Source organism: Eumetopias jubatus, unplaced genomic scaffold, assembly GCF_037043125.1.
Source record: "Eumetopias jubatus isolate StellerSeaLion01/CBP00866 unplaced genomic scaffold, mEumJub1_p1.0 scaffold_6, whole genome shotgun sequence".
Lineage (NCBI taxonomy): Eukaryota > Metazoa > Chordata > Mammalia > Carnivora > Otariidae > Eumetopias > Eumetopias jubatus.
The window spans coordinates 144361108-144647492 of record NW_028274812.1 but is presented as its reverse complement, the minus strand read 5'-3'; the positions used below and the strand labels follow the sequence as shown (position 1 = coordinate 144647492).

Below are 286385 nucleotides of genomic sequence, written 5' to 3'. Positions count from 1 at the left end.
GTCACACCCATACAAGAAAATAGAGTCCATGGAGGGAAAGATTTAAAAAATCATAAAAAACAAAATCAAAAACCCAGAAAACATGATACAAAATGTGATGCAGAATTAAGACCAAATGTTTATGTGCATGGGTTAACTTCACTGTGACAGACACTGTTACCTACCCTACAGCTACCCCCCTGCTTTTGTTTGGGGGGTAAACCCCCCTCCTCGGGATAAGTCACTAGCAGCCAAGCCTTTTGTCAGCCTCCCTTACACCTAAGAGGAGCCAGGCCTGTGATCTGTTTGCATGGCAAGTGGATTTGAGGGGACACCACTGCAGGGCGACTGGGAAATAACATGTTTTCCCCTGATGAGAGGAGTCCCAGGAGGACAAAGGCTTTTATGCTGTTTTCTGCCTTTGAATGTAGCTGAGAGGCTGGGAGCCACGGGAACCATTTTGAGTTCATGAATCCACCAGCATAGGCCTGGCAGAGCAGAAGCAAGGAGCCTGCATGCTGAGGCCACTGTTGAGCCGTTCAGCGCATGCTGGCTACCAAGCCTCCGAGTGACTCGTATCTTTACTTCCGAAGTTCCTTTCTTTCTGTGGGCCTAGCATGCGCAGAGGTCTCGGTTAATCTTGCTTAGCAGAATATTCTTCTGCAAAGCTTTTAGCCAGTTGCCTTTTGCAGACCACTTAGATCCTTCACATGGAACAGAGAATAGTTGATTTTGTACTAAAAATCTTCCTAGCAGAGACTCCTCCTGGCGTCGGAGTATATAAATGGCCGTCAGCTTGTGGGATGGAATTCCAGAACACTGGAAACGGCAGTGCAATCACAGAAAATGACTCAGGAAGGAGCTTCTTGAGGTCACACAAAGGTGACGTAAACTGCTCCGGGCAGCCCTGAATTCTTTATTCTTATGAGTGCTTAGGCTTCCATAGTCATAGTCACGGGGTGTTAGGACTGCTTGGGGCCTCTCACCGATTCCTTACTGACTCCTATAAACTCATAATCTCTCTGACAGACTTTCTCTCCTTCCCCCAGGTCCCTCTGCCCTCCCTGACCCTCGCGGCCGTTGACTTCCTAATCCGTCTTGAAATTACCCTGACCCCTGGTTCCCAAATCTCTGCAGCCTCTTCCCTCCTGGCTCCCTGGCAGTCTTACCCTCCCTCCTTCCTAAAATAAACCCAGTCCCCCTGTCCCCACCCATCCTACACCACACTGGAGGACTTCCCTTCTTTCTCTGTGTTTCCCACCTCCTTGGGTCCTTCCCCGTTTAGCTGCGGTGGGTCCTTGGATAGTCCCTTATCACCCCCACCGTGCTGTTTCTCCCTGGGGCCTCCCCGACCTCCTGAATCCTCCTTGCCTCCCTCTGTCCATAGTCTCAACCCACTGCCTATTTGGCAATCCGGTTTCCTTCCCCACAGCTACACTGAAACTGTTCTCTTAAAGGTCAACAATGACCTCTTTTTAGCTAAATCCCCATTATTCTTTTCTGTTTTATCAATCTCTTGACCTCTCTGGTGCTTTGAAAAAAAAAAAAAAAGATTTCTCCTACCTCAAATGCTCCCTTCTTGGCTTCCATCCTACTAGCTTGCCGTTCTTTCTCTTTGTGCAGCTTCTCCCCGTCATGCCCGCCCCCTGCTGGATACTCCCATTCCTCAGCCCCTGGGGCCCCCAGGCTCTCTTTGCTCTTTCACTCCCAAATCCCCAAATCCCATCTTTCCTACAGCACCTCTGTGCCGGAAAGGCCTGGGCCCCTTGCTCACTTGGGCATTTGCCCCTCACTGCTTACCATGCAGAAACTCTTGGCTAGCTCACTCGAACCATAATTTGAAGGTATCTGTCTTCCCAAACTCACTTCTCCTTCCCACTGTCCTGCCTTTGGTCATGGCATGGCCATTTTCTTCGTCTCTGTATTAGTTTTATAGGGCTTCCGTAGCAAAAACCTACAGAAACAAGAGAGATTGAAGGTGGCTTAACAACAGAAATTTACTTCCTTACAGTTCTGGGCGCTGGAAGTCCAAGATCAAGGTGCTGGCAGGTTTGCTTTCTCCTGAGGCCTCTCCGTGGTGTGCAGACTGGCTACCTTCTTACTGTGTCCACACACAATGCTGGTGTCTCTGCCCCTTAGAAGGACACCAGTCGCACTGGATTAGAGCCCACCCCAGTGACCTCATTTGACCTTAATTATGCCTTTAAGGGCCTTACCTCCAAATTCGGGCATAATCTGGAGTACTGGATTTGGAGGGCTTTAACACAGACCTGGGGAAGGGGGTGGGTAATTCCATCCACTACAGTCCCCCAGGCCAAAAAACTCTACTGTCCTCTGTACTTACCTCCGTCATCTTCTATCCAGACGTCGGGTCTTCTGGACTTTTCCTAGTAAATGCTAAATCCATCTCTTTACCACCTGTCCCAGTGCCATTGTCAGGTCAAAATCTAGTATAAATTCCCTGCCTAGTCCTTGTAAGGCCATCTATAACCTGATCCACCTCATCTTTGCTTTTAGCATTTTTTAAGAAAGGTTTATTTATTCTAGAGAGAGAGAGAGAGAGAGAGAGAGCACATGAGCAGGGGGAGGGGCAGAGGGAGAGGGAGAGAGAGAGAGAATCTCAAGCAGACTCCCCGCTGAGTGCGGAGCCTCACCTTAGGCTCTATGGCTCGGTCTCACAACCCCGAGATCATGACCTGAGCCAAAATCAAGAGTCAGACACTTCACTGAGCACCCAGGTGCCCCTCTTTCAGCATTTTTATCAAAGCCATTCATGTACATAAAAAATAGAAATGATAATATTAAAAACAAAAACAGTCCTGCCTTAACCCCAGGCCCATTGCCCAGATGTAGGCTTCAATGTAGTTTCCTTGATCTAGAATATGCTGGAGGAAATTTCTTTCCACCAGATCTCTTTTTTCTTGCCTTGCTGGTTACTCCATAATTCTAAATAATAATACTATACAAGTATTTTTAAGTTGCATATGTTTATTAATTTATCAGTTTAGACATTCTGCTCTTTATGAAAGATAAGAATTAGGCTCAGAAACACTGCCCCCTTATCATCTCACCTCATTCTGCCTCCCAATTTTTGATAGGTATAAATTATTTTTAGTCCTGAGCTTTTTTCTTGCCATCCGACATTTGAGAGTATTTCTTAATTACTTACAAAGTAAAATGGGATGACTAGTGCTCTCGTTCTTCCATTTCTCTTTCTCCTTCCACTTTTCAACTTTTTTTTTTAAGAATTTTTTGGGGGGCACCTAGGTGGTTCAGTTGGTTGGGCGTCTGACTCTCGATCTCAGTTCGGGTCTTGATCTTGGAGTCATGAGTTCAGGCCCTACATTGGGCTCCCTGCTGGGCATGGAGCCTACCTAAAAAAAAAAAAAGAATGTTTTTTAAATGATGGTAATTTTATAATTTATTAATTATTATTATTATTTTTTTTTAAAGTAAACTCTATACCAACATAGGGCTCAAACTCATGGCCCTGAGATCAAGAGTCACACGCTCCACCAGCGATTTCTGTCAGGTAGATCTTTAGCTTCACGTTGTCAAGGATGATCACATTTACAGTCTGTGTGTGAGAGTAAGAGCTTTATGTTTATGGGTTTATTCTGAAAATATGATGTCAACACATAGGCCTTACGTTATTATGACTACATAAATATTGTTCACGGTAGAGCCAAGTATTGTGCCAGGAGTAGATTTTTCCCCCTAAGATCCGTTGTTAACCACCCCTGGACTGTTCAAAACTCTGTGCTCTTAACATCTGTACAAACACATCCTCTTTTCTTTCATTCTACTGGTTGCTCAAAAATCTTGCCACATTTTAGTTTGCTTCACATTTGGACATTTTCCTCTTAGTGTTTCTAATTTTTTTTTCCTTATTGAGAGGTATGTTTGTTTCCTAGTGCTGACAGGCTAGGTGGTTTAACGCAACAGAAGTTTATTCTCCTATAGTTCTGGAAACTGGAAGCCTGAAATCACAGCGTCAGCAGGGCCATGCTGTCTCTGGGCTCTGGGGAGAATCCTTCCTTCTTTCTAGCTTCTGGTGGCTCCGGCAGTCCTGGCTTTCCTTGTCTTGCAGCTTCAATACCCCAGTCTCTGCCTCCCTCTTCACATGGCCTCCTTCCCTGTGACTCTGTGTGTATTCTTTCCTCCTCAGAGAAAGACCACCCTAAATCCAAGATGCCGTCACCTCCAGATCCTTAACTAGTTATATCTGCAAAGACCCCATGCTCAAATAATGTCACATTTTGAGGTTCCATGTGGACATGAATTTAAGGGGGGGGTACTGTTCAACTCGCGGCAATGGGAAAATATGATTTTCTTACTATATTATTAATATTTGGGGGTTCCTGGGTGGCTCAGTCAGTTGGGCATCTGACCCTTGGTTTTGGTTCAGGTGATGATTTCATGGGTGGTGGGATCAGCCCAGCATTGGGCTGCATGCGCAGTGAGGCATCCGCTTGAGGTTGTCTCCCTCTGCCCCAACCCCCACTCATGCATGTTTGTTCTCTCTCTCTCTAAAGTACATATTTTTTAAAGATACACAGTAGCCAAAATATGGGAAGAGCCCAGGTGTCCATTTACTGATGAATGGATAAAGAAGATGTATTATACACACACACACACACACATATATTCATATGATGGAATATTACTCAGCCACCAAAAAGAATGAAATCTTGCCATTTGCAATGACCTGGATGGAGCTAGAGAGTATAATGCTGAGTGAAATAAGTCAGAGAAAGACAAATACCATATGATTTCACTATATGTGGAATTTAATAAACAAAACAGATGAACCTAGGGGAAGGGAAGGAAAAATAACAAAAACAGAGAGGGAGGCAAACCATAAGAGACTCAAGACAGGAAACAAACAGGGTTGCTGTAGGGGAAGGGGGAGAGGGATGGGGTAACTGGGTGATGGGCATTAAGGAGGGAATGTGATGGAATGAGCACTGGGTGTTATATGCAACTGATGAATCCCTGAAACTAATAATACACTCTATGTTAATTAACTTGAATTTATATAAAATCGATAGATAGATAGATGATAGATAGATAGATAGATAGATATTTTCTCCACTCTAATTTAAAGAATGAGAGAATTATGATCCACAGTGAATCCAGGAGCTCAAACAGTGTCATCACTGCCTTGTTTCTTCTTTTCCATGCTTGTGTTTGTTTCCTTCTAGGCCAGCTTCATGCTCAAGCAAGCTTACCTCATGTGCTGGCAAAGACAGGTTCCAGCATCTCTCCAGGCTCATGTCTTCTTCACAGACTGTGGTCCTAGCAAAACTAAAACTACTTTACTGACAGTTCCAGTAAAATCCCCAGGGAAGTCTCTTAACGGACCTTGCGTGGCTCATGTTTGAACAATCCCTGTGGCCCAGGGCATGAAGTGAGCTTATTGGCCAAACCTGGGTCACCTGCCTACCCCTAAGGTTGAGAGGTAGGATGACCCTACCCCATGGATGAGGAAGAGATGGTGTCCTAAGCGATTCTGGGTAGGCAAAAAAACTCATGATTTCTTGGAAAGCCTAAAATAGCTTTATCAATAGCTTGATTGATAGTTCAGCTGTACATAAAATTCTAGGTTTATAATTTTCTTCCAAATGTTGAAAGTAATATTTCATTGTTTTCTTTTATCCCTATGTTATGAAAAAAATTGAAAGTACAGAAAAATTGAAAGAATTTTATATTGAACACCCATCTATCTATCACTTAGATTCTATGATTAACATTATATTTGCTTTATTAAAATCTGTTTATCCATCCCTCTGTTCATCTATTGATCCATCTTATTTTCTCAGAATTTCGAAATAGGTTGCAGATGACCCTGCCCTTGACTCCCAGACCCATCAGCATGCATATCATTACCTAGAGTTTGATATTTGTTTACAATATTTTTCATTTGAGCTAAAATTTCTAGACTGCAAAATGCCAAAATTTGAAGTGTACCATTCAGTGAGTTTTGACCCTGCAAGCCAGACCCATATCAAGATACAGAACATTGCACCTTCCCTCCTATCCTTTCCCATTAAATCCCTGCACCAGAGGTACCCAGGGGTAACCATTGTTCTGATTTGTTTTCATCATGGATTCACTATCTCTGTTTAGGACAGTATGTAGATGGACTCATACAGTAGTCATGCTTTTGTGTAAGGATTCTTTCCTTCAGCATCCTGTTTTTGATACTCATCCGTGTTGTGGTCTCTATCCATTCCCTTGTATGAAATGTACCACCGTTTATCCATTTTTCTACTGATGGATGCATGGGACTGTTTCCAGTTTCCAGCTCTTGTGAATAAAGCTGCTACACGCATTCTTGCACACATCTTTTGGTAGGCATAGTTTCCATTTTTCTTGGACAGATCGCTAGGAGTGGAGTTGTGAAGTCTAGAGTAGTTTCATTTTATGAGGACCTTCAGATCTTCTGCCAAAATGGTCTTCCTGTTTTATAGCCCTGCCAACAAAGTATGAGAGTTCCAGTAGCTCCACAACCCTTGCCAACATTTGTCAGTCTTCCCAATTTCAGCCATATTGTTGAGTATGTAATGGTATTTCATTTTGGTCTTAGTTTTCCATTCCTAATTTCTAAAGATTTTGAGCAGTTTTTCATGTGTGATTTGTAAATCTTCCTTTAGGTAGTATCAATTAAGTTCTTTCACTCATTTAAAAACATGGATTATTTGGGGCACCGGGGTGGCCCCACAGTCTGCTAGGGATTCTTTCCTTCTTCCTCCTCTTCCTCTCCCTCTGCTCCTCCCCAATCACACACTCTCTAAATAAATAAATAAAATCTTTAAAAATAAATAAAAAATAAAAACGGATTATCTTTTTTGAATTATAGGGCTTTTTTTTTTCTTGCAGGGTTCTTTATATATTCTGGATTTTAGAACTTTGTCAAGTATGTTTTGGAAATATTTTTTTCTCAATCTGTGATTTGACTACTCATTTTCTTAACAATATCTTTTGATGAACAGAAGTTTCAAAATTGATGAATTTATCAATTCTTACATTTATGGCTTTTGCTTTTGGTGTCCTTCCTACCCCTAAGTCATGAAGATACATATTCTCCTGTGTTTTTTCCCATCTTTTTGTTGTAGTTAATTATGTTTAGTCAAGAACTCATCTCAGTTTACATGTATGGTTTGAGGTAGGGCTCAGGATTCTTCTTTTTCCTCTATATGGATATCCAGTTGTTTTAATACATTTTAAAAAAAATTTTAGTGTTTTCTGATGTCTAATAATTGCAGATAGCCTGTTGCCAGTCTGATTTTTATTCCTTTGAAGGTGACCAATTTCTTCCCTCTTACAGTGCTCTCTGGATCTTCTTTTTTTCCTTAGTGCCTCTAATATCCTGCTAATCTTTCAGTATCCTCTTTCCATCTGAAGATTCATGGTATCTTAGCTTTGGTAGATTTTCTTCAGTGATTTCTATAATAACTTCTATCCTTGCATTTTCTCTGGGCTCTCTTTCTGGAACACGTATTGTTTGTGTCATGGACCTGTTTCAGACCTCTGGTTCTTTTATATTTTCTCTTTACTTTTTGTCTTTCTCTTTTTCTCTCATGTCATATTTCTACCTTTGTAGAAAAAATTAAAGTTTGGCAAGCATATTTTTAATTTCCAAGTACTCTTTCTTGTTCTCTAATTGTTCCTTATTTATGGCATCTTGTTTTTACTTTAGGTATTTATTGTATCTAGAATACCTCCAAAAATATTAACTAGAGGTTTGGAAAATTATTTTTCTGTTACCCAAATTGGTCCTTGTGAGGTCAGCCTTTACTTTTACTTCTTCTGGGTTTTTTTGTTTGTTTGTTTGTTTTATGTAGCTGATTTCCCTCCCGTGCCCAGTGATTGGGGGGGGGTGTTTTTTATATTTAAAAAAAGAGAAAATAAGCTGATTTTTTTTTAGATGTGTTTCCTGTACTATTGCATATAGAGCTGTTTTCCTGCTAGCTAATTACCCAGAAAGCAGAAGAGAATGCAGGAAGTTCTGTGTTCATGAGCAGAGCTTGCTACAGAGGGAGGCTTCCTGTTACAGTGACAAAAAATGGAGAGCCAGAGAGGGGAGGGCTTTTCTGGGCTGCTACCACTCACCACCCCCAGCATCGGTCCATTGGTATTATATACAAGCTATTGTCTGCTGATTGCTCTTTTCTCATTTCTCATAGCTGTTATGGCTTTATTCATTTTAAAAAAATGATTTACTGTTCTTTTTAATTGTGTATTGGAAGTAGGGGGGAGACAAGTGGCTGCCATTTAGAACTAAAGCCTCATTCTATCTTTACTAAATTATTTCCTGCTCTTTCTAAATGGGCACCTTTCATTGGATTTGGGCTGATATCTTTACTCTCTCATGGATATGCCAGACTCACATCCACCTTCAGTGCCCTCAGTTATCATGTTCCTTCTTTCAGAAACTTCCTTCTTCTCTTCCCTTTTCTCCCACCTTAATCTAGTGAAATTCTTCCCAACTTTTGAAGCGAACTTGAGCATATTCCTCCATGAATCCCATCTATTTAATTCATCTTTCATTGGCCTCCCTTTTATCTTAACACTGTTATTCAACTCAATGCCTATTGTTCACAATTCAGCTCTTAATTATACAGTCCAGTATTGCTCATTCTTATTTCAAATGTTCATTATTATGTTGGTAACTATTAAAAAGTCTTTGGGGACAAGAATTTATTTTTCTCTGTCCTTCAAAACACATAGCATAGTATGCATATATAATAGATATTCAATAAGTATTTGTAATTGGTTAACTTCCCCGCTATTTGCAAGAAAGAAAGTAGATAATAGCTTATATTTTTTTCTGCTGGAAACAGTAAAACACTTATCTTTTAATTGAAAGCTGAATTAGGGATGCTCCATTTCAGGCAAAGGAAATGCTGATTTTTCTTCACTAAGGAAAAAAATGTAAGTTATAAAGTGTAAATGTCTGCTGAAAGCCAGGGCAATAGATCCACCAGAGTTGAAGCAATTGAGGTGAGAGTGGCTTGGGAAAAGCAAAATAGCAAAATGTGATTTAAAAATAGACTTTATAGGGACACCTCATTGGCTCAGTCAGCTAAGCATCTGACTTCGGCTCAGGTCATGATCCCAGGGTCCTGGGATCGAGCCCCGCGTCGGGCTCCTTGCTCAGTAGGAAGCCTGCTTCTCCCTCTGCCTGCTGCTCCCCCTACTTGTGCTCTCTCCCTCTCTCTGCCAAATAAATAAAATCTTCAGTTAAAAGGAAAGAGGTCTAGTGGTGGAACAAGAACAAGTAGTAAGAAATAATATGCTTCTGGGGACACCTGGGTGGTAGAGTCATTTGAGCCTCCCAACTCTTGGTTTCGGCTCAGGTCGTGATCTCAGGGTTGTGGGATCAAGCCCCATTCTGGGCTCGTGCTCAGCACTGCATCTGCTTGGGTTTCTCTCCTCCCCTCCCCCAAGCTGTGAACTCAATCTCTCTCTCAAAAAATAAATCTTTAAAAAAAAAAAAGACTGAGCCTGGGTGACTCAGTCATTAAGTGTCTGCCTTCGGCTCAGGTCATGGTCCCAGGGTCCTGGGATTGAGCCCCGCATCGGGCTCCCTGCTCCGCAGGAAGCCTGCTTCTCCCTCTCCCACTCCCCCTGCTTGTGTTCCCTCTCTTGCTGTGTCTCTCTCTGTCAAATAAATAAAATCTTTAAAAAAAGAAAGAAAGAAAGAATATGGTTCTGGTGGTAATCACTGCTGTTCACCAAATAGATCTGCTTCCCTCTCCTCCGGACACATGGACCGGTCATAGTGCTGGGATCCAGTGAAGTTAGGGATAGCCACGTGACTTGCTTTGACCAAAGAAATGAGAGTAGGAGTGATGTCATTCAGGTGGACGCTTTCAAAGCCCACGAGGGATTCGCCATATTCCTGTTTTCTGTTTCAGTGGTTGTGGAAGCATGTGGTATTCCATAATTCTGAATTCCTCAAAGTCCATAATGAACAGTTTCCCTGCAGACCTGTTTTGGAAATAGTGTGAGTGATAAACCTTTGTGTTTTAAGCCACGGAGCATAAATTATTGCTGCTCAGGGTCAGCACATTCCCGCCAATAGGCCAGCTGCCTGTTTTGATGAGATTTGATTGGAACCCAGACGTGCAAATTTGCTTATGTCTTGTTTATGCTGCCACTGAACTGACTAATTACAACAGAGGCCATATAGCCTGCCAGCTGAAAATAGTTACTATTGCTCTTTAAGAAAAAGTGAGTTGACTTCTGGCCTGGTCTATCCTATGATAGAACTGGAGGTCTTTGATAAGTTCCCTCGCATGTTTTGTACACAACACAAAAGATATTTATAGTAGTCAGCCTCCAAGATGGCACCAGTGATCCCCAACTCTGAACACAAGGGTATTCATGTGCACTTCCTTCCCACCCCGACAGAGCTGACTTGTGGAAGCAGTGTGGGAGTCATGGAGGGTGACTTCCAAGCCTGGGTCATAAAGGATAGTGTGGCTTTCATCTCTCTCTCTCTCTGAGGTCACTCACTCTGGGACAAGCCACTACCATGCTCTGAGGGCACTCAAGAAGTCCTATGGAGAAGCCCACGTGGTAAGAAGCCGAGCCTCCTGCCAAGAGTTCGTGAGTCAAGCCTTCAGATGATTGCAGCCTTGGCCAGCGTCTTGACAGCAACCTCATGAGTGACTCTGAGCCCAGATCACCCAGTTAAGCTACTCTTGAATTCCTGACTCACAGAAATTATAAGATCATAAATGTTTGCTGTTTTAAACCACTAAGTTTGGGGGTGATTTGTTATGCAGAAGTAGATAATGCACTGTTCAAATGAAAAAGGGTACTCGTCCTCTACACTTATACATAGTATATATTTGCACATGGACTTTTACACACACACATGCATTATTTTATTCTATTACTGGATGAAGAATTTGTGGACTTCCATAATTAAGAGTCTACTTGTGTGAATATAGATAAGGTTCCCTTACCTGTGGAAGAAACTATTACACATGTATATATCTTTCCCATTTCCTTCTCAACACCTAATCTTTGTGGAATAGAAAGTGAAATGTGTTCTGAGAAGGAAGGAAAAAGAACTCCTAATACTACAGTATTTCTTGATATGGTAACTGCTCAAATTTGCCTTAGTTCTTTGTATGTAGGAATAGAGTGGATTGAATGGAGCAAACTCCTTGTAGTATTTTACCATTTTATTTCTAAGGTGATGATGCAAAAGTGTCAGAAGCCAGATTTTTCCAATTAACTACTATAACCTTTATATATGCTTTAAATGGAATAGTTCATAATAACACCTGGAATTGTAGGAGTGACATATGGAATCCAGAAAGATCTTTGAAATGAAATTAAGCAATAGTCAAGGGGCAAAAGTCAGTAGGAATGAGGGTTAAAGGAAGACTAAATAAATTCCTTCTCAAATGGTATCAGCAGATTTGTTTGGTTATCAGCTTGCACATATTTAACCCAACATATAAACAAGGGGGGCTAAGTAATATCTTTGGATAATACTGGTAGGCATAAAGCACAAGAAGTAGAAAATAAAAAACAGAGAGAAAGGGAGTGGGGAAAGAAAAAAGGTTAAAAAATAAAATCCATGGTACAGTATGAGTATTCACATGCATATTCCTTGGATTCTCAACCACATTCCAAATTTGCGGACAATGCTGGTAACCTGGCCAAATCTCATTTTCCAAGCCTCTGTCTTGCTTTAGGCCTTCACTAAACAAATAGCCCACTGTCAGCCTGCAAATGAGTACTGACCTCCCCAGCTTGGGCCCACATGAAATTAGGCTCAGACTAGAGGATAAATTAAGACACTTCCTACTCCCCCACCCCCACCCCAGCAAAGGTCTCAAAACATAGTTTCTTTTTCCTTTTTATATCATTTTTGTTTAGTAAGCTTGTGATTCCGTTGTGGATGGGAAGGCTGTATGTGCTAGAGCATATGCCACGAATAAGCTCTGTTGGACTGTGCAATTTTTCTTAGCCCACATTATCATAGTTATCTTAGGTGATAAATCTGTATGGTTGAAATTTGGAGACCAGGTCCCTGGTGCTGCTGGTTCTAGGATCAAACTGTAGAGTATCAGAGATAGTTCTCTAGGCTTGCATAGTTTAAGCATAAACTTGTCCTGTATCGTGCTTATTAATCTTTGTATCATAAATATGACCGAAAGTCAAGACCATGTCATAACCTTAATAGCACTAATGAAGGAACAAAATATTTGAGAATTCCTGAAAAATCTAGCATGCTTTCCGGTCATATGTATGAGGGGAGATGTTGAGAAAACCAAATTTTTTCTAAGACAAGAGAAGGTGTGTGCAGACAACGTATATTTTAAAGGTGAATTATCTGGTTCCTTTTAGAAGAGTGAAGAACAATTGTTAAACACTTCATTGGCTTTCTTATTATCCTATATGTAGGCTACGTAAGCATATGCTTGAGTAATCATTTCCTGACTTGGAATGAACCCAGAAGAGATGGCTTGCCTAGAGGTCAGGAGGTTAGCCTTGGAGCCTTCTGGATCCAGGGAGGAAGCTACCACAGAATCTTCATAAAGTGTTCTCTTATTAAAAATGTAACCTGTGGTGGTACCTGCTTTCCAACTAAGAAGATGTTACACGATGTATCTAATGGTGCAATTTAAACCCTCCAAGGGCAGATTAAGCAGATATTTTTAATCAAGGTGCCATCCTCCTCACTCCACAAATCCCACTGTTTGAAGCAGCCTAACTCAAGCCATTTCTCACGTGATTGGGTGGTTTTTCCATTGTTAACGAAGCTAAATTTTAACTGAGTTCTATCTGACTTTTATCTGAATTTCATCAGAACATTACGGTCATGGCTTTTTAAAAATGTATTTCCTTTGATTATCCTTCCCATTTTATAGCCCTTCCAAATTGTAGAGAAAATTGAGCTAGAAGTGTTTTCTTCCTCCAGGGCACATTGCTGATATTTCTTGACTCATCTCACTGAGACATGACACAGACCCTCAGAAGACAGTGTTCTAGGAGTCGTTCAGCTGTGACCAAGAATCTCCAATTCTGTTTCTTAGTAGCTGAAACAGGAAACTTCGTTTTTTACCTCGACATCTGCTCCTGTTTTCATGATTCATGAATATAGTGGTGCAAAAACTTTTCAGTGGTTTCTTAGATAAGACACCACAAGCATAAGCAACAACAAAAGAAAAAATAGATAAACTGGACTTCATCAAACCTTAAAACTTTTGTGTTCCAAAGAACAGCACCAAGAAAGTGAAAACACAACCCACAGAATGGGAGAAGATAATTGAAATCATATATCTGATAAGGACTCATATGTAGAATAATGAACTCTTACACCTCAATAATAAAAAGACAACCCAACTAAAAAAATGGACAAAATCTCTGAATAAAGGAAACGACGGATGTTGGTGAGGATGTGGAGAAAGGGGAACCCTCTTACACTGTTGGTGGGAATGCAAGCTGGTGCAGCCACTCTGGAAAACAGTATGGAGGTTCCTCAAAAAGTTGAAAATTGAGCTACCATACGATCCAGCAATTGCACTACTGGGTATTTACCCCAAAGATACAAATGTAGGGATCCGAAGGGGTACGTGCACCCCAATGTTTATAGCAGCAATGTCCACAATAGCCAAACTGTGGAAAGAGCCCAGATGTCCATCAACAGATGAATGGATAAAGAAGATTTGGTATATATATATATACAATGGAATATTGTTCAGCCATCAAAAAATGAAATCTTGGGGCACCTGGGTGGCTCAATCGTTAAGCGTCTGCCTTCAGCTCAGGTCATGATCCCAGCGTCCTGGGATCGAGCCCCATGTCGGGCTCCCTGCTTGGCGGGAAGCCTGCTTCTCCCTCTCCCACTCCCCCTGCTTGTGTTCCTTCTCTCTCACTGTCCCTCTCTCTCTGTCAAATAAATAAATAAAATTTTTTAAAAAATGAAATCTTGCCATTTGCAACGACGTGGATGGAACTAGAGGGTATTATGCTAAGCGAAATAAGTCAGAGAAAGACAAGTATCATATGATCTCACTGATAGGTGGAATTTAAGAAACAAAACAGAGTATCATAGGGGAAAAGAGGAAAAAATAAAACAAGATGAAACCAGAGAGGGAGACAAACCATAAGAGCCTCTTAATCATAGGAAATAAACTGAGGGTTGCTGGAGGGGTGTGGGTGGGGGGATGGGGTAACTGGGTGATGGGCATTAAGGAGGGCACGTGATGTAATGAGCACTGGGTGTTATATAAGACTGATGAATCACTGACCTCTACCTCTGAAACCAATAATACCTTATATGTTAATTAATTGGATTTAAATTTAAAAAATAAATTTAAAAAAAAGAAGAAATTTCTCCAAGGAAAACAGAAAAATGGCCAAAAGCACAGGAACGGATGCTTCACAGGCTTATTCTTTAGGGAAAGGCAAATCAAAACCACCATGAAATACCGCTTCATATACACTAGGATAGCTAGAATCAAAAAGAGGCATAATAACAAGGATGTGGAGAAATTGGAGTCCCCACCCACTGCTGGTAGGAATGTAAAATGGTGCCATCACTTTGGAAAACAGTCTGGCAGTTTCTCAAATGGTTAAAGATAGAGTTAACATTTGCCCCAGTAATTTCACTGCTAGGTCAATTCATTTCTCGCTGAAGAGAATTGGAAACATATGTCTCCACAAAACCTTTAATCAAATGTTCATAGCAATATTCTTCATAGCCAAAAAGGAGGAAAAAAAACCCTTAAATATCCATCAGCTGGTGAGTGGGTAAACGAAAGATGATTTACCTGAAGAATATGAAAGCACTAATTGGGGAAGATACGTGCACCCCTATGTTCATGGCAGCATTGCTTACAATAGCCAAGTCAGGGAAGCAGCCCCAAGTGTCCATCCATAGATGAACGGATAAAGAAGAGGTGGTGTTTGGGGCGCCTGGCTGGCTCAGTCAGTTGAGCGTCTGCCTTTGGCTCAGGTCATGATCCTGGGGTCCTGGGATCGAGTCCCACATCGGGTTCCCTGCTCAGCTGGGGTCTGCTTCTCCCTCTGCCCCTCCCCCTGCTTGTGTTCTCCCTCTGTCTCTTTCTCTTTCTCAAATAAATGCATTTTTTAAAAAAGAAGATGTGGTATATAGATACAATAGAATACAATTCAGCCTTAATAAAAAGGGAGGTAATCTACCATTGCAGCGACACGGATGGACCTTGGGGTATTATGTTAAGTGAAGTAAGTCAGATGGAAAAAGACAAATTCTGTATGATTTCACTTATAAGTGGAGTCTAAACATCAAAAACAAACGAACCAACAAGAGGAAAACTCACAGATACAGAGAACAGAGGGGTGGTCGCCAGAAGGGAAGGGGGCTGGGGGCTGGGCGAAAGGGGTAAAGGGGCTCAGCTGTATGGTGATGGGCAGTGACTAGACTTACGGTGGTGATCACTTTGTAGAGTCCACAAATATTGAATTATAATGTTGTATACCTGAAAATTACATATAAATTTACCTCAATAAAAAATATGAAATATTCAGTGGACTATTATTCAGCATTAAAAAGGAATTAAGTACTGAAACGTACTACAACACAACATGAATGAACCATTATGCTGAGAAGCCAGTCACAAAAGAACACACATTGTGTGCTTCCATTTATATGAAATTTAAGAGCAGGCGAATCTACAGAGACAGAACGTAGGCTAATGGTTACCTAAGACTGAGAGAGAGGAAGAAGAGTACCTGCTAATGGGTACAGCATTCCTTGTCTGGGTGATGAAAATGTCCTAAAATTGCGGTGATGATTGGACAACTCGGAAAAATACTAAAAACCATCGAATTGTACACTTTAGGTAAATTTTATGGGACGTAGCTGTTATCAAAAGAACTCTCCTATGGAAATGACATGGGTACAAATCAGGGCCAGATCAACAAGCATGAACCAGGGGCCTATTGTCATGGGGGAGGTGGTGGTGCGTGGTGGCGACTGGGGGCCGAGTCGCAGCATTGGCTCTGGAGTTGGTCGGGGGCAGGGGCAGACTTGGGGCTTGAGCAACTTATTCCAGAGAGGAGGTCCCGCGCAGCTGCTGTTGCGACCCAAGATCTTGATTCACATCCATAGGTTGGAATATTGGTGTACCAGCCATCCTCAGACACCTCACTGAGGACTGATGGGGAACCTGAGGCTTGGGGGGGTTACAAAGCTTATCCAGAGTCACACAGGGTGTAAAGGGCACAGCCAAGACTCAGAGCCAGCTTGTAAAAAGTAAAATGAAGAAATATGGCAAAGTATTAGGAGAAAGAAAGACGTTTAGGTTCCAGAGGCCAGTCGTCCACATCAGTGGCAGACAACAGATGAAGGAGGGGTTCGTACTGGACAATGTCGCTTCCCAGTGAAGGACGTGGCCTCGCAGAAGTTGATGAGTCAAGAGGAATGCACATCGGTGAAGATGCTGTTGAAAGATTGAAAGCTGAAAGGCAGTTCTTCCAAGGCTTCTTTGGAAAAACTGGAAAGAAAACAGGGAAGGCAGTCCTGTGGGCATCAGCAGGTGGACTCAGAGCTGTGGATGAAAAAACCAAGGACCTCACAGTTGAGCAGACAATAGAAACAGTTTCTTCCTGCGCCCCACAGAGGACCTTTGATAGAGCCGTCTCTGACATAAGTCGTGACGGCACCGCTGGGCACTGGATCTGTCATTGCTTCCTGGCTGTCAAGGACACGGGTGAAGGACTGAGCCACGCAGTCGGCTCTGCTTTTGCGGCCTGTTTAGGACGGAAGCAGAAGCAGGAGAAGGAATATGGAATGACTGCTACTTTTGATGCCAGTGACGAGGGAAGGGTCATTCCGTGTCACAGCTGCCACCGAGCAAGCAGTAAGAGAGGAGAGTCTGAAGATGCCAAGATGCCAAGAAAGTGCTAGGAGTAGGAGGGGAAGCAGAGAGTATCAGCTCCCTGTGCTCACAGACCCCCGGTGCCTTCAGCATGCCCTCCCAGGGGCCCTTCTCATCTGCCCCGAGGACCAAGCCAGTGACAGGGGTAGCTTCGCAATCTCCTGACATTCAAGCTAATGACACTGGCTCAGCCTTCCATGGTCCTGCTGCTAAGCCAGACCTCACTGCTCTCGCACCCGCAGCAATGCCTATGTGGGAAACCAACTCTCGTGCCCAGGCCCCCAAGGCTGTGAACAAGACAACGGCAGCCCCACATTCAGGGACGGAGTGCGGTCGGTCTTCTGGCGCTGCATCTCCAGGTCTCTCCCGGGCTGGTCGCAGAAACACTCCCGCCGAGGCTGACCGCCGGTTAGAAGAGGGGTCCGAGAGCCCTCAGCTGTCCTTCTGCAGCCAGTTGTCCAGCCTCCTCCACTCACTGCTATTACCCTACCAGCGCGGCCTTTCCCAGGAAATGCATTGCTCACCTCTCAGCCCGAGCCAGTGGGCGTGGTCCCACCCCTGCAGCCAGCCTATGACCCTGCCCCGTACCATCCTGTGGCCACCAGGATGCCCTACCCAGCCCTGAATGTGCCTGTGGTGGGCATCACTCCCTCCCAGACCGTAGCCAATGTGTTTGGCACCGCAGGCCACCCTCAGGCCGCCCACCCCCCTCCGTCTCCCAGGCTGGTCAAGCGGCAGACATTCCCTCAGTCTGAGACGAGCAGGGCTGCTTCCATTCCCCCCTTGAAGCCGCCTGCTCAGCACCTCAACGGTTCTACTAGTGTTAGATGATGGCAGGTTGGCCTCAGGAGATAAGCACACAGAGGTGCCTGCAGGCACCTGCCCCATGGATCTTTTGGAAGCTCAGTGGGCAGCATTAGAAAGCCAAGTCCAGGAAGCATACTAACCCCTTTCCCACCAACCCCTTCTCCAGTGACTTACAGAATTCGTTTGAAATTGAGCTTTAAGCAGTCTCTGTGGCTTCTGTATTTTGTCTGTACTTAGGCAAGGGCAGGGGCAGAGGCCAAAGGAGCAAAGGGAACTTTGTGTTTCCAATCAGTATACTTTTCACTAGTCCCAAAGGTCCCAAGGAGCATGTCCAGGCAGAGATCTGTGGGAGGTGATTTTGAGAAAAATGGGGAAAAAAAGCATTCCTAGAGAAGAGCTGTTTTCCAGTTAGGCTAAAGAAGTCAAGGAAATGTTGCCCTCTGTTCCCCTCTGACCCCCATAGCCCCTTACAAATCTCTGACAATGGAGAGGCAGAAGTATCTGAACAAGAATCTGTATTCATAGCGTATTTACTGGAATATAAAAGTGTGGGAAGCAAAATGATTTCCCTTGTTTTTTAAGCCATTCACCTGCCATCCTCAGTACTGGCCTGTCTTAGAGATCAAGAACATGGTGGCCTGTGCTTGGGGTGGGGACAAGAGGTAGGCTATGCAGAATTCCCAGGAGGGCACATCAGCAGCTGCCTAGCAGAGCTACATTTCAGGGGTAAAGTTGAGCTTCCACTTTAAGTAAGAATAAATATTATAAATATTTATCAAAAAAGCCAAAATCTTTATTGTTTTTCCTGGTTTAAGTCCAAATCTTTATGTTTATGCATTAAGAATATTTTAAATATTTCTCAATATTAAAAAGTTGTAGGAGTTGTAAGTAATCTTGCCAAAGGTGAAAGGGTTAGCTGTAAGGAATTATACATAAGATTGATTTATCAGTGATGCCTACTGAAGTTGGGGGAAAGGCTGGGAATTGCAGATGGGATCCCTAGCTTATTTGGTATCATTCATTTTAAGTAGCACATTGCAGCAACTAATCATGCATATGACCAATAGAGCCACAAGGTTGGAGTTTTAAAGAAAATCTGGGGCGCCTGATGGGTGAAGTTGGTTGAGCAGCGCCTCTTGGTTTCTGCTCAGGTCGTGGTCTCCTGGTGGTGAGATCGAGCACTGTGAGGGGCTCCACGCTCAGCGTGTGGAGTCGGCTTGAGATTCTTTCTCCCTCTGCCCCTCCCTCTCATGCACTCTCTCTCTAAAATAAAGAAATCTTAAAAAAAAAAAAAAAATCAAAGAGCAGTATTGTCCTGGTTTTAAAACCTATGAAATTCTAATGTTATTTTAACAAAATCAATCTAAATACACTCTACAGAGAATATGTATTTTCTTTTATATACGCTACAGTTTCCTTCTGTTAATCCGCTACTTTGTTTTGACACTAAGGTGACAATGACAATCATAGCAATAGACTGGAGCGCAGATTACTGTTGGTTTGTCACGTGAGTCTTGGTAGGTTTTGTTTTGCCCTTTAGGTTTTGTCCCCACAAGTTTTGTGGGGATGGAGATTCTAGTTTTATTAGCTGTGCCTCCATCCCCCGACTTGTGGAGAACAGAACATCCTCTTGCCAGCTGCAGCCATTGGACCTCCGGTAACAACTAGAGACCCCATCTCATCTTTACTTTTGAATGTTGGTCTTACAAGCAAATGTAAGTTATATATATTTATACTGATGGGAATTTATAATCTGCTGTAACAAAAACAAATATTCGTGGTAGGAAAAAAAAGACATGAACCAGTGTTAACTTTTTAAATACCTTTTTTTGGTAACCAAATGTTATAAACTCCCCTAAATCTTCAGTTGTGATAATCTACAATTATCATTAGTACGTGATTGTGAAAATCGATCAGGGAAGCACTAGCAAAATGTTAGCTTCATCTTTTCAAGGTTAGCAATAATTTGGAAACCGCAGGAATCTCATCCTTCAGTTTTGGACAAGAATTTATATGGAAGGGTAGCTCCCAATTAATTCTTTTGGCTCACGGGTGGGAAAAAAAAAAGGGGGTTATTGCAGGTAATCTATTTTGATTTTCCCAAGTGAAGGGCAGTAATTTGAGGACCCAAAAGACTTTTCTAAATTTCACCACGGTGAGTAGTTAGTTCATAAAGGAGCACAGCTTTACTTCTGTCAAGTATTGACCTTTGCTGATCACCCACACGAAACTGCGTCGTCAGCACATCAGCGGTGTGGGGAGCCCAGGACGTGTGATTCAGCGAGCAGCAAACGTCCAACAGTACCCGCTTCACAGTCTCCCAAGGCGGTGAACCTCATAGGGGATCAGCTCTGAGGTCCTGGCAGGTCCCAGCAGCAACTGACTCCTGACACCGTGGGGACGAATTCGCGGGGCAGGTGCGGCCGCCGTCCTCCGAAGTCACAGCGGCCACGCTCGCTCCCGCGGCGTCTTTGACCTTCCCCAGAGCTTGCGGCCCGCCCCCCGTGCCGGCGCACGTGGCGAGGTGGGGACGGAGCCACGCGGGGCCCGCGGAAGAGCCTCCCCGCAGCAGCGCGCTGCTGACACCCCAGGCACGGGAAGCCCCCAGTCGGCCTGTCGCTGCAAGACCCTGCGGTGGGTTAGAAATCAAGCGCAGAGAGGTGACCCGGCGATCTCCCCCCGGCCTTCCAACACACACTTTCCTTTCGCTCCCTCGCCCCGCCCCCGCCTTCGCCGACTCTCCGCCCGCCGGCTCCGCTCGGTCCGGGCCAGACCTAGCGGAGGGGCCGGCCAAGACCCCGACGGAGCGACTCCATCCGGGTGCTTTGTCCGGGAGCCAGGAGGGCGTGGCCTCATGACGACCGCGGGGGGAGGGGCGCGGAGCCAACTCAGGAGCTGGGACTTCCTGACGGAGGGGGCGGCGGGAGTACGGGTTGTCCCTTGCCACGCCCCATGGAAGCGCCATCCTGCACGAGAGGGGCGTCTCTAGCCTCAAACTCCCCTCTGAGGCGGGAGTCTCAGCTAAGAAGTCTAACGTCAAAGCCTCCCCCTTTTCAGAGCCTTTTCATGCCCTCTCCCCCTGCCCGTCTTTCCTCTCTGCTTGACCGGCACGAAACACTTTCCGCCTCCAGCCTCCCCTCCCCCTCGTTCGGCGCAGGTGGTGGCGGCCCGCGCGGTGCGCAGCCGCAGAGAGTTCTGGGCGGTGCCGCTGAGGGGCGTGTGACGCAGCGGCCGTCGCTGCCATTTTAAGTTGTTTGTTCTCGCTTCCCTTCTCAAACGCGACTCTGCCCCGGACCCGGGAGGCGCCCGAGGCCGCCGCCGTTTCCGCAGCCAGCGGTTGGGGCAACGAGGCTGTGCCACCGCGGACGCTCACCCTCCGCTTCGGCTTTCCCCCTCCGGGTCTCCTCGACCTTCCTTGCTGAGAGCCGGAACCCGACCGTGGGGGGAAGAAAGACTCGAGAGCAGATGCTTGAACTGAAATAACTTTCTTTTGGGGGGTTTGCTTCGCTGACAGACCCCTTAGCGCAGGGCTCCCCTCCCCTTCCTCCCCTCCCCCTCCGCCGCCAGTACCAATCCTACCCCTCTTTCTACCTCGTCTCTCCTCTTTCTCGTCTTCGCCGCCGCCTCCGCGTCCTTCCCTCCGCCGCCGCCCGGGGCGCCGAGCCAGACTATGGGTCCCAGGTGGGGGCTGAGCGGCGGCAGCAGCGCGGGCGGCCCGGTCACAGTGCGCACTGCAGCGGGGATGGAGGGGCTCAGTTGGCTGGTGGTTTTCTCTTGACATGGCTCCTGCCCGTGCTGCGAGCAGCGCCCCCGCCGCCGCCGCCTCTTCTGCCGCCGCCACCGCTCCGCCCGCAGGCTGCGGCTAGAGGGCCCGAACCCCGCCCGAGAGTCGGTCAGTGAGTCCCGGTCTCCGCGGGGACAGGGAGGGGATTTCCCCGCCACCCGCCCCCGCCCCAGCTGCCTCAGTTCCACCCCCTGCCCCCTCGGGAAGCAAACTAATGACCCCACCCTAAACTATCCAAACTCGGGAAACATGGTCTGTTCAACGTGAGAGAGCGAGCTAATCCGGGAACTTCAGGGTTTTTTCTTTGGGGGGGGGTGGGCTGGGCATACTTTCAAAAAGTAATTAATATTAACACAACTATTTTCTTTTTTTCCCACTGATCCTTCCCATTTACCCTCTCCCGCCTACTCTACCCGGGCGGGAATTGTTTCCACGATGAAATGAGTGAAAACCTGAGTGATCCTGTGTCTCCCGTGGTGCGAGTGAGTCGCTGCCGCTGAAGGCAAAGGGTGGGGGTGGGACCTGGGGGTGGAAGGCAGGTGGTCCCTGGGCACTGCCTGGGGTCTGGGAGAAGAACCCGCCACCTTCGCCTCAGCAATGCTCGCAGGAAGATAAGTCGCACTCCCCACGATCTTGAACGGGGGCAAATTCCTAGGGAAGGCTCCCTTGGGGAATGTAGGACTCACTGCCGGGCTGGGGGTGTTGGGATCCCGGGCATTAATCAGGTCTAACCACAGAGCCGGAAGAATAATTACATCGTATTATATACCCCCTTTCTCTCTGCCATCATGATTTTCCATGGCAGCAGCATTAGCAGCCGCCTGAGGGTGAAAATGTGGGTGATGGGGAAGTTGGTAATGACTCCGCTGTTTTTTCTCATGGCTCCTTTGGGCAACAGCTGTCCGCCCCCGGTATACACTGTAGTTGATTGCAGGGAAACCCTGTACCTCTCCCCTTCCTTCTCTGCCGATTTTGCACTTTTCTCTTTGCTCACCACCAAGTGTAATCAATAACAAGCACTGACAATACATAGCAATAGTGAGATCTGAGATAACTTAAGAATTAATTAGGTACTACAGCCATGGATCTGGCTGGGTAAAATCCGATTGGATATTTCAGTTTCATTCACCTACCCTGTTTTGGTGTTTTGGGGGGGGGTTGGGGGGTTTTCTTTTTCCCTTTTTCTTCGTAATTTTTTTTTTTTAATTTTTGGTATTTGGAAAGCAGGGATCATCACACTTTCCCTTCCCCGTTCGTTCTCATAATCCCTTCTCTAAAGAGGGGGGAACATCCGGATGGATTTTAAGGATTGGACTGGTGTCAGCTGTGTTTTATTGCACACCTAAATCCCGATAATAGGCTTTTCATTCCCCCCAAAAGCCTTTTTTTTGGCATTTAAGCCAGATGTGTTTTCCAAAAAGTTAGTTCCAAGTATTTTCTCCTCTCTTTCTTTCTTTCCTTCCTCCCCTTCCTTTTTCCCATAACCCCTAACGTTATTGTCCAAACATGACTGGACAGCAGCTTTTGTTTCTTGACCCTGTAATATGACAGTCTGCTAATATTGCCAGAAGGTGCAGTTTTTGGGTTACAGTCGTGATTTTAGCTATTCAATCATATTAGCAGGGAAAAAATGACTTGTTTCTGTTGTACTTGAGTCTTAAGAAAAAGTGCCCATAGTTTAGTGACAATTTCCAAAGGCTTTAGTACCACCTGTATTTCAAAATGGGGGACCCAAACTCCCGGAAGAAACAAGCTCTGAACAGACTACGTGCTCAGCTTAGAAAGAAAAAAGAATCTCTAGCTGACCAGTTTGACTTCAAGATGTATATTGCCTTTGTATTCAAGGAGAAGGTAATTTAAAATTCTTAATGTGAACTAGCACAAGTGATTTTTGTAAGTGTATATTAAGTTATTTGTTACCCGTAAATAACTATATGTTAGGTTAAAGAGTGGTTGACAAAAATCTACGTGTATGCTTTAACCTGAACCCTCCCGGGTAGTTCTCTCCATGTGTAGTTGCGGTATAACTACAAATGGAAGGCTTGGCTACTCCTTGGGTTGGAAATGATCTAAAGCTTGGTAGGGTCCTTTTTTTAGGGGACCTGGGGTGAGCAGCATTGTGAAACTCTCACTACGTTTCACAAGAAATTTCATGTATGTGGAGTTACATAGAGAACATTATAGCTGAATTTGAAGATTGTCTAAAGTATAAAGTGGGATAGTTGAAAGTGGTGAATTAGAAGCAAAATGTGTATATGCTGAAAGTAAATAGTCTGTTCAACTTCATGCTAAAGGTACCTTTTCTCATGGTACATTTGATGAAATACAGTACACTTTAATTTTTAGGAACAATTACATACTGAAATGGTTAATTTGTGTTTAGAAGTGCAATTTATTAAAAATCAAAAGGACCTGAAGAGGAAATTTAAACTTTGAGGTGGGTGGCGAACATAATCAGGATTAGTTTCACAATTAAATAGCAAATAAGGAGTTGTGAGTAGTCAAGGAGAACATGATAAAAGCAGTATTTTTAAAGCTGTTTGACATGAGATTAGGTTATGAATATAAGGAAATACTATGATTTTTGTACTTGTGAGCTCATTTCAAATTAGGAATATATTCTTAGTGTGGTATGTACTTAATGCTTGGAAGTTTCCCGAGTATTTATCCCATTCTTAACTCTTTTATGAAAGAGTTTATTAGTACAGGCATTCCTCAGTTGTATTGCACTTCACTTTATTGCGCTTTGTGGATATTTTGGTTTTTACAAATGGAAGGTTTGTGGCAACCCTGGGTTGACTAAGTCCATCAGTGTCATTTTCCAACAGCATTTGCTCACTTTATGTCTCTCTGCCACATTTTGGTAATTCTTGAAATGTTCTAGGCTTTTTTATTAATGTATTTGTTACGGTGACCTATGATCAGTTATTACAAGTTACTGAAATCGTATGATGGTTAACATTTTTTAGCACTATTTTTCAGTTAAGATATGTACATTGTTTTTTTGGACATAAATGCTTATTGCACACTTAATAGATTACAGTGTAGTGTAAAGATACTTTTTATATGCCCTGGGAAACCAAAAAAGTTAATTCAACTCCCTTTGATACTTGCTTTATTGCTGTGGTCTGGAACTGAACCCGCGATATCTCCAAGGTATGCCTGTGTTTAAGAATGCTCTTAGCAGCTCTAGTGTAGCATTGTAAAGTGGTTTCACAGTGGTTTGTTTTGAAGTGATTATCCCAAGATTGGGTAGTACCAGGGATTTACTTCTCCATTCTGTCTTCTTGTTAATACGTTGACTGCAGAACTGATACGATCAGATTTTAACTGAGGATATTATAATTTAAGTTCACTAGAAATACAAGATGGAGGTGGTGAGATGAGTTTTTGGTATTTAATAATATGAGATGCACCAAGTTGTACCATCTAGGTCTTTAACACCATAAAACCCCATCGTTACTCTTAGGAATGGACAGTATGCAGACAATTGTCCTGAGTAGTACATGAGTTTTATATCCTAAATTGATGAGCACTTGGTCACAACTAAATTTGAAACTCAATTTGGTAGACTTTTTTTTTTCTTGTTTCATATATTGACAGTTGTTATATAATATCTAAAAGGAGTAACAACTTACCCATTTAAGGAGTTAAAAAAATGTTAATTTGCACAGCTTTGTTTTTAAACTGCTGAGATTTTAATTTAGCTGTATGTAGAGACAGCTAAATGAAAGTACATCAAGAGTAAATCACTTTTTTTTTTTTTAAAGATTAGGTAGGTCTAGTGTTTGTTTCTCAGTGTTTAAGAAACACTGTTTAAAATAAGTTACTTGTTATGGATACCATGATACTATAAAACCATGCAGTAAAACATTCTGATAATAGCCTATTTGTGTGTGGTTGGGGTAATGGGGCTTGGGGAAATAACAGAAGGATCCACCTATTTGAAAATCTGTACAAAAATTAACTGAGGTAATAATTTTGCTTAGTTAGAGTAAAGGTACATGATGTTGTAATATGAACTGGGTGTTAAAAGACAATGTGCTACTGGTGGGTTAATTCACCTCCTTTTTTTTTTTTTTTTTGCTTTTAGAAGAAAAAATCAGCACTTTTTGAGGTGTCTGAGGTTATACCAGTTATGACAAATAATTACGAAGAAAATATCCTGAAAGGTGTGCGAGAATCCAGCTATTCCTTGGAAAGTTCCATAGAGCTTTTACAGAAGGATGTGGTACAGCTCCATGCTCCTCGATACCAGTCTATGAGAAGGGTAAGTTCTGTTTCTCAGTCTTGATTTGGTAAGTTTTTGTGAATTAAACTTGCATTTTTTTCCCCCTAAGTATGGGTAGTTACTACGATCACCAATTAACTTTAGGGGCGCCTGGGTGGCTCAGTCTGTTAACGCAGCTGCCTTCAGCTCAGGCCTAAAATCTTTTTTTTTTTTAAGTTGACTTCAGATAAAATATGGATAACTTTTCTTCTGTGGTATTATGCTGATAATGGTGTGTATTATTGCTGGGAATAATTTATATTACTGTTCATTAGATTTTTCTTTTTGGGGCGAGAACTAACATCATGCTCCTTATAAATAAGAAACTTAAAGTAGAAGGAATTATTGTTCCCAACCTTCTTTAAACTTTAACTCAATTGGAATTTAAAATGAACATACTTGAAAAGACATCCTCATAATTACTGGGGTTGGGGAAGGCTAGAGAGAACCATGTACTGGTCTGAAAAAGGTTTATTGGCCTTTGAAAATTAATACACTGAATACACTGGACTATGATAAGGAACAAGAATGGAAAAAATAGTTTTCTGTAAGTATATAATAAAAATAGCATTTCAGCTGTAATAAGAGTGTAATGTTAGAAGTTTCAAGACACCTTTGCTTAAATATTAACTAGGTTCTGATTTTGAAGAATGGAAATAAAAATACAGGGACTTTACAAGGAAAAAAAACCAGCTTCAGTTGGAGTCTTCACCATGTGCTGATTAATTTAGGTCTTGGTGTGAGGAACATTGGACTGGGTGGCTATAGGTGGACTCTGCAAGATAAAAATTAGAATTAGGCCCTGAGGTATTCAGATTATATACTGTCCTGTTAACCTCTTGGTATATAAAATGATACATAGTGGACCTTTTGTACTTGTGAAATGTTTCTATAATCAGACCTATAATTTGTGACATACCTCGTTACAGCTTTGTTCTTTTGAAAGTAATTTTTTTTAATCCTTTTATAGGATGTAATTGGCTGTACTCAGGAGATGGATTTCATTCTTTGGCCTCGGAATGATATTGAGAAAATTGTCTGTCTCCTGTTTTCTAGGTGGAAGGAATCTGATGAGCCTTTTAGGCCTGTTCAGGTATTTTATTCTAAGTGTGGTGTGCGCCGAGTAAAAACTCCTGGAATAGGGCCTAACTTAAGAAAATTTTGGGGAATATGCATTTTATTCTAATCAGTTTTTTACTTCATAAGTTGCTCCCATCTGTTTGAATATTGTGATTACAAGAGGAGAAAGCATTTGGGTGACAGAATCTCTTGAGAATGAGGTAGTCCTAAGTACCCCAGTATGTCTTTAAAATAATGGCCAGAGAAAATCTTTCAGGGTAGATGTTTGTTGATTTGTCGAAGGGCCTATGAATGAACTTGAGAAGATCTCTCCCCTGCACCATCCAGCTCTCTAAGGAGTCTGATCTAAGAAATGCGTTCAGAAACCCTTTCCCAGGGGCGCCTGGGTGGCTCAGTCGGTTCAGCATCTGCTGCTCCCTCCCCTCTTGCCCCTCCCCTACTCATTCTCCCTCCCTCTCTCTCTCAGAGAAATAGTCTTTTAAAAAAATCATTTTCCAAAAATAGATTTGTGTATAAAACTATACAGGAGATAACGTATCGTTAATCTGGTAGTGGTTCTTCAGTAATCTTCCTTGACATTGTGCTAACATTTGGACTTGTCACCTGAGGTACTAGATAATTTCCGGTTTTTAAGAGCATTTGCCCAAGTGTCAGTGATCCTAATTTTATTTATGATACTTCCATATGCATAAGAGAAAGTACAATAATATTCACCAAAATGTTAGTCATGGTTAGTTCTAGGTCAGGTAGCTAACTTTGTGTGTGTTTGTGTGTGTGTGTGTATACACACATTTCATAACTCTACAATCATCATCCTTTTGTTTACAATCAGAAATCTAAATAAAGACATTTAAAGACTCATTTTAAGCATACTACATGTTAGAATGCCTATTTTAGTCTGATTGCTTAGAAATAATAAAAGTTATCATTGAAAAAATTTGCATTCATCCATTACTATGAACCATCTTTATGGTACTTTGTGTATGATAGACAAGTTGGTATACTCCCCCTGTCCCCATGGTAATGTTCCTACCCATCAGCTCAAATTATTATTCCTTTTTCTAAGATTCACTTGACAAATAAGTTCTAAAGATAACATATAGCCTAAATATAGGTAAAAGTATTCTGTATTTATGTCTGCATTGGACAATATCTGACTCACATGAACTTGTTGGAGAATAGAAGTTGGATATAAAAAGCAGGAAGACAGGAATGGTAAGGCATGTTTATCAGAGCAGGTCTTGCACCTCAACTGAGAGGCACTCTTAGGATTTTTACTATTTTTTTAATTCAGAAATTTCCATTGAAAAAGAATTTGGTGCCTTACTCATATTTTTCTTAATTTTTCTTTTTTTAAGATTTTTATTTATTTATTTGACAGACACAGCAAGAGCGGGAACACAAGCAGGGGGAGTGGGGGAGGGAGAAGCAGGCTTCCCGCTGAGCAGGGAGCCCGATGTGGGGCTCGATCCCAGGACCCTGGGACCATGACAGAAGAAGCCAAAGGCAGACGCTTAATGACTGAGCCACCCAGGGACCCCTTTTAAAATTTCTAATACTGTGTCTTTCCATCTGAGACATTATTTGGAATAGTTGTTAAAATAGTCTTGTCTCAAGTCCTACTTTTTGAAATCATGGGTGTTTATTGAGTGTTGACTGTGCTAGACTGTCTCCTGAATACTTTATATACATTTAATCTTCATCCTTATAAGAACTGTGCAGGTGGGAACCTCCTTTTCCACAGGAAGAAACTGAGGCACTTAGAGTTTAGGTAAACAGCACAAGATCATGTAGTTAAGTGGCAGTCAAGACATAAATCCTGTAAAGTTTATGCTCTTAAAATGCTACTCTGTACTGTGGGAAGTGCCCTGTATTATGAAAACCTTAAATTATGGACTGAATGTAAGCACTGTGTAGGATAGAGGTAATATCGTGTAATTTTAGAGTTCAACTACAGGAAACAAGTTCAGTGTAAAGATGAATTTACTTCCCTGGTAATTTAAGATAAATGAGTATCCTGATCCTGAACGAGAAGCCTTAAATATAAATAACTTAGTTCTTAAGGCAAATGAGAAAAGAAAAGGTCAACTTTAACTTGAAAAACTTTTTTTTTTGTCTTGAAGCACTTGAAAATACAGATAGTAATGAGATTTAGCTGGGAACCAGAGTAAAGGTTGTTTCAATAACGAGTTCCTGCTATATTCAGAGTACTATGGAGTACTGGGAGGTGCTGTTAAAATATCTCTTATTTCCTCTCTATCCCTAAATGCTCTTGCTGCAGGGTAGTTTTTAATCACACTGTTCAAATATTTTGTTACTTCTGGGCATTGCTTTCATGCGGCTTTAATTAGAGTTTTCTTTTTGGTGCAGACTATTCCTTCCCAAACCTTTGTATATTTACTAGGGAGACAGTGCATCAGCAGGAGCCAGGGGCAGAGAGTGAGGGACAAGTAGATTCACTGATGAGCACAGAGCAGAGCCGGACGTCAGGCCTCGATCCCAGGACCCTGAGATCATGATCTGCACCGAAGTCAGATGCTTAACCGACAGAGCCACCTGGGTGCCCCAGGCAGTAGTCTGATTTTTGACACGTGTTTATGTTGGTTCTGTTCCAGGAATGGCATTTCCCAAATTACCTTTTCTGAGTGCTTTCCCCAGGGAAAATTACTGTCCTCTTTCAAGGCCCAATCCAAAATCACCTGCTAATACTGCCCACAGGGTCTACTGTGTTATTTATTTCTCCCTTCTTCACATAGCACTTTGAAGATAACCCATTTTAGGGTTTTACAAATAACGACATCTTATTCTAGGAAAGATCTGAAGCAAGTTAGGTTTTACATTTGCATGTGCTTTGTCCTTTGGGGCAGTATAAGAGCCCCTTAAGGGTGGGACAACCTTATTCATATTTTTTGGTATTTTATGACATTCTTTTCATATACTAAGAATTCAACAAATATTTGAATTTGTGCAGAGGTACAATTGAATATCATATTTACATAGTCGTTTGTAGCGATAGTGTATCTTACGGCTTGAAAGAAAAGCTGGGTGCTAAAAATTCTAGATGGCAGGAACTGATGATTTTTCCATGTTAGTATTTCCTATAGTCTTCGACATAGAGAATAAAAACTGAATCAAATGGACTAACAGTCTTTTTTTTTAATCAACATTATCTAAGTATGAGGTTCTTTAAAATTTCTGTTTCTTGAGTTCTCCATTAGCCTAGTCATTTCACCCAGCATTTGGTCTCCGCAAACATTTTGTGGGAGGATAGAGTTGATCTTCCCCATGTTAAAAGAGTAAAAGACTGTTCTGATTTAGTAATAGTTCTTCGTAACTTAAAATTTTTTAAATCTGAAAAATGTGCATAACATTTTGAGGGATTCATATATCCTCAAGCCCATCTGTGTGAGGATGGAACTATATTTCAGGTGTGGGCTTTAAAGTCCCGCTGTTTCATTTCATTAACTGTTTTGATGGGTTAGAACCCATTTATTTTACAGGAGAGGAAGGTGAAGTTTAGAAAAGTTAGGGGATATGTACAAGGTCACATAAGTAGTGAGATGTGCAGCTAAGATTGGAATATATTTCTTTGCAAAAGCCATCCATAGTGGGTGTTCTTTGTAAATAGAGAGGAGGGAGATGTCATTGCACTTAAAGTACTAAGTTGGGAGTCTTGAGCAAAATAGGTTTGAAAAGTCTCGTTTTAGAGGCATCTGGGTGGCTCCGTCGGCTAATCGTCTCTTTATTTCAGCTCATGTCATCATCTAAGGGTCTTGAGCTTGGACTCAGCTCAGTGGGGAGTCTGCTTGAGATTATTCTGTCTCTTTCCTCCTTCCTCCCCCTGCCCCGCCATGTGCACACTCTTGTCTCCCTCTCTCAAAAAAAAGAAAGAAAATCTTGTTTTATAGAATTTGACCTAAAATCATTGAGAATTAGGATCTAGTTACTCTGATGCAGAGTTTTTCTTGAAGGTCAAATTCTATAATGGAGTGCTGTTCACTAGAACTTTCTATGATGAAGGAATATATCTCAGTAGACTATTCAGAATGGTGGCCACTGGCCACATGGGATTATTGAGCGTTTGAAATGTGGCTAGAGTTACTGAATTTAGAGAACTGAATTTTAAATTGCATTTAATGAATTAAATTTAAGTAGGCACGATTGGCTGCCATATTGGACAGCATATAGATGTAATAGATGTTTCAGGTAGGGTAACATCTTTGTAGTTACATGTAAATGTATTTCTTCCTTAGGCCAAATTTGAGTTTCATCACGGTGACTATGAAAAACAGTTTCTGCATGTACTGAGCCGCAAGGACAAGACTGGAATTGTTGTCAACAATCCTAACCAGTCCGTGTTTCTCTTCATCGACAGACAGCACTTGCAGGTAAGCTTTGTTTGTTTAACGACTTAACAGCTCATTTAAAAAGCTCATTTGTTTGCAAACTATTTTCTATCTATGTTAATTTGTTTTGTCACTTCAACACTGCATTATTTTTGAAGTTATTTAAAAATCAAACAGCTATCCTGGGCCTCACCCTAGAACAGTGGCTCCCAAATTTTGCTGCATAGTAAAACTACCTGGGAGCTTTTAAACGTCATGATTCCAGTGTGCAGTAGAGTTTAAGAAACGCTCCTATAGAACTTTTCTAATGTAAAGTATGGTCAACAAGATGGTAACAGATACTTAAATATATAGAATCTCATGCCCTACTCCGGTCCTACTCGGTCAGAGAATCAATGTTTTGAAAAAAAATCCTTAGATGAGTAGTAACACATTTTGAGAAGGTTTGGCCCTAGAGCTTTTTAAATAAAAATCTAAAGGGATGAAGTATATTTGTATTTAAAAGATCCACATGTGCTTTATTTTTTTATTTTTTTTTAAAACACTAAAATAGTCCTCCTAATTCATTAATTTACCTGATAGGAGTTCATAGTTTAAAAATTATTTTACATACAATTTCTAAAGATTAGACCAAAATTGAGAATGCTATATTTAAACACACTCTACTTATTTTTTAATTTATTTACTTTATGGCTTTATTGAGTTGTTTTTGGCATATAACCTGTGTATCTACTTTTTTTTAACAATTAACTTACTTATTTAGTGTTCCATGATTCATTGTTTGCGTATAAGACCCAGTGCTCCATGCATGCTCTCCTTAATACCCATTACCAGGCTAACCCATCCCTCCACCCTCCTCCCCTCTAGAACCCTCAGTTTGTTTCTCAGAGTCTCCACATGTGTTTTAAATACGCACTTCCAATTTAAGCAATCCAGGTATTCCAGATTATTTTTTATTCTCTAGAACATTGTTTTCATCAACCTAAATCTGAATATCCTCACTTGAAATTTATAACAGATATCTTGTTAAAAATAATTTTAAAAATAGTAATTTAATTACCATTCATTCAGCAAAGGAGTGCCTATTTACTGTGTGCCAGGCACTGTACACCGTGAACAAGACAGAAATTCTACTCCATTATGGGGGAGGCAGTAGGGCAGAACAGTATGCAGTCAGTGAGCACTCAGAGGAAGTGGGTGCGGATGTGTAAGCTATTGGGTATGAGCTCTGATGGTGACACCAGAGGAGGCCTTTCTGCGGAGGTAGTTTAAAGACTTTTAGAAGAGTATTTGTGATACTAATTTTGATTTTTCTTTTTTTAAGATTTTATTTGTTTGAGAGAGAGCAGGAACAGGGAGAGGGAGAAACGGACTCCCTGCTGAGCAGGGAGCCCGATGCAGGGCTCAATCCCAGGACCCTGAGATCATGACCTGAGCTGAAGGCAGACACTTCACTGACTGAGCCATCCAGGTGCCCCTAATTTTGCATTTTAGAGCATGGGTTTATTTTTACTTAGTTTGCAAGGTAGTAAAAAATAGAGGTGAATCATACTGTTGTGTCCAAGGAGCGGAAGACCCCTTGACGAGATTACACATGGACTTTGTATCTTATAAGAAAGTTCTAAGTAAATATGGTATTATAGGTACAAATATGAGCTGTGGGAATTACAGAAGAACGTTGATTTCAGTGAAGGCGTTTCATAAAACAGAAAAACCATGACTTGGTTGGGTTTTGGGCGTTTTCTTTTGCATTTCTTCTTTACCTTAGCTCTCCTCTGGTGGATATTTTTAAGTTGTCTTATTTTTCATTTTTAACTACTTATGTACTTTGGGTAATTTATTGAGATAATACTGTATAGCAGGCTGTTGACTTATATTAATGGATTCTACAACAGAGACCTTTAGTCTTAGAAGATTTAATAATGACTATATACTAATGTAGAGGCTTCATTTTCCTGCAAATCTATAGATTGGTAATATATAGAAATGACTGGTGACTTGGAGTTACTTTGTTAAATAAGTAGTAAGTTTCCTGTTTTATATCAAGGTTGATGTTTTCTGTGCTTTTGAAGCAAATAGCTTCAATCCTTTTAAAGAAAAGAAAATTGTAAGCTCATAAACTAATAAATTTGGAGTGTAGGTAGGGTGACCAGCAGTCAGTCTGTCTGGAATGCCCTGGTTTTTGCACTGAAGTCCCAAGTCCCAGAAACCTCAATCCCCAGGGCAAGGTGGGATGGCTGGTGTCACACCCTCATTGTAGATGCATTTGGTCTTCAGTGCTCTTAGGTCCCCCTTCTTTCAGGTTCTGTTCTTGATCTTCATAAACTGGAGATCTGTGGCCATATTTATTTGTGCTATATGGATGAATGAGGGAACTGATAGGAGATGGCCAACACAGAGCCTGTTATGTATCAGATGGGAAGAGCTTTACAAGTAGGAGCTCACTTAATCCTCACAACAGTTCTGTGAGTTGTAGATCTTACTACTCCTGTTTTATAGGTGAGGAAATCAGGAAACTAAAGAACTTGATCATCTAGCAGAGATCTTGTGTCCTTTATCAAAACATAAGATGTATGAAAAGAGGGGCGCCTGGGTGGCTCAGTCGTTAAGCGTCTGCCTTCAGCTCAGGTCATGGTCCCAGGGTCCTGGGATCGAGCCCCACATCGGGCTCCCTACTCTGCGGGAAGCCTGCTTCTCCCTCTTCCACTCACCCTGCTTGTGTTCCCTCTCTTGCTTTGTCCCCGTCTGTCAAATAAATGAATAAAATCTTAAAAAAAAAAAAAAAAAATACGGAAAGAGCTAGACCAAATGATAATTTTGGATGGGCAAGTGGTAGAGAGGCACGTTCCTGGAGTCTGGATTCTAACCCACATGCAGCCTTCTACTGGCTATGAAATCTTCTGTGAGCATGTTCTTTGTTGAGTAAATGATAAAAGGTGGTAACACTGAAAATGAAAAAAAAATGGGCGTAATGTGTAGGTTCATTACATATATAGACTGCTTTTGCCTTTTTTTAAGAGGTGCTATGGTGAAAAGTAGTTCTTTGAAGGCGGGTCAGGGAGTGGCTTCCATTTACTAGCAGTGGTGATTTGTGAAGGCACCTAGCACGTTTTGCCGTATATCAGATGTGAAATAGTAATAGTGATGGTAATACCTTTGCTTTCTTCCAGTCCTTTACCCTAAGGTTATGCTTCAGTCTTTTCTTTTTTACTTGTTTCTTATCTTTTCTCTTCTACTCTGACATCATTTCTTGTCTTTTCTGTATACAGACCACAACTTCATGCCTCTATTTAGATAATCTGTCTCTGTGAAATGTCTTTAACCTTACTTTCCATTAGCAAGTTGTCATGGTTGACTTTCTGGACCTTAAAATTTTTTGTTTTGAATAAATTCTCTAAACATTTAGTTTATAATCATGTTTATTCTTTCTGTATTTTATATGGCAAGGTTTTGTCTTCCTGACTAGATTGAGGTCCCTGTGGGGTACAGACCATAATTTATTCCCTTACTCTGTATGCTGTGTTAGTGTCCGTAAGTGCTTTATACAATTGTGGGAGAGTGACTTCATGTGACAATTGATCAGTTATGTTAAAGCCTTATTAAGATTATTAAAATTATTCCTCTTTCAGACTCCAAAAAACAAAGCTACGATCTTCAAGTTATGCAGCATCTGCCTCTACCTGCCACAGGAGCAGCTTACCCACTGGGCAGTTGGCACCATAGAGGACCACCTCCATCCTTACATGCCAGAGTAGAGTGCTGACCAGCAAAATGGGCAAGATCAGAGAGTGCAGCAGCATTGGTTTTCTTGTTTTCTTACACTTTATTCTTTCAGAGTTTAAAGAAAATGGACTCATGCACAGAACACTATGCATTTTGAAACTTGTTCATCCTGGATTTTTTTTTTTTTTTTTTAATTATTTGTGTCTCAGAACTTAAAAAATTAGGTGTCTTCTGCACGGACTGTGTGAAAGAAGATGCTTTGCATATTTGCTGCACTGCATTAGCATCTTACTAAAAATGTGAAATGAAAGGACTATTGTTCACTGAAATGCTTAAATGTATCTGAAAGCACAAGGTGATACTCATTTTTGATGGTCTTTCCATTTGTGCTGGTTTTTGCCTCTTTGACATCTGTCAGTATTTAGAGGGTGAGAAGTGAATGTAAAAGGTATAAATAACATTTAAAAAAAACTTTAATAGCTTTGCTGTAATCACCGTTGTTCCAGAGCACTCTCAGATTCACTCTGATGATCAGAAGTGGTTGTTTAAAAAAAAATACATAGATATACAACCACGGGAAAGAAATCTTAAATGGGGGAAAAAAAAGCATCTCATTGTAGGCATTCTTGCCTCATGTTTTACTGGGCCATATTTGTTTCCTGGTACTCATTAAATGTATGTGTTTTATTTCCAGATCTCTTTCCCCAAGTTGCTGTTACAAGAGTATTCTGCTGAATGTGGATACAGTTTATACACATTAAAGCAGATCTGGAGTCTGAAGTAGCTAAAGCAGCTATAAAACTGAGAAATACATTCATAGCTGCAGAAACCATGATAGGTAGAGGACTTTCCTTTTTGGTTTTTGTTTTTTGGTTTTAAAGAGAAGAGATTTTTATTACAAAGAAAGAAAATCCAGTGAATTGTGCAGAAATACTGGTTTCTACACCATCCTAAAGGAACACTTATGAGGGTTTTTTCGAGTAGAAAAAAGTTACTGAAGTTGGGATCTAAAATTGTTAAACCATTGAGTGTCAGAGCTCTAAAAGCAGAACTCATTTTGTGCAATGAACATAAGGAAAGACTACTGTATAGGTTTTTGGGTTTTGTTTTGTTTTTTTTTTCTTTTTAATGAAGAAAAGCTTTGCTTAAGGGTTGCATACTTTTATGGAGTAAATCTGAATGATCCTACTCCTTTGGAGTAAAACTTAGTGCTTACTGGTTTCCAATTGTATTTAGCTTCTGGTTGGAATTTGAAAAAATGAAAACCTAAATAAAATAGGTGAAAGTTCCCTGACTTTTCAGGTGAATACACAAAACTTGATGTGGTAACTTTTTTTTCCAAGTCAATGGGTAGGTGTTACTGAGGACCGTGGGGGTCCATAGTTAAACGGCCAATTCAGAAGGACAAAAAATGGCAGACGCGTTTGTAATTTTAGGAATAGGAATCAGACGTTTTGTCAGCTTTAACAGCAGGTTGGCTTGTTCCCTGCCTCATGGAAAAGAAAGATTTTGTAGGCTCCACACCCAAGGTGGGGGTAGAGCTCACAACCCCAAGATCAAGAATCACAGGCTTCACTGACTGAGCCAGACTGGTGCCTCAGAAAAAAATGTTCTTTATTTCAAAAGGCTTTCACATGTTTTCTCATCAATTGAAAATTAGAATCTGTTTGAACCAATGCCTGTGAATGTTTATCATGGGCAGTTCCTGTTCAAAACTCTGGTCTTACGAGTGGAGAGAGTTACAGAGGTTTAGTTAACTTGCCCAAGCTCACATCCAGAGCAGGGAGGGATTTAAGACCAGGCTGGCTGGCTCTGTAGAATCTAAGCTCTTAACTGTTCTACTGTATTGAATTATACTTGCTGGAGTTACTCAGGCAGGCACTTTAGCAGCCCTTGGTTTTTATTTTAGAATAAATTTAGAGAAGTTGTAATAGAAAGCTCCTGTATAACCTTTACCCATGTCTTAGCCACATTTTCCCCCTACTTTTTCTACATATATTTATACATTTATTCTGAACCATTGAGAGTTTGGTACATAGGTCATGCATACATCTTTACTCCTTACCCCCTAGCACTTAGCATATGTCCCAAGTACAAGGATATTCTTGCATAACCACAGTAAAGTTACCAGATTCAGGAAATTAACACTGATACACCTTCATCTGTTGTCCATACTCCAGTTCTGTTAATTGTCCTAATATTCTCAGGTTCTATCCTAATATCCTGTGTGTTTTAATCTCCCTACCATTCACTACAGGACCCTTGCATTTAGTTGTCAAATCTCTAGTCTCTAACTGGCCTTTGATGACTTTAAGATGACAGACTGAAAGCACAAGCAGGGGGAGCAGCAGGCTCTCTGCTGAGCAAGGAGCCGGATGTGGGACTTGATCCCGGGACTCGAGGATCACGACCTGAGCCGAAGGCAGATGCTTAACCAACTCAGCCACCCAGGCGCCCCTGACCTTGACATTTTTTAAAAGTAGGCTTAATGTTTTAAAATAGAAAGTGTTCCTCATTTTGCATTTGAATGATGTTTCTTCATGGTTAAATTTGGGATTATGCACTCTGGCCAGTACCCAATTCAAGTGACCTCACTCTTTCCAGTTAATATCCAGAAATGCACTGTCACTTTGCTGTTGGTTGATGTTAATTTTGATTGGTCAAAGTGGTGTCCTGTTTCTGCATTGTATAGTTACAATTTTTCTCCTTGCAATTAAGAAGCAATCTGGGAAACAACATGAACATGTCCTCTTTATCAGAAGCACCACTGATGATTTCTGATTTTTGCCATAACCAATCTTTTTTTTTTTTTAAGATTTTATTTTTGACAGAGTACAAGCAGGGAAAGCAGCAGGCAGAGGGAGAAGCAGGCTCCCTGCTGGGGAGGGGGGACTGGATCCAGGACCCTGGAATCATGACCTGAGCCAAAGGCAGACGCTTAACCGTCTGAGTCACCCAGACGCCCCTGCTGTAATCACATGACAGCTGCAAAATGGTAATATCTACCCCTCCCCTCCACACTGAGCAGCATTCTGTCATGAGGAGCCCTCCTGTCTCTGCCACGTGTTATCTACCTCACTGATAATGTGATAGAACAATTTCTTTTTCTCAGTGCTGCAGAGTTTGCATCCTCTTAAACCATTTTCTTGAACACTTGGCTTACTTTCAAGCACAAGATATGTTAACGTCAGTTTCCCTATCCCAGCCTCCCAGTCCTGAAATCAGCTGTTTTTCTCCAAGAAGCCCAGGTTCCTTTTAGAGGGAAATACTAGAAGTTAAAAACTGGGTGCCCGCCCTGTGTGCTCACTGCTACTGGGAGGTCTACTTCTGTCCTCTGAGCAGAGAGCAGCATAACAAGCAAAGGATAAATTAGCATTTAACTGTGGATAGTGTTTCCAAATTTAAAATTGCTTCCTATATCTCTCATAGCTTAATACTGGACTTTAAAGTAATCTCATCTCAAAATGGTCTTGCTGGCTTCGCTTTACCTAAGTTTTCAGAAACCCTTTCAGCTAAGAATTTTTTTGGTCCAAGTATCATCTGTATAACATTACAAACTGAAGAGGTTTAAAATCACAAATAGAGACAGTCCCATCCTATGTCCTACTTGGTTCCTATGTCATTTTCCCCAAAGAAAATAACTATTTCTGGTTGTGCTAATTTATTTTGAAAGTTACATTTGTTCAAGTCAAATTTACGCTTGGTCTTTATTGTTCGGTGTCTCGGCCAAACTGCTGGGCTTGGTTTCCCACGTGTTTTGTGTGTCTGCCTTGTGCTACTAATTTTCCCGTGGTCTTGTTCATCAGATCCACAGAGGCAAATGCAAGTGTTTTCCCTTGCTTCAGAACATGCGCTGTTATTACTATGTCTTCTCCTATTTTAGCAGGTGACATGTACCTTGAAGGGAAACAGATTTAAATATAGTTAGCAGCAAATTTTTTACTTTTTCAATTTTTAAAAATTTTTAACAGCAATTTTTTAAGAAGGGAAGTTGTGTGCATCTCTTAACAGCCTTCTTTTTGTGTTGCTTATTTTCCTCAAAGTAGTTTAGGAATAGTATCAGTAAGCTTTCTGTCCTATCAAATTTGAATGGCTGGTCCTTGACCAAGTTCATCTTCCCCATTCCATATCCACACACGTTTCTTTTCCCATAAATATGGGAAGGCGTCCCCCCTCATGCCTTTAAGTTTCCCACCTGTTTATTTGGGGCTGGTGAAAGAATTTCTCCAGCTTTTATTTAATCTACTTAGCTTCCCCGGTGAAGTATTGCCTGGCGTCTATACTGTAGGTTCCCCCTTACCTGCGGTCCAGAAGGAAGCAGATGATCCTCCTGATCTATTGTCAGAAGGTCAACAGTAGCCTAATGCTGCACCCCTGCCTGTCACTCCCCTCAATTCATCATGTAGGCATTGCATCTCATGTCCTCACTAGAAGGGTGCACACAGTACAAGGTAATTTGAGAGAGAGACCACATTTGTATAGCATCACAGTATGTTAACACTTGTTCTGTCATCGTTAATCTTACTGTGCCTGGTTTATAAACTTTATCACAGGTGTGTATGTATAGGGAAAAACATATATATATATGTTTTAATGGGTTGGGTACTATCTGTGGTTTCAGGCATTCACTGGGGGTCTTGGAATGTAGCCCTGGGGGTAAGAAGGGGACTACTGTATCTTATATCAATATTTTTTTTTAATTTTTTATTGTTATGTTAATCACCATATATTACATCATTAGTTTTTGGTGCAGTGTTCCAGATTCATTGTTTGTTCATAACACCCAGTGCTCCATGCAGAACGTGCCCTCCTCAATGCCCATCACCAGGCTAACCCATCCCCCTACCCCTCTCCACTCTAGAACCCTCAGTTTGTTTTTCAGAGTCCATCATCTCTCATGGTTCGTCTCCCCCTCTGACATACTCCCCTTTTCTTCCTCTCCTGTTATCTTCTTTTTCTTTTTTCTCAAAATATGTCTTATATCAATATTTAGGATTCACTCAACTGCACTGGATTAAATTCTGCACTTTACTGCACTCAAAACGATTTAATGTAAGAACTATTAAGAATTGATATGAGGCCCTTAGAATCCTGGTGATGAGTTGAATATATTTTTTTAAGAGACACTTCCCTACCTATCTTAGTCATAAGCTGTCACTCATTTATTTTTGAAATATCTACAGTAAATCTTTGAGACTGTTTCTGTTCATGTGAGTCAGTTTTTGAAGCCCAGGCAGTTTTTTATTGTGACCAATACTTTGACCACACATTTGTGGAAACTATGTTTGACTTACTAAAGATTCTTTAAGCTTGTGAGAGAGCAGTAGTATCTCAGAAGATCATGAGATGCAGTGCTCAGTTTGAAGACCTCAACTCTTAATAGAGGCTCCTGAGGCAAAGTGGAGTCATCTGCTGGCCTGACCCCTCACCATGGGGACTAAGGTAAGGACTGCAGAATGTGCTCACCAGCACAACAGGCAGAACCTCTGTAGATCTTAATTTCACGAGCATTTGCCTCTTGTCCTGTGATTTGCTTATTGCACCCTCAGTTTATTCCTATGGTAAAGAAGGGCTGAATTTTCTAAAGGTAGCCTAATAAAAGATTTAGACTGTTTAAAAATCTGATAACTGACATTCTTTCCATTGCCCTCATGTTGCATAACATTGGCTTTCCCCCCCAATTGCTGCCTGTCCCCCCAACAGTCATTGTTCTGTTGTGTAGGTGGAAAAAGCAGTTGTCTTGAAACTAAACCCCTGGGCGCTGCACTCTATTGGTGGGACCAGCAGTGGTACTGGTTAATGCTGGAAGCGAATTTCTCACACTGGAAAGCAGATGACCCCTGCAGGCATTGTCACAGTGGTGGGTGACAGCCTGACCTCTGGGGGGCTGCGTCCTGATCATGTAGTTTATGTCTGCAGAGCACGTTCGAGGTTGCAAGGAAACATACAGGATTGCAAAACTGGACATCTGTGTTCACCTTGTTCCAAGGCAGTGTATACTTTATGAAGGTTTATCCAACTTCTCTTTGAATTCTATTCAGGCTTTTTTCTAGGCACTCAGTACAGCCCTAAGACATCCGGACAAGTGGCAGTTGTAAGGACTAGAACAGTTCCAGGCCGTGAGTCTGTGATGGTTACGCACCCCCCACCGCCAGCCCCGTATACATAACAGGAACTGAATGTTTGCTGTTTGGAATGTTTAGGTCATTGGCCCTTTCTTCCTGATGTGGAAATTACTTCCTCTAGTTCTAGATTCTTAGGCTGTGGGATCTTTCAGGGCCCACTGATAGGTACACTTCAGGGTGACCAGCTCAGGGCACCCCCAGTTGTATTTGTTATAAAGGTATTTAGTCTCAGTTGTTTGGAGTTTTCACATTAAAAAAAGTTACTTGTAGTACAGTCTGGATACATACGTGATGTTCATATCTACACTGACTCCTGGTGCCCCCCATTCAGTGCACAGCAGAGCCATTGTTGATACATTATCCACTAAGGTGGCCGTCAGACCACCATGGAGAGTGCCATATTTATTGGTGTGGTCGTCTTCTACTTTCATTTCACAAACCACTTTCCCAGGGGCAGCAGACACCAGAGTCACCTAAGTGCAAAAAAAAAAAAAAATTTTTTTTTTTGACCATTCTTTGGTATTAAGAAAGCCCAAACAGCCCATCAAGACTTATCACTGTATTAAACGGAGTCGCTCCAGGGGCGCCTTGCTGACTCAGTCGGTGGAGCAAGCATCTCTTGATCTCTCGGTTATATAAGTTCAGGCCCCACGTTGGGTGTAGAGATTGCTTAAAAAATAAAATCTTAAACTAGGTCATCCCAAAAAAGTTGATTAGAAATTCAAATGTTACCAATATCTCTGATAGAAATTAACCCATATGTAAATTCTTCTTAAAGAAAAAGGAATATTTAGGGAAAGAGTTTTTGTTAATCTCCACTCTGCAGAAATATTCTGAGCTTTTCAGCCTTATGTGTGACAACCTGACATCTCTCAATGTCTCCACAGAAACTGTGGACCAACAAAGCTAGCTGGTTCCTGTGATTTGGATGTTCCCTACTTTTTGCAGAGAATAATTTTTATAATGACTTTGTAATGAATGGTTTAAACAATTTAAAAAACAGACTGGAAGAATTCAGTAAATCAGTGAGTTACCAGAGTCAACAAACTTATACCATAAACCCATTTTAATATAAAAAGCTTAACAATAGAATCCAGCAGAGTTGAACTGCGGCTTTTACGGTCCTGCCCATTTATAGTATTTTAATGAAAAAGAATTACATGAAAGTGTCTCAAGCATTAAATGGTTAGATTCTACCTAACTGCTACTTGAGCATTTTCCTATGCTAGGCGCTGAGCCAGACACTAACATATCCTACACAATAAGGAAGGGATAATTTCCATTTTGTAGGTAACTTAAATTCAGAGTGGTTTGTTGTTGGGGTCACCTGTGATGTGACAGACCTAGTTAGATCTAGGTCTGTCTTCAAGTCTCAACACCAACTAGGACGTCTCTGGATATACACTGGCCTTTAATGGCTCCCACCAGGAACAACACACTTTGGAGTTTCAAAAGCCCAACTTTAGGGTTTTGCTGTTGTTTATCCCCAAAAACTAGCCCCTGAAGTAAAACAGAAACAGAGCCATACAATAAAAATCATCCTAAATAATTTTATGTCCTGTTTTACCTAACAGGTACATCAGTGGCAAGTAAATATTAGAATAGGATCAAGTGTATTCATACAACAAATGATCTAGCCACAGGATGTCCTCATAAACTAACAGACACATCAAGCAGGACCACGGTGTAGACTCCCCTTATTTGGGCATTTACATGAGTATAGCAAGCACTGGCAATGTGAAGATGAATGAAATCCAATCCCTGCTCGTAAGGGGTTCACAACCTAAAGAGGTGAGTACGTGGGAGAGGGACTTCCTAGAGACAGACTAAATACAAGTTGCTAGAGGATATCTAACTCACAAAAGTATGTGTTTTCAGAGAACAGACATTAGGAAAGGCTTCCTGGGGAATGACAACTGAATCCTGACAGGCCAGGAAGAGTGAGGCAAGTGAAAATGGGGAAGGAAGCCAGGCAGCTCAGGGAAGAGAACTAAATAGGGAGCCTCACAGACGGTGCAATGTAAAGGTGTGGTGTCTTTAGTAGAGGTTAGTTGTTAAAGTCCCACTTGATTATCTAACTTTAGCTGGGATGACAGGAGGTAATACAAATGTTAACTTCCTACTGCAGAATACAGTTTTTAACTCTTTCTTCCAACTTGAAAGGCCAAAGGACACACTCCTAGAGTGGTTTAAAATATTTACTGGAAGAGAGATCATTCTGTAATGGTCACCCTGATAACTGCAAGAGAAGTGCTTTTATGTGTTTCCATTTCTCGTCTCCCCTATATAAAATAAAGGAATTCAGCCAATGGGAGCTAACAAAGGGAATGTCCTAGCCAACCTCCCAAAGCTAATCTTTTTGGGGAAGAGGCCAATGGAGAGCTAACCTCTCTTTGATGAAGAATGGGGGTATGAGGAGAATGCTGTTAAAAAAAAAAAAAAAAAATCTCATTCTCAGTTAAGATATAGGCTATAGGGGACACACCTGTTTAACTCTGTGTTAGGGGCCATACTCAGCAACCCTGCATGTATTACTTCCACCTTCATTCATCTCTGAAGTCGACACTTTTATCTTCCTTGAACTCCGATATGTCAGGTTTAACCACTATGCAAAATGCCCTCCCTTCCCATTTCACCTGGACTGCTGCAGACAACTAGGTCCCCATTCACTCGGTGTCTTGTGGGAGGGTGGCAAGAAAGCCTTTTATGATGCAGTGGGGCCAGGGATACATTTGCTGTGGCCCCAACAATACAGAGAATTAACTGCCCGGATACATTCCGTTCCCAGGATCCCACGGGTCAGGCAGCGGCAGGTGGTTGGCAAGAACCTTTATGGCTCAGCCCAGTGTTACCCATGGGCTCCTTAGTTTATCATAAAAATTATGTATGTGCACATACAATCATCTCTCCCTTTTCTATATGGCCTGCAATGAACTGTCTCTTCCCTGTTCCTCATGCATTCACCTGAGTCTGGGACTCGTGCGGCACGGCGCCCTCCTCCCCTCACCCAAACACCTAGGCTCCAATTCCATTACACATGACATACCTGAGGTGAAGGTCTCCCCCTTCCTCCTTTACCTTTTCAGTAAAGACAGAAGGGATGCCCAGTAATCAGCAGCAGTGAAGGAGATGGTCCCTAGTAGGAGCTCTGTCCAGACCCCAGAATTCTCCTCAGGCCTTGCTTGATGTGTTTGGTCGTTCTGTCCTTAAGAGACCGCCATCACTGTGCCTGCTGCTGATCCCTGTGGACTAGCTCACCAGACTGCCTGCTGGTGGACGAAGGTCTGTCTCTGGCTCCCTAAGGGTGTCTGTGCTGGGCCCAGAGCAGGGTGGCCCGTGGCATGAGAACATGTGGGTATATGAAAACAGAGGAGTCCCCCAAGACAGGAGACTGAGGACCACACAAAGACAGAAAAGCACAGAGAACGAGAGTTTCATGTTGTTTGTGCAAGAGGCTGTTTGCAAGCAGTTTGCTCTGATGACAGACACTGCTGACTTCCTAGGCGACCCAGTGCAGATACCAGAAGTGTCTGCGAACAATGTATAAACATGCCTTCCTAAAAGCAGTAAAGGAGGTGGCCACAGCAACAAACACCGCACAGTTATGCTCAGGGCCTGCAAGGGCGTGTGCCGCAGGCGTGCACGGGGCACGCTGCAGTGGCAGGCCCGCACCTCGGGTGTGCAGCGTGTGTCTTTAACACACAGGCAGCTTTAGAGGGATGGTGAGGAGCACTCAGATCCTTCACCGAGGTCTCCCCCCTGTAAAGTGGACATAACAGCACTGCCCTCATAGGGTTTTGTCAAGATTGAGATAAACTTCAAACTGAGCAACAAGAGCAAGGCCTGGCATGTCACAGGTGACCAAAACACTTGAGTTCTCATCCTTACTATTAAAGCTGTGACTTGAACACAGCCATCAAACCGCAAGTCGGTTTGTATAGTTTCACATGGATCTTTCTTAAAATTGCCCAACTGCAACTGTCTTAAGACTAAAGTCAGTCACGCAATGACCTAATTATTAGACTTAATGGATATGTTTCAGCCCGTCAGTGTTTCCTGGCCCTTCCCTAACTCCCATGCCCACCTTCTGGGTTTCCTCCTCCTCCACTGGCCACTCCACAGTCCGTTTGCTGGCTTCTTCTCCAGTGCCCACCAGAGTCTGAGGGTCAACTGATCATTCAGCTTCACAAGACTACCCAAGGCCACACCTGCTTTCAGCTTCACTCTGCAGGCTAGAGGACAGGTTCTCTAACATTGCGCACTATCACAGACTGTCAACAGCACAGTCTTTGGAGCGCACACAGGATTAGATCCCACTGCCTAGCTGTAAGGCCTTGGGAAAGTTAGCTTCAATGGTCTCCTGCATAGAAGGGGATAACAATAGTACCTACCTCCCAGCACGGTCAGGAGGACTACACGAACTATGTAGGTAAACTGTTAGTATGGCGTCTGGCTCGGCGTACTCAACATAAATGTCATTACTGGAAAGGACCACAGCCCACCTGCTCGTCTTGCAATCAGAATTAAACTCTGCTTCGTTTGTGAGGCCTGAACAAACTGAATGAGCAGGTGCCTTTCTGAAGGTGATCGGATCAGATCCCCCACCTAACCTTCTGCGGTGTGGTTCCTTTCTGAGCATACGAATACTAGTGCTCAAGCTGTAGGCAGTGTAACTCTGGGGGGCAGGGCGGGGGGAGAAAGCAAGAAGTCTAGTAAGCGATGCAAGCCATGCGCAACCTCAGATAGTTGTTGGCTAGACGGTCTTCAAGGGACAAACAGCCTGAGAGGGAAAGCTGCCCCCAGCCTGGAGTTCTCACTCCTCTGTCCTCACTCGCCCTCCATCGGCAAACTCTATCCACTTTATCTTCCAACATGGCCAGAACCCAGTCACATCCCTAGCGCCCATCCACGACTCCTCACCCTTCCACTGTGGCCCAAGCTGTCACTTCTCCAGCCATGGCAGCTGCCTTCCCCCTCACCTTCCTGCTCCCGCCCTGGCCGGCCTTGTGTCTGCTCACTCACTAGCAACGAGAGTGCCCCAGCCACACGTCAAGTACTGTCAGTCTTCTGTGCAAACCCCTTGAAGTAAAAAACCGAAGTCCTTACAGTAACAATGAAGCTGTATGTGAGATCTCACCTCCAGCTCGCCCACCTGGGATTCCTCTGGGAATTGCCGCAAGCACAGTGTTTAAAAGTCTCAGACCCTTTACGTTTGCTGTTCCCCTGCCTGGAACACTCTTCCACTGCTTCCAATGCTTCTTTTGTTGCATATTATCTCTCTCAAAAAGTTACTGTTAAAAAGTAGCATATTATTGGATTTTATAGTGTTCGCTATTCGAAAACATTAAATACATTTGTCTGTTATTTCCTATGTTTTTCACAAAAGCCCTTGGATATAATTAGGGGAAGTTAGTTACATGTTGAAAATATAGCCCAAATGTTGTTTCCAGGAGGAAAACTTTGGTCCAATGGCCTATATTCTTCCTACAAATGACAGCAGTTGGTCTGTGTTTAAACTCCACTTTTAAATTACATATTGGCAATTTCCCAATACTCTTTCCTAATCAGAAAGAAAACAAGCAGGGGTGCCTGGGTGGCTCTGTCAGGAAAGCGTCTGACTCTCGATTTCGGCTCAGGTCATGACCTCAGGGTTATGAGATCAAATCCCGCATCTGGCTCTGTGCTGGGCATGGAGCCTGCTTAATTAGGACTCTTTCCCTCTCTCTCAGCCTCTCCCTGACCCCCCTCCCTCTCTAAGAAGGAAAAAAAAAGGGAAAACAGGCATGCATACGTTAAAGTAGTTAGAAAAAACCTAAAAGTTCTTAAGTTGTTTAATGTCTTCCAAATCTGACATAACCAAGGACTTCTGTTATTCATATTTATTTATAAATGATTCCTACATAACACAATTTCTACAAAGACACTGAAAACTAGGAATCTGGACTAGTCTGTTCATGCACCCAAGTGGACAGATGCCAACCCTGCCTGACTCCGTAGCACCACTCTACCTGGAACTTGGCTTTCCTACCTTACTGCAATTACTTACTTTCTAATCCTCTAGGTTGCAAGTGCATCTTTTTTTTTTAAGATTTTATTTATTTTTTAAAGATTTTATTTATTTATTTGACAAAGAGAGAGCAAGAGAGGGAACACAAGCAGGGGGAGTGGGAGAGGGAGAAGCAGGCTTCCCTCTGAGCAGGGAGCTCGACGCGGGGCTCGATCCCAGGACCCCGGGATCATGACCTGAGCCGAAGGCAGACGCTTAACGACTGAGCCACCCAGGCGTCCAGGCAAGTGCATCTGAAGTGTAGACATTGTCTCTTACTCTCTTCCTCAGAGCACTACGGTTACCTGTTTGCTGAAGACTCGAACTCGAAAGTCCTTTCCCGCTCTGAAACCAAGCAATTGTCTTCACAACTGATAATCATTTAAACATTCCCTGACTTATGACGGTTTGACGTTAAGATTTTTCAACTTTATGATGGTGTGACAGCATTACACATTCAACAGAAACTTCGAATTCTGAATTTCGATCTTTTCCCAAGCTAGTCATATACAGTGCCACGCTCTCGACATGCTGGGCAGTCCCAGCCAGCTCCAGGCTATAGCAGGAGGGTAAGCAACTATACTTAAAATTATTCTTTAACTAGGGGTGCCTGGGTGGCTCAGTGGGTTAAGCCTCGTACTCTGCACTTCGGTTCAGGTCATGACCACAGAGCCTCGGACTCTCCACTTCGGTTCAGGTCGTGACCACAGAGCCCCAGGCAGGCTGCATCTCATGTGAGATCGAACCCTGCCTTGGGCTCTGCACTGGGCCTGTAGCCTGCTTCAGATTCTCTCTCTCCCTCTCCCCCTCCCTGCTCGCTGGCGTTCTCTCTCTCTAAAAACAAAAGACAAAAAAGAAAACAAACAAAATTCTGTACCTATACAACCATTTCCTTTTTCACTTGCAGTACAGTACTCAGTGAACTACAGGAGATATTCAACACTTTTTACAAAATAGGCGTTGTGTCAGATGATTCTGCCCAACTGTAGGCTAGGAAGTGATCCGAGCACATTCAACACAGGCGAGGCGAAGCTACGCAGGCTAGGTGTATTAAATGCACTTTCGACTGACCATATTTTCAACTGGCAGTGGGTATAATCCGGAAGGAACCCAAACGTAAATCAAGGCAGATCTGAACTCAGTTATATGTACATTCCCACGAAATACACTATGCGCTTGACCTGACACATGGTCATGACTACACAGGTGAATTTACCGGGGCAGTCCAACAGAATCGAGCGAGAGATACTAATTCAGCGCAACCCGCAGCCAGCATCGGGCTTTCTTTAGAAGCCAACGCTTCCACCGCAATACCTTTTCCAAAACTCTATCAAAACCGGGGACACGGGTCATCGCCTTCATCAGCTCCCTCACATTCTGTGTCAGGAGGCTCATCGTGGACCGCTGCGGCTTCCGGGCACCACGCAAGAAGGGAGCCCGGGCGAGCCGGGAGGCGGGGGCCCGACGTCCGCGAAGGAGCAAAGGACAAGCAGGGCGAGGAAGGCCGCGACCTCTCCGCCCGCGCTCGGGCCCCCGCCGCCAGCGCCCCAGCGCCTCGCGCTCTGACGTCGCGCCGCCTCCGCGTTGTGACCGCGCACGCGCCGTGTGCCCCGCCCCCGCCCCCGCCCCGGCCGCCTCTCCCGCGGCGCAGCCACGCCTATCGCCCTCCGGGGGCGGGGCGCGTTTCCAGCCGGGCGGTTGAGAAGGGTGCGCCGGGCGCCTGCGCAGATCCGAGCGTCGGCCCTCCCGCCCGGGTGAGGGGCGCGGTGGGCCCCGGGGCGAGGCGATGGAAAGGCCGGGCAGCTCGGAGGCGGAGCGGCCGGAGGGCGAGCCCGAGGTGAAGAAGCGGCGACTTCTGTGCGTGGAGTTCGCTTCGGTTGCGAGGTGCGACGCCTCCGTGGCTCAGTGCTACCTGGCCGAGAACGACTGGGAGATGGAAGTAGGCTTCGCCGCTCTCTTCCGCCTCTTTACCTCGGGCGGGGGGGCGCCCAGGTCTCACGGCTGTTGTGTGTTTTTCAGAGAGCGCTGAACTCCTTCTTCGAGCCGCCCGAGCAGGAGAGCGCGGCGGAGAGCCGTCCTCGCGCGGCGGCGGGGCCCGAGTCCTGGTGAGGAGGCGCGCGGGCCGGGCGGAGGCGCGGGGCTGGGGGCTTCTCCGCGCGCGCCGCCGTCCGGGAGGGAGACCGCTCTGCCGCGTCAGAGGAAGGACGTGGGCGCTTCGGGCTGAAGGAGGGAGGCCGCGTCGCTGTGGAAGAGCGGGACCCGGGGAGTCCCCGGCTTCCCGGGCTGTTCATTCATTCCCTCCCTGCGGCGGACAGCGTGGTGGTGTGCGCGCTGCTCGCGCGGCCCAGCGGCCTTACTCCCCCCGGCGGCCTGGCCACCTTCCCGGGTTGGTGCCCCTCACCCTCTCCCTCCTGCCTCGCAGGTTGTTACGGGGCATCCAACTTTCGCTTTCTCCAGTGGGCGTGTTCTCTTGCCTTGCATCCTTTGTAAAGATATACTTACTGATGTAGAAATGGTTGGGGCTTGGAGCCCGCGACCAAGCAAGAAGTCTTCTTTTTTTTTTTTTTAAGATTTTATTTATTCCAGAGCGCGAGCGAGCGCGCGCAAGCATGAGCGCTGGGAGGGGCAGAGGGGGAAGCAGGCTCCCTGCTGAGCGGAGAGCCAGGTGCGGGGGTGGATCCCAGGATGCTGAGCTCCTGACCTGAGCGCAAGGCAGCCCCGGAGCGGACTGAGCCCCCCAGGCGCCCAAGAAAGAATTCTTGAGCCGTCTTTGGTTCAAAAAAGGTGGTTTTATTACAGCACGGGCACAGGACCCCTGGGCAGGAAGAGCAGTGGCCCGGTATATGCTTTCAGGGTGGGAGGGGCCTAGGGACAGCGCGAGCCTCCAAGGTGTTTTGGAAGCAAGGTTTCCAGGACCTTGAGGGGGCTCGCTATTGTTAGGAAAAGGTCATTTGTTACCGTCTAGTAAGAACTCAGTCGTGAGACCCTTCAGATGAATATCGGTGGGTCCTGTGCTTGGGGGACGACGATTGCCAACACGTAGCTTTGGGGAGGATGGTAGAGATAGAGGAAGTTTCCAAGGGTATTTTTGTATGTTGAAGTTGACTTACAGGATCCTGGGGGGTTTGGCTGAAATTGACTTTTGACCTTAGCAAAGTATTAACATCAACGCAGCTGAGTTCCTAGAGGAAGGTCACGCTGCCTGTTTCAAGGACTTGTCAGTGGGCTGTAGGTAGTAAGGAAACTTAACTTTTCTTTTGCCTTTGTTTCCCACGTCATTTATTACCTTTGCCTAGAACCTTTTGTTCGACTCTTTCCGTGCGAAGTCATATAAGGCCCATCTTAGACAGGACTTACCTCCCGAGCAGCTTTCCTCGATCTCTCAAGTCTGGGTAGGTTTCCCCTTGTAGGTAATCTTAGAGCATCCTGCATGATCCCAGTCATAGTAACTTAGTTTAGGTTGTAATTGCTGTTTAATATTTTCTGTCTCCCATTAAACTACCCATTTGGTGAAGTCAGTATCTGTTTTATACATTGTTAATTTCCCGAAGTCTAGTACAATATTTGGCATATAAGAAGCTCTCAATAAATGTATATAAAGTTCTCCCAGATATATGGGCAACCTGTAGAGTTAACGGTTCGCAGTGAAGACACTTTTCTCTCTATGATCTTTCAGCTGCACCAGTTTACAGATGTAATCGGATCCTTCCATCAGGCTCCCTTCCCTGACTAGCCCTTATTGGGGGAATCGTCCCCCCATCTGCAGTGATAGAGCTCTGCCTCCCATGTTGTGGTATTGGCCTAGCTCAAGCTGGCCAGTCAGATCCTCTCTCCTGAGATTTCCAGACTGGGAGGAAGAGTTCAGTCCGAATCTTCCTGTGGAGCTGGAATGGTCACATGCTAACCTAGTATTTGTGGGGAAAGCTGAGAATGGTGGTCTGCAGAAGGAGAATGAAGCCGAGGGAAGTTGAGTCAGTGGAGTCAGATCAAGAGAAAGCCTTGATTGCATTTCCTCAGGGATAGCTGCATTCCCATACCTGGCTCTGTGACATGCTTCTGTTTCTTCTAAATTCCTCTATTTTGCTCATAGGAACCTGAGTTATTTTCTGTCAGCTGCAACCTAGATTGTAACCAGTAAAGAAATTGGAACAGAGGGTCTTGATGCAGGGTGGTGAGTTCAAGCCCTCACTATTTTGAGGGTGGAGCCTACTTAAAAAAAAAAAGTATGTGCAGGGGGTGCCTGGCTGGCTCAGTTGGGAGAGCATGCCACTTTTGATGTTGGGGCTGTAAGTTCAAGCCCCATGTTGGGTGTAGAGCCTAACTAAAATTAAAATCTTTAAAAAAGAAAGAAAGAAAGAAAGAAATGGAAACAGAGGAAGTGGATTCCCTGAAATAGTCCCACAGAAAAAATCTGAATCCAGCTGAGTAATGGTGGAAGGGAGGACCGTTAGGAGTCCCCCATCCCAGAATTGTAAACTGGAACGTTTGTGACACAGTTGGCAAAATTTGAATAGGTCTTAAAATTATATAATAATGTTGTATAAGTGATAACTTTCTGATGTTCAGTAATGCTGGGTATACAGGTAAGCCTGTCCTTGTTTCTAAGAAATACATACAAAGGTATTTATGCACACATTTCAGAATAAAAAGAGCAAAGCAAGTAAATGTTACATGAAATGTTAACATTTATGTGGGTGAATGGGGAAAAGAAATCTTTTTACTGTTTTACTGAAAGTCTGATTTTATTTCAAAATAAGTTAAAATAATAAGTTAACTAGATTTATTGTGGTGGTCACTTCACGGTGTTTACAAATACTAAATCGTTATATTGTGCCTGAAATGAATATAATGTTATATGTCAATTATATCTCAATAAAATTTTTTAATTAAAAAATTAAAATATTGACATTAAATTTATTAAAGTTATAAATATAAAAACCTATTTCTTAAATTTATGTATGGTATATAACTGCTTGGCAGTCACCTTTTAATAATGGTTTGTCCCTCCACTCAAATACCTGTGCCTCGGTGGGGATGGTGTGAGGTGGTGTCAGGACCGTGGACTGGAGCTTGTGCGTGTGGGCCCTCCAGCGTGGTAGTCTCAGGGTAGTCAGACCTCTTAGGTGATCTCTCAGGAGAGAATGTTCAAAAAGGCTTGAGTGAAAGCTGCGAAGTTTCATATGACCAAGCCACTTCACCTTTCAGTGAGGGGGCTGACAAATTGCAGCTGTTACTCACAATGAGATTTTATTTCGTATGTTTCATACATTTCACATATGATTTAAAGTGAATCCAAAATGGAAATCTTACACTACATAGTCTAATTTCAGGTCATAGTTTACAAAATCATTTTAGTGACTGACCCATGTCTTTGAGGGATATTGAGTTGGCTCTAACTATGTAAGTGAGCAAACATTTGGATAACACGGTAAGAATCTATCTTTCCTTAGTTGTATGACTTCTGCTCTTCTATAGGCAGATACTTTCAGAGTTCTTTTAAAATTTATTTATCTGTAAGATGAGTACAAATAGTTAGAAAATAATTTAAAATTAATCAGTTCAGAGATGATTTGCAGAGTTGTGCTTCATTGTAATCTTGCCAGTGTTGACCTAACGAATGAGGAGACAACTGATTCCATTAGTTCTAAAGCCAGTACATCTGAAGGGAATCAGCAAGAAGATGGCAGCGTGTTCTCTTTCATTACCTGGAATGTTGATGGATTGGACCTAAACAGTCTGCGAGAGAGGGCTCAAGGGGTGTGTTCCTATCTAACTTTGTAAGTATTATTACTTAGGTACAATGGTAGCATGATAACGTGGCTTACTTATCTACAAAGAGAGTAACGGTCAAGATCATGAGCTTTGGAATCCGATCTGAGTTCAAAATCTAGCTCTCAGAAGAAACATGTAAAAGAATGGAGAGTGATTGCCTCTGAGAGCAAGAGTGTGGAGGAGGTGGGGAGGGAACACTAATTTTTGTTAGATGCTTTCTGGTACTGTTTCACTTAAGAAACTTTGTATGTAATTATTGCTCTGAAAGTAAAATTATCAGAATGGTCTGTGTCTGCTACACACTGGCTCTATGACCTTCTGTAATCCCTTGTGAACCACCGGAGTTCTCTGCAGCTCAGTTTCCTCATCATGGTTAACTGTTCCACGAGGACTGACAATTTGTAAGGCAATCTAATGGAGGATGGGACCCTTGTAGGCTCTCCATATACTGATTTCCGTAGTCCGTGATTCCAGTTCTTTTTACTTTTAAAGTGTTATGATGTACGTTTTTCTTACTTAATTTGATCTTTACATTATTTGTAAAATAGCACAGATCTTATTTTATAGTTATCAGATATCAGTATAAACATTGAATATTAGGTGCTCTAGGGGGCAGTAATTTTGTGTTTCTTTTATGTTGTGGTATTTTGCTAATCTAGGTGTCAGCAAATGAAATAGTATACCTGGGATTTATTTTAAATTGGTATTTTGAATTAGGTACAGCCCAGATGTGATATTCCTACAGGAAGTTATTCCCCCGTATTGTAGCTACCTAAAGAAGAGAGCAAGTAGTTATGAGATTATTACAGGTAACAATTTTCCTGTTATTGTCTTTGTCTTTGAAAAACAGTCAATGAAAGAGATAAATCAAGGTTAGCCTACAGGAGCACACACCAGAAAAAGCAAAAATAAAAAAAGTTTGAGAAAAGTAAGCCAGACACAGGATACTAGAAAAACCATAGGAGAATATGTTTTACAGTTTAATATATGTGAAAAGTATTGGAAATGGATGGTTTTTCCAGGAAAAATGTAAATTTTTAGCCAAAATTTTGAGACCTGGAGTAATTTTTTAGTGAAATTAATTTATTAAAAATTTTAAGTGTGATAAGTGCATTTTGGTTATACTTTTTCTAAAAGTCTGTTTTTATTCCTTTTAATTGATTTTGGGTTTTTTCCTAGCTTTTTGCCCTGAATAGTTTTTTGACTTTCTATCTATTTTGTTTTTACTGAATGCATTTAATGTACCACACACTGGCTACATTCCATAATAGTTGGCTAAATCTCGTGTTTTCTTTGACTTTCACTTTTACATAGTATGTGATTTTAATTTTGATTTATAATAAATTCTCAGTTGCTAAGGAGAAGGTAATCTCTTGTTTCTGTTTTTCTTTCTGTCTTTGTGGGACAACTTTTCTGCATTCTTTGGGGATTCTTTTTGACTCTTTTCTGTTTTAGATTTCTGTTTTCTGAATACCATGCTATTCCTCCAACTTGGTTTCCTTCCTCGTTTTATTGGGTCTTTTTTTTCCCCCATTGTATTGTGTAGGAACTTTCAAACTGGAGGAGTGTGACCTTCAGTTCTGGAAAATTCTTTCCCTCTCTCCTTTCCTCCTCTGTCCCACTCACCCCCCCCCACCTGCTTGCACACTGCCATTTTTCTAGCCCACCTACTGTCCTCCTTAGCCCTCCCTTTCCTTCCCTTGTTTCTTCCTTCTCCCCCTTTCCTCCTTTCCTGGTTTCCCTCTGCTCCAGTAAATCACTTTCCACTTCTTCAGCTAGTTTGTTTTCTGAAAAACAGTTGGAAGCTTTTATTCACTGCCCCTCTACTTCTTTTCTCTTATGATTTTATACATTTCTAGATTTTTTATTCATTTACTGTAATTTTTCTGGTGCTTGCATGGTGAGAAGTAAATGCATGTTAGTTTGGCTCAGTGTAAGTCTCATCTTTCCTTTCAGAAATTTCTCACATTTTCTTGCTTGATATTGGCATTAACCATTTTTGGCACTTATGTGAATTCTTTTTTATTTTTATATTTCTTCGATATATCCAGCTACATTTGGGGGGGGCGTAAACATAGGGACTCAGTTGGCTGGCTGTCTTCACCTATTTTGAAATAATAGTTTACTTTAAAGATTCAGCTCCATTTAAGTATCTGTACTGTTACAAAACCTTCAGTAGGGGAACTTGTGATAAACTCAAAATACTCTTGACTTCTCAGCCTAAATTCTTTTCCACAAACATTTGAAGGTCGTGACGAAGGATATTTCACAGCTATAATGTTGAAGAAATCGAGAGTGAAATTTAAAAGCCAAGAGATTATCCCTTTTCCAAATACAAAAATGATGAGAAACCTTTTGTGTGTGTATGTAAGTAATTTTTTTAAATTGATTTTTTTTTTAAAGATTGAATTGTTTCTTATAGTTCCATTGTGGTATCTTTTTTTTTTTTAATTGCCATTAGAGAAAATTTTGTCTCCAACATTCTTTTAAATAGTCTTAAAGAACATTGTAAATTAAGTTTTTACACAAATTTCAATACAAATTTGTAAACATAAAATCCTGATCCATTAGGTATCTTCCTAAGAATACTCAAGAATTTACTAACAGTTCACATTTGCTTCCTAAAATGTTTTTTTTTTTTCCTAAATGCATTGCATATGGTACTCTGTTATACTCGTGAGGCTTACAAGAATGAATCAAAAGATCTTCCTCTCCTAGAGCTTATAGGTTGGCAAGGGAGAGATTGTAGTATATAGTAACTAAAATAAAGGAAAGGCATAAATGCCCCTGGAGGAGGTGTAATGATGTGCCATGGAAGTTTAGAGGTAACTTTTAGCTAGATTGTTGTTGTTGTTGTTTTAATTGAGGTATAATTGGCACAACAGTATATACTTTCAGATGTACAATGCAATGATTGGATATTTGTATATGTTGCAAAATGATCACCAGTTAACATACACGGTCACAAAATTGTTTTCTTGTGATGAGATTAGCTAGGTTGTTTAGTGAAAGTTTGATGAGGGAATTTGTATTTGAATTGAGCCCTGAAAAATACGTAAGATGTAGGCATTAAGAAGAGTCCAGGTGGCAGAACCACCATGAGCAAACTTTGGCAGATTGTATATTGCAGGATGTGTGTATATATGTAAAGGTATATGAGAAAGGACATATATACGTATAAACGAACATTATATTCAGTTGGGTATAGGGGGCATGAAAAGGAGTAGTGTGACAAGAAGTTGGTAAAGTAGGTTGGATCCAAATTACGGAAGGTCATGAATGCCCAGTGTGAAAGAATCTGGACTTGATTCTGCAGGCAGTTAGTTTAAATAATTAATAGATCCTGCATTTTTAGTATCTTAACTGCTAAATGGTAAATGATTCTCATTCATTTAACTGACTTCTTTTGAGTACCTATGTGCCAGGCTCTTGGTAATAGCAGAAAATAAAAGAACCATCTTTGCTTTCAAATGACTCATGACTTTGTAGGAGAGAAATAATTATGCTGTAATTCAGTGAAGGGAACTTTAAAATGCTATAGGAATATAGCGGAGGGAGCCACTGATTGCCTGGGGACATTGGGGAAGGACTCCAGTGGAGATGACATTTGAGGTAGGTCTTGAAGTAGTAGTGGGTGTTTGCTAAGTAGTCTTTGGGAGCAGGATTATCATGTTACACCTTGACCTAGAAATATGAGCACAGTGCTGATTATGTAGTTTTGCTTTGGTAAATATATACCAATCAATTGTAATCGGTTGATTCTGTTATCAAATTTCAGCAATAGTGGTTGGTGAATTTTAACAACTATAACTGTTTATCCTGTTGCAGGCAAGTGTGTCGGGAAATGAACTTTGCCTTATGACTTCTCATTTGGAGAGCACCAGAGGGCATGCTAAGGAACGAATGAATCAGTTAAAAATGGTTTTAAAGAAAATGCAAGAGGCTCCAGAGTCAGCTACAGTTATATTTGCAGGAGATACAAATTTAAGGGATCATGAAGTGAGTGACAAAGTCAGTTCTGTGCTTGTGGGCAGATTATTGCTGTGGAAACTAATTTAGGTTTCTTTTGACCAAAGCTGTTATGTGTAAGTGACCTTGCAGATGCAATTCAGTAAATACTTGGCCTGTGCTGTAGGCCTGGCACTGGGGAAGTGGAAGCAGGAGGAACGCTTACGTTATTGGGGGAAAACAGAAATACTGCATCTGAAACAGTCAACACAATATATGTTGATTAAAAAGAGGGGTATAAAGAAAGAGTTAAGAAAAGATTTAAGTTTATTTGCAGTATCTCAAGTGGCAAAGTGAAAAGAACAGAAAGATTTGGCCATCACAATTGTCCCTACCTCTCTTCTGAGTTTTCTTTTTTTAGCTTTTTTTTTTTTTTTTTTTTTTACCCCCTTTTCCTGGTACTGCCATCTCCGGGACTGAAACAAAGTCTCTCTCCCCTTAGTTCATTTGAGACGCACTGGGATTTTTCAGGATCTGTAGACTTAGATCATAATAAATGGTAAGCTGGCCTTGCCTTTTCCCCCAGCTCTGGCTGAACTCACATCAGATTAGAAGTGAATTGAAACGTTCATTTCACTGTCATAAGCTCCAGGAGTAGAGGAAGAAGTGAAATGAGAAATGAAAGCCTGTCAGGACCTCAGAAGTGAAGGCAGTATCCTAAATAAAGTGGTGCTCTGCTTCTCTTTGTGATTTTGTGCCCTTGTACACAGATCATTTTTTTAAAAGTCTAACTATTGGACTGTTTGCAAATCAGTAACTTCATGGTAGCTGTTTTGTGGTACCTGGTTGACTAACTGACCTGCTTAAAAGAGAAGTCCTGTTTTTCAACAAATGGTGTTGGGAAAACTCGATAATTCACATGCAAAAAAACAGAGTTGCATCCTGGCTTTATACTCTATATAAAAGTTTATTCAAAATAGATCAATGACCTATTATAAGTAAAAGCTAAAACGATAAAAAGAAAAAGGGGAAAAGCTTCATGACGTTGGATTTGGCAACAACTTCTTGGATGTGACACCAAAAGCATAGACAACAAGAGAAAAAAAAAAGATAAGATGAACTGTATCACAGTGAAAAACTTTTGTGCATCAAGGGGCAGCATGATCACAGAATGAAAAGGCAGCTCATGGAATGGAAAAAATATTTGCAAATCCTATAGATGACAAGTGAGTAATATAATTAATATGATATTGATGTTATCTGAAGAATTTCTACAATAAAGAAACCACCTGATTTAAAAATGAGCAAAAGGCTTAAATAGACATTTTTCCAAAGAAGAAATACAGATGGCCAATAAGTACAAGAGAAGATGTTCAGCGTCACTAGTCATTAGAGAAATGTAAATCAAAGCCATCATGAGATACTACTTTGCATCTGTTAGCATCAATATTAGCAAAATACCAGAAAATAACAAGCATTTGCGAGGATTTGGATTAGAGCCCTTGTGCAGTGCTGATGGGAATACCAAATGGTATAGCTGCTGTGGAAAATTGTGTGGTGATTCCTCCAGTTTCCATATGGTCCAGCAGTTCCACTTCTGGGGTGTATACCAAAACAAAGAAAAGCAGGGTCTTGAAGAGGTATCTGTGCACCTGTGTTCACAGCAGCATTATTCACAATAGCTAAAACATGGAAGCAACCAAAGTGACCATTGACAGATGAATGGATAAACAAAATGTATATGCGTGCAATGGAGTATCATTCAGCCTTAAAAAGGAAGGAAATACAACATGCTACAATATGGACAAACCCTGGACATTACGCTAAGTGAAATAAGCCAGTTACAGAAGGACAAATATTTTACGACTCCTCCTATGAGTTTCCTGAAGTAGTCAGATTCATATAGATGGAGAGTATAATGGTGGTTACCAGGAGCTAGGGGAGGATGGAAGGGGCAGTTAGTATTTATTGGGTACAGAGTTTCAGTTTGGGAAAATGAAAAGGTTCTAGAGACGGATGGTGGTGATGGCTGCACAGTTACATGGATGTACTTACTGCCATAGAACTGTGCTAACTTTTATGTTACATATACAGGCATACCTCAGAAGTATTGCAGGTTCAGTTCCAGACTACTGTAATAAGGTGCAATTATAATAAAACAAGTCAAATGAATTTTTTAGTTTCCCACTGCATATAAAATCATGTTTATACTACTGGAGTCTATTTAAAGTATGCACTGGCATTATGTCTAAAAAAGCAATGTACATACCTTAATTAAAAAATACTTTATTGCTAAAAATGCTAACCATCATCTGAGTTTTCAGCCAGTTACAAACTTTTTTGCTGGTAGAGGGTCTTGCCTTAATGTTGATCAGGGTGGTGGTTGCTGAAGGTTGGGATGGCTGTAGCCATTTCTTGAAATAAGACAGTGAAGTTTGTTGCATTGATTTGACTCTTGCTTTCCTAATTTCTCTGTACTGTGCAATGCCTTTTGATAGCATTTTACCCACAGTAGAACTTCTTTCAAAACTGGAGTCAATTCTTTGAAACCCTGCCACTGCTTTATCAACTAAGTTTACATAATATTCTAAATCCTTTGTTGTCATTTCAACAGTTTTCACCAGTTGATTTCATCTCAAGAAACCACTTTCTTTGCTCATCCATAAGAAGCAACTCCTCATCATTTCAAGTTTTATCATCAGATTGTAGCAAGTCAGTCTCATCTTTAGGCTCCACTAGTTCTAGTTCTCTTGCTGTTTCTACCACATCTGCAGTGACTCCCTCCACTGAACTCCTGAACCCCTCGAAGTCATCCACAAGGGTTGGGAGTCACCTTCTTCCAAACTCCTGTTCACGTTGATATTTTGATCTCTTGCCATGAATCATGAATGTTCTGAATGGCATCTAGAATGTTGAATCCTTTCCAGAAGGTTTTCAATTGATTTTACCCAGATCCATCAGAGGAATCACTATATACGGCAGCTATAGTTTTATGAAATGTACTTCTTAAATAATAAGACTTGAAAGTGGAAATGACTCCTTGCTTCATGGGCTACATAGTGAATGATCTGTCAGCAGGCGTGAAGACAACATTCATCTCATTGTCCATCTCCACCAGCTCTTGACAATGAGCAGGTGCATTGTCAGTGAACAGTAACATTTTGAAAGGAGTTTTTTGTTTTGTTTTCCTGAGCAGTAGGTCTCAACAGTGGGCCTAAAATAGTCAGTCATACTGTAAACAGGTGTGCTGTCATCTGGGCTTTGTTGTTCCACTTGTAGAACACAGAGTAGATTTAGCATAATCCTTTTTTATTATTAAGCTTTTATTTTAATTCCAGTACAGTTAACATACAGTGTTATATTAGTTTCAGGTGTAAAATGCAGTGATTGAACAATTCCATACAGAGTTAGTATCATTCTGAAGGGCCCTCGGATTTTTGGAATGGGGACTGAGCATTGGCTTCAACTTCAAGTCTGCAGCTGTGTTAGCCCCTAAAACAGTCAGCCTGTCCTCTGAAGCTCCAAAGCCAGGCACTGACCTCTCTAGCTGTAAAAGTCCTAGATGGCATCTTCCAATAGAAGGCTGCTTCATCTACATTGACAATCTGTTGTGCTGTTGCAGACACCTTCATTAACTCTCCCAGCTCGGTCTTCTGGAGAACTTGCTCTAGCTTCTCCATCAGCACTTGCTGCTTCACCTAGCACTTCTGTGTTACAGACATGGTTTCTTTCCTTAAACCTCAGAACCAACCTCTGCTGGCTTCAGACTTCCCTTCTGCAGCTTCCTCACCTCTCAGCCTTCACAGAATTGAGAGTTAGGGCCTTGCTCTGGATGAGGCTTTGGCCTAAGGGAATGTTGTGCCTGGTGTGATCTTCTATCTAGGCCACTCGAACTTTCTCTGTATCAACAGTAATGCTGTTTCACTATGTATGTGTTTACCAGAATGGCAGTTTTAATTTCCTTCAAGAACTTCTCCTTTGTATTCACAATTTGGCTAACTGCTTAGGGCAAGAGGCCTACAATTTGGCCTATCTTGGCTTTAGATATACATTACTCTTTAAGCTTAATTTCTAGCTTTCGATTTAAAGTGGGAGACAAGTGACTCAATTTCAGTATTGTGTCTCAAGGCACGGAGAGGGAGAGAAGAGGGAAAAGCTGCATTGGGCTTTTTTCCTAAGAGAAAAACTGCTCAGTGGAGCAGTCAGAACACACAACATTAAGTTCACTGTCATATGGGCACAAGTACAATAGTAACATCAAAGATCCTGATCACAGATCACTGTAACCAATACAGAAATAATAAGAAAGTTTGAAATGTAAGGATTACTGAAATGTGACACAGAGACACGAAGTGAGCAAATGCTGTTGGGACAATTGCACCAGTAGACTTGCTCAATGCAGCGGTGTCACAAACCTTCAACTTGGAGAAAACACAGTGTCTGTGGAGTGCAATAAAAGGAAGTATGCCTGTATTTTACCACAGTAAAATGTTTTTTAAATCCTGGAGTGTGAAGAGGGAGGAGGATTTGATATTAAATTTCAAATGAAACTGAAGGCAGTTGACCTTAGTCAATCACATAAATTGTATACATAGACTAAAATAGAGTAACAGTTTTGCCTACCTTTCACTTGTGTTCATTTTTCAAAAACTAATAGCAATAACAGAGGCTGTGAGTTTCCAGCCTTCTAAGTTTTATCGGCTACCCAGAGTTAGGAATCTGTTTATGGCAGAAGAGAAGGGCAAATTCCAGACCTCTCTGGCTGTTTAGGTATTTTTATATTAACTACTTATTACCATACAGCAAAATACCTTTCATAATATATTTAATATTAATACATAGTCTTGCTTTGGGGCAGTAATTTGTGACATTCTGATTTGAAATGATGCACTTAGACATAATAGGAAACGTTTTTTAGTTCAGGAGAAAAAGGACTGAATCTTAAAGAGTTTTCTTTTTCATTTCAGGTCACCCAATGTGGTGGTTTACCCAGCAACATTTTGGATGTCTGGGAGTTCTTGGGCAAACCTAAGCATTGCCAGTATACGTGGGATACACAGATGAACTCTAATCTTGGAATATCTGCTGCTTGTAAGCTTCGTTTTGATCGAATATTTTTCAGGACAGCAGCAGAAAGTGGCCATATCGTTCCCCAAAGTTTGGACCTCCTCGGGTTGGAAAAACTGGACTGTGGTAGATTTCCTAGTGATCACTGGGGTCTTCTGTGCAACCTTGATGTAATCTTGTGAAGGGCTTTCCAAATAAGAGTTTTCTATCTTCTGAGTAATTTTGTTCTGGATTTTTGCAAATGTAATTTTCACCTGTCTGGAAAGGTAGGTTATATGGAGGAATTGATATACTACATCATTGTAACAGGAGAAAACACTACTGTGATTTTTATTTTGTGGATTGTGTACTCAAATTTCAGAACTAAATATTGATGTTTATTTAAACTAAAGCATACAGAATATGAGACTTCTTATCAAGGCCACCAAGACCGTCAGAGCTCCTGATACTGCTCAGAGCTGCCGGCTGGTTCTCAAGCAGGGCCACGTTGTCCCTGGGCTAGCCTTTATATTTTATTTTTAAAATCAGGCACCAAATAGTTTATACTTTAAGTAAATCTTTAAAAATGAAAATAAGAGGTTATTGTGTTTGGGGGAATTGAATCTTTTAATTCAGGTAATCTTAAATGAAAAAAGCCATGATTATGTACATTTAAGTAGATGGCAACTATCCTATAGCAGACTTTATTTTTGTCAGCTAACAGTACATGATTGGTAAACTATAAATGAAATCTTTTGATTTGAAATTCCTTTACTTTTTAAAATTCATGTTTGTCAACATGTCGCTGTTCATGTTGCCAACAGAGGCAAAATTAGTCTTGATAATGATTAAGGTTGGTGTTCTAGCTGCGCTGGGCTTTTTTCCTAAGAGAAAAATAAATGTTTAAAGAGGACTAGCCTTTTAGTTTTACTTCTTATAAAATTGAATTATTTTACAGGAGAGGGATAAGGAGCACTTTTTAAACGTGCTTTAAAGAAACTTTCCTCCCCATAAAAGAAATGTACTTTAAATAAAGAATTTTACTTGTTTATAGTTTGTTTTAGTATGCTTTTGTGCCCATGATGGGATTGAAGTTTTTACCTGCTTCCTGTTTCTGGCCCACTGCTGCTACTCACCTTTGTGAGGAAGAAAACCTCATCTGTGAAGCTTCTCAACCCACCAAGAACTACCAAGCATACACTGACAACCTCACTGTAAAAAAGGAAAGCCAGGGGGAATAATTAGAATGAGAAGTCACAGAGCCTCATTTTCATCAGGGGTGTCAAAATTAACAGCAAAAACACCTAAAAAAAGACAAGCTGAATTTATATATAATATTCCCTTTGTAGTGACAATGGAAAGGAGATTTGTTTATACTTAATCATTTCAAATGAGAATGCTAATAGCATACATTATGGAGGCAATAGTTCATTTATATAGGAAAAGGATGTTTTTGGCATAAATTGCTTATTCACTTGGAAGAATAATTGTTGAAAGAACCATACCTTATATCACATTATAAAAAAAAATTAGATGAGTGAAAGGCTAATTATAAAAAATAGAATATGTAGTACTGTGTATTAGATTAAATAATTATCAAATTGAAAACCTTGAAAGCATTTTTTTTAAGATTTTATTTATTTGAGAGAGATAGTGACAAAGATAGCGAGAGAGAGCACAAGCGGGGAGGAGAGGGAGAAGCTGACTCCCCGCTGAGCAGGGAGCCCGACATGGGGCTCAATCCCAGGACCCTGGGATCATGACCTGAGCTGAAGGCAGATGCTTAACCAACTGAGCCACCCAGGCGCCCCAGGAGCATCATTTCTATGACTCAGCATTCAAGTGAAATACTTTCCCATTTACTGTTTATAATGACAAATTTCTAAGAAATCATTTTTGACTGATGTGAATAGGAACAATTCATTTTTTTAAAAAGTTTACTTATTTATTTTTAAATAATCTCTATACCCAGTGTGGGGCTTGAACTCACAAACCCAAGATCAAGAGTTGCACACTCCTCTGACTGAGCCAGCCAATTGCCCCACAAGTTTTTTTAAAGTAGGCTCCACACCCAGCATGGAGTTCCATGAGGGTCTTGAACTCCCAACCCTGAGGTCGACACCGGAGCTGAGATCAAGAGTGGGACGCTCAATCGACAGGCACCCCTACACCATTCCCAACAAATGCAAGAATTAAGAAGCTATTAATTTTCAATATCTTGAATTTTTTTACTTTGGCTCTCAAATTTTTCCAGTATAGTAGCTCTGAGTACCTTACTTCCCTTGGGGAAATGCCGACTCAGAATCTTGTATTTGTTTCAATAGGCTAAACAGCTCTTTGCCCCTGGTGTGGAATATACTTGAAGCTTGCTAGACCTCGGTTTCTCCCACCTTCAAAATAGAGTAATTCCGGTCTTTCTTGTACAGTTTGGTAAGACAAATATCCCAACCAACAGCATATAAACAAGAGCAAAGTCAGAAAAGCTGTATTAAGGATACATACTTTTACCCTTAATATTTATTATAGTCTCTGACATGTAGCAAGAGCTCAATAAATGCCCATTAATTTTGGATGAGAAGTGGATAGGGTCCTAGCATTAGTGTCCTAGGGAGGCAGACTAACATTTTCATGCAGTACCAAAATAGATTCTAAATTTATATGTGTATCAAAATAGGTGTTCATTGTAATGGCACTGATTTAAAAAGATGTTAAAAGTTGAGCATTCTGGGCTAAGCCCGCGTGTATTAAAGATCTTTGGGAACAAGCCTGTTGTCTAAGATTTGTTGGTGCAATGAGAGGGCATTCAGGGTATTGTGGAATGCCAGGTGAGAGGAGAAAGGGAAGTACCTTTTGTAAGGTGTGGGTTCCCATTGAAGGATTCTGTGAAGGTCTTGGGATCAGAAATTGGCACCTGTTGGTTATTGTTTCAGAGGCAGATTGGCAAAGAAAGGGGTTAACTAGAGATTGGGTTCTTTCGTGAGCAGAGGAGAGTGTAGCAACCGGCCATCACCAGTCTGGGTGGGAATAGCAAAGCAAGGGGGGGGGCGTCTGGGGTAAGAAAGCAATAGTCACCTACAGAGAGGATTGTTAAGTCATTTATGGTGTGAATTTAAGAGGTGAGTTTCTTAAGGTTCTTCTGACATCTGGGGAAGTCATCCTGATTGCATGACTGGGAGAGAAACAGTATTTCCTCTTACCTTGCTTCTGGCTTCATCTGTGTCTTCCCAGCCTGATCAATGGCAGGGTTGTTTTTTTTCTTTTTGGTCCAATCTGATTTCCATTCTTTCAGTCCTGGACAGGTTTTTCTTTCAGTGTTCATTATTTAATTCCCACAATCGTCCTATATGAGTGCTATTATCTCCATTTTATAATTGAGGAAACAGGTTTAGCAAGATTATGTAAGTCGTCCAAGGCCTATCCGCAGCCATCGAGAAGCCTAGTAGGGGCTTGCTCATCGGGTCCGTGTGGCTCAGTGCTGTATGTTTCCCAGTCATGGGGAATGTGCTAGGAATGCTCGAGGAATGCCCTGGCTTCTTTTTCTGCCCTGGCTTCTTTTTCTGCCCTATGTTACCATACCTAGATGCTTGAGCATCTTTATGGTAAGAAAACAATAAATGCAAGAAAGAGGCTTCCTCGTGACTTTTCTGTGGTTCAGATCATCACCTTCCCATAGACGCAAATGTAGTCTAAATATGTTGGGCACCTAGTTAACTTAAAACGCATGGAGCTGACGGAGCCCCATCCAGCCCCCGCAAACTTAAGTCATAAAGTAGCACGTGCTCAAGACATAGTAAGGCCCAAAGAGGCTCCCGCGGGAGGAGGGGGGCCTGTGCATGTGGGGTACCTTCGCTTCGGGGTACACATGCGCGAAGGGTCTTTAACCCAGGTGGTGCGCTCTTGGCTTCCTCGAACCTCTCTGGCCCGGGCCTATGAAAGGGGGCTTATCCCCCAGGCCGTCTAGGATCATGGTGACAGGGAAGCGGTTGGCGAAGGAGAAGGGGTGGGCATACAGGCCGCCCTCCCACCCAAAAGCTTTCTGCTAGGTGCCCCGCGCCTGGGAGCAGCGAGCTGGCCAGGGACCGCGACCCGCCCCTCGCTAGGGGCGCGTGCGCGCGCGTCGCCGTGGTAACCGCGCGACGAAAAGGCGCTGAATCACGGGCGCGCGCTTCCCCAGCTCCCGCGGAAGCTGCTGCGGGGGCCGGGCGGGGGTCCCGAGCTGTGGCGGCGTCGTCTCACAGCTGCTGCCCCCCGCGGACCCTGCTGCTGGGCGCAGGCGGGGCGCCGGAGCGGCGGCCGGGCTCGCGTTCGCTGCGGGAGGTAAGCGCGCCGCGGTCGCCTCCGCCGGGTGCCGGGTGCCGGGTGCCGGGTTTGAACCGGAGTCGCTGCTCCGGCGCTCTGTCCCGGGGAGGGCAGGCGCGGGCTTCCCTCGGCGGGGCGGCCCCTCCTGTGAGGCGGCGGCGGCGGCGCGCGCGCGTGCCAGTGCGCCCGGCGGGCGGATGGCGCCGGCCCGGAGCAGGTGCGACGGCAGGTGAGGCTGGGCGCGCCGACTGGGGCCGGCTGGTGTGCGCGTCGCCTGCAGCCCGCGGGCCGGGTGATGCGAAGCGAGGGCGGCAGGGAGCCAGGCCGTGCCGAAGACAAACCATCCCGACGCCCTGAGTTCGGGAGGTGAGTTTCCGCAGGCTGTGCTGGACATCTCGGCAGGAGCCTGCTCCCGGTGGCTGCGCTGATGGGTGGCGTCTGAGTAGGGTGGGGTCGGGGACATCACATCTTTCCCCAGCCTCGTGAATTGCATTTCTTAGACCTGTGGAATCGCGTCCTTTAAACTTCGTTTAGTAATATTGATGTGATACTTGCTATCATCTGCTAAATTCCTTTTTGACTCTATACCTCACCGTAATCTGAAGCTTAAAACCTCTGCATGGCTTTTCTCTCTTTCCCTTTGAACTGGCTCCACGGAATGGCTATTAATCAAGATATTATTAACCAAGAGCATCGGCCTGACATTAGGAGAGTCATCATTCTTTCCATCATACTTTCTCTTAATTATATGGAAAGAGAAAACAATATGATATACATACCCATGCCCATTTTTATTGCTGGTTTCTTTATCTGAACATTTTTGTTTGTGGGTTAAATGTTAGTGGTTTAAAGAGTGCTTACGTAAAGAAGTTGAATGATGTTTCTGGTAATAGAAAAAGCAAATTGTAGACAACCCTCCTTCTCAAAAAACAAGGATTTCTGAGGTGAACCTTAGTATTTATTCCTTTATTCCTGAAATGCATGTTCACTGTCTGAACACTTCAAACTGTTTATGATAAGAAGAGCACAATCATGGAGACCACTGAAGTTATGGCAAATACAATATTTTATTTTGTTTTTATTATTTTACATCACTTTTCATATAAATGAGGAAAACTGGAGATAATTCAGTCACAGATGTAGGAGTCATAGAGAAAGATGAATTCCTCTGTAATTTGAAAAAGAGATGTGAACATATATCAAGACTTTTTAGAACCACAGTAGACTAATCACACCTTGCCATGAGGGGACTTAATTTTCCTTCAGAAAAACAAAAATAATTCAGCCAAAATCTTTACGTATTAAAAGTAGTCAAAAGAGAGCTTCAGTAACTTATTAATGTAAAAGAATAGATTTGCTGTCAAATTTTCTTGACTTAATTTTTTTCTAGCCAAGCAGAGAAGACGCATTCTCTTTAAATAAATACGTAGAACCAGGCACGACTCTTTCACGTTGGGGGACACTTGATGTAGATTGCCAGGTCAGGTGGTCTGGGTTTGGGCGTGGACCTGCCAGTTTGTAGCTGTGTCACATTTGGCAAATTCCCTATTCCCTCTAAGCCTCAGTTTCTTTATCTGTAAAATAGGGGTAATAATAGGACCTACTTGATAGAATTCCTCTAAGAGTTAAATAAAGTAATACCGATAGGAGCACTTTGCTCCCTGCCTGGCATGCAGTAACACATCAATAAAAGTCATTATCTTTCTTGAAATAAGTTTTCTTTTTAGGAAGTATTTTCTGTCTTCAAAATAACTTGGCACTAAGAATTGTTTTGATGTGACAAAAGCTTGTTCTGACTGATAGTGTCAAACCATCATAAAATGCATAATTTTTCTTTGCAGTATTGTTATAACAACAAAACAACAAGGCTAAATATAATCACAATCCTAAAGGCATGTAATTCCAGATAAGTAATACCAGAAGGAAGGAGTTTTGCTTTAGTAGGCCTAGAGTAATTAGTAGGTTCTTGTTCTGTTTGTTTTTTAAAAATCTGTATTTTTAGACACTATTCATGTGAATTCGGTAGTGAGAAATTATTTTATTTCTACTAAGTGGTACAAAGGCTTAGGCCATAATAACATCTACTTTTGCGTCATTTTTCAGAGTCTTTTAACAATGGATGTTTGAGTTTCAGAGCAAAGCTTCTTTTTTTTTTTTTTTAAGATTTTTATTTATTTGACAGAGAGAAAGACAGTGAGAGAGGGAACACAAGCAGGGAGAGTGGGAGAGGGAGAAGCAGGCTTCCCGCGGAGCAGGGAGCCCGACGCGGGGCTCGATCCCAGGACCCTGGGATCATGACCTGAGCCGAAGGCAGACGCTTAACGACTAAGCCACCCAGGTGCCCCTCAGAGCAAAGCTTCTTAAAGAAATAATACACAGGTAGATAAAGATACAGTGTTGGAGTTTTAGCTCTGTTCCCTTCCAAATGACCTTGGTAGAATTATGTTAGCTGTTGAAAAGTTTTTCTATGTCCAACCAGCTGCACATGCTTTTCCTGAAGTTCAAAAAAAGCAAGGGATTCTAGTAAACATCTATTTAATTTAAGCAGTGTAGCTAGAGTAAGGGCATAATTCAGACCTCAACATGAATTTTTAAAGATGGGGTTGTTCCATGCCATAATTTAAAGCACCAGAATTATGAGAATCAAGGGGAAATTAAAAAATTAACTCCGGTGTTGCCACCCACAAATTTTATGTATTACATTTTGCAGTGTGTTTCTTCATGAGGTGAGGAGGTACAGATTGGTCCTTTCTAGGATGATGATGATCCTACTGTTCTAGGATTGTGACTATCAGCATACCTTACCATTTTTTTGGCTTTTGTCATTAAACTGAAGTAGAAGATGTATAACCGCACGGTCTTCTGGTCAATATGACGTACTTGTCTGTCTTTAAAATTTTTTCAGAATAACTTCTGGAGATGTCTTACCTTTAAAAGAACTGTTATCTTTACCATCTCTCTCAAGTGTATTTGTACTTATCAGGAGGTTGAAATATTTTCTGTTAGTTCAGTATCTTCAGCCTCCTTGTCCTAAAGCTACGAAACCTCCAAATTCTAGGTGTCACATGCCTCACGTTTTGTTGGAGTAAAAGACTTCTCTCATCATAGGACTGAGGTCCCCAGTCCCTGTCATATGTGTTTATGCGTCTCTGCTGACTAGCTCGTCTTCACCCTCTTGCATTGGGCTTTTCTATCCACTTACGCTGAACCTGCTTTTCCCAAATCTGGAGAAACTTTTTGACCTTATTATCCTAGTCTTCTTCCACTCAGTTGACCATTCTCCCTTTTTTTTTTTTAAAGATTCATTTATCTATTTTAGAGAGAGAGACAGATTTTGCATTGCTTCTGCCTAGAAGTTTATCCATGTGTTAATAAAAAAGATTTGTTGTTGTTGTATATGCAGATACTCCGGTTAGCCTGGATATGGAAGGTCCTGGAAAGGTCCTTTCCAACAGCTAACATCATTCTACGAAGGTCATTTGGAAGGGAACAGAGCTAAAACTCCCAACACAGAGTCCCCAGGAAGAGGCATGCCTGGGCAGTCCCAGGTTGCTTTCCATCTCACCATGGGATGCTTCTGCTTTCTTCTAGCCCCTGTTCATTAGTCTGTCTAGGCTGCAGTGGCATCTGTGAGGCTCTCCATAGTATTTCATGATGTCAGTGGATGTCCACTATCTTTCTTGCTGCACTAGTTTGCTATAACAATAGCAAAATGCCACAAACTCAGGGGCTTAAAATAACACCCATGTATTAGCATGAATGAGGGTCTCCCTAGACCCACATCAGCTTATCTGCTGAGTGCCTTCTCCTCTGGAGGCTGTGGGGAAGACTGTGCTCCCAGCACATTCAGGCTCTTGGCAGAAGCCCGTGCCTTGCACCTCTAGGACCGAGAGCCCCCTTCCCTGACAGCTGTCCCAGCCTGGCTCCTAGAGGCAGCTCTCAGGTTCTTTCCAGATCGCTCCCTTCATCATCAGGCCCAGCAACAGAATGTTTCTGTCATGCTCCGTATCTTCTCTCTGACTTCCCTTTCTGTTAGAGGGAGAGAACTCTTTTAAAGGGCTCTAATGATAGGTCCAGATTATTCTGACAGTCTCCCTGTCTTCGAGCCAACTGATTAGTAACCTTCATTATATCTGCAAAAGTATCTTTGCTGGGAATCCTAACATAATCACGGGGGCAACACCCCCGGATGCGTGTCACGAGGCTGCCTCAGAATTTGCCTGTCACCCTTGCTGATTACAGTTTGTCTACCTGACTGTTTTCCTGACTGCACGCAGGGCCACAGTCAACCTTGTGCCTTAATCTTCGCTGTGATGCTCCTTCTTTGGTTTTGGCAGGTCTGGTAAGATTACTTGTACATCTTTTATCATCCTTTGTGGATTACCACTTCTCTAGAACACGGACTATCCCCCAGAAAAAGAGACTGCCGCAGATAAAACAAGACCTCGTGTTCTAGAACTCATGTGGCTTGGAGCAGTGTGTTGTGTCCTGCCTGGCCATTCCTCTGTTGGAAGGAGGGGTCCCCAGGCTGGTCGGCCAGGCCAGTCCCCGGCAAACCCGCCTTGTTTGTGTATTTCCAACATTTAGCACCGAGTTCATTCAGAACAGGTGTTAAATTAATGCTTTTTGGAGAACACTTTTTAATTCCTTGGAACTTGAATATTTTTGAATATTTTGAATATTTTGCCTTGTCTTTCATAGTGTCTAATTCCTTAACTGTCCCAACTTACTTTTGCCCCTGCATTTGAAACCAGATTGTTTTCCCTCCTTCTCCTTCATTTTTTTCACTATTGACATTAATTATTTTGTTAGTCTTTTGAACATTCTGGTAAATCTTCCTCCTCATGAGTAACATACAGTTGTCATGATAGTATTATGTCACAATTCCTATTCCATTGTTTTTGGGTTTTTTTTTTTGTTTGTTCGGGTTTTTTTTTTTTTTTTTGCTCCTAGTTTGCTATAGAGTAAGCCATAATAAAATGTCATTTTAGTTCTTATATTTTAGATAGTTTTTGTTCTATAATGAGTATTAGAATCTACTTTTGCTTTTTCTTCTAATTCCCCAAATATCCTTATATAGTTTTGCCTCTTTATTTTTTTGCAAATGAATCCTATTAAGTACTTGACAGCATTCTGCTGAGTTTTAATTCATACTCCATTTGTTTCTGAACCTCACACCCTGTCGTCTTTGAACCACGTCTTACCCACACTTACTCATCTCTTTGGTCATCTCTCTCAGTACGGTCTTTGTAATTGTGTTGAAAAAGAGACTGAGCCTCTGTCACATCTTTGTCATGCTTCGGGCCGTGCCTGGGAACAGGCGCTCACGTGTTTGTGCCCGTCAAGCTGTGTATTTGTCTGCTGCGCAGGGATGCACCTGCTTCTAAGAAGTTTGCTGGTCGGTCGTCACTGGCCTGGTTGTACTAACCCTAATGTCCATGTTTCTTTCACTAATGCGGTGGATTTAATGACGCAGAAACATCTCACCATTTCACCGGTATGATTCTTAGAAAGCCGACAGGTGGAATGGGCGGTCTTTTTTCTCTGCCTGTATTTTCTCCCCCTTGTTCCCTGATCTGCCCTTGGGGGCCCCCCACAGAATCTGCTCCCTCCCCATTCCACACCACTGCCCTTCCTGTGTTTAAAACCCAACGCTGGCTGGATCGTGTTTCCCTTAAATCTGTTTGATCTCCTAATAGGGTATCATTTTATACTGTAATTGTAAGGCATTATCTCTGTTGCCAGTAAAGTCCTGGGGAATCCTCTGTGTTCACTTTTCTATAACTTACTTTACTTTATCAGCTTCCAGTGGAGAAAGTTAGAGCGTAGAATATGGTACTGAAACATTGCCAAGTTTTTACGTTCTTGGCTCGGCCCCTAGCTGAACGTATTGTCTAGATCTCCTTCCATCTCCTTCGTTTGCCGGTGAGGATGTTCCCTACCTGTTAAAAACTTCGAGGCTTGTTTTGGAGAAATTGGAAACTGACTCCTGAGTGGTGAGCCACAGAAGTTTAGCCAATTCAGCCGGAATACTCTGTGCACCTGTTGAGGATCACAATCTCTTACCTCTCAGACTGTTATTAGGAGGCTCAGATGATATGAAGTATGTAACATTACCTTGTGAATATAAGCACTATTATGAATAGCTGTTATATTGATGATGGTGATGATAAATATTACAAACCATTTATTTCCTTGTTGTTAGAAGGATAGGTTAATAGCTGACAATATTCTACTTTTTTTTCCTTTGTTACCATAGGGAATAAGTGAACAAATTATTTACTTAATGCCAGGAAGTTAAATTCTTTTCTTTTCTTTTTTTGAGATTGTATTTTTAAGTAATCTTACCCAACGTGGGGCTCAAACTCATGACCCTGAGATCGAGTCACATGCTCCACCAACTGAGCCAGCCGGGTGCCCCCAGAAAGTTAAATTCTAAAGGAAAACTTTTTGGCTAGTTGATCACAGGCCTGCTGATAAATAGAATTGAAAGACTGAACAGTCTCCGAGTTGATGAATGGCTTGCCAGAATCAGAAGTTTAGTAACAAAAGAGAAGGAAAAATTCTTCTCTATCCTTCAAGATCTTCCAGCTAGACTAAAAATTAAATTGACAAGAGACAGGGCGCCTGGGTGGCTCAGATGGTTAAGCATCTGCCTTCGGCTCAGGTCATGATCCCAGGGTCCTGGGATCGAGTCCCGCATCAGGCTCCCTGCTCCTTGGGAGCCTGCTTCTCCCTCTGCTTCTCTCTCCCTCTCTCTCCCTCTGTCTCTCATGAATAAATAAATAAAGTATTTTAAAAAAGAATTAAAAAAATAAATTGACAAGAGACAGATTAACAGGAGGAAAAAAAATCCAAGTTTTATTACATGTGTACATGGAGGCCCAATGATGAAACTGAGACCTAAAGAAATGACCAAGGCAGGTAGTTTTTATACATTTTAGACAAAGAGACAGTAAATCTTTCAGAAATTGATAGGACAAAGAAAACTTAACTTTGGAAGCTTTGATTAGTAAGGAATTCTAAACAGAATTTGGGCTGGGGTAGTAAATTAGTAAACAGTAACAAGAGGTGTTTATACAGTCTTCTAGGCTCTAAATTTCCCATCTCTGGTACTAAGGATGTCTCCTTACCTCCTGGTACAGGGAGGGGACCTTTCACATGGGAGATTTATTTCCTGCTTTCAGGGGGATGGAGAAAGGTCTGTGTGTCCTGGTTATACAGGCTGTCTTTTAAGTAACTTTTATTCAGAATAATCAATATGACAGAGTGGCACATTTGGGGGCAGCCCGCCCTTGGACCCTACAGTAATCACCAGCTGTGTTCAGAATTTGACACAAAGCAGATTCGCTTTCATTGACACACCAAGCTCTGAGCCCCGGGACCTGGCTATCACCTAGTACTGATGGGGCTTCCCTGCACACTCGCCGGCCTGCCCTTGCTGGGTGTTCGAGAGGTGCTAATTTAATTATTATAGCACAGGACAAAGCATTTACTTAGGTAGCTGTGATGACCCCATTAGGTAAGAATTGAATTTAGGGAGAAATAAAAGTGCTGAGCCAATTGAGAACTAAGCTATTCCCATAATTAGGGAGATTATTTAAAGCCCCATGAAGTGCACTCAAGGTTTTACCTGCTGTAATTTTTCTTCTAAATGTAGGAGCAGTGTCTCCAGGAATATAAAACTGGTGTTACTTATGGTGTGAGGGCCAAGAGGCAGTGTCTTAATTTTGCAGCAGTTTAGAAAAGATGGGAAAATACTCTAGCAGTTGGCCGATCGATGCACAAATAAATATAAGTGTAACTGTCTTTTTACCTTTTCTTCCTCCCAGCGTATACCCTATCTCTAAATGTTGTCTGTCTGTCCTTTGAACCGTTGTATCTGCTTTATCCAGTCACGCCCCAAAACAGCAGGAAATCACCAAGTTCCCTTCTAGCACTAGTTTCTTTGACTCCTTGACTCCGAGATGTTTAGATGATGTACCCCCGGCCCGAGGTCACCCCTGAAGGTGAAGCCTGCCTCTGCAGACATTTTTTGTCATAGTGACTGCGAAGTCCTGGAGGAGGCATCATAGAAAGAAGAGAACATCCCGGACTGCCTCAGCGGCTAAGTGGAAATAGAAACGCAGCCCTGTGTTGTTTGAGCTTGCTAGTTCTGAAAAGCAGGAGTTTGCCGCCTTAGCTTTGTTAGTCAGTAAACCACACAAAGGACAAGCGATTGGTACAGCCTGAGCCTGCAGGAAGATGCTGGTCAGCAGATGCATGCGGGTCTCTAAGATAAGGCCCCTTGGGGCAGTTTTCCTTTCCCTCAGGGAGGACACCTGCGCTGGCTTTTTTTCTGAGCCTGCAGAAGCATTTCACTCTAGCATTATTTATATAAGTCAAAAATCAGAAACACTGTTAATTGTTGAGCAGTAAGGAGATGGTGAAGTAAATTATAATAATCACCTCAGTGGAACCGTTGCAAAATAACAAAAAAAAAAAAGAATAGTTATGCAGAATGTAACAACGAAGAGTCATTTTTCTGACAGACGAGTAAATGAAAATAAGAACTGTATTAAGGTCAGATGATAGTTTTTGTAACGTAAATGTACACATATTGAATAAATGGAAGGAGAACCTAAAAGAAGAAAACAGTCATTCGTTAGTATGATTTGATTATAACTTTTTCAGTGCACATTTTTGTTATGCTGTTTAAAGCCTCCGTCTGGGGAGAGCTCACAGACACACATACAACCAAGAAAAGCCAGTTCTATGGTATACCTCTTCGGGGTTTTGCAATATGTAATTTTTAAAAATCATACTTATTCCCTGGATCAAAAATTTTATTTTTATTATTATTTTTTGTTATTTTTTATTTTTTTAGTGCATTGGACTTCTATTATTATTTTTTTAAAGATTTTATTTATTTATTTGACAGAGAGAGACACAGCGAGAGAGGGAACACAAGCAGGGGGCGTGGGAGAGGGAGAAGCAGGCTTCCCGCCGAGCAGGGAGCCCGATGTGGGGCTCGATCCCAGGACCCTGGGATCCTGACCTGAGCCGAAGGCAGACGCTTAAAGACTGAGCCACCCAGGTGCCCCTGGATCAAAATTTTAGCTCAGGGACAAAGGATCCATATTCTGGAACAGATGTTTCACATGTTCCAAGCTCCTTTGTCAAGGATGCCACCTTGGTTGTCAGTTGACCTGCAGAGATGAAAGAAAACCCCAGTATCCGAAGGCCAGAATTACTCTTTCTTCTCACTGTGAGATATTTGGCTTTTTCCCCCCTACACTTGGAAAATGCTCTCTGTTCTTGGCACTCCATGGTTAGGATAAGGGGGCAAATTCCAGAAAGCCCATCTTTTGAAAAGGACAAAGAGTGGTGTTCCGGGTTGGACTGTCTCCCCTCACCACCCAAAGATAGGGTGAAGTCCTAACCTCTCTACCTGTGGAATGTGACCTTATTTGGAAACAGAGCCTTTGCAGATATCATCGAGTTAAGACGAGGTCAGCAACGTGGGCCCTTAATCCATAGGACTGATGTGCTTGTAAGAGGGAGGTGTGGACGTAGGGGCACACAGGGAGGACACCACAGGACAGCAGAGGCAGAGCCGGAGGGTTGTCTCCACAAGCCAAGGGATGGGACGGACTGCCAGCCAGCACCAGGAAGGGTTGTGCCCAGTCTCCGAGGGAGCACAGCCCCGCTGACATCTTGATTGTGGACTTCTGTCCTCTAGAACTGTGACAGGATGGATTTCTCTTGCTTTAAGGCACCTAGTTTGTTGGACTTTGTTATAGCAGCCCCAGGAAACTAACACAGACGGTAAAATGCAAGGATCATATTAAATAAATAAGTACTTTGAAGAGTACCTAGTGGGGACATAGAAATGGGGAAGGCATTCTGGACCTTGGCCAGGCTTTTAATGACAACCTGCAGGATGATTTTACGTTTCATGACTTTTATATGAATCAAATACGACGTATTGAAATTAAAGCAGTTTAAAGAAGAGAACTTTGAGGCTAGGAGACAGGAAAACAGAGGGTTAGTTTGAAAAATTTTTGCATTGAAAGTAAAAAAATAAAAAGTGAAAATACATGACATTTCCAACCAGTGCTTCCTCTAGAACAAGTTAGACTTTATAAAGGCAAAACTCCACTAATTTATTTACATATTTTCATTGCTTATGTTCTACAGTCATTACTGATTTCTTCTAGCACTTTTTTTCCCCACTCTTCTGGTGAACTTTTATGCTGTTATTTGTAGTCTTTAATACTTTTTGAATAATGAATATAAATGACCCACACAATTAAATGTTCCTCTTCCAGATCATCTGTGGGCATTAACTAATAGTTTTTCAGACAGTTTTATATAATTTTTTTAAAATTTGACAGAGAAAGGGAGCACAAGCTGGGGGAGAGGCAGAGGGCTAGGGAGAAGCAGACTCCCTGTTGAGCAGGGAGCCTGATGCAGGACTTGATCCCAGGACGCTGGGATCATGACCTGAGCCAAAGGCAGACGCTTAACAACTGAGCCACCCAGGTGCCCCATCCTGTTGGTTTCTTAATTCTGCCAGGGCCACAGCTCATGATTTAGGAAGGCTCTTTGCTGTGGACCCCTCCCTGTGTCATTCACTCCTTCATCCTGATCTGTTTAGGAAGGAAGGAAGGTGGGAGGGAAATAAATATGTTCACCCAGACCCGACCACCCTCCCTCCCAATTTATCCTCACTGTGGTTCCGTCCATGGCTATGACTGAGCTCTCAATCCTCAGCAGAAATTTTGAGCAGGAAATCACTACCTCCAGCTGTCAGTGATCTCCTGGTGCCTTTCCCCACCGCATACAGAGGGTATCTTGTCACAGCCCGTCATGCTTATAGCATTCTTTCTTTCTAACAGCATCCCAACAATAGCCAACTAAAAAGAAGAGAAAGTCCTCTTTTGTCACTAACGATATGTTACTGTTATCATTATAGAAAATTTAGAGCAGAAAAGTAGAAGGAAGAGAAAAACAATCGAGTTCCACTCGCCTGTCCTACTGTGAAAGACCACACTTAGGAATTGGTCATTGCTTCCTTTCTGAAGTGCTCATGAATGATCTGTTCAGTGTCTCACTCTACAGTGTCCTGGAGTTTGGTATCCAGATCTCAATCTGCAATTTCTAGAAATCCCCTTTATTGCCTTCCTGAAAATCAAACTCATATCTCAGAAGCCTCCTAGAACCTCTTTTTTTCCTCCTAGAACCTCTCTTTTTCTCTATAATTCTACACACTTTACCAAGACTAATTGCACAGTCCAACCTGCAAACTTTTTTTTTTTTTTTGGAATTTGGCCATAATCGTTTTTTAAAATAATTTTTTATTGTTATGTTAATCACCATGCATTACATCATTAGTTTTTGATGTAGTGTTCCATGGTTCATTGTTTGTGCATAACACCCAGTGCTCCACGCAGAACGTGCCCTCTTTAATACCCATCACCAGGCTAACCCATCCCCCCACCCCCCTCCCCTCTAGAACCCTCAGTCTGTTTTTCAGAGTCCATCGTCTCTCATGGTTCGTCTCCCCCTCCGACTTACTCCCCTTCATTCTTCCCCTCCTGCTATCTTCTTCTTCTTTTTTTTTCTTAACATATATTGCATTATTTGTTTCAGAGGTACAGATCCGTGATTCATCAGTCTTGTACAATTCATAGTGCCAACCTGCAAACTTTTTATGTATCTTGGGACACACTTTATCTGGGCCTCCCACTGGAATATAAGCTCCCCAAGGGAAGAACCTAGAATACTGCCTTGCATATGTAGGTGCTCAATACACTTAAAATTTTATTTTTTTTAGAGATCTTATTTGACAGAAAGAAAGCACAAGCAGGGGGTAGTGGCAGAGGGAGAGGGAGAAGCAGACTCCCCGCTGAGCTGGGAGCCTGACTCTGCGATCCCAGGCCACCTGGATCATGACCTGAGCCGACAGCAGACATTTAACCAACTGAGCCACCCGGTGCCCCCAGTACACTTTTTTTTAAATAACAACTGTATTGAGATATCATTTACATACCACAAAATTCACTCTTTTATATAATTAAGTAGTTTTTAGTATATTCACAGGTATACACACCTCACCCTGTCTAATTTCAGAAATCTTCTTCACCTCATACCCACTAAGCAATCCTTCCTGTCAGTCCCTGGCACCACTAATTTACTATCTGTTTTTATGGATTTGCCTATTCTGGACACTTCGTATAAATAGGATCATACAATATGTATGAGGCCTTTTGTGACTGGCTTTTTTCACTTGACACGGTGTTGTTAGGTTGCATCCCTGTTGCAGCACGTACCTCTCGTCTCTTTATTGCCAGCAGCATCCCATTGTATGGATATACCGCTGTAATCCACACTGTGTTTATCCATTCTTTTTTTAAGATTTTATTTGTCTAAGAGAGTGCGCCTGCGAGCAGGGGGAGGGGCAGACCAGGGGGAGAGAGAGAGAGAGAGAGAGAGAGAGGATCTGGAGCAGACTCCATGCTGAGTGCAGAGCCCCACGTGGGACTCAGTCTCATGACCCTGAGATCATGACCTAAGCCCAAACCAAGAGTCAGCTGCTTAACCGACTGAGTCACCCACGTACCCCGTTTATCCATTCTTAAGTTGGTGCACACTTGGGTTATTTCTGCTTTCTGGCTGCTGTGAATAATGCTACTATGAATGTTCCTGTACAGGTTTTTGTGTGGACATGTATTGCCAATTCCATACCTAGGAATGGAATTAGTAACTCTGCTTAACCATTTGAGGAAGGGCCCAAACTGTTTTCCTGAGAGGCTGTACCATTTTAAATCCTTGCCAGCAATGTACAAGGGCTCCAATCTCTTCACATCTTCCAGATTTGTTTACTAGAGATATTTGATGATAGCCATCTTGGTGGGTGTGAAAGGGTATCTCATTGTAATTTGGGTTTGCATTTCTCTAATGACCAACAATGTTGAGCATCTTTTCATGTGCTCTTTGGTCAATTGTGTATCTTCTTTGGAGGTTGTCTATTCAGATCCTGCACCCATTTTTTTTAACTGGGCTATTTGTCTTTTTATTTTCGAGTTGTAATTCTGGGTAGAAGTCCTTTATCAAATATATGGTCCATAAATATTTCCTGCCATCTTTCAGTTGTGTGTTCATGTTCTCGATAGCATGGTTTGAAACATAAATGTTTACAAGTTTAGTGAAGTCTGTTTTGTCTGGTTTTCTTTTTATTATATGTGCCTTTGGTACCATACCTAAGAAACCATTGCCTAATCCAAGATCACAAAGATATATATATATATATCTTTTCTTCCAAGAGTTTTATAGGTTTCACTTTTATAATTTTGGCCTTCGATTCATTTCAAGTTAATTTTTGTATATGGTGTGAGGCAGGGGTCCAACTTCATTCTTTTGCTTGTGGCTATCCAGTTTTCCCAGCACTATTTATTGAAAAAAACTATTCTTTCCTTTTTTTAAATTTTTATTTATTTATTTGACAGAGAGAGCGACAGCGAGAGAGGGAACACAAGCAGGGGGAGTGGGAGAGGGAGAAGCAGGCTTCCCGCGGAGCGGGGCTCGATCCCAGGACCCTGGGATCCTGACCTGAGCCGAAGGCAGAAACAATGACCGAGCCACCCAGGCGCCCCAAAACTATTCTTTCCTTATTGAATTGTTCCACCTTTGTTGAATATTAGCTGATCAGAAATGTAAAGGTTTATTTCTGGATTTTCAATTCTATCCCATTAATCTCTTTGTCTTTATGCCCATGCCATATAGTCCTGATTACTGTAGCTTTGTAGTAAGTTTTGAAATCGGGAAGTGTGAATCCTTCAACCTTGTTCTTTTTTTCCCCCAGATTTTTGTGGCTATTCTGGGTACCTTGTATTTCTGTATGAATGTTATAATCAATTTTTGCAAAAAAGACAGTTGTGATTTTGACAGGAATTGTGTTTGGGGAATATTGCTATCTTAAACATATTCAGTATTCCAAACCATAAAATAGGTTATCTTTCCATTCATTTAGATGTTCTTTAATTTCTTTAAAATACTTTGTAGTTTTCACTGTACAAATTTTACACTTTATTAAATTTATTACCAAATATTTATTCATTATATTCATTACATTCATTATGATGCTTCTGAATTTTACTTTTTCTTGTTCATTGCTATAGAAATACAATTGAGTTATATATTGATCTTCTATCTTGCAACCTTGCTGAACTCTAACAATATTTTCATAGACCTGTTAGGATTTTCTGTATGTGATATTGTGTCATCTGCAAACAGAAATATTGTTATTTCTTTCTTTCTAATCTGGATGCTTTTATTTTCCTTTCTTACTAATGTCCCACCTAGAATCTCCAGTACAATGTGGAGTCGAAGTAGGGAGAGCAGACATCCCAGTCTCGTTCCTGATCTTGGAGGAAAGGTCTCTCACCATTAAATATGATGTTAGTGATGAGTCTTCATAGATTATGTTTATCAAGTTGAGGAATCAATAGGTATCTGGGAATGAACAAATTTTTATACAATCATTTATATATTCTTTACACTTTTTGCTTTTTGGGTCTTGTTAATAAAGCTATTCCTAATGAGAGGTTATAAAGATATTTCTGTTATATTTTCTTTTAATCTTAAAACTTTGTGTTTCACAGTTAGGTCTGTAATTCATCTAAGATTTATTTTGTATACGGTATGAGGTTGACATGGTAACTTCATCATTTCTCTGGAAAGCGCTATTTTTATTCTGACTCTCCTCGGTGGACAATTTGAGAGAGATGTAAAAGGAAAACAGGACTCGTTACAGGAGGCTGCACTGTTCAGGTCTCAAGGCTGAGCACAACTTTGAGTAGGTCAGGACCAGGTGGCAAACCCCCACTGGTTCACTGTTCCTTCCGCATTGAGGGAAATCGGGAGGGGGCCATGGCTTCACTTCCAACTTCCAAATCTCACTTGAGTGTATCTCAGTGGTTCTAAATGGCATTCAGAATCCTAAGTGCAAGGACGTCTGGGCAACATAATCTTTACATTTCCTTCTCTACTCTGTGAAGGGATGTATGAAGCTGTGCAAATGGATTCTGAGTGACAGGGTTTTTCCATTTATCTTCTAAGGGTCATCTTCCATTTTCCTTTCGACCGTTTCCCCTTCTGCATTGCCCTGTTTCTCATAGATCAGGTCATTCATCTTTATGTCTCAGATTCCCCTTTTCTTCCATCTGTTCAAATGTCCTGCCTGCCTTCTCCTTCTCTTTGTATTTTTTATTTTTTATTGGGAACATTAGAAAGGGGAAATAGACCTATGTGCAGTCTGCCATCTTGAACTAGAAAGTTTTCTTTTCATTAGTAGCTTGCCGAAGTTCTATTAATGAAGCTGATTCCCCCCAGAAAGATTAGTGTGAATGTATTTGCTGCCTGTGTGCCGTCTCTGGACAGTCCTTGCAATAATCGTGATCCTTGCCGCCAGGATCTGCCTCTGTACAGAGATCAGACACGTTGAACAGCAAGGATGGAACCATGCCTCTGTTCATTCCAACCATGAACCCCTGGGTATTTGGTCTGTTACTGCAGCAGCCTGGTTCTCTCAAGCTTGGATGATAACAGAGGTGGTGCTAAGTGGTAGCTGTGATTAGAGAACCTAAGACAAGTACCTGTGCCCCACACATCTCCCATACCTCCTCCATCTGCAAGGGGCTCCCTTGGTGCCCAGGAATCTCCTTACGAAATTGCTAGCATCCTCACAAGGAGTAAGACCTTAGGGCTTCCATACTGGTCATGGCCAGTGCCTTTCCTGGAAGCTTGGGTTTATAGAAACCTAAAGGAAACCTAAAGGAAAGGAGTCATGGGAGGGGCTGCGGAGGACCTGAATGAGACCCCCTAGGAGGAGAGGTGAGCATAACTCGGTGCTTCTCAGCATCCGGTGTGTCAGCTCTGGCTGATATATTGCTTCCATTTCTTGCTGTGAAATGAAATACCAGAGAGACTTGGCAGTAGGCAGTAAGTCGTCTGCACAGGCGTAAGACTAGGAGGTCCTGAGGGATAGGTTGAGGATAGGAAAAGCAAAACACAGTTGTGGATGGTCAGCATTTCCTTCAGGGTAAAACCGAACAGGCTCACCTCTTTGGAAGCTTCCTAACTAAGATGAAAACTAACCAGTCTTATGGCTTTAACACCAGCTACATGGTCATGATCCTCCAGCTCCTCTCTCCTCTGAGCATCTTTCTTTTTTTTTTTTTTTTTAAGATTTTATTTATTTATTTGACAGAGAGAGACACAGCGAGAGAGGGAACACAAGCAGGGGGAGAGGGAGAGGGAGAAGCAGGCTTCCCGCTGAGCAGGAAGCTTGATGTGGGGCGCAATCCCAGGACCCTGGGACCATGACCTGAGCTGAAGGCAGACGCTTAATGACTGAGCCACCCAGGCGCCCCTCTGGGCATCTTTCTCCCGTGGCCTGCTCAGCGGCTCCACCTGGGTTGGATGTCTCACATTATTTTGGGTCTGGCCACGCCTTTCTTCCAGTTGCTCATTTCCACTACTAACACCTTACTAACACCTTGCTGCAGGACATCGTCCTTCACCTGTATTACTGCAGGAACTCCTGCCTTGTCTCTCTCTGCCCTCGACCTGGATTACTTCCTTGACCTGCTTCTTCACCTGGATTACTACCTTGTCTCTCTCTTGCTGCCCTTGACCCCTATGCTGTCTTCAACACGGGAGCCGAGGGATCCAATCCTGCAGCACTTCCCATTTCAGAGGACAAGTCAGAGGTCTCTCATACTGATCCAAACTACAGTGGCCTCCCGCCGCCTCCCTAACCTTACGCTCTGGGGCTTTCTCTTCTCTCACCAGGCTGGCTTCCCTGCTGTCCCTAGAATACAGGGCACGGTCCCTCCTTAAAGCCTTTACATTCGGATCCTCTTCTTTCATATGCCCACGTGATTCATTCTCCTAGCTCTTCTAAGTCTTTGCTCAGATAAGACTTTCTAAGTTCGTTAATTCTTCAGCATTGCCTAGTCTAGTCTGCTAGTTAACCCATCTACTGAGGTTTTTTTTGTTGTTGTTGTTGTTTTTAAGTAATCTCTACACCTAATGATGTGGGGCTGCAACTCAGGACCCCGAAATCAAGAGTCTCTTGCTCTACTGACTGAGCCAGCCAGGTGCCCCCTATCCATTGAGCTTTTGGGTTTGTTGTTGTTGTTTTGTTTTTGTTTTTAAGATTTTATTTATTTGAGAGAGGGAGAGAGAGCAGAGCGGGGCAGGGGGAGGGGCAGAGAGAGAGGGACAAGCAGACTCCCTGCCATGTGAGGAGCCCGACACAGGGCTGGATCACAGGACCCTGAGATCATGACCCGAGCTGAAGTCCAATGCTTAACTGACTGAGCCACCCAGGCACACCCCGCATTGAGCTTTTGATAGCAAGGATGATATCTTCTTATTTTTAGAATTTGTGCTTGGCTATTTTTCAAATCCGTCAGGGTCTTTTTGTTGTACAAATCTTACATCTTATTAGTGATTTTATTTTCTTAAACATTTTAAACATCTTATTTTCTATTTCTGTTTGTCAGAATTCTGTTGTCTGAAAAGCACAGAAGCCTAATCCTCCTGTCTTTTCTGTTGCCTTTCTTGAGGGTGCCTGTATGTTTTGTAATTTTTAATTCTAAGTACAAGTTTGTCTGGATTCTCTCTGGGAGTTAAGGAGAGCTCTTCCAGAAAAGATTTATCATTGCCTCTGCCAGGTACCCGTGGTCACCGGCAACCCAGGGCCACTTTAAGCTCATTTCTCCTCTTGGGAGACCAAACTTGCAATGAAAACCTGTAGTTGCCAATTCTTAAGAGAGAATTTTTTCTTCACACAGAAGGGGAGATGCAGAAAAAGCATTTGACAAAGTATATCATCCTTTCTTGATTAAAACTCTTCAGAGTGTAGGGATGGAGGGTACATACCTCAATATCATAAAAGCCATCTATGAAAAACCCACAGTGAATATCATTCTCAATTGGGAAAAACTGAGAGCTTTCCCCCTAAGGTCAGGAATGCGGCAGGGATGTCCACTATCACCACTGCTGTTCAACATAGTATTAGAAGTCCTAGCCACAGGGGCGCCTGGGTGGCTCAGTTGGTTAAGCGACTGCCTTCGGCTCAGGTCATGATCTTGGAGTCCTGGGATCGAGTCCCACATCGGGCTCCCTGCTCGGCAGGGGGTCTTCTTCTCCCTCTGACCCTCTTCCCTCTCGTGCTCTCTATCTCTCATTCTCTCTCTAATAAATAAATTAAAAAAAAAAAAAAGAAGTCCTAGCCACAGCAATCAGACAACAAAAAGAAATCAAAGGCATCCATATCGGCAAAGAAGAAGTCAAACTCTCACTCTTTGCAGATGATATGATACTTTATGTGGAAAACCCAAAAGACTCCACCCCAAAACTGCTAGAACTCATACATATATTCAGTAAAGTGGCAGGATATAAAATCAATGCACAGAAATCAGTTGCATTTCTACACACCAACAACAAGACAGAAGAAAGAGAAATTAAGGAGTCGATCACACTTACAGTTGCACCCAAAACCATAAGATACCTAGGAATAAATCTAACCAAAGAGGCAAAGAATCTGTACTCAGAAGACTATAAAATGCTCATGAAAGAAATTGAGAAAGACACAAAGAAATGGAAAAACGTTCCATGCTCATGGATTGGAAAACAAATATTGTGAAAATGTCTATGCTACCTAGAGCAATCTACACATTTAATGCAATCCCTATCAAAATACCGTCAACTTTTTTCAAGGAAATGGAACAAATAATCCTAAAATTTGTATGGAACCAGGAAAGACCCCAAATAGCCAGAGGAATGTTGAGAAAGAAAACCAAAGCTGGAGGCATTACAATTCCAGATTTCGAGTGATATTACTAAGCTGTCATCATCAAGACAGTATGGTACTGGCACAAAAACAGACACACAGATCAGTGGAACAGAATAGAGAACCCAGAAATGGACCCTCAAGTCTATGGTCAACTCATCTTCGACAAAGCAGGAAAGAATGTCCAATGGAAAAAAGAGTCTCTTCAACAAATGGTGTTGGGAAAATTGGACAGCCACATGCAGAAGAATGAAACCGGACCATTTCCTTACACCACACACAAAAATAGACTCAAAATGGATGAAGGACCTAAATGTGAAACAAGAATCCATCAAAATTCCTGAGGAGAACACAGGCAGCAACCTCTTCGACCTCAGCCGCAGCAACTTCTTCCTAGAAACATCGCCAAAGACAAGGGAAGCAAGGGCAAAAAATGAACTATTGGGACTCCATCAAGATAAAAAGCTTTTGCACAACAAAAGAAACTGTCAACAAAACCAAAAGACAACCGACAGAATGGGAGAAGATATTTGCAAATGACCTATCAGATAAAGGGCTAGTATCCAAAATCTGTAAAGAACTTACCAAACTCAACAGCCAAAGAGCAAATGATCTAATCAAGAAATGGGCAGAAGACAGGAACAGACATTTCTGCAAAGAAGACATCCAAATGGCCAAAAAACACATGAAAAAGTGCTCAACATCGCTCAGCATCAGGGAAATCCAAATCAAAACCTCAATGAGATACCACCTCACACCCGTCAGAATGGCTAGAATTAACAAGTCAGGAAATGACAGATGTTGGCGAGGATGTGGAGAAAGGGGAGCCCTCCTACACTGTTGGTGGGAATGCAAGCTGGTGAGACCACTCTGGAAAACAGTATGGAGGTTCCTCAAACAGTTGAAAATAGAGCTACCCTATGACCCGGCAATTGCACTACTAGGTATTTACCCTAAAGGTACAAATGTAGTGATCCGAAGGGGCACGTGCACCCCAATATTTATAGCAGCAATGTCCACAATAGCCAAACTATGGAAAGAGCCAAGATGTCCATCAACAGATGAATGGATAAAGAAGAGGTGGTATATATACACAATGGAATATTATGCAGCCATCAAAAAATGAAATCTTACCATTTGCAACGATGTGGATGGAACTAGAGGGTATTATGCTGAGTGAAATAAGTCAGTCAGAGAAAGACAAGTATCATATGATCTCATTGATATGAGGAATTTGAGAAACAAGACAGATGATCATAGGGGAAGGGAGGGAAAAATGAAACAAGAGGAAACCAGAGAGGGAGACAAATCATAAGAGACTCTTAATCTCAGGAAACAAACTGCGGGTTGCTGGAGCGCAGGGGGGTGGGAGGGATGGGGTGGCTGGGTGATGGACATCGGGGAGGGTATGTGCTATGGTGAGCACTGTGAATTGTGTAAGACTGATGAATCACAGACCTGTATCCCTGAAACAAATAATACATTATATGTTAATTTAAAAAATTAAAAAAAAGAAGTAATGCTAAGAACTGTATTTTAAAAGGTGAAGGCAAGTACCAGAAAGTAGAGCTGCACGTGTTGAAAGTGGCTGGTTAGTTCTTCAGAGTAGACCTTGGAGATGGGGAGGGAGGCTGTTTTGGACTTCTCCTTGCCTTTAAAACAGATTAACTTAAAAAGTAGGAGCGGTAATATCCCATTACCTAGAATGAACGTATATAAAAGCACACTGTGTGAGAAGTCTTGCTCCCACCCTCGTCTGCTTTCTGTTCCAGTTCCTTTCCCCACCCTCCACATCTGCCACTTTGTTGATTTTATATGCGTCCATGATGTCTTTTTGCAAATACAAGCAAGCAGGAATCCAGTCTTCTTCAGAAAGGTGTCGTACTGTAGACACTGACCTGGCTTGCTTGCTTCATTTAATATCTAAATATCTAATAATACCAGTGTGTGTGTATAATATATATGCTTGTGTGTGTATGTGTGTATGTGTATGCATGTATTTATGTATTATGTATGCATGTCATATATAGTGTGTACTATATGTAATATATGCATAGTACATATATTACATGTGTATTTGTGCATATATATTGTATATTATGTTATGTATGCATATATAGTATATATGCGTGTGTGTATCCATGTAGTATCTAGATATTATATATGTGTGTGTGTTCATAAAATTCTGTTTTATAGATGCGTAGTATTCCATTACCTGGATAGGCAACATAGGTAACATAATTTGTTAACTAGTCTCCTGTCAATTGACATTGACATTTGGGTTGTTTCCAAGCTTTTGTTATTATTAACAGTGCTGCAATATACATATATCATTTTGCATGTATGCAAATAAAAACCAAAGTAAAAAAGGCGTCTAACATAGAATAATTAAATTCATGTTAAAAATTCATAATAATTTGAATTTTAAAGTCAGTTAACTGTCATTCAAGGAGAGTGCTTGCTTTGGCAGCACATATACTGTGCTGCCGGTATTAGAATTAGATTAGAACGATACAGAGAAGATGAGTATGGCCCCTGCAGGAGGATGACATGCAAACTCACTTATTCCAGGAGCGATTGACCATTCATTCATTCATGCATACATCCATTCACTACATCTGAGCTCCTGGCACGTACTAACCTCTCTTCCAGTTCCTGGGGTTAGCACGGCAACCAGTCTAAGTCCCTACCTTGTAGTTTACAATGTGATGCGTGGAAACTGGGCTCTGAGATGCCCAGGGATGGCACTGTGAGGTCACTTGGCAGAGAGGAGTAGGGACAGAGAGGGACTGGCATGTAACGCAAGCTCGTTCTGCTACACCTAGTTGCTTAGGTTTTCTGTTGTAGATATTTATTGCTTTTCTAACATAGAAGAAAACTCACTTTGCCTTTTTTTTCAGTGCAGAGAGCCATAGGCAGCACACAGTAGTGGGAAGAACATATTCTCTGGCATCAGCCACACCTGGATTGCGTTCCAGTTCTTGGACATCTTAGTATTTCTGAGCCTCAGTTTCACCATCTAAGGAATGGGGATGATAAATGTAATGGAGGGGGGGTTAGAGCACTAAACTAATGCGTGTACTATGTTGGGGACATGATGAAATAAGTAGTCCTTTCTATAGTGTTAATTGTATTTTTAATACAGCGTGTTACTTGGGGTGATAATGTAGCCTTGGGACATCTGAGGAGGGAGCAATGACTTCGGCTTGGAGGCTGTGTTTGGGAAGCTGAGGAAGGCATCTTAGAAGAACAGGCTTTTGAGCTGGATGTTGGCAGCATGGGGGAGAGTGCGGGGAGACTGACGGACGTCCGGACGTCAGAAAGAAGGCTGGGAGGAGGAGGGTAAACGCAGAGGTGGTGTGACCAATTCGCTGTCCCGTCCTGAGGCTTCTGTCCAGACGTTTTTAACACCAGCTCCTGTCATCGTCTGAACCAGCCTGTGTGACGTGTAAGCAATCCAGCCCAGTCCATCCCCGTCCTGGGAAGCCGGCCACTGGCCGCTGGGGTGGTTCTTCCTTCACCTGAGCTCATGGGTGACAGCTGATGAAGTGACTTCCTCCAGGATCAAAGCTCCATTGCAGTGAGATGGATAACTGTGGGCAAACCTTACCCAGAAACCGAGACTGTTAGGAAGTGAATATCAGAAGTGTTGGATTCTGGCTGTCACATACAGGATTTTAGTTTTTCTATACACTCAGCTCCAGCTGAGATGCAAGCTGTCAGCTGGCTTTGAAAAAATATTGCCGAGAACCATGGTAATTGTATCTCTTTGAAATTGGGATTGCTGAACTTAAAAAGTTGAAAATTAAAATGTGAAAACATCCCCTTTTCATTTTCCGCGGACTGGCTTGCTCAGTCTTTCCCTTGAAAGATGGGAACTCCTTGTGTTCTTTCTTTTGTTCCTAAGCTGTTCATGCTTACACTAAGTGATTGCATACATCAGTGGGGATTCAGCCCAGTGACTGGGTCAGGCTTTTACTTCCGTGCGTGAAGAGTCAGTGTCGGCTCTTTTCCTTGATAGTGTTTTGTGTGTAGACCTTCTTCTTGGGAGGAACATATACTAATTGTGTTTCTGATTAGCTAGAGTTGCCTGATAAAATACAGTATAGATATGTCCTGAATATTGCATGATAAGAAAATGTGATTTATCCAAAGTTCACATTTGATTGGGAACCCTGTATGCGTATTTAAGTCTGGCTGCCCTATCCCTCCCTGTTCCTTCTGTGTGTCGCACACATTTCCTGAGCGTAACCTCATGCGGGTTCTCTGCTGCTGTTGTGATTTACTGAGGCTCTCGATGCCTGTGGATCTAGGCCTCCAGTGACCAGGCATAATAGCAAGAGTATTAAATTTATTTATTTATAAGATATTAAAGACATTCACAGGAATCAAAGGGTACAAAAGGCTATTTGCTTAAAAAAAAAAAAGGCTCTGTCCCCGCCCTCTCCCTAGTCATAATAAATATTCATGGTTTCTTGTATATTCCTCTAGAGGCTAATTCATTTTCAATCAAATTCATATTTATATTTCCTCCCACCCCATTCCTTTTTTGCACAAATAGTAAAGACCATAATCACTATTCTGTATTTTCTTTCTTCGCGTAACAATAGATCTTGCTAGGTGCCAGCACGCTAAGAGTTTTCTCTTTTTTCACAAATGCAGGGGATTTCATGATAGGAGCAGACTGTAATTTCTTTAACTGCTTCCCCGCTTACAGAAGTTTGGTTGCTTCCATCCTGTTGCTTAATACCAATATTATACCCAGGGGTAACCTGCTGTGCATATGATTTCCCAAGTGCCCAGGCATATTCATGCCATAAATTCCCAAGAGCGGGATTGCTTGCTGGAAGGACGAAGTGCCACCCTGCCCTCCGGGGACACGATGCCAATTGCACTCCCGTCAGCAAGGACTGAGAACGCCTGGGTGGCCAGACTCTCACCGATAGAAGAAAGTGGGAAGGTTTTTTCATATATGACCATCTTGTAGGTGACAAAATGATAGCCCTTTTTATTCCTAACTTCGAGCCTCTTTTGAGTTATTTAAAAAGCATTTATATTTTCTTTTCTGCATTCTGTCTGTTGATGGAGTTTTTCTTTTAGATGATTATTGATTTGAGGGCATTCTTGTTTATTAGGGAAATTATTCTTTGTAATGTGAGTTGTAAATATTTTTCCCACTTTGTTGTTGACACTGACTTTATATATGGTGATGTTTCTATGAACATTTTTATTTATATCCCTACCTTTTATTAATGGATCAACTTATTCATACTTTTTTAAAGATTTTATTTATTTGACAGAAAGAGCACAAGCAGAGAGAGAGAGAGGAAGAAGCAGGTTCCCTGCTGAGAAAGGAGCCCAATGTGGGACTCGATCCCAGGACCCTGGGATCATGACCTGGGCCAAAGGCAGCTGCTTAACCGACTGAGCCACCCAGGCATCGCCATATATTTTTTTGTTGTTGTGACTTCTGAGTTCATACCATTCCTAAGACTTCCTCACTCACAGATTATATAGTTATGTAATTATGTATAGTCTCCTGTAGTTTCTTTTCTTTAAAAAAAAACAGCTTTATTGATCTATAGTTCATATAGCATACAGTTCACCAATTGAAACTGTACAGTTCAGTAACTTTTTGTGTATTCACAGAGGTGTGCAACCATCACCACAATCTGTTCTAGACTTTTTCGTTACCTAAAAGGAAATCCTGTGCTTGTTAGAATTTGCTCGTCATTTTGCTAGCCTCCCAACCCAGGCAACCGCTAATTTACTTTTTGTTCATACGGATGTCGGTTCTGCGTATTCTGTATAAACAGAATGATCTAATTTGTGGTTGTTTCTGACTGGCTTCTTTCACTTAGCATAATATTTTAATTTTTTTCCGTACTTCATTTCTTTTTATTGATGAATAATAATTCCACCTATGGATATATCACATCATGTTATCAGTTTTTCAATTGGTGGACATTGGGGTGGTTTCTACCTTTTGGCTATTGTGAATAATTCTGTGCACACTCATGCACAAATTTTATGCGGACATGTGTTTTCATTTCTCTTGGGATACATACACAGGAGTAGAAATGCTAGATCATATGGTAAGTGTGTTTAACTGTTTGAGGAGCTGACAGGCTGTTTTCTAGAGCAGCCATGTCACTTTACATTTCCACCAGGAATGTATGAGAGTTTCTCTCTCCCCATATCCTTGACATTTTTATTGTCTGCTTTTTTTGATATTAGTTGTGCTAGTGGGTGTGAAGTAGTATCTCTTTGTCCTTTTGATTTGCATTTCCCTGATAGCTAATGATGTTAAGCATGGTTTCATGTGCTTATTGGCCATTTATACATTTTCTCTGGACAACCATCTGTTCAGATCCTTGCCTATTGGGAAAATTATTTGTTTTTTTATTATTGAACTGTAAGAGTTATTTATATATTCTAGATACAGGTTCCTTATTAGATATGTGATTTACAGAAATTTTACCCCATTCTGTGGATTGTCTTTTCACTTTCTTTATGGTGTCTTTTCAGTCACAGATGATTTTAAATTTTGATGTCATTTTATCTATTTTTTCTTTTGTTGTTTTTGTTTTGCTGTCATATTTAAGAAACCATTGCTTAATCCAAGATAATAAAGATTTACACCTATGTTTCCTTCTAGTAGGTTTATAGTTTTAACTCTTAACACTTCGGTTTTTGATCCATTTTGAGTTGATTTTTGTATATGGTGTGAGGTAGACGTCAAATTTCATTATTTTGCAGGTTGATACCTGGTTGTTGCAGTACCATTTGTTGGAAAGACTGTTCTTTCCACACTGAACTATCCTGATACCTTTGTCAAAAACCAATCCCATGGTTTATTAAAGTGCTTTTATGGTTTTGTTTTTTATGTTAGGAATTTATCTTAGTGTAAGGTGTGAGGTAGGCATACAACTTATTATTTTTTTCACATAGCTAGCCATTTTTCCCATATCATTTACTTTAATAATCAATCTTTCCCCATTGATTTGAGATGCCATTTTTAATCATGTCCTTTAGTCTTGTAAATATTTGGACCCATTTATTGAGTATTCTATTCAGTTACCTATTTTTGCACCTATACCGGTCTGTTTTAATGATTGTCACTTTATAGTATGTTTCACTGTCTGGTAGGACTAGTTTCCCCTTATTTCTCTTCTGTTTCAAAAAATTCTTGCCTCTCCTTCTTGTTTATTCTCCCATGTGAACTTTGTAATCAGTTTTGTCTAGTTTCCCATTCCCCCACTTAAAATTTCTGCCAGCATCATTCTTATTGGAAACATAGAAATGTATAGGTTAATTGAGGAAAAATTGACATTCTGATGAGCCTATCTATCCAAGAACATCGATTCATGTTTTTCTCCATTTATTTCTTGTGTTTCCCACAACTTCCCATTTTTAAGTCTTAAAATAGGCAAATATCTTGGTGAATTCATTCCTAGGCCTTCTGGTTTTTTTATTTTTGTTTGCTGTTGTTGCTACACTTTTCTGTTGTATCATTTATGTTCTTTTCTTTTTTAAAGATTTTATTTATTTATTTGAGAGAGACAGAGAGAACACAAGCAGGGGTGAGGGGCAGAGGGAGAGGGAGAAGCAGACTCCCCACTGAGCAGGGAGTCCGATGCGGGGCTCGATCCCAGGACTCTGGGATCATGACCTGAGCCGAAGGCAGATGCTTCACGGACTGAGCCACTGCTGAGGTGTCCATATTTGAAATCTTCTGTTAAAGTTAATTCATGTATTGGGACCCAGAAAATGGAGGCTGCCCCCTGGACCAGCCCACATTACAAAGCTAAACCTAAGTTACGGGAAACACCTGTCAGAGAACCCTAACACATACAAATGGCAGTCCTCCAACTCCACTTTGGCTAACTTACCTTACCTAGAAAATAGGACCTGCTAGCCTTGGAAGGAGATGCCGGAGTTCCCAGCCAGCCTCCCAGCCTCTCGTGCCCTTTTAGGCATTGCTGCTTCTAATGCTCAGTAAGACTGGCTCTTGCCCAGAACCTCTCAGGAAGAATGCTCTGTTGCTTGTGAGGAACTGTAGTCCTCCAATCCATGGACTGTTTTTTTTCTTGAATAAAGGACCTCAAACTTGTTGCTAAATTGTGTTATTTTTGTCATTTGACATTCCATAAAGCAGCTGTTACTGTGTCTCTGCTGTGAGCTTACCTGAACCTAAGCATTTTATAGCCCATAAACGGAACAACAACAAAAAGCCTGAGTAATGTTACTTGTTAACTAAAATGTTATCTAGGTCCTTATAGTTCAAGATAGGCAGTGGCTCACAGGAGATAAAAGTTTATTTCCTCCTCAGAAAACTCAAAGGTTGGTGGCCCAGGGCTGCTCCGGCCGCTCCATGCCCCTGCTTTCTAGAACCGGCTTACATTCTCGAGGTTTCTCCATGGTTGCAGAGGGCCATCCGCTGGAGTGCTGGCCCTCATGCCCTCTCGAGGCAGAAGGAAGGCAAAAAGAGGTTGCCCTGGAAGCCCTGTCCGACAGTTCCTTTCTTATCTGAGCCAACAGAACGGAATGACATGGCCTCACTCAGTGGCAGGCAGAGGGGGCGGGGTTGGAAATGTAGTCCTCTAGCTGGGTGCCCTGGTGCTCCAAATAACGATCTGAGTCTTGTTCCTAAGGAGTAAGGGAAGAGTGTTCACTGCATAGACAAGGAGCAGCCTTGGCCATGGTCTTCCCCACCTTATCCTTGAGTCTCTCTCTTTCTGCATCCTTGATGCTCATCATCCCTTTCTTGTTGCGGTCCTGGCACAAGAAGTGCTCCATTATTGCTTGATGAAATACTTTTGTACTTTGCTCGCACCTGGGCTCACCCCATTCCTACTCATTCATTCTCTGATCCTATTCCTGAGCCTTACTTACTTCATCTGAATCATCACTGTCATCCAAAGAGAAAGAATGCATTTGGGTCAAGGCTTCCAGCATGTTCTAGTGGTCATGGACAACAAGACACTCAGAGAAGGAGGGAGGTTTAAGTACAGGCCAGAAGTATCAAGGGTCAGAAATATCCATTCTAGGAGCGCCTGGCTGTCTCAGTCAGTAGAGCACGTGATTCTTGGTCTTGGGGTTGTAAGTTCAAGCTCCATGTTGGGGTAGACATTACATAAAAATAAAATCTTAAAAGAAAAAAAAGAAGAAGAAAGAAATATCCATTCCATACAACACTTGGTAACTTTTTAAATAGTTGCCATGTTAGAATGACCATGTCGAAATACCTAAGCCTTCTTTAAAAATGAAAATTATAATTGTATCTTATGAATGCAAAGGTAAGATGTGTTCCAGTTTAGGAAAAAGAAAGAAAATACAGGTAAAAAAGGAAGAGGAAAAAAATCATGAAAAGGAAGAGGAAAATTATTCTCACCAACTTTCAACTTGGGAGGGGCATTTCTTTCAGATCTTTATGTGTATAAAGTTGATCCATGCAGAGTTTATGTAAGGATATATGGGTTTGTACTATTTATAATGTTTTGAACTTGTAAAGCCTTATTTGAAAAGTCCTATTTTATCACTCAGATGCAACCTTACCTTTGATGGAAATTTTTTTTGGAAGGTAGACAGGTTTTCTATGTGAATTCTTTAATATTTTTCTTTCCCTTTACTGAAGACGTAAAACAACGGGAAGGTGGGCAAAAGGCAAGCAGCAGGAGAAACCATGACCCTTTTTAAGAGAATTGGCAATTCAGAGACTGAACAAGTCAGGAAGGTCTTGTTAAGGAACGCAGAGCAGAATGTGCTTACTTTCCAGACCCTTAGAGGCAGACGAGGGCTGCTGCAGGGAAGGCTTGAGATCTGATTCTGAAACTCGGTTTCCTTTCATGTAAAATGGGAATAATAAGAACTATTTCAGAGAGAGTTGTTATGGGGATCAAATAGGAAGATATGCCAAAACATAATTTAACCCACAAAGTACTACCTATGTATTTAAAAACGTAAAACTTATATAAAGTGTTAGAGCTGAAAAGACTTTTTTTTTTTCCTTTAGATGAAAAGACTTTTGGTAACATCTGGTCCGTATGCCAGTTAATGCTGAGGAAATGGAGGTCCATTGTTTGCTCGTATTAATGTACGAAATAGAGAGAACCTTAACTATGATATTGAGACTAAGAAATGCCCTTGTTACTGAGAACTGTTTCCACTGAGCAAATGACAATGAATTCCTGTCCAGGCACAATGTCATTGTGAAAGTGCATTGCACAAGGGTATCTGCCAAAGCACTGAGGGGTTGGAAATTTGGCACACCGTCTGTTTGCCAAACTGTGAACCTTTGGAGTGGTCTCTGCCCAGAGCAGTGCCTTTTCTTAATTTGGCCGAAGGTACCCAATGGTATGGTAGAGGACTGGTCCTTACCCATGGGATTCTTGACCAACTCTCCCTGGCTGACAGCAGCATTGCTGTTCTGGGGCAGCATCCTGGGCAGCTGACTGAATGCTGTTACTGGAGCCCCAGCTGCTCTTCTCTTGCCTTTCCGGTAGAGACTGGTCAGTTACTGCAGATGGGAGATGGCTGGTCTTCCCTTCTATCCACTTGCCTCTGAAACCACACTTTCCTTGCTGGAGACAAAGGAAGTTATGGATGGCAAATTGTTTGCACTCCCAGGTTTTCTTCTTCTGGGGTCTTAGATAGGAAGCTTGCAGGACTCTTACTGAATGCTGACATTCCCTACTTTACGTTATGGAGGTTAGTGTTCTGATGGCCTCTGTTATTGTGACACGGAGAAGGGTTATAGCCATCTCCTGACTTTTCCTTAGGTCATCTGCACTCCTTTCTGGTCTCATAGTCTATGGTCAACTCAGTAACACCAGGCCTTTGGAGGCCCCCTTCGGCCTCCCCTGGGCCTGGACCAGTGATAGTTGCAAGGTGGGCAGCAGCCTTATTCCAGGGGTTGATGGCAGAGCTGTCAGCGAAGCTGGGGAGGAGGCATCCTCGTGATTTGAGTCGTTTCCTGATGAAGACTCAAAAGCAAGGTCTAGCAGTTCGAAAACCCTCCTTCCATAGAATGCTGTGTTTTGTCTGTAGACTCCTCATCCTTTCCAGGTGCCTCTGATAAAGTAAATCTGTTATGAGGACCCACAAATGGAGGCTGCCCCAGTGGCCCAGGCCATCACAAATCTAAACCTAAGTCAGCCTGCACTTGTGGAAACATCTGTCAAGGAAACCAACATACACCAGTCACAGTCCTCAAACAGCTTTAGCGAGCTTCCCTTACCTCTTCAGTTCCTGCTAGCCTTATAAGGAATCCCTCCCCGTTTCCTAGCCAGTCGTGCCCTGTTCTCTTGTTGCCTCTTCTAATGCCTGTAGGAATAGGAAAATTTTCCTTCTACCCTTCTAGATTCTTTGGCTGGTCTAATAATCAAATTGACATAAGGCAGATCAACAGGAGAAAAACTAATTTCATATGTGTGGGAGCCCCATAAAAATATGAGACTATGAAACCCCAAAAGCAAACCAGGTAGTTAAGGCTTATATAACATCCTGAGCTAAGGAAAAGAGTAGCGGTTTAGGGATACAAAGGGGAGAAAGGCCATTTATAGGAAAGAAGGGGATGTTTGAAAATCAAAGGTTGCCCTGTTATACAGATAAGTTTCTTAGGTAAAAAACTATCTCTAGTAATAACTCTCTTCCTGGAAGTGGCTGCCTTTCCAAAGTAAATGTAGGCAGTTGAGGGGGAGGTATAGAATTTTTCCTGAATCTGCTGGGTATTGATTACCTTTAGCTCAAAGTAATCTTCACACCAAAGTGGCATGCTTTGGGGTGACAAATTCTGCTCCCCTTCATGCTCTGTAGAGCTTGCTCTTGCCCACATCCCTTGGGAAGACTGCTGCAGTGATTGTGAGGCACTGCATGCCCCAGTCCGCGGATTGCTTCCCCTTGACTAAAGGACGTCAGACTCGTTCTGTCCTTTGAACCTCCCCTGTCCCCAGACCAGCACATCATTCCTGAATGAGGGCCGGAGGCCTGTGTCGGGCCACGCCCCATTCTTTGTTATCCCTCCCCCCACCTTCCGAAATTCTAAATGTCCTGTGTTGCTTCTAGAAAGGGCAGTGGGAAGAGGGAAGGCAAGGAGTCTTGTATTCTCCTAAAAGGCTGAGTGTATGTGTGAAAGGGGAGGGAACAAAGGTATGGGTGGGGAGAGAATGGTTTGAACTGGAACCACAGTCTCTTTCACAAGAACACAGCAACCTGCCGCCCCACAGCAAGGTTCTGACACACTCGTTAGGAAGCCCTTATCCCGGTGTGCTTCCTCCTGGAAGCCTTTGTGACACACTTGAAATAGCAAGTTCTTGGAGTCCAGACCTCCTAGTGTCAGCTAGCCCTCTTGCTCAACCCTAGAACAGTTAAAACCAGAAATAGACAAGACCCCTTAACTGATGCTCTACCTGAAACCCATTGTTCTTATTTCTGAGGCATTGGCGAAGATATTTTGCAGTGACTGGAACATTCCAACCACCAGGCCAGAAAAGCCCTAAGAGTGATGGAATGCCTAGAAGTCCGTACCCCACCTGTCCCCTTCCCCACCCATGATCGTGTGCTGAACATCTGCCGACCCCCGTCTATGATCACATGCTGTCTGCCTGCTCTCTTGCACGTACCCCCTGAAGCTCTCTCCCTATGAGAAGGCGTCTGTCTTGCCGGCAGAGGGGTCAGGTGTTAGGGCTTGAGCCTACCACCTGCACCTGCTGCAGGCTCCCAAAATAAATCTCTTCCATTCTCTTTTCTAAACCCTTCTCTCTGGAGTTACTGGCTTCTCTTACAATAAGTTTACCTGAGTTTGTTCAGCAGCAGTGGTGGAAAACCCAGCCAGGAACTTTGCTTTCTCTTTGTCTAGCATCCTTGAGATTCCTTGGGAGAGAACAGTTGAGGCAGTGCACCAGAGCTCTCCCATTTGTTTCCTGAGTTAGTGATGACCAGTAACACTAGTACTGGTTTTTCAGCCTTGGGCAAATCAGTGAACATTTTTTTTTTTTGAGATTTTACTTATTTATTTGACAGAATGCAAGCAGGGGGAGGGGCAAAGCAGGGAGCCTGACAGGGGACTCCATCCCAGGACCCTGGGATCATAACCTGAGCTGAAGGCAGATGCTTAACCAACTGAGCCACCCACGCACCCCTCAGTGAACTTTTTTGTGCTTCAATTTCATCCTTTTTTTTTTTTTTTTTTTTAAGAGAGGGAGGTGGGGGGAAAGGCAGAGGGAGAGGGAGAGAGAAAATCTCAAGCAGACTCCATGCCCAGTGTGGAGCCTGTTGTGGCGCTCTATCTCAACCTGAGATCATGACCTGAGCCAAAATCAAGAGTTGGATGCTCAACCGACTGAGCTACCCAGGTGCCCCTCATCATTTTTAAAACAGAGATAATAATATTGCCTGGGTTGTTATGAAGATCACATTGAAGAAATTACCAGACAAAAATAAAGTGCCAGTGTTACTACATTTTGTCTACTCTACAATGGTAGTGATTATAAGAGGCATCATTATTTTAGATACCACTAAGGAAGAAAAAAATCCTGTCAGTTATCTGTAGCACATCATTTTCTTGTCAGAAAATTTCTGCATATTTAGATAGATTTATTTGGACAGATTTCTATCATAAATCATCCTTGTCATTGGTGAAAAGGAACTATAAGTGAATATAAATTAAGGTGCTCTTAAATTTCCCTACAATCTTGATCTACTTCTGCTGAATCATTTGTCAAGGTGGTTAGTGCTATCTGAGTTTTTCCCACATAGCATTGCCTGTGTATCATCATGAGCATTAGGGATGCAATATTTCTTAAAAGAGTGCTTCATACTGTCTTTCTTCCAAGCCAAGATTACCAGTTCTGCATAATCAATATGTACATACAAGCAACGGTATGTATTTCCTGCCCAGTGCTTGACCAACTTAAGACATCCTGATTCCAGGGGTCAAGTATGAAAATATGTAACTTATAGAATTGACAAAATATAGTAGTATAATTATTTCATCTTATTTCATAGGTTTGGGTTTGGAAGGGGAGCAAGTGTTGGGGATGAAGAATTTCCTCTGCCCTTTAAGGTCCTTCTAGCTGGACTAAGAGTCAAATTGACAGGAAACAGATTAACAGGAGGAAATCAAATTTAATAGTGTACGTATGGGGAATCCACACAGGCATGGCAATTCCCAAGACAGTCAGGCACAATGAGGCTTATACGATGAGCTAAAGAGGGGTAGGCGTCTGAGAACACTGAGGGGAGAAAGACCACTAGCAGGAAGGTGGAAGGAGGTGTTTGGAAACCACAGGTGCTCTATTATGTAGAGAAGTTTCTTAGGTAGAGAGGAATCTTTGTTAATATTTCTCTTGCTGGGGTGCCTGGGTGGCTCAGTTGGTTGAGCCTCAGACTCTTGATTTCGTCTCAGGTCATGATCTTAGGGTTGTGGGATTAAGCCCATCAGGCTCTGTGCTCAGCGGGGAGTCTGCTTGAGGTTCTCTCCCTGTACCTCTGGCCCTTTCCCTGCTCACACACGAGTGTGTTTGTGTATGTGTGTATGCTGTCTTTCTCTCTCAAATAAATAAACCAATAAATCTTTTTAAAAAATAGCTTTCTTCCTGGTACAAGTAGGCAATTGAGAGGCGATAAAGAGCTTTTCCTGAATCTGCTGAGTTTGGATTGCTTTTAACTCAAAATAGTGTTCATGCCAAAGTGGCCTGTTTTGGGTCTGCCTGCCCTTGGCCCTACAGAAACATGAAAGCCTCTGTCTCATCTCAGGAACTGTACTTTCTGTTTGCACAAACTTGGGGTGGGTGGCTTGCCTGGAATAGGGCCCTGTGGTGTTAATGGGACAGGCTTCCCCGTGACATGAATAAATCTTACAAATAATTTTGTGTGTTTCCTCATTTACCTACTCTTTTTCTTCCTTCCTGTCTGCTTTCTGGTTTTCCTTTGAAGTTCCCAAGTCCAAATCTGGATCTAAGAAGCATCAAAGGAAGCCTGCACTGGAGGCCCCCAGGTCTCCCCGGAAGCTGGACAGCATCTACTGTGTGAGACGGGATGGCGCCCCCCACCAGTGTGCCCTCCTCATTGCTGCTGCTGACGGCTGTTGCAGGTAGGAAACCATCACCCTGGAGACCCTAGCATCGCTCACGAGCCTCCTGTCTTTGGCTTAAACGACTCAGATCAGAAACAAGGCAGAGGATCATAGGGGAAGGGAGGGAAAAATGAAACAAGACGAAACCAGAGAGGGAGACAAACCATAAGAGACTCTTAATTGCAGGAAACAAACTGAGGGTTGCTGGAGGGGGAGTAGGGGAAGATGGGGTAACTGGGTGGCGGCCATTAAGGAGGGCATGTGATGTAATGAGCACTGGGTGTAATATGCACCCAATGAATCACTGACCTCTACCTCTGAAACTGATAAACAAACAAACAAGAACAAAACAACTCAGATAACCTGAAATGAAGGTGCTGTGTGTTTGCTTTCCAACAGAATTATTTTACATATAAAAGGCACAAAGGCAGACCTCATGCACAAGTGGTTTTCTAGAAACAGGAATTTAAATAGTTTTTTATTGTCATGACGATTTTTGAAAAGATAGAGTCACGTTTTCTATTTACTAGGAAAACTTTGTATATTTTCAAAAAGTAATTGCATAATAGATCTTTTTGGAAAGCAAATGCCCACACTCTCTTTTATCATTAATCTTTGTTTTCATATATTCTGCTCTGCTTGCTTACTGTGGACATACCCATGATACGAAATCACTGGTGAGCAGCAGCTCTGGTGATCCGTGTCCTGGCTAGGTCAGCTAGAGCCCCTTGGAATTTACCGACGACTGAGGGTGGAGATATGGCCAGGGAAACTGATTTTATGTGCATGGGTTATCAAAGTGTGGTGAAGCCATCATGAGGCTTACCTGTGTTAAAACAAAACAAAACAGAAATTGAACTGAGTAAATTTAAAGATCTAATTAGCTTTATTCATTCGTGAATTGGGCAGCATTCCATCTAGAAGGCAGAAGGGAGTTCTAAGGAGCTGTACAAAATGGAAGGATTTTATAGGCAGGAGGAGGCAAGGTCACCTTCCCTTAGGGCAAGGCAGGCAGAAGACCTCAGGAGTAGGGTCAGGACATTCCAGCCTGAGGAGTCTCAGTTGCATTCCTGGGAGAGACTGACTCTGCAGTTACAATTAGGTCATCTCTGTGGAGCTTAACATAAGTGATTCCATTTTGGGCCTGTTTCTTTTTGACACTGAGAGTGACCCTTGTTAAAATGCAGTTTTATCTGCATTCAGACCTACTGAACCAGAGCAGGTGTGGCTCAGGGGTCTGAAGCAGCTAAATTATTATAAGCACTGTTGGTGTATATAGGGGCCCCTTCAGAAAACGCTCCCACTGGAAAAGCCCGGTCCTTCCCCCATAAATTACTAATGTTTGAGCACTCTTTTTTTTTTTTTCCTCTCTCAAACCCCCACTTTTTCATTCCTTTTTGTCTTTTTCTTGTGATTTTTCCATTAATTTAAAATTCCTTAATTACTTTATTAGGAACATTATTTGCAATTTCTCTGTCTTCCCTCTCTATCCTCTCTACCTTTGACAAAATGCTAGCCAATGATTTCATTGATTTGTCAACAATCATGGAGTGACTACGTTCCTAGATTGGGCTGGGACAATGTAGAGGGTACGAACATGAGTGAGTCTTCTCTGGTCTCTTCAAGAGCTTTTGTTGAGTGAGTCTGATAGAGTCTGAAGTAATTATGGCCACTTGGCCCAACAGAAGCATGGTTTAGTTGTTGGAAACCCTCTCAGACTTCTTTATTGAGCACTAAGACTTCTGTGTAAGATATGTCTGTCCATACAGATCATTCAGGTGATTTATTTTTGCAGAACAAAGGGATTATATACCCCCAGAAGTGTATGGCAGTCTCCACCTGATTGAAAACTAAGCTTTTCCAAGGCTTCTGCCATGGAAGGTTCTCCTTCGCCACTGAAACAGTTTGCTTGCTTTAGGATCACAGCCTGCCTTCTGTACAGTGGTTTCTGACACAGTTTTACAAGTTGGCTTTTGAGCTGCCTGGTGGCCAATGCCAGAAATGAGACATGGTAGTTTTCTGTGGATCACACTGTCTAAAAGAAGATGACCTAACAGTTCTTCCAGGGAAATAAAGTGTATCCTACCATGTGTGTTTGAAAGAAGTTTCTAGCTTGGGTCTTCATTTAAAGGCCACTCAGGGCTGTAGTGGTATCTTTACAAATAAAGGCAATATTTTTGAGAGTAGAGGTGGGAATCCGAGATTACCTGTCTGTTGTACACCCTCATCACTTGGTTTTAATTAGAGATGCTAATTTTTATGTTCAGCTGGAGGGTTTCCCCCCCCTTTATATCTGATATTAAGCTTTTTGTTAGAAAATAAAAGGTAGGGGTGCCTCTTGGCTCAGTTGGTTAAGCAACTGCCTTCGGTTTAGGTCATGATCCTGGAGTTCCAGGATCGAGTCCCGCATCGGGCTCCTTGCTCTACAGGGAGTCTGCTTCTCCCTCTGACCCTCCCCCATCTCATGTGCTCTCTCTCAAATAAATAAATAAATAAATAATCTTAAAAAAAATAAAAGACTATCTTTGCCTTTAAAAAAAGAAAAGGCCAAAACTATTAAGTAGATTTGCATTTGAGAAAACATCCTTCCAGTTGAATTAGTTTGTTGCTAGATTATTCATTTGGAAAGATGCATATCTGTTACATCTAATTCCTATTAAATTGGACCAATTAGACTTTCCCATAGAGTCAGTGTTTGGCACTGAACAATTCTTAAAATTGTATAATGATGATCACGTGTATACAGGTAAAAGTAAAAATGACTCCATTTCTCTTCCCTCCAGTCCAGAAGTGCTCTCTGATTGTCACTATGAGGGAAACAACAGTAATTTAAAAAAATTATCAGTGATGAGCCCTCACTAGGAAAGAGCTCTCTACCAACAAATAAAGAATAAAAGTGACTTTGCCTCTGGATTTCAGGGAAGGACAGACTGCTCCCGAAGATTCTGAAAGTCTCAGTTGCTGTCATTTTGTTTTGTGGGCCTGCACCCTGTGTCTGCAGAACACTGGGTAGCGCCACCCTCAGACCGGCTCTGTTTGCCGACTGGGAATATTTGTAGCTATTTAGAATCTGATTAAAGCTAGTTGTTACAGGGGTGCCGGGCGGGGCTCAGTCGGTTAAGTCTGTCTTCAGCTCAGGTCATGATCCCAAAGGCCTGGGATCGAGCCCCACATCGGGCTCCCTGCTCAGCGGGGAGCCTGCTTCTCCCTCTGCCTCTACCTCTCCCCCTGCTTGTGCTCTCTCTCTCTCTCTCTGTCAAATAAAAATCTTTAAAAGAAAACCAAAAGACTAGTTGTTACAGATCTGTATTGAGGACAAGTTTTTCTCTCCTTTGATATGTCCCTGTCAACTGACCTATCATCAGAATAACCTGTGAGATTAAAAAAAAAAAAATCAGTTTAACAACAGCAATAATATGATGTTGTCCCCAAAATAAACCTTTATAACTGACTTTTGGGTGAGGAGCAAAATATTATAAGTAATATAAAAGCAGGACACGGTTGGAAAAGAATGCTTCTGTTCAGTCCATGAAAGAACACAGAGGATGGAGGGTCGGTGGGCAGGTGGGCGAGCGTCAGGATAGAAGGGTGGGGCTGGGGGGGGGATGAACCCGCGAGGGGTGTGGGACGGAGGCCTGCGAGCTGACACAGGGACCTCCTGGTGGGAGTGCTGACTGTTCGTGCGCTCGCCCCACGCGACTTGCCTCCTTTCCTCATCGGAGACCACATTGTTCGCAGGTTGCGCCTGTGGCCCGTGCCGCGAGGGGAGGACGTTCGCCAATGCCATCATTTCGCCGGACCTGGAAACTACCAGGATCACGCGGGGGCCTCCGGGCACCCCCGTGGTGGACTGCACGGCCGCGTGCTGTGAGCTGGCCGGCTGCGACCTGGCCTGGTGGTTCGAGGGCCGCTGCTACCTGGTGAGCTGCCCACGCTTGGAGAGCTGTGAGCCCAAGACGATGGGCTCCGTCGGGTCCTACCTCACCTTTGTGCGGAGGCCGGCCCGGCTGCTGGGCCACGGGGCGATGATGCTCAACAGGGGGGCCCCCTCGGGACTCTGGGGCGACCCGCCAGAGGATATCAGGAAGGACTTGCCCTTCCTAGGCCAAGAGTGGGGCCCAGAGGAGACGCCGGAGTACTCGGACGACTACAGGGAACCCGAGCAAGCCCCTGTCTGGCCCCTCGGCAAGCCGGGGCCCAGAGGGAGCGCCGAGCACACGGCCTGGGGCCCGCGCGTGGTGGGCGGCAGCCCCTCTGCCGGAGGCGGCCTTCCAGGGGCTGCCGAGAAGCAGGACCACCCTGCGCTGCATGCACTGAATGCGTTCTCATGGACCGCGGCCCCCCAGCAGTCTCCCGAGAGTGCCTCCTTGCCTCCCTCCGTGACAGTTCCACCATGGGGAGAGGCGTCGGGAAAGGAGGCTTTTCAGCGCCAGGAGCAACCCAGCACCAGCTCTGGAAGAGAGGTGGGCCTGGCTGCTGGGGGCTGGGAGGTGGCTGGGAGGGGCTGTGTGGGCTGGAGGCTGGACCCCTGGGAAGAGAGCTCTCAGAGCCTTCCAGGGAAGGGAACATCCTGTACCTCTGCTGTGCCTTCAGGGGCCAGTACTTAGCACTTCTCCCTCGGGATGCCTCTCCCAGGATCTCCGGACGTCCAGGGAGCAGGCCCAGAGGCACAGCACACTTTTCCAAAGAAAACCCACAGGCCCCAGATGGAGTTGATGAAGTTTTAGAATATAAATGAGGTTCGGCTGTGTGAGGTCCGGAACCGAGGACCAAGAAAGAGTTCCTGAGACATCTCTGGGGCAAAAAGGTGGTTTTATTAAAGCTCAGGGACAGGACCCAGGGGCAGGCAGAGCTGCTCTGGTTTGTGCCGTGTGGTTGACTTTACACTTGGGAGCTGGGGAGGGGAGAGTCCGGAAGGACTGTCATACGCCAAAGACCCTGCGGATCCTGGAGGCCTGGTCATCGTCCAGCCAAGGCTGGTTCCCCTCTAATGAGGCACCAGCATGAAGACGGTTGGGGGTTTCCTGGAGGAATGTTACGTTCCTCCTATCACACGTCCTTGTCAATGGGCTTCGGGTTTAGAAGAAATTCAGTTTTATTTACGTTTCCTTCCGCCTCAGCCTCCCTTAATTTTATGGAGGGGAGGGTGATGTTAGGGCTTCAGCAACCGAGGTATGGGTCTCTGGAAGTTAGGCTATTGATGAGAAAGCTTCTTCCTTGTAAATCACTCCGACATTTGCAAACTGAGGGAGACTCCAGTCCTGCAGGACTGTGATCTTATCAGTTAACCATTTGTTTTTCCTTTAGGGCAGCCCGGAGTGCCTAAGGAATGTCGCATATATCACGGCGTGGGGGGGGGGGGGGTAGGGTGTCAGCTGCTGCTTCGTCCTCAGCGAGCCTTCTGCTCCCTCATCATTGTCAGTTACCTACAATTGATAGAGTTGTAAAATAGTTCAAATACAAGAAAGTCTAGAATCAGAGAACTGGGAAAGCCTATAGACAGTATTTTATTTTACACTGAAATACAAATTTTGCCCTACATTCAAATTAATTTTTTTTTTAGAGATTTTATTTATTTGACAGAGAGACAGCCAGAGAGAGAATACAAGCAGGGAGAGCAGGCAGAGGGAGAAGCAGGTTTCCCACTGAGCAGGGAGCCCGATGCGGGGCTCGATCCCAGGACCCTGGGATCATGACCTGAGGCGGAAGCAGATGCTTAACGACTGAGCCACCCAAGCGCCCCATTCAAATTAATTTTTTTTGAACTGAACTGAGTTGTAGATAATCCTTGAATTAGTGTTGATAAACATTAGATCTGCAGCATAAGAAATATTTTATTCTCCTAAAGTAGAAAGTTTGGAATTAATGACAAAAACAGATTTCTTCTCTTACCAAAAAAGTATTTAAAATAGTACAGTTGTATTTAATAAAGGTGCCATGAAAATCCCATGGGGAAAAGAATAGTCTTTTCAACAAATGGTACTGGGACAACTGGATATTCCTATACAAAAACTGAATTTAGATCCCTACCTTACGCCCCATAAATTGACTCAAAACGGATTGAAGGGTATCAGAATATGTGACCCCAAAATATGCCCTTTTGGCATAAGGATGACTTGAACTGCTTATTTTTGAAACATTACACTAACAAGAGAAGCTGTTAAAAACAACTTATCCTTTTATAAGGGAAATCTCCATTTGGAAGCCTCTCCTCCTCTGAACCAGGAAGAGGGTGATTCCAAATCAGTACAAACTCTTATTGCTGGACAAGGCAGGGACTGAAATCTGTATGTGTAACAGCCTTACCTTTATTTTCAGTGTTCTTCACGGAAACCTCTCATAACTGGCCCCCCACCTCCAGCATCTCTCTTTGTCTTCGGTAGAATGGCTTCCTTATTTAATTAACTTAATAGCATTCATCTTTAGGGACATGCAAATCAAAGCCATGGTGATATACCACTTGCCCTGAGTAGCTAGAATTTAAAAGAAAGAGAACAAGTATTAGTAAGGATGGAGAAATGAGAACCCTCAGGCACTGCTGGTGGGAGAATAAAATGGTATAGGCACCTGAAAAACAGTCCAGCAGTTCCTCAAGAACATAAACATAGTGGGGCACCCGGGTGGCTCAGCTGGTTGAATGTCCGACTCTTGATTTCTGCTCAGGTCGTGATCTCAGGGTAGTAAGGTCAAGCCCCGCCTGGGCCTCTATGCTGAGCATGGAGTCTGCTTAGGATTCTGATTCCCTCACCCTTTCCCCCTCCCCCACCCCTGCTGGCACACCCGCGCTCACTGTCTCTAAGAAAAACAAAACAAGGGGCGCCTGGGTGGCTCAGTCAGTTAAGCGTCTGCCTTCAGCTCAGGTCCTGATCCCAGGGTCCTGGGATCGAGCCCCACATCAGGCTCCCTGCTTCTCCCTCTCCCCTTGTTTGTGTTCCCTCTCTTGTTGTGTCTCTCCCTGTCAAATAAATAAATAAAATCTTTAAAAACAAAACAAAACAAAAACCTTGAAAAAAACGATAAACATAGAGTTATCATATGACCCAGCCACTCAACCTCTAAGTCTTTACCCAAAAGGAACGAAAGCATTTGTACATACGAGGACGCGTAGCAGCATTATTCATAAAATAGTGCGACTGAACAGGACTAATTCAAGAAATTTGAAACACTCCAGATTAAATTTGTAGAGGATAAACGATGTTTCCTGTGGTTTTGTTTTCAAGTGTGCAAGATCAGAGAGATGCACCTACAAGAAGGTGTTTCGCAGTAAATAAGAATAGAAAAAAAGAAACAAGGCATTTGAGACTCTTGTTGACCCAGACAGATGTAAATTGAAGGTTGAAATGGGGGGCGGGGGGTGCCCATTGCTTCCATGGAGGATCCATTTTCTTTGGGTGGGGTATGTCAAGGAGGACCTGCATGCTGACGACTTAGCCAGGAGCCCTCTGTGGAGGCCATGGACACAGGGCCCAAGAGTGAGTGAGGAACTGGCATGCCCTTCCAGCCTCGAGAAGCGCCGTGGCGGGAAAGGAAATGGTCTGGAGAGGAGGCAGGAGTGGAGTCGTCCCCTCAGCTGTGACCTGGTGGTGGCTGTGAACCCTTCGAGCGGCGCCTTAATGTTTCCCACCACTGTCTATGGACTCCATTCTTTATTTCAACTTGGTAGTAATATTTCAAGACTGTCTAAAACTAAACAGTCTGGTTTATCTTGTGGCATTTACAGAGGCTGTGGGGGTCTGTTGATCAGATGGGAGGGGCCACCAAATGTGGGGCAAGCTGGTCAGGTGGAGGCCAGCGGTGCGGGGGTTGAGAATTCACCCAGGGCAGAACAGAGGAGATAGAAGTTTATTGAACACACTGCAAGGGAGCTGTGCGCAGGACAGCAAAGCACAGAGGGCTGCCAGGAGGCAGTGGTGGGGGGCTGTAGTTAAGGGGGAATTGGGGGGAGGTGAGGAGGTGTGGGGACGTATGCAGTTTTCCCTTTTGGGGACCTGTGTTCAGGTGTTAATAGCCCATTGGTCACCTGGGGTTATGGATATTTTGAGGTGTGTCACCTTAGAGCCTGTCTTTATTCAAGCCAGGGGGTTAGGGGGCCACTGTGGGCCCTTCTGCCTTACTCAGGTTTCTGTTCTCTACAGAGGCATCACGATAATATGCTGTGAACACCTGTTCTGGAGCTCTGGTTTGCAGGGATTCTGAACTTCCTACTATTCTCAGCACAGATGCGATGAACAGTCTCTTATATTAGCACTCGCTTTACAAACCTTGATGTCTGAAACCTCAAAGAAACCAAGCATCTTAAAATTGTGGTCGACCCTGTAGGGGTTCAGAATGTCATCCCCAAACATGGCACTTTGGCATATTGATTATTTTGAATTAATGGTACCGAGGAAACGATGGTGTAGGAAGGACAATCTGACCCACCTCCCTGCGCCAGGAGGGCATTTAGGAGGGAAGACTGTATTCAAGAAGACAATATACACAAACCCTGTTCCTTCTTTACCATCAACTGCCCCCAAGGCGAGACTCCTTTGTCCTGTCAATTCTTCACAAATCTATTATTTCTTTGTCTAAAATGTATTAAATCTTCTGTTTTGGCCATTTCTTTGCATTTCCTATCTTTACGGGATACCTGTACATACCTTTGTACATACATAATTAAATTTGTTTTTCTTCTGTTAATCTGCCTTTTTATTATGGGGAGTGGTGGTCTCACCCAAAAAGCTAGAGGGGTATAAGGAAAATTAATTTTCTTTTCCTATAACCCACTACCTGTTTTTTTTTTTTTTAACATATAATGCATTATTTGTTTCAGGGGTACAGGTCTGTGATTCATCAGTCTTACACAATTCACAGCGCTCACCATAGCACATACCCTCTCCAATGTCCATCACCCAAACATCCCATCCCTCCCAACCCCCTCCACTCCAGCAACCCTCAGTTTGTTTCCTGAGATTAAGTCTCTTATGGTTTGTCTCCCTCTCTGGTTTCCTCTTGTTTCATTTTTCCCTCCCTTACCCTATGATCATCTGTCTTGTTTCTCAAATTGCTCATATCAGTGAGATCATATGATACTTGTCTTTCTCTGATTTACTTATTTCACTCAGCATAATACCCTCTAGTTCCATCCACATCGTTGCAAATGGCAAGATTTCATTTTTTTGATGGCTGCATAATATTCCATTGTATATATATACCACATCTTCTTTATCCATTCATCTGTTGATGGACATCTAGGCTGTTTCCATAGTTTGGCTATTGTGGACATTGCTGCTATAAATATTGGGGTGCACGTGCCCCTTCAGATCACTACATTTGTATCTTTGGGGTAAATACCTAGTAGTGCAATTGCTGGGTTGTAGGGTAGCTCTATTTTCAACTTTTTTTTTTAAAGATTGTCTTTATTTATTAGAGAGAGAGAGAGCGATAGAGAATAGGAGCAAAGGGGGGGAACGGGGAGAGGGAAAAGCAGGCTCCCCACTGAGCAGGGAGCCCGATACAGGGCTCGATTCCAGCATCCTGGGATCATGACCTGAGCCGAAGGCAGATGCTTAATGACTGAGCCACCCAGGCGCCCCATTTTCAACTTTTTGAGGACCCTCCATACTGTTTTCCAGAGTGGATGCACCAGCTTGCATTCCCACCAACAGTGTAGGAGGGTTCCCCTTTCTCTGCATACTGACCAACATCTGTCATTACCTGACTTGTTAATTTTAGCCATTCTGACTGGTGTGAGATGGTATCTCATTGTGGTTTTGATTTGTATTTCCTTGATGCTGAGCGATATTGGGCACTTTTTCATGTGTCTGTTGGACATTTAGATGTCTTCTTTGGAAAAATGTCTGTTCATGTCTTCTGCCCATTTCTTCATTGGATCATTTGTTCTTTGGGTGTTGAGTTTGGTAAATTCTTTATAGATTTTGGATACTAGCCCTTTATCTGACAGGTCATTTGCAAATATCTTCTCCCGTTCTGTCGGTTGTCTTTTGGTTTTGTTGACGGTTTCTTTTGCTGTGCAAAAGCTTTGTATCTTGATGAAGTCCCAATAGTTCATTTTTGCCCTTGCTTCCCTTGCCTTTGGCGATGTTTCTAGGAAGAAGTTGCTGTGGCTGAGGTCGAAGAGGTTGCTGCCTGTGTTCTCCTCTAGGATTTTGATGGATTCTTGTTTCACATTTAGGTCTTTCATACATTTGGGGTCTGTTTTTGTGTGTGGTGTAAGGAAATGGTCCGGTTTCATTCTTCTGCATGTGGCTGTCCAATTTTCCCAACACCATTTGTTGAAGAGACTGTCTTTTTTCCATTGGACATTCTTTCCTGCTTTGTCAAAGATGAGTTGACCATAGAGTTGAGGGTCCATTTCTGGGTTCTCTATACTGTCCCATTGATCTATGTGTCTGTTTTTGTGCCAGTACCATACCATCTTGATGATGACAGCTTTGTAATAGAGCTTGAAGTCCGGAATTGTGATGCCACCAGCTTTGGTTTTCTTTCTCAACATTCCTCTGGCTATTTGGGGTCTTTCCTGGTTCCATGCAAATTTTAGGATTATTTGTTCCATTTCTTTGAAAAAAGTGGATGGTATTTTGATAGGGATTGCATTAAATATGTAGATTGCTCTAGGTAGTATTGACACATTCACAATATTTGTTCTTCCAATCCATGAGCATGGAACGTTTTTCCATTTCTTTGTGTATTCCTCAATTTCTTTCATGAGTATTTTATAGTTTTCTTAGTACAGATTCTTTGCCTCTTTGGTTAGATTTATTCCTAGGTATCTTATGGTTTTGGGTGCAATTGTAAGTGAGATTGACTCCTTAATTTCTCTTTCTTCTGTCTTGTTGGTGTATAGGAATGCCACTGATTTCTGTGCATTGATTTTATATCCTGCTACTTGCCTGAATTCCTGTATGAGTTCTAGCAGTTTTGGGGTGGAGTCTTTTGGGTGTTCCACATAAAGTATCATATCATCTGCAAAGAGTGAGAATTTGACTTCTTCTTTGCCGATTTGGATGCCTTTGATTTCTTTTTGTTGTCTGATTGCTGTGGCTAGAACTTCTAATACTATGTTGAACAGCAGTGGTGATAATGGACATCCTTGCCGTCTTCCTGACCTTAGGGGGAAAGCTCTCAGTTTTTCCTCATTGAGAATGATATTCACTGTGGGTTTTTCATAGATGGCTTTTATGATATTGAGGTATGTACCCTCTATCCCTATACTCTGAAGAGTTTTAATCAAGAAAGGATGCTGTACTTTGTCAAATGCTTTTTCTGCATCTATTGAGAGGATCATATGGTTCTTGTTCTTTCTTTAATGTACTGTATCGCATTGATTGATTTGTGGATGTTGAACCAACCTTGCAGTCCAGGAATAAATCCCACTTGGTCGCGGTGAATAATCCTTTTAATGTTCTGTTGGATCCTATTGGCTAGTATTTTGGTGAGAATTTTTGCATCCATGTTCATCAGGGATATTGGTCTGCATTCTCCTTTTTGATGGGGTCTCTGTCTGGTTTTGGGATCAAGGTAATGCTGGCCTCATAAAGTGAGTTTGGAGGTTTTCCTTCCATTTCTTTTTTTTTTTTTAAGATTTTATTTATTTGACAGAGAGAGACAGCGAGAGAGGTTACACAAGCACGGGGAGTTGGGGAGGGAGAAGCAGGCTTCCCACTGAGCAGGGAGCCCGATGTGGGGCTCAATCCCAGGACCCTGGGATCATGACCTGAGCTGAAGGCAGACGCTTAACGACTGAGCCACTCAGGCACCCCTTTCCTTCCATTTCTATTCTTTGAAACAGCTTCAGAAGAATAGGTATTAATTTTTCTTTAAATGTTTGGTAGAATTACCCTGAGAAGCCATCTGGGCCCGGGCTCTTGTTTGTTGGGAGATTTTTGATGACTGCTTCAATTTCCTTACTGGTTATGGGTCTGTTCAGGTTTTCTATTTCTTCCTGGTTCAGTTTTGGTAGTTTCTACGTCTTTAGGAATGCATTCATTTCTTCCAGATTATCTAATTTGCTGGCATATAGTTGCTCATAATACGTTCTTATAATTGTATTTCTTTCATGTTGGTTGTGATCTCTCCTCTTTCATTCATGATTTATTTGGGTCCTTTCTCTTTTCTTTTTGATCAGTCTGGCCAGGGTTTATCAGTCTTATTTATTCTTTCAGAGAACCAGCTCCTAGTTTCACTGATCTGTTCTACTGTTCTTTGGGTTTCTATTTCATTGATTTCTGCTCTGATCTTTATTATTTCTCTTCTTCTGCTAGTTTGGCTTTTTTTACTGTTCTTTCTCCAAGTCCTTTAGGTGAAGGGTTAGGTTGTGTATTTGAGACCTTTCTTGTTTCTTGAGAAAGGCTTGTATTGCTATATACTTTCCTCTTAGGACCGCCTTTGCTGCATCCCAAACATTTTGAACCGTTGTGTTTTCATTTTCATTTGTTTCCATGAATTTTTTTAAATTCTTCTTCAATTTCCTGGTTGACCCATTCATTCTTTAGTAGGATGCTCTTTAGCCTCCATATATTTGAGTTCTTTCCAACTTTCCTCTTGTGATTTGAGTTCTAGTTTCAAAGCATTGTGGTCTGAAAATATGTGGGGAATGATCCCAATCTTATGGTACTGGTTCAGACCTGATTTGTGACCCAGGATGTAATCTGTTCTGGAGAATGTTCCATGGGCACTAGAGAAGAATGTGTATTTTGTTGCTTTGGTATGGAATGTTCTGAATATGTCTGTGAAGTCCATCTGGTCCAGTGTGTCATTTAAAGCCTTTATTTCCCTGTTCATCTTTTTTTTTTTTAAAGATTTTTTTATTTATTCATTCGAGACACAGAGATACAGGGAGAGAGAGAGCATGAGCAGGGGGAGAAGCAGGCTCTCCGCTGAGCAGGGAGCCCGATGCGGGGCTCGATCCCAGGACTCTGGGATCATGACCTGAGCTGAAGGCAGATGCTTAACGGACTGAGCCACCCAGGTACCCTTTATCTCTCCTTCTATTTTCAATGACAGCCTAGCTGGATATAGTATTCTTGGCTGCATATTTTTCTCATTTAGTGCCCTGAATATATCATGCCAGTCCTTTCTGGCCTGCCAGGTCTCTGTGGATAGATAGGTCTGCTGCCAGTCTAATGTTTCTACCGTTGTAGGTTACAGACCTCTTGTCCCGAGGTGTTTTCAGGATTTTCTCTTTGTTTGAGACTTGAGAGTTTTACTATTAGATGTCGGGGTGTTGACCTATTTTTATTGATTTTGAGGGGGGGTTCTCCGTGCTTCCTGGATTTTGATGCTTGTTTCCTTCCCCAAATTAGGGAAGTTCTCTGCTATAATTTGCTCCAATATACCTTCTGCCCCTCTCTCTCTTTCTTCTTCTTCTGGGATCCCAATTATTCTAATGTTGTTTCGTCTTATCGTATCACTTATCTCTCGAATTCTGCCCTCGTGATCCTGTAGTTGTTTCTCTTTTTCTCAGCTTCTTTATTCTCCATCATTTGGTCTTCTATATCGCTGATTCTCTCTTCTGCCTCATTTATCCTAGCAGTTAGTGCCCCCATTTTTGATTACACCTCATTAATAACCTTTTTGATTTCGACTTGGTTAGATTTTATTTCTCCAGAAAGGGATGCTCTAGTATATTCTATGCTTTTTTTCCAGCCCAGCTAGTATCTTTATAATTGTCATTCTGAACTCTAGTTCCAACATCTTACTAATGTCTGTATTGATTAGGTCCCTGGCAGTCGGTACTGCCTCTTGCTCTTTTTTTGAGGTGAGTTTTTCCGTCTTGTCATTTTGTCCAGAGGAGAATAGATGAATGAGAGAACAAAATGCTAAAAGGGTAAAAATGACCCCAGAAAAATATACACTAACCAAATCAGAAGAGACCCAAAACTGGGGGGAAAAGAAAGGGAAACAAACAAAAAATGAATATGATCAGGCTGATGAATATAACAGAGCCACACACTAGAGTTTGCGTTTATTTTGGTCTGTTAGAAGAAATTGCCTCCCAAAATTTTTAAAAAAGAAAAACATATATATACAAAAATAAGGGTAAATATGATGAAGTGGTGGAATATGACTGTAAAGATAAAAATTAAAAAAGATTTTAAAAAAGGAATTGATGTTGGTTGAAAAAGGAAAGAAGAAAAATTCAACTAAAAAAGTAGGAAAAGAAAAAAATAAAGAAAATTTAAAAAATTATCTTTGAACGACTAAAGAATCATGGTAAAAAAGCCATGAATTCTATGTGCAGTATTCCCCTAGCGCTGGAGTTCTCCCGTTCTCCTTGATTGGTTAACTTGGTCTTGGCTTGCTGGCTGTTCGTGCTGATCTGGGGGAGGGGCCTGTTGCCGTGGTTCCCAAATGTCTTTGCCGGTCTGGGCTGAGTAATCTGCTCGGGTTTGCTCTCGGAGCTTTTGTTCCCTGCAAGCTTTCTGTACAGCTTTGGAGGATGAGAGTGAAAATGGGGGCTTCCCAATCTCCGCCCCAGAGGAGCCGAGAACTCGGGGCCTGTTCCTCAGTCCTGCCAGCCCCCAGAGAAAAGCAGTTCTCAGCCCCCAGAGAAAAGCAGTCAGTCACTCCCGTGTCCCCGGTTTCCGGCCGCATTCCGTGCTCACCCGGCCTGTGACCAAGCGTTTCCATCTCTGGCTCATGACTTGGTGTGGAGTCTCCAAACCCAGCAGATCCCTGTGCTGTGCTCCCGTGCCTCTCCTCCCGGGAGAGGAAGGGGAGTCTCCCCGGATCTGCCGCTTGTTGGGTCCCTGATGGAGGCACATTGGATATAATTTAAAAACTTGAAGTTGGCTGGGGCGCCTGGGTGGCTCAGTCAGTTAAGCGTTAGACTCTTGATCTCGGCTCAGGTCATGATCTTTGGGTGGTGGGATCAAGCCCCATGTCGGGTTTCCTGCTTAGTTGGATCTCCTTCTCTCCCTTTCCCTCTTCCCCAACCCCACTCAAATAAATAAATCTTAAAAAAAAAAGCTTTAGTTGGCTAACTAGAACTGTAACTTCCGGTTACTTTATACACAATAGTCGTTATAATTAGCGATTGTTTACTCTAGAAGCCTGGTTGTTGAATTACCTGTCTTCAGTTTTTGCCTTATTGACTAGTTCAGAGGCCCACTACAGTTATTTTCTCTTTTCATCTTTGCATGTGTGTGTTCACTTATAATAACTGTCCAACCCACAGTTTTCTTACATATTTTTTTAATAGATAGCAGAGAGAATATTTGAAAGAGATGGTCTAGGGGTGCCTGGGTGGCTCAGCCAGTTAAGCATCCAACCCTTGGTTTCAGCTCAGGTCGCGATCCCAGGGTTCTGGGATCAAGCCCCACATTGGGCCCCCTGCTCAGCGGGGAATCTACTGAGATTCTCTCTCCCTCCTCCGCCGCCACTCACAAGCGTATGCGTGCACACTTGCTCTCTCTCTCATAAATTAATAAATCTTCAAAAAAAAAACATGGTCTAGAGTTCTAACATCTTGTGATATTAAACATGGTATTTTGAATGCCACTGAATCTCATTTATGTAAAAGCTCAGTGGCATTGTGTTGCTTGAGGTCGTTTTTTCCTTTCCTACCAGTTTGTCTTTGTGATTGATCTCCTAGGTTCTCATGCCTTCCCGTCATCCTCCTCCAGCCAGAGTGGCATTCCGCCCGGCCTCCACAGAGAAGAGCCCGCTTCCCACAGTCGCTGTGCAGAGCCCAGAGCGTGGCGCCCCGACCCCGCCCACTAGCCTCGTCCCTGCTGAGCCCACCCCACCAGAGCAGCCTGCGTCTCCGACCACTGCTCCCAGGACAGGTAACTGTGAGAACAGTACAGCTGGAGGAAAAGTACAAAACCATGCTGTCAAATAGACTAGTGGCAACGTTAAGGTTTACTCATCCCCTCCAGGCGCGTCTTCAAGCCTCTCTCCTGTGCTAGAAACGGTGCTCCACACCAGCAGTGAAAACATGAACTTTGTCTGTTCCCTCAGTGATCTATAGGGCAGCCAATGCGAGGGACTGGTGAATAGCTGGTTTTCATATCCTAGGTAAGTGCTGTGACAGGAGCGATGGGAGACGCCCCGCCTGACCTTTCAGAAGGGCCAGGGAAGCCTTTCCAGAGGTGACAATGCTGGGATAGAACAAGCCAGCTAAAATGGGGTTGGTGTGTTGTGCAAGTCAGGGCAGCGATGTGTAATAATGATAATGATAATTCTATTTCGTGAGTACTTACCGAGCACTGGGCACTGTGCTCAGCGTTTCCTACCCTGTGCAAGAGAATGAAAGTACAGGGGTGCTGTGACATTCTGGGAGAGCAGTCAGGAGGTCAGTCTGGCTGGAGCTGATCATGTGCTTGAGAGGGAAGTGCAAGGTATGAATCTGGAGTGGTAAGCAGGGCAAGATTTCAAAAGATCTGTAAGATCTGTAATCTGTGCTAAGGAATTTGTGCTTTATCGGGTAAGTATAGAGAATCTCTGAGGGATTTTAAGCAGGAAAATGAAACGATGAGATTTGTCTTCAAGAAAATAATATGGAGTCGACTGGAGACAAGAAGATCCATTAGGACTAGAGGCAGTGGTTGCAAGGTTGGAGAGAAGGAACCAGGCTGAAGCGTTATCAGGGGGCTGGAATCATTGGGATTTGATGAGTGGCTCACTGGCAGGATCTCAGGACTCTGAGATCGATGAGCATGTGAGACTAAAAGTTAGATGAGCAGTGGGCTGAAGATAAAGGATCAGGATTCGTCAGCAGAGAGGTGATAACTGAAGGCTGAGGGCACACATGGCACCTTCCAGGAAGGGCGATGGGTGAGCTCGGGAGAGGCCTGAAGAGGAACTCTGGAGACGTCATTACATTAGGAGCTGGAAGACCAGAAGGAGCCTACAGAGCTGGCTGAGTGGTCTTGCCAGAGAGGCAGCATATCAGGAGGAGGCATGGATTGAGGGAAGGAAAGAGAGACTTCCAAGTAGGAAGATGTCATGAAGGAGCCAGGGGTTGCAGAGATCATGGCAAACACTGAAGAGCTCCCATTAGATTTACTAATAAAGGAGGTATTGGAGACCTTGTTTCCTAAGCCGTTCTGTGGGGATAACCCTCTCTGTCTTGTTGATTTGCTTTGATCCTGAGCTTGAGTATAGAGAAGGGTAATAGGAGAAGAGAAGACATGTGGTGTTTTGGAAAGGAAACCAGCCTGGGAAGTTGGAGCCTTGGGTTCTAATAGGACCTATTGCATGGAGTTGTTAGAAGCTTAGATGAAGTGATCATTTTAAAGTCCTTGGAATGGAGCCTGGCACAGTGTAATCTGGTATGTGTGTCTGTTGAGATAAATACATTTAAATTAATTATTGGTGGATCTCTTATTGCTAATTATTCGTATAACTGAGCAATTATTTGGCCTTTTAGGGCTCGGTTCCCTCATGTGTAAAATGATAAGTTGGGACCGGTGTCCCCTCTGGGTCCACAATTGCTGATTTTCAGGGCAAAGAGTCCGTGGAAGTGACGGGAGAGAGCAGCCTGAGACACCAGGGAGGCCCCTGCAGCTGGTGCAGGAAAGGCACTGGAAGGACAGGGTACTGACTGTGAGGGCAGGGGCGGGTTTGAGCCGCATGGCCCCCAGCGTCTTGAAGGAGCTGCGGCCTCTACAGAGCACTCAGCTTAAAAAAAAGGCAAAAACAAAAGTTTGCTTTTCTCTGTGTGATATCTTGACATGTCTCAGTTGTACTGTACAAGTGAAACAAATGTCCAGTTGCGTCCAGCCAGTTGAATACATCAGTGTTCTGCTGGTTATAGAGAAGGTGAATGCACCTGGTTCGGAATGCCGGTTTAGTGGGGAGGTGCTTTTGATGAGAGTGAACATCCCCGCTGCCTGAGTTAAAATCGCCTTTTTATGGAGGTTGACTGCGTTTTCTCTTGGAAAGTTTCCAAGAGCAAGGCCATTAGCGATAATTCATGAGGCTATCAGAACTGAGCGGTATGTGACTAATGATATAGAAACACTTATGATTACACTCAATTTTTTAATAAAAATAGCACATACCAGGGAGTCAGGAAGTGCTAAGTCTGGTAGGAGAGAAGAGACTCAACCCACAGTACCCTTGTTACCCAACACTGCTCAGTCAATCCAAATCATATTTTCTTCACCTTGTCACCTCCCATGGATAACTTAAAATTTACGAAACCTGCCCTGCAGCATAATATAGGTCGTGGTGCAGTTACTAGTCAGAGGAAAGAAGCGTCTTAGATAAAATCAGAGGGAGAACTATTATAAAAGTATGTTATGTTATCTAAAAACAAATCTCGGGGCTCCTGGGTGGCTCAGTCGTTAAGCGTCTGCCTTCAGCTCAGGTCATGATCCCAGGGTCCTGGGATCGAGCCCCACGTCAGGCTCCCTGCTCGGTGGGGAGCCTGCTTCTCCCTCTCCCCCTGCCCCTCCTCTCTGTTTCTCAAGAATGAATAAATAAAATCTTAAAAAAATAAGTAAATAAATAACAAAGCTATCGTAGGGCAGTAATATAACATCATTATTGTTTATAAAGGGCTGTACTATTTCTAATCAACTTGTAGTGAAAGCACTCACAGTGTCCGCCGGGGAGAATCTTGTAATGACTTTACCGGAGAACGAAGTGGAACTGAAGGCTTTTGTTGTGCGCGCGCCACCTGCAGGTGAGAGCTTGACTTCCCTTCGTGACACCAGAGGCCGGTGGGCTGGGTCTCTCTTCACTGGTCTTTACAGGTTACTCACGGCACTGCGAGAGGTCACAACTGAAGCCTGGCGAGTGCTGACGAGGCTTTGGTGGTCATGAGCATTCAGCCTCACTGAGGTAGTTTAAAATCGAAGAGGAGTGTGGGAAACTGAATACAGGACATATCCTTCCATTGGTCAGGACGGAAAGTCACGCTTTGCTGCGGATGCAAAGCAAGGGATGAGTTAGAGCAGGAGAGGCGTCCCCGTCCCAGAGCCTGAGCTGTGGTGACCCACAGAGCCTGGGAAGATTGCACCGAGAGGAGACAGGGAGTGTGGCTGCAGCTCTGTTGACAGGTATTCTAGTATTGACAGCAGAGCTCTGAAGTGCTCAGGGTGCCTCACACCAGCTCCTCGAAACATGTTGCTCAAAATGCCCTTTCTTCTGCTCGAGCAACGCTCTCCTCTTCCCCAAACATGGGTACTCTCCCCCTGACCTGTCAGAGGTCTTCTTTCTTAGGGTATGTTCATTCCCACAGTGCTGAGTGGTTCTCATTCAGGTTGGTTCCTTCATTCGTTCCCCTCCCTACCACAGATGGGTTGACATCGAAGCAGAGATGATGATATTTGGCATTTGTCTGTAATGCTGTCGGCTGAGGCACTTCTCCCTTGAACTACTAGCATCTCACGGTGGGAGACAGCTTCATCTTTATACAGAAGGTTTCATCCATGTTTGTGTCCTTAAAGAAACCCCCACAACAGATGAAACCAATGGAAATCTTGCCTTTTATTAAAAGGAGAAGAAGTACAATGGATTATACTAGGTAGAAATGTATACATACATCCATAGTCACCCTGAAAGGAATGTCATCAGATGCTACATGGGAGACCAGGGAGACGTTTTCTTTCTTTCACTTTTGACATGTCATGAGTTTTGCATAAGCTGTATGTTCTTCTAATAGAACGAAAATTAAAAGGGTAGGAAACCCTGCTATTCCTTACCTGCGTGAAGGTTGGCGGTGGAGTTCAGAGTCTCAGGTACCCCTCCTGCTGGAGTCAGGGCTGTCATCCTCTTGCCTCTGCCCAGATTGTGTACGGCGACCTTCCCGAGCTTATGACAACTCACATTTCTGTTTTTGCTCCCAGAAACCGCCTACAGCTACGAATGGAGTTTAATAAGCCACCCTGCCAACTACCGAGATGAAATAAAAGAAAGACACACGCAAACTCTTCATGTCTCCCACGTAAGTAACTGGAGGCCGCTTGTGTCTGATGGCCTGCCAGAGAATTCCGTTAACACGTCAGCTGTTGAACCCCAAAATCTGTTTTATGATGACGATCAGAGGAAGGTGATAAGTGAATGAACTTTCTACCATGTAGACAGACAGGCAGATGGTGAAAGAAGACTTTCAGATGGTTTTTCTTTATTTGAATGACTTGGCATTTCAGCTTGGAGAAAAGAGGCTGGTTGCTCAAGGGTCTCTGTGGTGAGGTTGCAAAGTCTATCTTCTAAGTCCCATCCTCTCTCTTTCTTTTTTTTTTTATTTCAAAGATTTTATTTATTCATTCATGAGAGACAGAGACAGAGAGGAAGGGGAGTGGGAGAGGGAGAAGCAGGCTTCCTGCCGAGCTGGGAGCCCGATGCGGGGCTCGATCCCAGGACCCTGGGATCCTGACCTGAGCCGAAGGCAGATGCTTAACGGCTGAGCCGCCCAGGCGCCCCGGCCCTGTTCTCTGTGCAGTGGCAGAGACATTCTGGCTCTGCTTCGCAGCAGAGCTGCCAGTAATCCCATTCCAGCTCCCAAATGCTTTGGCTTCAGGAGGTAGGCCCCTCACCAGGAGAAACACGCCCCGCTTCCAGACCATAAGGATCAATAAACTGACTGAGCTGCCCGGGGTCTGGTTTCCCGCCCGATGACTATCTCCTCTTGGTTCCTGAGACCGCGCAGCTGGGGGTGAGCGCGAGCTCCCCTCTCGCCTGCGTCCCTGAGCCCTGCTTCTCCGAGTGTGGCGCCCAGACCACCGACGGCTGCCTCACCCAGTGACTTAGGAAAACAGTGTGATTCCCACGCCCACGAGCTGCTGCCCTCGGCCGTTCTGGTTCCGTGGGCACCTGTCCGGCCCGTGAGCATCTGTAACCAGGCCGTGGGCCCTTCTGCGTGACCCTTGACCCCGGGGCAGTGTTGGCAGTGCTCCCGAGGAGACGCTCCCCAGCCCCTGCACTCCACTCACTTCAGGACCGCGGCTTCTGCGAGGTGTTAGCACTTCCTAGGCAGTGGACCCGTCACGTCTTTCGTGTGTTTACCTGTGTAACTTTTCTTTACGTTGCAGTTGTCAGCAGGACTTTATGCCTTCAAAGTAGCAGTTTCTGGTGAAAATGCCTTTGGAGAAGGATTTGTCAATGTCACGGTTAAGCCAGGTAAGCCTGTGTGAGAGAAGGCGTGTTTTGGGTGCCTGAATAACTTGCTAATCTATCTTTTTTATTTTTACGTTTGGCTCTACTCTAGAGAAAATACGCAATGATTCCTGTTTGTTCTTTTGTTTTCCTTTCTGAGGTCTGTGTAATTCTTAGTACTTGCTTACCGCGGCTATTTAAGGTTGCCCGGTTACCGCGGACCTGAGGGGTGGCGCATGGCCGCCCCTTGGCCGGCTCTTGCTCTGGTCACTCCTCCACCTCCTTCCCCAGGACTCAGCCTCACCTTCTGTGGGGGGTGGGGAGGGGGTGCGCGTTTCAGATAGTCAGCTGAGCACCTGAGGGGGCAGGGGGATGTATGCACTGAGCACTCAGGCCCCCAGCAACCCCCAAGCCAGTGCACTCGTATGAATTAGAAACAGGGGCCCCTTTTTCCAGGTGGGCCCAGCCTGCACACCTGAGGCGGCCCGCCTGTCTGCCGGCTCTTACCTCTCAGCTGTCCCTCAGGCTTTGCACCTTCTGCCTGAGTGTTATTCCAGCCAGAGCGTGGTGCTGCGGGAGGGGAGGGTGCATGCACTCAAAGATTGAAGACCCAGGTGACGGCTCTAGAAGCTGGAACTGGACTCCACTGCTCCTTGCCTGCAGTTAGCGATCATGTTCTTTGATGAAGCCCTGGGTTATTATCACACATGTCCCCTGAGCCTGGGCTTATCTGCAGAAATGTAAATCTGCAGACAAGCTCCTAAAAACTTAATAGGAAAGTTCCAAACCGTTCGGAATTACTCTCCACAGTTGAGCCTGTAAGGTAAATGCCTTTTTTTTTTTTTTTAAGATTTTATTTATTGGGGCGCCTGGGTGGCTCAGTCGGTCAAGCATCTGCCTTCCCCTCAGGTCATGATCCCAGGGTCCTGGGATCGAACCCTGCATTGGGCTCCCTGCTCCACGGGGAGCCTGCTTCTCCCTCTGCCTCTGCCCCTCCCCTCTGCGCATGCTCACACTCTCTCTCTGACAAAATACAATAAAATAGAAAAAAAAGATTTTATTTATTTATTTGAGAGAGAGAGTGAAAGCGAAAGAGAGAGAGCATGGGCAGGGCGGGGAGCAGAGGGAAGCAGATTCCCTACTGAGTGGGGAGCCCAATGCAGACTCGATCCTGGGACTCTGGGATCATGACCTGAACCTAAGACAGATACTTAACCGACTGAGCCACCCAGGTGTCCCAGGATAAACACCTTCTTGACAGGATGTTCATAACCAACTTTTTAAAAGCAGATGATTTTATTGGGGTTATGATCTGTGCACATATAAGGGGCTCAGTGTCCCTTTCTCTGTCACACAGCCAGAAGAGTGAACCTGCCCCCCACAGCGGTGGTTTCTCCCCAGATGCAAGCCCTCACCCTGCCTTTGACGTCGGCCTTCCTCGATGGCAGCCGTGGGTACCTGTGACACGTCAGGGCCTCTCTGCCCTGCGCGGGGCAAGGTTGTGTGGTGCTGGGGGTGGAGGCTGGGAGGGCTGATGCACCAAGGAGGACGCAGGAGCGTCTCTGTCATTGGGCTTGTGGCTCATAGCCCTGGGGCCCCTTCATCACAGCTTTTGTGCCATGCTCACCTTGCAGTCAGTTATGTCCCCCCTGTCCGTGAAGGCTTCTTTAGAGCCTAACTGTTCAATTCAGAATTAAAGTGATTCTTAGAGAATCTGCTTTTGATAAGGTATATGTGATGAGCAATTGGAAAATCACGTTCACAAATATGAGAAGGGTTGCCTTCATCTAGGGTGGGTAGTGTTTTGTTAATTCAATCGGACTTCATTCCTTCTCTTATATGTGGAAGGGACCCCTGACTCCAGGCCTCCGTGCAAGTGAGAGTAGATGACAACATTTCCTACGTTTGGCAGTATATTAATATAGATAGAGACGTATGACAACATATGACAAAATAACATTCAGTCTCAGTGTAACCAGTATTTGCATTTATGTACATTTCATCACAAAGCTAATACCAGAGCTGGTGGAGTAAAGAATCGTTGCCTTGGTTGTTGGAAGAAGGGTAATTCTCAGCAGCTAATGCGGCTCCATTTTGCAAATCTGCAAATATACAGAAATCACACTGACCTCATCATCTGTGCCTATTCAAATATAAATATCCACACTTCCCCCCTTCCCAGCATGAAAACAAAGCATATTTTAGGTGAAAATATTTACATGAGGAAATGTACCACATTTTGATTTCTCTAGTGCAGGACGGCTTAGGTATAGGAAAGTGGGATTATTAATCTGTCACTTGAACTAGTTGGTTCTTTCCCTGCATTAGATGCAGCGGGCTCCCTTCCAGATCTAAGTCTCTGTGATTCTATGTAGCACATTGGTTTGCTCTCTTCTAAAGCAGAGAGGGGAAGTTTTCTTGTAGGATACTACCTTTCTCTGGATTTACGCCTGAATGATGTGGGTAGTAAAGGCGTGTTGTATTTATATGTAAGCATCTCTTAGTTCTTTATCGGTCACTTCCAATATGTACAGAAAATACCAGGAAGGTATCACGTGCTGAAGTCGAGATGAGTAGAAGTAGCATTTCAATATGGTACATCTGCTTGACTCCCGTTCTTAAAAAAGCAAGAGTGCCTGTCACTGTGCTTTTTTAAATTCACAACTGAGGAAATTCAGGAGTAAAATAGTGATGATAGTTTAGGGAGAAGAAGAAATCCTCCTGCCAGCACATAAGACATGTCCATTGAAATCTATGTAATTCTGTAATTCCATGCAAAAACAAATTTAAGCATGAAGACGATAAATTACAAAATTTATGTTTTACTGTTGTTGCATTTCATTCTAGCCTTCACTTATTTTTAAATCTTTATTCGCGGAACATAACGAATACCGTGGAGGACATTAGGAGAAGGAAGGGAAAAATGAAGGGGGGAAATCGGAGGGGGAGATGAACCATGAGAGACTATGGACTCCGAGAAACAAACTGAGGGTTCTAGAGGGGAGAGGGGTGGGGGGATGGGTTAGCACAGTAATGGGTATTAAGGAGGGCACGTACTGCATGGGGCACTGGGTGTTATACGAAAACAATGAATCATGGAACACTGCATCAAAAACTAATGATGTACTGTATGGTGACTAACATACTAAAATAAAATAAAATTTAAATAAGTAAATAAATCTTTCTAGAAAGTACGGATGACACTAAAATTGTGAGTTACCGCTGGGAAGAAATTAGCGGCCCGTTCCGAGAGGAGACTCCCGCGGATTCCCCCGTCTTACATCTGTCTAACCTTGTTCCTGGAAACTACACTTTCAGGCAAGTGGTTTCTCCACCTTTGCTGTGCTTTCAGAACTTGTGTTGCGCCTATTTCCTTAAACTCATGCCTCTACACTACACTGTACCTCTTTTCATTTTGATCAAGAGGTCAAGGCCAATGAGGCTTCCTTGGGGGTTTTGGTTGGCAGCCACTTTCGACTGATAGGCTCATGGCGGAGTATGAATTGGAAGTGCCTGGTTATTGGAAACATTTGGTTTTGATTGTAAGGAATGGTATTCGGATGGCATCCTTTTGCTGTGTTGTTACGTGAAAGAAATTTTGTATCTTCAGAGTGAGGCAGAGTTATGTGATTTATCTGTTTCTTAATCTTTTTCTTTCCATAACTTTTAAAGCTATAACTGAGACATAATAAACTGTGTGTAATTAAGATATAACACTTGATGAGTTTTGACACGTGACTGTCCGGAAGACCATCATCACAATCAAGATAATAAACATGTCCCTCAACCTGGAGGTCTCCTTGTGCCCCTTGGATTTCCATTTGTCTCTCCACTCCTGTCCTTGGGCAACATGGAGCTGCTTTCTGTCAGTTTAAATTATTTTGTACTGTCTAGAATTTCACATCAATGGAATCATACAATATGTACTCCTTTTTACCTGTGTTTTCTTTCACTCTGCAAATGATGTTGATTCATCCATATTGTCTGTACCAATAGGTTGTTCCTTTTTGTTGCTGAGTACTCTTCTGGTCTGTGGATGTACCACAGTTTATTTATCCTTACATCTAGTATGGACATCTGGGCTGTTTACACCTTTGAACTACTACAAATAAAGGTGCCATTAAAATTTACTTTAAGTGTTTGTGTGGACAGGTATTTTTATTTTTATGGGGTAAATCGTGGAATAGTGGGAAGGTCAGGTTCTATGGTGAGTTTATGGTTAACATTTTAAGAAATTGCCAAACTCTTTCCTGAGGTGGGTGTTCAATCTCCACATACTCACCAATACTTGGTATAGTCAGTCTTTTTAATTTTATTTAATTTAATGAATGGTAGTATCTCCTTATGGTTTTAATTTGCATTTTCGTGATGACCAATGATATTAAGCATATTTTCACGTGCTTATTGGCCATTCATATAACTTTTTCTGTGAAGTATCCTTTTCCTATTTTATTTTTTTTAATGTCCCCTTTATTTTTTTAAGTAAACTGCCCCAACATGGGGTCTCGAACTCATGACCCTAAGACCAAGAGTCGCATGTTCTACCAACTGAGCCAGCCAGGTGCCCTTCCTTTCCTTATTTAAAAAATTATATTGTTTGTCTTATTTAGTTTTAAGAGTCTTTATACATTCTTTTTTTAAGATTTTTATTTATTTATTTGACAGAGCACAAGCAGGGGGAGGGGCAGAGGGAGAGGGAGAAGCAGGCTTCCCACGGAGCAGGGAGCCCAAAGCTGGGCTCGATCCCAGGACCCTGGGATCATGACCTGAGCCAAAGGCAGATGCCCAACCGACTGAGCCACCCAGGTGCCCCAAGTCTTTATACATTCTGAAACAAGCTCATTATTTTATGTATGTGTTGCGGATATTTTCTGCCAGTATATGATTTTTTTCTTTTCTTAATCTTTCAATAGCTTCTCAACCTTTTGGCTAAGATCAAGTGTATTTTCTTAACCTTTGGAAGAGGAAAAATTCTACGTTTTGATGAAGTCTAATTCATCAATTTTTTTTCTTTTGTTTCATGCTTTTTGTGTTCTAATTAAGTAAAAGCTTTGCCTATCCTAAGACTGTAAAGATTTCCTGTTTTTTCTGTTACCTCTGTAGTTCTAGATTTTATATTTAGATCTGTGATCTCTTTTGAGTTATTTTTATGTATTGTGTGGTATTTTTGAATGTTAAATCAACCTTGCATTCATGGGGTAAATGCTATTTGGTCATGATATCCTTTTTATATAGCACTGTATTAAACTTGCTAATATTTTGGTAAGGGTTTTTTGTCTATCTTCATGAGAGATATTGGTCAATGCCATTCTCTCTTTTTTTTGCAATGTCTTAGTCAAGTTTGGGTATGAGGATCACACTGGCCTGATGAAACAAGGTGGCCAGTGATCTGTCCTCCTCTACTTTCTGAAACAGTTGTGAACAACTGGTGGTGTTTCTTCCTTGAATGTTTGACAGAATTCACCAGTAAAATCACTGGGCCTGGAGTTTTGTTTTTGGGAAAGTTTTTGATAGCAAATGCAATTTTTGAAATAGTTGTAAGGCTATTTAGATTTTCTGTTGCTGGTTTTTTTTTTCCTTGCATAGGTTTTTAATAAGTTGTATTTTGCAAAAAGTTTGTCTATTCCATCTAAATTGTCGAATTTGTCGGCACAAAGGGTTTTATAGTATTTTCATATTACCCTTTCATACCCATAGAATCTGTGGTGATAACTCCTTTTTCATTTACTCTATTGATGATTTGTGTTCTCTTTTTTTTCTGATCAGTCTAATTAAGGATTTTGTTAATTTTGTTTATCTTTTCAAAGAACCCCTAACTAGAGCTGTGTTAATTTTGTCTATTTTCTAATTTGTTGGTTTCTGCTCATATCTTTACTATTTCTTTACTTCTATTTGCTTTTTATTTACTTTGCTCTTCTAAATTCTTAGAGTAGAATCTTGGATCATTCATATTAAATCTTCCTTAAATGTCTCTAAAGCCTTTAAAACTATAATTTTCCGCTAAGTACTCTTTAATTGTATACCACATATTTTGGTTTATTATATTTTTAAGGTCTTTAAGAATTTAATGATTTCAAAGAAATCCATCTATCCATGCATCCATATATTTATGAATCTTCTGAAGTCTGACTAGGTTAAGAAATTCCCAGGCATCTGATTGGATTCATCTTTGACTAAAAAGTTCACAGAGGTGCTCTAGAGTATTTTACATTGTACATGTGTTGTGAAAATGTTTGTTTTGGTTTATTTGAAATCTCAGCTTAAGAAGTAGCTTACCCCATTAGGTTGGCTTATTATTTAAAAAATGGAAAATAAGTGTTGGTGAGGATATGGTGAAAGGGGAACCCTTGGGCACTGCTGGTGGGAAAGTAAAATGGTGTACCTGCGTGGAGAATAGTTTGTTAGTTCCTCAAAACATTAAGCATAGAATTACCATGTCTGTAATCTTGCTTCTAGATATATACCCCAAAGAATTGACAGCAGGGACTCAAACAGATACTTGTACACTCATAGTGTATATGTTCATGCCACTTTATGAGGTTCTTTTGATTCTTTTTTTATTTTAGTTTTTATTTAAATTCTAGTTAGCTAACAATATAATGTAATATTGGTTTCAGGAGTAGAATTCAGTGATTCATCAGTCTCATATAACACCCAGTGCTCATTACATCACATGCCCTCCTTAATGCCCATCACCCAGTTACCCCAACCCCCCACCCCCCCCAGCAACCCTCAGCTTGTTCTCTAGAGTTGAGAGTCTCATGGTTTGCCTCCCTCTCTTTTCATGTCTTTTCTTCCTTCCCCTTTGCTCATCTGTTTTGTTTCTTATATTCCACATATGAGTGAAATCATATGATTTTGTCTTTTTCTGACTTACTTCACTTAGCATTGTACTTTCTAGCTCCATCCATGTCATTGCAAATGGCAAGAATTCATCCTTTTTGATGGCTGAGTAACATTCCATTGTATATATACCACATCTGCTTTATCCGTTCAGCCAGTGGACATTTGGGCTGCTTCCATAATTTGGCTATTGTTGATAATATTGCTATGAACAACGGGGTGCATGTGCCCCTTTGAATCAGTATTTTTGTATCCTTTGGATAAATACCCAGTAGTGTACTTGCTGGATCATAGTGTTGTCCTATTTTTAACTTTTTGAGGAAATCTACTGTTTTCCAGGGTGGCTGTACCAATTTGCATTCCCACCAACAGTGTAGGGGGGTTCCCCTTTCTCCACATCCTCACCAACATCTGTTGTTTCCTGAGTTGTTCATTTTAGCCATTCTGACTGGTGTGAGGTGGTATCTCATTGAGGTTTTGATTTGGATTTCCCTGATGAAGAGTGATGTTGAGCATCTTTTCATGTGTCTGTTGGCCATTTGGATGTCTCCTTTGGAGAAATGTCCGTTCATGTCTTCTGCCCGTTTCTTAACTGGTTTATTTATTTGTTTTTTGGTGTTGACTTTGACAAGTTCTTTATAGGTTTTGGATTCTAGCCCTTTATCTGATATGTCATTTGCAAATATCTTCTCCCATTCTGTAGGTTGCCTTTTAGTCTTGTTGATTGTTTCCTTTGCTGTGCAGAAGCTTTTTATCTTGATGAAATCCCAATAGTTCATTTTTGCCTTTGTTTCCCTTGCCTCCGGAGACGTGTCTAGGGACAAATTGCTCTGGCCGAGGTCACAGAGGTCACAGGTGTTCTCTAGAATTTTTTTTTTAAAGATTTTATTTATTTATTTGACAGAGAGAGAAACAGCAAGAGAAGGAACACAAGCACAGGGAGTGGGGGAGGGAGAAGCAGGTTTCCCGCCAAGCAGGGAGCCCAATGCGGGGCTCCATCCCAGGGCCCTGGGATCATGACCTGAGCCGAAGGCAGATGCTTAACGACTGAGCTACCCAGGCGCCCCTCTCCTCTAGGATTTTGATGGATTCCTGTCTCACATTTAGGTCTTTCATCCATTTTGAGTTTATTTTTGTGCATGGTGTAAGAAAGCGGTCCAGTTTCATTCTTCTGCAAGTGGCTGTCCAATTTTCCCAACACCCTTTTTTGAAGAGACTATCTTTTTTCCATTGGATATTCTTTCCTGCTTTGTTGAAGATTAGTGGATCATAGAGTTGAGGGTCCATTTCTGGGTTCTATATTCTGTTCCATTGATCTTTTTTTTTGTGCCAGTACGATACTGTCTTGATGATGACAGCTTTGTAATAGAGCTGGAAGTCCGGAATTGTGATGCCACCAGCTTTGCTTTTCTTTCTCAAGATTGCTTTGACTATTCGGGGTGTCTTGTGGTTCCCATACAAGTTTTAGGATTATTTGTTCTAGCTCTGTGAAAAATTCTGGTGGTGTTTTGATAGGGATTGCATTAAATGTGTAGATTGCTTTGGGTATATATAGACATTTTAACAATATTTGTTCTTCCAATTCATGAGCATGGAATGTTTTTCCATTTCTTTGTGTCATCTTTGATTTCTTTCATAAGTGTTCTGTAGTTTTCAGAGTACAGATTCTTTTACCTCTTTGGTTAGGTTTATTCCTAGGTATCTTATGGTTTTTGGTGCAATTGTAAATGGGACTGACTCCTTAATTTCTCTTTCTGCTGCTTCATTATTGGTGTATAGAAATGCAACAGACTTCTGTGTGCTGATTTTGTATCCTGAGACTTTACGGAATTCCTGTACCAGTTCTAGCAGTTTTTTTGGTGGAGTATTTCATTTCTACATAGAGTATCATGTCATCTGTCAATAGTGATAGTTTGACTTCTTCCTTGCCAATTTGGATGACTTTTATCTTTTTTTTTAAATTTTATTATGTTATTTTAGTCACCATACAATACATCATTAGTTTTTGATGTAGCGTTCCATGATCCATTGTTTTTGTATAACACCCAGTGCTCCATGCAGTACGTGCCCTCCTTAATACCCATCACCAGGCTAACCCATCCCCCCACCCCCCTCCCCTCTAAAACCCTGTTTGTCTCTCAGAGTCCATAGTCTCTCATGGTTCCTCTCCCCCTCCGATTTGCACCCCTTCATTTTTCCCTTCCTTCTCCTAATGTCCTCCATGCTGTTCCTTATGGTCCACAAATAAGTGAAACCATGTGATAATTGACTTTCTCTGCTTGACTTATTTCACTTAGCATCATCTCCTCCAGTCCCATCCGTGTTGATGTAAAAGTTGGGTATTCATCCTTTCTGATGGCTGAGTAATATTACATTGTATATGGCCCACATCTTCTTTATCCATTCATCTGTTGAAGGGCATCTCAGCTCTTTCCACAGTTTGGCCATTGTGGACATTGCTGCTATGAACATTGGGGTGCATATGGCCCTTCTTTTCACTCCATCTGTGTCCTTGTGGTAAATACCCAGGAGTGCAATTGCTGGGTCATAGGGAGGCTCTATTTTTAAATTTTTGAGGCACCTCCACACTGTTTTCCAAAGTGGCTGTAACAGCTTGCATTCCCACCAACAGTGTTAAGAGGGTTCCCCTTTCTCCACAACCTCTCCAACATTTGTTGTTTCTTGCCTTGTCCATTTTTGCCATTCTAACTGGTGTAAGGTGGTATCTCAATGTGGTTTTGATTTGAATTTCCCTGATGGCTAAGGATGAGGAACATTTTTTCATGTGTCTGTTAGCCATTTGTATGTCTTCTTCAGAGAAGTGTCTTTTCATATCTTCTGCCCACTTTTTGACTTGATTATTTGTTTTTTGGGTGTTGAGTTTGAGAAGTTCTTTATAGATCTTGGATACCAGCCCTTTATCTGTAGTGTCATTTGCAAATATCTTCTCCCATTCTGTGGGTTGCCTCTTTGTTTTGTTGACTGTTTCCTTTGCTGTGCAGAAGCTTTTTATATGGATGACTTTTATCTTTTTGTTGTCTGATTGCTGTATCTAGGACTTCTAGTACTATGTTAAATCACAGGGGTGATAGTGGACATCCCTTTCTTCCTTACCATAGAGGAAAAACTCAATTTTTCCCCGTTGAGGATGGTATTAGCTGTGGGTTTTTCATATATGGCCTTCATTATGTTAAGGTATGTTCTCTCTGTCCCTATTTTTTTGAGGGCTTTTATCATGAATGATTGTCGTACTTTGTCAAATACTTTTTCTGCATCCTTTGACAGTATCGTATGGTCCTTATTCTTTCTTTTATTAATGTGATCAATTAGTCACATTGATTAATTTGCAAATATTGAACCACCCTTGTAGCCCAGGAATAAATCCCACTTGACTGTGGTGAATGATTCTTCTAAAGTACTGTTGGATTCAATTTTTAGTATTTTATTGAGAATTTTGCATCCATGTTCATCAGGGATTATGGCGTGTAGTTCTCTTTTATAGTGGAGTCTTTATCTGGTTTTACTATCAGGGTAATGCTGGCCTCATAGAATGAGTTTGGAAGTTTTCTTTCTGTTTCTATTTTTTGGAACAGTTTGAGAAGAATAGGTATTAGCTCTTCTTTAAATGTTTGGGAGAATTCCCCTGGGAAGCCATCTGGCCCTGGACTTTTGTTTGTTGAGAAATTTTTAATTACTGCTTCAATTTCCTTGCTGGTTATGGGTCTGTTCAAGTTTTCTATTTCTTCCTTTTTCAGGTTTGGTACTTCGTCTGTTTCTGGGAATTTATCCATTTCTTCCAGGTTGTCTAGTTTGTTGGCCTATCCTTTTTCACAATATTCTCTTATACTTTTTTTGTATTTCTTTGGTGTTGGTGGTTATTTCTCCCCTCTCATTTGTGATTTTATTTAATTGGATCCTTTCTCTTTTGTTTTTGGTAAGTCTGGCAAGGGGTGATTTATCAATTTTAGTAATTATTTCAGAGAACCACAGCCTGGTTTCATTGATCTGTTCTGTTGTTTTTTTAGTTTCTGTATCATTTATTTCTGCTCTAATCTTTTTATTTCCCTTCGCCTTCTGGATTTAGGTTTTATTTGCTGTTCCTTTTCTAGCTCCTTTAGGTCTAAGATTAGGTTGTGTATTTGAGGAAGGCCTGTATCACTATATACTTACCTTTGCTGCATCCCAAAGGTTTTGGACTGTCGTATTTTTATTTTCTTTTGCTTCCATGTATTTTTTTAATTTCTTCTTTAATTTCCTGGTTAACCCATTCATTCTTTAGTAGGATGTTCTTTAACCTCTGTGTATTTGTGGTCTTTCCCAATTTTTTCCTGTGGTTGACTACAAGTTTCATAATATTGTGGTCTGAAAATATGCATGGTATGATCTCAATCTTTTTGTATTTGTTGAGCGCTGATTTGTGACCCAGTATGTGATCTATTCTGGAGAATGTTCCATGTGCACCCAAGAAGAATGTGTATTCTGCTGCTTTAGGATGAAGTGTTCTGAATAGATCTGTTAGGTCCATCTGGTCCAGTATGTCATTCAGAGCCATTGTTTCTTTGTTGATCTGCTTAGATGATTTGTCCATTGATTTAAGTGGGGTGTTAAAGTCCTCTACTATTATTGTATTGTTATCAATGAGTTTCTTTATGTTTATTGTTAATTGATATATATATTTGGGGTTCCCAAGTTGGGGGCATATTTACAATGTTAGATCTTCTTGACGGATAGACCCTTTAATTATGATATAGTGCCCTTATTCATCTCTTGTTACAGTCTTTGCTTTAAAATCTAGTTTGTCTGATACAAGTATGGCTACTCTGGCTTTCTTTTGATGCTCATAAGCATGATAGATGGTTCTCCAACCCCCGGTTTGAATCTGCAGGTGTCTTTAGGTCTAAAATGAGTCTCTTGTAGACAGTATATAGATTATTCTTGTTTTTTTTATCCATTCTGATACCCTGCTTCTCTTTATTGGAGCATTTAGTCCATTTACGTTCAGAGTGATTATTGGGAGATAATGCTGTTGATGCCATTGTGTTACCTGTAAAGTCATTGTTTTTGGAGATTTTCTCTTTTCCTTTCTAGTCTTTGTTGTTTTCAGTCTTTCTTTCCCACTGTTGCTTTTGGCTTTCTTCCCCACTCAGAAGAGTCCACTTTTATATTTCTTACAGGGCTGGTTTATTGTTCACGAACTCCTTTAGTTTTTGTTTGTCTGGGAAACTCTTTATCTCTCCTTCTGTCCTGAATGACAGCCTTGCTGGATAAAGTGTTCTTGGCTGCAGATTTTTCCCATTCAGCATGTTGAATGTATCATGCCACTCTCTTCTGGCCTGCCGAGTTTCTGTGGATAGATCAGCTGCTAACCGTATTTGTCTTCCCTTGCTGCTTTTAAGGATTTTTTCCTTATCTCTGTATTTTGAAAATTTACTGTGATATATCTTAGTGTTGGCCTGCTTTTGTTGATTTTGATGGGAGTTATCTGTGCCTCCTGGATTGAATGTTTCTTTCCACAGATTAGGGAAGTTTTCAGCTATAATTTGCTCAAATAAACCGTGTGTCCCTTTTCCCACTCTTCTGAGACTTCTATGATACGAATGATATTGCCCTTTATGGAGTCACTGAGTTCCCTAATTCTACATTCGTGATCCAGTATTTTTCTTTCCCTCTTCTTTTCAGCTTATTTTCCATAATTTTGTCTTCTATGTCACCTATTCTCTCCTCTGCTTCTTCCATCCTTGTGGTCATTACATCCAGTCTGTTTCGCATCTCAGTTACAGCATTTTTTATTTTAGCCTGACTCGTTTTTAGGTCTTTTATCTCTGTGGTAAGGGACTCCCTGATATCTTCTATGCTTTTCTCAAGCCCAGCTAATATCCTTATGACTGTTTTTTTCAGTTCTGGAGCAGGCATATTGTTTATATCTGTTTTGATTAGGTCCCTGGCCATGACCTTTTCTTCTTCTTCCTTTTGGGATGATTTCCTCTGTGTTGGCATTTTGGCTAGATCTGTATCTTCTTTGTGTTAGGAAAGCCTTTTATGTTTCCTGCTCCTGAGAGTAATGGCTTATTAAGAAGAGGTCATATACTGTCCAGGGCCTGGTGCTTCGGGATGTGTGTCTGGTCTGTGCTACGTGCACCCTGATGCTGTGTTTTGGGGGCTCTTTCCCTCAGGTCAGCCCTCTGCTGAGTTTTTCCTTGCTTGCACTAAGGAGTGTTTGGACCTTGTCCAGTGTGTGACAAGTTTTAACTAGATATGCTTTCATCTGTTTGTTAAAAAAGGCCAGATCCTATTTCCACTAGAGCTGAAACTTTGCAGCACTCTATCATCAGTAGACTTGGTGCTTGTGGGGGATTTATGCTTGTTTTCTGGGGGAGAAGCCTGTTGCCCTGGCTCTTAGGCATACTTGCCCTAGCATAGAAGCACCTGCAGAGTACAGGGGGTGAAGTTTGGGGTAAGTGGCTCCAGCCTCCCCTGGATGGGTGTGGGGAGGGGGCACTCACTCTGCTGCTCACTGAAATCCAGTGGTGCTGTTGGGTGGAGGAAAAAAATGGCATCCACCCTCTCCCTGGGCCCCCAACAGGTGAACTTGTGCCCTCACTGTCCTCACAGAAGAGTGAAGAATCTTCCCTTGTGTGCCAGGTATCCCTCAGATCTCTGCCTTCACCATGTCTGTGACTGAGCTATCTGCCCACCTGGTGGCACAGTGCTTCTATATTTTATCTCTGGCATCTGACAGAGTTTCAAAACTCCAAATTTTAGGGACCCAGCACTGCCTGGACCCACGATGATCCTCTGGAGGAGGGTCTTGGGGCACTGGGGCTGGTGGGAGTTTGTTCCAGAAGGGCAGTTGCAGGAATGCACAGGTGCTTGGAGTTCAGAGTAAAGCACAGCAAAAAGCTGGTGTCCAGGTTAGCTGCCCTCAGCAGGTGCCTCTGCCCCTATGCTAATGAACAGGGCAGTGCAGTGGTGCCCACCAGCTCTTTTGTCCCCATGAGGCAGTACCACCTCTCCCAAGTGCACTCCAAGAAGGGGAGCTGTCTCTCCCAGTGTGATTCAGGGGATCCTCAGACCACACTGTCCACTCCCAGGCCTCTGCCCTCCTTCTCCACAGGAGCACCACTGTGCCCACTGGGCTCCACACTGGCTGCAGTGCAGACTTCTAAAACTTCCGTCTTTGAGCTCTGTTGATTGTAAAAACTCACAATAAGGAGGCTCTTTCATTTTCCCAGTCAGTGGCTTTGGGGAAGTGTTTTTCTTGTTCAATCCCCTGTGTGCTGTTTGCTCTCTCTCTGATCAGGGCTCCCTCCCCTCTACAGCACCCGGGATTCTTTTCCCCCCCAAATCACATCTCTGCACCTCCTACCTTCCACATTGTGGCCTCTTTTCTCCCTCTACTTCGGCAGTTTGTTCTCTCAGCCCTCAGATCGATTTCCTGGGTGTTCAGAATGAGTTGATATTTATCTAGCTGTGTTTGAGGGACAAGGCAAGCATAGGGTCCCCTTACTCCTCTGCCATCCTAACTCCTCCCCATTTCATTTTTACTTAGTTCATCATCTGGTTGAGGCACATTATTGCTGCTGTCTCCATTTTACCATGAAGAAATCCCCTTAGGGGCCCCAGGATGTGTCCTGACAGCCTCGCTGAGGAGGAAGGATCTCAGATGCTTGGTTTGCTGTCAGAGCCTGAACCAGAGTTTAGATCTTGGTTGTATGGAGTGTGTGGGCTAGTGTGAAAGGGTGCACAGAATACGTGTGCCCCCATACACACACACCTTACTACAGGTAAGGCCTGTGTTCTTCCCCTAGCTTCATTATCCTGTTCCTACTAACACCCGTATAACATTCATCACTGTTCAGAACCAACATCTTTACCCCAGAAGGATGAAGTGACCATATTAGTTCCTGATCCAGGACCTCATCAGTAGTGAGTTCACCACAGGATGTCCTGAACGAGTGTCTGCAAGGAGTGTGCTGAAAACATAATTATATTAAGTCCTCTAGAAAAGAATAAAAAAAAATGCAAAATCCTTGTAGATGATGAGTGATGTAGTGTCTCCACGTGCTCACACCTGAAGGCAGGACCTAACCCCGACACATTCTTTGTTTCAGGTACTAGAGGGAGGTTCCTATGTTGGTTGAGGAAGATTTATTCATCTGGCGTCTCCAAGACTAGTCAGAAACCCATATAAGATACAACTCCATCGGGCGCCTGGGTGGCTCAGTTGGTTAAGATACAACTCCATCATGTGGCTGTATTACTAGCTAAAAATAAAATAAACCAACAGCAACACATTAACAAAAAAACCCTCAGATACACTCTTCTTTTCTCAGCCTCATCCTCAAATTTCTGTTTACATCTCTTCTGAGTTTTTCTGAGAAATGTACCATGGGCAGACTAAATGGACCATTTGCCTTAAGACTTGGCATCTTCTTGCAACGTGATTTTTTTTTTTGCAACATTTTTCTTTATTTTGTTTCTCATATTTCTCCTTTTTGTAGATTGACTGTTACAGACTCGGATGGAGCCTCTAACTCCACAACTGCATCCCTAATAGTCAACAGTGCTGTGGACCATCCTCCAGTTGCCAATGCAGGACCAAATCAGACCATAACTTTGCCCCAAAACTCCATCACTTTGAATGGAAACCAGAGCAGTGATGATCACCAGATTGTCCTCTATGAGTGGTCCCTGGGTCCAGGGAGTAAGAGCAAAGAGGTGGCCATGCAGGCAAGTTCTCTATCCTGCCTTCAACCTTTTACTTGTCTGTCCATCCAACCACCCACCCACCCACCTACCCATCTATCCAGCCACCCACCCATCTATCCAACCACCCACCCACCCACCCACCTACCCATCTATCCAACCAACCACCCACACACCTACCCATGTATCCAACCACCCACCTACCCATCTATCTAACCATCTATCCATTCATCTAGCCACCTACCCACCTGTCCATCCATCTATCTGTCCACCCATCCACCCACCCATCCATCTACCCACCCACCCATCCATTCATCTATCCACCTATGAATCCAATCCATCCATGAATCGTCAATCCATCTACCTATCCACCCATCTACCCACCCACCCATCCATCCATCTATCCATCCATCCATCTGTATGTCTGTCCATTTAAAACTGTTCACACATCTATCTACCTTCCTACCTACCTAAATTATTGTTATGTGGTATAAATCCAGAAAATATGTTTTAGAAGATTGTCTGATGTATTACAACTATTGGAAGAGCACCTAAATTCATAGATTTTCCAAACTTACATCCTTTCCCCTCATCCATTCTCTGTAAGCACAGAATAGAAACTAAGTGGGTGCTGTATTGATAGCTTGACCTTGAGGCTAGTTTGGGGAAAGTATGACCCAACATTTGCTACAGAAATATTATTTTAGTATTGGGAGAAACTTTAGATAAAGAATCCAACATAAAATTTATTATCAGGAAATTTTTCCTTATTTTGTTTGTCATATTTTTAGAAATTTCATTGTCATCTTTTCTGGATCTAGTGGTCTCTTTTTAAGAGCTTTTTGTATCTAAACTTTAATTTGCTCAAATCTATTTGTCTAAAGACATACTGCCATAGACACTTTTGCTGTGAGTAGTATGTGTGCACATGAGTGTGTATAAGCTATTTGCTTCCTCTTCTTTTGGTGGTGGCCAGAACTATTTGTTTTTATTGCTAACCAGCTTGCTATTTTTAAGTTATTATTTGACAGTTTTCATTTTATTCTTTTTTTTTGTTATGTATATATATAAGCAAGCCCTACGCCCAATGTGGGGCTTGAAGTCACGACCCCAAGAGCAAGAGTTGCATACTCTATTGACTGAGCCAGTCAGGCACCCCTTCCGTTTTTATTTTAATTCCAGTTAACATACAGTGTTATGTTAGTTTCAGGTTATTATTTGAAAGTTTAAGGGAAAAAAGGTAGGACCTTATATTGCCACCTGTACTCCTTCAAATTCCATCTCATCTGTGCAACATAAATTTCTTGTTAGTATTTTAGATGAAGTCAGATATCCCACGAAAGCTTACCTACTTTACTTTCTGATGTTTCTGGACAGTATTTTGCAATTATGATGAATTTAAAATGACTGGTTGGGTGTATGGAACTTGAGAGGGCCGTGCCGTAGTGTCCATCTCTAAGGGTTGTGGCACGTGCTGTTTGCTTCTGTTGTGCTAAGACTTCTGATTCAGAGGGCTTTACATGCAAAACAGAAAAGATGGGATATTTTGTATTTCCTTGGTTAAAAAAATATTCCAGGGATGCCTGACTGGCTCAGTCAGAAGAGCGTGTGACTCTTAATCTCAGGGTTGTGAGTTAGAGCCCCTCGTTGGATATGGAGATTACTTACCAATAAAATTTTTTAAAAAATCCAAATTTTCTTTCCTTTAGTTATTGAGAATTATGTGCCCAAAGCTCACACCCCAGAATTCATCCATATCTGCCCAACGTATGTCCAAGGGAATCAGCAAGTGCTGGGCACAGGGCCAGCTTCTCCACACCTGCCCTTCTGCAGTGGACACTCTGAGATTATCCCCAGTAACAAGGTTATTGTCTTGTGATTGATGGATGAAGATGTTAAAAGGGGTGATCTTTTTATTAACTGGGCAATCACAAAGATGACTGTGTAAACTGGAGTCTTAGATTATTAGTCTAAACATCGCGCAGGGCTTCCTGCCGAGGCTTTGCTTTAGATGGGGGAAGGCCATCTGAAGACTCCAGGCTATTACCTGGAGCATATGGTGGCTTTGAGGGTGCTTGGTGACTGTATGAGTCTGCCCACTTCTCATTTGCCACAACATTCCCTATACCGTGTGCATAAGCATTTATGTAACCATATTAATTTTGAAGTAAGTACTAGGAAATTATACTTTTGTAGAGCTTTTCAGAGCAAAATGCTTTGCTGTATTTAGTGAAAGGGAAAAACACCTTTTCTAAGTTCTTAAAAGTATGTATTTCAAATTTCACAAGTTCCCCTCGTGATAACACAATTGATTTTCTATCAGTTTCTTTTTCAATTTTCCATTAAAACCTTTAATAGATACATGCAGATACATTTATCTTTAGACAATCTTGGGATCTATAAAAGTATAAAAATTATAGTAGGATTTAGGATTAAAAATCCTTTCCATGATGCCATGAATTTCAAACATAAGCAGTAATTGGAAATGTTACCAACAGCAACACAATAGCAACAAAGTGAAAGTTGTTAACCTGGAGACAAGTACAGCATTATATGTTCAATTGAAAAAATGTCTTATTGAAAAATTTTGTTGTCTTAGAGTTTTAAAAAGTTATTTTTACTTATAAAAGTAATGCATGAATTGCTTCTTGTAGTTAAAAAAAAAAAAAGTTAACTTCTGATAAAGTACAAATACACCTTGATTGTACCCCAGTCCCCTTATGGTGATAATTTTATCAGTTTAATGTCTGTCCTTACAGAATCTTTTCTATGTGTTCTGTGTATATGCATATGTACACATAGAAATATCTGTCACATTATATACATTGTTCTGCAACTTTCTCTTTTTGCTTGATGGTATGTCTTTGACATCTTTGCATTTCATTATTTATAAGCTACAGACTTTTTTTTTCCTTTAAGTAGGCTCCACGCCTAGCATGGAGTCCAACTCCATTTCAGTACGTATAAATCTACCTTATTCTTTTAAACTTTCTCATTTAAACTAGCATTGTAGTGTATCATGGTGGGTCTGGCCACGCCCCATTGATGAAAGTTTATTTAAAGATTGATTGATTGATTGCTTGATTTTAGAGAGAGAGTGCAAGCAGTGGGGAGAGAAAGAATCTCAAGCAGACTCCCGAATGAGTGTGGAACCCAGCACAGGGCTCGATCTCATGACCTTGAGATCCACCCGAGCTGAAATCAAGAGTTGGCTGCTTAACTAACTGAGCCACCCAGGTGCCCCATTGTTGATGAACATTTAGACTGTTTCCATTGTTTGCTACTATAAACAATGCTTCTGTCAGCATCCAGGTGTGAGGCTCCTTGTGTGAATGGGCATTTCTCTAGCGTAGGTAGTAAGAAGTAGAATCACTGGTTAGAGTATGCTCATTTAACATGTCAATGGCTGTTGCCAGACGGGCCTCCAAAAAGGCCAAATTAATTTGTACTTCTTCAACAGCGTATGAGGAAACACACTGAACTTTAGATTGCATTTCCTTGGGGCACACACATTTCTTTTTCAGGCAGGATCTCCATATTTAGCAAAAGCATTCATTTTTCATTACGTCATGCTACTTCTTAAAATTTTTTTTTTTTCTTTCTCATTTCTACTTGCTTTTACTTAGGGCGTTGAGACACCATACCTTCATTTGTCGGCCATGCAGGAAGGAGACTATATGTTCCAGCTGATGGTGACAGATTCTTCAAAGCAGCAATCCACGGCTGTGGTCACTGTGACTGTCCAGCCTGGTAGGTGAGATAGAAGGGGGCTTTGGCCCCAGAGATTAAGGCAGAAATGACACCTGGGCTTCTGTGCTTCAGACAGGCGAAATTTGGAGGCAAATTCTCTGTATTAACTATCAAGAAATTGGGGCTGGAGGAGCTGAATTTTGCAGCTTTCTGTTGTGGTTTGGAATCTTGTGTTGACTGTGTCTTTAAACCATGGCATGGAGGCCCAGATGGACATCCTCAGGGCCCTTCGAGGGCTCCACTTGCCAGGTAGACACTCCTCCAGGTGTCCCACTCTACTGCAGAGCTCCAGGGCCTTCTTGAAGAGTCTGGTCATGATGTGTGGCCTGGTCGCTCAATGGCTCGTAGTCAGATGGAGACTTGACTCCAGGTCATCTCTCAATCCATTAATGCTTTCATGAAAACCCAGGACTCTGCCTTCCTGCAGATTTAAATAACCTTAAGGGTGGTTAGGTTTTTGCATGACAGTGCTCTTTGCTTTAGAACTTTTCTAGAAGATGCTGCTAATCTCAGTAACTGTCCAGTATACTGGCAACTGAAAATACACTCAGCTTATAGGCAACGCATTTATTTGTTTTATTTATTCACTTTAGTATGTAGTAAGTGCTAGCAGTTAGACCCTGGGGATGTGGAATTAAACAAGAAAGACTTGGTCTCTGTCCTCCCAGGGCTCATGGGGAAGTCCACTGAAAAACCACAGGATCAGTGCATTTCTAGGGGATGGACGCAGCGCTGCTGGAGCCCATGAAAGGACCCACCTTCCTGGGCTTGAGGCATCTGCAGAGAGTCTTCCCTGAGCTCAGGTCTGCAGTTGGCCAGGTGAATTTGGGGAGAGAAGGGCAAGAGGAAGAGTTTTTTAGGTGAAGGAAACAGTATATGAAAGCCATGGGATGAAAGGGAGTTTGGTAGTTGAAGGAATTAAAGAGTCTAGCGGGACAAGAGAAAGCGGTGAGGACGTGGGAGTGGGAGGCGCGGGGGTTAGGATGCCCAGAGCTGCTCTGGGGCGAGGCGGGGCTCCCCATCCAGGGCTTCGTGACGGATGGTCATGCGTTTGACCCTAAGGACAAGAGAAACCACTGCCTCACCGAACTTTACTGAGTAGCGCAGGGCGGGTTGGACATGGTCCAGATACGGGGTCATAGCTGCTTCAGTTTTTGACTCTGTGACTTTTATTTTAACAGAAAATTTGTCTATTTCAATATCAATATCAGCAATACTTTATATCTTTTGCTTTTTTTCATCTTTTTTTCCCCTAAGATTTTATTTTTAAGTCATCTCTACGCCCAGTGTGGGGCTGGACTTACAACCCTGAGATCAAGAGCCGTGTGTTGTACTGGCTGAGCCAGCCGGGCGCCCCTTATACCTTTTACTGTTGTTCAACACTTAACCGAAATGTTTTGAGCATTTATTATTTACCAGGCACTGTGTTAGGCACCGGGGCTACAAAGACAAAAGGAAGTAAGTCCTGCCTGACAAAGCAACTGTCAACTCACTTCCTTCCAGTTCCCGCCTGCCTCCCCCACTCTCCCCAGTCCCTCTTCCCTGCATCTGCCCATCCCGTTCCTTTTCCTTCTCTCTTGACTCTGTGACTTTTGAGGTCTTTTATTTTATTTGTTTATTTCAGAGACAGATTGCACATGCACACACATGCACGAGGTGGGGGGGATCCTCAAACAGATTCCCCGCTCAGTGTGGAGCCTGACGGTGGTGGGGGGCTTGATCTCACAACCCTGAGCCGAAACCGAGTCAAACGCTTAATGGACTGAGCCACCCAGGGCGCCCCTCGAGGTCTTTTAAGGAAACCAAACATGTATGTATTAGGGAACAATATTTCCTGCTGTCTGCACCCCCCAGCCTCACCCTCAAAACTGCAGTGTTTCTCCCCAGGATTCCCCCGGAACACCATACACTCTAGTCCCCGCCTGATCCAAATAGGAGTAATTTGCTAAAATCAAGAAAGCAGGGGATCACAGACTTAATCTGAAGAGATAATAGCATTTCCCACCATTTCTGTAATTCTAGAAAGCAACAGGCCTCCGGTGGCTGTGGCCGGCCCCGACAAGGAGCTGGTCTTCCCGGTGGAGAGCACCACCCTGGATGGCAGCAGGAGCACTGACGACCAGGGCATCGTCCTCTACCACTGGGAGCACGTCCGGTAGGCCCCCTTACCACTGAGCCGTGGGGGTCACGCCCCTGGCCCAGGGCTAACATCGCCCCCTCTCTGGAGGGCCCAAATTAGTCAACTCGAGCATGCTGGGGAGTGAGGAGCACTGTTGTTGAAGAGCAGATCAAGTGTGGAAGGGGCCATCTGGGGTGGGAGAGCTTCATGACTGACTAGGTGCTAGGAGACCTGTGGGAGGCCCTCAGAGGCCTCCTGGCTACACTCACTCAAACCATCTGCTCTGCCTCTCAGAAACTAGTGAGATCACTAGCCTAGGTTTGCCCAGACGGTAAGAGGGGGCACTGGGTTTTTCCGAAGACAGGGCCCACAGTCTTAATAACCGCACTGTAATTCCCCTTTGGAGATCTGTGATCTGGCTCATCCCTTCCTCTTCCATACTCTCTGTCAAGATAGATGAGGATTTAACCTAATTTCATTCAAAGAGAAAATGGGAGTAGTTTCTAAGACTCTGTTTTGTAAGGACAGATCATTTCACTGACAGTTCAATTAAAAAAAAAAAACGGCCCCCAGACCCGTTTTGGGGGCACCTGGATGGCTCAGTCGGTTAAGCACCCGACTCCTGGTTTCAGCTCAGGTCATGATCTTGGGGTTGTGAGATTGAGCCCCGTGTTGGGCTCCACACTCAGCGCAGAGTCTGCTTGAGATTCTGTCTCTCCCTCTGCCCCTCCCCCTGCGTGCGCACTCTCTCTAAAATAAATAAAATCTTAAAAAATAACCCCCCCAAAACAAAAACCTTCTTCCTAGGAATCCCGTAGGCTCATTCTAAAATAGGCATTAACTTATGACCTGTACCCTGAACTAGAGAATTTAAGTGGATAAAAGTTATCTTGGAATTCTCTAGATGCTGTGTTTTAGCTGTAGAAACGGGCTTTTATAAGGACACAGATATCGTGCCTGCTCTGTTTTGTTGTTCACTTCCCTGTTCCACAGAGGCCCTGGTGCCGTGCAGATGGAAAATCCCGATGACGCTGTAGCCACAGTGCGCAGGCTCCGGGTGGGGACCCACCACTTCCGTCTGACGGTGACTGATGGGCAGGGGCTGAGCAGCACGACCACCCTCACCGTGGCCGTGAAGAAGGGTGAGTCCTGGCACTGCGGCGGTTGGGCACCTTCTGCTTTCCTGTCTCACAAGACCCTCAGCCATGATTGTTCAGAAGCACTGGTGTTTATCGGTTAACCGCAGACTCTGAACTCATGTCAGCCAAGAAAAAGCCATTCTTCCCCCGAGCATGCTCGCTGTTCCCAGTCTCCCTCTGCAGAGAAACAGCATTTCCTTTTGTGTGTTGAGTGAACCTTCAATGGGCTTCCCTCTTCTTCTGTGACTACTAGCAATGAAACACCCGCGTCCATGTGATGGCGTTATGCTCGCTCTCTCCTCCCTGGGAATCGAAGAGCAGAGATGTTTTCAAGTTCCATATTGTTTGTTAACTTGTGGTCTAGTCTCGTGCCACTCTGCTTGAGGACCTTCGTTCCAGACATTTCTGTGTCCTCTGGGGCACAATGCAAGGCTTATGGCAACTCACAAATGCTGGGCACTGGAACAGATGGGTGGATGGATGGATGGATGGATGATCATGATGTGTTGAAGCACAGGGGTGGTCAAGAGCATGCTGGACAAAGTCGGGTACTGTAGACCAGCCAGTGGTGGGTGTGCTGGGGAATGGCTGAGCTTTTGTCTCAATCTGTGAAGGGTCATGTGTCAGGCCGAAGAGGCTGGGACTTCGTCTGCTGGCCAGGCTGGAGAGGCTGAAGCAGTTTTATCAGCAAAGTGACATGGGTCTGGCTGTTTTCAAATGTTTTATGGTGGATGTTTTCAACCATATATAAAAGTAGAGAAAGTAGGCTCATTGGACCATTATGTCCCCATCACCCAGCTTCAGCAGCCAACAGTGGTTTGCCAATCTTGTGTCGTCTAGCATTTCATATTTTCTTTTATTTTGGTTGGAGTATTTTAAAGCAAACCCTAGCACCATGTCATTTTACCTGAGAGTTTGGGATTTTTAAGACAGGTAATGGTTTGATGGGAAGAGAGCTCAGCAGCAGGGAGAGCAGGGGGGGAAATGATTGACTAGAAAGACATCTTAGAGCCTGAAGTCTCAGGCCTTGATGCCTCAGTGGTTCTGGAGGGCAGAAAGATGGTGGGTGTCCCAATGACTCAGGGACGATGACTTCAGCGCATGGGTGGGTGGTGGCGCCATGCTCTGACCTGCGTCCAGAGAAGAGCAGCCCTGGGTTTGTGGGGGGTTGAGTTTGGACCTGGCGGATTTGTGGCGATGGAGTGCCCAGAGAGTGCCTGGGGGGCGTCCTGACGGAGTTCAAGATTGCAGGGACATAAGCATTGGAAGGGGGTGGCCACCTTAAGTCCAGCGTTGGAGCGAGAGAGGGTCTAGTAATCATTTCTCACAGAAGGACCTTCGGGCTTACGCAGTCTACTGCCAGTCTGTTTCTGTGGGTTCCAGCCTCCCCCTCGGTCCATGGTGGGATTAAGCCTTCACACCAGGTTCTCCCCACAAGTCCTCCCAGAAAGGGCATGTGGTGGACAATGTGGAAACGCTGCTAACGGTACCAGGTGCCTCTGCTCTAATCTCTGGGGTGTTTTCTCAGGAGGAAAGTGGCTGGTGATTGGCGGGATGCTCATTGCTCCCTTGGATCAACATCTGGCTGTGCTCACCCCATGACTTTTGCTTGACTTGTTTTTAAGGGGCATTTGCAAGGGGTCAAGGGTCAGGTAGGGTCCCAGAGCGCCACCTGAACACGCAGATTTCCCTCACAGCAGCCTCATCCCCACAGTGGGGCTGTGTCTTAGTATGGTCTCCCCCTGCACCCCATTCTCCTGGCTCCTCTCTCCTGAGGCGATTTCATCAGAAATGGCTCTTAACGTTGTTCATGCATATTTAACACCCAGGTGGAGGAGTGAAGGCCTGATTGTTTTTGAGTCAAGTTTTAATTTAAAGTACATAATGATTCAGAATATATTTTAAACTAAAATATTTTCACTTTCTGGACCCTGATAAGTAAGGTCATTTTTTCTTTTTCAAAAAGAGAAAAACCGTCGTGTTATTAGAATCTCCCCGTGTACAGGCCACCAGATTACAGCTACGCATAAACAGAGCTAGCTACAAGAACGTCTATATATTACGGGTAGAAAACAGTGCCTCTCGGCTCTTTTAAATCTACGTATGGGCAAGAAGGAGCCATCGTGGATAGTCTACTGCACTCTTCTGCCACCCGCATTTCAAATCCATCTCTTTGCTTTCATTTTTGCTATATTTGACTTAGAAAATAACAGTCCTCCCAGAGCCCACGCTGGTGGCCGCCATGTGCTTGTGCTTCCCAATAACTGCATTACTTTGGACGGTTCGAGGTCTACCGATGACCAAGGAATTGTGTCCTACCTGTGGGTCCGGGATGGCCAGAGCCCAGCCGCTGGGGTGAGTGTTCCACAAGAGTTGTCCCGCTTACATCACGCGGAGTCAGTCTGCTCGGGCTACTGTAAGGAAATACCATGGCCTGGGTGGCTTCCATGACAGACAGACATGTCTCCCAGTTCTGGAGGCCATGACGTCCAAGGTTAAGGCTCTGGATGATTTGGCTCCTGGTCAGAGCTCTCTGGCTCACAGGTGACTGCCTTCTCGCTGTGTCCCCACACAGCAGAGAGGGAGGGAGGGCTCTCTGCTGTCTCTTCTTCAAGCACATTAATCCCGTGGAATCAGGGCCCCACCCTTATGACCTCATGGAACCCTACCTCCCTCCTCACAGGCCCGATTTCAAACACAGTTACACTAGGGGCTAGGGCTTCAGCAGATGAATGTGAGGGCCACACAGTTAAGTCCTTAGCAGCATTTCTGTTATGACCTCATCTCCCTTTCCATGCTCCCCACTAAGGTGTTTATGCTTCTGGGTTTCCTCTGAGGCCTGGAGGCAGCAAGCTGCTCTTAGATTCAAGCAAAGGCTGAAGTCTTCCCTGTTGTTTTCACAGCCCGGGGGGGACTTCAAAGCCAAGTCTTCCCATGGGAGTCATTCTGCTCCTCAGCTTCCCCACTGTTCCTCTTTGGGTCCAAGTGGGTTCTTTCTGTTTCCTCCCATCCTGCCAGAGAGGTCAGTTGGTCCAGGATCGCTGTTCCCATTTCACAAGTACAGGAAGCGAGATGCAGAGATGGAAAATGACTTGGCCAAGGTCAACCAACTCATCCTTAATCAAACCAGGCAGACCCAGGTTTTTAGCTCCTGGCAGACATTTCTCCCCATAGATCCCTCCACCTCTGAGGCTATACATTTAGGTACATCTTCATTCCTGCTGTTGCTAAGGACTTGAGAGTTGCAGATATACTCTTGGACATGCACCAAAGAAGTGGTCATGGTGGGGTGGGGTGGGGGGAGGCGAGGAGCACCTGGGTGGCCCAGTCAGCCAAGCGTCTGACTCTTGATTTCGGCTCAGGTCATGATCTCAGGGCTGTGAGATTGAGCCTCTTGTCGGGCTCCACATGCAGTGGAGAGTCTGCCTCTCTGCCTCTCCCTCTGCCCCTCCCCCCAGCTTGTGCATGCACACTCTCACCTTCTCTCTAATAAATACATAAATCTTAAAAAAAAAATAAAAGAAGTGGTCACAGGGAAGGAACTGAACATGCTTTATACTTGCTGAAGCGCCTCTGGAATGAATACTCTTCAGCCAGAGGGTAGATTAGCTTCTAGTATAGCGGCTGTCTGTTCAGAGCACTTGTTACCTCTGCTTACCACCCTCTTCTGTTAGCAAGTGCAGAGCAGGGGTGTCTGAGATTCTTCTCTAATCCTTTGGATCTTGGATCCCCCAGGAGCAGAAATATTTTACTTGGGCTCTTGGGTCATTTGAGAAGGTAAATGTGATACATTAGAGACTATTGTAAAACTGTGTTTGAAAAGAAGACCCAGAAACTCTTCAGAGGGGGTGCTTCACCCTCATTTCAACAGTTATCCCCTGTGTTGGATGAACTGAACAATTTGGTAATGGCTGGACAGCCCTTGGTAAGCGCAGCTCAGAAATCCTGTCTGAGGAATCTGTGTGTCCCGGTGCTTTCTTTGGAAGAGCTGCTGAGGATTCCCCTCTCTTCAGCTAACCCACCAGCCCCTTCCTCTTCAGCCTGCCCCTTACGGTCATGCACACATTAGAAAGATGGGCCCCTGAGGTCTGGGATCAGCAGTGGGCCAGAAGTTGGGACTGAGCGTCGACTCGAGAATCGCGTTATTTTGCAGGATGTCATCGAGGGCTCCGACCGCAGCGCAGCCCTGCAGCTTACCAATCTGGTGGAGGGCATCTACACGTTCCACTTGCAAGTTGCTGACGGTCAGGGGGCCTCGGACACGGACACGGCCACCGTGGAAGTGCGGCCAGGTGCGCCTGGGCCAATGTGCTGGTCTGTGATCTAGGCGGCCCACTTTCGGGTTCTTCGCAGTGGACAGGGTCCCCCCGGCTGGGGTGCCCACCGTGGCTGGCTTCAGCTCCTGGCCAGAGCCATGGTGTGGCTTTCTCTGCTCTTCACTGTGTATCCCCAGACAGACTTGGCCTCTCAGCTCATGACGGGGAGTTGAATGTGGCAGCAGGAATCTCGTGCCCCTTCTGTGTTGCTGCCAGAAAGTGAAGCAGACACAGGAGCTTCAGGGTGGGAGCTCAGAGGGGGCAGCTCCGGTGAGGGGCCTCCAAGCACCCCACGAAAATGGGGCGAGAGCGGCCCGCGCAGCCGAGGCTGAGGGAAGGGTGTGCAGTGCCAAAATTTCAAGGTAGCCCAGAGGCTGTTTGGGTACCCCTGGTTATCTTCCAGGAAAAGTCCTAAGTCCTAAGAAGTTACCTCGGGATCATTTTAAACTCTTTAAATCCTTGTGCGGGCCTTGTTCCTTATGTTGTCCAGCAGGATTTCCAAGTGGAAATCCCATGTGTTCTGGTTTCGCAGACCCCAGGAAGAGTGGACTGGTGGAGCTGACCCTGCAGGTGGGCGTGGGGCAGCTGACCGAGCAGCAGAAGGACACCCTCATGAGACACCTGGCGGCCCTGCTGAATGTGCCAGACTCAGACGTTAAGGTTCAGAAGATCCAGGCCCACTCGGACCTCAGGTGTGAGCTGCATACCTGTCCGGCAGGATCTTGTTTGTTCCCTTTGCGTGTTGTCTAGTTTTGCACACGCTTGCATCCCATCCATACATTCTTTTTCTCAAAGGGCCGCAGTAAGGACAACATCATTCCAGGTCCCTCCTACAACAAACAGTAAATGTTTGTTGACCGAGAATGTTCCAGATGAAGGAGTTAGCAACCATCAGCTGGAACTGGTTGTTAGCTCTGCTATCCTCAGAGGTCGTGCTAATGGCCTGGGGCTGGCACAGAGGATGCCTCACAGCCAGACTTCATCCCTACCCCACATTCCCAGGACTGAGGCTTCTCGCGGTGTGAGAGGAGCATTGATTACCATTGCTGTCTTCTGGGAGTCTAGGAGGCTAAACCTCTGGCCTTTATAAAAGATTTATATATTTAATTGAGCTTTTGTTTTTGAATGCTTACCCAATCTATGAGTAGTAGGGTGGGTGGGAGGAGAGAAAGTATGGGAATGAAAACCTACCATTCACAGTAAATCTATTGGCCAGTTATTGTCAGCTACTCTGTTTAGGTTTGTTTTCCAGACAATTGAAGTTTGTTTAGAAAAATACCAAGTTAAAAGAATTTTAATTATTTTTTTCATAGAATTTTAATTACTTTTTCATAAATTTCATTATTGTTTCATTCTTTCAAAACAAATCACACATTTCCCTTACTTATAAAATATCAAACACTGAACAAGTCTGAAAATCAACAAAACCAAAGGCTATTTCTTTAAAAAATCAACAGAATTGATAAACCTTTAGCTAGACTGACCAAGAAAATAGAAGACTCAAATTAGTAAAATCAAGAATGAAAGGGGATATTCCTACCAACCATATAGAAATAAAAAGGATTATTCTATGAGTAATGGTATGTCAACAAATTAGTTAACCTGGATGAAATGGACACAATCCTAGAAAGACTCGAGAAGAAATTAAAAATTTTAACAAACCTGTAGAAAGTGAAGAGATTAAATCAGTAATCAGTAACTACCCACCAAGCCCAGGACCAGATGGCCTCACTGGTGAATTTACCAAACATTTAAAGATTTACCACCACTTCCACAAGTTCTTCGAAAACAGAGAAGTGGAGGGAACACTTTCCAACTCATTCTAGGAGGCCAGTGTTTACTCTGATATTAAAACCAGACAGAGGGGCACCTGGGTGGCTCAGTCGCTTAAGTGTCTGCCTTCAGCTCAGGTCATGATCCCAGGGTCCTGGGATTGAGCCCCATGTCGGGCTCCCTGTTCAACAGGAGTCTGCTTCTCCCTCTCCCTCTGCCCCTTTCCCCTGCTCGTACTCTCTCTCTCAAGTAAATAAAATCTTAAAACCAAAAAAAACTAAAAATAAAACGAGACAGAGAAGTTCCCAAGAAAACTACTGACCAATGTCCCTTATGAATATAGAAGCAGAAATCCTCAACAAAATACTTTGTAACTGCATCCAGCAACATATTAAAAGAAGTAGACACCATAGCCAAAGTGAGATTTATCCCAGGCATGCAGGGTAGGTCAGTCAATAAATGTAATAAACCTATTAATAAAGGACCAAAACCAGGGCGCCTGAGTGGCTCAGATGGTTAAGCATCTGCCTTCGGCTCAAGTCGTGATCCCAGGGTCCTGGGATTGAGCTCCACATCGGGCTCCCTGCTCAGTGGGGAGCCTGCTTCTCCCTCTGCCTCTGCCTCTCTCTCTCTCTCTCTCTCTCTGACTCTCATGAATAAATAAATAAAACATTAAAAAAAATAAAGGACCAAAACCATATGATCATCTTAGTAGGCACAGAAAAAGCATTTGATGAAATCCAACAGCCTTTCATGATAAAAACACTTGTAGGCCGAGTTGTGGCCCCTCAAAAGATACATTTACATCCTAACCCTTACTACCTGTGTGACCTGATTTGGAAACAGGATCTCTGCAGATGGAAATAGTTGAGGTAAGGTTAAACTGCTGTAGGATGGACCCTTCATCCAGAGTGATTGTGTCCCTGGAAGAAGAGAAGAGACTCAGAGACAGCACGCAGGGAGATCACCAGGTGACAGTGGATTGATGGGTCTCCAAGCACGCCCACTGCAGAGAGCTGCAAGAAGGGTGTGGGGCATGATCTCCTCTAACACCTTCAGAGACTCAGAGACAGGATGACCCTGACAATACCTTGATTTTGAGCGTCTAGCTTATGGAACTGTAAGAGAATAAATTTCTGTTGTTATAAGCCACCCAGTTTATGGTACTTTTAATGGCAACCTTGAAAACAAGTACAGATTTGAATAGAAATGTCTCCAGAAAAGACATACAAATGGATAATCAGCACATGAAAAGGTGCTCAACGTCATTAGCTATTGGAAAATGCAAAGCAAAATCCTTTTGAGGTACCACTTCACACCCACTAGGATGGCTATAATCCAGAAGACGGACATAACAAGCGTTGGCGGGGACACGGAAGGATTGGAACACTCTGTGTTTCCGGTGGGAACATACAGTGGTGCAGCCAGTGTGGAATTAGTTCCTCAGAATGCTGAACGTAGTTCCCAGACGAGCCAGTGATTCCACTCTGAGATACGTACCCAAGAGAAACGATAAACGTGTGTCCACACAGAAGCGTGTACACGAACATTTTATACGTTCAGCCAAAAGTGGATACAATCTAAACGTCATCAGCAGAATGGATAAACTCAATGAGGAATGTCCGTACGATGCAATATGGTTTGGCAGTAAAAGGGAAGGAATTTGGGGTAGATAGTGTGACGTGGATAAACTTGGGACCCGTCATGCAAAGTGGAGGAAGCAGGACACAGAATGCCTCGTGTATACATTTGTGTCAGACATACAGTCAAATCGGGAGAGACGGAAGGTGGGTGAGTTGTTGCCAGGGGCTGTGGAGAGGAGGGCATGCCGAAGAGTTACCCCTTAATGGGCACAGGGTTCCACCACCACAGGTGGTGGCGACGGTTGCACAGTGTAGTGAATACGCTGAAAACCACTGAGTAATGAGATTTAGAAGGGGGAATTCCAGTGGAAGTCAATTATATCTCAATAAACAGATAAAAGTAAAGACATCGCCCTGCGCACGGCTGAGTCTCTTTGCACACATACGCATATTGCTCCTCTTAATCTAAAGGTCTGTCTTTCATCAGGTGAATAGATAGCTCTGGGACTGAAGAGCCTTTATTTGTGACTAGAAACGCATCAGTTCCTTGGCCCACGAGATATGTCTCCGTGTCCTTGCCAAACCACCCGGCTGGGGCGGTCAAAACCCAGGTCACATGGCCAGCGCGGACGTGGCATGTCGGCCACCGCCTCACCATGTGGCTGTCCTCCCTCTTGTCTGCAGCACCGTGGTTGTGTTTTATGTCCAGAGTGGGCCACCTTTTGAGGTTCTCAAAGCCGCCGACGTGGTCCACAGTTTGCACAGGCAGCTCTCAAAGGAGAAGGCCGATTCCTTGCTCTTCAAAGTCTTGAGGATCGACACAGCAGGTATGTCTCCTGTGGGAATATTCCTTCTTTTAGGGTCCAAGTAATAGAAATATTTGTTGTCTATTCAGAATTGGATGGCACTAAGCAAAACATCCTATCAAATTAGATGCATTGAGAATCTCATAGAAACCTAAATACCCATTGAGGTTAAAGTGACAGATTTCTTGGACGAGGCGATCTAAGATCTGTTTGCAGTCTGACAGGACAGTAGTGAGGTCACATAGTCTTTTGGGACTGACTGGGCGTGAAGTCCAGTATTTGTCTTATTAGCAATTAAATATTGAACTTAATTCATCCAAGAATATGCCTATAGGTTGACTCCTCTGGGAATATTCTAAAAAAAAATCAGACTCCTCCTTGCCAGTCAGGGCTAAGTCTTACTGCATGGAAAGAGGAGTGAGGTGTGACGATTTTCACGTTTAGCGTCCAGAGACTTGGTTCGCATTTATGTTGACCGTGGGCTTCCTCCAACACGTTTACCGACTGCTCTGCCTCTGAGGGAAGCAAGAGAAACAGCAGTCCTGGGTCAGTTTTTTAAAACTATACTCCAGATAGTGGTCATTGTCAGAAATTTCATATTTAAGCTGTTGGCACAGTTTTAAACACAAGTGTTCTGGGCTGGAAAAGCTGTGTTCATGTAGTTTTTTCCCTGGACATCACGGTGCTGTGACAGTGGTGTTTCCGGGACTTCTGGAAGAGCAGGGTGGCTTCCAGGTGCCTCCCATTGGACCTCCATCCTGGCCCCTCGCTTGCTGCCCGGTCCTGGCACCAAACTGACTCGTGGGTGTCCTCTGAAATGTGGTCTTGGTCCAAGTTCTCTGTCTCTACCTTATGAGGAGCATGGATCCCTCATGATGAAGTGGCCTTATGAGGAGCATGGATCCCTCATGATGAAGTGGCCATTGCAACAGGCGCCGAGGAGTGTGAGCATCGGGAGGGACGCGGCAGGGTTGGGCAGACAGTTTAGCTTGTTTCAGAGAGATGTCTGTCCACAGCTGACGTCCTCAACATGCACTAACTTAAATTTTTTAATAGTCCCCTTTTTTCTAGCTACAAAAGTAATGTCTTATGTATCATAGGAAATTTGGAATATCTAGAAAGGCAAAAAAACCCACAATCCTCTAGATTCTTGAGCCTAGAATCCCCAGCCTGCAGACTTAACTTTCGTTAATATTCTGATGTATTTCCTGCCAGTTCCTCCCGCTCTAGAAACATGTGATACAATCAGGATAATTCGATAAATATTTTTAATCTGCTTTTTAACTGCAAATCATATTATCATTTCTTTCAAATCTTTTACAATTTCTCCCTCAGTAGAGGATGTTTATGGCGGCATTGTCCTCCATCCAGGATATGTTCAACAGTCCTCCACTCAGGGACTTTAGGTTGATTTTAAATAATGCCATAATTGTAGACAAATCTTTGTGCACATCCCCAGTTATCTTCACCGGATAAATTCTTAGAATGTATCTCAGGCCAGAGGGTACTACGTGTTGGCTTCATTTTTAAGGCTTTTGTTACCCTGTGTGGATTGGCTTTTTTCTGCTGTTTGCTTCCTGATGAAGAGACCCCCTGGGCCCCCCCATGCCATAGAGGCTCTTGACTCAGCAAGATGCGTCCATCAGGGTCCGAGCTAATGAAAACCCACAGCGGGCAGAAGCCAGGTTCCCCCCTCCTGCCCGCCACCACACCAGCCTCAGCCGCACCCGCCTCTTTGCAGGCTGCCTTCTGCAGTGCTCTGGCCATGGTCACTGTGACCCCATCACGAAGCGCTGTGTGTGCTCCCAGCTGTGGATGGAGAACCTGATACAGCGTTACATCCGGGATGGGGAGAGCAACTGTGGTGAGTCTGGGGCTGGGGGTGCAGCTGTGGGCGAGGAGCGTTGGGACACACCATTTTTGAAATACCAGAAATATCTGCCCCATTCTGCTGCTGTAAACAGTCGCCCTCTCCTTGCCTGAAGCCAAGGCGCAGTGAGTTAAGATCCTCCCCACCCCCTACCATCAATGCAGATGGACATGCCTAGGCTTTTCCGTAAACCTTCCTGATAAGGAAACCCACTTGGGCAGAGCAGAGTTGGCTACCCACCACCCGCATTGCTGAGAGAGTTGCTTTGTGCCCCTTGGGCCGTTTTTGGGGTGCACCTGCCTTGGCTTGGGCTCGGTTGGCCTTCTGGTGACGTGTTTCCTGGTGTGGACCTGCTGGACGCAGATGAACGGGAGAGTCTGGCCCACGCCTTCTAGATGTCTGCCAGGCACGCACCAAGAATGGGAGCCACCTTCTCAGCTAGCCCAGCTCGTGCCCTGACATCTCCTTTGGGGAGGAATCTATTTTAATGCCAGTCTATTTCCAAGAGTAATTTTGTTGCCTTGGGGATCCAGATGCATGTATTTGGCCGAGAAATTTGAAGATAGCCAGCCCTTGGATCGTTATTACAAGGAGCATATATAACATTTACTAGGGTTAAGCCTATGTCATGGGCCCTTGGTTTCTCTGTCCCGAATTGCTGTTGCAAAGCTTTTTATACAGGATTTGTGCAAGGATGTGGAAGGAATACAGATCAGGTGGTTTCTGAATTACTCTCTGGCTCTCGGAAGTGTGTTTGTGTCATAGGTAGCCATACAGATATTTTATTTGCCTTATTAAAGACTAGGCCAGAACTATTTTGGCGGGGAGGGTTGTGTTTCTTGTGATTATGGAAGGAATATTTTCATGTGTCATACATGGGTGTTCACAGCATTCCTTCTTAATTAATTTGTTTTTGATTATTCTGTCCTTAAGTCAGCATGAACTATACCCCATGAGGTCCCTGAACCAATTGCACCAAAGTAGGGTACCTTTGAGTTGTTCTCAATTTATTTGCATTTACCTTGTTTATGCTCTGCTCAGCCCGATGAGGCCATAGGTGGCCTTTGCTCATAAGAACTCAGAAATACTCATAAAGTTGTTTTGCGAACAGCGTGTAACCGTGTCCCCTCTGGCTTTCTTGTTTCCCAGAGTGGAGTATATTCTACGTGACGGCGTTGGCTCTCACTGTCCTAGTGCTGATCGGGGGCTTGCCCTGGCTTTGCCTCTACTGCTGCAAGAGGTACCCCGCCTGCTCATTTATTTACTTGGGATAAAGACACGTCATGAAATGAAATCATGAAATGGAACTCGACAGCTGTAGTAGCTTTAGCTTGGGTTTGTTAAGCTGCTGAACCACTTGACGGTCACTTTTAATATGAAGACAAACTAGACTTTAAAAGTCCTTTATAGGGGCGCCTGGCTGACTCGGCGGAGCCTGCGACTCTTGATCTCAGGGTCGTGAGTTCAAGACCAATGTTCTCTGTGGGGCCTACTTAAAAAAAAAAAATTCTCTATATTGTACTCCCCCCACCCCACCCCCCACCAGATAAATGGAATAATACCAGAGGCGGCTTTTTCTTATGCAGCTTTCCTCTTCCCTAGGAGGCTCAGTGATTCTGTATCAAATCTAATGTTGTTTTCTATCAGTCTTACCTTTCCTTTACTGAGACACTCCTGGAATGGCCTGATTGATCAGCCCTCAGGAGAGGAAGGAGTTCCAGAAGCATTCTGATGCAAATTTAGATTTTGATTCTTTTGTGTGAAGCAACAATGGAATCCATCTCAATCCTATTGAATAAATGCAAAACTTTAATCCAGGCCCTGCAATCACCAAAGAGAAGTTTTGCTTTCGATGTTTCCCTCTTCCTTCTTCTGTGGAGCTGACCTCGAGAAGCCCCTGAGCTGCCTCGATGTCTCAATCTTCCAGAAGTCTGTGCCCAGCCCTCGGTGAGGAGATTTGTAGGGACAGTGATTGCTCGAGTCCTTAGAAGACGGTGTCGGTGACCCACCATCGACACAAAACACTAAATGCTCTCCAAAGAAGATACGATAAAAAAAACTAATGTGTACGGTAATTAATAGTTATTTTTTGAAACCGCTCACATTATCTTGGTTTTATTTGTGACTCCTTTCCCAGTAGTGAGGCTGGTGAAGCGGCGGGGGGTGCACAGGTACTCAGAGGCCTAAATCCCAGTAAACTTTCCCAGAGCCATTTGGGACCATGGGCACCCTGCTGTGCTTGGCTGTAAAAATTATGCAAAAAATAAAAATAAATGAAAATTTAAAAAAAATACACGTTCTGCAGTTTTATGGCATATGTATCAAGCAGATGATGGTGATGATGGAGAAAGTGGCTGACTGTGACCTTTTTAAGTATTAATAAGGAATATGAAGTATTCGCCATTGTGACGAATGGCTCTCTGTGCTTTATATATATTATTCAGTCCTCCCACCAACCGTATAAAAAGGGACTGTTTTTACTTCCATTTTACAGGTAGGAACGTGGAGTCACAGAAGTATCAAAAAATTGTCTCAGAGTCACCCAGCTAGCTAGTAAGCACTGAATCAAGGTTTAGAGGCCCATGCTCTAAGTCACCACCCTGTCAGGAAACTGAATGCTCTGGAACTGTCCTCAGCATAACCTTCCCGCGGCTTTGATGTGTGTTTTCACATAATCCTCGGCAGTTTAGGATGATGCACAAGGGACCAGTTGTTTCTCATGCGTTGTGAAAAATGAAATCCTGGGTTGTTGCAGTTAATTTTGGGAATCTGTTATATTTCTGTTTTTGGTTGTTTTTTTTCCTGGTTGCTAGTTTATATCATCTTTGCATCTTTGGACCTTCTAGGCAGTGTAGGTTTAGGGGGGAAATGTGTGCATCCAGGTTTTTCCGAGTAAAGCATTATTCGTTTGAAAGCTTGCTGTGCCAGCACCCTCTCAAGGGCCCTGGCCGAGAGCCTGTGGTTAGGTGGGCGCTGGGGGAATGGCCGCCCTGCTCCTGCGTTTGTTCAGGATGCACGCTGTGCCTCAGCCCCACCGAACCCAGCCCTGGCCGTGTATACGCACATCATCCCTACACGTGCCAACCCTTCCATTCTAAAGGCAAACCATTTCCTTTAGCGTTTTAATTCCTGGCTCCCAGTTCCCTCTCTAAGAACCTGAGTCGGGCTTTTCGTTGTTCCTTTCAGACGAAAAAGGACTAAAATAAGGAAGAAAACCAAGTATACCATCCTGGATAACATGGATGACCAGGAGAGAATGGAGCTGAGGCCCAAGTATGGTAAGGTGGTCTGCAAGGTGCTTGCCTGGTGCTTGAAAGGATCGGATCCGGGGGTTTGCCAGAGCGTTCCTTTGGGTGAAAGGGGAGCGACAGGCTGGAGCCAGCAATTTAATTGGGAAGGAAGAGTGAGTCTGAGCTTCTGGGAAGAAAAACCTACACCAATCCCAAGGATATGCGACGGGGAGGCATAATTGTATTCTAAATTTCATGAAATTTTGGGGACGCACTTTGAGGCCTTAACAGTTGAGAGATCTGAAATGCCTCTTATCAGCTGAGACCCCACCTTTGCCCCCACTGCAGGCAAAGACTGCTTTTCAAACAGGTTTGCCTCTGTAACGGCTGGGCTGTCGGGCGTGTGGCACCATTCCACCCCAGCTCACCTCTGAACGCTGTGCCCTGCAGGTCTGCTCCCTGAGAGTATTTCCCTTAACTGACTAGCCATATGCAGGTGAGCACAAAGCCTAGGCAGAGCCTGCGAGGGCCCGTGGCGGGCAGGGCCGGGCCGCCTGCTTCTCCCGGTGTTTCTGGTGCCTTTCTGCACGCTCCATGCCCTCCCCAGTCCTCCTGTCCAAATCTCCACCTGTGTGGACTATCGCTGAAGCAATGCTAGCCGATCAGTGTGTGCTTATCCGTTCTTGATTCCTGTAAGATTGATTTTTCAACGTTTCTTGCCTGTTTTGAACTGTCTTCTCATGAGTCTTTGTCTTAAGCCCTTAGCTAGACACTATAAATTCTCTGAGAGCAGGGATCGCATCTTATACCAGTTCTCTTAGTTTGACCAGCAGCAATCACATATTGTACCAAAAATATTTTGATTGAACCAAATCATAAGACCATAACAGCTTTCACTTCGTGCTTACTGCATGCTAACTCCTGGGCATCAGCCTCACCGGTACTGTTTCACAGAGTGCTCACCATAAACCCGTGGAGTACATGCTCTGTCATCTCCCAGTATTAATGGTTATGGAGACTGAAAGCCCAGAAGAGGTTAGGCATCTTGTCCAGCATCAAATGGCTAGCTGGCAAGTGTCGAAGCTTGGGCTCAAGCTCAGGGGTGACTCCAAAGCCCCTGTTGCTGCTCACCAGGGCCCCCAGCCCCTGCTCTGTTGTGCGTGATGCTTTGATGGTGCAGAGAACACCACTGGGTACAGGGGACCTACAACCAGAGAGACAGCTGAGAGCGAAAAAGGCCGTTTCCCTCAAGATGCGTCTGTCCCCTTCTCCCCAGGTATTAAACACCGAAGCACAGAGCACAACTCCAGCCTCATGGTGTCCGAGTCGGAGTTTGACAGCGACCAAGACACAATCTTCAGCCGAGAGAGGATGGAGAGGGGGAATCCAGAAGTCTCTATGAATGGTTCCCTCAGAAACGGAGCTCCCTTCAGCTATTGCTCAAAGGACAGATAACGGAGCCGTTTGTAAACTCGAAGGCTACCCACAGGAATCACTGAATCCAGGACCAGTTAATGGGAGTTAAAAAACAGAACTAACTCTTGTTAGAATAGTGCATTAATGTCCTTTCACACGGGGCTGGATGTGTGTCCCTGTATTTAAAAGATCTGTTTTCTTGGGATGTTTGAGACATGAAACAAAACAGAAACGTTGCTCTTTTAACAGAGATGCTTGCTAACAGGGATAAAGGTTGGGTAAGAGACTAGGTATATATGTAAAAGAGTTTTCTGTTGTGTAGGTGGCACAGTATTTATATTACCTATGTGGAAATAAAGACTACCCCTGTGTCTATCTGCAGACCTCTAGGTAAGTTAAACACGCATTTAAAAAGGGCTGATTTCTCTTTGGAGCTGTGATTGCCTTTGAGGACGACATCCTGAACATGCTTTTTCTGGTAGGACCCACACAGTGAAGTTGCTGTGTATATTACAGTAGCTTATTTGAGGTGTGGGTTGTCTTCTGTGCAGCAAGTTTTCTGTGCTGACTGAGACACCCATACAGAGCAAAGCCCCCCAGTAGGTTTATTCCTTGCTATGGCCAGCCACCATTGGCCCTCTGTAGACAGCAGCTCCTGGGAATCTGAGAGCTGAGTACGAATCGTCTGATAAGGACCAGAGACATAGACAGGGACGTGGGGGCATAATGACCTGTAGGTTGAAAGTTGAAGATCACATGGTAACATTCTTTGCCTTTTCTTTCTCCTAGAAAAGCTACCTTGAAGCCTCTCCTAGCCCCAGTGTAGGTTAAACGCGATAAAAGTGATTATTAGCCGATGGAACATGTATTGAGTATGTCCATAGGCATGCATTTAGATTGCCACAGATAGGGATAATGACTCAGCAACTTTGTCTATGTTTTCAAACTCAGAAATATAGTCTGTCTTAATTAGGATGGGATGCTCATGATAATTGGCCCCTATAGATACTTTCCATGATAACAAATTGACATAGACATTCACTTCATAGGTTTAAAAAAATATATTAAACCATTTTTTTAACCAAATAAATCTCATTTTAAATATATGGGGGGGGAACACCCCCAACCACAGAGCACCCCAGAGCAGACCTGGAGTGAACTATAGCCTGAGGAGGTGGCTGGCTCCTGTTGGTTCGTTCTCCATCCATAGTCCTGAGGCTGGTGACCTGGGAGGTGCCCTTGGCATTCTTTGGAAAGATTAGAATAGAGGTGGGGCCCATCACAGAATCAGTGTTGTGGCCTCAGAAGGGAACACACCTAAGCAGGACCCTGGTGCACAAGTTTCTGTGAAACTAGGATTGCTTTACCACGATCAAGTGGAAAAGCAAGAGGATTAAACCACCAGGTTTAAACCATCAGGACGGCAACAAGGGAGAAAATAGTTCCTGGGGGTCCCTGAACAAAATGAAGCTTGCACATGCTTTTGTTCTGTCTGGTCATATTCATCCTTATGAGATCATCTTGTTTTCAATTTTTGTACTTTCTGGGGAACGGCAGAACTAAAAAGTATATAAGACTATAATTTTATTTTTTTTAAATAATTTCTTTGCTTATGCCTCCACTTTCTGTACTGCTAGTCAGTTCAGTCTGCTATCTGTGATGTTAGAAGGAAGATGTGATGTTTTCTACACCAGTATTTATCTTCATAAACTTAATCTCTCGCATACCTAGTGAACAGAATTATGTTGTTTTGTGTACAACCAGAAATTTCTGGCTTTGAGGAATGCAGAACCGGAGGCGGGTGGAGTGCAATGAAGAAGAGAGTGAACGTTTGTTAAGTGCTTTATGCGCATAATACATGTTTTATATATACCCCACTGGTCCTTCCAGTCGGCCTGGAAAAGGAGATATTATTCTCCTGTGGCAGAGAACGACCTGGAGTCTCAGAGAGGTTAAGCAACTTGTGCAAGGTCACAGCCCAAGAGTGCTAGATCTGCGAACGGAATGCACATTTTTTAAGCTGTGAGGCCCATGCTTTCCACCCTCCTCCCTTACTATACAGAGAACGCCCACCCTCAGCTGTTGGACAGCAGATTCTGGATGGCCTTTGGACCATTTGTTCCTGGGACCCAGGGGACTTCCTTCAGACGGTGGAGAGAACACAGGACGCAGAGAAGCCTCCCTCGTCCCTCCTGCGGGATTACACCCTGCGGCAGCGCTCTGGTTTCGGAGGGCTGCTTCCGCCTCCCCTGGCCTCTCTTCCCCCACCGGTGCACCTTGACCTCAGGTGCACCAGGAGGCGGTTCGCCCTGGGTACCTGGGCCCCGGGCGGGGCAGAGCTCAGGGTGAGGAAGAACTGCCTTCTGCCCACCATCCACGGCAGAAACTCCCCCAGGGCCAGTGGAGGGAAGGTTCTCCAGCTGCTCGATGGAGAAGCCCGCCCACGAGACCTTCCAGTCAGTGCAAGGGGGATGTGACTTGGGTACTGAGGCCAGTCGTGGAAGAATGCAGCGGAAAGCCGCGCGGCGCGGGAGGCGCCCCAGCCTGGGGGCAGAGGGTCCCAGCTGCCCCGGGCCGCCCTGTGATATTTCCCAGGTCTGACCAGCTCTTACTTGTAGGACAGCACGTATGAGACATGGCCAGTCTAAATAAAGGCGTCTGTATTTCCGTAATGCTGTGTCGGAGCAGGGGAGTACTTCTTGCTTTGGGCGAGGGCCTTCCCTGGGGTGGGAGTCGGCAAGCTGGCTCTACCTGTTTTGTGCGGCCTATGAGCCCACGGTGGTTTTCACGTTTCCAAATGGTTCGGGAAATCATGAGGCTGTTGTGAGACTTCAGTGGAGTTGGGATTTCAGGGTGCACCAAGACAGCCGTGGTGGAAGGCGCGCCCCTCGCTCCTGCTTGGGCGACGGCAGAGGAGCGGTCTGCAGGGCCCGTCCCAACCCCAAATATCCACTTCCTGGCCCTTCCCAGAACCATGTGCCCAGCCCCACAGCCCGGCACTTCTGTCTCTCTCTGCCCCTCCCCCCCTTGCATGCCTGCTCTCTTTCTCTCTCCAAAATAAATAAAGAAATCTTTAAAAACCAAACAAAAGTAGTCATTCCAACAGGGGCACCGGTGGGGACTTGCAGTGTTCTGTTTCTTGCTCTGGGTGCTGGTCACAGGGTATGCTCAGCTTGTGAAGATTAAGCAAGTTGTTCACTTCTGCACACTTTTTGGCATGCATGTTACACTGAACGAAATTTAAAAAAATTTTTTTAAAATTCAGTTTAGTTAACATAGACTGTATTATTAGTTGCAGGGGTAGAATCCAGTGATTCATCAGTTGCATATAACACCCAGTGCTCATTCCATCATGTGTCCTCCTTCATGCCCCTCACCCAAGAATAAGAAACCTTGCCAAATGATTTTACTTCCAAAGCTGAGTATAAAGGGCTAGCACGAGGGGTTTCTTTGCGGGTGGTGCGTACAGGTACAATTACAGACACAATTCTGTGTCTCGGTTGTGGCGGTGATGACACAAGCCTTCCTACCGATGGAATTAAGCTGGGTAACACATTCACATAAATGAGTGTGCAAGAAACCGGGGAAACTGCCAGAAGGCCTGTATTAACAGCATGATACTTATGTCAGTTCCCTGATACTAGTTATCTAAGATGGTAACTACTGGGGGAAAACGGGTGGGAGGTATAGCAGAATGTACTACTTTTGCAACCTCCCATGAGTTTATAATTACTTCAAAATAAAAAGTTGAAAGATGTGGAGGGGAAATAGCCAGATTCGTGATTAACAGTGAAATCCTAAAAGAGCTTCTGTTAAAGTCAGCAACAACAACAACAACAACCAGCATTTCTCCAACTAAACAGTCTCCCTTTTTGAGATGAGTTTAGGGAATGGCCGAATTTCCTGTATTTGAAGCCTACTTAGTATTACCACCTCTGTCCCAAGGTGATGAGCCCAGAGTTGCAGGCCTGAGGTCTTAGCACAACCGGAAGAAGGCACGCAGTCTCACCTAATCTGACACAACACCTGCAAAAACGTCCATGTCTCCTGAATCACGGGGACGGGGGATTGTTCATGGCCCACACTGTGGCGAGTCCTTCCTAGTTAGCTGATAAAATGGACGGATGGTAAGTAAATCTTCAGACTGCCAATTTCCAAACCCATTTCCATTCATTTATAAATAGCACATGCAAACAGAATATGCTGGTAGCCTTTCAACACTCTTAGATGAAGCAGGGCCTGCTATTTTTCCAGAAAGTTTTCCCAGACTTCATCAATGAAAACCACACTGATTTGCTTTTTAATTTGTTGCTAAAATAGAAAGAAGCTGTAGCATTTACATTTACTGATAGAGAATGGAAGAAATAGAAGATGAAAGTAACACTTGCTTTTAAGCAGAGGCCTAGGCCAAGGATGTAAAGAACCCCCAAACTGAGAGGTAAGTGGGTAATTTCTCCTGGTAATAATTTTAAAAATCAAAAGCAGGTTCAGTGGAACACTAAGCATTGTCTACACATAGCAGGCCTTCCTGGGTTCTCTGATTCCCGCATTCAGTGCCCTTGAGGCATTTTCTGACCCTGTACCATTGTAGAGAGGAGTGGTGCAAAATGCAAATTCTGGCGTCTTGGGAGTCTGACTGACTTCCCTCCCACGTATGGAAGAAGCTAGTGTACTTCCATTTGCACGTTCATTTCAAGGTTTCTCATCCATACAAAATTTGTGGGAGTTTTTGGCTTATCCTTTCAACTGGTTATAATACCCTTACCAGCTTCCTCATTAATGAGTTAAATAAAATACTTAACCATATGTTCATTTTTTAAAGATTTTATTTATTTATTTAATTGACAGAAAAAGACAGCGTGAGGGGGAACACAAGTAGAGGGAATAGGAGAGGGAGAAGCAGGCTTCCAGCCGAGCGGGGAGCCCGATGTGGGACTCGATCCCAGGACCCCGGGATCATGACCCGAGCCAAAGGCAGTCGTTTAACCAACTGAGCCATTCAGGCGCCCCCATATGTTCATTTTTTAAAAAACCAAAGCAGGTGAAAAGAAATGCATGAACTCAGTGGAATGACAAAGGGAGACACATATCCAGTGGCACTGCTCTTTCTTCCAATGAAAAACTTACTTTGTTCAACGTCAGATTCAATGAGGCCACATGAAATTTCTTAAAAAGCAATGAGCACTGGGTGAAAATATAAGATACACTGTTAAAATAATTAACAGTGATTATATCTGAATAGCAGGATTCAGGGAATTTCTCCCTCGTACTTCTCTGTATCAGAAAAGCCCAAACTTGAGGAAAAGTACGTAATGGGTAACAGTGGAGTGAGTAGAAGAGACTGGCAAATTTGAGAAAGCTGGAGTATACTTTCTCACACAGCCACACTTATAAACCATGTAAATTTTCAGTCTGGTTCAGCAAACATTCAGTGAGCACAAACCACGGGACAGATCCTCGTGAAGATGCTAGGGTACAAAATTTCACATGCATGCTCCTGGTCCACCATGTTCACTGACTAGAAGCTCTCTAGGGAGGGAGCACTATTTACACCTGCAGGGGAAGAAAAATAATTTTCCTTCTACCCTTCTGAGTTCTTGGTTGAGACCTCTGAAATAAAAGCTAGAGGAAAAAAGAGAAAAGCAAGTTTATTAACATGTATGCCTCAGGTATACATGGGAGATACCCAGGGAAGAATGAGGAACTCGAAAGAGGTGGCTTAAAACTCTGGCTTACATAGCATCCTCAACAAAGAGCAATACATTTGTGGAGAAATGACAGGACAGAGGAAAGCAGTTGTAGGCTTCCAAGGGTAGAGACAAAAGCTAGTTGGTAAAATCTGTTACGTAGATTCCTTTGGTGCCCTTTCCAGGCCGACAGGATCTAGAGTTGTCTCTGGGGATCAGCCTTTATCCTTCCTACTGCAGGGGTGGGGGCACCTTTGTAAACTTAGGTCCTGCTTTTAAGAAAATAGGAGGGCAGACAGCTTTTCTGGTATCTGCTTCTTTTAAGACATCTTCAGCTCACAATAATTGTTACATCAAAGCAGCATATTTTGGGATGGCATACTGCTATTCTTCATACGTATCTGAACTGGTCTAATAATATCCAATATAAACTGAAATGATGAACTGGAGATAACCACAACCAGAAACCTTAACACAGAAACAGGAAATTCTGTTAACGCAACATTTATTAATTACACACAGCTCTGCTGACGAGCACTGATACACGTACAACAGTTATCAAAAACTGGAAAAATGAGTTCTGTGCACATTTAAAAAACAAAATGTTTCCACACTTCCCACTACTTATTCCCAAGTTTTATCCTACAAAACACAGCACACACACAAAAATCACAGCATAAATATTACTCAAGTAAAATGCTATCTAACATAGCTGCACATGAATAATTAAAACGCTGGGTTCCAGCCTTCTGAGAAGGCAGGCCTGTGGCACAATCTAAAGTTAACAGTATAACAGTAAAATCAGATTTATTTGCATTGTGCTTCTGATGTTTATTTTCATGAAGTCTTTCCATAAGAATAAAGGAGAAAAGAATACAACACTTGACATAAAATCATGTTTGAAAGCCACTCAAAGGGATAAACACAACAGATTCAGATAAGCTGTTTCAATGCAAAACCCTGCCTAGCTGGGAAAAGTAAATTGAGAAGTTTTCTCTAGGCCAACACAGTCTTGTTATCCGGGTAATTTCATCTGAGTTCTATGATCATTGCTGCGGCAAGATCTTGGTGAGAACTCGTTGGAGCAATGCCCAGAAAAGTACTTTTTACACAGGGTGTTCAGTGAAATAAAATGCCTGGTAAATGCAGGAAGATCAGTATCTCCCTCAGCATCAGTAGCTCTAGATCAGGGGTTGGCAAACTTTTTCAGTCAGAGCCAATACTGTAGGCTTTGCAGGCCATACTGAGTCCATGTTGCCAGTACTCAGCTCTACCTAGAAAGTAGCCGTGGATCCAACGTTAAATGAATGGGCATGGCTGTGTTTCAATGAACTTTCACTGATGGAATCTGAAATCTGAATTTCCTGTAATTTTGTGTTATGAAATACCCTTTTGATCCTTCCAATCATTTGGAAATACAAAACCATTCTTAATGCTCTGGGCTGCACAGAAACAGGCTGCAGGCCAGATTTGGCTTGTGGGCTGTAGTTTGCCAACCCCTGGCAACCCAATCACATAGGATTACCTTACTGAGAAATAACCCCCTGAAATGTTCAGTTAGAGACACTTTTCTTTCTTCCCACAACCCACAACAGTTTTACTAAACAGTAACCTATTTCCGTCTCAAATCATTTTAAATACAAAATTAATCGAAGATATTGCAGTGAGTCTCTGGATGTGAATTTATGTACCAGGTGAGCCAAACAGACAAGAAAACTCAAATCTGCCACCCAGCCAAGGAATCCACTGGCTTACAAAGTTACCCACATACGCGAGTGTATTCTCCTAACGCCTCCCAGCATCAGTGCTCCACACTTCTAACAAATGATGTTATAGCATGTTTATTAAGAGAAACCAGATGGACACATCCAAATCTTCAGTAATTAGAATGTAGAAAACCACCGAAAACTATAAAAACAAAAAGAAATAAACTGACAATATGCTGCATATGTGATTCCTAACAGGGTGTAGGTGAGATATGTCACCAGGAGGTGGATGTCAGCTCATTTCTTCTGTGGGTATCGGGATACAGCTGGTTCGATCCAGGCTAACAGAAGGTAGCTCCAGGATCGGAGGTGAGTTCCTCTGTGCCCACGGGCATCCCAGACTGCTAGCGACTTAACCTCGGCTCCCCAGGGGCGTAGGGAAGAATGCTAAGTCCCAGGGGGTGGCAGGAACTGCCCTCAGGCTCTCCTTCCACTACCCAGAATATCCCCGGAATGTCAGTGGATTCCACACACAGAGAGAGTGGAAAAGGAAAGAGCTCTATCTCCGCTTACTCAGTCAGGAACAGCCTTGATTCCTTTTCCTCAGTGTCTGAGTACAGATGGGAGACAAGTCCAGAAAAGCCTAGATTTTCTGAATCAGAGTTCCTCTTTCAGAGAGATAGGAGACACCGGTCATTTTTTGCTTTAAATAACGAACCGTAAAAACTCTTATTGGATAAAGGGTGCTTGACATTCAAGGCCTCCTGCCTCTTCCATTAGGTGAATTGGCCATTATGGAAATTGGTTTTCCTCTCAAGAGACTGTGTTTGTTCTTCTGGAGGCGAAGGAGTGCAGCACCCCATGAGGGCAGGAAGAGCAGGCTGCAGGTGACAACCGCTTCGTCCCGGGGGGGAGAGCAGGTGGGCACCCGCCTTCCTCACCAGCTGGATGCCCAAGGGGGGCTTTGCTGCTACTAGGATTAATAGCTCCTGTACTTACACCAGATTTTCTTCCTTTTCTTTTTTTCTGTTTTGGCAAGTGTTCCGCTTTCTGTCAGGCTCACAAGAGCCCATCGAGCTAAGTGAGGCATACACGGAATCTCCAGTCTGCGGGAGGAACGGGTGCTGAGCGGCAGGTCCACTGAACAAGGCTGCCACAGGGGCACGGAGCTGCCGTCCACAGCCAACAAGGGGAGGGGCTTTGCTTTATGCTTAGGCTCATTTCCTAAAGGAAACACAATGAAGTGGAATGCAGGACGAAAATGAAAACATCACCTTTAAGCAATAAATTTAGGACGGTGAAGCCTTCAACTTAAAAAATGGTCCAGGGGCACTGGACTGGTTCAGTCGGTGGAGTGCGTGACTCTTGATCTCGGGGTCATGAGTTCGAGCCCCATGTTGGGTGTAGAGATGACTAAAAAAAATAAACTAAAAAAAAAGTAAAGGTCCAGGAAAAGGGAAAGGTGCTCCTTCATTCCTCACAGAAACACAGGCAATTTGGGACTGTTTCGGAGGTCTTGAAAACGGATCGGTTCAGCCTGTGCGGCAACACCTCCAAACACCTGGCAGGCTCTGCAGTGCTGAGCCGGCGGACGGCCGGGGATGGTGTGCCCGCTCGTCGTGCTCAGGGTTCTTCCCTGCAGACCTCTGGTTGGGGCTCGGAGCCACGGGGGGGGAATGGCTGTGCCACCGCCCAGGTGCCCAGACAGTGATGGAGCCTTTGGGATGTCCCCCCCACCCCGGGGCCGTGCGGGTTCCTGGGGAGACTGTGGCTGCCACAGGCACGCGGCATCTGCTGGTCCCTGGTCAGGTGAAGGGGGAGGGGGGGTTCCCAACCTCTGCTTGAGATGGTGAGCACTCGGTGAGTTTTTAAAAATTCCTAATTCCGATAACCTATTCGTTCACTTAAAATAATGGATGGCAGGTCCCCATATATGTAAGTAAGCTTCCCTTTTTATTTTTCTAAAGAACTAACGAATCCTACAAGCCTCCGAAACACACGTATTTGAGTTCCAGATACTCATCAATGCCATACTTGGACCCCTCTCGCCCGAGGCCGGACTGCTTCACGCCACCGAAAGGGCACTCCACAGAGGATATCAGTCCCTCGTTGACGCCAACCATACCGACTTCCAGCCGCTCTGCCACTCTCCAGATCTGGGCCGGGTCTTGAGAGTAGAAATAACCTGCCACGGGGGTAAGGACACGCACAGCATGTGGGACAGTCGTGAAAGGCCTCACGTCTGAAGCCGAGGATACCACCGGCGACGGCGTGTCTCGCCACAGGCCTGGAGTGCCCCCGCTCCCACAGGGGCCCCACGCGGGTCCTGTCCGTGCTTCATCACCGACCTGTGGGACACCGTCATTCGGCTTCTGTCCCACTCTCGCGGGGGCTCGCTCCGCCGCCTCCCAGGGCCGCAGCCGGAACCTCCCCACATCCTGCGGCGCGCGGCCCAGGCTCCCGCACACCTCCGCGCCCGCTGTGCGCTCTCCTCGTGCCGTTTGCCCCACCCTCCGCTGACTCCCTGCTGTTTACAGAATAAGGTTAAAGCTTCGTGGGTCCTCGAACCCTCCCCGGTGCGGACTCGGGCAGCATTCTGAGCGTTACCTCCCGTCCCGCCAGTCACCAGCCGCCCCGTCCTTCCCCTTCCCTCCTTCTCAACTCCCCAGGCCCCCTCTGCCCAGAATCTCTCTCCTCCCACCCCTGCATGATCAGAACGCCGCCCGTCGCTGCTGACCTAATGCAGGGTGCAGTGCCCCTCGTCCCACCACGACGCTGGGTCCCAGAGGCGCTCCCGCACACCTCTCACCCAAGCCTTAGGATAACTCTCTGCAGGCGGCGTGGGGGAAGGGCCTCCACGGTGTGTGCGTCCTTCCTCCTGTTATAAATACTTCTCTTACACCCAGAGGGGCAGCCTCTGCGGAGCCATGGCCGTTTCTGTATCCTCCTCGGCACTCCCCTCACTGCGGGCACTGACGTCGATTTGTCGGGTACATGTGTGTGCACGTAATGATGTCAGGGTAATGGGGTACGTGCTGCGGCCGCCCTGACCATCTCCAAACTAAAGGGGCGGTGAGCACTCAGGCTCTGTCTGCACACACGCCCACTGCCCCTTTCACCGCCCCTGACACTCTGCCGCCGCCCTCCGTCTGCTTCAGGCTGCCGGGAGCCAGGCAGAATGGAAGAAGGCAGACTCAGCATCTGCAGGCATGAAGCCTCGGAGGACGCGGCACTTGTGGGGTGTGGGCTGCCCCCCATGCTGCCCCCCCTCTTCTCCCGCACTCCCTCCGCTCTCTGCAGGGAGCTCCCAAACGCAGAAGGACCAGGCGGCAGGCCACGAACTTGCACAAACCCACTTGTGCCCCGGAAAGTAACAAAACATACACCCCAATGGCATCTCCTTCTCAAAACCCAGGGTGATGTTTCAAAGGCAAGTGTGGCACCAGCTCGAGAAACGGTGAGCATGGCGCCGAGTGAGGAGGACCGCCTACCTGCCAGCCCCACCTCGGCCGCGTTAGCGATGGCCACAGCCTCCTCCTCCGTGTCGAACCTGCCAAAGGGGAAGGCGTGGTCAGCAAAATCCGTCGGTGAGCGCAAGGAAAACCCGCTGTCTTTTCTCCCGACTGGCTTCCCAAATAATGGCAGGGGGTAAACGGCAGTTTTGCCCAGAGACCCCAGGGCAGGGTACAGAAGAAAACAGCCCCAGTGCTCCACACGCTGGCCCCTGTCTTCCCAGAGAACAGGAGGCCAGCAGGCCGGTGGGATGCAGTGCATCCAGAATGTCAGACCGAGTGCCTGCCAAAAGGATAACCGCTCTGCTACGTACTGAGACTAGCACAACCAGCACCCACGTGGAAGCAGGCGTAACGTTACTAGAAAGGCACCGGGAGGGGGCCGGCGCCGGGCCCTGCTCCTGCCTGAAATGAGGAGTGGTCGTTCCAAAGCCCTCTGCAGTCCCTTCCAGCTTCACCACTTCACCTCTGGAACAAGATGTGAGGAGCGTTCTTCTGGGGCAGAGGGCTCTCAGCCCCCCATTCTTAAATTCTGAGATCCGCTGGCCCCGGGCGGCAGCCATCTCTAAAGGCACCGGGCAGAGCCAGCGCGGTCGCCTTGGGCCCCGTCCACACAAGAGGAAGGGTGGGCGAGAAGAGGGCTCTGGGGAGAGATCAAGGAGGGGGACCCCAGGAGGATCACTTGCCCCGAGGATGCGCAGCCGTATCTCCTAGGCTTGCCGACTGGTAGACAGCAAGCCGTTCTGCCCGCCGGAGAACAGAAAAATAGCGCGCGGCTGATGTTCCCACTTACCCCTCAGAAACAGAGTCATCACATCACTGACTATGGCATCCCTGAGGATTTTCACCTTCCTGCGCACCCTGGAGCTGTGTGCTCACCACTGTACCCAGAGGAGAGGTGTGGTAAGACCGGAGCCCGCTAGCAGCAACTTGTCCCCCTCCCAGCCCTAACGCTTCGATTACGTAACAACAACCATGATGCTATCAGGCACCGTGCTCCGTGCTTTATGCACATCACGTAATTGAACCTGTGTCACTACTCTGCGAAGCAGGTACTAGGTCTGTTCCTTTCCCATGCGAGGACCCTGGGACTAGAGAAGTTAATCCGTCCAAGGGTACGCAGGTAGGAAGCAGCAAAGCCTAAATCTACACCCAGTTCAACTCCAAAGCCTGCATTCCTCACCACTGACTGCATCCTCTAGGCTCCCTGGAAATGTCAAGTTCACATTCTAGGTAAAAAAATTTTTATTAAGACAAAAGTTCTTCAAGTGGTCCATTTCCCCAATGATGGATTAATATGTAAATTTCATTGGCAAGATAGTAACAAAGCCAGGAAAGTATATGATGAGAGACTTCTGTCCCAGACAAGATGGCACAGGTAGCGCCAGGGACCAGCTCTCCCTGGGAACCTGATGCTGGAGATGCCGGAGGAGAGAGAAAGAATCTTAGCTCAAAAACCCTCAATTAGCAACTAAGACCAAAAACACAAGACACTTCTGGGGGCCGAGAAGGTGGCTGAATCCTGAGGGAATGATGGCCTCAAGTGGGAGAGAGCTAGGGGCCACCCATGGAGGGCTGGGAAGGGCCGGGGTGCTACGGAGCCTGCGGAAGAGGGGGGGAGGGGCTGCACCTGGGCCCCCTCCCCCCCACCGCCGCCCTGTGCCTACGGATTCAGGTGCGGTTACCTACAGACCCGGGTCCCTGGACCAGTGGTACATGCCTACAAGCAGGAAAGCAGCAGGGCCAGCTCAGGGTGGTGGGGCCCAGGCAGAACTCGAGCCCAGCTGGCCTGGTGAGTCACCCAAAACGAGTGTAGGCAACAGCATGAACCAGAGGCCTCTTCCCCTGAACCCCTCTTGTTACTCCAGAGGTAACCACAAAATACCCCAGGAAGCCAAAAATACCTGGGGCACAGGCAGTCATGTTGAGACTGGATTTCATACTAGAAGCTTCCTTCCTGAGGCTCAGATGTATCAGAAGCAGCCCAGACTAAGGCCTAAGCTTTTTACCACAACTCCGAGGCAGACACTAAGTGTTCAAAAAGTTACAGACAAGTTCACAGAGAAAACGACAAGACATTTGAGGAGCTCTGAGGAGAAGCATGACCTACAGAATGACCTACACCATAGGAGGTGGAAACCGAGCAACAGAATAAAATGTAAGAAACGGATAAGCATCCACGGCAACGTAAGGGAGAACAATGAAGCGGGAAGACTCCATGATGAGGAAGAATGAACTGGAGACATCAGGGAGGGAAGAGTAACCGAGACACGCGGTGGATGGGCTGGGTAGCACAGCGCTGGGTATCTGAGGAACGCAGGACTCCACCGGCAGGTGGAGGGGACCGAGTGTCTTAGGAGGCCTCGGGAATGGATGAAGATGTGCGATGAACACAGGCGTGAAGAGAAGCAGGGGGTGACGCGGGTGTGGCACTACCACAGTCTTCCTAGGAGGCCGTTAAAGAATGGATGGGGGAGAGAAATATCTGGAGAAACAATGACCAAGAATTTCCCAGGACTAGGCAGACACCTCGGATATTAAAGGAAGTTGTTAGGACCACAGCGTGGAGAAGCTCCCGATGGGCCTCACTGGTAAGACAAGGATGTCAAAGACCCGTGAGAAATCCTAACAGCCTCCAAGAGGAAAAGCAGGTCCCTACAAGAGCCAGGCACCAGCTTTCTCGGTTACAACCCCAGAAACAAATAGACAATTAGTGGTATCTTCACGGTGCCGAGCCTAGAATTCTAGCCAGGTGAGTTATTACTGACCTTTGAAAGTGAGATAAAACATCACCTAAGAGGGCGCCTGGGTGGCTCAGTTGGTTAAGCGACTGCCTTCGGCTCAGGTCATGATCCTGGAGTCCCGGGATCGAGTCCCGCATCGGGCTCCCTGCTCAGCAGGGAGTCTGCTTCTCCCTCTGACCCTCTTCCCTCTCGTGCTTTCTATCTCTCATTCTCTCTCTCTCTCAAATAAATAGATAAAATCTTAAAAAAAAAAAAAAAACATCACCTAGGAGCACGGCAAGTTCACTTCCCACTGACTCCCTTGAAAGAACTCTTTGAGGACGTGCTCCCCTGAGAAGATGGACCAGCGAAAGCAAGAAGTAAGAAGGCAAAGGAAAGAATCTGGTGAATTTAGGGGTCTATGATAAAAACACTTTTTTTTTTTTTTTTTCAGAACCATGAACTGGACTTGGCTCTCCGGCTGAAACAACGGAGCTCCGCTCTGCAGCTCCCCGCGCCCCCTCCCCCCCCCCCGGGCCTCACAACAGTGCTCCAACTGCCCGGGTGTCCCTCTTCTGCCCTGATCCTCTCCCATCTTCCTGCTGGCGGGGCGATCTTACTTGATCACTGGCGCCAGAGGCCCAAACGTCTCTTCGTGAGAGCAGAGCATGTCCCTGGTGACATTGCTGAGCAGGGTGGGCTCGAAGAAATTTTTTCCAAGTTGGTGTCGCTTCCCGCCGGTCACAATGGTGGCCCCTTTGGAAACCGCGTCACTCACGTGTTTCTCTACCTGTGTGAAGAGAAAAAGAGGACCCCGGGAGAGCTGGCTTGCAGATAACTGTGGAGATGATACAATCTCTTAAGAGTGTTAAATCTGCAGGGAACGGTTTTTTTCTTTCTTTTTCTTAAAAAATAGGTTGAGAACGATGTGCCCTGGTTCCTTCCAGGTAGAAAGAACCAAATATGCAGAGACACAGAGGCAGGAAGAGGGCACGTGGCGTGTGCAAGTGCCACCTTCCCCTGCTCTTAGATTTTCCGCTGTCTGATCCTGTAATTTGTTGAAGGGTCTAGCATGGCCTGATGTCCTTCTGGGCCTGACACTCTGCGGTCTTCCTGGGATTTGTTCTTTGCACTCTTGAGTTAGCTCCAGGTTCTTGGGCGCCACGTTGTCCTCCTGACTTTCATTCTGTTCTATTACATTCTCCTCAAGTGGCTGTTTTGAGAAAGGCACACTGAAAACGCCTACTTCCCGAGTTTTCCGACAACACATGTCTGATGTCTTACCTTGTGTTGGTTGGGGACGGAATGGTGATCCGAAATCATTTTGCTTCAGAACTCTTGAGTACACATAGCTATTTCTAGCGTTGTTGATAAGAGTCATGTTCAGAGATAGTTCTCACTCCTGGGCAGGTAGCTGACCCCCACTCTCTGGAAGCGTTTAGGATCTTCTATGTTCCTGACATTCCATGTTTTAGCAGAATGTATCTGGGGCTTTTTCCTTTCATTCCACTAGGTGGTTGGTAAAGTCTTTCCATGTGAAGCATCATTTCCCCTGGCTCTGAGTTTTCATGTTATTGACTTGATAATGCTACTTTCCCCCTCTCAGTTCTTTCTGGAGTGCCTGTTGCTAAAATGTATATCCCCTCACCTCAGATGAATTCATTTCTTTTCAAATTTCTATCGTATTTTTCATCTGTCTTTTGCTTTAAATTCTAAGAGCTCTTCTTGATTCTTCCATCTTCATCTACTGATTTTTTTAAAAAGATTTGACCATCATGTGTTTAATTTCTAAAACCTTTCTTGTTCTCATTGCCTCATTTTCACAGAACCTGCTCTTGTTTTATAGATGCGCAATCTGCTGAAAACACAGGCAGAACGCTATTCAATTCTAAGAAAATTCCTTTGTTCCCAGACTCATCCTCTTCCTTGAGAGTTGACTGTTCCTCTTATGCACTGAGGGTCTGCCCTAAAGTTATCATGATTGCTGGTTGCTCACCTTCCTCGTGAAGGGCTGGCTTGGTTAACTTAAGTGGGTGACATGGGTGGGCTCTGTGGTTTCCAATCTCTCCCCTGAACAAGAGGGGCAACGGCAAGCTCAGGTTTATTCTGATTTGGTAGGCTTCACTTCAGGGACAGCCCCCTTCCCCAAGGGGCAAAGGCAGGGGAGCCTGGCTCCGGTACACACACCCTCACTCTTGAAGCTGGAGCACTTTAATGGACACTTTAATGCATGTTCTCTATTAGGGCAATCCCAAGGCAAGAATACAGAGCTCTGTCAAACCTCGATGCTTCCCCTGGCTCCCACTGGCTGAGGCTGACCTGACTGCCCACTGAGGCCGGGAAGCCCTGGGGTCTTGGTCCTCAGGCGGCCGATGAACAGCAGGAGCCCAGGTGGGTGCTGACCTGGCTCTAACTTAATTTTGGTTCCTCAGGTGACACCCAGGAGGCTGGCTGTGTCACCCTTCTTTCCCCACATACAACCCAGCCTCCAACCTCAGTCTGCTTTAAATGATTTCATTAAAATCCTTTTCACTAGTAGAGATATACCTAAGGAACATATGAGATGTTCCCTTTTTTTTTGTTTTTTTGTTTTGGATGTTCATATTCTAAGAACGTTCCTTGTAAGCAATCTAAAAAGGATTATGGGATTCCCCCCCCCCCTTTATTTATTCAATTCCAGTACAGTTAACATCAGTGCCTTGTTAGCTTCAGGTGTACAACATAGTGATTCAACAATTCCATACGTTACTCGTGCTCATCACAGTAAGTGCGCTCTTAATCCGCTTCGGCTATTTCTCCCATCTCCTCACCCTCCTCCCCTCTGCTGACCACCAGTTAGTTCTCTAGAGTCGAGTCTGATTTTTTTGTTGTGTGTCTTTTTTCTGTTTCTTAAATTCCACATATGAGTGAAATCATATGGTATTTGTCTTTCTCTGACTGATGTACTTCACGTTTATACTCTAGAGCCATCCATGTTATTGCAAATGCAAGATTTCATTCTTTTTTATGGCTGCATAATATTCCTGTGTGTGTGTGTGTGTGTGTGTGTGTGTGTGTGTGTGTGTGTGTGTGTGTATACACACCACATTTTCTTAAAAAGGATTATGTTTTAAAACAGGAGATTATGTTTTAAAACAACAAGGACAACTAGCTAGTGGTCTCTCTAGACTGTGACTTTCTATAAACAAAGAGATCCTTCCTAAAAGCAATTTCCCTTTCCATCTGTAAATCCCGGGTGTGGCTTCTGCTATTCCATATCTCCCTACCAGGGAGGGAGGACTCTTCTGGAAGGGTATGTTTTTTTTTTTGTCAATGGAGAAGCCAGCATTTCAGCTGAAACATACATGATTTTGCAAACAAAACCAGTCTTCCTTTCCTTTTGGATGTTCAAAAAATTAAAGAACTTTGTCTTTCAAGATCCTAATTCCTAGGGCAGCTAGGGATAAAATTATCACCACGATCACAGAAAATTTAGGGAGGGCAGTAGAAGATCTAAAGTGACAGATCTCATGGGCACTGTAATGCCGGAGCTGGAAAACCTTACGGACAGATGAAGCCACCTGACTTATACTTATGGGCAGAAATTCACTTTTTCCTGATTTCTCCATTATTTCCAAAACAGCCTTGCTGGGCACTTTACCAAAGTGTTTTCTGCTAGTTAAGCCTTTGATATCAAAACCATGAAATTTACTTTAACAAAAAATCAAACGAACTTACCTTTTCTACTGCCTTTTCATCAATTAATGGGCCTTGAGTAGTTCTCTCCTCAAATCCATTACCCACACGCAGGTTTGTTTTAATTGCCTCAGCAAATTTCTTCACGAAGGAATCATGGATACCCCTTTGCACCAAGAAACGGTTTGAGCAAACACAAGTCTAGACAGGGAAAAATAAAAAAATAAAAAAAACCCAAACTCACCGGACAGTTTGTCAGAAGCTGTTGACCCAACCAATAAATGTGTGACTGCTGCTACCTCTGAATATGAAAACACTTCCCCAGGTGGCTCCCGTCCTGTGTCCAATCTGCCAGGTCCCTCCCCGTGTGGGTGGGGCCCTGAAGATAAACGCACTAAGTAAGCGCGCATCCTTCTCCAACCTCCATATCTGCCACACCTTGTGGTTAAACAAGTAAGCAAGTACACATATCTGTGCAAAAAAGAGAAAGCCACCTGACCCAAGTTTTTTTCCAATGGCTTAAGTAAGCCACTATAAAACAAATAGGGAAAGAAGAAAAGAGCATAAAAAAACCTGTAACTCCGAGACAGTGATGCTGCAATGACAGAGCAGGGGCAGGATGGAAGGCAGTCAAAGGCTGACTTATATCCATTAGCTTATGAAACTGTTCAGGGTTTGGCTGAATCTGACATTTTGAAAATGGACACAAGACCATTCTTCCATGTCAGCCTAAATTATTGAGAAGACCCTTGTTTATGTTTTTTCTAAGAGAGAGACCATGTGTGAGCAGGGGGAGAGGCAGAGGGAGAGGGAGAGAGAAAAAGTCCTTAAGCAGACTCCCTGCTAAGTGCAGAGCCTGACATGGGGCTCGATCCCAGGACCCTGAGATCATGACCTGAACCAAAATCAAGAGCTGGTCACTCAACCAAATGAGCCACCCCGGCACTCCTAGACCTAATATTTTTAAATTATAAAATATAACCATGTTATAGGAAATGCAGTTATCACTGACAGATTTTCTTCTCGTCTTTTTTCTTAATCGTGTATTTTTCTAGTAGAAACTATAGGTAAATAGATATAGATATAATTTTTGTCCTATGCATTTTTATTGGCTTCAAGCAATATACCTCAAAGTTGTAGCTTTATGAGTGAGACTCTGAAGGTTACACCCATTAGCATTTTACATTTCTAAAAGGAAACAAAGGTATTTCTGAAACAACCAAACTTATTTAAGGTTATATAAAAGGGGAGAAATTAATCACTGAAGGTCAATACAAGGATAAAAACTACTTGATATAGAGTACAACATTTCACCTTTTTTCCCCACAATATTACCTTTCAGGAGTTTTTATTGTCTCTGGAATGCATTTAAAACCACTTATTGATGGTACTCTGAAACAAAGTACTTAAGAATATTTTGTAAGATGCCAGGTTCCTGGCAACAGCTTGGAGAGAAACTGGGAGACGAGACCCTCAGTCCACTGAGTTGGGACTGCAACCCAAGGGTCTAGGACTTCAAATCAACCAGTGTCTCCAGAGTTCCATTTCCTCGTCTGTAAAATGTGAGGTCTATATCAGGTCACTTCGAAGGTCGTGCCAGATGTGCTCAGCCAGGATTTCCTGTGGAGGTGTGGCCTTGAGCCACCACTCTCCCGATGACAACCTGGACACCCCCTGGGTACGCTGTACCGTGTGCCCATCAGGCCCCCTCCATCAGGGACAGTGAGCCCCAGGCAATGGCATTTTGAGTTTTTCAAGAACAATCTCAACATTTTCCTACCTTCTCTTCCTTAAGACTGTGGGCCTCAGATCCTAGCTGTTTGGGCTGTTTTGTATCTGAGGAGATGATTTTATCCGTTCAGTAGAGAAAAGCCCAATGAGGGGAAAACTATGGAAATAACCAGATTCAAAGAGGAGGAAGATGAAGAGAACAATGTGATTAAAAAACATCTGCTGTTCAGGAAATTGCTCGAAGCCAGGGATTACACCTTATTTCTCTTTGGACACTCTGAGCTGAGAACAGCTGCCGTAAAAAGAGCCCTTACCGGGGCACCTGGGTGGCTCAGTCGTTAAGCGTCTGCCTTCGGCTCAGGTCGTGGTCCCAGGGTCCTGGGATCGAGCCCCGCATCGGGCTCCCTGCTCCACGGGAAGCCTGCTTCTCCCTCTCCCACTCCCCCTGCTTATGTTCCCTCTCTCGCTGTCTCTGTCAAATAAGTAAATAAAATCTTTAAAAAAAAAAAAAAAAAAAAAGAGCCCTTACCAAATACGTGCTGAAAGGGAGTAAAGGACGAATGGTGGAAGGAACCTGCAAGTTTCCTTCCAGGAGGTGAGTTAGGCGGTAAGATCTCTGTGAAACACAGGCACATGCGCGTGCACACACACACACACCCACACACGCCCTGAAAACCACTGCAGGACTCACCTGTCCAGAGTTCCTAAATTTGGACGCCATGGCCCCTGCCACAGCCTGGTCCACGTTGGCACTGTCAAATACGATGAATGGGGCGTGGCCGCCCAGCTCCATGGAGACCCTTTTCACGGAGCCTGCCGCGTGGTGCAGCAGTATCTGTGGGCAGATGACAGACTCTGTGAGCGCCGGACCAGGATTGGGACCGGTAAGCCTTTGTTTCAAACACTTACCCAGCAGGGCAAGAGCCAGGGGCACAGCAGTGTCTCCAGGATGACCGTTTGCATAAGAACATATATTTGTATATGATAAAGACACAGTAGGAAGGCTACCAGAAATTCACAGTAGTTACATGGACAGAAGGGAGGGAGTCAGGGGCAGGCACGAGCCTTCTGAATGTAAGAATGTTTATACTGCCTTGCTTCTTGCACCATGTAAATGTGCTACCTATTAAAAATTATATAATAGGCTTAATCATAACATAGGGAAGATAATAAAATCACCCAGAATCCCATACCCTTAGCTTACCACTGATAAAATTTTAAAGTATATTGCTCCAGAATTTGGCCACATACACAGCTTCATATAGATGCACTTTTTTTTTTTTTAAGAAAACAGAATGGTAGATTTATAAAGTTCTGTAACCTGCTTTACCTTCCCAATTAACCACATATCTGGAACACCTTAACACGTTCATAACACCTTATACCTTCTTCCTTCAGGGTAACACTATACCGTGAAGATTCTCTCATGGTAGCACACGTGTTTCTAGAACATTTCTTTAGATGCCAGCCTAAATTCCATTGCATGGCTGTTCCATAAGTTTATTTATTCAGCCCCCATCTGTGGGAAACTTAGGCTTCCAATTCCTTGCTATTCAAAATAACGCTGCAATTATTCTCTCAGTATAAATTTGTAGAAACAGAATTGCTAACTCAATGCACAATTATAAAGCTTTTTAAGGAAACAAAAAGACCTTTCTGTTTCTGTAAGTACCTTTACACTAAATACAATTTTGGTTCAGTTCTAAGACGTCCATTTTAACATCAGTTTTATGTTTCTGGAACCTTTAATTCTAGATTATGAAAGAAATGTGCATTCCAGAACTGAGGAGATACAATGGAGAGCCTTCAGCCACTTCACATGCAACAAATAATGGGAACTCTGGTTACCCCAACGCCTTATTGTCCGAGAGGACCTCTGTCCCGTCACGGTAAGGGACACCATCCAAAATGTCTCTGGACGGTGATCAGACATTACTTTATCCTACAGACCTCTTAACCCTCCACTGCAAATCTCCCTAAGAAGGATGCTAAAGATGAACTAGTATTTTCCTACTCTAGAGAGAGAAAATATTAGAATGACATCTGTTTTCTTTGAGACTAGGTCACGTACCTTTCCGGTCGCTGTCGAGCCAGTAAAGGAAATTTTGGACACAAGAGGATCAGTACAAAGCGCTTCCCCTACTTCTTTCGCCTTCTTTCTAGAGCAGGGAATAACATTGTACACACCTGGGGGAATTCCAGCCTGGTTTGCAAGCTATAAAGAGAAACAGCAAACAGGGGGCAGCAAATGATCAAACTGGAAAAACAGAAAAAGAGAAGTAGAGGTTTTAATCCAGAACGTAATGGGGGAAGAAAAAAAACCACTAAGCTGGCTTTGGGACAGAATAAGAATATACTTGGAACTGAAATAAGATCCTTATTCATGCTAAAGTGATATAAAATGTGTTCTCACACATGTAAATATTTTATAGCCTGGTTTTAATGCCACTCTTTTTTAAATTTATTTTAATTAATTTTTAATGCCACTTTGTTTTAAAAAATAACAAAACAAAACAAAAAACCCTTGGATTTCTTTCCTGAGAAAAATCCAGGGAGAGTTCCAGAAGTTTTGGGTTCACCTGTAGAAGAAGCAAAGGGAGAGGGTGCAGGGGAGCACTCCCGGGGCACCTCCTGTGTGGGGGGCAGTGGGCAGGCTGTCCCGCGGGGGACCCCCCAGGGCAGTGGTGAGGAACGGGAGGCCTCGCGGGGGGCTGGTGTCCACGCCACGCGCCACGGAGTATGGGGCCCAGCACACTGACCCGCCGCGGCCCTCTTTGGATCAGGCACTTCTGGAATCACAGTAACTTCTGAATCTCACTAACTGTGACCCCTGCACAAATCCGCCTGGGGTTCTGGGAAGATGGCGGGAAGAGCGGAGTGTCGCACTCTCTCCGAATCCCCTCCTAAACACAGAGAGGGCAATCACAGAGCCAAACCACAGCATCAGAGGCAGCACTTCCAAGACTGGATGTAGCGCGTGTCCAGGACAGTCGTTTCTTACTGCTCCGCGGGGCTGACTTAAGGTCTGACCGCCCAGGCACCCGTTTCAGAGATGCCTATCTCGGGCAAAGGCTTGGGCCGGCCAGACCATCGAGATAAGGAGCCAGGCAGCCCTCCCCCAGGAAATTTCACAACACGGAGGGTTTGGCAACCTGCTTTTTTGCCTGACCCGTGGGTGCGGACATGCCAGTGACAGCTGGGAGCGTCAGCACCAGCAGGAGGAGCCGCAGAAGGAAGCTGTCTGATGGACGCAGCCGGAGAACAGCCCACCGGTGCTCCCGGGACAGCGCTGGGACTCCCCAGTGCAAGAGCAGGTGACAAAGGAGGCGCAGCAGGCTCGGGTCAAGCGGGGAAGGGAATGGAGCCCGGAAATCTCAGGGCGGGAAAACAAAAGACACCTGTGAAGTTAGAGAATCAGGCCTCCTGCTTAAAGCTTAGGAAAACTAACTTCGTATAAAAATGAAGTAAATGCTCAGAAAAATACCCAAATCAAATCCAACATTATTAGAAGAAAATAAGAGACTAAAGAGCAGAAAGCATCCCCGTGGACAGCAAAAGCATTCCCAGAAGACATGCCCACAAAACAGATCAAAGCGGTAACTGACAATGAAGGAAAAAAAAGTATCAAGATACAAAAGAACAACATGAATCAGAATTAAAGAAATTCTGGAAATGAGGTAAGGGAACACTGGGAAGAATTAGAAATGCAAGGAAAAACTAAGTTCAGAAATGAAAAGCAGGCAGCCCCACGTTTGGTATAGAGATTCCTTAAAAATAAAATCCTTAAAAAAAAAAAAAAAAGAAAGAAAAGAAAAGAAATGAGCAGCACTGACCAGCAGCCCGGCCAACGTCATGACAAGAGACAACTGGCTATATATGCGTCTCCCGATTAGAGGACACAGGAGACCGAACCGATGTCTGACGAAGTCTGGATGAGGTTTATGAGGTTTTTTAAAAAAGCGTGCTCCTGAGCCTTTCCGATCAACACAGATGTGTTTCCAAATAAATTTCTTAAGCAGGAGGGGTCTGCTGGTCATAGATCGGCGTGGGCTCTGAATACTGTCACTTGTAAAAGCACACCGCTAACTCTGTGCACGCCTGAGGAGCCTAGTAGTAAGTTCACTTACACACGTCGTGCAGATTTAAGAATCATTTCAAGGAAAACCGTAACAGCTCATCTAAAAGAAGGCTTCCATTTGGTTAATGTTTCCATAGGACTAAAATATCCAATTTGCCTCTGAAATAAGATGCCGTTGGGGGAAGTGCCCTGAAGGTCTGGAGCTGCACCCGGTCCCTGAGAGCCCTGAACAGCAAACGTGGCAACTGCCGCTGCCTTCTAGAAGCTTCTCCAGCTGACCACAGGGCCAAAGACAGCGGCACAAGGAGGAGGACTCGCGGCCCAGGAAGGGTGCAGGTGACGAGGCCAGAAACGGACCCCCACACTCAGTGTGGCTCTCGCGGCTCAGAATCCCTCCCTGCCGCGAACATTTCCTGAGGGCCTCCTGGGCCCAGGCACCATAGAAGGTTCTGGCATTCAGCAGTGAACAAAACAGAGGCGAGTCCCCGTCTCCGCGGAGCTGACGTGCTCGTGTCCGAGAGACAGCCAGCATGTCAGGTGGCACGGAGCTACGGGAAGAAGAACAAAGCGGAGAAAGGATCAGGAGCACGGGAGTCCAAGGCTGTGATTTTCCAACGGGGGGCCAGCAGGGCCTCCCTGGAAAGGTGGCATCTGGGGAGGAACTTTCCGGAAGAAGAAAAGGCAGGTATAGAGCTGAGTCGGGGTGAGCCTGGTGTGGTCTGAGGAGCACAAGGGGCCAGAGTGGCCAGAGCTGAGGGGTGCGGGGTTTTGGAGTGACAGGTAAGGTAAGGGCAGAGGGGAGATTGGGGCTTGGGGGTGGCATCTCATAGGGCCTTGGAGACCACTGTAGGAAGTCTGGGCTTCACTCTGAGGGACATGAGAAGCCATCGGAGGGTTTTAAACAGGAGAATGGCGAGACCTGACTGAATGTTGACTGAAATGGAGAAGGGAGAGGTAAAGAAGAGGTTCCCTAAAATGTGAGAAATGCTCACATTTTGTCGTCTGCCTGCCTACTTAATAAAAGTGACGGACAGGTACTATTTCTAGGGCAGCCTAAAATATACATTGTCTACAGATGTCAGGAAGTCCCCCATCCATTGTTTTTTTTCCTAAAACATCTGACTTAGGGGCACCTGGGGGGCTCAGTCGGTTGAACATCCACTCTTGATCTCACGGTCGTGAGTTCAAGCCCCGCGTTGGGCTCCACGCTGGGTGTGGAGCCTACTTAAAGTAATAAAATATCTGACTTAAAATAGAATAATTGCTAGGAAATTAAAACATAACACATCCAGCATGAGATGCAGCCAAAGAAGGAGGCTTCGAATCAGCTTCTTTCTGCCCTGGATAAATAATCCCCGCTTGGACTTTGTCAGCTATGCACAAACATGGGGGAGAGGCTCACCTCGGCCAGGGCCAGGGCAGAGAAGGGTGTGTGTTCAGCGGGTTTCACCACCACGGTGCAGCCGGCTGCCAGGGCGGCCCCCACCTTCCGGGTGATCATGGCACTGGGGAAATTCCACTGGGGTCAGAAGAGCAGAGAAAGTATGAGACAGGATGGACTGCCCCAGAGTTCAAAACAAGGCAGGTCACGAAGTCAGTCAACAATTCCATTGCACACACGGACTCTCAAAGCGGTTCTCCGGCTCTTGCTCAGGTGAGCTCTCAGAACACCTGACACCTCTCAACTCAGCGACTCTGGAGGCATAGGCTCGTAAAGACAGGAAACCTTTCCAGAATCTGAAACAGTACAAGATCATCCTCACTGGGAGTTGGCAAACTTTTTCTGTAAAGGGCCAGATGGTAAATATTTAGGCTCTGTGGGATGTACAGTTTCTGCCCCAACGACTCCGTGGTTCTAATGTGGAGGCAGGTACAGCCAGTATGTACAGGAATGGCCATGGCTGGGTCCCAATAAAACTTTATTTACAAATACAGGCAGCAGGCTGGATTAGGCCTGAAAGCCGTGGTTTCGCTGACCCTTTGGGAGAAAATATTAGCCAAGGTAATTTTGAAAATGGCAGATGATTTATGACTTCCTTCTCTATTTATGGATAGATATTTGTAGCTACCTCCATACCTATATTAACAGCATTTTTTTTTCTTTTATTTTGACAAATCCTTGTCTAGTGCTCATTCTGTGCTAGGAAGCACTTCTAAATGATAATTAATGGACTCCTCATCCCAGCCCGCTGCGGTATTATACGCCGGGGAATAATGAGGGCATTACCCTGGGGAAACTGAGAGCAGCTAAGTACCCCGCCCGAGCTCAGGCAGCTGGGGAACAGTGAGCTCCGAGGCACACCTGGTCAGGCTAGGCTAAGGGGGTGTCTGTGTACGTCTGCCGGGCCAGGACACATCAGCAGCCTTGACACCAGCGGCCACCCGAGAGGAGTTGATGGGGGACCTCGTGGACCGCGGCCACACAAGGCAGGTCACCAGGAGAGCGCGGGACGCCCCCCAGGGGGCCGCATCCCCACCCAGGCGGACGCCATACTCCGGAAACCTTTTCACCTGCAGAACCCGGCCCAGTGCCTGCCGGTCGGCACACTAATACTTGGCTGCGGATGATAATCGTAAACTGAGCATAAAATTTTCCCCACGCCGTGGCACCTTAAATGTGTCACAGCTTAAGTCTTAAAAAAAAAAAAAAAAAAAAAAAAGGATCTTTTCCGACGTGCTAGGCCCGGCCTAGAAGAAGCCTTTATGCCCCGTCAGAAAAGCCCCAGGTCCTGCTGCGGGCTGTCCGCCTCTGCAGGAGTTACCCAACAGGCATTCCCCCTCGCCACCCCGCACCTGGGTGTCACCGAGGAGCGGCACACACGCCTCCGCGGGACCGGGGCGGACGGAGCCGGCGACGGACGGAGCCGGCGGCGGGGAGCACAGCTCCTCGCAAGGAAGAAGGCGGTGTCGCCCCAGTCCCGCCCCATCTCCCACCCCGGGACCTCGCCCGTCCTGCCCGACGTCCTGCCCGACCTCGTACCGGGGTGATGACTGCCGCCACCCCAACGGGCTGCTGGAGGACCAGGGCCCGCCTGTCTCTTGCGGGGGGGCGGATGACGTCTCCATAGATGCGGCGGGCTTCCTCTGAGAACCACTCCAGGAAAAGGGCGGCATAGACCACCTCGCCCTGTGCCTCCTTCAGTGGCTTCCCCTGGATCAGAAAAGGACACGTTCGCTGCGTCTCACGACAACGACAACGGCATGACTCCGCCAGGCGGCCCGCAGAGCAGACGCTCTCCCGTTACCAAAGCCCCAGGGCCGATGGGAAATGCGCGACCCCAGCGGGCGTCCAAGAAGGCAGAGCGAGAAAGGTGGAGACGGGAAGCCAGGCCACAATCCGCCTGCACCCCCGGCGGCTAGAAGGGCGACTTCGCACTTGTTTCTCCTCGGACACCTTCTCAGTGTTGGGACCCTGCTGTGAAGCCAGGATTACAGCCATGGAGAAACTTCTGGCACGTTTTTAAGCAATACACAGTGTGTATGCGCCTGGGTGGCTCAGTTGGTTGAGCGACTGCCTCCGGCTCAGGTCATGATCCTGGAGTCCCGGGATCGAGTCCCGCATCGGGCTCCCTGCTCGGCGGGGAGTCTGCTTCTCCCTCTGACCCTCCCCCCTCTCATGCGCGCTCTCTCTCTCTCTCTCTCAAATAAATAATTAAAATCTTAAAAAAAAAAAACTAAACATACACAGTGTGAAGAAAGCCAACCACACCAATCAGAGAGAAAAAATCTGGAATGGTGGCAAAGCATTATTCACATAATTCCACTCAAAATCTATTTCTCCAGGATTATTATTACTGTCCCCCCACCCCCCGCCCACCTCCCCTCTGGCAACCACCAGGCTGTTCTCTGTATGTAAGAGTCTGTCTCTTTGTCTTTTTTTCCTGTTTCTTAAATCCCACGTATGAGTGAAATCATACGGTAGGTATCTGTCTTCCTCAGAATGACTTATTTCACTTAGTATAACAGGCTCCAGCTCCATCTATGTTTCTCGTATATTATTCAAGGGTAGAACATACAAACTGTTCTAGCAAATGTGAGGCCTGGCACAATACTTAGTGGACAGCTGATCATTAGGCAAGGAATTCCCATTTTCTTTAGCTGCAGGCTTGCCCGGGCTTGAGCCTGAGCACTGTGGGACAGCTTCTTAGGGGAGCAAGTTAGGGCCCTGAACTTACACTTTCAGCTGTAATTATCTTGGCAAGGTCATCCTTATTTTGTATCATTAAGTCGTACCATTTCCGAAGTAATGAACTCCTCTCCTGGGAAGGAAAGAAAAAGAGCAATAGAAATACAAAATAACCTTCCATGTCCTCAAACGGTTGCTGTGCGGTCTCACGCTCGGGGAAACACACACTGACCCGTCTTCTTTTTTAAAACGATGCATAAGTGACATATATATAACACAATGTTAGTTTCAGGTGTGCAGAGCTTTCTTTGATAAGCAATAAGGAAGATTCCATTTCAAGCTGCATCTAAGGGTTGTATTGAGTCGTTAAGTTGTAAAAGAGAAAAAGACTTGGGTTGAACAGCACAAAGACGAGTAACTTCACCACACACAGCTCTGGTTCCACGCTCGCCCTGTGCACGAGCAGGGAGGAATCTGATGGTTCCAGGCCAGTGCTTATTCTCGGGGAGAGACAAAAAGACTACGCTCCAGGGGGCCTGGCCTGGAGAAAGAAATCCAAGATCTGAGCCCAGGGCCTGCTCGACAGAGTCCATGCTTCGCCTGAGAGACGATGAGAGACACGGAACGGCGTGAGAACTGCAGGAATGCAAAGTAGATTCGGCTTGCTGGCGGAAAACACACGCCCAGGCCGAACCTCGGAAGCCAGGGGAGGCAACGGGCCACCCTCAGGATGCACAGCCCGTGTCGTGGGTTAATGGTGTGTGCCCCAAACAGACGTGCTGCCGTTCCAGCCCTCAGTACCTCAGACAGTGACAGGGTCTTTACAGATGTGACCGAGGCAAGCAAGTTACACTGACGTTCAATTTTAAATAAATTCAAAGTTAAAACTTTTTAAAAGTTTTGTTAATCTAAAATTAGGGTGTGCCCTACTCCAACATATAAAAGGGGGCTCCTTGTAAAAAGGGGGACTTTGGACACAGAAACAGGAATGCACAGAGGGAAGATGATATGGTGGGGCACAGGGGAGATACCACCTGCAAGTCAAGGACAGAGGTCTGGGGCAGATCCGTCCCTCAGAGCCCTCGGAAGGAACCAGCCCTTGACTTGGGATTTCGAGCCTGCAGAGCTGGGGCAGTATGTTTCTGTTGTTTAAACCATCAGGTTTGTGGTAGTTCGTGATGGCAGCCCCCGGACACCACTGCGATCTTTGTGAGGAGCTGTGAGAGTGTGCCGGTCTCCAACAGGGAGGCTCGCGTCCCACCCGAGCAGGGATGCGTGGTGGGAGGTGGCCTCGGAGCCCATCCAAGCCACGCTCCTCATCCGTACCCTGGATCAAGTCTCTACTTCAGAGAGCCACTGAAAGCACTAGATAAAGCACCTGGAACACGCCAAGAACAGTACTCAGCTGTGGCGGCACCCTAACAGCCCTCAGAGATGGCCTCATCCTAACCCCTGGAACCTGCGAATCTGTTCCCTCTCACGGCGAAGGGATTTTGCAGATGTGATCGGGTAAAGGATCCCGAGGCGAGGAGGGCATCCAGGTGGGCCCCCAATGGAACCACAAGGCTCACTTAAGAGGGAAGTAGGAGGGGCCGAGGCACACAAGGTGGGGTGGTACCAGAAGCGGAGGCTGGAGTGAGGTGGGGGTCGCCTCTAGACGCTGGGAAGGAAGCCCCAAGCGGTTGCTGAAGGAACACAGGCCTGCCAGCACACTTGGGACTTCTGGCCGCCAGAACAGTGAGAGAATAGATTTGGGCTGTCGTGTTACTGATTTGCCTTAATTTGTTACAGCCGCCATAAGTGACTAATGCGTTAGCTCACAGAGCCGTAAGGATCTGGCTCCCATTTCCCCTGAGATCCTGCAGGAGTTCACAAGGTGGGAAACAGGAGGTCCTAAAACACGTGAAAAGACGTGAGGCAACGCAAACAATGTCACCCGGAAGGGCAAGCCAAGGCTCACGGACCCATGCCACCGTTCAGAGAGGGGAGGACAGCGGAGCCCAATGGCAGAAGCATCAGGTGAGCCAGACCTCGAGGATGGGGGTGGGCAGGGCGGACAGACAGGCCTGGGGGCAAAGAGGGGTGGGTCAGGGCTGCCTCATATAGGAGCTGCGTCACAGCCCCGCCACTCCTCTCTGCAGAGGGAGACCTGCCTTCCTTGGGACAGCCAAGCCCCACTTCCTCAGCAAGACGCTCCACAAGCCTTCCAAGAAGGAAGGTTCTCTTGAGAAGACTCAAGCTCCTGCAGGACAAGCGGACACTGCCACGTTCACACTACAGGGGCATGGATGTCAGGTGGGTGACGTGACCACAAGCTGACGGCGGCCGTGAGCGGTCCCGGCACCAGCCCTGGGGCTCTGAACAACCAGTCTCGAAGCTGAGACTGGGCGAGAAGAGCTTCCCAGAAGCCTGTAACACCCAGTCTCTGCTCCCCTACTGTGTCTCAGCTGGTGGTTAGTGGTTACTCCTTCCTTCCCAGTGCTCTGGCTGGAAGCCTGGGGTCCTGGCTGACCCCTCTTTCGCTCGTGCCCCAACATCACCAGGGCCTCCAGCTGAGGCTCTGGTCACAACAGATCCTGCAGAGCGCCCTGGTTCAAGCCGCCGTCCCCTCTCGCCTCAGCCTCCACCAACAGCCCCCTAACAGGCCTCTGCCCCCACCGTGTCCCTCCTTCCGCCTGTTCTCCACGCTGGGGCCAGAGTACCCCTTCCCACCGCAAACCTGGTCACAGCTCTGCTCGAAGCCCTGGAGTGGTGCCCCGCCTCCCTCAAGGTAAAACCCCAGTCCTTAGGATGGCTGCACACCCCACTGGATCCAGCCCCTCCGGCCCCTGTTACGATGGCCTTCAGAGCTGCCCCGGCCTCCTGGCTGTTCTACAAACGGGTCAGGCATGCTCCTGACTCAAGAATTCTGCTCCAGCCGAGTTCCCGTCCCTCCTTTAATCTTTGCAGCCCTGGTCCTCAGTGAGGCTACCCTGATGTGTGGGCAGAATTGTGCCCCACGTCCCCCCCATTCATAGGTTGAAGTCCTAATCCCCTGTATCTCTGAACAGGGTCGTGAAAGAGGTTATTAAGGTTAAATGTGGTCATAGATGCGGGTCTTAATCCAGTATGACTGGTGTCTTTACGAAGAGAGGTTAGGACACCGGAAAATGCAGAGGGAAGATCGTGCGCAGACGGCCATCTACAAGCCAAGGACATGTTAGTGAACAGCAGTGTTTCTATTCAGGCCAAACCTGGAGAATGGTCTGGCTGCCTGCAGAGAGCCCGATTTCCCGACTAGCCTTCCTGCGTTGAACTGTAGCGGCCAGGGAGAGCCCCCTGTGCGCGCGCCGGCGCCCCATGCTCAGGCCCCTCTACCTGCTCACCATGCCCTCGGCTCGCTGGTAATCTCATGTTACACCTAAGGCTTCCGCCTCCCCTACGGGACAATTTCAGAGGCTGGAGGGCGGCGCCTGTCCCTAGCCCCTGGCACAGTGCTTGGGACCAAGCCGACGCTCCAAACTTACTTGTGGCTCCCCTCTGTCCTTGTTTCTATGACTTTCTGCCTGGTGAATCCCGATGAATCGGGGAGGGGGAGGCGACGCGGCTGGTTTCTCTATGGGGCAACCCGGGGCCCCCGAGCGCGCTCACCTTGGCCGAGACGTCCCTCCAGCTGCAGAAGGCCTCGTAGGCGGCGCGCACCGCGGCGCGGGTCTCGGGCACCCCGCAGTCGGCCACCAAGCCCAGCTCGGCGCCGCTGGCCGGGTCGTGCACCGGGAAGGCGGCGGCGGCCGGGAGCCAGCGGCCGTCCACGAAGCGGTCGGTGCGAAGCAGCGCCGCGGACAGGCCCGCCAGGCCCCCGGCAGAGCGGCGGGGCTGCGCCGAGCAGCGGGGCCGCAGGCCGCGGGCGGCGGGCGCCGGCGGGAGGCGTGGGGCCGGGCAGCTCCGCAGCCGCAGACAAGTCGCCATGGCCCGGGAGGCGGCGGCAGGAAGCAGGCAAGCGAGCGCGCGCCCGAGTGCAAGGGTCGGGGCGGCGGCGGCGGGGACGCGCCGGGGCCTCGGGGCCTCGGGGACGCGGAGCAGCGCCCTCTCCCGCGTCCTTGGCGCCGCACCTGGTCCTCCGCGGCGTGCGGCTTCGCTCTCCGCCAGACCCTGCGAGGGCTGCCGGGAGGTGCACCTGCGGGCCTCCCCTTACCAGCCTCGAGCGCTCCTGTGTAATGATTCCTTAGCTCCCTAGCTACTGCCGGACAACCGCCTCCTCCGCGATCCATCCCCTCCCCCCACCTGCATCCCCCGCCATTGGAATTGTCCTGGGTCCATAGATGCGCTGGTGGTGCCCCAACCGCCAAGGGCATGGTCCCCGCTCTCCATCGCCTCAGCTCCCGTGCACTCGGGATCTAGGCTGAGGGTTCTCTGCAAGGGGCAAGTGTGGCTCCCTGCGGCCTGGATGGTTTTCTGGGTGTGTGTTTACCTATTCCCTCCATTCATTGGGAGCAGGGGGTCCCCCTCGTGTGTCACAGTGCTTTCAGAGAGAGACCGACTTGGCCCCAAACTCAGAATCTGTCGTCGACAAGCTGTGTGTGACCTTCAACAAATTATGCTCAGTTCTTTTCTTGTAGAAAGTTCTCTCGTTTGTAGTGAGATAACATAATTAATGGCTTAGCAGAGTTGCTACATTAAATTCAGCACAACGTTCAAAGTCCTAGTAGCTGCCCTAGGACAAGCCACTAGTTAAGATGAAAGTTAGGCCTCCAACTGGTCAGTGGGACCATGTGTCAGAATTGAATCAAGCGAGGTATCATTACAAGTAGACATGAGCCTAAGAATCTGGAAGCAGGAAGGAAGCCTCAGGGGCACCTGGGTGGCTCAGTCGTTAAGCGTCTGCCTTCGGCTCAGGTCATGGTCCCAGGGTCCTGGGATCGAACCCCGCATCGGGCTCCCTGCTCCACGGGAAGCCTGCTTCTCCCTCTCCCACTCCCCCTGCTTGTGTTCCCTCTCTCGCTGTCTATCTATCAGATAAATAAGTAAAATCTTAAAAAAAAAAAAAAAAAGGAAGGAAGCCTCAGCTTTAACGAGGATACAAAGAGAAATTTAGCAGGGCCATCTTCTGAATCTGTGGGTTCGAGTGAAGCCCATTTCTGTGCATTGATTTAGGAGCACTAGTCTCAGCATATCTCTGCTTCTCCATTTCTACTGCGTTGAGTCTCTTGCTGTCTTTTCTGGAGCCTGTGGGCTCTTCCACTTTCTCTGGGACGTTGGGTTCTTATTTGCAAAATGCGGAGGCAGTACCTTTAAATTTTGGCTTTTTTTTTTTTAATGAGTCGGCGTCACTCAGTCCTGAGTGAGTCACATCTAGCAGAAGTGGGAACAGCAGAGTTTAGTCTCTGTGTGTGTGTGTGTGTGCGTGTGTGTGCGCGTGTATTCGCTGTTTCTGTCTGTATTCTACTGGAGGAATTGGGGGAAGAGAGGAGGTCCTGGAGGGGAGACTGCTGCCCGGGGGGTATCCCTGGTGTCGGGGGACCTGGCGTCTTTCTACCTGCTGCCTGCAGAGGGAGCCCTACTGTTGGCACAACCGTGGCAGCCTCTCTTGATCCAGTATCAGTCTGCTTGTCTTCCTAAGGTTCTGTTTCAAACAGTATTCACTTCCTTTTCCAGGTGACTTCTCCAGTAGGCACTCTGCCTAGGGTCCATAGTACTTTTAGTGGCACACAAAACTGTGTAATTTCTTTTAAAAATCAGAAAAAAAACCTTTTAGGTTGAATATACATAGATGAATACTTAGGTCAACAGAGATGTAAAATCTTATTTTTTTTTATTTTTAGGAAGGAAGGGGCCTACAAAGGCCAAGGTGCCTAAGGTCTAGGGAAGTCCTGATGCCGGCTGCCCCTTCTCTCTGTCTTGTGCCCTCTGCAAGCCCCCTTTCAGCGTAGGAACAGTTCCCCTCCCCCTGTGGTTCCTGTCTAGCTCCTAGGCTGCCCGATGCCTCCCAGAGCCTGGCTGGGGGCGATGGCTCAGTCTGGAACCTTTCTTCTTCGCCCGGCCTTCTCCATCTGCTCCCCCACTTGCAGTAAGGGGGAGATTAGGCCTATGTATATAAAGCACCTCAGCCAAAGTTCATGGCCTCTGGCCCAAAAGCCGTCAGGAGCAGCGGGGCCCAGTGCCCTCCGGATTCGGGGAGAGCTGTGGGCTTCCTTCTGTGGGGCTTGCAGGTGGCTAAGCTAAGGTTACAGAGGAAACTTGGCAGAGACCTAAGGGTCTAAATCATCCCATCTTCTATTCTTCTCTTCCGTTTGCTCCCCTGAGCGTGAGTACAGTTTCCTCCCACTCTTTCAGGATCTCCTTTCTTGCTTTCCACTTAGAACGTGCATAATTTGAGCTGTAAGATTACCACCTTTTCCCCGAAGAGCTTCACCGACTTTTTCCCATGGATGAAGTGCTACAGACCAGATACTTCCTCACAGGTATATTCTGAGCCTAGCATTTTCCGAATCCTTGTTTCTTGGTCTTAAATCTGTCCCATGTCTCCTGCCCAGTGGAATCAGCGTCTTCGCTTGGGGTGCAGGAATCTGACCGTGCAACCGGCTTGAGATAAGCCCCATAAGAACAGCAGGAAGCGGGGAGACCAGGAGTGCTTGCTCTTGTGTAATCCCATGCAAGTGTCAGTATCTGTTGCCAAATACTGAAAGAGAAGCCAGCTCCAGCTGATCGTCATAAAAGCTCTCCCAGCACTTTGGGCTTTGGAGGCTGAGGACTCGGGGGCCCCTGCTACAGGTGTGCAAAGGATGCCTGAGGGATCAGCCCTTGTGAGTCGAGGTGGTCCAGCATGTGGACCCTCAGTCTAGACAGGTGAGTCTCTCTCTTTTTTGAAGAAAGCAAAAAACATCTGGAGACAACTTTGCTAAGGTGACCATACAAGTTTTGTTTTAACAAGAAATCTGGAGGACACCTGTGTCACAAAGTGGCCATGCTCCCCACTAAGAGCATTCACATTTCAGTTGATGGCTTTTTTTTTTTTTTTTCCTCTCCCAGATGGAGTTTGTTTGCTGTTCTCGTGAAGTTAAACAGTAGTTAAACAGTTGACTGGGAAGTGTTATTATTTTGAAATGAGGCTTGGTTGCCCGGTCAGTGACCTGCTTAGAGGGAAAGCCGTGGGTCTGGGCCTGGGTTTCAGGCCCTGCCACCGCAGTTCTGAGCACGTCATGTCACTGAGGAGCAGCAAGTAACGAGGGCATGTCCCTTTGCAGGTTCTGGCCTGGGCTGCTGATCACACTGGGCTCCCTCTGCCCGGGGGCTTCGCCATGTGGCATCTCCACACACATCGAGATAGGTAAGTGCCTGCACCTTGCCTGGGATTAGGGATGCTAAGTCTGTCACAGGGTGTTAAGGAAGAGATGTGAAGTCGGTCCCACATACTGATAACAAGTTCCCCGGACTGGAGTCGGGTGGGTTCCGTGGAGGGTGGGCAGGAGGCAAGGGAGCCATGCGTGCTTGATGATCGGCCCCTGGCTGTTTCTCTGGGTGGGCAAACAGTGAGGAGCTGGAGAAACTCCGAGAAACTCGCGGTTGCCATGAAGCAGAACTGATAGAATGGTAGAGGAGGAAGATGGGTGGATCTCAGTAGGAGTGAGGAATGTTGTTTTTGTTGTTTTAGATTTCCAAGTATGTGTGCCAGGCCACTTGTCGCCACGGGGGTGGGTCCCCTGAGTCGTGGTGGGCCCCAGCCAGGGCAAGGAAGCGAGGGCGTCTGGCTACTGGCACTAGAGGGGACCGATGACAAGAGCTGGGGAGGACGGGCTCGGGGGTGAAGGCAGAGTGCCAGATGCAGGTGCATGGTGGGTTTGGTTCTTGAATGGAGTGTATTTGTAATATTTTTTTTGAACGCATGGAATAGGATTATATTCTACAACAGTTTTCAGATTAAATCTGCGTTTTCTTTTAGATAAAAACAAGAATATTTCATAGTCAGGCCACCTGGCCAGAAGGTACCAATCATAACAAGATTACAAATAAAGTGTGTAAGCTTATCAGTGCCAGATAGACTGAGGTATTTATTGAGTTCTGGTGGACAAGAACCTATGATCCCAAAATTTTGCCTTCTGGAAGGGCACTAGAGGTCACTGAGCTCAGTCCCTGTATTTCACATACAAGGAAATCGATCTGGAGAATCTCACAGCTAGCTCATTAAGAGGGCTGGCCTAGGATTGCATGTCCTGAGAGCCAGTCCAGTGTTCTTTCCAAATACATGTATTGCTACGAGCAGTCAGGAAACGAGAGAATTAGACCCAGGTTGTAATACCAGCTCTGCTATAAACTAAGTATGTGAGTCAGAGCAATTCATTTTCTCTGCGATCCTCTTCTGTAAAGTAAGGAAGCCGAACGTCTCAGTGAATTTGAAAGTATTGTCCAGGTGTAAGTTCTTTGAAATTGAAATTGCTAGAACTGTAGGCTGAGAAAGAACAAAGTGTAAATGGAAATTTTCAAGAATAAGTATAAATGGGGCGCCTGGGTGGCTCAGTTGGTTAAGCAACTGCCTTCGGCTCAGGTCACGATCCTGGAGTCCCGGGATCGAGTCCCACATCGGGCTCCCTGCTTGGCGGGGGGTCTGCTTCTCCCTCTGACCCTCTTCCCTCTGGTGCTCTCTGTCTCTCATTCTCTCTCTCTCAAATAAATAAATAAATAAAATCTTAAAAAAAAAAGAATAAGTATAAATGGAGAGTTTTTAATCCTTAAACACAGATGCAGTATGAAGTTTTAATAAAATCGGATAACTGCTTGCCTCTTTTCAGTAGGTACCAAAGATCCTAATAGATTATACTGAATATATGTTTTGTATATATTAATATAACATTAAATATATCAATACATTATATAAAATACTAAATAGAAATATTAAATAGAAATATAAAATATTAAATGTATACATATATTGTATTATCTATATATATCGTAAGTATATAAATATATACATGTTAATATATTAAGATATTAAATACATTAATATAAAACTTTGTTTATGTGAACATAATTGAAGACCACTCCTAACCTGCACAGATTTTGAGGAGTCTTATGTGAAAGAAAAAACTCCCAACATTTACCAATTATTTAGAGGATTCTGTAAATCTCTTGGTTCATGTTTTCACTTAATGTAAAGCCTGTTGGAAGGCTGACAGTCTGTGAGTTAATTAAAACGGGCCTCGTTTGGTGGTTTGGAGCTGTAAATCCTGGCAATCCTGTGTCCAGGTTACTGATGTGGGCTGGGAGCCTCTATCTTACAGTGTTATGCTTAGAGGAGTGGCTGTATTTTTGTATGAATTACAAAACTGGATGTGATTCACAATAGAAGGAAGGTATCCCCTTTGAATGTGACTTTACAAGGCATGTTCGTCTTAGATTCTAGGAAGATTCAGGGTGTGGATGTGTGTGTGTGTGTGTGTGTGTGTGTGTGTGTGTGTGTCCGCAAGTGAGTGGAGCAGGTAACCTGGGATTTTTTTTTTTTTTTTTTTGGTCCATCTAATGTGGCCCAACTGATGAAAAAACATTCGAGAGTAATTGATTCAGTCCATGGTTTTGGCCATGTATCCTATTTTCTGCTTAGGGTCATTTATCTTGGTGGGGGTGGGGGTGTTGAGGCTAAGATGACGCTTCGGTTTACTGAGCTCCTACCATGTATCAGCCACTGTGCTCATCATATACGTGTATTTTGTGTGACTCTCTCAACACACCTGTAAATGTGGGAATTACTTACTTTTACTTAGGAGGGAACTGAGACCTAGCTTAGCAGGGCCATGCTAAGCAGAAACTTCAAATCACCATGCAAATTTGATTTGTATTTTTTGGTGATGTAACTATCGTATGAATCTTACTATGCCTAATGAAAATGACTAGTGAGTACACACTTAAATTTTCATTTCCCCCTTCCTTGACCGTTGCAATGACAAAATTACATTTTCCTTGTTTTTTTTATTTTAGTTTTTTAAAGATTATTTGTTACAGAGAGTGAGTGTGCCTGCACCCATGAGCATGGGGGGGGATGGGGGAGGGGGAGGGAGAGAGAGTTTTAAGCAGACTCCATGCTGAGCATGGAGCCTGACTCGGGGCTCGATCCCAGGACCCTGAGATCACAACCTGAGATGAAACCAAGGGTTTAACACCCAACTGACTGCATCACCCATATGCCCCAATTTTCCTTTTAAAACATCTTGAATAAATTCTGTTTCAGGTATTGTTGAATTTAATTGATTTATATATTTCTCTCAGGACACAGAGCTCTGGAGTTTCTCCACCTTCAGGATGGGAGAGTTAACTACAAAGAGGTATAAAGTTTAATTTTTCTCTTATTCCTTGTGCATTAACTCTCTTCCATAGGTGCCAAAATAAAGGTCCTAACATATATTTAGGCAATAATTTTCAGAGTCCTTTTTGTCTTCATAAAACATTAATATTTGGGGTTATAAAAGGTATATGTCCCCTCCAGTGCTACTTGAACATATGTATATATATACTGGAATATATATATTATGTATACTTACATATTATAATTTATACTTGAGCATATACATATAATATACATTATATAATTAAAATATGTCAATACTCATATTTATTTTTATATGTATAAAACGTAATTTATATGTAATGATATATATCATATAATTTAAATAGTATCATTGGAATATTTTAGTGATGAATCAAAATTTGAAAAATTGAGAAAGAATGAAAATGGTAATTCTTTTTGTTTTACAAAGAGAGGTCATGCCTGAGATAAATTTATTTTTCACCTCTTGACTGTGTCATATAAAAATTGCATCAGCACAAGGAGCAGGAAATGTTTATTCAGAAGTCCGCTCTGAGATGCTCATCTGATGTCTCCTACTGTATTCTTGGTTCAGACTATCCGATGGCTTTCCTGTACCTATCCTCAAATTGGTTCTATTCTGACCCTATACACTATTTCTGGTTCTAGGCTAAATAATGCTTTGTGCAAAGATGATTCTTAATACTATAGGTAGGAGTGATTAATACTCCTTGGTGACCTCAGAATTGGATCAAATTATTACCAGTAAGTTTTGACAGTTCAGTATGGAAGGCAGGTTGGTGCGATAACTGAAATCCATCCTTGTCCTCAAACCACTTTTAGACATTAGTTTCAACTTTCCAACTTGGCAGTTGACAGTATTTGATTATCTTCATTGACCGTGGTGGAAGGTAGCCAAGGATGAGGAGGAGAAGCAAGAACCTGCCTAATTCATCACGCGAACAACCAATCCTGAGTGTGTGCAGAGCGATTTTGTAGTAGAGATAGTCACACTTGTATCATTAACTTAATTTGAAACGTGTGGGCTGGACACCGATCCTTCCCCTCCGCATTGGTCCTAATGCAGATACTGATGCCATCATTGGAAATGACTAAGTGCCCTGAGTGCTTGTACTTCAATTTATAAGGGTCGGGATACCTCACCTTTTACAATACTATCAGATCCCTTTTCATGATGTACTTTATATCTCTGTATGTGGGACTTATAGTGTCTCTTTCTTCCTAGTCCACCTGTTCTTCGGGGCCTTCTGGACTCGTTGAGGTCTGAATTTTGTTGGTTCTGGGATTGTCTTTTGTTAATATATCCAGAGGTGACTGCTCTTTGAAACCTTTGATTTACACAAAGAGAATAATAACGCATAAAGCTGAGAAAATCAGTGTATATATTTATAAGAACTGTCAGAAGCAAGCTGACCTCACTTTGGTGGTCATTATTGCCCTGATACTTTTTCCTATTCTTATTTTATTATTAAAGTGTAGTTGATAATGCTACATTACATACATACAGCATAGCGATTCAACAATTCTGCACATTACTCAGTGCTCACCACAATAAGGGTGGTCACCACCCATCACCATGTATTATCACAATATTATTCACTGTATCTCACATGCTGTACTTTTTATTTCCCTGACTTATTACTGGAAGCTTGTACCTCTAAATCCCCTTCACCTATTTTGCTGATCTCCCTACCCTCCGCCTTCCCTCTGGCAACCACCAGGTTCTTCTCTGTATTAAAGAAGTCTGTTTGTTCATGTATTTCTTAGATTCCACATAGAAGTGAAATCATACGGTATTTGTCTTTCTCTGACTTACTTGATTTAGCATAATACCCTCTAGGTCCATCCATGTTGTCAGTCACAAATGCTGAGATTTCATTCTTTTTTTTATGCCTGAGTAATAGTCCTGCGTGTGTGTAATCACATCTCCTTTATCCATTCACATATATATGGATGCCTGGATTGTTTATATAGTTTGGCTACTGTAAGTAATGCTGCAGTAAACATCAGATGCATATATCTTTTTTAATTAGTGCTCTGTTTTCTTGGGCAAATACCCAGCAGTGGAATTACTGGATCATATGGTATTCCTGTTTTTAATTTTTTGAGGAACCTCCTTACTATTTCCCAGAGTGCCTGCACCAATTTACATACCCACCAGTGGTGCACAAGGGTTCCTTTTTCTCCACATTGGCAACACTTCTTGTTTTTTTGATCTAGCCATTCTGACAGGTGTAAGATGATAATCTCATTGTGGTTTTTGTTTTGCATTTCCCTACTGATTAAATGTTGAGCATTTTTTCATATGTGTATTGGCCATCTGTAGGCGGTCTTTGGAAAAACATTAAGTCATCTATTTTTTTAAAGATTTTATTTATTTATATGACACTCTCGAGAGAGAGCAGGAACACAAGCAGGGCGAGTGGGAGAGGGAGAAGCAGGCTCCCCACCGAGCAGGGAGCCCGATGCGGGGCTCGATCCCAGGACCCTGGGATCATGACCTGAGCCGAAGGCAGACACTGAATGACTGAGCCCCCCAGGCGCCCCCCATCTGTCTCTTTCTTAATGAGATTGTTCAGGTGTTGTGTGTGCTCGCGCACGTGCGTGCGTGTGCAGTTGTAGAAGTTCTTTATATAGTTTGGATATTAAACTTTTATTAGATGTATCATTTGAAAATTTCTTCTTCCATTCAGTAAGTTACTTTGTTTGATTGAGTTTTTGTATTTTTTTTTTTCTGTGCAAAATCTTACTTTTGGTGTAGTCCCAGTAGTTTATTTTTTTGTTTCCTTTGCCTCAGGAGACATATTAAATATGTTGCTAAGGCCAATGTCTAAGAGATGACTACCTATATTTTCTTCTAGAATTTTTATGGTTTCAGGTTTCACACTTAGTCTTTATTTTTGTGTTTGGTTTGAGAAAATGGCCCAGTTTCATTCTTCTGCATGTTGCTGTCCAGTTTTCCCAGCATCATTTCTTGAAGACACTGTCTTTTCCTTGTTGTGTATTATGACTCTTTTGTCATAGATTGATTGACCAAGTGAGGGTTTATTTCTGGGCTCTCTATTCCATTCATCTGTGTGTCTATTTTTGTGCCAGTACCAAATGTTTTAATTACTACAGCTTTGTAGTACATCTTTGAAATCTGGGATTATGATACTTCCAGTTTTGTTCTCCTTTCTCAAGATTTCTTTTGGCTATTTGGGGTCTTTTGTGATTCCATACAAATTTTAGGATTGATTGTTCTAGTTCTGTGAAAAATGCCATTGGTATTTTGATAGGGATTGCATTAATCTGTAGTTTGCTTTGGGTAATACGGACATTTTCGCAATATTAATCTTCTAATCCATGAGCACAGAATACCTTTCCATTTGCATCACGTTCAGTTTCTTTCATCAGTATCTTACAGTTTTCAGGGTATAGGTCTTTCACATCCTTGGTTAAACTATAGATACTTTATTCTTTTTGATGCAATTGTGAATGAGCTTGTTTTCTTAATTTTTCTTTTTGCTACGTTATGATGAATATATAGAAATGCCGCAGATTCTACATACTAATTTTGTATCCTGCAACTTCACTGAATTCCTTTATTCGAATAGGTTTTTTTGGTAGTCTTTTAGGGTTTTCTATATATAGTATCGTGTCATCTGCAGATAGTGACCATTTTACTTCTTACTAGTTTGGATGCTTCTATTTCTTGTCTGATTGCTGCAGCTAGGACTTCCAGTACTCTGTTGAATAAAAGTGGTGGGAGTGGACATCCTTGTCTTGTTTCTGACCTTAGGGGAAAAGCTCTCAGTTTTTCCCCATTGAGAATGATGTTAGCTGTGGGTTTTTCATAGAAGGCCTTTATCATGTTGAGGTATGGTTCCTCTAAATTCACTTTATTGAGAGTTTTTATCACGAACAAATATTGTATCAAATCCTTTTTTCTAGATCTCTTGAGATGATCATACGGTTTTTATCCTTCTTGTTAATGTGATAGATCACATTGATTTGAGAATATTGAACCACTCTTGAATCCCAGGAATAAATCCCACTTGATCATGGTGAATGGTCCTTTTAACATACTATTGAATTTGGTTTGGTAATATGTGTTGAAGATTTTTGCATCTGTGTTCATCAAGGATATTGGCCAGTAGTTCTCTTTTTTAGTGGTGTCTGGTTTTGGAATCAGGGTAAAGCTGGCCTTGTAGAATGGATTTGGAAGTTTTCCTTCCTCTTCTATTTTTTTGGAATAGTTTGAGAAGAATAGGTATGAATTCTTCTTTAAATGTTAGGTAGAGTTCACCTGTGAAGCCATCTGGTCCTGGACTTTTGTTGGGGAATTTTTTGATTACAGATTCAATTTTGTTACTAGTAATTGGTCTGTTCAAATTTTCTATTTCTTCTTGATTCAGTTTTGGCAGATTGTATGTTTCTAGGAATTTATCCATCTCTTCTACGTTCTCCAATTTGTTACATAATTTTTCATAGTATTCTTTTATAATTCTTTGTATTTCTGTGGTGTTGGTTGTTATTTCTCCATTTCTGATTTTATTTATTAGTTGCTCTTTCTTGAGGAGTCTGGCTAAAGGTTTATCAATTGTGTTTATCTTCTCAAAGAACTAACTCTTGGTTTCACTGATACATATTTTTTGCATTTATTTCCACTGTAAACTTTTATCTTCCTTCTACCAACTTTGGGCTTTATTTTCTTTTTCTAGTTCCTTTGGGTATAAGGTTTGATTGCTGTTTTGAGATTTTTCTTGTTTCTTGTAAAACCTGTACTGCTATAAACTTCCTTCCTAGAACTGTATCTGCTGTATCCCAAAGATTTTTTTTTTAAAGTGGGTTCCATGCCCAACATGGGGCTTAAACTCATGACCCTGAGATCTAAGTCACGACGTGCTCTACCAACCAAGCCAGCCAGGTGCCACACAAATATTTTCAGTCATTGTGTTTCCATTTTTGTTTGTCTTCATGTATTGTTTCATTTCCTCGGATTTCTTCATTGACCCATCCATTTTCACTAGCATGTTTAGCGTCCATGTGTTTTTTCCCTAGTTTTTTTTTCTTAAAAAATAATTGATTTCTAGTTTCATACTGTGATGATTGGACTCATTATATATATATATATTTACTTTCTATAAAAATAAACAGAATGTGGTATTTTAACCATGAAATCCTAGCAATGGTAGTTAATTTGGTTGGTTTCAGTCCTCTCTGCCCTACTTCTGCCTGCCTCCAGAAGAGATTTCTTCTTTTCTGATTAGAAAACTGAGAGATGTACACTGTAAATCATTCTGAGACAAACAATGTTGACACTTGGCTTTATATCATTCTCAGCATTATTTTTTAATTTATTAGTACCTTCTTCCCCCCAAAATTATACTCTACACACTATGCAACTTGCTATTTTTCATTTAATATATCGGTGATACCTTTCTAAGTCAAAAGAGATCTTGAGAATCATTTAGGACAATTACATATTTTTCTATTACCATAATGTACCATAATTTATTCGAACAAGTCTATATTTTAACTTTTTTATTTGGAAGTAGTTAAAAACCAATAGAAAAGCCGGACAATTAGGCCAATCCCTATATGCCCCTTACCATATTCCTGTAGATCCTCAATTATTGGCGTATTTGCTGTTTTATCCTTTCTGTTGTCCCCCAAGGAAAGGAGGTAGAACTGAAAAGGAACAAAGGTCTTTATTCAGGGGAGCACAGATTCCAGAGTAACCAGAAAAGTGTCCCACTCGTGCAGGGAAAGCAAGGGGGCTTTTATGAGAAAGAAGGAAGAGGTAATTACAGGATTTACATAAAAGCAGAAAAGAAAAAAAAAAAAAACCCTGCTGTATTGGTGCTGCTCAGTCGAACCGCTTGTGATGACTATCTTACTGATATCAAGTGAAAATCCCTGCTTTGTACTTACTGACTTTACTGTCCTCCACTGATCCGAATGTGTGTGACTCTGTTGAAATGTTAGGAGCAACCGCTTGTCAAACAGTTGCTGCTTCCGGCTGAGTTAGGAGCTCGTTAGTTGGAAAGGAAAATGGAATCCCTCATGTCCAGAGATTTCATGCAATTCCACACTATTTATACATACTGATTTCTTTTCTCCTGAACCATTCTAGAGTGAATTGCTGGCATGATGCCCATTAGCCTTTAACACATCATTGTGTATTTCCAAAAAAAAGGGACACTCCTATGGAACCACAGCACAGTTACCACAGTCAGGAAATCAACATTGAATAACACTTTCACCCAGTCCTCAGGCTTCATTCAGATCTCTCCAGTTGTCTCAATAATCTTCTTTATGGTTCCAGGACCAGTCCAGGACCATGTGATCTAGAACAGTTCCTCAGGCCTTCCTTATCTTTAATGACCTTGATATTTTGGAAAGGGCACAGTCCAATAACTGGAGAACGTACCTTAGTTTGATTTCGTCTGCTAGTTTCTCATGATAGATCCCTTTGCAGGTTAACTTTTTTTTTTTTTTAAGATTTTATTTATTTGCGAGAGAGAGCTTGTGGGTGCGCACAAGGGGTGGGAGGAGAGGGGCAGAGGGAGAAGCAGGCTCCCTGCCGAGCAGGGAGCCCGATGCGGGACTTGATCCCAGGACCCTGGGATCATGACCTGAGCCAAAGGCACACACTTAACTGACTGAGCCACGCAGGTGCCCCGTGCAGGTTATCTTTTGACAGAAATACCACAGAACACAGAATCGATGCTGTATTCTCATCTTATCAAACCAGAAGGCTCCCAGTGTCAAGTGTACTGTTTCTGGTGATGTTAACTTTCATTTCAGTGATTACATTGTCATTTCTAAAAGTTTCACTGGGTGGTTCTTTATATATTCCTTTCCTGAGACTATTTTGGTGGTGGTGGTTGGAGGGTGGTGGTTGTTTGAAGTATGTTTGTAATTGAAGCATTTTTATGATGGCTTCTTTAAAATATTTTGTCAGATAATTCTAAAATTTCTACCATTTCATTTGGCCTCTATTAGTATCTCTCTTTATTCCTTTTGAGATTCCTGGTTCTTGGTGTGATGAGTGCTCTTTGAAACCTGGACATTTTAGGTATTAGGTTATGAGACTCAGGGTCTTACTGAAGCCTTTTGTTTTAGCTGACTTCTTCTGACACCACTTTGGGAGGCGAACAGAATGGGGAAGGTCACCACCTCCTAACTCTTCCTAACTGCCAGCTGGGGGTAGAAGTCAAGATTCCCCCGAGCCTCCATGGATGCTTCTCCAGCTGGGAGGGGTAGAAGTGCCTAATTATTGCTCCTCACTGTGGCCTCTATGGATGCTGGGGGGTGTCTCCTTGTGGTGGCAGACATCCTGCTCTTCCCTGGGCCTCTTCTGATCCCACCCAGTGGGGATGGGGAGAGGCGCCATGTTACTGCAGTTGGGACTGGATGTCTAGGCTCTCCCCATGGTCTCCACTGACACCGAGGGGTAGGGATCAGGGACAAATGAAAAGTCCTGGTGAGGGTGGGGCCACAGTTTTTTTCTGTGATGTTTGGCTAGAGTAGAAAGGCTATTGTCTAAAAGTTTTCTGTCTTTGCCAGGCTGCCCATTTCCTGGTCTTACGGATAGAGAAAGCGGGCTTTTTTTTGTGGATTTTGTTTGTGTGTTTGGTTTATGCCCATTAGAGGTTCTAGGTTGGCAATACTTTCCTGGTATCCAGTTTGGGACCTATGAGGTAAAGGGAAAGCCCAGAGAATTCACCACAATGTCGTCTTCTGGTCCTGAGCTCCCCAGCCACCTGCATACCTACCTCCACCTTTCAGGGGCTTCTTATGCTCATTTTGTGTACACTGCCCAGGGGTCTTAGTTGTGCTTAAATAAGCACGTTTATTCCATCTTCCTGGAAGCAGAAGTCCTAGTGATAATTTTTATCACCTGGTTGAGATGACATCTTCACATTTTAACACTGGAAAGTTAATAAGTATTTTCTACTCTTTAATTAGCAAGTAAATATTTTGTGGGGAGAGAGATTGAGGTAATGTAAATATCCTGTTTCTCATCAGTTTTACCCACTGGTAAAACTGTTGATAATTCTTGCCGGAAGTAATTATGATGGTTGCCAAACTGTTTATCTGATTCCATCACTCTTTCTACATTTCTTGGCATTCTACTGTTAAGTAGAGCCTTTCCCTCTTCCCCATTTCGTATATTTACTCATATCCATATACATTCTATTTAATGGTTTATATGACATTATTATCATTTATCTTGATGCTTGCATTGTCCCAGATTCTGCCTGAAGTTGTTGCTTTTGTGTTTATTTATCTGCCAGTTTATTTAAAACCAGGAGCTCACACAAGAGTATCTCCAATTAATGATCCATCGCCAGAGAATCTGTTCGCGTGTTCTCTATGTCCGTATCTGCGGCTCCTTTCTCCAACAGTGAGAAGCCTGGTCGTCATTTTCAATAGGTGTTCTTTGTGCCCAGTCTCCTTGTTTGTGACCAGTTTCCCAACCTTTTTTGGCAAACCCTTCAGCCGTGGCACTTCTAGCCGAGTCCTTCTGGCCCAGAAACAAAGGACAAAAACAAACGAAACAGGAATGATCTCTATGATGGAGGAAGGATTAATATCCTCGGTTACTTGTGTATTTCATCGAAATTTGTTTTTTTAAAAATTTATTTGAGAGAGCATGCACAAACAAGCAGGTAGAGCAGCAGGGGGAGAGGGAGCAGACTCCCCACTGAGCAGGGAGCCCGATTTGGGGCTCGATCCCAGGACCCTGAGATCGTGACCTGAGCAGAACACCAATGCTTTACCGACTGAGCCACCCAGGCGCCCCTGATTGAAATTTCTTGATAAGTATCTTCAGATTTGGAAACAGATTCACTTTTAGGACCCGTTTTTAATTTTCTCATTTTTTGCTCACTTGGTAGGTGGGAAAATGTTTTGTTATAAGGCTTAATTGGCATTTTAATTAATTAATGAGGTTAAATACACTTCAAGTGTTTCTCAACTATTTCTATTACATCTGTGAATCTCGTGTTTTGCACATTTCTCCATCACGATATTTATCTTGACGTGGAAGAATGACTTCTTAAAGATAATCAGCCCTGTCATGTATCAAATAATTCTCATGGTTATTTTTCTCTTCAGTTTGCTTCCGGTGCTCTTTACCGTGCAGAATGCTCCAATGTTTGTGTTGTTAAGTGCACCGTTCTATTCTTTTATGGTCTCTGCCTGTATGCTTTGCTTAGAGAAATCATTTCCCGTCTGAGATGATGCAGTTATCCCCTTGAATTTTGTCCTGCTAATTTTGTGGCTTCCTGTTTTGCCTTTAACTCTTTAATTCATCTTGTATATATTTTGGCATAAAGCACGTGAGGGGGTGTAGGAACCTCTTGTTGGTCAATGTTAATTTCAAGTCCGCGTCACATAGGCCACGCTGGATCCCCTGCAAGAATGGAACCCTCACTGCCCCGGGGTTGTGCCAACACCACCAGTTGGTTACTTCACCTTTCATTCATCCCCATTGTATGTTGTGTATGTTTGAGTCTGTTTCTTGCTCTTTATTCTGTTTCATTGATCTCTCTTGATTCCAATATCCTACTTTTTATTTCTGTAGCTTAAAAATACATTTTTATATCTGAAGTTTGCATCCTCCCCCTGTACTTACTCCCCCACCAGCACTTCCTCTTTCGCTGACACATCTACTTTTCAAAGTTCACTTCAGGATTTTTTGGTGTTAAATAACAGCATCTCCCTCACCTAGAGATGCAGATTCAACAAGTCTTACTCATAAAGTGACCAAGACCGTGGCTGACAAGGTAAATATTCAATAGAGTTAATTTAAGTGATGAAAGTCCGACTGGCAAGCTATCTTTAGAGAAGAAGGAGACGTCATTGGCTCACGTAACTGATAGTGCTTGGAGCAGAGCTGCACGCTGAGGTCTAGGTGGTGGTCTCCCTTCACGTGGAGGACGCAGGCCGTGCAGAACTCAGCCCTCAGGCTGAAAATCCCCAAGGGACAACAAGAGGTTGTCTTCCACATAGCTCTCCATGAAGAGTCTCAGGGAAGGTTCTAACTGAGCTACCTTTGATCAAACGTGCATCTTGGAGCCAAACACCCTTGTAGCAGTGGGGATTAGTAAGTCCTTATGGATACATTAAAAAGTTCAAGGGTGGGGTGCCTGGGTGGCACAGTCGGTTGGGCATCTGCCTTTGGCTCAGGTCGCGATCTCAGGATTCTGGGAATCGAGCCCCACATCGGGTTCTCTGCTCAGCGGAGAGCCTGTTTCTCCCTCCCTCTCCCTCTCCCACCTGCTCATGCACGCGCTCTCTCTCTCATACACGCACACACGCACACGCTCTCTCTCAAATAAAATCTTAAAGCTTAGGGGGTGCATGGCTGGCTTAGTTGGAAGAACATGTAACTCTTAATCTCAGGGTTGTGAGTTTGAGCCCCAGGTTGGAGGGGGGTAGAGATTACTTAAATAAATACTTAAAAAAAAAAATTTAGCCCGCCAGACTTTCACTTTGGCAGTCAGAGTTCATCTGCAGATCCTGGAAACCCCTCTGGCTAGCTTATGCTGAGCTCCCCCCAGAATTGGGGAACTGGGTGCTGAAGAACTCTGAGCTCTGGAAGAGCAGGGCTCTGGGCTGAGCATCTGGGAAGGGCTCCGAGGACCACACACAGAACTGGCCTCTGGGGCCTCCTGTGCTGAGTCAGACGGCCGCGGCCCCCGCCGCTGGCTCCGCATCCAACGGCCACCTACACGGTCTGGGAAGTAAGCGGCCATCACCTTGGCTGTTGGCTCCGGGACCTCATCTCCTCAGCCGTGCTCCTTACTAGCAAAATGGGTGCTCTGTCCTCTGCCTGTGGCCACCTGGGTCCCCTGCTACCTCTGTGGCAAAGCCAGCACATGCCTGCTAGCTGAAGGAGCAGAGGGCGAGGGGGGCTCTGCGTGGAGTCTGGGAAAGGTGGTCTTTGTTTCTAACCTCTGCCAACAGCTAGCCCACCTCAAGGGGGTGAGAATGGAATGGAGTAAGCCAGTCAACCGAGCAGAACATTGAAGTATAATGTTCTGTTTTTAAAAAAAAAAAAAGATTTTGAGAGAGAGATGGGGGTGGGCGTGTGAGGAGAGAGAGAGAATCAGGCTCCCTGCTCAGCAAGGGAGGACTCTCCATCCCAGGACCCTGGGACCATGACCTGAGCCGAAGGCAGACGCTTAACCGACTGAGCCACCCAGGTGCCCTGAAATACGTTCTTTTACCATAATTTTAAAAGGGTGGGAGCCTGGGTGGCTCAGTTGGTTAAGGGACTGCCTTCGGCTCAGGTCATGGTCCTGGAGTCCCGGGATCGAGTCCCACATCGGGCTCCCTGCTCGGCAGGGAGTGTGCTACTCCCTCCGACCCTCTTCCCTCTCGTGCTTGCTCTCTCTCATTCTCTCTCTCAAATAAATAAATAACATCTTTAAAAAAAAAAAGGGAAAGGATTTTTTAACCCCCCCAAAAGCCCAGAAGGCATCATCTGACTCTACACGTAGCAACTATAAACTTGTATATAAATAGATCTCCCTCTCTCTCTCTCTATCTATCTATAGATAGAACCCACACTGGGATTAGGGGGCACTGATCCCCAGGCAGTCAAAACTCCATATCTAACTTTTGACTCCCCCAAAACTTAACTACCAGCCTACTGTTGACCAGAAGCATTACTGATGAGTCAATTTACACTTTTTTGTAGGTGATATGTATTATATCCTGTATTCTTCTAATAAAGCAGCTAAAGAAAATGTTAATGAGAAAATGCCATAAGGACAATACACTTCTAGTACTCTACTATATCTAGTGAAGAGTCTGCATCTGAGTGGATCCGGGTGGTTCCTATCTGTGTTCAGGGGTCAGTGGTGTAACTATATGTGCATACACCATGTGTATGTATGTATGTTATATGTATATATGTTTGTATTTCTCTCATTGCACTGATTTTTCCACCAGATCATTGAAAATCTACCACAGACCAGTCAGTGAACTAGCCTTGGGGGGACATCCTGCTTTTTTGGTGGACAGAGAAACCAAAGGAGGTGAAATTAAATGAGTGATTTGCTACTTGATCAGCCTGTGTTTGCTAGGACAGAACCTGAGGTTCTCTGTTGTAGGGCGTCGTCTTGGGTTATGCCCGAGGTTTTATGTACGCACTTAACGCCTTCCTTCCACCCTGCCTCTTGCTGGAGGGCGGGCTTGTCCCAGGCGGCTGCCTCTGCCCCTAATCTCTCTGCTTTCCTCTTCCCAGCTGTTGCTTGAGCACCAGGATGCGTATCAGGCCGGAGCCGTGTTTCCTGACGCCTTCTACCCCAGCCTCTGCGAGAGAGGTGAGATCCGAGTCTTGCGGAGCCACATGTTGCCCTCACGTGGTTCACAGGAGCAGCTAGGACAGAGGAAATCTAACATGGGGTGTTTTCCACTGTCGTTGGTCAATGACTTAGTTCAACATGACTGCAATTTTCATTTAACCAAACCTTACCTACTTAAGCGTAGAAATTCTGAGAGATTTCACGATCCTACGCGTCCTTGAACTTGCATTACTGCTTTCTGGTGAAGAGAAAAGATTTTGAAAGAGACTGAAGGGCCTGAGTTCTTGTTCTGGCCATGCTGTCTGTTAGCATGTGACCCTCAAAGTCTTGCCATGCTAAGTCTGTTTCCACGCCTGTGATGTAGTGATAATAGGCCTGCCTTGCCCCTTTACTGGATTTTTTGGCATTAATGCATATTCTTTTGTCAAGTGCTGTACAGATCTAAGGCAGTGTTATCAGTGACCTGCGCTTATGGGGTGTATTGGGGCCCCAGCGGGCATGGAAGGTGCACTCTGCTGTCTTATAAGAGGACCATTTACAGAGCTACAGGCTGGATGTAAGTCTGCAGGAACAGTGCAGGGAGGGAGCAGCTCCTGGAACTGAATGGGGAGGCTCCCTGAAGGGGGCCAGACCTTCAGTCAGGGACACAGCCAGCCCCCGAGACCCCAGAGTGGGGGATCTGGGAGAATGAACACTTCTCCCCCACCCCTCTTCCTTTTTTCTGATCTCCTCTCCATTCTCCCCACCGGCCAGACCCAACCCAACCAAAGCCGACTGGCAAAGAGGCCAGTTGGGCAGGTCCCTTCAGGGGCAGCGTGCAGGGCAGAGACGGGTGGACAGTGGGTCTGGAGGGGTAGATGAAAGACACCGGTACATCGGTCATCATGTAAACCGTTTTTGGAGTCTCAGGGTCAAAATCCCAGTGTATTTTTAAGATTTTATTCATTTGAGAGAGAGAGAGAACACGAGCAGGGGGTGGGGAGGGGAGAGGAGCAGAGGCAGAAGCAGACTCCCCGCTGAGCAGGGAGCCCGATGTGGGGCTCGATCTCGGGACCCTGGGATCATGACCTGAGCCGAAGGCAGATGCTTAACCGACTGAGCAACCCAGGTGCCACCAATGTTTGTTTTAATACAGCAATGCCTTTAGGCTAAATGAAATGTTTAGGGTTACCCACTCCTGTAGTTAGGATACCAAGTAAGCTTTTTTGTATTTGTCATATTTGTAAGGTTGGGTGGGTTTTTTTTTTTTTTTCTTTTTCCTTCTTAGGCTGTTAACTGTCTTTTCTTAATCCTTTTATTTTGCCTGCTTGTTAGTTTTTTTTCTCTCTAGACCTATTTCTAACTTAGTGTTTCCCAAATTGTATTCAGGAGGCTGTAATGTCTCGATAATTGTTCCTTGATATCTTACATAAGTTAAAAAAGGACTTTTTTTTGACAATTAAATTTGAGAAAACTTGCCTAATATATGCCATCTTAAGAGACCAGCCAAACTCACAGTGCTGAAGGCTCTGTGTTCCAAGTTTCCTGTTTTTCCTCCACCAGTACATGCCCTCCTCCCTGACGTAAAACTCAGGACCAGTGCAGACTGATGCACCAGCGAGCTCAATTAGCATTATGAAACCTACACTGACTATGAGGAATTTGATGCAGACTCCTCTTAGATTTTCATGAATTTTTCCAAATTTTCCCTTGATCCCACACATACCTACTTGCACAGCACCTGTCTTCTTTGATTTGAGGGCTCACTTTTATTGCATCTTGCAGAAGCAAATGTTCTCCGTTGCCGAAGAAGCAGTTGTTTTTATATTCCATTGCATCGGTTTACCTAATAACTGAATCAAATCTGTAACAATAACGAGGACAGCTGGCTACCCAGGATTAGAAGCAGCCCTGACCCTCAGTAAGCGACAGCTCAGCTGTGGGGACAGGTGCGTGGAGACAGTGACCTGGCTGCCACCACCCCGTAGGCTCTGGGTGGGCTTTCTCTTCGTTCAGTTGGATTAGAGAGGGGAACAAAAAGCTTTGCTTAATCTGGCAATTTGGTTCAGGGGGAGTTTTGTCCAAAGAGCTGCTGCTATACTTTGGATTTTTATGGAATTCTGTAAAATAGGAATTGTAAGTTCTATCTTTTACAAAAACTTAGAGCAAATCAAATTTCATAGTTGCAGTGTCTTTGAAAATCATTTCCAGAAAAGCCAATGATTTAAAACTGGTTAGAATGTTTTTACTTTAGCGACAGCAAAACGATTTGAACAGAGGGATCTAAACTCCGGAGTTTTGGTTCCAGTTGCCCCTCATGACATGTGACACCCCCCTCCCATACCCCCTGCACCCCACCTGCACCGCCCTACCGCTGACTCTGGCACCCCCGCCCCCCACACCCCTTTTCTCCTTCCCTTTAGCCCAGGTGATTGCCGATGTTGTGAGCCGGTCCGGCTTTCTCTCTCTCCCAGCTGGCGCTTCTGTTCTAGAGGCTTCCTCTGAACATCAACAGAAGAACCCAAGAGGCTCGGAGGGAGGGGGAGGGTAGCCGTGGTGGCAGATGTCACTGGCACAATCTCCAGCTTTTTCAGAAAGACTCCTGAGACCTGCTCTTGTCTGACCAGGGCAATTCCATGACGTGTCTGAGAGCACGCACTGGACCCCGTTTCTGAATGCAAGCATCCACTATATCCGAGAGAACTACCCCCTTCCCTGGGAGAAGGTAGGCACAGCCCTCTAGCGCCAAGAAGAAATTCAGTCCCAGACACCTCCACCCCCTGTCTGCATTTATGCTGCACCCCATCCCCACCCCAGGCTCCGGGAGGGCTGCTCACCCTTGTACCTTCAGTGCCAGACACAGGATGTGCTTAGAGTTAATACCTGAATAAACTACTTAGAAAAATGCAGTAGGTCACCATTTCGCTCCAAGAGTAAACTACCTGAAAGCCCTTCTAAGGCACTGTGAAACTTTTCTTCAAAAAGTCCTTTGTGGTTTTTGTCACTAGAAACTACAATGTACCCACCTCTGATTTTATTGTTGTTAAGTCTTGGGGATGGAAATCCTATTTTTAAACACTGTAATAGGATCTTTATAAAATAACCCAAGCGCCCATCCCTCCAATTTGCTTTTTCGGCAGGACACGGAGAAATTGGTAGCCTTCTTGTTCGGCATTACATCTCACATGGTGGCCGACGTTAGCTGGCACAGCTTGGGTATCGAGCAAGGATTCCTTAGGACCATGGGAGCCGTGAGTACATGTCTGCAGGTGGATGACTCTATGGGCGTGACACTGTCCTGCCCAAGATGAAAAACTGGCCCTTTTAGAGGAAAGGAAAACTTGAGGCTCTTCAGAGGTCACGTGGAAGCAAGACTTCTTGCCCAAAGCAGTCTTCATGTCCATCTCTTCCTCTTCCTGCTCCGTAAATTCATCACACGGGCAGAACCACTAACGTGCACCGAAATCTGCAATAAATGGGATGTTCGGTGTCGTTGCAAACATTTGGGAAATCCCATGTTTATTCAAGTTGCATTAGTAAGAACATGAAGAGCTGCCACTTAGTTCTGTTTGGAAGGGATGATTCCACGCGTGTGTGTGTTCTTTTAACATTCAAAAAAACTTCATACTTGCGTGTGGTTAGCACAGCGTTAACGCGAGCTTCGGATGTACAGCGTGGCGATCAGCAGCCGTAACAGAGGCTGTGCTTGCCCACCCGTCCGCACACCACCCTTCGGTGTCTCCCTGTGCTGGGCCTTTATTCCTGTGACTTATCACTCCGTAACCTCCCACTCCCCTGCACCCGTTTTTCCGTTTTCTGGACGAAAATGCCATAGCCCTGAACTGAAAAAGGCGCTCTTGTGTCTGCAAGTCCCCCTGGTCACCAGTCGCTATTAAGTCCCATTCTGTGCGAAGCTTACGCTTGGGCTCAGTAGAGACTGAGTAGTCATCCTCTGAGGTGCAGATGTTTGCGGTAGTTTTGTCACCAGACATTAATTCACAGCTCGGCTGCCACTACAAATTTTAACAATAAATTTTTTGAAAATCGAGTCCGTCTAGGACAGACCCTTAGCATTCACTGGGTTAGGCATTCATCTCCTCACTCCTGGTGTGGCTGTGGGGTAGGGGTGTGGGCTACAATTTGTGATTTATATAAAAAACTCACATCAGCTGATTTTCTTCCTCAGGTTGATTTTCATGGCTCCTATTCCAAGGCGCATTCGGCGGGTGATTTCGGTACTGTTCATTTACACTTGCAAAGTTTCTTTTGCGATAGTTCTAGCCCATTTGTTACAGAGTCACCACTGTACCTTAAATCTGTATTCCCCACCCCCCATGTTGAATAACCTTCTTTCTCCTTAACTGAGGTCATTTCATGATGAATTAGGACTGGCTGTGTGGTTCTCCTGAGTAAAAATGTCATTTTCATATTCTGTGAAATAGGTATTCAGTCCCTTTGTGAAATGGCTAGTAACCAGGCAGGTATCTAGGTAACAGGAGTGCCGATGCACAGTAAAATATGTAAAATATTTAAAGTAAAATACGTATTTTTATCACATCTTGGCCAGTCCATATGCTAACTAGCTTTCTTACTGGGCAGTATGGGTTTATTTTAGTATCTCATTTATAGTATGGGTATATCTCATTTGACATAGAGGTGTATTTCTGAAAAGTTGTCTATGTGTATTTCTTTATTAAAAAAATCACATTTCATCATTGACTTGTGTCATAATTTAGAAAAGCTTTACCTTTATCGGCTTAAAATTCATTACCTAAGGTCACCTAATACTTTAGCTTTAAAATGGTACCCTCCATCTTTTTCCTGTAGTAAATTACCTTGAAGTAGCCAAAGAAGATGGTGAATGGCGTTTTAAAAGAATCTTTATGGCTCGTCCGTCCTTAAAGAGAAAAACTTTTGGTTATATGGGTGTTTCTTTCTTAATTCATAATGTTTCACTGGCTAAGATAGAAATGATCACGTTTTCTTAAAGATCTGCTTGTACCTAAAACAATGAACAGAAAAGTGTGGACAAGGTGATGAGCTAATGACCTGAAGTGTGCGAATCTGTGTGCAAAGAAACATGCCATGTCTTGTCGCTAACCGACCAAATGTAAATATTTTTCTCCTATCTTAGGAGGAGATGTGTTGAGCCAGTTTGAGTTCAGTTTTAATTACCTCGCACGACGCTGGTAAGAACAATTACACTTAACATATGTGTTCTCCAAATGGCGTTTAGAAGCTTGACCCTTTTTATCCCCTTAGAAAATGTAGCCTATGATGTAATTAGGAGTCTTCTGCATTTGTAAATTTTGGGAAGTAAAACTGCAGATGAGAGTGGTTTAAGGAGATGCTTTGAACTTGTGACTGATGCCATCTAAAAATGCATATTGATGAAAAACAAGATCACATACACCTGTGTAGCTACCACTTGGCTCAAATACAAGCCTTACTGGTGTCTTAAAAGCTCTTTGCCTTCTCTCCCACCAGGGTAAGCCCTCCTGTGGGGCTCCTGTTAATCATTTTGTTGCTTTTCTTTATAGTTGAATAGTATGGATGGATGTGTCCATATACAAAATAGCACATGGTTTTAAACTTTAGATAAATAGAACTGAGTAGCATGTATTCAAATTTTGCTTACATTTCTGTCTGAGATAGTCACATTGATGTTTTGGCTGCAGCTCATTTTCCTTACTATGTGGTCCTCCATTATATGGATAGACCAAATGAAGCACTCCATTCCAGTGGGGATGATATGTAAGTAGTGTGGAGTGGTTTTGCTTTACATGTAGTGTTGCTGTGAGCATTTTTGTGCATACGTCTGTGCACCAGAGGGGAATCTCTCTTGTAACAAATCACCACTAGACATGGAATTGGGGGGGTGGGTCATAGGGTGTATGCATATTTAACATCAGCAAGCCCGGGCTTTGAGAATGGTCTTCCCAATTGATACTCTCCTCAGGTTTATATGGTAGTTTTCCTTCTGCATTCTCCAAGACTTGGTATTGTCCAACTTAAAAATAGCCTGTTTGGTGGGTAATGGTATCTCATTAACGTTTTAATTTGCATTTCCCATTGATTAATTAGAGGTTGAATGTTCTTTCATATTTTATTGATCATCTGTATGTGATATTAAGTGAAAATCTTGTTTAGTTTTTAGCCTTTTCTGTTGGTTTGTTTGGCCTTTTTACTTAGTTGTGAGTGTTCCTTGTATATTAGGGCTTCTAATCTTTGCTTAGTTTATTATATCTTTTTGCAGTCTGTGGCATGTCTTTTTACTTATGATGTATCTTAATAAACAGAACTTAATTTTAATGTAGTTGAATATATCTATCTTTTCCATTGTAATTTGTACTTTTGATGTCTTATTTAAGAAATCCTTCCCTACCTTGAAGGCATGAGGTCATTCTCCCACTTAGCCTTCAAAAGCTTTTATGGTTTTAGTTTTTTAAACTTTGTCTTTCATTTACCTGGAGTTAACTTTTTGCATATTCTGAGAGAGAATCTGATTTTATTTCTTTCTGTAGATGTAGATGGTCCCCAAATCAGGACACTTACCGATAGTCTCCCCTTTTTTCGCTGGCCTGTAATGCCCTCTCTGTCATAAAATTTCATATGTATTTGAGTCCATTTGTGGGCTTTCTGTTCTGTTCTATTGACCTATGACCTGTCCATGAGCAGTACTGATTTTTTAAAATTACAGTGGCTTTATAGTATATCTTGACATCTAGTAGGGCTGGTCTCTCAGCCTGTCCTTTTTCTTTAGACATATCTTGCCAATTCTTTTGCCTTGGCTCTTTCAGATAAAGTGAGAGGAGCAGGTTGCCATGTTCCAAGAAAAACCTTTTGGAATTTTTAGAAGTCTATTGAATCTAGAGATCCATTGGAAGAGTGTTAACAACTTTGAAATACTGAGTCTTCTCATCCATAAATATGCTATATATTTTGTTTAAGCCTGCTTCAATGACTTCAAAGTTGTATAAGTTTTTCCCATCAAGGTCTTAGAGGTTTTATTCGATTTCGTTGCAGAGGCTTTTTATTTGCTACCAGAATGGTAACTTTTGGTACCATTTTTATTTTCTGATTGTTGCTGTATAGAATGCAAGTGACTTCCTAATTTTGATTTTTGTATCTAGCAACATTTCTAAGCTCCCTTATTCATTCTAATACATCCAGAGATTTTTTTTTAATTTACTGTAGACTCTACAGTGCATCATGTGCAAATTGTGACCATTTTGCTTTTCCTTTTCCCATCTTTGTAACTTTTTTTTCTGCTGTACCACGCTGGCTGATATTTTCAGTACAAAAGAAGTGGCCATACTAAGCATACTTACCTTGTTTGTGATACAAGAGAATGCTTTCAAAGTTTCGTCAAATAGAATGTTTGCCCTAGAGTGCCTGGGTGGCTCAGTTGGTTAAGCGACTGCCTTCGGCTCAGGTCATGATCCTGGAGTCCCGGGATCGAGTCCCGCATCGGGCTCCTTGTTCGGCGGGGAGTCTGCTTCTCCCTCTGACCCTCTTCCCTTTCGTGCTCTCTATCTCTCATTCTCTCTCTCTCAAATAAATAAATAAAATCTTTAAAAAAAAAAAAAAGAATGTTTGCCCTAGGTTTTTGTGAATATCCTTTATCAACTTAAGGCAGTTTCCCTCTGTTTCAGTTTGCTAGTAGTTTTTATTATAAATTAACTTCATATCTATTGAACTCTTATCTGCATCTGTTGAAACAGTTCTTTTTTAAGCTGCTGATACAGCGATTGTACTAATCTACTTGCTAATAATCAAGTTGAATTCCTGGGACGAAACTAACTTTGCAATAGTATACTTTCTTTTTAATATTTGTTGCATTTATTGCTGCCTGGGATTTTTGTATTATTATTTATGGGTGAGCTTGTACTGTAATTTTCCTTTCTTCTCTCCTTGTTTGGTTTTGGTATCAAAGTTAATGCTAGCTTCATGACATCAGGGAGAAAGTGTTCCTTCCTTTTTTATTCTCTGGAAGTCTATGTAAGATCAAAACTTTGATTGCTTGAATGTTTGGTAGAATTTGTAAAGCTTTCTAAGCCTGGTGTTCTCTTTATAGGGACTTCTTAAAAACTTCAGTCATGGTTATGGGACTACAGTTTTTCAATTTCTTCTTAAGGTGTTTTATTTTTCTAGGGTTTTTCCATTTCATCTAAAGGTATAAACACTGTGGCGTGAGGTTGTTCTTAATACTTTACTGTTTATTTCTCTTATTTGTACTTGTGTTCCCTCGTTATCTGTAATGTTCTTTACCCTGACTTTCCTTACATTTTTCAACTTAATCTCATCTCATATTTTTCAGTTTCATTATTTTAAAGAATGAACGTTTGGGTTTATTGATCCTCTCTTATATGTTCATTTTATCTTCTATTACTTTTTATGCATGTATTTATTTTTCTTCAGGTTCCTGTGAAATTTATGGAGTCTTTTAAGTTTTTAAATTTAATTCCAGTGTAGTTAACATGCAGTGTTACATCAGTTTCAGGTGTACAATACAGTGATTCAACAATTCTATACATTACTCAGTGCCCATCATAAGTGTGTTCTTTTTTTTTAATATTTATTTATTTATTTTGAGAGAGAGAGAATGAGAGAGAGAGCACATGAGAGGGGGTTGGGTCAGAGGGAGAAGCAGGCTCCTCGCCAAGCAGGGAGCCCGATGCAGGGCTCGATCCCAGGACTCCAGGATCATGACCTGAGCCGAAGGCAGTCGCTTAACCGACTGAGCCACCCAGGCGCCCCCATAAGTGTGTTCTTAATCCTCTCCACCCATTTCCCCCATTCACCCACCCAGCTCCCTTCTTGTAACCATCAGTTTGTCCTCTATAGTGATGAATCTTTTTCTTGGTTTGCTTCGCTATCTCTTTTTCCCCCTTTGCTCATCTGTGTTGTTTCTTAAATTCCACAGATGAGTGAGATCATACGGTTTTTGTCTTTCTCTGTTTCACTTACCATTAGACTATCTAACTCCATCCATGTTGTTACAAATGGCAAGATTTCATTTTTTATGGCTAAGTAATACTCCGTTGTCTGTGTATACCACTTCTTCTTTATCCATTCATCAGTTGATGGGCTGCTTCCATAACTTGGCTCTTGTAAATAATGCTGCTATAAACATGGTGTGCGTGTATCCCTTTGAATTAGTGTTTTTGTATTTTGGGGGTAAATCCCCAGTAGTGCAGTTGCTAGGTCATAGGCGGTGCTGTTTTTAACCTTCTCCACAGGGGCTGCGCCAGTTTGCATTCCCACCGACAGTGCACGAGGGTTCCTTTCTCTCCACATCCTCCCCAGTACCTGTTTCTTGTTTCTTGTTTCTGTTTTTGTTGTCTTTTAATTCTAAGAGGTGTGAGGTGATAGCTCCTTGTGGCTTGGATTTGCATTTCCCTGATGACGAATGATGTTGAACATCTTTTCATGTGTCTGTTGGCCATCTGTGTGTCTTCTCTGGAGAAATGTCCATGTACTCTGCCCATTTTTAATTGGATTACTTGGGGGGTTTTTTGGTATTGACTTATATTAATTCTTTATATATTTTGGATACTAACCCTTTATCATATGTCATTTGAAAATACCTTCTCCCATTCCGTAGGATACTTCTTAGCTTTTCTGATTGTTTCCTTCATTGTGCAGAGGTTTTATTTTGATGATGTCCCAATAGTTTATCTTTGCTTTCATGTCCCTGGTCTCAAGAAACATACCTCGAAAAATGTTGCTGTCGCTGATGTCAGAGAAGTTACTGCCTGTGCTCCCTTCTAGGATTTTTATAGTTTCAGGTCTCACATTTAGGTCTTCAATCCATTTGAGGTTTTTTTTGTGTATGGTGTAAGAAAGTGGTCCACTTTCATTCTTTCGCCTGTAGCTGTCCAGTTTTCCCAGCACCATTTGTTGAAGAGATTGTCTTCTTCCCTTTGGCTGTCCTTTCTTGCTTTGTCAGAGATTAATTGAACATATAATTGTGCGTTCATTTCTGGGTTTTCTATTCTGTTCCATTGATTAACATGTCTATTTTTGTGCCAGTATCATACCATTTTGATTACTGTAGCTTTGAAATATAACTTGAGGTCTGGCATTGTGATGCCTCCAGGTTTGCTTTTCTTCTTCAAAATTGCTTTGGCTATGTGGGGTCTTCAGTAGTTCCATACAAATTCTAGGATTGTTTGTTCTAGCTCTGTGAAAGATGCTGTTGGTATTTTGATAGGGATTGCATTTTTGCATGGAGCCCAAAGGGGTTTGAACTCATTACCCTCAGATAAGACCTGAGCTGGGATTGAGTTGGTCACTTAACCAACTGAACCACACAAGCATCCTGATTAGGATTACATTAAATGTGTAGGTTGCCTTGAGTCGTATCCACATGTCAACAATATGCTTCCAGTCCATTAGCCTGAAATGTCCTTCCATTTCTTTGTGTCATCCTCAATTTCTTTCATCAGTGTTTTATAGTTTTCAGAGTACAGGTTTTTCACCTCTTTGGTTGGGTTAATTCCTAGATATTTTATTGTTTTTGGTGCAGTTGTAAATGGGATTGATTTCTCTTTCTGCTACTTCACTATTAGTATATGGAAATACAACAAAATTTTATACATTGACATTTGTATCCTGTGATCTTACTGAATTCATTTATCAACTCCAGGAGATTTTTGTGGAGTCCAGGTTTTCTATATAAAGTATCATGTCATCTGCAAATAGTGCAAGTGTTACTTCTTCCTTACCAATTTGGATGCCTTTTATTTCTCTTCTGTTGTCTGATTGCTGTAGCTAAGACTTCCAGTACTGTGCTTTAACAGTGGTGAGAGTGGATGCAGCCGTCTTATTCCTGACCTTAGGCGAAAGGCTCTCAGTTTCTCACCATCAAGTATGGTGTTCCCTGTTGGTTTTTCCATATATGGCCCTTACTATGTTGAGGCATGTTCCCTCTAAACCTACTTTGTGGAGGGCTTTTTTTTTTTTTTTTTTTAAATCATGACTGGATGTTGTACTTTGTCAAATGCTTTTCCTGCATCTATTGAAATGATCATGTGGTTTTTATTCTTCCTCTTACTGATGTAATTTGTGTTGATTGATTTGTGAATACTGAACCACCCTTTTCAACCCAGGAATAAATCCTACTTGATCATGGTGAATGGTTTTCTAAAAAATGTATTATTGGATTTGGTTTGCTAGCATTTGTTGAGGAATTTTACATCTGTGTTCATGACACCGACCGGCCTGTAGTTCTCTTTTTTTATGGTATCTTTGTCTGGTTTGTGTTACCAGGGTAATGCTGGCCTCATAGAATGAATCTGGAAGTTTTCCTTCCTCTTCTATTTTTTGGGAAAGTTTGAGAGGAATAGGTATTAACTCTTTAAATGTTTGGTAGAATTTGCCTGTGAAGCCATCTGGTCCTGGAGTTTTGTTTGTTGGGAGATTTTGATTACTGATTCAGTCTCATTGCTGGTAATCAGTCTGTTCAAATTTTCTATTTCTTCTTGTTTCAGTTTTGGTAGTTTATATTTTCCTAGGAATTTATCCATGTCTTCTGGGTAGTCCAACTTGTTTGTGTATAGGTTTTCATAATATTCTGTTAGAGAGTTTTTTTTGTATTTCTGTGGTGTCATTTGTTATTTCCCCTCTTTTGGGGGGGTTTTGTTTATTTTAAAATCTCTCTCTCTCTGAGTCTGGCTAAAGTTTTAATCTTCTCAGAGAACCAGCTCATGGCTTCATTGATCTGTTCTATTGGTTTTTAGTTTCTACATCATTTATTTCTGCTCTACTCTTCATTAGGGTTCTTTTTCTAGCTCATTTAGGCATAAGGTTAGGTTGTTTGTTTGAGATTTTTCTTGCTTCTTGAGGTGGGCCTGTATTGCTATAAACTTCCTTCTTAAAACCCCTGTGGCTGTATCCCAAAGATTTTGGACTGTTGTGTTTTCATTTATTTTGGTATAATCTGTAATTTCTTTTCTGATTTCTCAGTTGACCCATTCATTGTTTAGTAGCATGTTATTTATTAACTCTGTGTATTTGTGTTCCTTCCAGTTTTTATAATTTCTAGTTTCATAGCATTGTGATCAGAAAAGATGCATGGTATGGCTTTGGTGTTTTTGAATTTGTGGAGGCTTGTTTTGTGGCCTGATACATGATTTGTTCTGGAGAATGTTCCATGTGCACTGGAAAAGAATGTATATTCTTCCGTTTTAGGATAGAATGTTTGAATATATCTGTTAGATCCATTGGATCTCTTGATCTTCTGCTTGGATGATCTGTCCATTAATGTAAGTGGGGTGTTAAAGTCCCTTACTATTATTGTATTACTATCAATTACTTCCTTTATACTTGTTTTTAACTACTTTATATGTTCGGGAGCTCCTCTATTGGGTGCATAAATTTACAATTGTTGCATCTTGTTGGATTGTCACCTTTTTGATATGTAGTACCTTTATTTGTCTCTTGTTAATAGTGTTTTATTTAATTTTTTATAGTGTTTTAAAGTCTGTTTTGTCCAATACAGTTGACATTCATGTGCGTGATAAGTGCTTCTCCATCCTCTCACTCTGTCCGCAGGTGTCTTTCAGTCTGAGATGAGTCCCTTGGAGTCTCTTGTAAGCAACATAGATGAGTCTTGTATTTTATCCATTCTGTCACCCTATGTCTTTTGATGGGAGCATTTAGTCCATTTATATTCATGGTAATTATTGATAGGTATATATTTAGTCCATTTTGTTACTGATTTTGTGGTGCTTTCTTTAGGTTTTTTTTTTTTTTTTTCTTTTCCTGATCCTTGCTCTTTTCTCTCACGATTAGTTGGCTTTCTGTAGTGATAGACTTGGGATTCCTTTCTCTTTGTTTTTTCATATCTATTAGTGGTTTTTGATTTGTGGTTACCATTGGGTTGTATATAACATCTTCTGCACATAGTCTGTTTTAAGCTGATGGTTGTTTAACTTGAACCCATTCTTTACTACCCCCTCCCCCCCATTTTAGGGATCTGGTGCCATAATTTACATCCTTTTATTCTTGAATACCTTGACTTATTTTTACAGATGTACTTTTTTTTTTTTTTTTTTTTACTGTTTCTGTGTTTTCTACTTTTCATACTCTCACTTACGGTCTCTCCTTTCCACTCAGAGTCCCCTTTAACATTTCTTGTAAGGCTGGTTTAGTGGTCATGAACTCCTTTAGTTTTTGTTTGTCTGGAAGCTGTTTATCTCTCCTTCTATTCTGAATGACAGCCTTGCTGGATAGAGCATTCTTGGCTGCAGATTTTTCCCATTCAGCACTTTGAAAGCCCTTCTTGCTTTCAGTTTCTGCAGAAAAATTAGCTGATAGCCTGACAGGGTATGGTATGTAACTGTCGTCTTTTCTCTTGCTGCTTTTTAAAATTGTTTCTTTATCATGACTTTTTGCCATTTTAATTATTATGTGTCTTGGTGTGGATCTTCTTGAGCTTTGGGGGGATATCTCTGTGCCTCCTGCATTTCAATATCTGTTTCCTTCCTCACATTAGGGAAGTTTTCAGCTAGTATTTCTTCAAAGAAATTTTCTGCCACCCCCCCCCTTCTCTCTCCTACTGGGATCCCTATAATGAGAATGTCGTTATGTTTGATGGAGCCACTGAGTTTCCTAAGTCCATTCTTGTTTTGCATAAATCTTTTTCTCTCACCTGCTCAGCTTGATTACTTTATTACTCTGTCTTCCAGATATTTGTTCTTCTACTTCCTCTAGCCTGCTATTTATTCTATCAAGTGTTTTTTTTTATTTCAATTATCGTGTTCTTCATCTCTGATTTTGTTTTTTAATCTCTGTGTTAAGGATCTCACTGATGGCCTCCAGTCTTTCCTTAAGTCCAGGGAATATCTTCATGATCATTACTTTAAATTCCCTATCACAGGGCACCTGGGTGGCTCAGTTGAGTGTCTGCCTTCAGCTCTGGTCATGATCCAGAGGTCCTGGGATCAAGCAGGGAGTCTGCTTCTCCCTCTTCCTCTGCCGCTCTCTTGTGCTCTCTCTCTCTCTCTCTCAGGTGAATAAATAAAATCTTTAAAAAAATAAAAATAAATTCCCTGTCAGTCATATTACTTACTTTGCTTAGGTCTCTTCTTGTGATTTTTGTCCTGTTTTTTTTTTTTTTTTTTTTAGATTTTATTTATTTGTCAGCGTGCACACAAGCAGGGGAAGGAGCAGAGGCAGAAGGAGAAGCAGGCTTCCCACAGAGCAGGGAGCCTGATGCGGGGCTCGATCCTAGGACCCTGGGATCATGACCTGCGCCGAAGGCAGACGCTTAACTGACTGAGCCACCTAGGTGCCCTGTCATGCTAGCTCTTTAAGGGCAGAACTCAGTTTCCTGTCACCCTCTGGGCTTTTCCAGAGCCAAGCCCACTGATTTTTTTAAATTCTAGGCTTTAAGTCCCACTGGCTAGAACTCAGAACATTTGGCCCCTTTCATTTTCAAAGCTAAATGCTATAGGGATGTAGCTCCCCCTTGCAGGCTCCCCAGGGTGATAATCTGCTTCTCACCCCTCCCTGAAACCATGGCTCCCTCCTCCTGGTAGCCTGACCCATGGGGTTTAGCAGCCCCACCATGTCTCTGCCTTTTCTACTCTCCTTGAGCTGGCCTCTTCTCTACATTTAGTCGTGGAGTCTCTTTTGCCAGTCTTTTTTTTTTTTTTTAATTATTTATTCATTTTAGTAATGTCTATCCTCTATGTGGGGCTGGAACCCACGAACCTGAGATGAAGAGTCACTCGATCTTCTGACTGAGCCAGCCAGGCGCCACTCTTCTGCCAGTCTTTGGGTTGTTTTCTGGGTTGTTGCACTGATGTGAGTGTTGTCTAGTTCTGTCTGTGAGATGGGATCGATCTAGGGTCCTCCTGCTCTGCCATCTTATTTCATCTTTGTCAGGAGTCTCCCACTGAGTCTCAAATCCCATCTGTGCTTGAAGAGAATGTTCTCCAATTTTTGACCTAATGTTACATATATGCTTATTAGTGTAAGCATATTTACTGTTAAAATTATAAATAGCATTTTTATTTTAGATTAGGTTGATCTAATAATTACTGAGAGAAAAATTTGTTAAATTTCCCCCAGCGATAGTGGATTTTTTTTTCCCATTTCTCCTTGAGGTTCTGTCAACTTGCTAAATATATATATATGTGTGTGTGTGTGTGTGTTTTGAAGATTAAAAATCTTATGTCTTTCTGGTGAGTTGAACCTTTTCATCATGACATAGTGACCCTCCTCATCTCTAATGAACACTTATTGCCTTCAAGTCGACTTTAGCAGCTCTAACTATAGTTACGCTGCTTCTCTTGGTTATGTCCCATGGTGCTCGAATTATTCATGGCTGGACGTAGAGTTGCATTTCTCCAGTGAGGGTTTGTCTGGACTTCTGCAGGCTGCCTCGAGGCATGTTAACCTAGGACCACATTGAGTTACATTCAGCCCTGAGGTTTTCCTGATTACAGCGATGGCATGAATGCAGGACAGAACATTTGTGGGACTGGTAGTGGTTACCAGTTTTAGGGGGAGATCTATTTCTCCCCTTCTCTGTGCATTGTTAAGATGAAGACCAGTTTCTTTGCTGTCCTTTTTAATAGGTTGGGTTTGTCTCTAGCTGATACTCCTGCCAAGGGTGTAGCTTTCAGTGCAGTCTCTTCTGAGATGGGCTGCTTTGGCTGGTTCCTACGCTTCAGCCCCCATCTTCGGCATACAAGGCAGCCATCGGAAAATCTCCAAGGGCTTGGGGCAAAGTTTGGCTTCCACATTTCCTTACCTCTTCAAGTTTCCAGTTTCAATTTGTTTTGGGCCTTTGGAAAATTTTCACTTTCTTGCTAGCGTGGTGATTCATCTAAAAAAATATTTTTGTTATTGTGTCTAGCCTGAAGCTATTTCTGTTGGGAGGACAACTCTGGTGCTCTTGTAAATTAAAAAGTGGATGTGTCCATAGATTCTTTCTTATAAATACACTAAAATCGGGTTTTGCTTGGTTGTGGTTTCTGTCCGGTATAGTCTAAGGCTTAAGAAATGACGACAGAAGATCTTAGCATTAATCTTATGTGTGCTACTCTTCTTCCAACTGAAATGAGTAGCTGTCAACCAAAAGCCTGACTTAGAATTCTTTTTACCATCTTACACTGTTTACTCTAAAACCAGGGATGGGGGTGAGGAGCTATTTTTGGTGTTCTAAAAATAATGACTTTGGGGGCACTTAGGTGGCTTAGTTCGTTAAGCATCTGACTCTTGATTTCAGCTCGGGTCCTGATCTCAGGGTCGTGAGATCGAGCCCTGCATCGGGTTCCACGCTGGGCATGTAGCTGGCTTAAGATTCTTTCTCTCCCTCTCCCTCTCCCCTCCCTGCTCTCTTTCTCAAAAATTAGTAACTTTTGAGAATAATTCAGTGCTCTAAAGAATTAAAATATATTGCTCCTTGAACTGTGAATTCACAGGACTAAACATCCTTTTTATACCTTAGAGTTAGTTTCCTGTCTTTGAAACTTCATAAATATCAGATTAAGCTATCAGTTGTTTGCTCTGAATCTTTGGGGGAATAATTCCATTTTCTGTGCTTTAGTGTCCTCTTAGGTCTGGTGGGAATGTAGTAGTACCAACCACCTAGGCTTTTAGGTAGGATTAAATAAATAGTTCATGGAAAGCACTTTGCATAATGCCTGGCATGTAATAATCATGGAGTAAATGGTTGCTGCTTTTGCTGCCAATATTATCTTCAATTTCAGAATCTTACTTTATTCCATTGCTTTTCTCAGGTATGTGCCCATTGAAGATCTGCTGGAGATTTATAAGAAACTCTATGGCCGAGAAGTAATCACCAAAAATGCAATTGTTGACTGTTCATACCTTCAGTTCTTGGAAATGTAGGTGTGACCCAGAGGAAACTTTGTAGTTGACTTGAGTGTGACTACTTGGTGCACTTGCTGACATTTTAGTCTCCCGAGTTGGATTTTGGATTTCTGGACTTTGGCTTTTTTCAAAGGCAGTTGCATCATGTAGATACATGTAGATGGAGCTTGGTTTTTATTTGCTTCACTTCTTTGTACAAACACAACTCAACAGGCAAAATTTTTGTTCATGTTGCAGGTATGGTGAGATGTTAGCTATTTCCAAGGTAAAGGCTTCATTCTTCAAAATCTTCATTTAAAGGATTATAAAGTTACCAGAAAAAGCACTTATTAATGAGTTTTCTTTTTCTGTGCCGTAGCTTTATTCCACTTACTCCAGAAAGTCTCCATTTTTGGTGGAACAATTCCAAGAATATTTCCTGGGGGGACTGGATGACATGGCTTTTTGGTCCACTAATATTTACCATCTGATGAGCTTCATGTTAGAGAACGGGACCAGGTGAGACCCTGCCCCACTTCTTCTACCACTCACTCCTGCCCTGTCCCTCCCTCTCCTGGTGCCGCTATCAGGTTTTCACTTGATCAGATGAAAACGTCTCATGAAGTGCCAGCCTCTAACCAAGGAGGAAAAGAATGGAAACTCTGGTCTCAAAACTCAGACGTGCTCCCGTCTGATTACACGTACCTCTGTTCCCTGTTTTAGGGACAGAGAGATCCTGAAGAACCGTGCTCGGTGGGAGGGCCCCCGTCCACCTCTGGGCTGTGTCTTCTCTTCTGGGAGGACCCACAGCGAGCCTCCTTTCCACCTGCTGCCATCTCAGGGATAAAGGGTTTCAAAGAGCACTTCACTGAATACCCCACCCCCCACCCCCACTCCAAAGTAAAATCAGAAATGGACGCATTTGTAAATCACAGCCTTCTGGTGGAGTCTTTGACACTCAGCCCGTATGGAATAGCGTCTGGAGCCCAACTCCTTTTCCGCTCCTGCTGTGCATGTCCGGGAGGAGTGTTAGCCAGAGACTCAGCCCAGGGTGTGTAGAGTGGGGTAGAAGGGCCGCCCAAATTCCGGCTGCAGTGGCCCATAGGCTCGCAGCGTCCGCTGGCTGTGCGAGACAGTCAAGGCTCCCCTCCGAGCCAGTTTGCAAGCAGGCCACGGAGTCTGTGGCCCTCTGCAGCTGCCGACCTGGGTGGGGCGGGTGGGGGTCTAGAGAGGGAGCAGTGGAGGCAGCACCCCATGCAGGGCAGGGCGCAGAGCTCAAGCAGCAGCTGTGGAGTGGGAAAGGGGGTTCGAGGGCTGGGTCTGGCGATTCTTCCAGGTGGAGGAGCATAGGGCTGGGCTAAATCGGAGGGACCTAAATCAGTATAGCTTCGGAATGTCATATGCTGGATGATACTCTTTTGTGCCCTTAAAAACCTTTGCTAGTAGTCAAAGAATGGTAACCGTAATTATATATTGTGCTTTGAAACAAAATTCCCTTGCATGATAGTTGGTATTAGGCTATAAATATTAAAACCTGTTTTAAACAGTTGGTAAACAGTAAACAATCCAATATAAATACAATTTTTTAATAGTGAAATAAGCCTCCTGTGAAATCCCCAGGCTCTCCTTCTATGGCTGTGGGTTTTTAGGTGCCCACAAAGGTAGCGGATGGGCTTTGGAATTGGCAAGACCTGCCTCTCACTGCTGAGTTACCCCAAGCAAGTAGCTAAACCTCCCTAAGCTTTGTTTCCTCATCTGTGAAATGGGGACAGTAGTAATTCTATCTTTGTCATGGGGTTGTGGGAGGAGGACGTGAGGTCACTCATGCAAATGGTGTGGCATGTAGGGAGCACTTAACACATGTTAAGTATTAGTATTATAATTATTGTTGGAAGGAAGTTAAATTTATATTGGTCATACGAGTGTGAATGACCTGCATTTGTTTGTTTTATAAAGTCCATGTGTCATGATCTTCAAGTGGAGAGCAGCTTTGGTGTTTGTTTTGGTTAGGTTGTCCAAATAGCTACAGACAGCTAGACTTTATTCTTTAATTAGGAGAGCTGTTTGTGAGGAAACACGTTGTCTCTTGATCTCTGTTCTAATTTGTCAAGGCGAAAATTCCATGAATTGACTGCATCTTTACACACACACACGCACACACACAAAGGAAGATTCATCAGAATTTGTGGAACTTTGAGAACTTTGGGGAAGGCTCCAAAGAAAGAGAATACAAACTCATGAGTGAAAGAAACAATGTACCTATTTTCATATTATAAGCATTTCTTAGCTAATTGATAAAACTCTAGTAGCGTATCTTCCTAAAGAAACAGTGAAAGGAATGGTAGTTACGTCCCAGCCAGGGCGCTACTTAATTCAAAGATTATTCATGGAGACGCCTGGGTGGCTCAGTTGGTGAAGCATCTGCCCTCAGCTCAGGTCATGGTCCTGGAGTCCCGGGATCGAGTCCCACATCGGGCTCCCTGCTCAGTGGGGCGTCTGCTTCTCCCTCTCCCTCTGCCCCTCCTCCCCGCTCATGCTCTCTCTTTCTCTAATAAATAAATAAAAATCTTTAAAAAATGGGCATGATCGGGCAGAGAGGGGCACAGTTGGGAAACAGTTTCTTTCCGTCTTGAACTCCCAGATGGTTCATGTCCATGTGGGGACCGCTCAGCAGGTGGGGGCGGGGGAGGCAGAGGGTGGGAGGGTGGCTGTGAGTCCGGGCTGCCGGAGCGTGGAGCTTCCTGCGTTACCATCCTGCTACCAGCAGCCAGCTCAGCAGCCCGCATCAGGTAGGACTGAGGTTCTTCACCCATCATGTCCGGCTCGGCAACGAGCCCCGCTACATTAGGCTGCTGGAGGCGGCTTGAAGTGCACCACCGATTCTCAGTAAAACTCATGCTTGTGAAGGAGGTGGAAAATTCCTGATTCATCTGACTCTTTCCAGTGACTGCAACCTGCCTGAGAACCCTCTGTTCATTGCATGTGGCGGACCACAAGCCAGCACCCAGGGGTAAGTGGATTCCAAAATTGTTCCTAGAAAAAGAACATCTTGGGGCGCCTGGGTTGCTCAGTTGGTTAAGCGACTGACTCTTGGTTTTGGCTCAGCTAGTAGTGATCTCAGGGTCCTGCGATCGAGCCTTGTGTTGGGCTCTGCGCTCAATGCAGAGTTTGCTTCTCTCTCTCCTGCTCCTCCCTCCTCTCTCTCTCTCTCTCATAAATAAAACCTTAAAAAAAAAAAAAGAACATCTTGCCCAGAAGGATGCTCAACAGACATCGAAGGCATGGGATTTGTAGACACATAAGAGGTTCAAATTCCAGGTCTGCCATTTACAGCCATGTGATTTTGAACAAGTTGCTTATTTTTTTTTTTGAGGTACAGCTTCCTCCTTTGGCAAAATAGAAAAAACGTGCCGGGGCCCCTGGGTGGCTCAGTCAGTGAAGCGTCTGTCCTCGGCTGAGGTCATGATCTTAGGGTGCTGGGGTCAAGCCCCACATCAGGCTCCCTGCTCAGGGAATCAATAAAATCCTTAAAAAAGAAAAAAAGCGCATATTCCCCAAATCATGGCCTGGATAGCGTGCAAGAATGGAGGTAAACAGCATATCAGTAAGTTGCTTGCTAAACAATAAAAATGGCAGTTAAATAGTAATATTACTCTCATTGTTATTATGCATAACCTTTATCCATATTTCACCCTGAGAAGGTCGTCATTGATGAGACAGGGTGAGGAGAAGATTTTTAGGTAGTTTCTGAGGAAGGGGGCCAGAGGGTGGTATTCCTGCTGGGGTTGTGTGCCAACTGCATGAGCTTAAAACTGTATTAATATTATAATTATCAATAAAGCAGTATTTCCTCCTGTCTGCTGCCAGGAGCTGGTTTAGGCACTGAGGCCTCGTTGTGAGCAGGGCAGAAAGCGTTCCTGCTCTACTGGGGCATGTGTCCCGGCAGGTGCATGGGCGCTCGCCAGAACTCATACATACTCTCAAGGGTTAGGAGGGAAAAGCATGTGCCACAGAGCATCCCAGCCCCGTCCCAGGGGAGCTCTCGGTGAAGAAGTGGTATTTCAACCGAGGTATTTCAGAGTGAGCAAGGGTTAGATGCTCAAACAGGACCTAGCAGTGAAGGGTCCTAGGGTCAGCAAGAGCAGAGAGAGCTTCAGAAGAACAGAAGGCAGGAAGGTTCAGTTAAGCCCTCATGGTTGGATTTACTTAAATTAGGCCAGTCTTTTCTTTCTTTCCTTTTTCCTTCCCTCCCTCCCTTCCTTCCTTTTTGGTGACTGACTTCAGTGCCTTTAGATCGGGTTTTCAGTCTCTTAGACTGTCAGGGTCCCCACGCTGGGCTGTTTCACACGCGCCCCTTTGCTCCCTCCCGTTGTGTGGGCTTCACTTCAGTCACTTGGGAAGCCTGTCCGTCTCCTCTAGGCACCTGGTTGGTACTCTCGTTAGAATGCACGAATTTGAAAATGTGCTTTTATCGTAGGATTCATTCTAGCATGTCTTGGAGATAAATCCGTATGCCCGCGTGCAGCTTCCCAAATAGCTACATTATTTCTTGACTATTTGTGGGAATACTGAAACCCTTTTTTTTTTTTAAAGTAATCTAGAAGAAATTCACAGCTTTTGAGGCTCTCGGAAGTATTTTTGATAAGGACAGGCTTTTACACGTTGGAAACATGTTCACTACAATTCCATGGGATGTCGCATGTGTTTCTCCTTCAACTTCCAGATACTCAAATGTTCCGGTCTCTCACCAGCGATCGACTTGACGTATTCTTCCAATTCCTTCATTCAGGGGCCTTGTTGCTCCTTCAGTCTGACCCATTTTGTTTGTTTCCCTTTTCAATAGCTCCAGAGTGCAGAAGAATGATTTCCATAGGAATTTGACTGCATCCCTAACCAAAGATGTTAGGAAAAATATAAGCTATACTGAAAGAGGTGTGCTCTTTAGCGTGGATTCCTGGACCTCGGTAAGAATTTTCTGCTTCCGGTGGGGGAAGGAGGGACATGCTGCCCCCATGATCTTGTCCTTACAGACTCACTGGCCCTTTAATCATTCACTGGGAGTCACCTGCGCATGAGCCACGTGACTCATGACCCACAAATATCCTTGGCCTCCAAATGTGGTTTTTTCCAGAGATGTTCTGAGATGTGAGTCTGGACCTCCGTGGCCTTGGGCGAGTCCAGTGGAGCCGGAGGTGGCCCCAGGCACCAGGGCCAGGCCTGCTTTGCCCTTAGGCAAACTGTGTCAGCAAAATGGCAGGCTCCCTGCGCAGAGCGCCATGCAGGGGGATGCTGTGTATGAAATCGGTCCGTGAGATCACCTTTTAAGTGTCAGATGTTCAAATTTGTCTAATTGGGGTGGCAAATAACACGTACTTTGCCTATAAGATAAGCTTGCATCTTTGCTGTCAATCAGAGACAGCTTCATGGCAGAGGTGGCATTTGCATTAGGCCTTGAAGAGTAGATAGTATTTCATCAGTGAGCATGTATCTCTTGGGAAAGTTTGGGGATATTTGGAGATATGAGTAGACTCGTTTGCTTGGAAAACAAGACAGGGATACAAGGCACTACGAGGGGTTTGGGAAGGGAAGCAGGCTTTGGATTGTGAAGGGCTCTTAACGTCTGGAGGGTTCATAGGACACCATCTGGCTGGTGGCCCTGGGAGTTGGGCCCGGCCCCAGCAGGCCTGCTTTGCAGGTGTGCTGTCACCCAGGGGGCCTGTAGTCACCCTGAGAAGGGCCCCACACTTGGGTTAGTGCTCTTGCTGTCTTAAAACCCCTAATAACTTAGGGGCACCTGGGTGGCTCAGTCAGTTGGGCGTCTCACTCTTGGTTTGGGCTCAGGTCGTAGTCTCGCAGTCATGGGATCGAGCCCCACGTGGGGCACCACGCTCAGCACCGTCTGCGTCAGACCCTTCCTCCCTCCCTCCCTTCCCCGCCCCGCTCACACACACACTCTCTCAAATAAATAAAATCTTTAAAAAAATTTCAAAACTTCTGAACCAGGGGCTCTGCATTTTTATTTTGCACTGGGCTCCGCGAATTCTGTAGCCGCCGTGACCTGGGCCCCCCACCACAGCACTTACCATGTTGTCCTGTAGTTACTCGAATCGGTCTCCTCTGTGGAAGGGTGGTCCCGTGGGAGAGGGGCTTTCTGTTGCCAAAGCCCGTCCTGGCACCTGGCACACAGCAAAACTGAGTAAGTGCTTCCTGGAGAGTGGGCAAGGCGCAGGGGGCATGAGGGCGAGCGTCTGGGGGCAGCCTACCAGGGGCGCTAGCGTGCGGAACCAGGAGGCACAGCCCGTCCTGCAGCCCAACCCCCCCACACCCCCGGCCGGCTCTGCCCTCCTGCTCTGAGCCCACTGTGCTCCCATCCGGGCGAGGCCTCGGAGCCCTGGTGGGGTCTCCTTCACCCTTGGGTGGATTCAGAGTTGTATCCTCTGGCCATGGGTGGGTCCTGCACAGGGCCGGATTATTCGGGACCACTCAGTCGGCACACAACCACGTTCAGAACACCTCAGATCCCACGCTGAGGGGCTTGATGTCCCTGTGCTTGGCTTGCTTCCGGCGCTTGGCAGATGACCTTTGGTGCCTAAGCAAACACAGCAGCCTCTCCATTTGGCTGTGGTTTGGAGGTATATTCAGCATCCTGGTGGTGGTGCAGTTCGTGTGGAGGAAAAATACACACACACACACACACACACACACACACACACACACACACACAGAATCCTAGTTCTAGATTAATGGATTAAACGTTAAATTGGTTTTGTTACGTTCTACGGGTTCGTAGGGACTCTCCTGACTTTGGTTCAGGTGAAGGCCCAGCTAACTCTTTGTTGCCATCCTGGCCTGAACGCTAGGGCGGCGCCTGCCCTCCCTCCCTGCATACAGGGGTCGTGATTTCCCTCCCTAATTGCTCATCCCAAGGGGTCTTACTGATAGGAATCGATGCTTTATTTTTTTAGCACTTGTCAAAATGGGTTTCCTTTAGAAAGTCTAATACTTTTGATGAGAAATAGTAGTTTCACTGATTATGCCATGTGTCCTTATCTATAATGATTTTGGGTTTCCAGGACTCCCTTACTTTTCTGTACCAGACTTTGGAAAGGAACATACGGACAATGTTTACAGGCAGCTCCCAGCAGTCATGGAAACATGTCTCCAGCCCCCTGGCGTCTTACTTCCTGTCTTTTCCCTACACAAGACTCGGCTGGTAGGTGTGAGTTTCTCCTACTCCCGAAAACTGTCCCCAGTATGAAGTTCACTCAGTCATTTCAACAAATGGTTTTGGTGGCACCTGTTAGCACCTTATATTCCAATTAGCTCATCATCAACAAAAACATTAATACAGTGGTCAAGTTACTGTAAAGATGAAACTGTCTCCTTAAAATGGGTCAAAATGTGTTTAAATGCAGGGAGCTTTCACTTTACTGAATAATTACCATGATGAAGTGTTGTAGAACAATCGCACAGCTTCGATGTTCTTCTGGGAATCTCATGACGTTATGAGTGGATAAACAGCTATTACAGTGATTGGGGTATCATCACTTCATAGGACAAAAGCCGAGCACACCACAATAATTGTGTACATAGAATGTTGGGGGTTCCTCTGAGTTTCATGATCAACCCAGACCAAGCCCAAGTATATGGCGGTTTGGGGGAAACCTTTTTTCAACCACACTTCTCAGATCCAGATGACATTGTTTCCCTTGGAAAGATCGGGTGACAGCCCTTCTTTTTGGGAGGCCACTGATGCTTTCAGCCCCAGCACAGGCGATGGGGGGTGAATGCTGTGTTTATTGGCCAGTCCCCTGTGCATGATGGCTCTTCTTGGCCACCTTCCTGACAGAGCCAAAGAAGGTCTCCTGCTGGGCTTGCTGCCACGGGGGGATGGGGGGTGGTGCAGAGGTCCCTCCCCAGCTTGCAGCCCAGGCAGCCAGGGAACAGCAGTGTGTCCGTGGTCAGTGTGTCCGGCCCCTCCCACTGGGCGGCAACCCCTTTAGAAACAACTTCTGTCTTTTTTCCTCTTTTTCCTTCTGTGCCACCATGGAGTCCTTACGTGGCCATGAGAACTACAATAAATAACGTGATTTCTGGTCTTTCTAGCTGCCCCAACAAAGATCTTTGGACCTTTGCTCTATAACCGGTGGGTCATAGACCCTCATTTGGAAACATCCACTAAATATGACAAACATTTAATTTCTTCACAATACAAGGTACCCTGTGCAGCTATGGTAGAAATAACACGGTGTACGTAACACACGTTGGTCTCAGGCTCCATCCTTTTCCGTTTGTTACCTGGTCCATCAGAAAGCTACCGGCGCCCTTGGCCGGATGCAGATTTCCTGTGCTCCCCGGTGAGCCCAGGATCGCGCTTCGCGGCTCTGGGTTTGCACACAGAATGTGATGCTTTGTGAAGATGCTTTTCGCCTGCTCGGGTCATAAGGTTCAGAAATGCCCAGAGGCCTTAATGTGTCCAGTGTTCTTGTGTTTCTTGGAGAGCAAGACCAAATCACACAAACCATATAACCTCAGAAGTGGACATTCTCCACAGTCAGGGTGAAAAAAAGCAACAAGAGGGAGTGCTCTAGAGAGAAGCAGGCGACCGTCTCGCCCATGGCTCTCCATAGATACTGGACGGGGTGTTCTCTCTTCTCCCCACAGGGCAATGACCTCGGCTGACCTCAACCAGGACGGGCTGGGGGACCTGGTGGTGGGTGCCCCTGGCTACAGCCGCCCCGGCCACACCCAGGTTGGGCGCGTGTACCTCCTCTACGGCAGCGAGCTGGGCCTGCCCCCCATCGACCTGGATCTCGACAAGGAGGCCCACGTGACCCTGGAGGGTTTCCAGGTGAGGCGCCCGGCTCTGACTTTCCCTTCTCGTGTCCATAAGCCACTGCCTGTCTTGCGCGGCAGGTTCCCCAGAGCAAATAGCCCATAAACGGCTGGTGGCCTCTGTCTGTGGAACACTCGTCATTTTTAAAAGCCTGTTGGCCCAGGACCCGCCCGAAACACAGCTGCTGTTTATTCAGAGCTGCTCTGAGTCACCAGTCAGGATGTGATTTCTTGAGAGTACACCCCTCCCCTGCGACTTTAAGCCTCCCTCTTTTTATATATGAATTTTTATTTTGTAAGAACGTTAGATTCACAGAAAAGCTGTAAAGACGGTGCAGAGTTCCCAAACACCCTGTACCCGGTTTCCCCTAAGGTGGCGTCTTACGTAACTATGGTGTCAATGTATCAAAAGTAAGAAACCAACTCTGGTACGTGACTCTTCCTAAATTCCAGACTTTGCTCAGATTTCATTCCTTGATCTTAAGTGGTGATGCATCCCCAGAAAAGCCCCACAGTGACTGTAGGAGACAGGCTCCACGTGGAGGCAACGTCGCTCCGCCTCGGGACAGCAGGAACCTGGGCTGGCATTAGTTACAGGAGCAGGAAGGGGGGACCAGGCAGGGGGGACAGGTAGCCTTGCGACTGGTCACAGGCGAGCTCGGGCGCTTCGGTGGGACTGCGCACTCCCAGCAGCAAGCAGCAGGGGAAGGGACTTTATGTCAGACCGTGGTTTTTATCCTGGGGAAACCACTAAAGCTTTTGTTGTGGAGTTAATGCTGTGAGGACAAAACAAGATGACATGCCTGGACATACTTTACACATGAAGGGTATGGGGTTAAGGACCGGACAGAGGAGTCCTGAATCTGAGAGGTGATCCTCAGCTGGCTGGCCAGTGTGTGAGGTTCCACAGTCCCAGATGGACAGCATTTTCTGGAACCTTCTGCCACCACATGAGAACGTTCCAAAATAAGTTTACCCATTCCTGTTGCCTTTTTTTTTTTTTTTTTGTAAGATATTTATTTGCCGGAGAGAGAGCATGCACACAAGCAGGGGGAGCAGCAGACAGAGGGAGAGGGAGAAGCAGGGAGCCCGATGCGGGGCTCGATCCCAGGACCCTGGGACCATGACCTGAGCCGAAGGCAGGCGCTTAGCCGACTGAGCCGCCCAGGCGTCTCTGCTGCTTGACGGAGCCGTGCCCTGTCAGTGGTGGGGCTCCCGCCGACCGAGCTCGGCGCGGGGAGGGGGACGCACGCTCTCAGACACGCGGGCCGAGGAAGGGGCAGCGCCGTGCTCACTCGGTAACGCAGTCACCGTGTTACGGCCGCTGAAGGCACGGGTGTAGCCTAGGCCTGTCGCGAGCCTTTCTGTGTCCCCGCCTGGAGGGGGAGGGGGAGGACGATTGGCCTCAGGTGTGGCTCTGCTTGAAGAGTCTGCCTGTCGAGGAGCAGCGGCGACCGCACGAGGCTGGCCTCGGCCGCCCGGCGTGCTTAGCCCCGCTGCCCCACCGTGCCGCGTGCCCGGAGCAGCCCTTTCTCGTTCGTCAAGTTCCCGCCTCGGAGGAGGGGCCCTCTCCAGAGGCCACCGCACGCCAGGTGCAGCCCGATGGGCCGGTACACGAGCGGTGTGGGTTCTGGGCCGCGGGTACGTGCGTGGGGCCCACCTCCACTTGCGCAAGACCGCTCACCGTCGGCTCCGCCGTGAAAGAGGCCCGAGGCGTGGCCTTGCGGTCTGGGCGGATTCTGGAGAGCAGGAGGGGAGACAATCCACCTCGGAAGAGAAGGGTCCCCGAACGGACTGGGGCTTCCCTCCGTAAGCCGCGGGTGTGGGGTGGTGAGCGCCCCTGGCCCGTGCGTGTGGGTGCCGGCCGCAGGACGTCCTGTCGCCGTGCCCGGCGCACCCCGGACGTTCCGAGAGCTCGTCGCGGGGTAGCCGTTGTTGCTGGTGTATGGGGCTCTTGTTTCGGATACTTTCCAAGGGAGCCTGGCCCTTCGTGTGGGACCATTTTCGAAAAACCCAGAACTTGCGAGAACGGATCCTTCTCTTTCTGGCACCTCCTCGTCCCCTCCAAGGGGACACCCAGCGGCCGGGGCGCGGATGTGCTCTGGTCGCTGCGGAGTTGTCCCTGGGCCCTCGGCTTCCAGGTTGGGTGGCTGGGTCCCGGTACCCCAGGGAGTCGCCTGCTGTTCTGGAGGCCGTGGCTCAGCCCAGGGGGGGGGTCACTGGTGCCGCTTCAGCCCTCAGGTCGGTTTGGCTCGGCCTTGGCCGTGTTGGACTTCAACAAGGACGGCGTGCCTGACCTGGCCGTGGGAGCGCCGTCGGTGGGCTCTGAGAAGCTGCTGTACACGGTAAGCAGCTTGGGGGGGCGGGCTGGGGGGGGGAGGCGGGGGCGGCTGGAACGTCGGCGGGAAGCAGCCAGCCACATGAACCGGGCCCGCATTTGTGGGGAGATGATCTCAGCCCCGTTTGGGTCCTTGACCTGACCTTGGGTTACCCGGCGGCGCCTAGTTCCTGCCTCCCTGGCCTTCACTTGCCCTCCTGGGTTTCCCGATTTTACGCCCCCTCCCTCCCACCAGGATACTGAATGGTGGTGAGGGGGACAGGGGTTCCAGCCACTCGAGCGCCCCCGTCACCACCACAAAGCGGAGACCTCCCTGGATCCCTGTGCCCTGGCCGAGGTCCCGGGTCCCGCGGCGTGGGCGCTCGTCTGCGTGGGCCCCGTACACGGCAGGGCACCGGCTCCTGCACCCTGTGTGACCCAGAAGGTCAGAGGCCCCTCATCACCTCTACCTGCCACGAGCTCGCTTTTGTCCCTGTCTCCTCGCTCTCTGCTTCCAGACTGTGAGCCGTTTGTCCTCTCTGGACCCACAGGCCCCCTCGCCTGAGGACGTGTGGAGAAGGTCTTTCCTCCCCTTCGTCCTTGAGGAGCGACAGGGCACCCACCCGGGAGCTGACATCAGCCCCTGGTGTAGGCCCCATGTCACTGTCCCCACACCACAGCCTTTCCCTCTACTCTAGTCCCTTCCACGCTGTGGTGTCACTGCCCGTTGACCAGGTTTTTGGGAGGACAGAGTGTGGTCTGACTTACCACGGTCTTCCCTGCGCCTGGCTCGTGGTGGAACATAAATGCTGCTTGAATGAGTGAGGATGGAGACCGGCAAGTTATAAGATAGGAGCTGGTTCTGGACAGGGAACGATGGCGCACATGCGTCTCAGGGCTGTGGACACCGACCACACGGCGTGTCGTGTTCTGAGGAACCACGGCCGGGTCGGGGAAGGCCTCGTGGGCGAGCCAGAAACAGAGCTGGCCTTGCGCGGGGAGGCGAACGGGTTGTCCAGCCGGTGCACTGAACAAGCGTGTGTGGTATGCACAGATAGGAGTGGCCGTCTCAGTGTTGGGGGCTCCAACACGCTGATGCAAAGGACAGACATAAAAACCACTTCAGTCCTGTTTCCGTCTGTCGCTGAGCTCCCAACTGTGGGGACTCGGGTGATTCAGGCCCTTGTCCCCCCCTCTCCGGTCATCTGAGTGACTGCCCCGCGGCTTGCCTTCGCCTAGGGTGCGGTGTACGTCTACTTCGGCTCCAGACAAGGAGGAATGTCTTCTGGCCCCAACGTCACCATCTCCTGCCAGGTACGGGGACCCTCTGGGCCAGGGCCAGACCTGGCCGCCTCCTGCAGTCCGCCTTTGAGCGGGATGTGCTCTCCTGGTTCCCCTACAGGACACCTACTGTAACTTGGGCTGGACGCTGGTGGCCGCAGACATGAACGAAGACGGCGAGCCCGATCTGGTGATGGGATCCCCTTTCGCGCCAGGTGGAGGGAGGCAGAAGGGCATGGTGGCTGCATTTTATTCCGACCCCAGCTGGAGCCACAAAGGTAGTGTTTGTGAGGAGGGAGCAGGAGAGGGGCGGGGGGGGGGCGGAGACCTCCCAGCTCTAGTCTGTCCTTGTGCCTGTGGGCTTCTGTCCCATCTCCCTCCTTCCACTATCAGGTCATCTAAATATTTTTTTTAAGATTTTATTTATTTATTGACAGAGACACAGCGAGAGCAGGAACACAAGCAGGGGGAGTGGGGGAGGGAGAAGCAGGCTCTCCGCCAAGCAGGGAGCCCGATGTGGGGCTCGATCCCAGGACCCTGGGACCATGACCTGAGCCGAAGGCAGACGCTTAACGACTGAGCCACCCAGGTGTCCTGGGTCATCTAAATTTTCTAGTAGAGTATCTACCTTTATCATCCAAGTGATACGGGTAAAATTACTGATACACAAAAAAGGGGTCCAACTTCCAGGTCCAGATCCGAAGGGGGCCCGTAGGTTGTTGGCAAAGGCTTTCCATGGAAGCCTAGGAACTCGGAAGGCATCCCAGTGATGCTCCGACCTGCCCGCTGGGGGCTCCGTTTATATCGCATCCTCCACCCCACAGAAGTGAGCTCCAGAAATGTGCTTGTCCTATGAAGCGTAGGATCAGTTTCTGACACTGGGGCTCCCTGGGAGCAGCTCGGGGGTACAGGGGAGCTCTGGCAAAGACTCTGCCCGCCCCTCCGACCCCAGCAGCCTACCACGCAAGGTAAAGGGCACTGGTTGTCTCGTATAGAAAAGCTGGGCGTGGAGGCGGCCAACTGGACGGTGCGGGGCGAGGAGGACTTCTCCTGGCTCGGCTATGCCCTCCACGGGCTCCGCATGAACAACACAAGCGTGCTGCTGGTGGGGAGCCCAACCTGGAGGAACACCAGTAGGTGAGTGCTCCCGTGGGGGCCGGGGACCCCGGAGCGCGAGGGGCAGGTACCGGCTGCTGCGGGAGCCCGCCTGGGGGGCTCAGACCCCACAAGGAAAAGCTGTGGCTCTGCGGCAAGGTGGTGAATTCTCAGAAGCTGAAACAGGAGCTAGGAGGGGGATGAGCCTGCTGGGGCTCCCGTGACAGTCCCACGGCCTGGGTAGCAGAAGTCGCGGGAATGCATCTTCTCCCGGTTCTGGAGACTAGGAATCCGAGGGCGCGGTGTTGGCGGCGGCAATCTCGAGGCCTCGCTCCTCGCCTTGCAGGCGGCCACCTTCTCCCGGCCTCTCCTGGGTCTGCGCCCGTCCCTGGTGTCTGTCCTTACGAGGACACCCGGTCCTGTTGGATCCAGCCCCACCCCAGTAACCTCAGTGTAACATGATTGCCTCTTTGAGGCCCCGATCTCCAAATATACGTATTCTGAGGTGCTGGGGTTCGGACTCCCAACATGTGGATTCCGGAGGAACACGATTCAGCCCGTGGCCATGGCCCTCCCTCTACCTGCTCTCAGTGCGGAGGCAGAGTGGTGAGCCTCACATCTGCAGAGAAAGCCACCCCGCTCCCCTGCCAGGATCTCAGGATCGCGGGCGCAGAGGGGGCTTGTATCCCCGGGGCCCTGACTAGTCGGCCCGCTCTTCTCCCGTCTGTGTGTGCTTCCTTCCAGCCTGGGCCACCTGTTCCACGCTCACGACGAGAAACAGAGCCTGGGGCGGGTGTATGGCTATTTGCCCCCACACCGCCAAAGCTGGTTTACCATTTCCGGAGACAAGGTAAGGCTGCCGCGCCCCCCACGGAGACTGGGCACCAGGGAGAGCTCTCGGAGCTGCATGGTACTGACGGATGGCATTTCGCAGACGATGGGGAAGCTGGGGGCTTCCCTGTCCAGCGGCCACGTGCTGGTGAACGGGGCCCAGAAACAAGTGTTGCTGGCTGGAGCCCCGACTCACGGTAGGTCACGCGCCGGGAAACGTGGCTGCGTTTTCAGTCGGGTGGCTCCTTGACCACATCCTGTGGGGGGAAGGTTGTGAAATCTGGAGCCAGACAGACCGGACTGTGAGTATTTCCTTTTCTCGGTAATAGCAAGCGGCATAACCTGGGGGAAGTTACTTAACCTCCCTGAGCATTAGTATCTTCATCTGCAAAATGCAAATTATACTATCTACCTCAGAGATTTGTTGAAAATCCCTCATGAAAGTAACCAAGCGTGTTGTTAAAGCTCTAGTCTCACCGAGCTTGGAGCACGGTGGGGGGGGGGGGGTTCAGAAAATTCTGTACATCAGTTCACCGGGACTAGGTCTGCTGAGGACCTGTTAATAAAACATCACTTATTTTATGGGAAAGTTTTAAAAAGCCAACAAAAACTTACTCCTTTCAGGAGCCTGGGTGGCTCAGTCGTAGGGTGTCTGCCTTCGGCTCAGGTCATGGTCCCAGGGTTGTGGGATCGAGCCCCGCATCGGGCTCCCTGCTCGGAGGGGAGCCTGCTTCTCCCTCTCCCTCTGCTTGTGCTCTCTCTTCAATAAATAAATAAAATTTTAAAACCTTGAAGATCTACTCCCTTGAAGATGATCAAAGTGAATCATGCTTATTGTAGAAATTTGTGAAAATAAAAGATGTATATAGAAATCACCCCTTATCCAGATATTTAAAAACTTAAGCTGAAAAGGATGCTCCCAATTATTCACTATTGTGAATACAGTCTTCTCTCTCGAACATCGATGTACAGAAAACTCTGCCTCCTAAATAGTTTTTAAAATATCCTGGAGAAGGAATTCCTGGACTAGAGGGTCTACCAATAAGGCTCTTCTTACATATTGTCAAGTTATTTTTCAGGAAGATTTTTGCACACATTAGAAAAATAAGCAGAGTGGATTGGGCAAAAGAATGGCTACGTGTTTTTTTCCTTTCCTTTCTTTCATTTTAACTAGGCTCCACGCCCAGCGTGGGGCTTAAACTAAGCACGGCTGGGAGATCAAGATGTGTATGCTCTGTGGACTGCGCCGGCCAGCGGCCCAGAAGGCTAGATCTTTCATTGCATGATTAAGGACACAGCACTGTAACCCCGGATGCGGACTTAGCTGGAGTAGTGGGGGTTCCCCCTTTCACAGAGCTCTTTCCAAACTTTCACAACACCCATTAGTGATTTTGTTTGTTTCACTTTTCTACTGGAGTGCTGTGATTAGAGCTTTCCAGACTTTGTTTTAATGTCCTTCCGGTCTTGGTATTTTCCTGTTACAAAATACTATATAACAATATAAAAAGGTAAATTTACATATCTGTATTATATACAAATTAACCTTATGTATTTATTTATGAGAAAGACAATCAGTATCCCTCAGTGCAGTTTGGGCATCCCGGCTCTCTGGTAACAGACTCACTGCACTTTGAACGGTCAGATGTACCTGCGGGGAGATCCCTGAGGGCGGTGGTTGGGAGCATGACCCCGTGAGGCCTGTCCCTTTCCCCCGGAGCCTAAATATTTAGTGGGGATTTTAGGGTGCTGATGAGTAACTGTGAAGTATCTTCAGTATGAAAACGATGCTACTCAAACATGGCGAGGCTGAGATGAGGTGGGCATTCCTATGGTGCTGGTGACAGGTGGACTGATGCTGCCCCTTCCAGAAAGGTTTGGCAGAAGGGCAACAGCCTCAGAGATACTCATTCCCTTGGATGCTGTTTGGACCATTTCTAAGAATCTGCTCCAGGAACTATTCCAAACTGCAGGAAAGGATCCCTTTATCACAGTGTTAATTAAAACAGCAGTTAGAAATGGCCTAAACGTAAAACATATAAAATTTTATAATCTGCAACAATCTCCATTTTGCTTAATACACATGTGGGTATCAAACTCCAGAAAGCAGTATATGTTCTAGAACTTCTTTATAATTTTTGGGGGGCATTTTCCACACCTTTTATGATACATAAAAAGTGTTGGCATTCACAAGTTTGACACTCAAGATTTTCGACTGTTTCACAGTAATCCTGAAAGTCAGTGATAATGGAGAAGTACGACTTACAGTTTTTCCGAGTTGCAAGTATGAGCCACAATGCAAGGCGGTGTCCCTGCCCTGGGCCCGTGAGGGAGTCCGGCTGGTGAGACGGACTGTACGACGGCTCTAGCCGGAAGTCACGGTCAGGTTCTGGAAGGCCGCGGGAAGAACTTAGTCTGTCGGGTTTGTCGGGAGTGTGACGCGGGCAGTTTGCGGTGTAAGGGGAGATGGAGACTCCTGCGGGGTCAGAGCTGTCTGATGGGGTACCCCACACGTGCCCCACGCCTGGGTCTCCGTGCCCAAGCCTGCGGCACCTTCCCACTGAAGATGGCTGGCTGTGATCCTGAGCCGCTGTGTCACTTGAGGCATGGAAGGCTGAAGGAAGACTAGGGCTCCATTCGGTGCTTTGTCTTCTCTTCATTCCTGGGATGGCACCAGATACTGTGCCCTGATTTATTTTTTTTAAATATATTTTTTAAAGATTTTGTTTATTTGACAGAGACACAGCGAAAGCGGGAACACAAGCAGGGGGAGTGGGAGGGGGGAGAAGCAGGCTTCCCGCGGAGCAGGGAGCCCTATGCGGGGCTCGATCCCAGGACCCCGGGATCATGGGATCATGACCTGAGCCCCGAGGGCAGACGCTTAACGACTGAGCCACCCAGGCGCCACCCGCCCTGGTTTATTTCAGATGAGGTGTCCAAAATGGCGTTCCTGACCATGACCTTGCACCAGGGCGGAACCACTCGGATGTATGAACTGACCCCCGACACACAGCCTTCTCTGCTCAGCACCTTCAGCGGGGACCGCCGCTTCTCTCGATTTGGTGGAGTTCTGCACTTGAGTGACCTGGATGGCGATGGCTTAGGTGGGAAAGGAACAGGGCCTCTGGCCAAGAATCGAGTCCCTTTGCTCAACAGACTGGTCCCCTAATTGGATCATGTAGCCTCTGCCCTCATAATGAACAGCTCAGTGGCCCAAGGGCCTTTGTCTATTTCGAGTTAGGCAAGACCAGAGCCAAGTGAGCTAGACTTCCTGAAGGCGGTAACAGGAGAGCCTTCAAGAGGGTGGGGAGGGTGGACTACGTGAAGGACACACTAATCTGACCTGTGGGCGGTTGGGTTAGGACAATGGAAAGCATGACAGGAGGGAGACCCTGTGGTTTCTATGGCTTGCAGATGAAATCATCCTGGCAGCCCCCCTGAGGATCACGGACGTCACCTCCGGACTGCTGGGGGGGGAAGACGGCCGTGTTTATGTCTATAATGGCAAACACATCACCTCCGGTGACATGACAGGCAGATGCGAATCATGGATAGCTCCGTGTCCTGAAGAAAAGGTAACGTGCCCGTACAAAATCTATGCCGTGTTGGCAAAGGAGGCTACCTGATGCCTCGTAAAATGGCGTCCACTGCAGATCCTCGAGTTGTTAGCTGGACTGTCCGCGGTCAGGACACAGTCACATGCCTGTGTGTGTAGGCACAAGTGGCCCTGGGCTCTTGGCAGGTCTGCAGCGCGGTGCCTGTGGCTGCAGTCTCTGGACGTGGTGTCGGCTGCTTCGCTCCCAGCCCGCCGCCTGGATGGGAGCCCACGGCAGAGAAACCAGGACCTGGCCACTGCAGTCTCATCTTATTTCCTGTTTCACTGCCTTTTTAAAAAGATCTTATCTGAGAGAGTGCAGAACAAGAGTGAGCACAAGCAGGGCCAGGGCCAGGGCCAGGGCCAGAGGGGTAACGGTCCTCACGGAGCAGGGAGCCCGACGGGGGGCTCATTCCCAGGACCCTGGGACCATGACCTGGGCCCAAGGCAGACGCTTAACTGCTGAGCCACTAGGCACCCCTGTTCCTTTACTCCTTTTCTCAGGTGGGTTTCCTTAAGGGTTCCCTGGGCATAAAAATCTTCTACCGAGAAGTACATTCTGCAGAAATAATTAACCTTTTGACGTATATCCTTCTGGTATTTTTTCCTGACCTTAATGGCTCTCACTGTGCATTTTACTCTGTGCCTAGCACTATGCTAAGCACTTAGAGATCTCGCCCTCCCTCCCAGCCCCTTCTTAACTCACATCAAGGCTGGTAAGTTGGCACTATGCCCAGTGGGGGGAGAGGATCCGAGAGGAAGATGCTCTGGGTCACAGTGCTCAGAAATGAAAGGATGGGGCTCTGCACCAAACCGGTCTCTTCCTCACTACACTGTGTGAATGTATTTTATTAGCTGCGATCTGTTGTACACAATTTGTAACCAGATTTTGTCTTACTGCCCTTTATGCCTGCTTACATTCTCCTACAGTAGATTTCCCAGCTGCCTACTACTCTGTGGATAAGCCACAGTTTATGTAAACAATAAATATTAGTATTAGCCCCTTAGTCCATTTCATTTCAGTTTTAAATAAGGATACACATATTCATGTATAAACACCTCTGTGCATCCATTGCCCTGAGCTAAGTTCCTGTGTCAAAGGGCAACAAAGCGCAGGGCTTAGAGTGTGGAAGTGTGCATGTGGGGCTGCAGTTAAAACCCGCCACAGTAACCAGTCCCTCTCACCCTTTCCTTCCAGGCCCAGTACGTACTGGTTTCTCCTGAGGTGAGTACCTCCTACGGGAATGAAGAAAGAAAAACCATGAAGGTGCCCTTTCCCTTATTTTTTAAACTGATCAAATATGGTATGTCTTGCAAAGACCATTAACAGCCCCTGTTTTACAGGCAAGTTCAAGGTTTGGGAGTTCTGTGGTCACCGTGCGGTCGAAAGACAAGGTATGAGGCTTGCACTCCTGGCTAAGGCTGGGGTGCGGATGATCTCATTTTATTGTTCAGATTGTGTTTGAAAAAGAGGAACACAAAAAAGGAACATCCACACACAGTCCCATCACTTTCCCAGTTTCACCCCCAAGGGCAGAGCTCGGCAACTTACAGCCCGCGGGCTGCCTCGAGTTCTGTACAGCCCGTGAGCTAAAAATGGTTTGTTTAGATGGGGGAAAAAAGGAACGAAGTTTAAATTTGTGTCCGTGGTTTCCTCGGACCACGGCCCCGGCCCCGCACGTTCTCAGAGACTGCTGTCCCACGGAGCCTCACGTATGAATACTGGCCAGGGCCCTTCAGGAAACCTTGCAAACCCCTGCCACGTCGGATAGCCACCGTTAAATGTTTTCTTCCAGACTCCTGGGGTTTCTGTAGGACTCTAGGGACAAACACACACTCTTCTCCTGTCGCTGCTTCCTGCTCGCGTACTCCAGTGTATCACGCTTCCTCTCAAATACAGGTGGAGCGATCTTCTTCAGGGCTGCAGAGTATGGTCCAGATGCACCCTATTTTATTTGGTTCACTTTCTCATATTTAAAATTATTTCCAGTTTTCTTATTATTGTGAGCATTCGTGCACAGCTGTATATTTTTATGATTATGCAAATATCCCTGCTAATGATATTCTTGGAAGACTGCTGGATCAAAGGGTATGCACATTTTGGATTCTAATGGATACAGCAGTTAAAGGGTTTATCTTCCAATCTCCAGCTAGACCACTGAATGCATGCCTTCGTTTACTCTAGGATAGGATATTGCATAGAACTGTGCAGGCTCTGAGACAAAGTCCCCACCTTTGAGGAAAAACACCATTTATACACATGGGAAGTAGAATAAAATACACATCAGGATAGGATTAAGGACTAAAGAGTGGAGTGGACCTGGCTGCAGTTTATGGGCATTCAAGGCCACTGCCCTCTGGTGGCCCACAGTTCAAGTGGCCCTTGCTTGAATCTATTCCAGAAAAAAAAAACGATGGATTATTAAGTTTATGGGGGGAATCTCAAAAATTACATCATAAGCTGGGCTTACTCTAATGATTTTATTTATTTGACAGCGCGAGAGGGAACACAAGCAAGGGGAGTGGGAGGAGGAGAAGCAGGCTCCTGCTCCATGTGTGGGGCTTGATCCCAAGACCCTGGGACCATGACCTGAGCTGAAGGCAGACGCTTAACCTTAACCAACTGAGCCACCCAGGCGCCCCAAGCTTGGCTTACTCTTAAACCTCATTTTCCAAAAGTTAGACATTATCAAGTACCCATATGAATTATACAAAAATTTATACATCTGTCAACCCTTAGAGATCTGTAAGTAATTTAGTCGATTCATTTCTGTACATTGCAAGTTCACTGTAGTGAACGTTCACATTACTTCACTTTCACTACACCCACCTGGGATTGTGGCCCTGAAGGACCAAGTTAGTTCAGTTCTATTGACAAGTGGACATGGACAGTCTGAGGATGAGGAAAGTGGCCCCTGAAGTGAGCCCCCAGCAAGGGGCTGGAGTTGGGACTCAGCCTGCACCTGAGTCGAGCTGCCTGAGTCCGCGTCTCTGCAACCTCGTGGCACTAGCCCCCGTCTCCACCCCCGTGTCACCCAAGCACAGCAGGACGCCGCGACTAGGGCAGGAGCTTCCCAGGCGTGACCAACAGTCCTGTTCTCTGTCCCCTACAGAACCAAGTTGTCGTTGCTGCTGGAAGGAGTTCTTTGGGAGCCCGACTCTCCGGGGCACTGCACGTCTACAGCTTCGACCTCCATTAAAGACTTCACTACCTTTCCCTACTCTGCGTCCCCTCCCTGTGCCGAGTCATCTCCAGGGTGAGCATTCTGGTGGCAGAGGAGCACATCCAGGGGAGCCCGGGTAGATCCTGCTAGAGGTGGGGCTCCTCGAGTGGAGACAGGCCTCTTCCCAGGGAAAGATGACAGATACTCTGCTTACTCGTGTCCCCTTCCAGCGCGTCCTTCTTGCTTCCCTTGTATTGAAACCTGGGGCTCAGACCTGCTGTACAATTGCTTTCCCCTTCCACACAAATACCTAGGGCTGATGCCTGGAAAGGACTCTCTGGTTAGCTCTTAGGAAAATCTGTCCATTTCTCCTAAAAATGTCCTTTTAAAATTGGTGACCCATTCCAATCAAAATGAAATAGAAAGCACAGTATACAGGGAAAAAGTGAGCAGAGAAATAGTACAGTGAAAAGTAGGGGGGGTGAGGGAGAACCTCACAACTCCACAGGGTTTCAGAGAGTGAAGGACAAATATAAAACTAAAAGCTCACCTTTTAATGCCCTCAACTGCTTTTGTAGAAGCGGCTGTTCGAACAGTTGAACCCAGTGACTGCACGGGTTCTGTGTCCTTTACGAGGAGTCCGTGTTGTGCTGGGCTGGTACAAGCCGTGCCCACCCCGCCAGCAAGCTCTCTGGCCCGAGGCCAGCGCCTGGGAGGGAAGCGGGCGCCGGCCTCTCTGGTTCCCGGGCTGGCTGGGATTCATCTGCAGTTCCTACAGAAGGGCATATCTGAGGGAAAGGAATCGACCCAGGCTTCTAGCTTCACTGAACATGTGAAGGCGTTATTACGGATTCTGTAGCAATCAGGGAGCAAAGTAACTGATGACAAGAACCCTTTTTAGCGTCTCTAGAGGCAATGTAGAGAGTGGTTCAAAGAAGACAGGAATCCAGGTGAGGAGTTAAGTTAAATTAGAAATCAAGGGAAAGCTACTCGAGTTAATACTGTGAGCATAAGGGGAGTATGGAGGGAAAAATGGGCACACACACCTAGACAGCACCTCGGATGACCCGTGATGGTCCTCTTAAGTGTGCAAGCTGCCGGTTCCCTAGGGAAAAGCAAAAAGCACAGACACCCTTTGGTTTCATTTGGGTAACAATGAAAGGGGCCAGAATGACTTAACGGACGTCTACGTGTAGAACATGCTGATAACTGCAGCGTACTGGGCCTTCTCCTTAGAAGTCTGTGTTCTCACACCACCATTGCTAAAGAAAGGATCTGCTTCCCTGACCAAGAGGGCCTGTGTTGACACACAATCATTCTCAATGTCTAAACATACCAGACAGAAGCAAGTTCTCACGTAGGATTTATACAGGATATTTAACCATCTTAATCCCATATTCAAAAGTGCAAAGTTGTATTTCCAGTACCAAAGGTCGACCTGGATGGCAAAGATGTACAAACTGGCCTACAGAGTCCAGTGCATTGCCCCAGAGGTGGGTTACATTTTAAATCTAAGTACTAACTGTAGCTCTAAGCTCTAAGCATGGATTCTGAAATGCTTAACAAAAATGGAAACACCTTGTAGGGTTTTAATCTCTCATTAACACAAATCTGAGCTTAAAGGTCATGGAGTTACTTCAAGATGTCAAAACACATGTACATATTTGCAATTTTTCTATTACCTGTGTATGTAACAACTTGCTTCAAGACTTCACGATCAACATGGTTTCCGTGCCTTTGAATCACAGACCTAGAGAGATGTGGAGTGCATTTGGGAATGAACTGCGATCTCTGAATGCCCTGTCCACGCACCATTAGAGCACCTCCATGGTATTACTAAAGTAATGAAAGTAAATCCTGAGATTAAAGTTTGTTAGATAACTATTAACTCCCAAGGGCGCCTGGGTGGCTCAGTCGGTTAAGCGTCTGCCTTCAGCTCAGGTCATGGTCCCAGGGTCCTGGGATGGAGCCCTCCATCGGGCTCCCTGCTCCACGCAGCTTCTGCTTCTCCCTCTCCCACTCCCCCTGCTTGTGTTCCCTCTCCTCTCCCAAATAAAATCTTTAAAAACTCCAAAAATAAAGCTGTGTAAAGCTGTGTACAACTCTTGGAATAACGTGCCCAAAAGGTTTTTATTTAGTGGTTATTTCTCACAGTCTGTTTGCTATCTTCTGCCACATTTCCTTAGAGGCCTTCCAAAAACAGTCTGTTAAGAATATCATTCCTTGACCTTGTTAAACAGGGAATAAGACTGCTTGCTCGTTCACATAACCAAACACTTGTGCTCAGTGATTTTAACTCAAAATTTAAAATCGCCTAACGTCTTAGGTAAGAAGCATCCTATCTGCAAAGCAGAGCGAGTTGACATTTTGAAATCTTACTGGTTCACCAGTAACTTCTCTACATCAGACTTAAGAGGTAGTTGTATTTCCGTTTTGTTGAGGAAACATGACTCCTGGAAAAAAAATTTTACCCAAGTCCACAAACTCAAACCCAAAGGAAAAAGGCCCAGATTCTGTGCCTGATCAGAGTCAAATCAAACCCCTTGGGCTTTCAATTCTTCCATGTCACAGCGAAGTCACAGCAGCAGCAGCGCTCTGAGGTGTGAGAAAGCGGAGTGTCCCATAAGATCGAAAGGTTATCAAAGACACTTTGGCTTCGGTCATCACATTTATGACCCTAGAGAGTTCTGTATACCCACATTCCGACACCCACACCTCAAAGCGTGCCCCTGACCACAGGGAGGTGCCAAGTGGGCCACTCTGTGCTGAGACCAACCCAGCCCGGCCACCTGTATCCTCCAGCTTCTAGTGGCTTCTTCTAACCACACATGGGAGTGGGGAAAAGTACAACTCCATCCTCTCTCAAACCAGCTACTGGAATAGCATTTTTACTCCCATTACCGAACTACTTGGTAAATGGACTCCTAAACTGCCTCCTATGACATCCTATTACAGTAGCAGGTAACCCCAACATTATCAGCATACAGATTTTACTAGTATTACATGTGTAGTAGAAGAGCTGCTCTGGACACTCTGAAGTTTGAACCTCTGAGGTGTAGGCATACAGATTAACTGGGCTACATACACTTTCGGGGGGTGGGGGTGGTTGAGGGAACCTCCATCTACTCTCAAAGACAGGGATGACCTAAGAGCTACAAAACAGTAACAGGATGGAAATAGTTTTCTTTCAACATCACTTCCAAAGGCTTCCATTATAGCCAAGCAGAGAAAATAGTTTCAGGAGTCAAGAGAATAAAATCTTAATACAAGAAAATACAGTACGTTAAAGGCTGATTTAAAGCACAAACTTTCAGAGTTCTTTTATGGATTTTGCTACCTTAGCTGACACAAAGTTCCCAAGAACATGATCCCCTTACTAAGAACTGCTACCTGATCTCGTTCACTGTGGGCTTATCAAGTTTTCAGGCTTTGCTTGGCCTGAGACATGTATAAATCAGAAAATCTATACAATCTATTCTCACATGTCTATAAAAACAGCATTTTAAGGTTTTTGCTTCTTTCCTCAATTTTGAAAATGCAGTTAAGTTCCAGCATTGTGGAGTGCCATCACATCTGAAAGAGTAGCAGAAGTTTCCTGTGACTACCATGAAAAGTAACCCAGTCTCTCCGTTTTGATGTCTCCTAACGGTCTGTCAGGACGCTCCTGCCTGGTCCGAGACTGTCGGGCTGGAAGCCGTGCTTCATTTCCAGCCTTCTGTCCGCTTGAAGGGACTTCTTAGGTAAAGAGGCCATCTAAATAGAGCAGGAAAATTAATCATTTTACTGTGGGTCTGTCTTAAAAGAAATGCCATGAGTAAAAGGAAAGGTGATTAGCAGATAAGGGGAGACTACAAGCCCTGTGTCAGTACGCTAAGTACTCATTCCCGGTGTAATGGGAATAGAAAGGTAAGAAAAAGGGTAAACTTTTCTATCTTTTCTTAATGAGAACGCTACATTTTCTACATTTCAATCTGAGTTATGACAAAGCCTGCAGAATTGCCAACATCTGTCCAAATGCAGAATGCTCATCCCAGAGTGATGTATTTTGCATAGAGCACTAAGCTGTTCACCAGGCCAGGCACTGTACTAGTAATAAGTACTTTCCACAGCTTATTTAACTCTCCCACTAACACTATGAAACTGCTGACACTGACTTGACTGACAGATGTGGAAATGAAATAACTTGCTCAGGGTCACAAAGCCGGTGACAACACCAGCTCAGGTGGTCGGTCTGCCTGCAGAACCAGACCATAACCCTTGGCTACACTGCTGCGACCCAGACCCTTCATACCACGGGAGGCAAAGGAGCTTCTAGTTGTCGTCCCAGGAATGACAGCAAACGCCTCCAGATGAGGCCACTTCCCATAAACATAATTCCTGTAATCAGCCAAAACACTCTGTGGTCCTAAAAGAGAACGAGTTAATTTCAATCACAAAAGGTCAGGTTCCTTAGCAGTACAATTCCCATACTATGGTTGCCCCAGAGCTTAAAAGAAGCTTTTTTTTTTTTTAATTTAAAGATTTTATTTATTTGACAGAGAGACACAGTGAGAGAGGGAACACAAGCAGGGGGCGTGGGAGAGGGAGAAGCAGGCTTCCTGCTGAGCAGAGAGCCCAATGCGGGGCTCCATCCCAGGACCCCGGGATCATGACCTGAGCAGAAGGCAGACGCTTAACGACTGAGCCACCCAGGCGCCCCTTGAAGAAGCTTTTGTTGTTTGTACAGCTCTTCCCTATAGAAAGGACCGAAGAACAAGCCTTGATAGCACCCAGAGAATCAGAGAATAAATAAGAAGGGAAACATGATATAAAAGGGCTTCAATATTTTAAAATCATTTATTTACATGTATACAAACATTAATAGTTATAATCACAGAGGACATACAACTGAATTTAAATTTTTTGCTTATAGCCACAGCTCCTAAGCTGTGAGCTGAGGTGTCCTGGGTATCACAACACCCCAGATTATTTTAAGTTTTCAAGGAAAACACAATGACATCTGCAGAAGAGACCTAGCTACTTCATAAACAACTTGTTAGGTAACATCACAGAAACTACAATGTCATAAACTTTTGGTCTAGTAATCCTCTAAAAAATTACTAAGACACTAGACACTAAATGCATCATGAACCAAGAAAGTTTGGCAACCTCTGACTTACAGTAAACATTTTTCCTGTCATTTTCAAGCTTGTACTATTCTGGCAGTGTAATGTTCATGCCTTGGTGGACGGAACCACAGACCCCCACCCCCCCGCCCCGGGGAAGGGATCCCATCTACAGCTACTAGCTGGCTATCAGCCACAGCCCAGGTAGCTCCAGAGAGTGAGACCTCCCCTGCCCCAAAGACAGTGCTACTGTCTTTGCTGTAGACTGGTTCTACAATCCACCTATGAATAAAAATCTGAAAATGCCAAAATGTGATAAACTAGGGGGGTTAAGTTCCAACCAAGTTTGAAATTTCAAACACAAATTGTGGGAAGATGGCACAGTAGGAGGACCCGAAGCTCAACAGGTAGAACCAGACAACACATCAGTGTAAACCCAGAAAATGACCTGAAGACTGGCAGAACAGACTCCATAAGTAAGTGGGAGAAGGGGCCACATCAAAGAGGGCAGAAAGTACAGAGACCTGGTGGGGAGCTAAATGAAACTGTGGGGCTGCCCATGGGAGGAAGGAACTTGCCAGGACAGAGAAGGGAGAGAACCAGACTACTGCACTGGGGTGCCTGCACAGGAAGACGACTATCCGTAACATTTGGCCTTGAAAACCAGAGGAGCTGAGTTCTGTGAGTTTTTACAATCAGCAGGACTTAAAACTTGGAATTTTAAAAATCAGCAGGCTCAACTTTAGGAGAGCAGAGAGGCTGAGAGGAAACTGAGTCCCCACCATTAAAGAGACAACACAACTAACAGCCTGGGGAGAAACAGCATAGAAGCAGCAGTTTGAAAAACACCCGGGGCATACAGTGGGAGAGTTGTTTGCTAATCTCAGGTGCTCTGGAGAGACAGAGATCTTGGGAGACTTCTCCAGGAACAAAGGACCTACAGGTGGTATCCACTGCCCCGCCCCCCCCCCAGCTGCCTGGGGGAACCAGCATGACACTCACTGATTTGCTTACACTGCACCCAACCTCCCACCCCTGAGCTTCCCATCCACACCCTCCAGCCAGGCCTGCCTCAGTCCCAGCTCTGCGGGTCCCATCCCCCAGAAGACCCACGCAAACCCTGCTTAATACCAAGCCTCCCACACCTGGGGGGAGGGGGTTTGCATCCACCCCCTCCAAAGCAGGAGCCAATCAAAAGCAGCACCCCCAGCCTGGCCCATGCAAGCTGCCCCTATAGGGCCAGCACCACTCCAAAGCACCTCCTGCCCGTGGAGAGGGGAAGCTAACCACGCACACTGAATGTGGCCCCCAAAGTGGGCTAGGGGCAGACAGCTGGTCAGACTGCAGGCCCTGACCACGCATGAAAGCTTCTCGGGGGACAATGCAGAGAAAGCATCCTGCAGTTTGGTGCTATTGCAGCTCTGGCAAACGCCTGCTCGGACTGACCCATTACCACCACAGGGAGCAAAAACAGCCACTGCAGATACCTGGACTCTGCAGGCAAACGTGGCCTAGCCACACAGTATGGTGCACACAGTACACAGAACAGCTCTGAAGCGCCAGGTTTTGGTGAACAGGGGACCTTGCACTGCAGGCAGACAGAACCTCCTTCCCATGAGGCCACCACCTTCAAGAGCAGGAGACACAGGTGACTTTCCTAACACACAGAAACAGACACCGAGAGGCAGACAAAATGAGACAAAGGAACATGTCCCAAATGAAAGAACAGGACAAAGTCACAGCAAGAGACCTAAGTGAAATGGAGATAAGCAATATGCCTGATGGAGAATTCAAAGTAATAATCATATACTCAGGACTTAAAAGTGGAGGACATCAGTGAGGCCCTTAACGAGATGAAAACGAACCATTCAGAGATGAAGAACACAATGAAATTAAAAATACTAGATGGAATAACTAGTAGACTAGAGGAAGCAGACCTGGAGGACAGAGTCATGAAAAGTAAAGTTGAACAGGTGAGCAAAAAAAAATTATGCAAAACAAGAACAGACTTAGGGAACTCAGTGGCTCTATCAAGTGTAATAACACTGGCATTATAGGGATCCCAGAAGGAGAAAAGGGGGCAGAAAATTTATGTGAAGAAATATCCAGATCCAGGAGGCACAGAAATAGCTCAACAAAATCAACTCAGGAGGTCCATGCCAAGACACATAGCAACTGGGGCACTGGGTAGCTCAGTCGGTTAAGCGCCTGCCTTCAGCTCAGGTCATGATCTCAGGGTCCTGCTCATCACGGAGTTGGCTTCTCCCTCTCTCGATTTCTGCCCCACCCACATGCTCGCTCTCTCAAATAAATAAAATCTTTAAAAAAAGACACCTAGGGGCACCTGGGAGGCTCAGTCGTTAAGCATCTGCCTTCAGCTCAGGTCATGATCCCAGGGTCCTGGGATCGAGCCCCGCATCGGGCTCCCTGCTCAGCGGGAAGCCTGCTTCTCCCTCTCCCACTCCCCCTGCCTCTGTCAAATAAATAAATAAAATCTTAAAAAAAAAAAAAAGACACCTAGTAATTAAAATGGCAAAAAGTGGTGATAAAAGAGAGGATTTTAAAAGCAGCAAAAGAAAAAAGTTAAATATAAAGGAAACCCCAAGGCTATCAGCTAATTTCTCAGCATAAACTGCAGACGGGAGTTTGCAAGACAAGAAGGGAGTAGCATGATAAATTCAAAGTGCTGAAAGGGAAAAATCTGCAGCAAAGAACGCTCTATCCTGCAGGGCCATCATTCAGAATAGGAGAGACAAAGGGTTTCTCAGAGAAACAAATAAAGGAATTTATCACCACTAAACCAGCCTTACAAGAAATATTAAATGGGGCTCTTTGAGTGGAAAGGAGAGACCGTGAGAGTATGAAAAGTAGGAAACACAAAAGCAGCAGAAATAAGTACATCTGTAAAACTCAAAGGATGCATAGTAAAAGGATGTAAAGTATGACACCCAAAATTTGGGGGGGGAGGAGTAAAGAATGGGTTCAAACTTAGGTAACCATCAGCTTAATACAGACTGCTATATGCAGAAGTTATACACTAACCAGTGGTAACCACAAACCAAAAACCAGTAATAGATACGCAAAAAATTTAAAAAAAAAGGAATCCAAGTGTAACACTACAGAAAGCCAACTAATAGTGAGCGAAGAGAGCAAGGGAAGAAAGGAACACAGAAGAACTACAAAAACAACCATTAAAGAACAAAATGGCAAAAAGTACATATCAATAATTACTATGAATGTAAATGGACCAAATGCTCCAATCAAAAGACACAGGGTGAAGAGAACGGATAACACAGGACCCATCTCATGCTGCCTACAAGAGACTCACCTCAAGACCTAAGGACCCCTGCAGATGAAAGGTGAAGGGATTGAGGCATCTATCATGCACATGGATGTGAAAAGAAAGCTGGGGTAGCAATTCTTACATCAGAAAAAAAAAGACTTTAAAACAAAGACTGTAACAAGAGACAAAGACAGACGCTATAATAAAGGGGACAATCCAACAAGAAGATACAACAAGCTGGTTGTTTGAATAAATCAACACAATTGAAAGTCTTTAGTCAGACTCATCAAAAAGAAAGAGAAGACTCAAATAAATAAAATCAGAAATGAAACAGGAAATAACCACCATCACAGAAATACAAAAGACTGTAAGAGAATATTATAGAAAATTATATGCCAAAAAACTGGATAACCTAGAAGAAATGGATAAATTCCTAGAAACAAAACCTCCCAAAACTGAACCCAGAATAGGAAATTTGAATAGACCAATTACCAGCAATGATATTATATCCATAATAAAAAAACTCCCCCCAAAAAAAGTCCAGGACCAGATGGCTTCACAGGTGAATTTTACTAAACATTTAAAGAAAAATTATTATCCACTCTTCTCAAACTATTAAAAGAAAAAAAGGAGAAAGGAAAACTTCCAAATTCATTCTATGAGGCCAGCATCACCCAGATACCAAAACCAGATAAAGACACTACAAAAAAGAGAACTACAGGCCAGTATCTCTGATGAACACAGAGGCAAAAATCCTCAACAAAATACTAGCAAATCAAATCCAATAATACATTAAAACAATCATTCACCACAATCAATTGGGATTTATTCCTGGGTTGCCAAGGGTGGTTCCATATCTGCAAATCAATCAACATGATACATCACAACAAGAAAAGGATACAAACTGTATGATCATTTCAGTAGATGCAGAAAAAGCATCTAACAAAGTACAAAATCCATTTATGATAAAAACCCTCCACAAAGTAGGTTTAGAACATACCTCAACATAATAAAGGCCACATATGAAAAACCCACAGCAAACATCATACTGGAAAAACTAAGCTTTTCCCCTAAGGAACAAGACAAGGATATCCACTCATCACTTTTATTCAACACAGTACTGGAAGTTTTTGCCACAGCAATCAGACAACAAAAAGAAATAAAAGGCATCTAAATTGGTAAAGAACAAGTAAAATTTTCACTATTTGCAGATGACATGATACTACAGATAAAAAACCCTACCCTCTGGGGTGCCTGGGTGGCTCAGTTGGTTAGGCGACTGCCTTCGGCTCAGGTCATGATCCTGTAGTCCTGGGATCGAGTCCCACATTGGGCTCCCTGCTCGGCAGGGAGTCTGCGTCTCCCTCTGACCCTACCCACCTCATGCTCTTGCTCTCTCTCTCTAATAAAATCCTTAAAAAAAAAAAAAACAAAAAAACACCCTAAAAACTACACCAAAAAACTGCTAGAACTGATACATGAATTAGTAAAGTTGTAGGATACAAAATCACTGTACAGAAATCTGCTGCATTTCTATACACCAAAGAAGCAGCAGCAAAAAGAGAAATAAAGAAAAAAATCCCATTTACAATTGCACCCCAAATAATAAGATACCTAGGAATGAACCTAACCAAAGAGGTGAAAGACGCATACTCTGAAAACTATAGAACAGTGATGAAAGAAATTAAAAACAACACAAAGAAATGGAAAGACATTCCATGCTCATAGACTGGAAGAATATTGTTAAAATGTCGATACTATCCGAAACAATCTACACCCTTATAAAAATACTAAAAGTACTTTTCACAGTGCTAGAACAAACAATCCTAAAATTTGTACGGAACCACAAAAGACCCTGAATAGCCAAAGGAATGTTGAAAAAGAAAACCAAACCTGGAGGAATGACAATTCTGGACTTCAAGCTATATTATATGGCTATAATCATCATCAAGACAGTATGGTACTGGCACAAAAACAAACAGATCAATGGAACACAACAGAAAACCCAGGAATAAACCTGCAATTAATTATATGGTCAGCTAGGGCGCCTGGGTGGCTCAGTTGGTTAATTATATGGTCAGCTAATCTTCAACAAAGGAGGCAAGAATATCCAATGGGAAAAATACAGTCTCTTCAAACGGTTTGGGACAACTGGACAGCAATATACAAAAGAATAAAACTGGATCACTTTCTTACACCATACACAGAAATAAATTAAAAATAGATCAAAGACTGAAGTGTGAGACCTGAAGCCATAAAAATCCTAGGGGAGAACACAGGTAGTAACTTCTTTGACATCAGCCGTAGCAACTTCTTTCTAGATGTGTCTCCTGAGGCAGGGAAATAAAAGCAAAAATGAACTATTGGGACTACATCAAAATAAAAAGCTTCTGCACAGCAAAGGGGAACAACAAAACTAAAAGGCAAGCCTATGGAATGGGAGAAGATATTTGCAAACAACATATCTGATAAAAGGGCTAGTATCCAAAATATATGAACTAATATAACTCAACACCCAAACCCAAATAATCCAATTCAAAATTGAGAAGACATGAACAGACATTTCTTCAACGAAGACATCCAGATGGCCAACAAATTCATGAAAAGATGATCATCACCTATCATCAGGGAAATGCAAAACAAAATTACAATGAGATATCACCTCACATTGATCAAAATGGCTAAAACGAACAGAAGAAACAACCAGTGTTGGCAAGAATGTGGAGAAAAAGGAACCCTCTTGCCCTGTTGGTGGGAATGCAAACTGGTGCAGCCACTGTGTAAAATAGTATGGAGGTTCCTCAAAAAGGTAAAAACAGAGCTACCTTATGATCCAGCAATCACACTACTAAATATCTACCCAAAGAATACAAACACAGTAATTCAGAGGGATACAGGCACCCCTGTGTTTATATTTATAGCAGCATTATTTATAATAGCCAAGATATGGAAGCAGCCTGAATGTCCAAGGAGACACGGAGACACACACACACACACACACACACACACACACACAACCAGAATATTATTCAGCCATAAAAAAGAATGAAATCTTGCCATCTGCAAAGACATGGATGTCACTGGAGTATAACGCTAAGCAAAGTAAGTCAGCCCGGGAAAGACAAATACCAGATGATTTAAGAAACAAAACAAATGAGCAAAGGGAAAAAGACAAACCAAGAAACAGACTCTTAACTACAGAGAGCACGCTGATGGTGACCAGAGGGGAGGCAGGTGGGAGGGATGGGGAACTAGGTGATGGGGATGAAGGAGGGCACTTGTGATGAGCACCGGGTGATGTACAGAAGTGCTGAATCACTACATTGTACACCTGAAACTAATATTACACTGTAAACTGGAATTAAAAACCTAATAAAAAAGAAAGAAAATTACCATTTGGTAACCATGATAGTAATATTTGATTCAGTCATGAATTAATTCTGGATCAACTGATGCATGTGAAAACTAGAGGGTGAAAATCTGATGAATAACAGGACTTTTACATAGTTTCAAAGTATCTCCCTACAAGAAACTTCGCTCCACAGAGAAACAGAGTAACTTCACAGGAGAGAAAGTTGGCAGACACCACCCTAACCAAATGGTCAAAGTTCCTATCACCTGTGATGGACAAATATCATGTGCCTCCTGATCGGACTCTCAACATGAGAACACTGACATACTGCACAGGCAGAATCTATTAATGAAGAGAGGGTACAAGGGTCAAATTACAAATCTGTATGCTTTGTGAATGTCATGGCCATGAAAGACAAAGATTGAAACACTGGTCTAGAAGAAAAGAGACAGGACAATGATGCACACCACGTGATTCAGGATCTTCTCTGAGGTAAACAGCAGCACCAAGACAAACGCCAAAATCCGCAGAGGGTCCTCAGATTGTAAACCAGCACTGTTTCAATGTCCGCTTCCTGATTTGCACATCTGCACTGTGGTTCTGGAGGAGAACAGCCATGTTTTTAGGAAGCATATACTGAAATACTTAGAGGTAAAGGGGCATCACATCTGTTGCTTACTCTCAAGTGGTTTTAGGAAAAAAAGGCTGTACATAAAGATAGAATGAGACAGGGAATGTGATACAATGTCGGTGATACAAGAATCTGTCGGTGATACAAGAATCTGGGTGACAGCTCCATGGCAATTCCTTGACTCTTCTTAGAAGTGTCTGAAATTATCTTAAAATAAAAAGTAAAAAAAGTTTTTCCTATCTTAGATTGACCATTGTTAATACTAACCCTGTCTACACAGAAGCAGAGACCTTGCACTGATCCAAATCTTGTTCTGTGGGAGCCAATCACCCTGTACTGAGCAAGTAGCTGAACACGAACCACTCACCTCTCATTATAACTGGGTTGCCCTACACCTGGGACTGCATATTCTGGAACTATCAGAGAGGAACATTTAAAAATCCTTTTTTTTTTTTTTTAAATAGGCATTAAGTGAGAGAAAATATTTAAGTATAAAATGAAAAAAAAGTATAAAAGTTAGCTTGTAGAGTGTATGTACAGAAACACAATTCTTAACAAAAATGATCTGAAAGAATGACAGGGACTTTTAAAGAGTTCTGTAGCCACATGCTGGGGAATCTGCAAAGGTCTTTAGAAGTTATCTTCTGAGAATTTCAAGGGTTGGGCTATGTTGCACAAGGTTTTTTGGTTACTTCTGAACTTTTTAATAACTTACATTTGGGCTTAAAAGCCTCCCAAGAGATGCCTAACACACTTAAAAGAAATCCAAACCCTCACTAGGCTCTACAAATTCAACACCATCTCCCACTTGTCTGCCCTTTGACCTTGTCAGGAGGAACCTGACAAGCGCAGCCCATTACTGCTCCAAAAATTACGTGTGTGGTCCCCTCTGCTTAGAACACTGTCCCTCCAGACCTTCCCACTTTCTAGTGTCATCTGAGAAAGACATTCTTAACCACCCTATCTCTAAGATGCTCCTTATCTCACCTCCGGGGGAACATTCTCTATCCTTTCCCCTGGCTTTTTCTTTATGGCACTTACCACCTAACGTACTGTGTATCTATTTGCTCTCTCCTCTACGATCGTGTAACCTCTGCAAGGGCAGCCTTGCTGTTTCCCCAGGGCTGAAAGCAGTGCGTAGTCTATAGTAGGCACCAAAACATGTGTTTATAAGATGAATGAACGAAAGTGCTGCATCTATTTTTCTTTCACATATTGTAAAGAGCATGAAAATGACCAACACTGACTGTGCCTCAGTGAAGATTCTCCTCGGAAGCAGCACATAAGCTGGGATGTGAGCGGTAAGCAGAAGCTGGCCAGGCAGGGGAGGTGGGAGCCGAGGAGAGCTGGGGCCAGGAGGAAGCAGGCCTGTGAGGAAATATTGATCCAAGGCCTGCGGTGAGGGCGAGGTGGCCAGCTTCAGCCTGGAGGTGTGGGCGCACACACCAGGAGCCTGCAGGCCATGGAGTCTGGATGTTTATTTTAAGGGCTCAAAAACCAGTGAACAGTTTTACAGAAGAGTGACCACCAGGTTTGCTTCTTTTACAGACCACTTTTCAGAAGCAAAGGGGGGGTCCTGAAGAGAGAGGACATGGGCTGACCTAGGATGGCAGCCAAAGAGACTGAGAACTGACCTTTTAGATGAATGAGGACACAATGGACAGATGAATGGATAAAGAAGATGTGGGGGGGGGTGTGTGTGTGTGTGTGTGTGTAATGGAATACTACTCAGTCATCAAAAAAATGAATTCTTGCCATTTTCAATGCTATGGACAGAGCTAGAGAATATTATGCAAGAGAAGTCAATCAGAGAAAGACATATGATTTCACTCCTATGTGGAATTTAAGAAACAAAAGAGAGAAGCATAGGTAGGGGAAGAGAAGGAAAAATAAAGTAAGATAAAAACAGAGGGAGGAGACAATCATAGGAAACAAGCTGAGGGTCGCTGGAGGGGAGGGGGGTGAGGGGTTGGGGTAACTGGGTGATGGACATTAAGGAGGGCACTGATGTAATGAACGCTGGGTATTATATAAGACTGATGAATCTGACCTCTACCTCAAACTAATACACTATGTGTTAATTGAAGTAAAATAAAGAAAAAAAAGAAGATTAATGAGGGCACAGAGCCAGAGTCTGCTGAATGCATATTCAGATTTTCCAGAAATCCTACAGTAAGATATTTTCTGAAAACACCAGGCCACGAAGATATGAAGAACTCTGGCAGCTTAGTGTTATATTAACGTGAAAAGGCAGCAAAGTGGACAGTGCAAGTCTTGGGCTCAGATCACAACTATGCTTTTATAGCACAGATCACAACTGTGATTTTATAGCAAATCACTTCAATTTCCTGAGCCTGTTTTCTCATCTATAAAGTAGACATAACACATTCAAGAATCTTCTGTGATCTTGCCAAATAAAGCAAGCAAACTACCAATGCCTGGCACTTGAGAATTAGAAAAGGAGTCCTTCGTTAGCATGGCCTCATTGTGCGATCCTGCTCACCGCCACCTGGGGGCATGATCCTGCGGGATCACTGTCTCATCGTGTGATCCTGCTCACCGCCACCTGGGGGCATGATCCTGCGGGATCACTGTCTCATCGTGCGATCCTGCTTACTGTCACCTCGGGGCATGATCCTGCGGGATCACTGTCTCATCGTGCGATCCTGCTTATTGCCACCTCGGGGCATGATCCTGCTGGATCACCGTCTCATCGTGCGATCCTGCTTACCACCACCTCGGGGTATGATCCTGCGGGATCACCATCTCATTGTGCGATCCTGCTCACCGCCACCTCGGGGCATGATCCTGCGAGATCACCATCCCATTGTGCGATCCTGCTCACTGCCACCTCGGGGCATGATCCTACAGGATCACCATCTCATCGTGCGATCCTGTGTCACCACAGCCTCACAGTGTGATCCTGCGGGATCACTGCTTCACAGTTTAACCTGTTTTGTCAAACCTTTTCCGTGTGTGGTTCCATTTGTTGAGAAACATGAGGTAACCACGGCTACAGTTATATTTATGTTACAATAGGATCTAAAAATACTGCCTGAATTTTGAATGAATCAGAGTATACATTTTAATTCATTAGGGGTATATACATGTTAAGACTCTTTAAAATCTGTTTTTTTTTTTTTTAAGATTTTATTTTTAAGCAATTTTTACTCTGCATGTGGGGCTCGAACCCACAACCCCAAGATCAAAAGTTGCATGCTCCACCGACCGAGCCAGCCAGGTACCCCTTAAAATCCATTTTAAAAAATGATCTTCAAAACAAAAAATAATCCCTAGATTACTGAAATAATAGTCTCACCTCTTCAAGGGAAGATTCCAAATTCATTCCAAAAGCAACTCCCATTAGTCCAAAGAGAGAAAGAGAGAAGGTGCCCATGGTCAACTGTAGGTTCAACCTCATCATCACATTACGGTGGCTGGAGAGGGGAAGGGCTTAGATCAGAAGGGCCCACTAACTATACACAGCAAATTCACGAAACCATCTATTAAAGACCACAGAAATTAAATCTACTCCTTTAAAAAAGGACATCTTTCTGTATAGTATTTATAGATGATAATGATGGTATAACTCCTCCCAAAATGACAGTTCCTTAAAAGCTTTATCACTTCAGAGTTCCTTTAATTGTTCTGTAGGATGCTTTCTTACCTGTCCAGATTGATGAATATGATACTTTGTGAATCATCAATCAGTACCCTGAGCTCCCGGGTTGCGTTGGAAAGGTCCTCAGCTAATCGGTAGTAGTTTTCCAAGAGCAGCTCCATCTCTTCTGCGTGGTCGATTCCAGCACTGCTCTTTTCACTTCAATTAAGAGTTAGCATAATTAGCATACTCTGTGCCTCTTTAACTCATGCCTCCCACCCCCTACCAAGGAGAGTAAGTAGGACTGAAGTACTCTGTGAAAGATACTTCTAGAATACATTAGACACAGACTGGCCTAATAAGCAAAGCAAACAAGAGTTACAAGTGTGTTCAAGTTTCCAATACTGTATCTATCTGCTATATAACAGCCTTTATAATCTTAATTTTTTCTTATTAGAATATAGATAACTAATGTCCCAAGATGCTTAAAAAAATCTGTATAGATTGTGGAAACTATACACATTACAGAGGTGTCTCCATTTATTTCTAATACTTGTCTATAAAGAAAATGAAATATTCTGAGTACTTAAAAAGTAAACATTTGAGTGTGCATAAGAAGAGTAAATAATTTCTAATTCTGTAAGAGATAAAAGGTTTCTAAGATAAGCATTTTTATATTAGACCAAAGCTACAGAATATATGCCAGTGTCTTACTTTTCCTTCATCTCCCTTTCTCCGCCCCCATGTGAATATCTTTCCCTCTCTTCCACTGTACTCCCCAGGCTAAGTCATTCGGACAGATCTGTGTGCCACTTTGGGGGTCAGTCCCTTGAAGACAAAGGTAATGGTTTATATTCATCACAGCCCAGCACAGTGACATGTACACAGTAAACACTCAATATATCCTCATTAAACTGAATCAGATGCAATATATACAGGAAAATAGTCAAACAACTGGGGATAAAAAGTGCCTATATTTTCTATTCTGGAGAAAACGTTATGTTCTCTAAGAAGAACCACCCTGCAGAACACGGAAGACTGATCCTAACAAAGTAAATAACAAAGGATTATACACTTACAAGACTTGCGGGTCACTCCACTTTGTCAGACACAGCTCTTCCAGTAACTCTTCTTCATCCAAGATCTCCAAAATGGATTCTTTGAAAATTTTAATATCTGTTTCTAACTCTGACAGACTAGAACAGTAATTGTATAGAAATGATCAATAACATTAACTTATAAACACATTTCCCTATTTAAAAGTATCTTTTTAAAGTATCTTATCAAGCAGACCCACTCATATATTCATGGTAAACACCAACTTATAAAAAAAAATTTTTTTTTTATATTTACCATGCACATTAAGAATCAATTCCTATCCAAAAATAAAGACCCTAATACAGCATTTCATGCAAAACAGCTTTTCAATAAACATTAGTCTATGTGCCCTTTTTAGCTCAGCTTCCCACCTAGGCTACCTTCCTACTTTGAAGGCACAGAGAGAAAACCATTAGCAAAACTAATTGGTATTTTTTTTTTATCTGAATTAATGTTAAACATTTTCTATCAGGACTACTAAGAGAGAAGCTTAAGATATTTTTGTCTACCTCCCAAATTGGTAAATCACCCATATTTACCTTTTGCCATTTTGCAGTAAGATGTGCAGTTTGCTTCTGTCTACAGAAGAATGCTTGGGATCCACCAAAGCTTCCAATGTCTCAAGGATCAGTGGCTGCAAAATGCTAAGTTTCCCCTGAAGAGTGCTGATCTAGATAACAACATGACCTTTCATAAGAATCAAAACAATCTTTTTAGAATACTCAGGGTCAGTGAATCCTCTGATTAAACACAGAAATCTGTAATAGCTACAAAGGCTGGTAATGTTTCAGACCATGGTCAGGGCTGGAATGATTCAAAAACTAGATCTACCAGGTTAAAAGATAACCATGCATAATGCTACCAGGTTTGCATTTGGTGGACTGGGAATTAACTCTCATAAGAGTCTTCCCCCACAAACATTTATTATGAAAAGAATGCAAGATTGATTAAAATAAAGCCTGCCATTCCATGGTTAAAACACATACTTTACACTTGGTAAACAATATCCGTGTTCTTTGTAAACAGAATACAGTTCAAAATTCCTGTGAAAAAAATTCTTCCAAAAACCAAAACATAACTTGGGACTTTAAGAAATCAATCAGTGTCAAGTCAAAAGTACACTCATTATTGAGGCGTCAAGCAGGAAAGCACTGATACAGCTACACCCATTGTTAAAATACTGAAATACTTCTGTACCAGCTGGTAAACAGTGTAGGAGAGTTAAGCAGTGACTGTGAGACGACGAATGGCACAAATGCCAGCATGTACTCCTTATCTCAGCATGAGCTCGCGAGAGCTTATTCAGCCCACGTAGCCTGCCACTGACTGCACCTTCCCTCCTTTCCCTCCCCGGCATGCTCCCTGTTCAGGAACTGTGCCCCAACTAGTCACCACCTCCTTGGCTGGTGCTCGCTGGTGCTCCTCCCTCATGAACCTGAGCGAGTGGGGGATGTAGCCATTTCCTACTCCCTCGGTGCAGGGCAGGGCAGACAAAAGGGAGGGTCCTGGGTTCATCCAATCCTCACCCACTGCACATCCTCTTTACCTGCTTCCTTCCCTCACTCTGGTTAGCATGCCCTAGAACCAACTGTTGCGTGCAGCCAGTTCCTGAACAGTACTATCCTGACTACTGGGGGGAAGAAAAGATAATGAACAATTTGTGGGGCCAGGAGGGCAGTGACCACCGTTGTTCAGGGCCTGATAGGGTCCCTAGACACCCAGTACCTATCCACATAATGGGGGAATCATTAGAAGAATTAGACCTGGTTCCTATGTCAAAGTAGATCTCAAACAGTGGCATCATCTAGCGGTCTCCAAGGATTGTACACACAAATCAGAGTGATATATAAAGTATTAGAATGATTTGAGCTGTAACGTTTATCATGTGTATGCAGTTTTACAACACACGATTTAGTTACAGAATAGAATAGAATACATTTAAAACTTTTTTGATATGTTCTCTTATATCCTATTTAGGGTGTTAAGTATTTTGAATTATCACCCCTAAAATACAGTTATCAAAATTATACAAAGGACAGTCAACTTCAAATGTGCTTAACTGAATGAATGTCATAATATGACTCTCAAAGAGACTCTATAAACTGTACCTAGAGACCTCGGATCTATTTGATTGGATCATACAGCTTAAGAAGTAAGTACTTTCGCCACACAGGACCCTCACAGATGTTTTTGTCTGGAGGTAGGGTGTGGTCAGGGAAGGTGCCATTGAAACAATACCAGCTTGTCTTCCGACTCAACAGCATTTTAAAACAAGAACAAATTCAAGAAGTGAAATAAAAACAGGCTTACCCAATACTGTAGGAGTGCTTCTATAGCCCTAAACTCAAAAGGTAAAGGGTAGGTGACAAGCTGTCCTTCTCCAGCCAACTGTGAAGGGAGTTCCCGGAACAGCCATCGCTCTAAATTTAAATTACGATAATCTAGTATCAGAAGACACTCTGGAGTTATCACAGCTTTCAAATACTGCAAAAAAAAAAACCAAAAAAAAAAAAACAATTATCCATATGTACACACAAGCACACACACATACATACATGAAAGGTGCAAAGCTACAGGAAAAGAACATTCATAAAATAGGGTTTAATACTGTTTTAATTCTGGATTAAGCCTAAACCAAATCACTATTAAAAGAGAAAAAAAAGACATACTTTTTAAAGAAAGGAAGCCTAAAAATATATGTACTTCTAACTCAATCTCAGCACAACTGGAATTAAGCTATATATCAAGACTTCCAGGATAATCAGGAGAACAACAGGGAACAAAGAAAACAAGATAAGGTATTCTTAAGTCATGTATTTGGTAGACTTTTAGAAAAGATTTAGTTTAATCATGATTACTTTGGCTGAAGTGGGAAAGTTGCCTTTTTAAACTGTCACCAAACACATTAAGCTAATTTGAAATTATAAAGATAAAACATAGCCTTAGTACTCTAATTTAGAGCACCAAGAAATTAGAAATTTACTTTAAAGACTGGCATCCGTTAAGTTGGAAGAGTAGCCTGTGGCCACTGTATTAGTGATATAAAAATTAGAGATTTTTCACATTTTCCCCCAACATATTATGACAATTTTTATACATAAAAGTTGAAAGATTACAGAGTGAACACCTATATACATATCATTTAGACTGTACAAATAACATTCTGCTAAATTTGCATCACACACTTCTCTCTTCATCAAAGAGATAATTCTTTTAAAAAATGATCAGGGGAAAGAAAAAATTATTTTAATTCCAGTATACTTATCAGTATTATCTTAGTTTCAGGTGTACAATACAGTGATTCAGCAATTCTATACATTAATCAGTGCTCATTCGTGGTAAGTGTGCTCTTTATTCACCAACACCTATTTCCCCCATCCCCCACCCACCTCCCCTCTGGTAACCATCTGTTTGTTCTCTATAGTGAAGAGTCTGTTTCTGCCTGTGCTCTCTTCTAGGATTTTTATGGTTTCAGGTCTCACATTTAGGTCCTTAATCCATTTTAAGTTTATTTTTGTGTATGGTGTAAGAAAGTGGTCCAGTTTCATTCTTTTGGATGAGGCTGTCCAGTTTTCCCAGCACCATTTATTGAAGAGAGACTGCCTCTTTCCCACTGCATGTTCTTGCCTCCTTTGTTGGAAGATTAATTATCTCTGGGTTTTCTATTCTATTCCTGATCTATTTTTGTACTATTACCATACTGTTTTGATTTCTACAGCTTTGTAATATATCTTGAAATCTGGGATTGTGATGCTTCCAGCTTTTTCTTTTTTAAGACTGCTTTGGCTAACTGGGGTCTTTTGTGGTTCCATACAAATTTTAGGATATCTGTTCTAGTTCTGTGAAAACTGCTCTTGGTGGGAGGAAAAGATGGTGGTGACGCAGGACACTAGGCTTGCCTCCTCCCACCAGTACAACTAGGTAACTATTAAACCATCCTAAATACCCCAGAAATCAGTCTGATGATTGGCAGATCAAACTCTACAACCAGAAGTAGAAAGGAGGCCACAAAGATAGGAAGGAGCTGCAACTTGTGGCCACTGTGGTGGGGAGGGAGCCGTGGTTGGGGGGAAGCATAAGAGATAAACTACCACACGGGACAGTGCACAGGAAAAACAAAGCCCCACAGCAACCGGCTTGAAAAGCAGGAGAGCCTGAATTTCATGAGTTCTTGTAACCAGTGGGGCTAAAAGCCTGGAGTTTTAAACGTCAGCATGCATGGAGCAGAGAGGACACTGGGGCAGCTCTTGGAGAAAAGGCAGGGCAAACAGACCTTGGACATACAGCATGGAAACAGCAATCTGAAGAGCACCTGGGGCACACAGTGGGGAAATGTTAGTTGCTCATCTTGGAATGTATCCCAGAGAGGCAGCATTCATGGAGAGACCACTCTAGGAACAAAGGTACAGGTAGGCGCCATTTCCCTCCCCTGCCGCTCAGCATAAACACAGAGGCACCTGCAGAAACCAGCCTAGCAGCGACCCTCACTACCTAACTTGCTTACACCAAGTCTCACCACCCCTCACTCTGGTGGAACAGGTCGTCTCAGTCACGCCTGTCTCAGTCCCAGCGCAGCAGGCCCCTCCCTGAGAAGACCAGCCCAATCCCCTGCTCATACCACATCTCCTGACCCAGGAGTTTTGTGAGGCCTTGGTTTCCATGGCGGTAGCAACAGCTCTCATTTCACAAGCAGACCAGAACACACCTAGTTAAAATGTGCCACATTCAGGCCAGGGACCAAACATGGTCCACAACAGGCAAAGAGAGCCTCTGCAGATCACTGGCCTGAAGGATAAAGTAGCCAGGACACAACAGCAGAGCTCTCCCAGCACACACTGGAGATACTCGTAGAAGGGCCAGGCCCTGGGAAACAGGGGACACTACACTGCAGGGCCTACAGGACCTCTTTTTCGTAAGGCCATTATCTTTAAGAAGAGGAGACATAGCTGACTTTCCTAACACATAGAAAGAGGCCCAGAGACTAAGACAAAATGAGAAGACAGAGGAATTTATCCCAAATGAAAGAACAGGACAATGCCACAGCCAGAGATCTAAGCAAAGCATATATAGGTAACATGCCTGATGGAAATTTAAAACAGTGATGATCATAAGGATACTAGCTGAACTTGAGAAAAGAGTGGAGAACATCAATGACATCCTTAATGAGATGAGGAATAATAAAGAGATAAAGGGGTCAATAAATGAGAAACATTTTGTTTGATGGAATGAAGAAAAGGCTGGAAGGAGCAGAGGAATGAATTAACAACCTAGAAGACAGAGTAATGTAATCAAGCTGAACAAAAGGGAGGAAAAGGAATTATGCAGAACAGACTTATGGAACTCAGTGACTCTATCAACTGTAGTATCATTCATATTGTAGGAGTCCCAGGAAAGAGCGAAAACTGGGTAGAGAATTTACTTGAAAAAGTAATAGCTGAAAACTTCCATAATCTGGGGAATGAAACAGATATCCAGATTCAGGAGGCAAGGAACTCCCAACAAAATCAACAAAAGCATGTCCACACCAAGACATATTGTAATTAAAATGGCAAAATATAGTGATAAAGAAAAAAATATAAAAAGCAGCAAGACAAAGATGATAGTTATATACAAAGGAAACCCCATAAAGCTATCAGCAGATTTTTCAGCAGAAACTTTCCAAGACAAAGGGGTGGCATGATGTTTTCAAAGTTCTAGATGGGAAAAACCTGAAGCCAAAAATACTTTATCCAGCAAGGCTATCACTCAGAACAGGAGAGTGAGAGTTTCCCAGAGAAACAAAAACTAAAGGAGTTCATGACAACTAAACCAGCCCTGCAAGAAATATTAAAGGGGAATCTTTGAGTGCAAAGGAAAGACTAAAAATGACAGTATGAAGTTTAGAAACACAAAAGCAGTAAAAATATATCTATAAAAAAATCAGTCAATGAACTCACAAAATGAAAGGATGTAAAATATGATACCATATACCTAAAACATGGCGGGGGGGGGGGGAGAATGGTTCCAAACTTAAATGACTATCAACTTCATAAAGACTGCAATATGTAGATGTTATATTCAAATGTAATGATGACCACAAGTCAAAACCAATTATAGATATGTAAAAAAATAAAGGACTCCAAGTCTACCACTAAAGAAACCCAGCAAACCATGAAAGAAAGACAAGAAAGGATCAGAGAAAATCCTGAGAAACAACCACAAAACAAGTAATAAAGTGGCATAAATACATTTCTACCAATAATTACTTTGAATGTAAGTTGACTAAACATTCCAATCAAAAGACATAGGGTATCAGAATGGATTAAAAAACAAACAAGACTGATCTATTTGCTGCTTACAAGAGACTCATTTTAGACCTAGACACAGATTGAAAGTGAGGGGATGGAAAAGTATCTTCATGCAAATGGAAGTAAAAAGCCAGAGTAGCAATACTTTTATTGGACAAAACAGACTTTGAAACAAAGACTGTAATGTGAAACAAAGAAGAACACTATATAGTAATAAAAGGGACAATCCAACAAGAAGACATAACAATTGTAAATATTTATGCACCCAACATGGGAGCACCCAAATACACAAAACAGTTAATAACAAACATAAAGGAGGTAATACTAATACAATAATAGTAGGGGGCTTGAACACCCTACTCACATCAATGGACAGATCATCTAAACAGAAAATCAACAAGGAAACAATGGCTTTGAATAACACACTGAGCCAGATGGATCTAACAGATACATACAGAACATTCCATCCTAAAACAGAATACACATTCTTTTTGAGTGTATGTGGAACATTCTCCAGAATAGATCATGTATTAGGCTACAAAACAAGCCTCAATAAATTCAAAAAGACTGAAGTCATACCATGCATCTTTACTGACCACAATGCTATGAAACTAGAAATCAACTGTAAGAAAAAACCTGGAAAGAACATAAATATATGGAGGTTAAATAATATGCTACTAAACAATGAATGGGTCAACCAGGAAATAAAAGAAGAAATAAAAAGGCACATGGAAACAAAGGAAAATGAAAATACAATGGTTCAAAACCTTTGGGATACAACAAAAGCGGTCCTAAGAGGGAAGTATATAGATACAGGCCTTCCTCAAGACACAAGAAAAATCTCAAACAACCTAATCTTATACCTAAGAAAGCTAGAAAAATAACAAAGCCTAAAGCCAGGAGAAAAAAGGAAATAAAGATTAGAACAGAAACAAATGATATAGAAACTAAAAACACAACAGAATAAATGAAACCAGGAACTGTTTTCTTGGGGGGGGGGGAATAAAAATAGATAAACCCTAGCCAGACTTAACAGGAAAAAAAAAAGAACCGAAAATAAAATCACAAATTAGAGAGGAGAAATAACAACCAACACCGCAAAAATACAAACAGTTGTAAGAGAGTATTATGAAAAACTATGCCAACAAACTGGACCACCTAGAAGAAATGCTTAAGTTCCTAGAAACTAGTACCAAAATTGAAACAGATTGATGTAGAAAATTTGAACAGACTAATTACCAGCAATGAAATTGAATCAGTAACCAAAAAACTTCCAACAAAAGTCCAGAACCAGATGGCTTCACAGGTGAATTCTACCAAAAATTTAAAGAAAAATTATCCATTCCTCTCAAACTATTTAAAAAAAAAGGAGAAAAGAAAACTTTCAAATTCATTCTCTGAGGGTACTGTTACCCTGACACCAAAACCAGATAAAGTTACCACAAAAAAAAAAAAAAAAAAAGAACCACAGGCCAGTATCTCTGATGAACACAGATGCAAAAATCCTCAACAAAATACTAGCAAATCAAATCCAACAATACATTAAAAATACATTAAAATAATCATTCACCATGATCAAGTGGGATTTATTCCTGGGATGTAAAGGTGGTTCAATATTCACAAATCAATCAATGTGATACATCACATTCATAAGAGAAAGGATAAAAACCACATGATCATTTCAATAGATGCAGAAAAAGCATTCGACAACGTACAACATCCATTCATGGTGAAAACCTTCCAAAAGTCAGATTAGAGAGAACATACCTCAACATAAAAAGGCCAAATATGAAAAACCCACAGCAAACATCATACTCAAAAAACTAAGCATTTTCCCTAAGATCAGGAACAAGATAAGGATGTCCAGTCCCACCACTTTTACTCAACACAGTACTGGAAGTGCTAGCCACAGCAATGAGGCAACAAGCATCCAAATTGGTAAGGAAGAAGTACAATTTTCACTATTTGCAGATGACATGATAGTATATATAGAAAAACCTTAAAGACCACCAAAAACCCACTAGAGCTTATACACGAATTCAATAGTCGCAGAATACAAAACCAAGGTACAGAAATCTCTTGTATTTCTATATGCCAGTAATAAAGCAGCAGCAAGAGAAATTAAGAAAACAACCCCATTCACAACTGCACCAAAAACCATAAGATACCTAGGAAAAAACTAACTAAAGAAGTAAAAAATCTGTACTCAGAAAACTACAAACACTTATGAAAGAAATTGAAGAAGACACAAAGAATTGGAAAGACATTCGATGCTCATGGGTTGGAAGAACAAATATTGTTAAAATGTCTATACTACCCAAAACAATCTACAGATATAATGCAATCCCTATCAAAATACCAACTGCATTTTTCACAGGCCTAGAACAATCTTAAAATTTGTATGGAATCACAAAGACCCCAAATAGCCAAAGCAATGTGGAAAAAGAAAAAGCCGGAGGCATCACAATTCCAGACTTCAAGCTCTATTACAAAGCTGCAGTCATCAAGACAGTATGGTACTGGCACAAAAACAGACACAATGATCAACGGAAAGGAATAGAAAACCCAGAAATGGACCCACAACTATCTGGTCAACTAATCCTGACAAAGCGGGAAAGAATGTTCAATGGAAAAAAGACAGTCTCTTCAACAAATGGTTTGGGATAACTGGGCAGCCTCATCCAAAAGAATGAAACTGGACCACTTTCTTACACCATACACAGAAATTAAAAATGGATTAAAGACCTAAATGTGAGACCTGAAACCATAAAAATCCTAGAAAAGAACACAGGTAGTAACTTTTTTGACACTGGCTGTAACATTTTTCTAGACATATCTCCTGAGGTGAGGAAACAAAAGCAAAAGTGAACTATTGGGACTATATCAAAATAAAAAGCTTCTGCACAGCAAAGAAACAGTCAACAAAACTAAAAGGCAACCTATGGAATGGAAGAAGATATCTGCAAATGACATATCTGATAAAGGGATAGTGTCCAAAACATATAAAGAACTGATCCAAAAAACAAATAATCCAATTAACAATGGGCAGAAGACATGAACAGACATTTCTCCGAAGAACACATCCAGATGGCCAACAACAGACACATGAAAAGATGCTCATTATCATTTATTATCAGGGAAATGCTAAATCAAAACTATAATGAGAAACACCTGACACCTTAAAGAATGGCTAAAATCCATAACACAAGAAACAAGTGTTGGTGAGGATGTGGAGAAAAAGGAACCCTCATGCACCGTTGATAGGAATGCAAACTGGCGCAGCCACTGTGTAAAACAGTATGGAGGTTCCTCAAAAGGGTAAAAATAGAACTATCCTAAGATCCAGCAATTGTTGTACTGGGTATCTACCCAAAGAATACAAAAATACAGATTCAAAGGGATACATGTACTCCTATGTTTACAGCAGCATTATTTACATAGCCAAGATATGGAAATGGCCCAAGTATCCACTGGTTGATGAATGGATAAAGAAGATGTGGTATATGTGTATCATGGAATATTATTCAGGCATAAAAAAGAATGAAATCTTGCCATTTGCAAAGATATGGATAGAGCTAGAGAGTATAATTCTAAGCAAAATGAATCAGAGGGACAAATACCAGACGATTTCACTCATAAATGGAATTTATGAAAGTAAAGGAGCAAAGGAAGAAAAAAAAAAAGACAAACCAAGAAGCAGAATCTTACCTATAGAGAATAAACTAATGGTTACTGGAGGGGAGGCAGGTAGGGAATGGGGGAAAAAGGTCATGGGGATTAAGGAGTGCACTTGCTATGAGGAGCACTGGTGATTAAAATAAAAACTTAGGGGCGCCTGGGTGGCTCTGCGGGTTAAGCGCCATCTACCTTCAGCTCAGGTCATGATCCTGGAGTCCGGGGATTGAGCCCCGCATCGGGCTCCCTGCTCAGTGGGGAGTCTGTTTCTTTCTCTGCCTCTCACCCTGCTCATGCTCTCTCTCTCAAATGGATAAATAAAATTAAAAAATAAAATAAAAACTTAAAAAAATTAATAAAAATGCTGTTGGTATTTTGATAGGGATTGCATTAAATCTGTAGACTGCTTTGGGTGGTATAGACATTTTAACAATATTTGTCCTCCCAATCCATAAGCACAGAATATCTTTCCATTTAAGTTAAAATTATAAACTTTAGGGGATATTCCTGGTCTATTTGGAGAACCAGAATGTTCTTGGTAGCTGAAGTTATACTATAATGACATGTAACTGTATACAACTGAACATGTCTATTATAAATCAAGATTCTTTCTCTTATCATTTCAGAAACTAGAGACCAAATTCAAGCAGTGAGAACAGAGACTACAGTCATAACTTTTCCTACATAAAATAGAGCAGAGTTATGCCTTTCATGTATAGCATCCATGAAAGTCTGAGTTCCACTCACAATGACACATTACACTATAAAGTATCCTATGTTTTACACAGCCATTTCATTACAAAATTGCTTTTAACGTAGATATTGATCAAGATGGCTAGGAAGGAACTTTTGTAAGATTCCAGTGAGAAATGCAGATGACATAAAACCCTTTACCTCCATTCTCATGATAATCCTATTGTTTCTGGTTGTGATGCTCATCACATGCTGAAACCTCAAATCTCTGGCTTGAAGACCTAATTCTTGATGTAAGTCAGTTTTCTTCTTTTCTATAAAAGAAATATTTTCAACAAAGAGAGTGTGCCAAAGCAATTAATGGAAGCCTTTAGTATCAGGGCATCCTTTCCTCCAACAGCGACATCATTTTCTACAAGCCAAAATAAGTCTTTTTAATAGCCATTTTTACCTCAAAAACATACGCTAAATTTGGTCAAACTCTAATAATTCTTTTATCTTATCCACACTTCATAAAATTTCTTTGTATTTAGATGTCCCTTGGGACCAGTATAAAATCCACAGCCACACACAATTAAGACAGTATCAATTTCTAGCTCTAGAAATGGATCATTTTTATTTTTAAATACAGATTCTACAGAATATTTCTGATGTTGTCTATCTTCAGTATTTTAAATCTGTGAACAGAGAATTCAATTTTCTTGGTTCTTGGACTAATACAATATGAGAAAATAGTTTTCTCACTAGATTCTCCCACCCGAAAACTAACCTTATTACTTAAGAGAAAGAATAACGGATGAAGAAACTCAAGAAATGGTTAAAGTGGCATCCAATCACACCTGTGACAGAGCGCTAATTAGAACAGTCATTTGAAGGAGATAGTGGGCAAAAAATACCCCAAATTTCCCACCAGGATCTGGGCAAAAGCAGGAACAGGATCATGGGGCTGGAAGCACATGGGAGATCTGGATGAAGCCTGTATCTGAGGTCAGACAGTAAAGTGATGCTTAGTAATTGTCCATAAGAGCGATCATCAGCAGAGTGCCATCTAGTGCCCTGTCCCTCCTGTCTTGCCCATTGCCACCGCAGTGTCGGTAGTATTATATAAGTCTGCCTTAAATGTGGAACAGGAGATGTATATGTGGACTAGGGCATGGAAAGGGAGACTAAAGAAAAGAAACAAAATGTGCTCCAGCTGCATAGCAGCCTCTGCTCTCAAAAAATTCCTTTAACATCCTGTTAGAAAGTGGCTCCTGACAAAAAAACAGAAACCAATTCTGGGAGAACATGCACAATCCAGGTGTTGCCAGTTCCAATTAGGACTGATGGACAAATGCCGAAGATAGATCTCTTTCAATACACCCATACACACAAAGACTATCCTACTCAAAACACTGCAATTTCTTGATTTTCATCAGATTCACTCATTCAGATTGAAAAAGTGATTTATAAGAAAATGAAAGATACTCACCAAAAGAAGTAACATTTCCCTCTTTGTCAAATTTTGTCTGAAGACAGATAATAAAAACACGGTATTATTTTCTCCCAAACTAGCTCTTTACAGTATTACACCGTATGGTATTATGACAGCTCCCAAATACGGCAGTGCACAGATAAGCCATGACTGCTTCTTTAGGTTAAATTCAGTTATGAGTTAAGGGTTAAAAGAATCCCTTTCTCCTCTGCTAGGACAAATGTGACCTTTGATTAACTTTCTGTCTTGGCTCCCCTGGAAATCTGGTAAGAGTATCAGTTGTGTTACTAAGCTTTAGCTTTACTAAACATTGCTTATGGTAAAAATGCTCAATGCCTGGTAGATTGCTTGGGGCCAGGAAGACTATGAACGAGTTATGGATACCCGGTGGGAAGCCATCCCCCTGCTTTTCCTTCGGTGGGGTGGCTCTTATAACTGGCCGTGTTCCCTGCAGGAATCCTGCAGAGGCTTTGGAGATGGTTACAAGAGATACCAACAGTAAAAGGTATGGGGCTTCTAAGCTAAGGCGGAACTTGCACCCACCTTTAAGAACATCAACTCCTCGCACCTGCTGTCACACAGGGTCCAGAGAAGCTGCTGGACGGCCGCAAGGACTTCTCTGGAAGAGGAAGCACCTGATGCTGCCCTTTTGCGTTTCCTATCCTTTATCCTTCTGAACTGAGTGAGACCACATGTGGCTTATCTTGTGAATCTAAGTATCTACTGGAGGCTATGTCGTCTCTTTGGTGAGTGTTGTAGAATCAACAAAGATTTACAGAAAAGGCCTCTTCTGATAATTTGAAGAGAGGACATGATGCAGAAAATATACTTATTTCCTATAAAGGAGAGGAAACATTTTTCTGAAATACTTGTCCACAAGTATTGAATACTTGTCAAGTTTGAATATGCGCCGGAATGTACTAATTACTATTAAATACGCATGTTCAGAAAAACTCTAAGGTATAGCTGAAGGTACAAGTGCTGGCTTATTACCATGGAAATGTATACATGCTCTGTTAATAGCAACAGAATAAAATCTCAGTGTATATTTTAGCTTGCTTTTCACAAGCAAAGATCAATATGAGTACCATAAGCCATCAGTGTTAAAGGGCAAATTTACGTCAAAAGAAACTATTTTTTGTAATATAGACTAGCTTTCCTCAAATTTATTTCACAAATAATATCTGCTGCAGAAAATTTGAAATAAAGTAAAATAAATCACATAAGACAAATTTTAGAGAAAACCACGCCAATATTTTATTGAATGTTCTCCCAGACTTTTCCTACTCAATATATTCATGTTACACTTTTCTGCAGTCTCTCCTCCATTTTCAACTTAATATAGGAGTATTTCTGCATCTCAAAATTTATCTTTACCGTTTTCCTTTAATGAGATATTTTCTGATAAAAAATCATACAAACTGATTTTTTTAAATGTTTATCTTGTAAAGTAACATCATCTATAGCGAGCTGATTAGCAAGCTCTCATTTCAAATAGTATCAACTAATTTTCTTAGGTGTTCTTGCGACACAATGATTTCACCTGCAAAGAACCTTCTTTCAATATTTAATAACTGAATTTATTCCTGGCCAAATGTTCTAGAACATTGAATAACAGTGTTAACTTTCATATGTAATTCTGGGGGTTATTTTGTTGCATAGTTTATAAAGAAAAGTTCTTATGTTAATAAGCCTAAATAATGATGATGATAAAGGCTAATATATATTGAATGCTTACATGTGTGAGGGTTTTATATACAGTTGTTAATTCAAACCTCACAACAGTTCTATAAGGTAGGTACTATAATCCCCAGTTTAGAGATGAGAAAACAAAAGCATAAAGACGTTATCATACCCTGTCAGAGTCCACCAAGTTAATACTAAGAGGCAGAGCTGAGATCTGAATTTAGGAATGCTAGTTCAGAACAAGCACATTACTTTTTTTAATTCAACTTTTTCTAAAAAAAAATTAAAGCCCTACAAAAAAGTTGCAAGAATATCTTACAACCAATTCCCATGTGACTTTCACCTAGTGTCATCTTTTGCTAACATTTTGCCCGATGGCCTAATTTTTCTCTTTCGAGATATGTGGGTGTGATACACATTATTGCTTATTATTTTCTCCTGAATCTTTTCAGAGAAAGTTGCAGAGATCATGAACCTTCAAAGCATGCACTCTTAAATATTACACTTTGCTGCCTTCAAAATGCTTCTGCATATATTACGTTGCATAGCACAGGATCAAGCACCTATGGCTAACAGCCTTCAAGGACTTTTACATGGATTCACAGGGAAATCTTGAGAAGGAAGTGCTGAACTGTGATTCGAACAACCAGTTCAGGATTAAAAGAAGACTTCCACAGTCAACAGCAAAGTTCCAAGGGTGCTGTTAAGTAAATCTAGCTGGCACTCAGGTCACTAGCTAAAAAACACAAAGACGAGAGAACTTAAAAGTATAATGATTCACTATAAAACAAAAAATAAGTATTACCTTAGCCGACCAGTCCAACCCAGTTAACTTAGTAAGTATGGGAAATACTGTGTAAGTTATCAAACATACCATACATACTCACCACAGTAAACACTGGCGCTACACTGGCTAAAGTGGCTTGAGAGACGTCAGAAGTTCTAAACCGGTGCGTTTCACCTGAAGAATAAATTAAGAGAATTCTCTGTGATCATTCAATAGGTATTAACTACAATATAACTCTGTTATGTGGTCTTCGATTTTACTATTTTTTGGAAACTTTTTCCTAGAGGGGGAAAAAAAGAAACTTTTACTTACTAATGTTAACATCTGTAGGGGATTATGTTAGATTTGGCAGGGAATGGTTTTTTAAAAGTAATGGTTTAGGTGAAGTACTAGAATAATTTATGGATTCCAACCGCCTTTATTCTAATTATTACTGGTACCTCAAAGTCAAATGAATATGTAACAGTGTTCTGAGATTAAAATGTTCATTTTTTTTGCATAATTTAAAAAGGCTCTTCACGAAAATTATACTGGTAGATATATTTTAGAAAACATAGATCCTAAATACCACCAGTTTCAGCATTCCAGTATCAGGATTATTTGATACATAAATTATGAAACCTAGATTTTACTTCCATACTAACTTTTCCATACTTTACTAGTGAATACTTATGAAATAAGCCATTGAACTGGAATGCAGGCCCCAGTGACCTGGAATGAAGAAAAATCTTTAGTTGAAAAAAAGTCTATTTAAACTGTATTAGATTGAGTCAAAATGAGTTCTGAAGTGTAACCACGTAAATTTAATGACTGACAAAGGACACCATTCAAAATACTAAACATAAAAGGAATGGGCAGAAAATGTAAAGTTACTACCAATTATTTTCTGCTTCCAAAGTAATCATGCTGACTCCACAGAACGTGCAGAAATATTCTCATTTCTGATCTTATTCCTTCCCGTTACGTAGTGTCTCATGTAATCTGTTAGCATCTGAGGTTTGTTTCCCTTTTATAAAAGGGTCAGAGGAATAAAGGTAAAAGGGCTATAAATCAGCATTTTGCTAATCAGCCACAAGTTAGATAAAACGTTTCCATTGAGATTCTGAATCTGTGTTTTGTCCTAAAACAGATGGGCTGAAACTGGGTTCCCAAGCATTATTAAAGGAGGGAATATGGGGTGTACCCCAATTCAGACTCTAGTGAGTGTGGGGGTGGTGGTGGTGAGTTACTTCAGAAGGCTTCCGAGTATAAAACTGAGAAAACAAGACCAGCGCAATTCTTTTGAGAGCCATACATTTTCATGTCGCTTGTTTCTGAGCAATATTAGCACCTACATTCTCACATTTGTGAAAATGTTAACATATCATCATGCTTTATCATTTGGTGAAAAAATAACTCCGATTCCTCCTCCTCCCCACTACCGACCCCCTGCGGCTTGTTACACCGTACTTGACAAACCAATCTTTCTCAGGAGCAACTCTTACTATGAAATCTCTAAGTTTTCAGCCTCATCTACAGGTGCGTCCCCATTCCTTACTTGAACAACTGGAAAAATGTGTCCATGTCCAAAGGGAAGACAAGAGAAATACTTAGATAAGGGTGAAACTCTCATTAAAACAAGCAAACAAAAAAAAACCCTTCCCACAAGAGCACGCCAGCGGGGACACGTGCAGCGAGGGGCGTGGGGACCCCAGAGGCTCACCGCACACAGGCTGGTCCGCACTGCGGGCCGCCGGGACTCCCGGACGCGCGCCCCGAGGGCGGACCCGGGGCCGAGGCCTGCGCGGAGCAGCCACGGCCACGCCTGGTCGGGTCGGGCGGCCGGGTCTGGGCCCTGGGGACACCGCAAGACCGGCGTCCGGGGCTGCGGGGCGGGGAGCGCAGTACCTGCCACGCGGGGCCGGCGGGGCTCGCACAGCCGCGCGGCCCGGCTCTGCCCGAGGAGTTGGGCCGCGCGGCCGCAGGCGGCAACGGAACGCGCCCCAGGGGTCAGGCCCTGGCCCAGAGTACACAGCGTGCGCCGGGGCAGCCCCACAGCGCTGGGCAGGAGCCGGCTCAAGCTCCGCAGGTATTCCATGGCGTTGGGGCGAGCGGGAGGGGGCGGCAACACCCCAGACCTGCATGCCGCTCGGTGGCTGGCCAGCCGGCACCCACGCGACCCCGCGCGGGGGCTTAAGGTGCGCCCACTGCGTACTGAGCATGCGCGGGGCGCGCCGCGCCTGCGTCTCCTTTCCGGCGCATGCTCGGAAGATGCCTTTGGGGCGCGCTCCTTGCGTCCCGTGGCCAATCGGAGTTCGCGTCTCGTACCTGGAACGTGCGCGCAGACGGGCTTGGGCTGGTGGGCGGGGCGCGCGTCAAATGCGCGGCGCGAGTTGTCGAACCCAGATCCTTGCGCCCTTCGAGAGGTCAGCCCGGAGCGTAAAGGGTAGTTATTCTAAGTAACTAGGAATGTGAAGAAATACCCGGCTTGTGTAGAATGCTCTGCAGTTTCTGGAGCACTTTTATACATATGATAAAACGCGTATATTTGGAACTGAGGAAGTTATGCCCATTCCTAACTCAATTTATATTTAAATTTATTGTAGCAGAAATAATTGTCCTATGGAATGATGTACTACTGCGTGTGAAGATTGAGGAACGTAAACCCACAAGATTTACACTCAGTATTTAATCAACTGTAAGATAGTGTCAATTTCAAGGAATCATTACTTTATGTACCACCAAGAAAGAAAAAATTATGCTTTCTAATTATATCATTTCAAGACTTATCCCAATTTGTCTTTAAAATACGAAAAAAAGTGGGTTTTAGAAGTGATTAAATACATTATATATGCATATTTTAAGGTAGTTAATAGACTTGTCTCTTCTACAGTAGTAATAGACGCGAGTTTCACAGATTCCCATTCAATCACTGTGTATAAACACAGCTGAGGAAACACAACAGCTTTTTTTTTTCTTTCTTTCTTTCTTTCTTTCTTTCTTTTTTTCTGTAGGGTATTGAGAATGAAGCTGAATTAGGAAGCCAGCACGGAAGAGAGGATGTTTAACTTTAGCATTGAGGGCAAAGGAAAACATCAAGCATTAAAATCTGGAAAGAACGTACCTGGTAGATTTTTCATTTTATTAACAGTTTCAGTGATGAAGCTTCCAAAAACACGCCTTCAGAGACCTTTCTTTGAGACAACATGATAATTCTTTTTTTTTAAAAAATTGACCCCAGCTCAATGAGACAGCTCTGTTTAAGATATCCTTGCAAAGTCTTAGAAAAGCTCTGGGACATGGCCAGACACATCACCTTGCAATTCATGTCAAGGATTTGGAATTTAATCTGGGAAGAGTGGGAGCCATGGGGGGACTTCAATGAACAGAGAGGCAATGATCTGCTGTATGTTTAAATGGGTCATTCTGGCTGCGTGGGGAAGACATTACAGAGAGATAGGTGTAGAGACAGAGAGAGAGAGATGATGGTGTGTGCCAAGGTGGGTGATGGAGACGGGGAGACAGGGCGAGCTTGCTGCTATGTATTGAAGACTGATTTGACAAGATTTGCAAGAGGGATGTAAGTAAAGAGGCATAGAAGTTGACTCCAAAATATTTTGCCTAAACAACTGGGCAATCATGGTGCCATCTACTGAGAGGGAATTTTAGAATGGAAGAAGTTTAGTTGGAGATCATGTTATGGGATGGCATTTGTTTCTGGACATGTTGAATTTGAAAGCTCTACTAAAGAGATATCAAGCAGGGATAACAAGTAAGCAGTCTGGAGTTTGGGGGAGATGTTGGTGCAAGACATATATATTGGGGGCTATATAGAGGTATTTAAAGCCATAGGGCAGGGTAAGATCTCTTAGGAAGTGAGACAGCAAAGAGTAAAGTTCTTATGATTGAACTCTAGATCTTTTAGCATTTAATGATTAAGGACAAGCGATGGATCCAACGGAAGAATATGAAAAGGGGTGGCCAGGAAAGAGGAATAAAATCAGAGGGTGGAATCCTTGAAGCGAAGTGAAGAAAGTATCAGGAACGAGGAAGTGCTCAATTATGTCAAATGCTACTGACACGTAAGATGAGAAATGAGAATCACCTATGTTGGAAGTGACACTTTGGAGTTTCCTGGTGATCATGATAGGAGCAATTTCCTTAGAGTGGTAGGGAATGGGATCTGGATTGTCATCTTCCATGGCCCAAGCCATGACAGGATCCCAGAAGATTTCTGTACCTGTATAACAATTTAGCCTTCAGGTTCTTTAATCTCTTTGCTTAGCTCTGGAGCTCCAAAGCACGTCAGTTACCTAACCCAGCCTCACACACTGGACTGTGTTCTTACCCAGAAGTATTTTGTGTCTGAAATCTTATACCAATAATACACTCTCTGACCCTAACCTCCTGGAGGCTTTATACCCACAACAATTATATTCTCCCATCAGACCCTTGCCAACTTTTCTCCCTTCTCTACCTAGCCCAGATTATGTACTTACCATCTGAAGCCACTATGACTAGTACTCAGAACACATGGCATTCATGGGGTGTAATCATAGAAGCCACTTTATTTTTGTCCCTCCAAACGTGCTGAGTGGGGCTAGTCCTTCTCTGGCCTCTTAAAAATCTTGGGTGGGTTCCATGACTTTCCTGGTCTCTCAGTCCTATGTGAGCTCCAGCACCAATTCAGTAATAGAAAATGTGCACTCCATACATTATTTTCAATTTAATAATTTGCAGTGTCAGACCCTGTATACTAATCACCGCTGCAATACTAATTCAAAGAAAAGACTTGATTCCTCTCTTCTTTTTTTTTTTAAGATTTTATTTATTTATTCGAGAGAGAGAGAGAATGAGAGATAGAGAGCACGAGAGGGAAGAGGGTCAGAGGGAGAAGCAGACTCCCTGCTGAGCAGGGAGCCCGATGTGGGACTCGATCCCGGGACTCCAGGATCATGACCTGAGCCGAAGGCAGTCGCTTAACCAACTGAGCCACCCAGGCGCCCTGATTCCTCTCTTCTTGTTGAGCCTGGAGGCAAAGAAGAATTTTTGGTGTGGATGGGGATCCAAGACAACTCCCCCAATCCCTTCCCACTCCCTTTCTTACTCTGTGGCTGCCATTTCTGACTCTGCTGGGGCCAGTGAAGCCAAGTAAGAATGAATGGAACATTTTTACCAAGAGATGGCATCGTGTTCTCTATAGGCAGGGCAGGTTTTAGAGCTGACCTCTTTGTGGGCTGGTCCAGGGTTCTCTGGAAGACCTCCCCCTCCCCCCAGGCCTATCTGGTTGCCATTTTTTTGATATGAACAGTGACCCTCCTGATCATTTACAGATTCTGCCTCTTGCCTCAAATGACCGGGTTTCTCTCTTCCCCACATGCTGCTCTTTTGGGCAGGATCCTTTAAAAAACAACCCAGACTGATTTTTCCCGTCATGTCTGCATCATTAGAGGGAACACACTTACTTCCCTGGCATAGAGCTGCTATCTATCCCCTGCTTAGGTATGAGCCTGTGACATTTTTAAGCCCTTGGAGGGATCTTAAAAAGTTCCTCTCACTAGACTTGAGGTGAGTGGCAAGCACTCCACTTACCCTTTTTCTGGAAGCTTTTCTAAATCTTCCACACAGGGAGGTCAGGGACAGCCTTTCTCAGGAAATGACACTTTAGTTGAGACTGGGATGCATAAGCATTAGCAACATGCCAGTGAGGGACTAAGAAAAATGCCCAACAAAGTAAAAAAAATGGGTGGGAAGACCAGTGTTATTTGGCCATTGGAAGAACTGACAGAGATGGCCTTGTCTGGAACATGGTGTTCGAGTGGGTCTAGGGGAGGCCAGAGTGGCAGGCCGGAACTGGGCTTTAGACAAGTTAAAGAGGGTGCCTGGGTGGCTCAGTTGGTTAAGCGACTGCCTTCGGCTCAGGTCATGATCCTGGAGTCCCGGGATCGAGTCCCGCACCGGGCTTCCTGCTCAGCGGGGAGCCTGCTTCTCCCTCTAACCCTCCCCCCTCTCATGTACTCTCTCTCTCTCATTCTCGCTCTCTCAAATAAATAAATAAATCTTTAAAAAAATAGATAAGTTAAAGATTTCATTTTTTTCAATTTCATTCAGTTTCATTTCATTCAATTTCTCAAAGATTTCATTCTTTGAGAAATGGGGAAACTATCAAAGGGTTTTAAACAAGGGGAAGGATTCCATTTTCATATGGATGGATGGATGGATAGATGGGTGGATGGATGGATGGATGGATGGATGGATGGATGGATGGGTTTAGTAGGCTCCATGGCCAGCGTGGAGCCTGATGTGGGGCTTGATCCATGACCTTGAGATCATGACCTGAGCCAAAATCAAGAGTCAGATGCTGAACCAACTGAACCACCCAGGTGCCCCTCCACTTTCATTTTTAAATGACCACCTTGGACTGTCTTTGGGGAACAATGGAAGCAGGAAGACCACTGGGTGGCTTCTGCAGGCATCTTTACAAGACTTGATGGGGCGCTGGGTGAGGGCAGGGACAGAGGTTATGGAGAGGGAAGACTGGAGAGATAGATGGAAGTAGGGTGGTAGGACTTGGTGATGGGTAAGAAGGAGAAGGCACACTAGTCTGCGAGGGCCGCCATAACAAAATTTCACAGACTGGGTGGCTTAAACCACAGACATTTGTTTTCTGACAGTGCTGGAGTCTGGAAGCCCAGGATCAAGGTGCTGCCAAGTTTGGTTTCTCCTGAGACCGCTGTCCTGGGCTTGCAGAAAATGACCTTCCCCCTGTGCCCCCGCGTGGACATTTTCTGTACGTGCTCATCCCTGGTCTTTCTCTGTGTGTCCTCATCTCCTCTTCTTGTAAGGACACCTGTTTGATTGCATCATGACCCACCCTCCTGACCTCATTTTTATTTAATTACCTCCTTAAAGGGCCTGTCTCCAAATATAGTTACATTCTGAGGTACTGGGGGTCAGGGCTTCAAAATACGACTTTGGGGACACAAGTCATTCAATAACAGAAAGTAAAGATGAAACCATGATTCTGGGAGAAGCAAGATGGTGAATGATGGTGCTACGTACTGAGTCAGGGAAAGCTGGAAGAAGAAGAGTTTAGAGGAAAGATTGGGAATTCTATTTTCGACCTGGGACCTGTTGAATTTGAGATTGAGTACATCTCCAGATGCATTGCTCTGCAGCGGGGAAGGGAGTCTAGGCTAGATAGGTAACTGTGGGAGTTTGGGGCATGTAGATCATAAGTGGGGCTGTGAGTGTGCAAGAGGTTGCCTGGGGTGGGTATGAGAGGGGGAGGAGGGTCCAGATCACTGTATCCAAGGGCCACCAATCAGCACCGGAGGATGGAGGGGGAGCTCGCCAAGAGACTGAGGGGGTGGGCCCTTGGTCTGTTCCAGCATGTACTAGCCCAAGTGGTAGGAACCCCAAATAAAATAATGGCGTCACCCTGAGAGCATACTGCTTTTGACTCTGGTGGGAGGGTAGTGAAGGTAAGGGACTAGAAGTTACCAGAGCTTGAGTTTTCGTTAAGTTCCATAAGAAAACAATCCGCATGCCTCCTTAGAAAAAACAAAGGCAGATCCTCAGGGGTGGTGTGGGAGAAGGGTTCTCTGAAATGGGTTTAGAAGTCTGGTCCACGGTCCTTCCGCTGTTCCCCCTGGGGCTTTCCTACTGCTGTCACTATCATTCTGAAGCTAAGGAAGTGTTTTGTTTTGTTTTAAGATTGTATTTATTTATTAGAGTGAGAGACATGAGTGGGGGTAGGGATAGAGGGAGAAGCAAACTTCCCGCTGAGCGGGGAGCCTGATACGGGGCTTGATCCCAGGACCCTGGGTTCATGACCTAAGCTGAAGGCACATGCTTACCTGCCTGAGCCACCCAGGCGCCCTGAAGCTGAGGAGGTTCTACTCCTTTAAAAGTTCCAGCTTCAGCCAGAATACTTACTACATTTACTGTTACATACCAAGTATGTACTAAGCACTGCAAATACTAAGCTGGAGGAAAAGGTTGGTGCAACATTGTATTACGGGTTTCCTTTCCATATTCACTCATCTGACTGTTAGGTTTCCTGAGCCAGTGGTTTGCAACTTTTATTTTAACCACAAAGAGAGATCTAGAAATTCCTACAATATTACATCAGATGAAATGAACTTGTATATAGTGTCTGCATGTGGGAGTTTTTCATTTTAGGGAGTCTAATACAGCTTCTCATACATAAATGGTCAATTATTATTAGATCACTTCTAAGATGTTGAAGATAGTTTTCAGACTCTCCTTATTGTCATAGCACCACAGGCATCCCAGACTGGGGATTCTGGTCCTAGAAGACTTGCTTTT

At 44.2% G+C, this 286385-nt stretch overlaps 7 protein-coding genes, 1 non-coding gene and 1 pseudogene across 20 annotated transcripts; 6 read left to right on the top strand and 3 right to left on the bottom strand.

Moving 5' to 3' along the window:
* Positions 1 to 15920: 15920 nt before the first annotated feature.
* On the top strand, positions 15921 to 17881 carry LOC114212505 (protein numb homolog pseudogene; annotated as a pseudogene).
* A 3067-nt stretch (positions 17882 to 20948) lies between these two features.
* Positions 20949 to 36200, top strand: CUNH6orf62 (chromosome unknown C6orf62 homolog). 2 transcript variants are annotated; one of them, XM_028107358.2, is made up of 5 exons: positions 20949 to 21947; positions 25559 to 25735; positions 26706 to 26828; positions 31069 to 31203; positions 34791 to 36200. In XM_028107358.2, the coding sequence occupies exons 1-5, from the start codon at positions 21906 to 21908 to the stop codon at positions 34914 to 34916; spliced, it is 603 nt and encodes a 200-aa protein (XP_027963159.1). In that variant the 5' UTR covers positions 20949 to 21905; the 3' UTR covers positions 34917 to 36200. The 2 variants fall into 2 exon arrangements, with proteins under 2 accessions (XP_027963159.1, XP_027963158.1); XM_028107357.2 differs by lacking the exon at positions 20949 to 21947 and adding an exon at positions 21977 to 23316.
* A 1465-nt stretch (positions 36201 to 37665) lies between these two features.
* ACOT13 (acyl-CoA thioesterase 13) lies at positions 37666 to 48625 on the bottom strand. Its single transcript, XM_028107449.2, has 3 exons — positions 48370 to 48625; positions 41298 to 41482; positions 37666 to 38781 (listed from the first exon to the last, which is right to left on the bottom strand). The coding sequence occupies exons 1-3, from the start codon at positions 48448 to 48450 to the stop codon at positions 38592 to 38594; spliced, it is 456 nt and encodes a 151-aa protein (XP_027963250.1). The 5' UTR covers positions 48451 to 48625; the 3' UTR covers positions 37666 to 38591.
* A 138-nt stretch (positions 48626 to 48763) lies between these two features.
* Positions 48764 to 62872, top strand: TDP2 (tyrosyl-DNA phosphodiesterase 2). The gene is made up of 7 exons (XM_028107445.2): positions 48764 to 48994; positions 49075 to 49160; positions 52659 to 52832; positions 53545 to 53636; positions 55076 to 55194; positions 56656 to 56826; positions 61743 to 62872. The coding sequence occupies exons 1-7, from the start codon at positions 48842 to 48844 to the stop codon at positions 62022 to 62024; spliced, it is 1077 nt and encodes a 358-aa protein (XP_027963246.1). The 5' UTR covers positions 48764 to 48841; the 3' UTR covers positions 62025 to 62872.
* A 24568-nt stretch (positions 62873 to 87440) lies between these two features.
* On the top strand, positions 87441 to 87544 carry LOC114212642 (U6 spliceosomal RNA). The gene has a single exon (XR_015768444.1). It is a non-coding gene; the product is annotated as a U6 spliceosomal RNA (small nuclear RNA).
* A 12459-nt stretch (positions 87545 to 100003) lies between these two features.
* Positions 100004 to 159123, top strand: KIAA0319 (KIAA0319 ortholog). Of its 4 annotated transcripts, none has more exons than XM_028107451.2 (20): positions 100004 to 100058; positions 103779 to 104503; positions 115636 to 115828; positions 118576 to 118674; positions 119840 to 119937; positions 121025 to 121112; positions 122446 to 122538; positions 124277 to 124406; positions 136433 to 136661; positions 140264 to 140387; positions 142410 to 142542; positions 143500 to 143648; positions 145849 to 146000; positions 147799 to 147937; positions 148494 to 148653; positions 152002 to 152144; positions 153865 to 153987; positions 155143 to 155233; positions 157180 to 157271; positions 158500 to 159123. In XM_028107451.2, exons 1-20 carry the CDS (start codon positions 100004 to 100006, stop codon positions 158676 to 158678), a joined length of 3195 nt encoding a protein of 1064 aa, XP_027963252.2. In that variant the 3' UTR covers positions 158679 to 159123. The 4 variants fall into 4 exon arrangements, with proteins under 4 accessions (XP_027963252.2, XP_087880521.1, XP_027963253.2 ...); XM_088024395.1 differs by having other exon boundaries at positions 140264 to 140391; positions 142414 to 142542; XM_028107452.2 differs by lacking the exon at positions 118576 to 118674.
* A 5691-nt stretch (positions 159124 to 164814) lies between these two features.
* ALDH5A1 (aldehyde dehydrogenase 5 family member A1) lies at positions 164815 to 189861 on the bottom strand. Its single transcript, XM_028107489.2, has 10 exons — positions 189508 to 189861; positions 185927 to 186010; positions 184732 to 184902; positions 183154 to 183270; positions 179745 to 179888; positions 178365 to 178508; positions 175985 to 176143; positions 172888 to 173057; positions 169524 to 169582; positions 164815 to 168217 (listed from the first exon to the last, which is right to left on the bottom strand). The coding sequence occupies exons 1-10, from the start codon at positions 189823 to 189825 to the stop codon at positions 168012 to 168014; spliced, it is 1572 nt and encodes a 523-aa protein (XP_027963290.1). The 5' UTR covers positions 189826 to 189861; the 3' UTR covers positions 164815 to 168011.
* Positions 189862 to 193086: 3225 nt separating this feature from the next.
* On the top strand, positions 193087 to 248478 carry GPLD1 (glycosylphosphatidylinositol specific phospholipase D1). Its single transcript, XM_028107512.2, has 25 exons — positions 193087 to 193183; positions 196114 to 196169; positions 208419 to 208497; positions 211086 to 211183; positions 211599 to 211709; positions 212645 to 212693; positions 213593 to 213647; positions 225216 to 225323; positions 225547 to 225574; positions 225668 to 225807; positions 228233 to 228298; positions 230132 to 230252; positions 232362 to 232501; positions 233953 to 234139; positions 236358 to 236468; positions 237680 to 237754; positions 237843 to 237999; positions 238717 to 238858; positions 239561 to 239666; positions 239751 to 239844; positions 242572 to 242748; positions 243059 to 243219; positions 244438 to 244464; positions 244584 to 244634; positions 246353 to 248478. Exons 1-25 carry the CDS (start codon positions 193087 to 193089, stop codon positions 246437 to 246439), a joined length of 2523 nt encoding a protein of 840 aa, XP_027963313.1. The 3' UTR covers positions 246440 to 248478.
* On the bottom strand, positions 244657 to 280248 carry MRS2 (magnesium transporter MRS2). Of its 9 annotated transcripts, none has more exons than XR_015768398.1 (12): positions 279963 to 280248; positions 278176 to 278249; positions 275600 to 275636; positions 274330 to 274442; positions 265784 to 265957; positions 264013 to 264143; positions 263455 to 263571; positions 262442 to 262594; positions 262094 to 262211; positions 250695 to 250808; positions 246954 to 250156; positions 244657 to 245160 (listed from the first exon to the last, which is right to left on the bottom strand). XR_015768398.1 is itself a non-coding variant. In XM_028107510.2 (11 exons), exons 1-11 carry the CDS (start codon positions 280150 to 280152, stop codon positions 250046 to 250048), a joined length of 1332 nt encoding a protein of 443 aa, XP_027963311.2. In that variant the 5' UTR covers positions 280153 to 280248; the 3' UTR covers positions 244657 to 250045. The 9 variants fall into 9 exon arrangements, 4 of the variants coding, with proteins under 4 accessions (XP_027963311.2, XP_087880268.1, XP_087880267.1 ...); XR_015768396.1 differs by having other exon boundaries at positions 244657 to 247175; positions 247450 to 250156; XR_015768397.1 differs by having other exon boundaries at positions 244657 to 247508; positions 248086 to 250156.
* Positions 280249 to 286385: the final 6137 nt, after the last annotated feature.

Coding starts and splice junctions, on each gene's coding strand:
- CUNH6orf62 (XM_028107357.2), top strand. CDS start 23,188: ATGGGGGACCCAAACTCCCGGAAGAAACAAGCTCTGAACAGACTACGT. Junction 23,317..25,558: donor CCTTTGTATTCAAGGAGAAG/GTAATTTAAAAT, acceptor TTTTGCTTTTAG/AAGAAAAAATCAGCACTTTT. Junction 26,829..31,068: donor AGCCTTTTAGGCCTGTTCAG/GTATTTTATTCT, acceptor TTTCTTCCTTAG/GCCAAATTTGAGTTTCATCA.
- ACOT13 (XM_028107449.2), bottom strand. CDS start 48,450: ATGAGCCTCCTGACACAGAATGTGAGGGAGCTGATGAAGGCGATGACC. Junction 41,483..48,369: donor TTGATAGAGTTTTGGAAAAG/GTATTGCGGTGG, acceptor TTTTGCACTTAG/GTGACTCTGGTGTCTGCTGC. Junction 38,782..41,297: donor AGTGTAGATATGAACATCAC/GTATGTATCCAG, acceptor TTTCCCTTCAAG/GTACATGTCACCTGCTAAAA.
- TDP2 (XM_028107445.2), top strand. CDS start 48,842: ATGGAAAGGCCGGGCAGCTCGGAGGCGGAGCGGCCGGAGGGCGAGCCC. Junction 48,995..49,074: donor AGAACGACTGGGAGATGGAA/GTAGGCTTCGCC, acceptor TGTGTTTTTCAG/AGAGCGCTGAACTCCTTCTT. Junction 53,637..55,075: donor TAGTTATGAGATTATTACAG/GTAACAATTTTC, acceptor AAACATTTGAAG/GTCGTGACGAAGGATATTTC.
- KIAA0319 (XM_028107451.2), top strand. CDS start 100,004: ATGGCGCCCCCCACCAGTGTGCCCTCCTCATTGCTGCTGCTGACGGCT. Junction 122,539..124,276: donor GGCCTTCCTCGATGGCAGCC/GTGGGTACCTGT, acceptor AAATCTTTCTAG/AAAGTACGGATGACACTAAA. Junction 147,938..148,493: donor CACCGTGGAAGTGCGGCCAG/GTGCGCCTGGGC, acceptor CTGGTTTCGCAG/ACCCCAGGAAGAGTGGACTG.
- ALDH5A1 (XM_028107489.2), bottom strand. CDS start 189,825: ATGGCGACTTGTCTGCGGCTGCGGAGCTGCCCGGCCCCACGCCTCCCG. Junction 179,889..183,153: donor CTGCCCTGGCCCTGGCCGAG/GTGAGCCTCTCC, acceptor TTCTCTTTATAG/CTTGCAAACCAGGCTGGAAT. Junction 168,218..169,523: donor GGCCGAGGTGGGGCTGGCAG/GTAGGCGGTCCT, acceptor CCCCCGTGGCAG/GTTATTTCTACTCTCAAGAC.
- GPLD1 (XM_028107512.2), top strand. CDS start 193,087: ATGTCCCTTTGCAGGTTCTGGCCTGGGCTGCTGATCACACTGGGCTCC. Junction 211,184..211,598: donor ACCCCCTTCCCTGGGAGAAG/GTAGGCACAGCC, acceptor CTTTTTCGGCAG/GACACGGAGAAATTGGTAGC. Junction 234,140..236,357: donor TGACCCTGGAGGGTTTCCAG/GTGAGGCGCCCG, acceptor GTGCCGCTTCAG/CCCTCAGGTCGGTTTGGCTC.
- MRS2 (XM_028107510.2), bottom strand. CDS start 280,152: ATGGAATACCTGCGGAGCTTGAGCCGGCTCCTGCCCAGCGCTGTGGGG. Junction 275,637..278,175: donor TAGCGCCAGTGTTTACTGTG/GTGAGTATGTAT, acceptor ATCTGTCTTCAG/ACAAAATTTGACAAAGAGGG. Junction 264,144..265,783: donor AAGCACTCCTACAGTATTGG/GTAAGCCTGTTT, acceptor GTTGTTATCTAG/ATCAGCACTCTTCAGGGGAA.